This window comes from Cuculus canorus, chromosome 3 (assembly GCF_017976375.1).
Source record: "Cuculus canorus isolate bCucCan1 chromosome 3, bCucCan1.pri, whole genome shotgun sequence".
NCBI classification, from domain to species: Eukaryota; Metazoa; Chordata; class Aves; order Cuculiformes; family Cuculidae; genus Cuculus; species Cuculus canorus.
Genome location: NC_071403.1, coordinates 92,339,596 through 92,627,953, shown reverse-complemented (window position 1 = coordinate 92,627,953; position 288,358 = coordinate 92,339,596). Strand labels below are relative to the sequence as shown.

The 288,358-nt window shown below is 36.6% G+C and overlaps 2 protein-coding genes and 1 long non-coding RNA gene across 7 annotated transcripts; 1 reads left to right on the top strand and 2 right to left on the bottom strand.

The window, feature by feature from the left end:
- Positions 1–29,929: 29,929 nt before the first annotated feature.
- Positions 29,930–36,283, bottom strand: LOC128851792 (uncharacterized). The gene is made up of 4 exons (XR_008449238.1): positions 36,173–36,283; positions 35,904–35,980; positions 33,461–33,622; positions 29,930–30,921 (listed from the first exon to the last, which is right to left on the bottom strand). It is a non-coding gene; the product is annotated as an uncharacterized LOC128851792 (long non-coding RNA).
- A 22,858-nt stretch (positions 36,284–59,141) lies between these two features.
- Positions 59,142–188,437, bottom strand: GPATCH2 (G-patch domain containing 2). 4 transcript variants are annotated; one of them, XM_054062218.1, is made up of 10 exons: positions 187,906–188,431; positions 177,656–178,369; positions 172,466–172,527; positions 163,296–163,478; positions 162,113–162,192; positions 97,051–97,115; positions 94,370–94,409; positions 92,187–92,257; positions 75,321–75,403; positions 59,142–62,928 (listed from the first exon to the last, which is right to left on the bottom strand). In XM_054062218.1, exons 1-10 carry the CDS (start codon positions 188,337–188,339, stop codon positions 62,759–62,761), a joined length of 1,902 nt encoding a protein of 633 aa, XP_053918193.1. In that variant the 5' UTR covers positions 188,340–188,431; the 3' UTR covers positions 59,142–62,758. The 4 variants fall into 4 exon arrangements, 3 of the variants coding, with proteins under 3 accessions (XP_053918193.1, XP_053918194.1, XP_053918195.1); XM_054062219.1 differs by lacking the exon at positions 187,906–188,431 and adding an exon at positions 180,874–181,028 and having other exon boundaries at positions 59,148–62,928; XR_008449089.1 differs by lacking the exon at positions 59,142–62,928 and having other exon boundaries at positions 75,339–75,403; positions 94,260–94,409; positions 187,906–188,435.
- SPATA17 (spermatogenesis associated 17) lies at positions 188,319–283,795 on the top strand. Of its 2 annotated transcripts, XM_054062221.1 has the most exons (9): positions 188,319–188,444; positions 195,214–195,303; positions 204,284–204,334; positions 209,755–209,858; positions 227,476–227,599; positions 246,765–246,968; positions 253,109–253,260; positions 262,075–262,210; positions 280,760–283,795. In XM_054062221.1, the coding sequence occupies exons 2-9, from the start codon at positions 195,280–195,282 to the stop codon at positions 280,838–280,840; spliced, it is 876 nt and encodes a 291-aa protein (XP_053918196.1). In that variant the 5' UTR covers positions 188,319–188,444; positions 195,214–195,279; the 3' UTR covers positions 280,841–283,795. The 2 variants fall into 2 exon arrangements, with proteins under 2 accessions (XP_053918196.1, XP_053918197.1); XM_054062222.1 differs by lacking the exon at positions 204,284–204,334.
- Positions 283,796–288,358: the final 4,563 nt, after the last annotated feature.

The window sequence follows — 288,358 nt, the reverse complement described above, 5'->3', positions numbered from 1 at the left end:
ACTTCTTTCTGTGCCTTTGGAAGACAGAATTCAGAACCCTAGACAAAAGGTCAAATTATTTTTTTCCTCACATGCTTGTCAAAATCATAATTTGGTACCAACAAAGTAAGATTCAACTTTTCTGTGAGGTCTTATTGCACATACGTGGATGTTACTTTCAACAAAAATATTTCTGCACAATCCAAAGAACATTGTAACTATTTCTGACCTGATTCTGAGGTCACACAGAGGCAATTAATCACTTATTCTACTGGACTTGTTAGAATTACAGCGAGACAAATGGGCTTATCAGAATTACGGCCCCTTAGCTGTAATAAATAAAAGATATATTCAAATCTGTGAGCACTTCCCTATTGCTTAATCTTTCATTTTCATTTCCCCCAAAACTTTACCCAAATAGAAATTAAAGCACTGTGGCTGAAAGTGAGAGGTTCATGAGTCCATAAAAGCCACAAGACTAATGTTCTCTACGTGATGGCAAATTACACTTCTTTGTGCGCATTACAATACTTTTACAAGTGTTGCTATGTAAAAAGAAAATACTGATGATCATTTAACACAGTAAGAATTCACTTAAATGAACTGCCAGAAGAACAGAACTCTTAAAATAATTGATTTTTTCCCCACATCAGATGAAAAATGTATAACACTGTACAATGAAGTCCGTTTGAGCAAAAGTCATTTTCTGTCCATTAAAAGAAACATAAAATACATTGGGGTACTTAATTAAAAGTCTTAGAAGGACTGACTTTCATACCATAAATTTACAAATCACACACAAATTTAAGTAAAATACCTTAATTAATGATTTTGCCAAATCTATGGGGCCTCCCAAATAGAAGTGTAGAAAATTTACATCCACTACACTTCGAAGAATACCATCATCTCTGAAAAATAAATTCATAACAGTTGCTGCCTCAGTGTTTCTGCCAGCATGCTGATACCTTACATTTGCTGAATGTATGGAGTGATTTGAAAATGACAGCTATCTCATGACAGGCAATACCAGCAGACAGCCTTTGAAAAAATCTATACTGACCTCACCTCCATCCAACACCTATTGACAGTTGTCACTCAAACTGTGATATCACATAAACACTTTCCGATCTGCAGCTTAAGTTTCCATAGTAGGGCAAAATCCTGTTAACTTCTGACCCACCTCTCAGACATCCTTTCTGTTGTATTCATGTTTGCACACTGCTGACAGGTTTTGCGAGGCAGAGCATGTATGGCTTATGCAACACCCATACTTCCTGCCCTCAAAGGTTCTCTTCTTAAGCCATAGTCAAAAATTTCTTGTTAATTGAGGATAAAAAAAAATTTTCATCGGAAAGACAGAGCAATCTAGAATCTTGTTTGAATGTATTCTGTGAAAGATCTACTGTATTTTTTCTACATTGCCTCTTCCACCTTCTGTTTTAGGTGCATAGGTTTTCCCCATTACCCAAGTCCTTTTATTCCAGTGCCGTGGGTAACTCCTAAACGCTGAGATGAAATAATGATGAACCACAAAGCCAGATTGTATATATCACCCAGATTATAAAGAGAGATGAGGAAGCATAGAATCATCTATGATTAAGAAATTTAGGACCTCCATATAACAACAGAAGAGAATGAAGTGCTCTCAATGTCATGAAAAGAATGAAAAACTTTTGCTGCAGCAGAAAAAAACCCCCTCCCAGATATCATAGCTGTTGATATTACATAGTAATAAGAGGTCTTAGAAATCTGTATCTTGGATGTGTGTTTATAACCACATCTATCTGTCCCTATGCAAAACTTTTGGCCATTTATAATGAAATAAAGAAAGGCATACATCCATCTCTGTCAAATATTTTAAGGAAATAGTGTAAGTTCCTCTCTCTCCAGCACTTCAGAAACAACTGCTTAAGGCTCAATATGTCAACATATCTACTGATAACATGGACGAGGTTATACTCTGAGATTATAATTCCTTAATCTAGCCTTTCCTATATACCTTCTCCGACTTAAGAGTTCTTACTTGAACCAAAAAAGATGGATCTCAGTCTACATACAATGTATACCTCTGTATGAGGTCAATTTATTTGACTTTTACTCACCAGCCTAAACTGTGGCTATCTTTCCTTAGTTATATTTTTCATTCTGAAACTGAATACAAAATACAGAGGAACAACAAGGAACTTCAGCCAGGTTTCTGAAGTAAACAGAAACTTAGTTTTGTAACTGAACTTTTGTAATGCTTGTAATTCATAGAAATTGAGAAATAAGATCTGGTCTTTGTGAAACGGCAGTAGATATGGATCTAGAATGAAAGGCTGTCCTATAAAATTAGACAGAGTCTTGAGATATGGATTTATTCTTAAGGATATATTCCTTCCTGGATGTCAGGTGCCATTTGTCACACCCTGGATTTTGCTGTCCATCAGGATATAGGTGAAAAAAAAAAAATTAAACCTCTTCATAGCTCAAGGAATTTAGTCAAGAGACATTTTTATACAATAGAGAAAGAAGTCACTACCCATTAACGAAGAATAAAAGAGCCAGGCAAATCTGTATTCATGTGCATATGTACAGTGGCAGGATGCACAACACCATGTTTTTTGAAGAAGCACTGTTGCAGGGTATGCTGCATCACCACAAAAATATCATGCACTTTTAGACTGCCTGGTTTAATGCAAGGATGCAGAAATGCTTTTTGATTGCAATGGGCCAATAGAAAGACATAAGACCAACTTCTGAATCTATGTATGTTTAGTTTGTTAATTCATTTACTTTGTTGTACTTTCAGGTTAGAAATTGCATCAAAAATGTAAAACATTATTTCCAGGCTCTGGTCTGGCAATCAATACCACATGGCCAGACTGCTGTGACCACACCAAGCCCCATAAACTTCACTATGGCTCCAGGCAGAGTGTCATCAGTTTGCTGACATGCTGCTGACCACAAGATCAGAGCTCAAGTTCACCAACACAGAGAGATGCCATTAAATATAATGCGCACAAGGGTTTTTTTGCCCCTTTTCTCCTAGAATAGCTTAGAAAGATTGAGAACAGCTGCAGGATGAACCTGTCATAACATCCATTGACTCATTACTGAGGATCACACCTGACCTTGGGCCACCACCCGCTGCTGGCCCCAGACAGACACATTTCTTTCTTCTCCATTGACCCAGTGGGCTTCCCGCAGCTAGAAGTGAGAAATTATTGCCAGTGCACTGCTGTTTTATTGCATGTATTTGTGTGTGCTAGGGGATGAAGATCATCCAAACTCATTTCATTTGTGTGCTTTTGCATCCATTGTGTCACTCCCTTAAATTCAGCCAGTCTGAGTTGCAAGTACTCATTTTTCTGGAAACACTTTGAAAATTGGATGAAGATTCTTACTATCAAGGAATTTATCTGCTAGAAGTAAATTAAGAGCTGAAGTAATTTCTTCCTCAGTGTTGCAGAAGCCAAATATGAAAGTAGGAGGATGTGATGGTGTTAGGCTAGGTACCTCACGGATCCATAAGCCTCTTACTCAGTTTTATACAGCAGGAACGTGCTTTCTGGGAATTAAAGGTCTCGTAGAAGAGAGAGCGAGCAAGGGTGTAAATGAGTGATGTTTCTTAACACATCATAGTCAGCACACATCAAGGAGACAGAAGAGTTACTTAAGCTGGAGGACAGCTTTTATATACCTAGAAATTGGTGTTGGAGCTTAAAATAAATTTAGGCTGGACACTGGAATTAAGTTTCTGAAACTCAGAGATATAGGAGTCCCATGCTGTTTTCCAGTAACAGGGCAAGGTAGCCAATTTTATTTCCACCTCAGAGTGGGGTTTTATTATATTTTTAAACAGAACATCTTGAAACAATTTCTTGCGATAGTACAGAACTGTTTCAGAGAACTAAGAGCTTTCTTCTAGCCTTGTATAGCTATAAAGGCAGAAGGAAGAAGAGTGTAAAATAGTGCGTGGGTGTGACTTTCTACAAGAAAACATGATTCTTATTAAATGGCTTGACAAGAATATTGTGGTTTGAGAGACAGAGGGGCAACAAGGGGAAGGGTCATTGAGGGTCACATTGTTTTGCTGTCCAGGGCACATGGTGGCCTCAAGGTTTATGAACACTTACTGCCACTGGGTCTATTATCTGCCAGCCACTACTGAAGCCTGAATTATTGTATTTCAACAAAAATTGCAGCGTTAGTACTTAACTCAATAACTAGATTTTTGCATTCCCTTCCCACATCGAATTGACATCAGCAAAAAAATAGAAAGCATGATAGCTAGCCCCATCCTCCCTCCAGTTAGAGCCACATATATGGCAGCTCTGTGCTATAACAGGCCAGGGACAGACTAAGTTCAACCAGCAATGAATACCTCCCAAGAATGCACAGCCACAAACCACAGAAGCCTATGTGCTAGATGCAAAGTATAAAATGCAGCCTGATTGCAACTACAGCGGAGACATAATATCAGGGGAGAGAAAGGAGTTAATGAACCCCCAGAGTTTTAAAAATATAAAGATAAAAACCTTTTTTTCCTATAAGCTAACTATATGTGGTAAAAAACTAGAAAAAAAGGAAAAAAACACAAGCAAACACAAGCCATGCTGCTTACAAACGCCTCTATGAATGTAAACTCATTACTCATTTATATATGAAGTGAAAAATATTAAGACAAATGATGCTATTTACTGGCATGATCCACCTAACATCAAAACAGATGTGTATTTTTAATGTTGGGTGCATTAAACACATTATCCAACTTTCAAAATACAATAAGTGATTTATGTTAGAGGTTGAACATACATTTTTAGTTGCTGCTTGGGTAAGAGAAAAAAAACCCAGCAAACCAGAGATCAGTGCAGCTAAGCGACAGAGTCAGTAACAAGACTCAGAATTAAGCAGCAAACTAGAAGCCAAAGCTCAAATAAAAACTTGCTTTTTGATATCTTAGCAAAATCAACTTTTGTTTTTAATTGTTAGCAATATTTTCCAGGATTTAATCTGTACTCTGGCTACTCAGAGACACATACATCATTGCCAACTGAGAAAAACATGTTTACAGCATTTGTACTTTGTCAGAGGGCCTAGAACAAGAGTGTATTTTCTGAATGACACATCAGCCAAGATTTCTGGAACTAAGCGAGAGGGTTTTCCAGCCTTAGATTTTCCATATAAAAACCAAAGCTAAACAACCATCCCCTTACCACATGTCCCCAGAGACACATTTCTCCCACGACCAGGGGGAGTAAAGAACATAACCAGACTTCTTAAAAAGTCTTCCTCAAATTCAACACAAAGATAAAGAGAAAAAAAAAAATAAATCTCCAGCCATTCTGCTTACCTTAATAAGCTTGTCAAAATAAAGGCTTCTCATAACTCAATTAAGATGGTCTATGCAGAAGGAGTTATCTTCAGTGCAGTAGCTCACTGTGAAGAGTTCTTTGATTAGAAACTTACCTGCTTGCAGTGGTGCAGCTCTACCCTGGTTGTCTCAATTTGACCATAAGAGCTTTCCTTGCTTGTTAAATGGCACAAACTTATATGTAATGGAAAGCACCTGATCAGGATAACCAAAAGCAGATTGACATTGTTATACATTTATCTTCCAGTCAGCATTGAAGAATCTCAAGTGATTTCATTGACACTGCCCTAATTTACAGCCACCCGACAGCCAGACCTGCTGGCTGGTACACCTACTGTATGTAGATGTCCAGGGACTTCATTTAATATATGGGTAGAGAGTAACCTTAAGAGTGAGCTTGCTCCTGCTGTGAGAAGTGGGCTGGGAGCAGAGCCATGGGTTTGTTGAGCTCTGCTGCAGGGTTATGCTGGTTGTTATGGGGATAATGGCTGCAGGGTGGGAGATCTCTATGCCTGCCTTCTGAGAACTCAGTAGTGAAAGGAATTAGCTTGAAAAGGGCTTAGCCACTGTTTGTATACTCTGTTAAGGGCATTGAGATAAAAAGAAGGGTTTTTAAAACAAACTAGACTCTGATATACTGTGGGCGTTTAGGGAAAGCTCATCATGACATGTAGTAATAGCACCATCATCCTTGACACGCAAGAGTTGTCTTAAGTTTACAAAGTGTGCGCGGTAATGCTAAAAAAATCTGAATTTGGTTTTAAGATGTGAAGCAATAAGGCTGCCAATATTCAGAAAATAGTTCCAAGAACAATTTGCTACATTAGTCATGTATCTGAGGCCCTCTCTGAGACCATATCACCTCAGGGGTAAGGATAGGCAGACTGGGTGAAAGCATAGGAATCCTCACCAGCTGGACCACCAAAACATGCAGCAGGTGGTTGGGAAATAGCTTGCTGAAGGTGCAGCTGCTTGGCTCTGTCGAATGTGAGAAGCTGGTCCCAGCAAGGCATGTTGGAAAAATGTTCCTGCAGGAGGGCAGTGCTGTGTGAGGGAAAGCTTTTAAGCGCTAGGCACTTGGAATAAACTCTTAGGCTCTTCCTGGAGCAGCTGAGGGGCTGTGTAGTGCCAGAAGGGCACTGCTTACCAGACACATGCTCTCTGAGAAATGCCTTCTTTTCTTGCTTCAGGTGGGAACAAATAAATTACTTCAGCCCCATACATTACAATATGCCTCCTACTAAGTATTCCATTAGTTGCACCTGGTAGGAAATACAGTATGTGCTAGCTCCCCTCATACTCTAGTTGCCTTATTTGCAGGAGAGTACCTGCAAGACGAGCTGCAGTTTGTGCAGCACTGCCCGTTGCAGTGAAGCTGCTGAAGCAGCTTTGAAATAGTGGCAGTCTCTTTGTGGTGAATTACATTACGTGTTCTCTGGTCCCAGATGGTGTAGGATGCACGAGAACTTGGAAAACCTCAAGATGAAAGCGATCTCTCTCTGGCCTGGCTTGTGTAGATACTTACGGGTATTTGTTTCCCAGCACTTCTTCACAGCAGAAATTTCTCTTCTCCTCACGGTAAGCCTAACAGTAAAGGCATGACAGGGAGCACAAATGAGTACACAAACCTTTAGTCTCCCAGAAGAACATTAGGTTTTATTTGTTCTTCTAGGAATCATAGAAGTGTAGGACCTGGAAATAGAACTGGGCTGGCGAAGGACTGGCCAATGAATCTTTTGTACAATTCAGAAAAAAAGAAGACTGATAGTTTCCTCATTAGTGTGTTTATGCATGCTCCCAACTGTCCCTTTCAGGTCAATTCTCACACAAATGTATGAGGGGAAAAAACCAAACCAAACCAAACCAAAATTATGCTAACTACTCTGCCTTCAGAGTTTGAAAGGCAATTTTGTGAGTGGCCTTCCTAATTGCAAACACCTGAAGGGCAATCAGGTGTGGGAGTTTTGGAGACCACATGAAATTTTTGATGGCTGCACAAGATCAAGGAAGTATGAGATAAAGTTACAGGTGGTTACAGGTGGCAAGACTAGCTAGTGTTATTTATGAATGTGGCTGCTCAGTATCAGTTGAATAGAATCATCAAATCCTTTAGGTCGGAGAAGACTTTTAACAGCATTGTGTAGAAGCACTGACCTAACACCGCCAAGGCCACTGATAAACCATGTCCCTAAGCACCACATCCACACGTCTATTAAATACCTCCAGGGATGGTGAGTCAACCACTTCCCTGGGCAGGCTGTTCCGATGCTTGGCAACCCTTTTGGTGAAGAATGTGTAGAAGAACATATTCCATCTCTATGGCCATCTTTTAACAGCTGCCCTTCATTCTGCTGGGGGCTGCAGACATAATGCATTGTTGAAATGTGTTAACATCCAGCTTAGTCTTTTCTATACAAATATGTTTAAAAAATATTTTTCTTGTAGCATTTTAAAATTATTCTTTTGTCTTAAAGATCAGGTTGGGAGTTATATATCTATAAGGCAGACATTGGTGTAGGCAGAGGCATTTTTAGCAGGATATTCTGAAATACTGTCAATGGTGGAAAGAAAACCCAAACAAACCATTAAAATTAGCCTTTAAGCAGGCCTTTGAAAACCTGGGTATTATTCCTTGATATTTGGGCCAAGCCTTGCAGAGCAGGTGAAGCCCTGAATTCACTTTCCATGCAGGATGATTTGCCAGGCTTCTAAGTCAAATCATTTACATTGCCAAGCATAGTGAGCCGGGTCGTGCAGAAATCCGTAACAGATGAACTAGATGTTACAAATGTTTTACAGAATTTTGTGTACGACTGGCATTTGACTTATTCCATGCTAAGGAGTCTCGTTCTCCTGCAATTTCACAACTGACATGAATAAAATTTTTAAACTGATTCATTCTCCCATCCTTTCCCATAACACTCACAAAAAATTTTTTTCTGTTTCAGATTTCACCTCCTATTTCATCCTTAGTCCTACAAATGAATCTGGGGACATCAGACTTTCAAGGTGCATGATATATGCTGGTGAAGAGAATGAGACTATACATGTATCCGCATAAATCTTGTAAGGATCACAAAATATTTGGTAAAAACATAAAATGAAAAGGACAAATCAGTGATAACCTTGAGTTCTTTGAATGTTTTACTGCAACTGAAATGTTGACTATTGTAAAATTTTGTTACTGTTATTCAGAATATTTATTTCTTTTAAAGTCTTTCTGTGTGTGCTATAGAATAAAACCCACCCCTACCCTTAGCAACACTTAAACAGCCTTAGCTGAGTGTGCAAGTTCGGGAACAGAGGAACAGAGTGAGATTTGAGTTCCCTTCATGTGGCTCCTTCTCTTATTCATCTTATGTGATTAGGGATAAATTTTGGGAATAGTGGTGCACTGCTACAACTGTCCACTAACATCTTATTCCAAAACGACAGTTTAGCACAACTTGGTAATTATTGTTAGCCAGAGAAGGGAGTGAAATGCCTTTAAAATGGCTCCTAAGAATTTGATGAAGAGAGCTTTTGCACAGGAGAAAATGTAACCCCGGAGCTTTGAAAAGGAAAAAGATGAAGCCTTTGGTCTTGATCATTTGCGCAGAAATATTGGCCTCTGATATCTTCAGATGGCTGTATGCCAAGCAAGACCTCTGCAGTTCAAACAAAAGTATGGTTCTAAATAACACTGGCTACCAACAGCCCAGAGGGCAGGAGTGCAAGAGCGAAGAAAGAAGTGGGGCAAGCAGTACCATTGCCATGCATCATTGGCAGCAAAGAGAGTCAATGATTTTGAGAATGCCATCTCTAAGCTGTCTCTTGAAGTAATATAATCCTCTTGTTTCCTGCTGCACCAGTTTTAAGGTCGCTTTGGTCTTCTGGGGCAATATAAAGCTGCTGTAGCTCCACAGGGGGAATCTTGGCTATTCCTCTCAGAGCAAAGCTTGACTGTTTGAGATGTTGTAGAAAGGAACATGAATCTCAGTAACCCTCTGAAAGTGCAGTACACACAAATAATCTTCTTGCCTGCAATTCTCTCTTGGCCTGGATGCTAAGGCAATTTTTAATAAGGATTTGGCTCTGAGTGTGTGTTTCCATGAAACACTTACAATCTTCTTTTCCAGCCCCCACAATAATACCTAAATACACACAAATAATAAAGTCCCATGTACAAACATGCGAAGCCACGTGCCAGTTCTTCAGCTTTCTAGCCCTTCGAAGGGCTTCAGCAGAGTGACATTGGACAGGAGGGCAAGAGAGAAGCTAAGATGCTGACATGCCAAGCAAGGAACACAGTAGAACATATTACACTCTTTTGTCAGGTTGGATCTTTATTCTGGCACTGAAGAGAAAGCTATAGGCTGACAGAAAGTATTTATTACCTGGACAGTAAGAAGACAACAGTGAAAGGATCAAGGCTTGTTTAAGCAGGATACAGCTGTCCCCAAAGAACTGGATCCTGGCCAGCAGGCTTTAGCAAGGAACAGTTCACATGTGATAGCTGTGTTTAGCTGTGGACAACTGCCTAAATCCCATTTTAAAGTATTTAAGTCTCCACTGTCCGTCACATGACGGTATCTCCATCTGGTAAGTCTAGGAGAGAGTGATGTAAAAATAACTAAAAATTAGTTTTTTATCTATTTCCTTGAAATGTTTTTCCTTGTAAGAAGAAATATGTGAGCGAATTGGTGGACATCATCTTTTGCTTCCTTAAGGTCTGAACAAGGTGTACTACGATATGGTGGTAGGAGAAAAAGGCATGCTGAAATGAGGAATGGAAGGGAGGAAAACTGCAAAATGTAGGTATTTCATGCTAAAATTAAGATGTCTAATGATAATAAAAGGAGTACCAAGAGATCACTCAACATTTCAATAACTAAATGACATTCACTGACTTCTCTAAAATTAACCTTATCCTTAAGTAGAAATAAGTAATAACAAATAATAAAGGTAATGCTGCAAGGTTTTTCTCCACTTACAAGAAAAATAAAATGATAGAATGTTTCTATGCAGGAAAATATAACCTTGAAAAATGAGTACATGTCTCCTGGGGAGATGCAAAATGTGAATAAAGAGGATCAGGAAACAGAAGTGTCCACATCAACAGAGCGGGCCGTCACAGGGATAAAGCTACCTGGAAGGGTCCAAAAGGCAACCGACTCTGTGCAGCTCAGTCACTTATTGGTGCAAAGTTCTAGTGACCAGAAAGCCCTTTGACATTAACAGTTCTACTGGGCAGTGACAGTGACATCAAGTGGATACATTAGTGAATTAAACAACTGAGTTACTCTATACAGGAGATAATGCATTTGAATAATGATTTATCTGAAAGGTGCTTATACCACAAGACAGAATTAAAAGTGACCTGTCCTTTGAGAGACTTTTTGAGATCATGTTTCCCCTCCATGCCTCTTGGTGTGTAAAGTATATGTACTCCCATTTTAAGTATTTGAACAGAGGAATGGGGAAATTTTCCGAAGAAGCTAAGAAAAGAATAAAAAAATATAGAAGCTTCATCTTTCCAGATACAAATAACAACAGTTCATGAATGCAGAATTAGTTTGGGAAAACTCAGATGCATAAAATAAGGGTGCCCCAGGCTGTTTTAACTTCTTCACAACAATGCTGTAGTAGCTATTTAGTTATCCAGTAATGCCAAGCAACTGCTGATGACTTTATTATCCACGAAGTATGCATGCATGCACCCCAAATGAGTCCACTGCAAATGTACTCACATCATTAAATTCAGAGTAAGGCACCAAAGCATTTTTTAAAACACACTGGAACTCTTCAGTGAGGAGATCTTTCTCTTTCTTATGTGGGTAAATATATTCAAATGTTAAACCTTCAGCATAACTTTATTCTAATAAAAAAAAAATGCTGCTTTCACCATAACAGTGGTGGCAGGATCTCTTTTATCTTTATCTGCCAACATGCTTGTTCCAATCATACACTCCCATGTGAGCAGTACTGCCATTTCAGTGTAAGGCCCTGCCACTCACTGGGGCTTTTCTTTCTTAGACATTTTATTAGTGGATTTGTACTGCTTAATCAACACTGCTGGAGTGGTGCCTTGCAAGTGAAATCAATAATGATGGTCAAGTATGTAGTGGGCTCTGGAATACCCTCACTCTCTTTTGGGAGTTAAAAAAAGTTGCATTTTGTCTTGATTTTTCATCACTGTAAGCCTTCTCTCTATGAGGGAGAAGTTGGTGTTCTAAACCTCAGTTAGCTGGTGACACAAGTTTTGATGACATGGCCCAATAAAAGCTAGTCTAGGTGTCAGTAAAACCTCTTTTTGAACAATCTACAGGTTGCCCTGTGTAACTAGGATGTTTCCCAACTTTGCTTACTTTTTGGATGAGAGCACACAGAAAAGGAGATGAGAGGATCAAAGAAGGCAGACCCTTATCTCTTGTTTTGTTCAGGGCTATGAGAGTTCACCCCCTCAGCTATCAGCACTCCCTCAGACTGCCCATTTGCTGTAAAAGAGCAAATGTCTTTCTTTGCCCATCTCTATACGGGAAACTCAGTGTATATCGTCTGTCTCCCTTGAGGCCTGGCGTGCTTGCTTAAGAGGTGCCCAGCCCTTGCTGAAGCAAATCAGTAGTAGAGCTACACATAGTAATGTCCCTTCGGCTTTCTTGAAAGTCCCTTCGGCTTTCAAGACCAATCATCTTCTGATCTCCAATTAACACTGAGGGGAAATAAAAAATATATTTTTAAAACCCCCACCTTTATAACTTATTGCAAATGGAACTTTTCTATAGGTGTGTAGGTGAAAGTGGGAGTTAATTTCCTTCATCAATTCAGAATAGACTTTAGAGGAGCTTACAGTAGCTCTTTTTTACTGTTTGCCTTGTAAGGGAATTATTTTTGAAAGATGCAAACACTGCCATAAGGAAATATGATATTCCTTGCTGTCTGAACGCTTTAGGTATCTGAAAAAGAAAAAGGAAAAAAATAAGAGAAAGTCTCTATTTTCAATTGTAGAACTGTAAACCACTTCCTTGAATGCTTTAAAGACTGCGCTAACTTTTCCCAATTCCGGATCCGGATGAACAAGCTTTCTTCCCTACAAAACCATTGTAATGTACTGAGGCAAGTGAAATGTTAAAAAGCCAAGACATTCCTACAGCTTCAGTATAACTGAAGAATAATTAGTATGTAGGTAAATACTAATTCCAAAGAGTGTGCTAATGCAATGCAAACACACATGATATCTGCATTATGTAGTACAGATTTCATGTCAATGTCAAAGAAAGAATAATGCCTAACAATTAGAGTTTGTGATGCTGTCACCAGGAGGAAAGGATTTCATTGTATGTCTACAGGGATTGTCTTATGAGGCCATTTGGATGCAAGATTGTGATGGCAAAACTATTTCACTGTATGTCTAGACCCTATGACTATCGCATTTCAATGCTGTTAGGGTGCTGGGGCATAAAGATTTTACTACAATCGTTCTGAAGCTAATATGTCCAAATAGAATGATCTCAGCGTAGCTAGTTTTCCAAATATATTTAAAGAAAAAAAAAAAGATGAAAATAATTGAAAATCCAAAAACAATATTGAAGATTGTTAAGGTTTGAGAAGGGCACTTCACTTTAGTAAGGTACATAAGCTCAGACACTTCTGTACTATTATAGAACCAACTGGTTCATGAGACTATAGGATGTAAGACATACAGTTGGAGTATCATAATTTGTGAGATATTGTAAATCATTAATTTTGGAGATGTTCTGACATTCGAACTTAGGTAGATCTAATATTTCTAGAGATCTTGGAGGGAATACCATATATATTTTTTAAATCCTTCTCAGATGTCAAATGTTTAATTGTTTCTGTTCATATAGGGTTGATGGATGGATTTACATAGGCTTTCAGAATATCCAATACATACGTATTTACATTTTTAAAGATAAAAAATATGAAGTTAAAGTATGTATCATTCCTGCCTTAAAGCATTGACTCTGCCCCTAGACTTAAGAGCAGTACAGCTAATGGGAATGTGTATGTATGCTGCAGCCATGGCACGTGTCTGACATACCATCCCCTTGGCAACCCCTTGTCTCATTTATCTTCTTGAATGCTCAGCTAACCTTCTCTATGTTATAGGCAGCTGTGCTGATTGGCACAGATGTTAATTAAACTAGGTAGTAACAGTACACGCACTGAAAAGGCGGCCCTCGGAGCTAAGAGATCCTAGTCCCCCCCCCCACCCTGCTGCTGTGCTCAGTTATGTGCATTGTGCAAGGAGTGAAGCAAAATAATCTTATCCATGATCCTAACATTTGTAATGGTCTATTGCATATCTGATGATGGCAGAAGTAGGGATAGGGTAAGCATCCGCTGGTGGTAACAGGTAGCAAATGGAGAGTACTGGAGAGAGGGAGACAGAGAAGAAATATTGTTAATGTAGTGGTCACTAGTCCTGACCTAAATTCAACTTGTTTTCTCTTCTCATGGTTAGAGGTTTTCTTTTCCCTCATTCATGCACTACATTCTGCTATGTTGAATCTAGTTGGACATAGCACTTTTTAAAGCCATATACATATTTCAGTGCCAGTACATCCCTGTGAAATGCTTTGATTTGCACCCGTCTGTGTGCACCTATCCAAATAGCCCTCTCTGCTGAGCCACATTGCATCCAGCCATGGATACCAGCTGAAGCTTGAATTTTGAAATTTCTGGCTGCTCCAGAAAGTCAATGAAGATTAGGTGTTGGATAAGAGTAAGCAAAACCAGGTTTAGGATCAGATCCATCACTGAATTTAACATCCATGGCAGAGAGAAAAGAAAAAATAATTCTTGGGTGTCAACTATTTCTTCAAGGATTCCATGAGAATCTCTTCCTCAAATGGTTCAGAGCACCATTTTTACTTCAGATCTGAATAAACAAAAACATTTTTCAGAACTGAGAAAATATGTGGATTGTACATTTCAATAAAATTGGTTTGATATGAGAGAGGGAATATGCTTGATATCATTTTGACTGTCTTTTAGATTCACTGGGCTGCAGATAAGGTTGAAAGTATGATCAGAAATTGGCCTCTTGTTGATGTTTAAACTCTAAGTCTGAGAGTGTCTGGACCAGGCACATCTGCAATCAAAGCTGTATACTGCTTGGAAGAATGAATTAAGATTCTCTGTAGTCATAGGTAAGAAATTGCCTTCTGGTGACTCCGCAGCTGCCGTTCAGCCTCCCTTCTCATCAGTCCTCTCACACAGTTCTGTGTGGCACCACAGCTCCAAAAGTGCTCTCTTTCCCACGATGTGCAACCTGAATATTTAAGCCTGTTACAGGTCTCAGAGGATGTTACGAGGCTCAAGTCATTACTCCTCTCCCCAGCCAACATGCTGCTTAAGAACTTTATGCTCTGTTTGCCTTAATCCTCCTTGCTGGTGCAGTTAGTTGTGGCATGTTTCCCCTTTCCTTCTACCAGTCATAGTTTCAAATGTATCAAATATATCAGAAAATGATCCAGTTTTAATGTAATGGTGTACTGTTTGCCGTACACAGAGGAGGTAGGAACCTCCTCTAAGCTTCCTATCTTTTGGAATCATAGGAATCATACTGTTAGTCTTACACATCATAGAGAAACATCAGTGCCATGACAGTTGTAAGGTAAAATCTTTGGCTTTGCCTGCCATAGAAGTACATGCTTTTGAAGTGCCAACATTATATGGGTAGAACAGAATATTATATTCAAAAATTAAATAACAAAAATCCTTCTATCTACATGAAACACTGCTTAGCCAAGACACGTCTGATCAATAACCATGCTCCTATACCATTACTCTATTTAGTGCTGTCACCATACATTTTCTGCAGCAGGTAAAACTGCTCATTTGAATATTTTCACATTCTGCAAACAGAACACAGATGGGAAAAGGAAGACACCACCAAGGAGGTGAAGTAAACAACAAAATCCAGTCAGTACATATCAGTACTTAATAATTAATTAGGTTTCAGCTCCATTTGTAAAGAGCTTAAATCACGTATCCCTATTCAGTTGCCAGAACCTCTCAATGTTATTTATTGAATATAATATATATATTCTTTTATTTGCTTGGGTGGGTTCCAAAACCGAACCATCAACTCTGACTATGAAGCACTTGTTAATACCCCATCATATGACAGCTTTTGGTTGAAATATTTGCATGCTATATAGTTCAGAGTACCTTCTTTTTTCCAGGCAACAGCTAAAAATTTTACTGCATTATTAAGAAAATTTAATCATTGTTAAAAGGTTCCCTAATGACCATATTAAAGGACAATATTTTATTGATGTCAGCAACTAGCAGGTGACTTACACAATACGACTTTTTAATCTTCTGGTTTGCTGTGTTCTCCTTATATAGCTTTCCTTGAACTCTTAGAGCAAAATCTTCTGGAGCATCTCAGCTGTGCCATAATAGGTTCACTACTAGTTTTAAAGAAGTTAGTGCTGAAGTTAATTGATGAAGCAAGTGCTGCCTTTCAATTGCGCATTCAATATTTTGTGCGCTTTTAATGCTCATATTCATGTATGGTCAGAAGGCTGTCTATGAAGCTGACCAAAATCTTCCCTAGGCTAGAAAGCCAGAGATTCGTTGTTCATGCCAGAGTTTTTTTTCCAAGTCATCAGCAGAATGTCCAAAATGTGATTCATGGGTAAAGATGACATTCTAGACTTAAATGCCCAGTCTGTTTGACCATCATTTACTTTGGTAACAAAAAATCAAGCATCAATATTTTACCATCTTATGCTTTTTTTTCCTTAATATCTATAGAAGCAGCTATGGTGGTATTACCAGGACATCCCAAAGACTATATAGAGAAAGACAGAAAGTCTTTGAAAAACTGCAAAAAGGTAGAATCAATAACGCATTTGGTCCCGAATACACCCACACCATGCAGAAATGAGATGTGGCTAACATCTGATATATTTACATTTCTGATTTTACTATATGACCTTGGGCAAGTCACTCATCCTTTTTCTGCCTTTGTTTCTGTATCTGTATTAGAGAAATAAAAATTATATTTCTGTTTCACACTGTTCTTCTGAGGCTTACTTTGTGTAATCAATACACTATGCTTCACAAAATTGTAGAACTATAACAGCAAATATAGCAATCTGGAATGACCATTGAGAATAACAAATTCAGGACCAGTTCTTATAACAGTTCTTCTTTCTGCCCCCACAATCCCAGGCATCTATCTGACAGAAAAAGCTTTTAAAGAGTTGTATTATCAGTGAAAGGCACCAGTATCAAAGCCCCAGGGCTGCTCTGGCCTCTAAATGCTCTTGCAAGAACATAAAGGTGAAACAGATGCATGGCTGGAGCAACACTCATTAACTGTGCAAGAGGGAATTAACAGTTAGGGGGAAAGTCTAATGCATTCACTGACTCCTGTGGCTGGGCTGGTTGTTGCACAACAGAGCACAGACCATTTAAAATTACACTGCCCTCTCATGTTACTCCTTGCACAAAGCTGAAATCCTGTTAGTTTTCAGTAGTTCATTTCCTCCCCTGGTCAAAACCATGTTTGGAGCCTTTCTTGCACATTGCAAGAAAAAGATGGAAAGGACGTAGGTATGGAGGTATCTTACACAGAAGCCCAGTAGTTTCTTGCAAATTATTAGTGGACCTCCGAGTTTTTTGAAGAGACTAGGAGACCACAAATTAACAGAAGTGATTAATTAATCACACGTAAGCTGCTGGATTCAGTCTGGGGGACCAGAGAGGACGACAATTCACGAGGTCAGAATCAAGCCTTAATGAGTCTTTCTGGCCTCAAACCCTGTGACTATTCAATTAGGCATGAGACCTTGTCATGTGCCAAAAGGCCTTTCCACGCAGCCTCCGGTGCCGTAACTCGGCATTCCTCTGTGCAGCACTTTGTGCCAAGCCACAGACCTTGCCCTGGAAGTCTGGGTCTTCGTTAAATGCCGGGCAGTTGGACTGCTCTGGATCTCAGCCTTGAAACGAGGGCAAGCAAGTGACAGCCCGGCATAACTGCAGCCTCCCTTTACTTCATTCTTGCCTGTAAGGGCATTTTGTTTTGTCATCTTAAATTACAATAAAATTTCAGTCGCAGGGTAAACCCAAAGACCTGTGTTCTTTGCTGGATCTGGCCATTCACAGATTTTTCTCTAACTGCATCTCATACACACCTGTGGTAATTAAAAAAATGTTTAAACACTATAATATTTCACTGAAGAGGAGCAGTTGTGTATTTTTTAAAAATGAGCTAATTTTTAAATAACCATTTGCTCTTTAAGCTTCCCCTCAATTCTCCTTCAAAATGTTCCATTTTTTAAGTGATTAATTTTCCATGAGAAGTTGCTAACACCAGGACAGTGTAAAAATAAATATCAGAAAAGAGCAAGCAAAAGGGAATGTGTCACATACTGACTACAGGGAAACAGTGCAAAACATCTAATCACGGCAGTGCCAGGAAACTTGAACCTGTCCAAAAGGATCCAGTGCTCTCAATGTTTAATTGCTGTTGATGGCTGCTGGTCAGTCATGCATGACAATGTGTGTGTCACGCTGCTTCCTGCCTATGTTCATTCCTGTCAGCCTTCACTCCAGGTGATGAGTACTGCTTCTCTGACCAGGGGAGAGAGAGAGAGAGAAAGAGAGAGAGAGAGAGAGGGTAAAAAAAGAGCCCTCACAGACACAAAGCAACATGTACCCAAATAACCCAAGCCATAGGAACAGAGCACCAAAAATGGACAGCAAAGGCCAGCTTTTATCAACCTCGCTACCCGTCTTCATTTATGCTAAAAAAAAAAGCAAACTGTAGCATCTGCAGCTGACAGTATTCCAACTGGCAAGACTCAAGTCTCCTGTTCGCTTGATTATATGTTTGAATACACGCTTGGGGCTGCACAGAGCAATTTATGTTACAAGCGGGTAACAATGAATATTATTGTTTTTGGTGAACTGGAGCTTTAAAAACCTCCTCCTTGAGCTAATAAGAAAGAGATAGTTGGAAATGTGGGAGATATGACTTAAAAGGTCTAGAAATTGTATAACAGCTTTCCACCGTTTTCTTAAAGTGACTGTTTAATGGTTTATGTATCTGGGCCCAGATTCAGCAAAGCACTTAAGCATGCATTTAACTTTAAGTATGTGAATGATCTCATCCTTATTCAGCAAAACCCTTCAATAAGTGCTTAATTTTAAGCCTGTGCTTAGCTGCTTTGCTGTAGCAGGGCCTCATCACACATTTCTGCATCCTGTTACGTCTGTAATATAATTAGATGGAGTGCTCCTATTTTACATCCCACATCCCTGTCTTCTTTTCAAAACAAAGATTACTGTTCCACCACTGTTTAACTTCTTTCTGCTTTGGGCAAAACTGATTCCCGAGAGTCAGTGAATTTCTTAAACATCCAGGATATATCTACCCATTCATGTTCCACTTCAGATCCTTCTGCAGCTGACGTCACGGGGAGTCCTGCCACTGTCTTCAGTGGGAGCCGGGTCAGACTCTTGGTTGATATTGCACTCTGAATCTGTTCCAGTAATACATGAACTGAGTTGTGTAAAAATAGGAAAGCCAGTGCAGCAGGACAAGTAACAAGGCTTTATGTGTTTCAAAATTGATCTGAATTTATCTGCAGACAGTGTACTTTGAGTAAGGAATTAAAGCATCATTTCTTGGCCACCACATTTAATAATTAAGATACAGACTATGATGTTAGTTTCAATGATGTAATTGTTTTATGGACATTTTGTTATTCTATCTGTGTACTGCTCTCATTCATCTCTCCAGTAAGTTGGAAATGAAGGTAGAATACAAAAAAGGGAACAGAGGCTGTTTCACACAGTATTTCTGGCTCATTTGAAGATGTTCCTATTGCAGTTGCCACCCTTTCCACTTTCTATATACAGACAAATCTCAGTGAGAGTCAGGAAGGCAGTTCAATTTCATTGATGTTAAGAATGACAATGAGAATCATGTTTAAGTGATAATACATAGATAACCACTGAGAAATATTGTTTGGGGGCTCTGTCCGTTTTACCTTTCCTGAATCAGCTTTAGCTAACTTTAGTATTTGGAACAACTTGACTTCCTCTTACATCACTGAAGAGAGTGTATGGGCTTTCGAATTATTATTTTCATTATTACTACTACTGCTACTAAAGACATGATATGGACTAAGAGAGTAATAGGAGCACAAGGAAGAATAACTCTGCTTGATTTATGTTATTTAACATATGCGCTCATTCATTTTCACCATAGACTGAAAGCAGCAGCAAAATAAAGAAGTAAAGAAGTCCTGAGGTACCTTCAAGTGTCACATTATCTACATTCAGAAGTGCCTTGGAAGGAAAATGGAAACATAAATAAGTAGTTTTGCAACAACAGAACTAATGAAGCCCTGTTTCCTTCTGCTTTGTGTCTCATAATTAACGGTGAACTACTGTTGAAGCTCTTCCCATGGGTGTGGCACATATGGTCCATCTCTCACACTCTCTCTGAGAAATATATATATATATGTATACTCTCTGAATTCTTTATGGTTAATAATGCATGAACTCACTCTGCAGCCTTGTTGATAGGCAGAGTCCTTATTGGTTCTTCTTCACCATCTTCCTTCATTCATCTATCCATCCATCCTTCCACAAAAAATAGAGGATTTTATTATTATTATTAAAGATTTCTGTGCTGTCAAATTTGCCTGAAATCATAAAATAGATAAAAACTCGATTAGGTTTGAATACATACATACATATATAAAAACATGCAAAATGCATGATTGAATAAGCCTTATATTTTATGAAAGGTGACTCCAAAGTGTATACAATACTAGTAGATATTTCTTTCCATTTCATTTAAAAGCAAAAAGGAAAATACTATCATTTAATACTTTGCCCCTTTTAGGCATCTACTCTTGTAAAACAGAAGTCACAAGAACTCATGAGCACTGCAATTTAGATAAGCCAAATGTGCCCACAAAGGGCTGACAAGCTCACCGCCAGCGTGGGAACATGTCATGGAAGTTTAGTCTATGAAGTTCAGGTCTTAAATCCATTATGGATTCTTCAGAAAAGTTCAGACCACAGAGGTGCACATGCTGGCACTGAAGACCTTTGTTGCACGTATGCTTTTTTCTTTCTCTTCCACAGGGATATTAATGTTTTAAAGTATTAGAAGGCACTGTTCCTGGTTATGGTGATTTTTAGAAAATAGAGTCTGTGAAAATAGGAGCATTGGAAACTTAGAACCAGTTCTGAAGTTTGGGCTATGTAAAGACTGTGGGTAGAGAAGGACACGACAAACCGCTTGGAACTTGGCCCAAAATAAGGTAGCAAAAAAGCTCATGCAAAATTAATAAGCAACTTTTCTTTTAATTTTGAATGAAACCAAAGCCCAAATGCTGCAGTAAATACATTCTGTGTACAGACAGAATTTTCAGCCATGCCTATCCATATCCTTTGTACTTTGTAACCATTAGCCATGCACTCTATTGAACATAATGTTTCCTAAGATCTCTGGTGGCTTCGGTATTAATCTGAATTTTGTGATTCTACTGTCAAGTTTAAATTACAGATCTGACCACAAACTCATTAGAAAATGTAATTCTCTATTCTGTGCTTTGCCTGTCCTGATTTCATAATTTTATGGAAAAAAAATGCTGTTTCCTGTACCAAAAGACTGATGTCTAAGATGTGGCAACATGCCAAATTTGTTTTATAAAGTGTTAAAAAAAAAAAAGGAAATATCTTCTTCTAATCTATAACTCTAACATGAATTGGATGCTCGATGTTACAAATTTATAACAATTACATCCCACATTTATTTATTTATATATTTTTATGTAAAAGATGAAAGCTTAATGCTCTTAAATACCATGAGGCAAGTTCAGAGGAAAGCGTAGTATGGCCAGACAAAATGATAGCTTTCTCACACTGCTCTGTCATTCCAACTAAGCCCTGACATGAAAGCCTTAAGGGTGTGGTTAAAAAGGACTGCCCTCCAGTGTGCTGAAAGGAAACTTCAGCATCCTTGCTCATTCGTTTTTTGTATAAAATCTGACAGATGTGTCAAAGGTGTGATAGTTTCGTGAATAAGTAATAAGTCCTGACAAGTTGGACCTTATCATTCCCTTCAGCCTAAGGTGAGGAAGGAGCCTGGGGTATTAGCAGGGGCAACTGAAAAGCCCTGGATGGGACTTGCGGGATGGCTTGCCTCGTTTGTCTGTGCTCCTGCTGGTACGAAATGGATTTGACGACAAATCTGATAAAATTCATCCTGGTGTAATTTCAGAGAGGTCAGTGGTGTTACATCAGAGAAAGCATCGGTCCCTGGTGTTTATTTAGGGAAGACTAGAGAGGCTTTGGCATAAGAACAGTGCACTGAGCCCTAAGCTTTTTTACCCTCAGCAAAGTGGTATGGATACTCTACAAGAAGGGCAGCGGTTATCAGAATAATGGGTAAGTACTTTGTCAAAACCTGTGTTTCAGCATGGCTCACAGAAGGCAGGAAGGTGCAATTAGTGCACTCAGCCATTGTGACCCTTAGATGCCTTGCCCAACACTGCCAGATCCACCTGAAATCTCTTTCCAAACAAAACCAAGCCAAGATTCTTCTCTTTGCAAAGGGATATCAGGGTCATATTACAGGAGATTTACATTCAAGTGGAAGGAAAAAAAATGTAATATATTTATGTGTGAAGCAAAAGGTTTTCCTTTCTGCAGGGATAGCAAAGCTTAGATTTAAACTGTATACACTTGCAAAGATCACCAGTGCAATGAGAAACATACACGAGATATTTTGGAAAGCAGGAATTCCACATGGAAGGGAGCATATCCAAATGGGAAAGCAGAAATATTTTTACATTTATACCAATAAATACTTATGCCCTCAGTATGATTTTCATAAAAAGATTTACTTAGAAGGAAATAAAACAATATGGAAATGACAACAGCTGAGATACTTAAGAATTTTATTCTCTCTCAAACTTCAAAAAACCCCATGTTTGGGCGATTATAATGCTACTTAGTAGATTCACTTATCTATATATTTTTCCACTCAGATATGCATAAAAATTAGGAAAATCTAATGTAACATTCTGGATACTGGTAAAAAGAAAAAATTAAGATCAGGTTAACATATTGTTATTGTACATGCATCTGTAAAGGCCATATAGACAAAGGGTGAGAGCAAAGAATATGGTGCAAGCAATGTGCTGTGCAATGGCAGGCAAATGACATTGACTTTGCACGTGATGGATAGAAGGAACACACACCAACTCAGGGCCAGAATAAAACTGGAATATATGGAAAGAAAAATTACACAAGTGTGTGTGTCTGTGGGGGACACTTTAGGAATGGCATGGCAGTGATGGACATCTGTGACAGAAGTCAGGAGAAGGTCAGAGGCTAGAGCCGGACATCATAGGGGAAAATGTAGAGCCCATTTTCCTGAATGCAGAGCTGCTGGGAAAGGGACCCGGCAAGGGGATAGGGGTGCAGAATAGGTGCAATGGGGCACAGAGATCTGAAATATCCCTTTATGAGGCCAGACGAGTGCTGGCACACAGGTTTGGGCTGGGGATAACATTCTGTTCCACATTTCCCAGACTGGGTCTGACTGCTGGATCCCCCCTTTCTTTATTTTAAAAAATTGCTTCAGTGCTGTCTTCCCTTTTTTTTTTTTTTTCCCTCTCCTAAGGCCTGAAATGTGATGCTTGCTATGAACACTGTCTTCTTTTGACATTTCACTCCCTGAAAATGCTGCAAGCTAGCCTTGAATTTTAAAGAGTGGCATGCATGCACACATTCAAGCACTCCCACTCTGAGGCTGTCATTCCCATCAAACATCTGGAAGTCTGTTTGCTAGAGTACTGCTGCCAAATGCTACTGCCTCGTCCAGGCAGAATTTTGCTTCCCCTACAGGGTAAGCAAGAAGAGCTCAAGAGCTGATTTACAGCTGTTGATGTGGCAGCACTGAAGTGTCACACTGCAGCTCAGGGATCCTTATTTATGGTTTTAGCCCTCAGAGGAGTTTGGTTAGAGGATGGATTGGATGTGGACATCCCAAGCCTTTTTGCAGCATGAAGATTCCTTCCTTTTCCTTTTATTTCTAACTTCTTTAGTATTCAGCTCTTCATAACTCTGGCCAAACACAGATGGCTGTAATTCCCACAGACTCCGAAGACAGCATCATTCTTGGTACTGAGACCTTGATATGTGAAGTGCCACAACATTTCATCTTTTCAGGCCAGGAGATGAAGATATGGAGGATCAGACTTCAAGGCATCTAAGTACCTAAATCCCATCCTCTCTATAAAGAACTCCCTGCCCTGGCAGAAATCCTGTGTACTTCAGGCAGGACACACTCATAACAAATATTGTCTTGTCTTAGTTCAGATCATAAAAATAAGTGATTTCTCTGTCCTGTAACCTTATCTTTCTGCCTATATCAAATAAATCACTATGGAAATGGTTGGGGAGCAGGTTGTTGTCATGGTGAGTAGGAGGCATTAGGGCTCTGAGGTATAAGAGTGAGGAAAGATATGTATGGAGAAGAGAGAGAAATGGACTTTATTCAATCCAAAAAGACGTTTCTATTCAGATCCAGATAGTGAGTGGAAAAGCAGAGGAAGAGCAACAGGAAATGAACAGAACCAAGGCAAAATAATGATAAGCCACCTGCAGAGGCAGAGAAGAACTTCCCACAACATCAGGGTCACCATCCAGGAATCCCAATGCAAAACTCAATCACAGCTGTTACCCTTCTAACCAAATACCTTAATAGAGAATTTGCGTCCTGGCTAAGACGTTCACCATACTGGTGTACAAGTAAGAAATATCTGATTTCTAAACGATTTTGCCCAAAAGGAGCAGCAAAGCTTGCACACTAGGACACAGGGAGGCATTTGATCACACAGCAAGGAGGAGGGAACTGACTATTCTGTCCCTATTAGGACAGCTGGAAGTTACAGTAAATGGGCTATTGAGAACAATAGGTTGGAGCCAATGCAAAGATAACTTCCAAACACTTCAATTTAAAGGTCTGTCAGCTAAATTATTGCCATGGGACTTTGTTTTAGGCCAGGGCACTAGAGAAAGACTGTTTAGAAAGCATGGAAGTCCTTTTAGCCAGCACCCCTCAGCCATAGGCACAGATTCCTCCAACAAATTCTCAGTTGTGTGTGCATGTAATCTCCATCCAAACTGTAAGAAAAACACTGCAAAAAGGTTAGGACCTTTTCAGTGATGTTTGGATGGAAAAGCTCTGCACAGGCATCTTCTATAGGAAAAAAGGTTCAGAATAAGGAGGAGATATTGGTAACTGCTGCACTATTTTATGGCCAGTAGCTCAGCTTTTCTGAACACACTATTGAGAACTGCAGTTCCTTCAGTCCTGACAGAAAAAATGAAATAAGGAACATTAACAGTATTATCTTAATTGCTGAATAGGTAGAATAAGATGAAGGCATTTAGACCTTTTTCTCCCAAACCTTTGCTAATTACTTTAGTACTCCAGCTACGCTTTTCTCTTTAAGAAAAAGCATAAACAAAACCAGCCACCCAAATGACCATAAAGAAGTCAAAAAAGCACAGAATACATAAATATCTTTTTTGAATTTGGACAGATCTGCTTTAGGAATCAACATCTGAACAGGAGGGTAAGGCTATAATTTTTTGTAAAGCCCAAGAATAAACACAGCCTTGATTACTGTTCACTTGAATAGAGATTTCATTTTAAGCAAGTCTAAATAACTTATTGCAGGTGTAAAGAACCACTGGCACAGAGAAAGGGCCCTCCTGTACTTGTGACATAGTTAGCATATCTCAAAGGGTCAAAAGTAAAACTCCAAGAAAAGCAGTAAAGGGAAATATTGTTATCTTTCCTTTTTCAGCCCTATGTATCACTGCTTATTTATGCACTGGCAAAGAGGAGGAGTGAGGTTGAGGAATAGTGAACTAATTGGCTTATTTATCACTTGTTATGTTTTCATTTGCTGTCCTGCATTTTATGTCTTGCTTTCTAATATTACACACATCCCATCACACATGTCCAGCCTCAAATTTCACATTTGTGTCTTTGTGTCTGGAGATTCAGGATAGCGGCCCAGGTGTCAAAATACCATCTCCTTTTAAGCTCTAGAATGAATCACTTTGGATGCTTGATTACCCAAGAGTAGAGAGACTTAAGTGGGAATTAGTTGCCCTCACCAGATGATCGGCTTATTCTACAAGTCTTATAATTTTATCTTGCTTGGGAAGAATAGGATTTAGGGGAAGTCTGAGTCATTCTAATAGAACACATAATCATGCTTGTTTTATTATTGTGAGAGTAGGCTTGTTATATTCGTTAGCTAGCTCAGTTGGCAGGACACTGCTAATAAAGAAGTTTGAAGACTACCTGAAGCAGCTTAGGCTTTTGAAAATAGAAGAATAGCAGTTTTGAGGTAACAAAGAATAAATGGTTTATTTCTGTCTTCTTCCCACTTATCAAGTCTATCCTCTTGTAGTGTGTGAATATAGCATGTATGAAGAATAGCTCTCCTGGGAAGAGAAGCAACGAAGACTTACCAGTGGATTAATTCAGAGGTACAGCAGCCAGGGATGTAGAAGAAAGTTTGGTCAAGCATAATAAATTAAATCTGAAAGTATATGAAGTAGTCAGCAGAGGTTTTAAGAAAAAAAAAAAATAAAAATCATTTATGTCTCCAAATTAGTCTTTGCAGAGTAACTAAAATAGGGTGGTGAATGGTTTAATTTCCAAAATGAAATGGATATGCATTACATACGTTCCTTATAGGCAGAGATCCAGTAGGTACAAAGGCATGAGTAGAGATTAGAAAGATCTTTATTTGCATCTTTCAGTGGCACTATTACAAATTGTTCACTTGTTTTGCTGTTACCTGGAGAACATAAGTCTAATTCATTCCTGATGAAGAAGATTTCAGTCTACAAGCAATGATGATTTGGGTCTATTGCATCTTGCATGGTTGGCTATCTGCCACCTTTTGTTTAGGGATCTTCTCATGGAATCATAAAATGATTCATATGCCAAAACTTAATCTACATTAGGAGCAGGGTGCAGATTCACCACCTGCAGGTTAGCATCCTGTCTCTCTTATCGTTTATTTTTTCCTAGAATGACATTGCCAAAAGACTCCACCATTTGTTATCTTTACTTTTTTCCAGTCTAACCAGAGTCATTATTTTTATGTGCTTATGTGCTTATGTGCTAAGGTGGCAACAACTGATCTGGTTTTTATTATATTTACTTTTCCTCTGTGCACACCCTTCATCTCCTTTTGCAGAAGGAAGACATCAATTAAAAAAAAAAGTCAAAATAGTAACAAAAAGGAGAAAAAGATTGAGTGCAATAAAATTTTATTTTTAATCAGCTTTGCTATTTCAGCTTGCCTGACAGTTTTCGATGTGCATAAGGAGTGTCTTTCAGATTGATTTAATGAAAATGGTCATTTTGCTGAGGGTGTGTATATGTATCATCTAGTCAAGATTTGAATATGCCCAACTGAGATTTTTGAGTTCAGTATGCCCTCTGGTTAGTTTCCCACTGTTTTTACAAGTATAGCAACTAAATCTGTTACTTCTGCTAATTCCAACATTATTATTTTTTTTTCTTACAGCCAAGTCATTTCTTTCAACTTTAAGTTATTCCTCTTAAGGCATTTCTCTGAAGGTACTTCTTCTTCTCTCTCTTCAGCCTGTACCCACGCCTATTAATCCAATATATCATACAAACTGGTCTGCTTTGAACCTCCCCTTTTGTCAGCCACAATACTGTTGAAGGCAGTGATTTGTAGACTTGAAGCAGCAGAGACAATACATGCCTGGGTCACTAGTTATTAAGGACTGTCAGTGGTCAAGAAGGAGAAAACTCAGCTCAAGCCAATCTGAAGCATTTAGATATTTTACTGCTGCATCCTTTTAGGCCTCTCTCAGCTTATAAATATTAATTTAAAGACTACCAACAAGGACAGTAAACGGATTTAGGCATAAAACTTCCTGTCAGCAGTGATTTGTGCCCAATAAAAAGAGAGCTGGATAGAGAAAGCCTGCTTCACTAAGTTTATGATAGACAGTGAAAGACTGCCATCAAAATAAAAAGGCTTTCACTATATAGTCGACTGTATTGCGACCTGTCCTAACGAGCACCATACTGGTACTGTATTGTTTTCTTTCATAAGCACATTTGACTCAATGAGGGAAGGTCTGGGGTAGGATCAACACTATCAGCAGACTCTGCACAGTCAGCATGATGTGAAGGGAACTTGTACATGGGTGGTGTCTTGTAGTGAACTCTGTGATGGAAAAAAGTTGACAAAAGGTCATCCCTTTCCTAATGCCCAGCCTGAAAGCAGAAAAGAAGTCAGTAGGCCCTGTATAATCTATGAAAGCATGCCTTTTAAATGTGACTACATTAATTACCTTCTCCTGGTCTCTTTTCTGTAACAGCGCTGGATACATTCACTCTAAACTATGATCTGTTTCATTCTTTGGTAGAAAATAGCATAAATTTTGTTTCTTTTTTTTTCATTTTTCTGAAAAGCTTAGTTTCTTTTTATTTGTCTGGCAAGTGATGCTATTGCTGAGTGGCATAATCATGAAAAGCTGAATACCAACTACATATCAACTAAATGTAAATTTTTAAATTAATTAACTGAACAAGTTAATTAATGCTTGAGCAATTGAGCCTAGATACAGCAATTCATGCTTTATGTAAGTTTAGTCTTGTCTATGGAATACACACTTGGCTTGTGCTCTGTCTCTGTAGCTAGATATGTGTTTGGACACTTACCTCACATCTGTATAAAATATTTAGCCAATTTATTTATTCCCAAGCTCCAGTTACTGCTAGAACTGCATTGGACATTGTTACACGGTGGGCAGTAGCTGTATCTTTTTAGTTTGCCTTGTTCATCTCAGGTTTACAGCTCTAATGTTGTAGGAAGGCCAGTTAAAGGATATCACCTTCCCCATGGATTTGTAAATCCCTCATTCATTTTCTTGATGGAAGATTGTGGGCAGAAGTCATGCACAAAATGTCTGGCCCCATTTTGGAAAAAAGGGCTTTCTGATAAGCGCCTTCCTACTACAGCAGCTGATATCTACAGCTCTTCAGTTCACTGTCGAGGTTTGACCCATGGACGCTCACTGGAGAGAAAGCACTGCTTGTGAAAACCTTCAGAGTGGAGGGCATTGGGAGGAAGAAAAGCGAATACATATGTGGGGAAACACCGTTATGAAAAAAATGCTGAAAGACAGAGCTGTGGTTTGTCGATGGAATTAACATGAAGCAGGGGTCCTTAGAGAGGATCATTCCAAGAAGAAATGAAAAATACATAAAACTTTGTTTAATTTATGGAATTTATAGGCTGCTGACCAGTAAGTATAAAGTTCTGTTCCCCTGGTCCTCACTATCACTCATGTATTACTTGTCAGTAAATGTGGTGCACTCAGAACATAACAGCTACGGTAATATTTCTGTTCCCACTGCAGCTTTACTACACCCATGAAACTCTGTAATCTTTAAATTCCCTCACTGTTAACATCTGCTGAAACATTATTGGTCCCAGCATAGCCAAGCTGCTCTGAAATTACATTTAGCAGAGTAGTTAATGCTAACAGTATAATTCTAGAAGCAACCATGTTTTAAAAATGCTTTATAACTGGTGCAGTGGCTGTGCTCCCCTTTGCTTTCACTCTTTCCCCACTTTTTGCTTCTTCGTCATTCTCTCACCTGCAGGCCAGAGTTCCTTTTTAGACAGCATTTTGTTTTCTGCTTCAAATAAAGCATTGTATTTTTTTTTTTAGCTTAGGCTGCCAAAACCAACTTCTGAAAACACTTTTAATTGTCCTTTTTAATAGGAAAAAAAAATCTAGTTACATGAAGTTACATCTAGTTACATTAAATTTTAAGAGTCCAAGGAGCTGGAAATTGATAAAGATTTAATAAAATTAATATCTTCTGTCACCAGTGCAGGATGCTTTTCATGAGCTAATATATAAGCACAATAAACTGGCTGCTATTATTATATCTCAATATATTCATTTGCAGCTCATAAGCAGCATATTTGCTTTTATAATAAAATGTTGAGAAAAGGGCATTTAACTTAATCACTTAATGTTGTAATCATGTAAATATTACTCCAAAAACTAAAATGCAGACACAGTAGTGTTTGTGCGAATATGCTATAGATTTTAAATGCTATATAATGTCATATATTTTAAAATGTGTAGCTACATAATGTCACATATAAGCTTTATTCACAAATACTCAGCAAAATAGCCACACTTCTTAGAAAAAAATTTACATGTGTTTTTCTAAAAAATTAAGCTGAAAACTTCCACTTTTATTCCAGTGAGAGGGAAAGGAAAACATAATCCTTCAAGTAACAATTCTGCCAGGTGTCTTTCAAAAAGCAGCTTTGAAGCACTCTTGCTCTAGAGCTGAAAGATCACTTTTGTCAGCTGTTTATGTTGTTAAAAGATTTTGTAAGAGTTGTATATTTAGAATATTACCCTAAAACTAAAAACTATGCTAATTAAAAGAAAAAATCAAGAATGTCTGTTAACAAAACAATGAACTACGTAATTTGCATCTTTGAAGAATAATTATTGTATTATCTAGCATTGCACAAGGATTGACAGACTGCTAAATATGTTAAATTTAACTGGTTCCTGATTCATGAACAGCAGTAAATGACATCTGCGCCAGATGGTAGTCAGCATTTGTGCATCAATACTCTGATTTTCTCTTCCCACATACCGTTCAGCCTCCCCTAGTATTTGCTGCTCAAGTGTTGGAGTCCATCATGAGGTCATTCAATGTAGGTTAAAGCAACGTCAGTGAAGGTATTTCCCAGGAACACCTTGCAAGTTTTTAATGCAATAACGACAGAGCTATGTTCAAGACAATTTATGGAATATATTATAGTGACCTTCCAATACCTGAAGGGGCTACAGGAAACCTGGGGAGGGACCTTTTACAAAGGCTTGTAGGACTAGGGGCAATGGCTATAAACTGGAGAGGGGAAGATTTAGGCTAGACGTAAAGAGGAATTTCTTCACAATGAGGGTGGTGAGGCACTGGCACAGGTTATCCAGGGAAGCTGTGGATGCCCCATCCCTGGAGATGTTCAAGGCCAGGTTGGATGGGGCCTTGGGTAGCCTAATCTAGTGGGACGGGTCCCTGCCCATGGCAGGGGATCGGAACCAGATGACCTTTAAGGTCCCTTCCAACCCAAACTATTTTATGATTCTGTGATTCTATTTCCCAGTCCGGTTCTATACTTCTTCCTATGCATCTTTTCTAGAGATACAGTTTTAACAGAGATTATTTTTGTTATTGTCTTATTTAAAACATGTCTTTTCAGAAAATGAGTAAACTAATGATTTCCTGAAGACTATTAAAGCAAGTATATTGCAGTATGATGCTATTTGAAGCCACATGAAATGATTTCTTTTGAAACCTTGTGATGAAGTGATGTCCAAGGCAATCTTGTTTGAGGTGTGGATAACTTCCTTTCCATCTGCCATGCCCCATGTCTGAAGTAGCTGTTACTATTCGCCAGGATAGACTCCAAATTCTATCAATTTCCCTATAAGAGGGAATTGCAGAAAAAGTTAGGAGTTATGCATCATTATCATTATAAATCAATCTCTGAACACATCACAGGGCAGTATTTTAGAAACTTTTTCATGTGGATTTTGGAATAAGAATTTGAATGTATTTCTGCCCCCACCCCCATCTTTCCCTATCGTTATAAATGCTGCAAAACTAGGTAGAAAAAGCCACTTTCATAGGTCCATTTGGAAATTTCCACCTCCTTCATCTGGAAACCTGTAGAAACCACAGAATTTTTTAAAGGACCGGTGTTGGCTAATTAACTTCTAACATTCTTGTTTTAATTAAAATAGAAACTGGTACCAAGCCATTTTGGCTGGAAAATTGCTTTTGGAAAACTAAATTCAGATTACAAATATTTGTGTTTGGTCGATGCCAGCTTTGGTTAGGAATCCGAATCCTGTTATTTCCAAATTGCAGCTGTATAACAAAGTATGATTTTGAATAATACCATATTTAAAATCTTACTACTTTTGCTAAAAATACACTATTGGAATACTTACCTCAGTTTCAAAACTGAGGTGCAGCTAGCCCAGAAACTTTTATAGGAGTCCCTATAGCTGTGTCCCTATACCAGGACAGGAGTCCCTATACCAGCTGTATTGGCAGCATGGTACTGATAGATAGATAGATAGATTAGATAGATAGATAGATAGATAGATAGATAGATAGATAGATTTTGTACAATATAATAGGTCTCTCTTTTCTGATGTGCTTAAAAACCCCTACTAAGGTAATTCTGAAACAGCTCTAGAGATAATTGGCACTTGCTGAGGGGTGTCATATCTGCATCATTTATTATAATCCTGAAACCGGTACTTAAATGTACAGAGCACTTTCATGCTTGCTTTTTTTTTCCGAAGTGCTGGACAAATATTTGTCAATTAAATTACTTACTGATTATAATAATTATAACACGAATTTAATGATCAATACACGCACAATATTCTGCTCATTATTCTATGTACAACTACAAATATCTTAAGAGCCAGGACTCCCACAAGCTGCCTTCCAGAAAGGGAACAGCAGTCTCCTTAAGTCCTAGTAGTCACTCAGCCTTTGCCATCTTCCTCACCAGACAGAACACTTCAGATGTATTTTTCTCCCTTGTTGCATTGCTCCATCACAGCATGCCTTGGGCCGGGGACAGACAGCTCCCCAGCTCATGATTACAATCATCTAGACTGCACAATGTCCAAGAAAATCTGTCTAGCTTATCTATGGGAAGCAGCATAACAGTGCTAGTTATAACAAAACCACATTGTAGCTACATTTCAGGCTACAAGAACTGAATTAAGGTTGCATAATCTATAAATCACAGGTGGATTTTGGACTCCCAACAATAAATATTAATGGCCCTCTTAAGTAATGCATGAAAGTAAAATAATAATAGGATATGAAAATATACAATAAATATACAATCCAATGTATAATAAATACATAATACATAAACCACATAAAATATATTTAAAAAGGTAAAAATCCAGGCTTTTATGGGCAGAAGAGGAAAGCATGCAGCAGTGGATCTGTGCTTCTACATGTTTGCCCGAAGCTTGAGTATCTCAACCTTATCCACTACACACTGTCCTCTTCCCTATCCTTATCTTTTCTGCTTTTGATTCCTTCTCTCAGCTCCACTCTCCTCACACGATGAGGTTCAGCGTTACCTTCTTTCACACCCTTTAAGAGCCCTGAAGTAAATGCATCATAGATAAGGAAAGAGATAGCTCTTTGCTTACAGATTGGATCTACTGGATTATCCACTCCATGCTCTCATTTTTCTGGATTACACTTTTGGAGCATATGACCTTTTACCTAAACCATAGAGGAAGACGAAGTGTTAATGCTGAATTAGATTAGATCAAATTCTGGCATCCGCGGGCTTTAAAGTCAAACACTGCAGTGCCTAACTAGCACTGTCTCTAGTTCCTGATTCAAACCATACATTTTGCTCTAACTGGATTAAATTATTTTAAGTCATTTGGAGATTATATGTATATATAATTTCAACCTCAAAGAAAATACATGACGTGTTTCATTTCAGCCCATGTGTAATTTTGAGGGATTTCTTTACAACTGGAAAATCTAATTACAAGCAAGGCTACAAGCCCATCCTGGAAGGCAACAGTCAACACCACTGCCATATCTACTGAACAAGACTACAGGACAGCACAGATACTATCAGCCTTGATAAGACCTAAATCGTCGTCACTGGGTTTTGAATTTACAGGCTGTGTTCACTGGTAGAGAAATTAATAATACCTTCCTAATTCCTAGGAATTTAGCACTGCTTCCAGTCAAATCTCTCTCCTCTATCCCTCATCCCTTCTTCCTCCTTTCAAAAAATCTTCTTAAAAATCTCCCCACAGTTGAAAACAATGTGAGGAAGCAAAAACAGAAAAAAAAGCTCTCAAATTCAACCAGCTGTTATAATGCTCTAGACCATCATACTATTCCCATCCGTCAGACTTTCCCATTCTGAGGCTGACAAGAACCATGGATATCATACGAACACATAGGAAAAAGAAGAGTCTCAGATCCACATCATGGCCATCCCTCTGGACCTTCTGCCCTTGCGCTGTTTGGCAGCAGGGATTAATGTTTGAGGACCCGATGCTCTGAGGTGGTGACACGGCAGTTAAACCTGGCATTATTCTGATGCTCTTCCTGCAGCACTGCAAAAGAAAAGTGCACCTTATGCAGTGCCGAAATTTACAAATTACAACTCAATGTATTTATACACTTCAGAGGAGGAGTAATATGTAATAACATTGTAATGCTATTATTATGTTAATGATGATTAATACACAGCCCTAAGCAATGCTAGTCTAAATATTAAGCTCCACTGCAACTTTTTTTTGTCAGAAAACTAATTCAGAAAGAGGTAAATTATTTCCTTAAATAGTTTTTAGAAAGAAATGTGGAAAACCAGTGCTTTGATACCTAACCACAATCTTTTTTGAATAATGTGTTGCAATGCTTCATTTCTAAATGACTGCTGGTTTCAGTTATGTGTGATGGCATGCAGTAATAAATAGATAAATAAATAAAGGCAAAATCCAAATACAATTTTTAAATTGACCCAAGACAATATTTTATTTTGAGGCAGAAGGTAAATATTTTGAAGGGTGGCCTATGGCATTCTCTCAAAGCACTAAAGAAATCTCTACCCAGAGTCAAGTATTTCCAAGCTCTTTATGCTGCTCCTGACTTTTAAACAAGAAACTAACATAGGAGTATAAGCTTTGTTCTACAGCTTGCAATAAGTGCTTGCACAGGATTTAGTATGAAATCACGGATAATTGTTTGCTGTACTATCATAATAAAAATAACAATTTCTGTATTACTAGAATACAACAGTATTAAAATAACAGTACTGAATGCAAATATTATTTTACATAGTTAATTAAATCGAGATTTAACTGTGAACCCGATGTGGTCAGTGACAATGTTTTACTGAGGGTGTGAACAGCTGGACCACCTGTGGTGCATCCAGTATTTCCTTCCATAGTTCTAGCTTTCTACTTCAAAACTTACTTGGTAGAATACTTGGATTTCTAGTTTTGCTTCTTCCATAACAGAAGTCCAAAGCTGCTTAAAAGTCTTACTCACCTAGAAACCTAGAAATGTCTATTGAAATTAGCAAGCGAGCTAAGTAGTCTGGGAGGATGATTTACATTTATGGTTCTTTAAGACTCCTTTACAATTTCAGAACAGTGGAAAGGTAGGTCAGCAATAACGAAAATCAGGCCTTAGGACTATGCTATTTATATAACAATATAGAATCAAAAGTGGATGTATTAAAATGGTAGAAAAATTGGTTTTTATATCCGTATCCTGCTGTCTTCTATTCTTGTCAGAAAAGCCCTTTCTTTTCTGGGTAGGAGAGGTTTTATAATATAGTAAAAATTGTATTTTTGAAATTAATTCTTTTATACAGAAGTTGAATTGAAATTTGCAAAGCCATACTGTAATAACATTAAAACACTCCTGGATATGTTTTAATGGTCCATTAACACATGCCTCAGGTGGCTGAATGCATGGAGCTGCACATCTACAGCACGTATTTTCGGACTACTGAAACATGCCCTGTTACATGTGGATATTATACTACAACAGTGCACTACCTGGAAACTCTCAATTATAACTTCCAAAACCCAAGAAGAATGTTTTTGATCTTTGGAAAATGTTATGATTAATTGTCTATCTCTCTGTGTCTATTGTATTGTTCAGATAGTCAACAAACGCCAAAATGGTATTAAAACAAATAAAGTCTGTAACTCCCATAGAAAATGATTTGTTTTAAAATATTAAAATGCACCCCGAACAACATTACACCTCTTGCATACACGCAGAATGATGAATCCTTGCCTTAAAAAGCTTACAGATAAATATGGAGTCGCTTAAGGAAGGTTATAAATGAATGAGCTCAATAAGAGATGCCTACATTCCTCTGCTCTGCTATTTTACTTCTCCATTTTTATTTTTCACTCTAATCTGTGCTTATTTTGTCTAATGTAACTTTTTAAAATTCTTTCATAAGAATTTTGAAAAGTGAGATGTTGTGAGCCTTGATTGCCTTGAGCAGAATGCTATAGATCCTCATTAGAAAGGTATTTTTAACTCAGAAGGGTCCTTCAAGAAGTCTTATGCATGGTAAGCCTCTTGACAAAAGTACCTGAGCATATATTAAAATGTTCTCCTACTCAGCAAAGCAGTAAGGTTTCTCTGTGAGTTTCCACTGAGCTCCAGTAGACGCTACACATACCTAAAGATAAGCACACATGTGAACTCCTTACTGGAGGGAGATGCACTGATGATGCAGAGTCAGGGATGTCTTTAAAGTTGCCTTCTATTAATTTATGATGCCACATAATGCTACACATTAATGTGTTGAGTAAAACAATTTGGTCACTAGTAAGGTAGGAAGAAGTTTTTAAAACGTAGTTTACTTACATTAATAGGAGCAAAAGATATGAGTATTTCATTTGCTTTCAAGTTGTTTCTTCATTTGGCACCTCTTGTTTTGACAACTAAAAATATAATTGAGGAGAAAATGAATAATTACTGTACAGATTTATATTCCTCCTTTCCTGCTTTTTGTGACTGGTATTTTATTTCACTGAGAGGCTCTTAAATAAGACATATTAAACAACTGAATCAAATTAATTGCTTATTAATAATAAATAAAATACCCCTTGTAAGAGATATGAGTAACTACTTACTAGGCAGACTTCTTTTTTAGTCCTTTACTGGCAGATTGTACAATTCCAGTGTCACAGTGAATTTTCAGTAAGTGGAGGTCTTCACATTTCTTCTGGAGTTGTCCTGGTTCAGTTCTGTCTGTTTGGCCAAAAATTACCTGAAAGGTTTAAATATTAAAGAAAATGAGACAATTCAAGATTGGATAACTTTAGGAAGTTATACTTTAGTCAAACCGAGCACATCACGGAAGTGCAGGGGAAATCTAAAGTTGTGTGATACACAGAAGGTCTTATACAGTCTCCTGGCAATTAATGACTTTCTGATTAGTACTTTTTTTCATTCCAATTGAACAAAAAATGAACTGTGGTGCTATTCTACTACCTATGCTCATGCTCTTTGATAGATGCATGTCTGCCACATTTTCTAGTGTTGGAATCTCCCAATAGGTGAGGAAGAGCCTAGTTTGTCTTCAGATATCCAGCAGGCTGGACCTTGAAACATTTTGTGTCAAATCTATACAGTAAATATGCCTCTTCTCAGTGCTACCTGGAAAATCACTAAGTCTATTGGGTTTTCAGATGCTTTGGGAGAGATGATTCTCCAAGCATGATTAATAACCTGCGAAATATGCATTTCACCTAGACTCCAAATGTTAATGAAAATAAGAGAGACAAATTTCCAGGATCCATGTTCTGGCACTTATCACACAGTTAATTAGACATACTGAAAACCAGACAGTGTTTTAATTTTTCAGGCATTCTGATATGTCCCAATCTGGACTGCTTTTGCCAGAGAAGCAGGTCTATATTCATAAGGACCATGGCAGAAAGCCTCTACCTTTCCTGCCAGTGGTTTCATGGAAACACTCCAACTCTCAAGCAAATTCCTCAGCCCCATCAAACAGCCCTCAGCTCTTTGCTGTGATCCCAGTTTGTAAATGGGTGTACACCTGAACATCCATTACCAGAAGTGCAGTAGTGTTGGTAGCCTCTATGATTCCCTCCGTGGGTGGGTGCATGCTGAGTGCCGTACAGCTCTATCAGAACTAGTCTGTGTATTTGTGCTGATGATGGCAAATTTCCATTTTTCCTTGACTATAAAATGCTCTTAATCTTCAGGTAAATTGCTGATTTCTGTATCAGAGGCCTTCATTGGTTTGCTTTCCTCTGGAAAACACCTCCCCTTTATTTTCAGACCTCTCTCACTTGTTGTACGGTTTTGCTCTCCATTACTTTTTCTCTGTCTGCTTGTAATTTTTATCTTTGGAAAAGCTTTCCTTTTTCTGAAACCAGTGCTGGCCCTTTACCAAAAAAAGCAGATGTCAGGGTCTTGTGATTTTGTTACCCACTAAAATAAAAGAACAGTAATATTGATTGTAGTGATACGATGAGCTCTTTTTCTGTAAAGAGGATGCAAACATTAAGGAAACTATAGTTATAACTTAAAATGTAAGACAAGAATAACAAAGATACGTGTAACTAGAATTTTTGCTGATATGTTGATATAGAATCATGATACAATACCTCCAAAACAGCACTGATAAGAAAATTCAAAGGAACAGAAGTAATTACAGGGATATCCCACAACCAATAGAAAGAAATACAGATAGAGAAAATTAAAGTTGCCAAGAAAAACTTACTGACATTGAATGCACTAAGCTTTCAGCCCATCTCTCAGGGGAACACAAAGGCCCATCACTTGAAATGTTTAACACCAGACTGGAGGAATCACTAGAAAAACATACTACGGGGAACAACTTGTTATTGTCAGAAAGATGGACTGAATGCTGTAAAAGGGATTTTCTATCTCTAATGTTTACTTTTTATGATAGTCATTTATGTTTTTCCCTCATTACAGGTAGAGAAAAATCTATAAAAGTTATTGGCTCTGGCACAGCATATTTAATTTCTATAGAGCAATGTTTTTTGGTGCGCTCTAGCAAGCTTTAACTCTGTTCCTTGTTTTTCCTCAATCGTTTTGCCACATACGTAGTGAAATTCTTTTTAGTAAAAAAAGGTAAAATCTTCACAGCCCTAAATTAATATTCTCTTCTCTTCTCTGAAGCCTTCTTAGCAGTCATGGAAAACACCAATGAAAAATCCATCTAAACATCCCAAATGCAGCTTTAGCTTAGGGGAGGGAGAAAATTATGTCAGAGCTTTAAAAAGAGACCTAAAGCTGCAGAAGCATAAGCGAAACATCCAGAACATGAGAAAGTGAAGGAGGAAGACACTTAAATCTAGGAAAGCATGAATTACACACATCCATGATGGGGGGTGGCTTGCAGGTCTTTGGAAATTAACTAGAACAAAGCAGGTTGGGAGGCATTGCTCAGGAGCATTGAGTAATGTGAATCTCTGCCTCGGCAATTCCAGCTTTTAAAGAATATAATTTCCCATCTCCCTAAGTGATGAGCTGCATTTGGGATGTGACCGTTATTGTTATGAGTACAGGAAAAATCGAAGAGGGACAAAGTAAGGGTAATACTCTATCTAGTGACAGCTGCTTATTGCCCTGGCGTAGGGTAGCTGGGTGTCATCAAAAGAAAGCAAACGAATAAAAATCCTTGTATTTTTGTATGTAAAACTGAGGCCCATTCATTACACTCAAACTCTTTTCCTCAGAGCAGCAAAGTCAAAATACCTATCTAAAATTTTAAATAGTATACGGACACCGAATATGCTAAAGGTTATTTCTTCCCATCACTTCCTCTGCCCCCTCACTCTCCTCATGGCAGACCACCAGGAGCTCGGGCTGGCTCTATTGCAGCAGCGCTACCAGAGGGAAGCACAGAGGACAGAGGCAGCGCTCTGTTACCCCTCTGGGGACACTGCAACAATCCAGCCAAAAGGCATCTATTTTCCGGTGGAGAGAAGTGGGACAGTGAATGGTTTCCAAAAACACAGGCCTCTCGTTTTTGCCAAGCAGCTTGAGTCTCCCTGCCTGGCTGCTGAGTAAAGGGTATGATTAATGAAAAGATGTCAAAATGATAATCCTTACTATCAGGAAATAGTGGACAGGATTTTTTTTTTTTCTCCTTGGCAAATTGAGGGGTGGTGGGAAGAGTAAGAAGAGCATAAAAAAGCAAAAAGGAATCAAGGAAGAGGTTTTGAAGAGAGAAAACAGTAATTATATATATATATACACATATATATAAAATACAACCTCCCCTCTGCCCACCCTTTTTAATGTTTCTCTGGTGGAGTAATAAGATACCTTCGGCGTTATAAATAGCAGCACAGATGTTGACAGAAAAATGCTCCCTTAATTACCATACAAACGGCTTTACTTGAGTGAACCGTTTAAAGCGGCCTCCAAAGGAAGTTCACTCAAGCAATTCCACATATTACAGCTAATGAACAATATTTCCTCGCTCCTATTTAGTGCTCATTAAAATGTAAAAGCCTTTCATTTTCAACAGGCACACAATAAATAATTCCTCTCTCCCTCTCCCCACTGCCTGGGAGCAGCCAGGATGGGAGCAGGGAGGGGAAGAAACCGGCGGAGAGGCGGGGGGCCTGCAGGAGGCAAATAAGTGGGTTGCAGAACAGCGGCCAATTCATTAAAATCCCTGGAAGCGGCGGCGGTGGCTGCTGCCGCTCGTTGTTAAAGGCGATGTCTGTGTTTGGAGCTCGGCAGGGAGGTTTGGACTCAAGCAGACAGCTCGTACCCACCTCGACCCAGCTGCATACCAACATGCTCCTCCAAGACAGCTCCAGCAGATCCATCGCTGGGGCAAGAGGAGACAGGAATTACATGCATGCTCCCATAAAAGCAACACGGATAACTAGAAGGGGACAAAAGATGAAAATGCTGTCACTGGCAGTCTACTTCTGGCTGAGGTTTGTTCGGACCCTGTTTAAAATTTCCCACAGGCTTCAGCCTTGCAACTACCCACTGCGCACCATCCCTTTTGTGCTCATTTGTAGTTCTGCCAAGCTGAATACTTGTAGTGTCAGAGGTTTCCTTCATTCCTTAGCTATTGAGACGGAGCATTGTACAGGGCCAGCCACGCAAACAGTACCTTGCTGGACAGACAAGGTATTGCAGTGCTGAAGGCCAGACAGGTCTTGTCTATATTCATGAAAAAGCCCAGGACTACCTATTCCCCAATCCCCAGACTACTTTGATTCTAGCTTAATTTATAAAATAAAAATTTTACAAGTCTGTCAAATTATGAACCTGAATCTTAGGAAGAGGAAGAAAATAATTGAAGTCCACAAATCTGAAATTATTATTTTAAGTGAATTCCACTTAAGTGGAGGAATGAGAAATGCAGAAGTACCAGGTGGATTCAAGTTAGTCACTGCACTTGTCTCCTCACATATATATGGAACACAGAAACAACCTCCATCAGTTTACATAGGAATTGATGAAGAAGAAAAAGATCAGAAACAAAAAGCAAGCCACTGAGAGGGTATCCAGATACTTGTTTGAAAACTGCAGGAAAGAAAGCCTATTTCACCCTCTCCTTAGATGAATGAATAAACCAATGCATTAATGAAATACAATGTTGATGTTAAGCTGGAGTACCTGGCAGCACATAGCTGAAAGGATATAGACCCAGACTTTAACAGGCTGTGATTATAGACGGAAACACTATTCTTGCTTTCCTCATCTGCCAAAAATCGCACAGTATCCTTCCCACTGCTTTGATTCACTGTTGCAGTATTTCTTAATTTACTTTTAATCTTTTTTGTTTTGTTTTACTCTGTTCCTCCACTCTTCTAAGTGGCAGAGGGGCTCCACAACCCCTTCCTGCAGCCTGTCTTGTTCCTACTCCCACCACTGAAACCATGGTCCCCTCTTCCCTCCTCCCCCTCACCCCTGCAGCTCTGCACAGGAAAGTGAATTAGCAGCAGAGGTAGTTGTTCTATCAAAGGCGATGTATTCCTGGGGGGGTTGTGTATCTCAACCTTGGCAGGGACTGCCTGAACAAAATCCCTGATATTAGCCTCCCTGAACAGAGGGAACAATCTGAGTAGGATAAAAACCATGAGAGCTTTCTCCTGTCTTTAATTTCAAGGCTTAAAAAATTGACAAGTGTATTTCCTGTGGTGATGCTGGTATACCCTATACCTGAGCCATAAATAAGACTGTAGTGGTATTCAATCATTAGAAAAGAAAAAAGAAAGTGGAGAACTAAGATCTTATATTGACCTAAGCCTCAGACTTAGATAAACTTGTCAAGAATATCACTTTGTGGTGGCTTTATCTTTGTTAAACTTGTGCGTGAGGAAGAGGTATTCTCATAGCTCACAGGGGTTGATGTGACCGGAGGAAACCTACTTGCTGCATTGCCAGTCTTCCAGTAAGAGAATGAAAGAGTGGCTTGTGGATGTAATGAAATTTCTACATCAGGATAATTACTACAATCAAGTGTTTTCTTTAAGAGCAATAATTGTAACTAATAATTACAAAAGAGGCACAGAGAAACTATAAACCAGATCCCAGTCCTGCCCAAGTCCCTTTCAGAAGAGGAGATGCCCCACTCTTACTAACCAGAATGTGTTAGGGTTTGTGCAGCTGTGAATGGTGTCACTCAATATCTCACCCTAACGTGCTTCCTGTGAGCAGGCAGCTCTGGTAAAGAAGAAAGTTTACTAGCAGTGTAATATTATTGATGCTTTTGACACACTGTACTTGGCTTTTAACTAAGGTCATTTGAAAACAGTCTTCAACACCCATCTCATTTGCTTTTTTATGCTTGCCAATTTAGTGTTGTATTCACAGTGATTAATTAGTTTGTGGTGAAGGTTTATTAGGTAATCTTTCTGTCAATCAAAAATCACTGAGGTTTCAGAGCAAAGAAAACCCAGCGATTTCATAAAGATAAGGAACTGATGTCTGTACCTTTGTGTACAAAAAGTCGGAGCTTAGCTTCAACATGTGACCATGTAGAAAAGCTTTTAAATCATGTTTTTTATTCACATTAATCAACAAAAGCAGTTTGATTCCTTCAGGTTTTATTTAGATTTTTAACAAGGATCTAGAAGACCCTTTACCTTCTACGTCTACAGCTGTGTACCACCTGATGAACTTGTAGGGATATTTTAAGACACCAGGCACTAGATTTCAACAATTAAAAAAATTGCTGTAGCTCATCACTTGGGAAATTTGCTATGTAATTCACTTGTGTCAATATACCCCACAGTGAGAGAATAATATTTCATGAATTTTAAAGCATCTTCAGTAGGAAATGCTTTCACGTGTTCATATTTGGAAACACAATTTTTATAAAAAAATAACCCCATAAACAATTATAAAAAGATATTTCTGTTTTTATCCCTTCCTTATGTGTAGAAAGACAACTAAGATTTCTTTTAGGGAGGGATGAAAGATTGAATCAAATTTACTGTTTCTAAAAATGAAGAATCAACAGCATATTGCATATAGAGAGACCATCATCTGCCTGCCTTCTTTATATGTTTTTACTGACCTTCTATATTGTTCCCAGTATTGCATGGAAATTTACTGCAATCTGTACTGCCCTATTTTCTACTTACAAGCTTTCTTATTGGTGGGTGTACTAAGAAAAAACCCAAACCAAAAAAGCCAGAAAATTACAAGATTCTTCTTTTCCTTTCTGAAAACTGACTTAACTAATCTACATGAACTCAGTGTTTTCCAGAAGATCTTGAACCTTACTGTGAAAAATATAGTGAAGGTAAGTGGCTTTCCTGACCAGAAAAGGCATGGGAAGAGGGCTTGAAGATACTAGCTGATTAAATTGCACACTATGTAAATATATGTCACATTATGATTTTTACAGTATCAAGGTAACACCTAAAAAGATACAGATTAATATTAAGAATTTGACTAGCTTACCACTTTTCACAGCCATTACTGTTTTAAATTACACCAGTGTAGGTCTAAAAATGTAAAATAGAATATACCGCTGTGAGAATAAGTAGTAAGTCAACTGGACTTCTTCCTCTGTCACTTCTTTGAGAAAGCTGTGGGTTATTTCTATCACTCAGAGGTGATGAACAGGCAGCAGCAAAATCAGATGACGAATTCAGATGAAATTATACAGATGTACCATTTCCTCCCCCCTAGCTAGATTCAGGAGTTCTTTTTGTGGGCTTTGGGATTATAGATCTGGAGCTGGAACAGGAGAAGATAAAGGGCACATGGGGCCGCAAATTGGATAACTTTGACATAAGGACAGATAATATAAAACTATAATCTGTTGAATATATAATCAGAGTATTTAAAAGCAGCTTTTCCAAATTAAAAAAGAAATAGGCAAGTATACATCGGTGATAAAATAATTACAGCACATGTTCTACAGCTTTGACAAACACCCCCTTCCCATACATACTCTTATATACAAAGCCAATATAGATGGACTCCAACTGATTAATGTGAATATAGACAGACAGGTTTTAGCTGAGAGTTGACCCACAGCCTGAGCTTGAGTATGTGAATGAAATTGTTCTAGAGAGTATTATTTTAGTGTTACAAATCTAGCAGCTATATGAAAATATGTTCAAAATTATTCTGGAAGCCAGAACAATGCAATTTCAATTTATCTTTATTAACCAATGTTTCTTATTTTATTATTTCTATTTTTGTTAGACTGCATTTTATTGCATAGGCTTTTGAAAAAGCTTTCATGTCTTTATCAGAAGTGGTAAGGCTCCATTCAGAGATTTCCTTTCATGCCTGAGACATGAGATTGGAGAAACCAACAATTTGCACGCATAATTCCAGCATACCAAATGAGGAGACAAAGAGACAGACAAAAATCGTATCTGCCGCCTCCCTGGATGTATTGCAGGAGATCACAGCAAATTAGCTGTTTTCTTGAGTTTCCCCTAGAAAGCTGTATCACCAGCATTTTGTCTATGGGTATGCAGGAGACGCCGGTACGCCTCGCATGCCTGTGGTAGATGGATGATACTGATGGCAATCTAACTGGAACATCCTGCCTGAATATGAACAACAGATTTGTCAGTGTGTGACAGGCTGACAGCCCAGCTCCCAGCTGCTTGTCCACTGTTGTTAAATCAGTACCTTGTCTAAGTATTCAGCAAAGAGGCAATCTGCTTCCTCCATTCGTACAGGCAGGTTGCCAGTTAAAAAACAAGTATTGGCTTTAGGCTGCAGTGCCATAATGCATTGAAAAGATGCAATCTAAACCTTTGTATACTCCTTAGGCAACAAAGAGCAGGACTTGGAAGTACAGGCTCAGACTTGAGACTATCTTTTTCAAAACAACAAGGATAAGTCCACAGGGGAATAATGAAAGAAATGTATGAGGATGAGAATTTGAAAGCTGTAGATAACTTAATAGAACTTATTTAAGGAGGAAAATATGGTTTATCAGGGAAGCAAGTTCAAGCTGCTGTACCCAAGAATGACAGTATTTCCTTTATAAGCCTATCTTTAAGCAGTTTATAATTCATCAGCAGTAACAATTAGCTCTAGGCTGAAATTTCATATGCAAAGACACAATTCAGATACACTCTGGGGGAAAAAAAATAGAGGGAAACAGGAAAGGAAAAAAAACAACCCACGAATGTATACAGCAACACTAAGTTGCAGTACACAAAGAAACAGCTTACATGTTCCAGGAACAATTTTTTCTTTCCTCTGATAAAAAGTGTCCATCTGATTTCAGTTCTTTAATTTGGTTGCAATTGCTTGACCACATAAAAGAGAGGTTTAAAAACTGTGACAATAATGAAATGAGAGAAGTAAATCACAAATCCTAGCACTAATAGTAACGTTGTCAGCTTCTGAGTGTGGTGAGCATGTGAGGCACCCTCCGAAGTGATGCTCACTTATCTGAGAACTGAGAAGGATTTATACCAACTGCAATGTCTCTTTTGAAGCAGTTTTGGTCTGCCAAGTCATTCACGAGGTATATTTAAGAGTCCCTAAATACAGATCTATAACCAGACATCTACAGGCTGAGAAAGAGCCATTATAGTCTATTGGATTGATAATCATCATAGTCTCATTAATGTCATTTGCATAAGTGAAGATTCCCAGCAGTGTCACTGGAAACTGTTGTCCTAGGTCAATGCGCACTCAAGGAGGTCTTACCAAGACTCGTATTTTGCTCTGGTCCTTGGCTGGAAGCCTTGACCAGTCCTTCTAACCACTGATCCTCCCTTGAGCAGAAATTTCCTAAATCAATTTCCTAAACCACGGGGAGCCAGCTGCACCTTCCTACCACCAGTATCTTTTAAATAGCGCTTACCTTACGCCAACACATTGTACTCAAGTACAATTATGCAGCTGCATACACATGAAATTCTTTAAGTGCTTGTATCTTCTTAGGCGTCCTTTTCACAAGGTCCTGGGTCAGGTAAGTATCCCTGTTCAGAACAACGTTTATAAACATACATTTCATCTGAAGTCACTGAGATTTGAATATGCACTTGTTACTGTCTTTCCCAATGACAGTCCATCTCTGTTTAAAAAGTTGTCTAAAAACAAGAATAAGAATTATATGCATGTACACATCTACATATATTCTTGAAAATTACCCATTCCAAAATAATCATATAGACTTCTAAAATACATTAGTTATCAATTTATCTATTTTGAAGCCCACTCTATGGCCTTTAGAAAATAAGGCAAGCTGCAGGATGAAGAGACATAAAAAAACCCCACTGCAACAGAATAATTTGCTTTCAGAATAATATTTTGTAACCTGTGTGGCCTACGTGGAATATATAATGGTTCAGAAAAAAAGACATAGTTGACAGGTTTAAGTCTGAATTTTCTTCTTAGTAAGAAAACCATGTCTAATGAATGCTGAATAAAAGTTTAGGTCACTTCACACCATCAAGCATGCTGATACCTAATAAAACAACTACATCTTCTGAATAAGAGGAGAAAAAATTGAGCTAATATTCTATTACAGTGCCTTTCTCCAGCTCCCTTATAATTATCAAGTGTCCAATCAGTTTGTCTTATAATGTTTCCTCATTCTCTAGCAGATGTGTAAGATCTAGCAGAAAGGTAGGGTACTCAAACTAGAAGGTTTGAAGTGAGAACACAATATGATTGTGGGTTTCAGGTGTACTGTAGCTGAAGTAATTTTTACTGTTTGTCATAATCTAGATGGGAAAGCGGGAAAAATATTTCTTTAGGAATTGCCTGCTCTGCATCTCATGTCACTCTTGTTAGGATGTATCATAAAATTAAAATGTAATTATTTGACAATCCATAATAATATATTCATAAATACTATGCTGTATTCTATGTCAGAAACTACTTTCTGCTTCAGTGTTGTACTATGGCTGTACTTTCTAAGGGAGCCAAATATTTTAAACCAAAACTGCTTAGTTCTTTTTATTCCCACGGAAAAGACAGACATCAATGTACTTACTCGCTATCCAACAGTATTTTCCTATTGGTGGAAAGAGAGCTGTATTACAAAAACGGATCACCAAAGCACACTAGAAACTTAAATGTCTTCACAGACTTCATGCTAAGACATTGTAAAATAACATACTTGCTTGTTTTACCAGCCTTCTTGATGATTGTCTTTAATTAAATCTGTAATTCTATTCTCTTTTTTCTCCCTTTGTTCCATCTCTCTAACATGGCTAGTGGCAGTGAGCATTTAAATCACACCTTTATTTACAGCTACCTTCATGTTTGTTTCTCAAGGATAATAGAGTGCCTTCAGCAGCTCCATTTGCACAAGAATTTTTTAAGCAATTGTGTAAAAATTATAATAAAAATTCAATTAATGGGGGCATTATCTTACTTCTTTATCATGGCACTGATGCTAATAAAAAAGTTACCAAGATGTTACTTGCTTGGCCAAAAAAACAATAATGCCAAAAAAATTTTGAGTGAATATGAATCTAATACAATGTTTACACAAATTAGCAGAGAATTTCTCTTGAATCCAATCAGTCTGGGCTGTATTTTTAGGTAGCATATAGTTAAGAATACAAAAAAATTTTTTTAATTGCTAATCATATACTAAAATATTAACTTCAACAGCCTGAGACCTAGAGAATGGAAAGGAAATGCAATTGGTCAGATCCAAATTTCCAGTAAGCCGGTGGCTCTGACCCTGAAATTTCCTCTCTCTTCACTACATACATAATCAGGAATAGCAATGTTCTCCCAAAGACAACATTCTCATCTTCCCTCTTTTTATAAATTCAGAGGGAAGAGGATTTTGTATACGGATAACTATTTTTGCCTTCATATTCCCATTTCAAGATTATTTTCAGTCAGCATAATATTATGAATCCTATTTAACTATGCTTAAGATCTCTCATTTAGAGTTAAGTGGAAGAAGAAAAGGCAAAATTGTCTTTGCAGATGTTAAGAAGAAATTCATTGCAAGCAATCATCATTTAATATCCAGTGCTGACTTTTTGAACAAGTGCTTTCTCTAAATAATAAATCAAATGAGTTGGCACTAACAATAATACCTTCGAATATGAATGAGGAAAATAAGAATATTGAAACAATAGAAACATTTACATACAAACCCCTGCTGTTTATGGGAGGGAAAGGCAGAGAACGCTGTGAAAAATAGATGTGCTTTTATTCAGTTTTGTTGTGATCTGTCACCAGCAGTGATGACTACTCTCATGGAAAGATAACAGCGTCCTTCCAGCTGCCAGGTACTCAGCCCCTTAAATCTGAGCCTGCAGCACTTACTCTTTAAAGAGTCAGTGATGATGCTGAACAATGCATCAGACTGGGCTGTTTTGTCTGCCCTGTCCCCACCAGTGAGTACTCGCTCACATGCCTGGCTTTATGGGATGCCCCCCACCAGAAGCACCCTCTCTCCCTTTGCCCTGGGTGTCTCACCCTGAGCTGGCACTTCCCAGGAGGATGTCCCTCCAGCTGCACGGAGATAAAAGGAGATAAAAATCTGCAACCTGCAACAGATCCATGAGTGCATATGGACCCCAGGAGTGTTGTATGTTATTTTGTCACTAACACATGCTGATGAAATCACCTGGCAAGTACAGGGACCTCTGAAGGTCTATTTTATCTTTGCCTTCTGTCACTGAAGGGTACTAGATCTCATAGTAAAGAGTAGATTACCCTATGAACCAAAAAATGCCACAAGAGAAACAAGAGCAGGATGTAGATTAAGAAAACTAATTCAGGTTATGTATGTGAAGTCTATACTTGCCCATAAAAAAATAGCTGGCTGTCTCTATTCAAAGCTGACAATGGCACTTTTCTGGTGTTTGCTTGTTTGTACAAGGTACATAAAACTTGGGAATTAGGCAGTACTTCGATCTAGGTGTGTTTTAATAGAACTGCCATTTCTTTAGTCTGTTTTGAATTTAAAATGCATATTTTATATGCCATATTCTGGATTAACCATGTAATTTATGAAAATTGCCTTGCCTTAATAACTCTGCCATATTCACTAGCCACACAAATAACATGTCTTGGGAAATGATGACTGAATTTGCAGGTTGAAGACACGAGGTCCAAACAAGATAAGCAGAAACTTCAAGATTAGCCTTCAAATATTTAACTGGTCGAACTATGTGTTATGATTAGTGTAGCCAATTATTTTGGACCACTATGCTCCTGTATGCCTTGACTTTCACAAAGATAACTGTTACATCTTCTCTTAAGCATCTGGTTGCCAACAAGAGGAGAGAAAAAAACTATGGGGGGAATGGTAATCAGGATGGACCTAAACCCACTGACTGCTCTTGTGTTTGGGCTAGCTTAAAGGTACACCTGGGAACACCTACAGAAAATGAGACACAAAGGGATGCCAAGACAACAAGTGCACAGGAATAATCTGGGTTTTCTCTGGGAGAGGGGAGTCACGGAGGAACTGAAAATCTTCACCGAGGTCCCAGTGAAAGCCTGGTGTCACCTCTAACTAAATCTCCAAAACAATCCCTTAAACACGATGCTACTCATGCAAAAAATATGGTGGCTTTAACAATAGAAATTCCAGCCCTTATGTGCCGTGATCTTGGCAACTCTTTGGGTGCTGAGAACTGATTCTGCAGATAAGTGCCACTTACTTGTACGTACTGACACATCCCTGATCTGCTCCAAGCATGCTGCAGTAGGAGAAGGGCTGGAGGGCACACTGGCAGCCCTGTCCTGCTGAAGAGACTAGGGAAGAGCAGCACCAGTGCTTCCCAGCTCTGGGGACTGTGCCAGACTTGTATTTCTTTTTTGACTGCTCCAGACCTGTCTCTGCTGGTGCTGACACAGGTAGGGAAGCTGACTACCTGCTCTATTACTGGCATGAAGATGGTATAGCTTTAATTCCTGGTGTTGACTTCTGTTTTAGTGACCCTATACTATTTCCCAGAACAAGAGCACTTTTTTTTAATCAACAAGTGATTTTAAGGACTCTTGATGTAACAGCACTTCATCCTAATTATATATGAAGTACATCCACATCCTTGCTATGCTTTCAGCTTTATTGGAATTTGCTATGGCTTTCTCCTTGCCTTCTTGGGTTACTGCCTACACAATCCAACCTATTATGGATAAGTCTAAAATATAAGAAATCAGGGCTTTTGGGTAAATTGCAACATCCAATGTTTATTCAGCATCAGACAGTAAGGGAAGATGCTTTAGCAGCACATTCCTACAAGTTGGATGTTCCAGACTCTACAATCAAATGTGAGGGCGTATTTGGAAGCAATTGTACCAGATGGCTGCACATTATGGAAGGTTCAGTGCCACTAAGAAATTCAGGATGATAATAATAATAAAGAAGGACCTCTTCATAATTTCGCTCACAGCAAAACTACAATCTTTTTAAATGTGATGACCAAGTATTAACTCAGATTTCAACAGCCTCTTTGGATGCTTGTTTAAAGTTAGGCTACAGCAGCATGTAGCTACATCTAACACTGCTTAGTGTGTGTAAAGCAGCAGGAAAGCTTCAGTTGTAATGGGAAAGGGGGAAAACAAGGCAGTGATTCACCAAAGCTGAAATCTTCCCTTTGCTGTATAGCATTCTTCTGAGTGCGCATTTATCACCACGCTGAGTAACTGCTGCAGGCTGAAATGAAAAACTCTTCTAAATGGCATTCAAGTTCATATGCTGCTTTTCCAGTATGCACACATGCATGCACACAGAGAGAAAAATATAGCAAGTCCATTTTTAGAATATCCCCCACATTATCTCAAGACAACCGGGACAACAATGGTTTTGTCGGTGAGTCACACCAGAAAAGCTGCTAAGGAGGGACACAGTAGCCCTGCCACAATGAATGGTGAGAGCAAGGGTCACTTCACATAGGGCAGAAGTTGCTGTAGTCATAGATGTGTTTGTGCAGAAGAGATGGTGGTGGTGGATGGGTATGTCATCACACAGGCTGTGGACACACTCTTCACTCTTGGGAACAGCAGGCACCAACACTGTGATTTCCAAATCCTACTGTGTACCTGTGAGGGTGAATACATTTTGTTGGAGACTTTGAATACTTTTACAGGGGATGGATTTCAGGCTGTGGGTAGTTCTTCTGCGGCAGAAGAATGAGTATTAGTAGCTTCTGCTGTCCACAAGTGCTGTGTCACAATCTTCAAAAGGGATTTAGAAGGTAAATTAACAAAAAATAGCATATACTTAATGTTCAGAGATAGATTTGAGCATTCAAAACTGTAACAAATGCACTTACTGTATCTGAATGTCTTCAGCCAACTGCAGCAATTTGTCTTACAGAAATGTCTCCCAAGATATGCTTCTTGTAGCCATTTTGCATATTTGTCATTACTTTACTCTGAAGCACATGAAAAAGCCTTTTAGGACAAAAGTTAGTCAATGTTAATGTGATAACAAAACTCAGTTAGGGGCGGAGAACTATGAAAGTGACTTCATGACTTAAAGGTTGAACCTGACGATCCTTGAGGTCCCTTCCAACCTGGTATTCTGTGGTACTCTATGACAATAACACTCGAAAGGTATTTTAGCCTCTTTTCCAATACATCTGCTGTAAAGCCACTGAATATAATTCAGGTCATGCACTCTGAAATTTTGAATAGCCACCCCTCCACCCACCACCCTACTTGAAATCATCACACAGCCCACTGGCCACCTCCACTTACAGATCCACAACAAAATGAAAGTCCATCTTCAAATGTCTATAAAGTAGCAGAGCACCTATTGCTACCTCCCAGAGACTAGCCTATTAATGCATTCTCTCTCCCACTGCCAGGAAGTTTGAGACACAAGTAAAGTTGCCTTTTGAAATCTTTCATTGGTACCAGTGTTATCAATAGCTATCTATAGATTTAGGACTTCCAGAGAAGGAGGAGAAAGGTTAAATTATTACAAATACAGTATAAGATTGAGCATGAGAACAATACCAGTCATTTATGCGGTATCATATATTGTATATTGCAATAACATCAGACTTATCAAAGCCACAAACTGAACTGTAATAACTGATGCCAAATTGTAAATGTTTAAATGATTACATGGTGGATAAGTGCAGGCAGATACAGTTTAATAAGCTGAGACCAGATCCAGCTCAGGGCTGATTGCTCAGATTGCTGATACCTACTCACATTTCTGATATATTTGAATAAAAACAGCTGAAAAAAACCAACTGGCTAAACTTTGATGCAGGTAAAAGATTAGTAGGAGCCTAATCTTATTTCTTTGTGAGTGAATCTAGATTAACCATCTCCATTAACCCCCTGCTCCAGAACACCACATCTAAAATTCAATCTAGTTTAGTACCATGCAGCATCATACTCAGGCATATCCAAAGCTTTCAAACCTTTCTTCCCTTGGAAGTACATGAAACCTGTAGGTGGCCATTTTCTCCCGTCAAACTCATTTTAACGTGTTCCAGCCAGCCTGTGTTATGTCTGTGAGGTCTCTGTGACTTTGGCCCTCTTCCGGAACATATGTCTGCTCATGGGGACGTGGGCGAGAGGGGGACTTGATGAAAACATCCCGGGTGTTCCCTACTCTGCCATGCCTGCTCTTCTTGAAGCAATGGCAAACCCTTCCTAAAGTTGAGAAGACAACATCTTGTGAAGATAATTTGGGCACTAAGGGTTTATGGAGCAGACAGCTTTACAAAGCTGTTTCTTTTCACTTCTGTAACGATCAGGAATCAATTGCACAGCTTTCTGCTAATATATGCATGTATTTTTACAGCATTACTTCCCTCATGCTTTCCCATCGAGGAAATGGAGCTTCCCATATTTAAGACAGTGATTCAGCCATGCAACCTACTGCCAAACTTGCAGCTACCTGGGGTTTTGTCAGAATTTGCTTCTTAAATTCATTATTTGCCCTAAAACTTTCTTTGAAACTGTTAAGGAGATGTAACAATTGAAATTCACAGTATATATGCAATACTGACCATCTTTTCCTTCGTTGCACTAGAGACTGAATACGCAAAGCTGCTTCTATTTGTCATAAATGTATACCTTGCAATAGGGTACAGCAGTCAGATCTCTTTCTCAGCAATACTGATGGGCTGATGTATTTTTACAAACAAGTACTTCAGAAAAAACTTAGCTGAATAGTCCTAAATGATTATATTTAAAATATAGAAATTATTGAACTCTATTTATTTTATATATTTTATGGAAAACCTGCTTATTTAAATACTCTGCACACACTCAATTTCCAGGTTATGAAAAAAGTGAAGAAAAATACTATTTGCTTTTAGGTAATCGGATTCTGTGGGATCTAATCCTATATCCTATTTATGGCTGTGCTAGCTATTCAAAATTAAAATGAACCTTTCATCCGTGTGTATCATAAATGGGCATTTATCAGGATTATATGATTTTGCAATCCATCTGAATATGTAACCAGAATTTGTTTTCTTTCCGTTTCACTATGTAATTACCATGCAACAATAACAAAAGTGACATGTTTGAAGAACAGATAAAATGCTGTAAATTGGCCAGTAATGGTGATATTTCCTCATCTTCTGAAAAACCCATTTATTCTCTCTCTCAACAAATCAAGGCATTGTCAGCCCATACTCATCTTGTGGCCAGAGGGGCCCTACCAATTTCTAGATGTAAGTGAATACTGGAATGCAGATGAGGGCTACTAACTAAGGCTTTCAACCCAGGCAGCTGGTCTTAGCTTGCCTCAATTTCTAAATCATCCATAATGGGGCCAAGACCTCCGAAGCACTAAAAAGAGCGAGCTGACATGCTGGACAAACTGTTAATTTTTTCCTGAAGAAGCTGCTATATTGCACATCTGTCACTGCTGTGCAGACAATTACTCACGGAGTGGAAAAAAATCTGCTGCTTGTTTCTAGTGTAGTTGTTAACGGGCGTAATGGAGAAACACGACAGCGTGAGAGCCATGACTAGAAGGCTTCTCAGCCTTTTCGCTCCTTTTGTAAAGTTGTATTTAGAAATTAAAACATTTGAAAGCAGCCATGCTCTGCAGCGTGCAGAGTCTGAACAGCTACAATTAAACCCATACCTTACGGCATCTGATATTCTATAGCTATTTAGAGGTGCAAGCTGCAAAAATTATTCTACTTCAACTACTGACTACCCTGAAAATCTGCCTCTCTAAATGGTTGCATTCTCTAGCACACAAAGGTAAGATTTTCAGACACCATTATTGCAAGATGATAAACACAACATGCAAGACAGAGGAGAAGAAACCTGCTGAAAGTATTATTTTTCACATTGCATTTCCTAAATACCTATAAAAATTAACATGAAAAAAATGCCTAATTTATAATATCCATAAATTGTAGCCTAAGAGGTGCTTAAAATATTAATAATTGTTCTGAGCTGAATGAGAAAAATGATTGTCAGGGGTCCAAAGCTGAAAGAGACAGTCAGGCTTGTGCTCAGTCCTGGAGAGCACAGGGAGCAGAGCATGGATATGAAACCTATTCTGGTGGGGGCTTATAATAATATTCATCAAAGTCAGTAAAGGAATCCATAAAAATCACATCCTTTAGCCATGACAGCCACACTGGTCATTACACATTTTTGTAAAATACTGATCAAAGACAGGCTGAATGGGTTTAATATTTTAATTATTGAATCAATGTACAGAATGATGAAAACACCGGCAAGTCCTACACTGAACCTTGATGGTAGGAAAAACTTGCGACTGCAACCTCCTGCAAGTCTACAAGCTTCTTGCCCTTGGTTTAAGAGAGGTGATGTGACTCACACGCTGACTGAAACACATACCTGCTTCCAGGCCCGGTTTTGCCAGCCCCAAATATTCGTAAGTTTTGACTCGGAACACCTCTTTCATCAATTCATAATTTAAATTTAAAATGATTAAAGGAATTAAGAAAATAAAATACTACCTTCACAGCTCTTTTTCCTTTGCTCTGGCACAGGAACATCAGACACAAATGGGTGATGTTTTCCAAGTAAAGCTTTGCAAGGTAACACACAAACAGAAGTGGTGGCTTTCAGCAAAACATATGGTATTACCACTTCCAGAAGATTATATAGGACATGATCGTAAGGCCTCATTTGCAACCAAAACCAACAAAAACCCTAAAATTCACTTTTAAGGAAGATGGGTTGATACCACTTTGCAGACCATCTATTCAAGAGTGAAAAGGCAGCAGTGGACAGTCCTGGAGAACAGATTTGTAGTTGGGGGAAACAGTCAGCTGAGAGCAAGATGAAAACAAATACCCCATGTTCTGCAGGGAAACTAAAGAACCATCAAGGAATGCTCTTCTGCAGCAGAGTGAGCAGTGTCCGTGAACCAGAGGATGATTTTTGCTATCTCATAACTCAAAGGCAGAAGACAACTCTAATGTACAGGTAAAACCAAAAGTGGCAAGAGAAGGTCATACCCCTGGCAGCTAGTAGCAGTGTCTTGCTGGAGAGTAACCAGGGTCTATGTGAAACATCAGGTGTATAACATGTCTGTGCTTAGTAGGACACCAGCAGAAGCCTCTGGGATTCACTTACTAGTTCTTTATATATTATCATAAACCTACTACATAGAATTGTATTTATTACCAGTTGACACAAAAGAAAATAGAAACCAACCCTTCTTGAAAAATCTTTGATAAGCCCGAAATCTGTGACATTAAACTGGTGTCTTATACAGTAAAGATACAAAAATACAGTAAAAAGATAAAAAATACAGTAAAGATTACAAAGTTAGGATAGATTGAGACCATATTTCACTTACCAAAGTTAATAATGACAAGAAAGTGACAGCTTGCATCACGGCAGAACCGATTTTAATATTTACTTGGACTGGTGGTGAAAATTTCATGAAAAATTCTGCAGAAGCAGAACACAGCTTCCACCTGCACCTGCAGCGACTCCTGCCTGATGAGCAGGGGAAGTCCATGGCATCAGGCTGGCCTCTTAACAGGACACCATTAATTTAATGCTTCCCCTGAAAACTGTTTCAAGTAACATCCAAAACGACGAAATCTGGAAAGAAAAAACAATGTCTTGATTTCCAGTGGACTGCGACCTCATATGCCTCTCACTGCCACTGAAAGTCAGACTTCCAGTTTTCCCTTTTCTTTCTTGGTAGTTTAATTGTATTGACTTACAACATATATTAAGTAAAAATACATTTTGTAAATTTTGTGTTTGCTTGCTTTGGATCCTTCTTTTGCGAAGGATCCAAACAATCTCAGCCCACTGCGGCTGCATTTATAATAGCTGCAGTAGCCAAACACAAGAATGGATGGATGACTTGGAACAGCCAGGAAATTTTAGCCAAGATCTCTCATAATTTCCCTTCCCACTCACCTTTGCAAACATTACTTTTTCCTTCTCTCCATCAGTATTTAGAGAGAAATAGCTGCTGAATGTGGCCACAGATGAACAAAAGGAGAACTTTCATTCACTGTATGCTTCAGAAACTGCCTTTTATCTAGGGAAATTTCTTCAGATTATTTCTCTCTAAAGGTATTTTTCTGAAACAATTAGGATCACAAAGGTAATACATAAAGTGTCACAGAATTTTTCTATGGCTCAAAAAATAATTAGCTTATTTGCATTATTAAACGTTAATTAGCTGTGAATGGTAATTTTTTTTTTTTTTAACAGTGCAATACTTCCATTTCTCATTACAAAATAATTTCAGGTCTATTAATTAGTTCTAACAGTAACTCATAGTAATGGATGACACCTTAAGTGAGCTATTAAATACACTTTACCGCTGATTAAGAAGAAGACAACTCAAAAAATTTGACTCGGTTTACATAAAGACAGAATATGAAACAAACCATCACAGATTTATTGACTTTTGTAGAAGCAACCCATCCCTTTTAAGTAACATGGACTTAGCAGAACCAAAGGCTTTGTCACACTTATATGAGGCATGTGGAGTGACAATTTAACAAATGGCCTAACATTTAAGTATTGTTTTCAAAATTTTATTTATAATACCATTCTCTGAAGAGATCTACATCTATATGCATGTACATATATTTGCTTGACATTCTCTGACACAAAACTTCTGCTTTTTGTATGCATGGGGGATCTGGATCAAGTATTAGAGTAGCCTGATTCTTAAGGACTAGACTTTTTCCCTCTGAAGACGTAAATTTATTTCAGTAATTGGCCATACTATGGTATACAAAACCAAATTTGTAACAGGTTATAGAAGTGTTCTCTCAGATAGTGAAACAACTTGAGTTCAACCCAAATTAACATACTGAGTATCACTGGTATTCATGTTCAAGAAATTTTTACATCTTGTATTAGCTTTACTTATATATGACTGGTTTATGTTGTAGATCACATCCATTACTATCAGAAAGCAGAGGGCCAGCATTACATATACTGAAAGTTTGGCATTTAGAAAATTTTAGGCAAATATTTCACTTTCTTCACAAACGCCAGAATAACTAGATGCTTGAGGTAACCTGGAATATTTTGAAAAAAATTAGGCAACAGATGTGGAATTCAAACTTAACTCTTAAGACTTGAAACCAAAAGCGCAAAATTGAAAATTGCATACTTGCAAATGCAATCACAAAATTGTTTAAGACAGCCAGGTTTGTGCAAGAGAGAAACTGATTGGAATATGGTGAACAGCAGTAAAGGTCTTCAAAGAAAGCAAGGATCTAAATGCATAAGCATTTTACGGGAGGAAACCCCCAAACCCATTAGTTCCAATTCATCAAAGAATCCCCTAGCTTGACTTAAATTTACTCAGTAAGACAATATGTTGAAACCACGTTACACAGAATTTCTAAGGAAGTTGAATGAAAAAAGTCACAGCTGATTAAAGCAGAAAACAAAACTCATGGAAAGAGTTCCCTGAGCAATCTGTTCCAACATACAGATGGAATATTTCATATTAATTCAAACAACTTCCACAGCTGTCAATAACCACAGTTCTCATAGATGCAAGAGACTGAGATTACAGTATCTCAGTGAATTTCAGTCTTTTACTTAAAGACTGAATATTCAAATACAAGCAATATATCATCATGGTCAAAATACCTCCAACATCTATTTTGTTGTAGGACAGAAGAAGGGAATCATAGGAAGCCCAAATTTTTCCACTAGAGTTACTTCATACCAGTCAATCATTAAAATTCTGTTGCTTTTGTAAAGGTTTCCACAATAACTTAAAGTACACTTACATTAAAAATTTGTTGATACTTTTATCAGAGAAACTCCCTCATAGGTTAGTAGATAGTAGTTACAGCTTATATCAATCTGTGCTGGTTAAAGATTGTATATAGTTTTTTTAGAAAAAAAAAAACCCACTTGAGACAGGCAGAACACTCATGCTGAAACTGCTTCAAATCCTCCTAAACATTTTCTGGTATAAGAGGGTGTTAAAAAATAAACCCTCAAACCCTAATATTAAATACTGTACCTGTAAAAAAACACCCCACTTGACTACAGTAAAACATTTTCCAGGAAGAATTAAAAGCAAAAACATACAACAATCTTTGTAAACATAATTTTCTCCTTTAACATTTTACATTAGCTTTACAGATAGACTACAGGTTAATAAATAAACGGTTCTGTGTTTTTTCAGACTAAACACACCCTACCCTTAGGTATGGGACTGTTGTGGGTAACTCGGTCACACAATTGCTGTGTGCTAACTATGAGGTCTGACACAAAACCCTGAGGCTAACACTATAGCTTGAGAAACAAGAGCAGGAGGGGAGAGACAAAGAAATGGTTATAGAACATGTTCTAACCTGTCACCATAAGACAAGGCTCAACTTGATTGCTTTCCTCAGTACAAGCGGACATGGGCTCAAATATCAATGTTTGCTTACCTTTGGTTGGAAAATGTTGGTGTGCAAGAGTGAACACTGAGTTAACATAAAGTTTCTTATGAAACTGAAGAAATCTGCGACAGAAGCAATTCAATTATTGACTGAGGCTTATGGTGAAGAGATCCCAAAGATCAAGTGGGTTCTCAAAGGAACTCATTTTCTGTTGGTAGGAGATGTGAAAGCAAAAGTGACAGAGATCCTCGACATCCTTTCAGAAAATTATCTATGGAATTGCTTTGAACATTGGCAGCACTGCATGCAGCTGTTTGCCAATTCAGAAGGGAACTATTTTGAAGGTAACTGATTTTCTTAATTCGTTAACTAAAAGCGTTACAGGCACAGTCTTGTTTTTTTTTTTTGTGTCAAACATTGTATACCACTGCTCCTGAAAACTCTGGTAGGGAAGAAAATCTAATTAGAAAGTCTCTTGGCTTTAGAGTAAGAGGGAAGGGATCTCCACTTCTGATATGTCTTTACTGACATAGCCCTGGGAGCATGGCGAGAGGGAAAGTAAAACACAGGTTGTGTCTGTTGTCCTTGGGAAACAGTTTTGGAAAGATATTTGAGGAGAAAGCACAAAGTCATGTTATAGTTATCAAAGTATACATGCACTTAAAGAGTGAAAAGAACTTGTATTTAAATATCTTAGAAGAATACAATAAGAAAAGTACTGCAAACATCTTAAACAAGACATTTCTGGATGTGATCTAACCTTTTCAGCTGATAATAATAACCTAGGAAAGAAGTACTAGTGAAAAGGAACATATAATTCTATATGTAGTACAATAGCTTTAATCAAATATGCATCTGCTTGCTATAAGATATTGGCTATAAGATATTGGCAATCTTAATCATAGTTTCAGAAAAAGCGTGTTTATGTACTCACCTGTGCAATAACAATGCTATGTAAAAGGACGGTTTAAAGAAAAGAACATACAAAACCCATGAAGAACAGAGTCTGTTTATTATATTTCATCTTGCATTTATGTTATCAAAGCAAAGCATTCTATACACATTTTTTGATATTTATGGCCATTCTACACTCATTATTGACCTAATTGCAGAGAGACAAAATGTAGGGACAAACTTGTTAAGATAAGGATCTTGATAATGCTTCTCTGACTTTGACAAATATTTATTTAAAAATAAGATACTGCTCATGGGTGGTTTTTTTTTCAATTAACAGTTAATAGCTCAATTCACAGAACTATGCGACACCATGGGACATGTAGCAGAATGCAATGATAATACATAATATTTCTTCTCTTCACTAAGCATTCTGCATAGGCAGAATATTATGGTAACAACTGAGTTACAGATTAATCAAACACCTAAATGGAAAGAATTTGGTGAGTGATGGAAGGTAACTTTTAGATACAAGATGATTCCATATTTATTTATGTAGGCAAAAAACCTACAGTGTCACAGCCAGTAGGAATTATTAGCTGAAAATACTAGTGAGCCAGCTTTATAGCCGGTATCACAGTATGTTTGCAAGTTAGGTATGGGAAAGACCTGTAGAAAAAAATCCAATTACTCTGATGTGTTTCAAAGCCCGCTAACACTACAATGGCTTTAAAAAAAAGAAAAAAAGTTCAATTTACTTTTGTTTTGTTTCTTAACACTAGTATTAACTGCAAAATTCCACTACTGGAATATCTTTAAAACAACTCCTGTGAGATGTGGAAAAACAGAAATGAAATCACACTGTAAGTTCGAATGCGAATTTTACTGCAACATAAAAATATCTAAAAACACTACATTAAAATATTTTAATAAATCACTTTGTTCTACAGTTTCTAACAGAGAAAGCTGACTGTCAGCTGTGCTATCTATAAGAATACCTGCTGGAAAACAGATGAGGTGTATCTATATCAAAATCAATTTGACTAGTCTTAATGTCTAAAAGTTTCTCACTGAGAGACTGATTTAAACCAAAAAGTTGTAGGATTTCCAATCAGATTAAATAGTTCTTCCATTATGGTTGTTTACTAGGTTGGCTGCTTCACTCTATCTGTATGAATGGATGAATAAAGTGTTGAATGGGCTAAAGAGGTTTTCTTTCATCCATTATTTCTGTCGTATCTTTTTAAAACAGAAAAATTTTCAAGTACTTTTGGAGCTGCAGACTGGTTCTTGAGGAAGTACTGTTATGGTAAATTGCACAGAAATACTTCAAACAAGTGTTACATGTGCCATACTTATAATTTCCAGCCCAGGATATGTAGGTTTTGTAACCAAAGCAGAACAAAGGAATTTATACAGAGAATAAATATTCCTTTACAGTTTTGCAAACAGAGTTTGATCAACCAAAAGTTAAAGATTGAGTTTCACAATGCACACATTGAAAATTATTTTAAGGAATGTTTGATTGTGGTGTGTAATACATAGAGGTCTTTAGAATTCATTAGCTCCCAGTAGCACATTGCACTGAAAGCATGCCACACAAATTCATTATTGTAAATACCACTTATGCAAGTGGGCACCTCTCCTAGATGCAGAATTCCAGGCTCTCAGCACTTTGCAACTACGTGGCCCTGAAATTCTTTGGATATGGAATATATTTAACTCAGTCTAGTTGTGCAGGAGATAGTTGAAGTGGCAAACTCACATTATGCTATGTTCCAAAACCTTCCAATAAAAAGTATATGGGTTAATTATAAATTCCGAGTCTGTCTAAAATTTCTCATCATTTCAAAAAGCAAAACCACACAATCATATCAAGTAATTAAACGGCAATAAATAGTTCTCCTGAAACTCAAGAGAATATGTGCATTCATCTCTCATTAAAAACAATATTATGTACCAACCTTTTCATCTAAACTATGTGTAAGGTGAAACAATGTTCCCAAACAGACAGTACTCACAGTGGAAAGCATCAACATTTCTCTTAAGCAAATTCAAAGCTATAATGCTGCTGCTACTTCTTTTCCTAGTATTATTGTTCTGAAAAAATGGGTGAAGTTGAGAGAAAAAGGAAAGTAATAAAACACTTCTTAAAATTCACCACTATTTCACAGTCACATGAAGGAAGCTGTGCTCTTTTTATTCTAAAGAAAAATCTTTGCAAGCATCTGGAAGTATTTTTCTCTGCAGTTTGTCCACAGAGAGAGATTCTCCTCTTGAAGGAAAAAAAGACTGGAGAATCAAATCCTGTTCCCTTTGCAGTTAGGGTAAATATTGCCAGCTACTACAGGGGTGCGTGGGTGGGAGCAGGATTTTCTCCTTAGTCCATCTGAACAACAGATTCCTTCAGCCCTATCATTTAATGTTAAAGTGGAATTTGTTTTATACTGCAGACCAATAAGCACCCTGGGAGCTTGATTGGTTGGTGCTTAATGAAATTGCTTCTGCTGACATTAGATACATTAGGATACTGATTAAAACACTTAATGATCCCTCTTGATTTTAAATTGCTAGCTTAGATTTGCGAGATGCCATCAAAGCGTATTTTTCCTTCCTTTCCTCCACCCTAATCCTGCTTCTCCTTGCCCTTTTTCTGTTTATGATCCTTAAAGGTTGTGGCTCATTGGCACCAGCATGATCACAAACCAAATGATAACATGATGTTGAACACTGCATTGTTTAAAATATGGCAAAACACAGAATATAAACACTGAATGACAGTCATCTTTAAAATACAATTTCTTGGTTCAAAGCTCAAAACATTTTTAAATGTGGAAACACTGAGGACTATAAATATAAAGGAAAATCCAAAGTCAGAATACACTTTAAGTTTTTAAAATGTTTGCTGAAAAAGGATAATACTGTAAACGTAAAAACAAGTATAAAAGCTTTACTTTTGAGCCTGAATGTGGAAGACAGTGAAACGTTACCAGATAATGGTGTTGGAGTAGTATTCCTAGGACAATAAAGCCATTTTTCATGGTCTTATACAAAATTGCATATCATATCACCTTCCAGTGGGAAATGTGTATATCTTATAGGCAAAATGACAGCTTATCCTCAAATACCATTAAACACTAGAAATACCAGGTGTGGGAACTTTGCCTGAAAAGGGGGAAAGCACAATAGCTGGAAAAAGTTCAATTTTCCTCAACAAATCTTATCAAGAGTCTTGAGATGAAATTATACTTACAAAAAAAAAATTTGCTTATGTACTAAAATCTGCTATGTCAGAAGCTTTTATGAAAAAGAAGTGAATATACTGAATTTTACACTTAATACAAACTTTAACCACAGAAAGTAAAGAAGTAGAAGTTTATGTACATTTTAGCACCATTATAAAGTCAGATTCGAATGCCAGTTCTGTCATTGTGGTTGTACCTTCAGTGATCCTGGAAAGAAGAATAACCGGATTTGCCGATCACAACAAAATATGAGTTTGCCATTTTTTTCTTTCTCTCTTTTTTTTTTTTAAATTAATTCTGAGCTTTATTTTTATCAGGCAGCCAGAGTGCATTTCTGTCAGCTAAATCCAAGTCCAAGTCCTTTTGGTCTCTGGATGGCTCGTATTGGCTCTGCTATCCCTTTGCCGTCTGGTCCAAGGCCCGTGCCAGGGGTCCAGCCCATACTCTGAAGCATTCTGTTTCCAATGTTGTTTTCTGGGATTGGTTGGGTGTTTTCACCTACAAACCCTGAGATTAAAGAAACACACAGCATTAATCAGCACTGCCTGCCATGTGGAGAAGAGCAGGATAATCTCCCTTAAAGCTTTAAACCTTCTTATTCTCCTAATTCATCTAATAGGTTGCTAGAACAGGCTGTCTTTGCACATGTTGACCTCCTGAATGCATATGATTCTAAATAATAGAGTCTTACCCTTTGCTTTATTTTTACTGTTTTTAAAGACTCACTCAGTTTCTAAGTATAAGAAATATTGTCACAGATCTTTTACATTCCAATACAGTGGATTTTATATCAGTCTCAAAGAACACGCTTCACTTGCACAAGTCTACCACATTGGCAAGATTACCTGAATTTCTTGTCCTATACAGTTAGTAAGCTGAGGCACATCATTTTAACGTGACCATCTTACCATTCTTAGCAGTATTTATCAATGCTCAAGATCTTTTTCAACAAAACACAATAAGTCATTTCTGATGAAGCAATTACAGTGGCTACAGAAACAAGTCATCTACAATTCTAAAATTCAGCTGTATCTTTACACAATTTCTCGTTAGTGTTTTCAATGCCTTTAAGTGTTTATGCTTTTCTCTTCATACCATCAAGATCTCTGAGAAAAGCTGCACACAGAAAAGATTGTTATGATTCGAAGTGTTAATATAACAGGGTTTGTTTGTTTTTTTTTTTTTTTTTACTAACAGATCATTTTTTCCCATGAAGGCATCATAAAGAGAAAGGTGAAGTCAAGTAACAAAGCTGATTTTTCCCTCATCAGCCAAACTCCTCAAGCTAGAGTTTGGAGATGTTGCATGGATAAGACTTCCCATATGTAACTGTATTGCATGAGGGATACAAACAATATTTATTTCAAAAATCTGCAGTAAAACTTATCAAGTTACACTAGGCAAACATTTTTAAAGACAGCTGAAAGTTTTGAACTAACACAACCAGCCAGATGTGGGCAGCTGGATTCCATTTTCAGCTTTGCTCAACGTCTCCCCCCCCTCCCCCATGACAACAGACTGCCCTCGTCCATAATGTGTGCAGCTTCAAATATTATCTGTTTAACTTTCTACCTATTTATTCTGGCCTGCTACTTTTGGAAAAATACTGTAGAAGGAGACTATGGTTTTTGAGACTATAACATCTTCAATCAAGAATTTACCATTGACAAGGAGCTAGCTCATCATTATATTAACTTACTAAACAAGAACATAAGAAAAGTTAAACATGCACTTCTGAAAAGCCTCATTTATCAAACACATACAAAAAAGCAAAGCCCCACAGTAGAAAACATATGCACAGATTTCAAAATCGGAGGTTCACATTAAAAACCTCATGATGAATGTGATGATGAATTTACAGTACTCCACCATTCTCCACTACAGAACTGTTCATAGTCAGTAAAACACTGGCTACATAAAAGATAGGTGGCTTCCTAGTACCTCGGTCCCCAAGTAAAAGAAAAAGGGAAATGGGTTGTGAGAAGTCATCCTTTAATACTGGTTTGAAGTTATACTTAATGCTATTCTTAAAATAAAGGCTTTAAGTCAGCAGCCTCCAGTCCCCTACAGAGTTCCTCTTGAAGTGACCAGCACAAAATTCAATGTTCAAGACTTCCTTTATTTTCAGACCCCCACAGGCAGAGGCAATTTTCATACAGATGAGTCCCTGACACTGCCTGGCATACACAACACAGGCTTCTTAGTTACACCTTCTAGTTAAAAAAAAAAAGAAAAAAAAAAAAGAGGGGGGGGAAAAAAGGAAAGAAAAAAGGAAAAAAGGCCACTGTTCCAACAAAACTTCCAGTAAACCTTGCAGGTAAAATCCTGGAAATGTGTTTTGGTCCATCTTTCACAACAAGTGATGGTAAGAAATGAAGCATTACTCCAATGAACATCCACGGAACAATTAAGAGGGAAACTTAACAGGGAATAAAGATCTAACAGATCTGCCAAGCAGGAAAGAGCAAGTGTAAGATTATATTTCATGACATCAAAGAACTGGAAATACTAAACCATTCATAATGTTGCTGTGGCGAAGACAGTAATGCTGCTGGAATGGTATGAAAGGCATAAGCTGAGAAACATACACAGCTTTTTTGTTAGTCTGTTTGTGGGAAACCCCCGCAGACTTTTTTCCTGTGACAGATGTACCTTTCTATATGAATTTCCATTCCCAAGACAGACAGAGCAACATCACAAAAAAGATACATGAAAGATCAATCTGTACCCTGACATGTTATTTAATAAACTGATGTTTCTATTTTTGATATTTTTTGAAGTAGCTCAATGTTTTTTTTCTGTAACTGACAGGATAACAGGAATACTCGTTCTTTTTAGTACTTCTAATACACTCTCCACTGTACATACTCTTCTAACTCTCATTAGAAGACTGAAACCTCCCCTGAAGAGTTCTGTTTTATTCTTGTACACTATCAGATTACAAAAAAAACCTAACCCAAAGCAACCAACCAACAAAAAAAGCAAAAACCACCATAAACTTGGCTTCACAACTCACTTTTCGGCAAACAATCAAACACACACTGTCCAAAGAATAAGGTATTTAGAGTCTTTGTATTGCAGCAAGAATAAAGCAAAACCAAAAAGCCACCTAAATTAACTAATTACTCCTTCTTGCAAATGAGGTGAATATGGATAGTTTTTACTCTAATTGTGAAGAAGATTTAATGTATGCAGGCCATTCTTTCACAGTGTAGACAGTTTTTACATAAATACATACCTACATCTGTCTTAAATTTTTCAAATGATGGGTGAAATATTCAGGAATGTTAATCAGTAATGCAACATATTTCACTTGAATCAGAAGTATTTGGGTAGTGGTATTGACCTCTTCCTCCATTCTACAACCAATCAGAAAAAAACATTTGCATTGCTGATTGACTGCATGATGGGAGAGAGCTCTTAAAAATCATGCTACACTGTGTGCTATTCCCCTGACCCCCATTCCTGTGCTTTGGGCTTTTATTTTCTAATTAAAAGCAGTAATTGTCCTTGCAATATTCATCTTCAATTTCAGTTTGTAATTCATGCCTATGGCACTTCTTGGACTACCCAGTAGGGCCTGTTAGAGAGAATGGTCCAAACGCATTGGCCTTGAAAATGCTATGCTACCTCTGGGATGTGTTCAGTCTTGACCCACCCAGGAGCAAGAGCAAAACCAACCCATTGCATTGTCCCACAAAAAAATAACTATACAAAATCAGCTTAAGAAAAAAAAGCAGCGATATATGTTTCTAAGTTTATTTCTGTATAAGGCTTTTGTGGAGTTCCAGGGGTTCCAAGGAAATCTCTGTACTAATAATTTGTGGGAATCTCCTTCACAGAGTCCGTTCTTTCTACAGAATGAAAATGATTTTAGCCACCATAACAGCTCGCTTCCTGATCTACCAGATAAGTAGTCTGCATGTAGAAGCGTCTTCCATTACAAAAGTGAGGAGCAAACACCGAGGAACAGTAACTTGCTTGATAAGACAGCACTGTAAAATACCCTTGCTTGTGTTCCTTCTCCCTGCAATACTGCCAACTGAAATAATAAAAAAGACCAAACCTCAATGTTTGTGTATATGAATAAACACACTGCAAGGTTTATGCACATGATGCATATGACCTTACATAGATAGAATATAGAAACTATGTGTAGAAAGGCAAAAGTGGGAAGGGGAAACCAAAAAACTCACCACATTTTAAATTTTGGTATATTTATGATTGCATTGAAGGCAGGTTTCAATGAAAAATAAAGGTATCTATTTTTTCCTAACAGCTGTTGAGACAGGTATGTTCTGGTTAAACAGTACACTAGCATTCAGTGCCATACCCTTGATTTTACAGTGATTGCCATGAATTAATTTAATTCCATCTGTAAGCTAAAATCAGATCAGAGGTCTAATGCTGCTGCAGGCTCCACATCTGTTTAATCATTTTTGGATACAACAGCTTGCAAAAGTTCAGGTTTTAAATTTGCGTCATATTTAAGAAACAATGTTACACCAGTATACAACATCTTGAGCAGGAAACAAATAAGTCCATGCCCAGTTTTTATTGACAGATTCATTTTATTTGCAAAATGCTTCTAAAAAATTAAAAGGTCAGCAATTAAGTTATCATTCATTATAGAATAATAAAGGAACTGTGACCCTATAAACCACTACTGTGACAATATTCATTTGTCTAGACCAGTTGCTGGATAAGACTAACATCAAGTAGGTTTAGTTTATATTGAAGTGACTAAAAAAAGAATACAGCCAGATTCAATCTCTTAAATAACCCTTATTTAAGATTCCCCCCCCTTCCCAGCTGTAAGAAACAAATGAAGGCATATTGAAGTAATTTCATCTCTGGCCACAGAACTATTTTTGATGTTAAGAAAAAGGGTTTTTAAACAGTTCTGAGAAAATGACACTGTACATTAAATATAGTCTTGGCCTTTCATCTTTCCTTTATATGATTAAGACTTGTGAGCAGAACAGCAATGCCTCTGCAGAGCATACCACAACTATTATTTCCTCTTCTATCACTCCCAGCAGCCTTAAATCCTTTAAATCCTTTCCTAGAAGGATCTCTCTTTGCTTGGGTAATTTTTGCAATACACGGCCTGCTAACCCTTACCCCCTACCCTGGATCTCACTTATGTCTATCACAGCAGAGTCAGTCTTTCTACCTCAAATCTTCCAAGGAGCATTGTGGATGGTAATTCACTTGCGTAATTGGCTCAAGAGATGAAAATCTTGTATCTGCCTCTCTTAGCCACTAATCTATCCAGCTGACTGCAAGCCTAATTGGCAGCTTGTTTAGTAATTTGGCTCCTAAAGTGTTGTATTGATGTTGGATAAACAGCCAATGGAAGGAGAAACGATACATGCTGCTTCACTTTAAAAGCTAGTGCACTTTCTCCCTCATTTTCTGAAAGCATTTAATATTACATCTATTCTTTTTCTCTTCTGACTCCTCACTAGACAGATGAGCTCAGAACAGTAGGGACTGATCCTGATACACAAGACAATTTTACAAGGAATGTAATCAGAATAATACATTGCTGTAGTGTATCTTTTCATGCCAGCTTTCTCTAACAAGCAAAATGGGAATCGGACTGCCTAGATGTTTATATTCCTAGATCTGTTTTGGATAAAGGCACAGTCAGCACTATGAGCAGAGCTAACAGCCATACTGTGATTTTTAAAATCTCTACCTGCAGTGGTTTTCACAATTCAATATACTATGGCTGTATATATATATATAAATATTAAAAATACCATATTATTTAGCTAAATATTTGAGACTGCATTTTTATGCCAGACTTTCATATATCCCTCACACCAAACTATCCAAGACTGTGTCTAAAGAATAACCTTAGAATGATTCTAGTTCAGGTGAGTCTGCTTGCATTGCATTTTATTCCAGCTAACAGAGAGATAAAAATAGCAGAGAGGACAGAACCACAACTACAGTAGGTGCTGGAAACCTCCGTATTTACCCAGCATCCACAGCAGAGTTTTGTTAATGTCTGCACTACTGTAGTTTCATTCCTACTGCCCCACTGCAAGGGGTACTCAAAGAATTGTCACATAATTGTGGCATGGGTAAATGTACTGTCTTGCAGCATACGATGCACTTTCGACCCTTCTGAATACATAAACGTAAATCCACATACTGATGAAAATTCAGGCAGCAAACATTTGGTTCAACTGGTCATCCTGTATCACAGACCACCTGGAACTCGATTTGCAGGTGCTCTTCTCCTCTCATGGAGAAGAGAGTTTATTGGACTACACTGTATGCAAAGTTTAACTTCTTGCCCATTCAGTCTTTATGACTCTTAAATGGGTTGGGAAAGAATTGGAATTATGAAGTTTCACATTAATTTATCTGTAAGGGGAATCTCTTGAATACCCAGGACTCTCTTTACACTTAGGTCCAAAGGGGGTCAGTTTTATGCCTTTTCTGTGTTGGCAGAAAGGCTGTTACTGGACAGCATTTTGGGAGAAGTGTTCTCACTGGGAACCATTACAAAATTCTGCTCAAATCCCTCAAAACTCAGCAAAATTGTTCATTTCTGATATGCATTCTGTGACTTTTACAAAAGGACTTGTAACCTCACACTGAAACCCACAGGGAAAGCATATAAATCACAGTAATACTCTAAAAATGGACAGTGTGGTTGTTCATATTAGGACTACGCACATTATGGTAGCTCTGTCTGACCCTAACCCAAGTTGGGATGGGTTTTCAGTATACTGGAGGTGAAGTTCCACTTCTATTGCCTAGTCTGTGCCTATGTGATTGGAGTATTACCTTCTGTCAAATTATTTTAATTTAAAAATGAACATTACTTCATTAAAACTAGGCAAATACATCTGCATATTTTTTACTACAGGCTGAATAAGAATTTGCTCATTTATTTACGCAAACAATGCTCATTGCAAATGCTCTACCAGTAGTGAAGGCATCAAAACATAAATCTTAAGTTACTATATTAGCATTGGCAATGTCAATATATAGGTTGAAAGGTAAACTTCACTTACAACAAAAAAAAAATAATCTAAACTTCCTCTCACTGCAGCGGAAATCAAAAGCAAAATTTTTTTCTTTATGAAATACAAATTATAAAAAGCATCTACGAGAGCTTTTCTCAGAAACTTTTTCACCAAATGCAAAGATTTTATGGAAAGAAAAAAGAAAATAGAAATTCAAACTTGCCTGCGTTGGAAACATCATCAATGAATTCTATATTCTCACATTATGAAAATATTTTCTAATATCTCAAACAGTATTTTTTTTCCTCTGAAGTGGCAAAAACCTCCTACATAAAGCTATCAGGTGTATGCACAGGCCTCCTTCCTTACTCAAGTAAATTACATGCTAACAAACCTTTAAGAAACATGATTTTTGCATAATCTAAAGCAGTGCCTATTTGCAGCAGTGCTGCCTATTCCCTTGTGAGAAAGAAGAACTAATTATCACCAACTGAGATGTTATTGGGGAGAGCTGGGATAAGAAGTTATAATAACTGGGGAAAAAATACACATATTTCCTCCTTGCACATTTTCACTTCCAAATCTTCTCTGGTTAACTGAAGTCTTTCGGTACCAACCTAAAGCAGACTCAAAGAAATACCAGGTACTGCTTTTATTGGTCTAGTTCTAGGAAAACTGCATGACATACATCACCTCATCTGAAAAAGGTGATGGTTCTAACAAAACTGCATCTAAAATTGAGGTGGCTCCTCTCTGTATGGAACCACTTTATTAAGGAACGTGGTGGAGAACAAGCAGAACTTGCAGAGCATGTAACTGACCTGGAAGATGAGTCTCCCTATCAATACCTTTCAGTTTCATGGAAAGCTACTCCTCAAGCTTTCAACTGTCTAATGAGATCTTCCTTCAGAACGTAGGGGAAAAAAGCCTGGTTTAGCCTTTTTTTGAGCAGAAATTTCTTATATATTAAGGATGGTCTCATTGATCATATTCTGTTAAACTGGTTTATGATTTTTGAATGTGAAGTCCAAAAAAATCCATAGACTCATAGAATATCTCAAGTTGGAAAGGACCCATAAGGATCATTGAGTTCACCTGCCAACGGGGGCAATTTGAATGATTTCCACAACCAGAAACAAACAGCTACCTTAGGAAAGGCTCCCAAAGCAAATTGGGGATTTATTTTCAAACATTCCACATTCCAAAAGACAACAGCATTTAGAAAAGACAGTCTTCCATCAACTTGAAGGTTTCTTCTTGACTTTATATTGGCCGTGTGTGCAACCTTAAGAATATTGTCTTCTCTGTCAATCACAAGAAATCCACCAGCAAATTTTCAGTATAAGCTTGCTTCTTGTTGTATTGTAGATCTTTTCTTCTGAAGTTTGTTACTGAGCTCTCATCATTACTCTGGTGTTCATATGTAAGGGGGCTCTGCCTCAACCAATGACCTCAAGCTCAACATGGAAAGTCTTTTGCTCTGGAAGGACAAGCAGTTTCCAATACTGGATGGCATTCAGTGATCTTTTAACTTTTGAACTGACTTAGTGAGATAATATGGTAGGAGAAAAAAAGAAAAATGTAAATTGCTGCAGAAACCAACCAAACAAAAAAGAGTATTCATAGGCCAGACAATCAAGCAGATATGCTGTTTACAGCGGAAAGGACTTTAGTGACTAAGGACAAGAAATGGCACAATGTAACAAGGGAAACTGTTCACAACACATGCCGACATTGTATGGTCCTGCAAAAAGGGATTTCTGGAGTTGTACATTTAGTGGATGGAAAAGCAGTGAACCAAGATAAAAAGAAAGTAGGCTTATGGTAGCTCATCTAGAGTTTTGGAAATTTACTGCCAGTTCATCCAAGTACACAAAAAGTCTCCCCTTTCACTGCAACCATCTCTCTAAGTTGACCTTCACCACAAACTTAGCCTTAGCCACCTCTGTTATTCAAGCATAATCACAATCTTTTTCAAATCATCATTTTGGTACTGCAGATATTCAGGTCTGATTTTTAATCACTGACATACTAAGCATCAGCAAAATAGTTTGCTTAGCTGTTCTGTTGGCAATTTTTAAAAAGGAATGAAAACATGTACCCTTTTGATTACCTTGTTAAAGTGAGTCATGAAAGCATTATAGCAGTGCTCAGTATTTCTGCTGTAATTAAGAATCTGTCATATTTTTCATTAAAACACATTCTTTAAACCAAGACTTTTAATTTGGTCATTTCAATCACTACCAGCCTGAAGTGTAGCATGCAACGTGACAACTAGATAAAGAAAATGACATCTGAAATTTGCTTTTGCAAAATGTAAGTATTAAAGTACCCATAACACGTGCAATAATTTAGATACTTTATATGCACCTTCTCTGTATTTTAATTACAGAATAACTTTCTCTTTTTAAAACTAGTTTTTGTAGGTTTCTACCATTGCTCCAAGCTGTAAATCATGGTATGTAAACATCAGAGCAAAAACATTATTTTCAAACAGAATTAAATGCCTACTTACAAGGCAAAGAAATAAAACTTAACTCTTGTCATTCTCAATCATATTTTCTTCATTCTGTAAATTGTTATTAACATTCTGCAGATGTGAAGCAGAATTCGATTATTTCTAACATTTCAAAGCTGTACAGGTTTCTTATTAAAAAAAAAGCATGTACGGAAGACCAAATCAATAGGAAAGGAATTAGGATAAATTCATATTCAGTGTATGAATACAGCAACTAAATTCTGTACCATCTACTGGTTTGATATGAGACTTCAAATAGGTGAAAATTACTGTAAACATTCCCAATGCAAGTCTTACTTTGCAGAGAATGTCCTTTCCCTTGTATAGAAATTCTTTCTGTTTGTTTGGGTTTGTTGTTTTTGTTGTTGTTGTTGTGTTATTTTCATTAATACCGGACCCAGTTTCGGTAAGGCTTTTTCCATGCTAATGTATTAGTTTGTCTAAGAGGTTTTTATACAATCTTCAGGGCACTGTATTGCTGCAAAAAAACCATGTCAGGTTGTCATATGAAACAGCTCTACCACTCAGGTAGAAAGGGAGGGCATAAAGTCATTGAGAGCAACCTGGTCTCAATTGTGACTAGAATCACTGAAATAATATTGGATTCATGGAAGAAGCTGTGAAAAAAAGTAGATATTTATCATGTACAACACCTAATTCTTAAAAGAAATCATAGGAAGTAAACATTTTTTACTAGTATTTTTTTTAGTTAATAAACTGATTAACTATCTAGGTTCAGTAACACATAGATGGGGGTATAACAAGCATCCACAAACCAGAAAATTTATCTTAGTAAAAAAGCAGAATAGGACACTCCTGTCTCAGTATTGTCAGCTCCTAACAATCCCTACCTATATTATCTCCCATTTTCTTCACTGCATTCAACGCATCTTTTCTTCACCTTTACAAATGACATTTTTGAAACTACAAAATGCTCCATACTGCTCAAACTTTCTTGCTTCAATAGTTTCTCTTTGCTGTACAAGTAAATACATATCCTTTGTTACTAATACACACAAACCTATTGGTATGTGACTTTGACTCCAGGCTGAGAACAGGCTATAAATTTAGAAATCAATATCTAACTCTATCAATATTCATTTTACTTTTTCAATACAAAATACAAAGGTGAAAGAGCAGTAAATAAGCTGGAGTACTGAAATAAATTGGGTGTTCTTGTCACAATTAATAAATGTTTAACCAATAACAGTGCTTGCTACAAAAGTTATGGCTTTGTAAGGTGTCTGAAAGTAGCAGGTGCTACCCTTGTGTGACTCGAAACCAGAGAACATATTTCGACACTTCATTAGGATCATCAGTCATTCTCTTCAGTACTACTGAACTTAAACACATAAATGATCATTTTCAACACTATGCAGAGTTTTACAAGAATTAATTTATAAATGTAATTTATTCAAAAACTGCAGATGAGAATTCTGAAAACACTTTTCAATGGATTGGCTCACATTAGGAGAAACTTTGCTGATTCACAGCACATACTGGTCAGGAAGATATTTGCAGTTAATGACTCAATGATGAGCAACCTTTCAGGTTTCACTATGAGGCTAAATATGGGCAATTATTAATAGACTGCTTCTTTTCATTTCCAATTTTTGTTCACATAAGAATATAACTTTTGTGCTTTCTTTCTTTCAAGAAAAAAAGTTTACAATTTCTAACTAAAACTACTGTAAGGAGAATAATCAAATAATGAAATTCCATTTTAATCAAAATTTCCAAAGGTATTGCCATTCTAATAGAAACTTCTGTCATAAAATGGTATGAAATACTGGCAGAGACAAAAAAACAAGGCCTGTGATGGATAAACAGTAATTTAGCAGTGGGAAAGTTAGCCTTTGAGAAAACTTTAATAACTTATAGTGTTATACACTACCTACACATACGTACAATTTTACACTAAGTTTCTATTTGCTTAAAAATTCACAATGATAAAATGCAGAAAGAAAAAACTATAAGACCAGAGAAAAAATTCTCAATCGTCCTCCTGCCCAGAACAAAATTCAAAATATTACCATGCACCTGAACAGATAAAACCCCACACACTGGTTAAAAGGTACCTCATATGATAGCTGGTGATATCCACCATTATTCTCTGTCATTCTCTGTGTAAAGGTAATTTTTTGGAGCAAAACTATCTCTAAAATTATGAATATATAGATATAGAATATTGAATAATCATATAATATATTTGCCTTAGTATCAAAATATTGGCTTTGCAAAGTTACACAGAGGAGTCTGCTTTTAAAATAAAATACAGAACGGTGAAAGCCCAAGGTAAAATGAATAATAAAATACTTCATACACTCTCAGTACAAAATGACATCCTCTAGTACTTGAAAGTTGTGAAGTGAAAATCACCTTGTAGAAATAATTATATTATTCTCTCTTCAGCCATTAAGTATTTTTCTTTCTCATTTCACATATGTTCAGAGTCTTAGAAGCTGACCCATACATTCTCTTTTTCCATACTGCTGTCACTAAGGTGCTTTAATAACATTGTTAATATTATTCTTGCTCTGTTTCTGCCACTGAGGTTTGAAATGAAGTTTCAGGAGGGAGAATTCAGTTGGAATACGAATATTAGGCTTCTCTAAGGACTTCTATTTAGAATATACTTGAAGAACTGTATGTGTTGCATATGTTGCTATAGTAATTGATATATGGCTAGGACATACAATCCAGATTTCCATATTAGCAATATATAAAAATCCTCACACAGGCATACACACACAATCTAATCCTTCCAGTATGCTCATATATAATTAATACAACAAACTGATGAGAGTCCTATAAATCACTGCTAAGTATTGAAAAAGTCATTTCACACCTGTGACATCAGCAAAATGCACCCAATGCATGTTGTGACCTCGAATCTGTAAAAATCTTTCAGAAATGTGCTTGCAAGCACTTCCTATTTAACAGAGAGCACTAATTTTAAAGCTGTTTCACAGCCCCATTGCCACACTTTCGTTTGCTCAAGAATTCACATTCTATCTTTATTTTGCAGAATATCTATAGTATTCATATGCATTTGTCACAGAAAAAAGATACCTTGTATCTTCTACCTTGCAGTGCTTGAACACACTTAAGCAGTAATCGTTACTGCCTATGACTCTCAGTATATGAAAAAAGATTTATACGCCTTAAAGAAGTGCTGTGCTACTATGGTTTAGAAATTGGAAATGTTTGAGAGAGAATTAAGCGTCTTTTTATTTCTCAATCTCTATAAACAAAAAAGAATAGTATTTATCTGAAGTTACATGGAAAGTTACTGAATTTATCAAGCATTTCTTCAGGTCACTGACCTACTACTTTGTATTTAGAGATTTAACACCTTGTGTTTTGTGTTACGTCCCAGAGAAATTGGTTACCTGTGGGTCCTGGCAGGGGAGCAGCTTTCCTTCTCCGTTTGATGTCTCCCATGCACAATGATCCTAAATGCACACTGGTTTGTCTGCAAGTAATTATAGGAGAAAACCATTAACAAAGGAAGAAAACTGCCACATAAATACACAGCTTGTAGAATCAGAACCTATATCAAAACATTCTCAACCAAGATGAAGCTGCACAGTCAAGCCACCAATCTTGTTTATATCGGAGCATAATTATGTTTGTTGACAAGCGCTCAGTATCTAAATGCAGCATCATAAATTGTTACTGGAATGAATAATATAAAGGGCATGCTTTTTAATTTTCAAAACTGGCAATCTTTCTAGCTCAACATAAAACAAAACCACTGTTGCTCCTGACAGCAAAATAGCTAAGATTAATTATCTAAAGAGATCACAATACTGTTGGTAGGTTATCAATTGGCTAGTAATGCCTGACTGTCAGAACAACATTTATTACATGAAATGTATTATAAATTTTTTTTTAAGGTAAGATGAAGAATGAATGAGAAAACAGGACAGAGTAAACTCTTCAAAGATACGTGGAATAAATTGTAGCACACCAATCTGTCCTCTCTAATTCACCAGCCAGTTGTGAGGATGGTAACACTGCAGCACAGTATCTGGTGTGCTTACCCTTGGAGACTGGACAACTAGTGGAGCTGCAGAGGATGGGAAACAAGGAATCTTTTCGCATTAAAGCCAGCTTTTAGAAGTCAGGTACCACAACAAAGGCTAAATTTGGAATTTCAAAAGACTGAATTTTGGAATATAATCTTAAAGGACAGCTGTAACTGTTACTTTTCTGAAAGTAATGTGCAATGCCTGTAGAATAGAATACATGTAGCTGGTATTTTTTTTAAGAACTAGAAAAGAAATGGGGAAAACGAAGGAATTTCTAAACTTTACAATTTTAATATGTTTCCATAACTGTTACTGAGAACTGTGATTCTTACCACAGAAAAGTAGTGAATTTTGATAAAATTCCAAGCTAAGAATTGCATCTAATAGTCTCCTGTGACATAGTAACACCCTGTCACTCACAGGATCTGGTTTTAGTGTGGCTATGTGGCATTCTTTACTGCAATTATAAACTTCTTCAAGCTGTGCTGCTTCTAAATAATAACAAATGGTCAAATAATATTGACAGACATTAGACCTGCTCAATAACATAAAAGAATCACAACACCACCTTGATGAAAAAGAAGACAAAGTAGAATCCTGTGCATACTTCTTTTAAAAAGACACATTAAATTAACAGCTACTACACTGTTTTACTTAAACAGCAAAATAGTCCAAGAAATTTGCTTCATACAGAAGTGCACTCTAATTTCACCTAGTGAACCTTTATTTCAGCACTTATGTCTCTTTGTTTTAAAAGAGATGTTTTCCTTGCAATTCTTCTAAGTTGAAGTTGCACCTAAATTTAACATCCAGAAACCAAACACAACTGAACTAGTATATTAACACAGTGATGAATTTCAAATCTAAATTTAGAAACAAATCAAGAGAGGTAGCCCCTTCATAATTCACTGTACAATAAAGAACATTGATATTTAAATAAAATAAGGGGAAAATATTACAGAAAAAGTATTTTGGAGATGTATATAACACTGATATTAAACATGCAGAATAAGTTGTGTGATACACTATATGTTAAATAGTGTGCAAGTCTTCATTTTCTCTTCCAAACGAAAAAGAAAGAAAGTCTTCAGGAATGCAAGTAGGATGCAAGATAAAAATTAATAAAGTCAAGCAATTGAACCTGAAGACCTGAGATACAGCAGTAACAGCTAGCAGCATTTGAGTTATTTTACCCAGAATTGATTATCTGTTACACTACATTGAGATATCTAGATTATTGATCTGTAAGATTATGGTACTGGGGGTCTCCCCACTTTTCCTCCAGGCACACCAATGGAGTTGCAACAAATAACACTAAGTAAGGACTACTTTGTTATTGTTGTCACCCTTCATGTAGAACATAGCAGTTACTTTTTAATTTAAAATCAATGAATGTCTGAAAGGCAGCCTTGTTCCTTCAGCATAAATGAATCATTCGCCTTTGCCGAGCACAACAACCTGATCACCAGCCAAGGTGAGAGTGGGTATTTCTTTGTTGCTGTTGAAAATTCCGTATGCTGCAAATAAATAACAATATGCTAGAGCACCGATTAAGCTTTGTCAAAGCCAGTTTTATGGCCACTAACATCAAACATTAAGCTAACTTATGGTTCTAAAGCAGCATTTACTTTTGCCAGATCTCTTAACATTTGGTAGGCACTGTCAATGTAGATCACAGCAAAACAAATTTTTTTCTTTCTTAAGAGGAATTAAGAGGAACAGACAAGAACTATCACCATTCTGAAACTGGCAGGTTAGACAAAATAAGTACTATTCTGAAGCTGCACAGTACGTTTTGAAATGCTTGTAATGGGAGTATTATAAAGTAGGGAGAACTCTGACCCTCAATCAGGCTAAGTTCAGCATTATGTTTCTTAGCATTAAATCAGGAGAGCATGGATTACAGAAGGAAAGAAAGCTATTTGCCTGACTTCTCTCTACTTATCCCTAGCTTGCTTCCAGCTATCATTTATAAATAGTGCTCTGAAGGGAAGCTAGGCATTTTATTAGTGAAAAAATAAAACTTGTTAAGACCACCTTGCCTGAAAACTTGGCTTTTGATGTGCTGGTGACAGGGACTGGAGCAAGCAGTGTCAAATGGAATAATTTTTAAGGAAAGACAACAGGAACTTGTCGCCTCATTGTATGCATTTACAAATAGAGGCTTTTCAGAGTATTAGGCCTAGTTAAAGCTGCCCTCTGGATAAAAAGTGTTCCCAAGCAGCCTCAGACAAGCTTGGGAGACAAACAGATGTGACTATGGTCCCTGGCGTTTGGCAAGAACACTCACTGTCAATAAGAAAAATATGAGCATGGACAGGGCATCAGCTGCACCAGGGCCGAGCAGGCCTGCAAGTGTCACAGCAGCGGCAAAGTTGTGGCAGAGGGAAATAAGAGGGCTGCAAAAGCCAGGCTGGTGTGAACTTACACTAGCATGCCAGGATTTTTTTGTTGTTGTTGTGTCGTGCCTCAATGTATTAAACAAAAGCACTGGAAAAGCCACTGTCAATTTTTATTCATTGTTCATCTTGCTCAGTGTTTAGAGTCTCCTTTCTACGTGGTAAATAAGAGCCTCAAAACCAAAGACGGACTGGGAAAGGCAATAACAACAAAAAGCTATTGAAATAATAAAAAATAAACATAATAAAAAGTACTTTTGATACAGCAAATACTTTTATAGAGGCAATGGCATGTAAAGCAGTTCACAAGCACCTATACAGTCTTGTGACAAACACTCACTCAAACAAATTTTATCTCCTTAAATAGCTGCAGTCTCCCTACCATTTCTTTCTTCAAGATAATTGCCCTGAACTACAACAACAAGCCTAGAATTGTCTCCTCAAACTCCTCAAACATTTCTATCCATGCCTGCACAACACAACCTCTTTTTCTGTAATTTTCATAGCTCAATAAGCAAATATTTTGATGAGTACTTTTTCTGCAGTTACACATACTCACTTCTCCAAGACATTTGTAATAGCCTATATCAGATTTTTATGCACCCTAACCTTTGCAGTCAATGGACCATTTGGTTATACTGCCTCAAAAACCATCTCTTCTGTAGAGTAAACGACAGCTGCATGTCTTGCAATCCACCTTCTGAGGAACTCAGCACACAAACAACTCTTTCACTAGCAGTTATCACTTCTGCAACTACCGAAGTTCTAAGTTCACCAGTCCAGTCACTGAGGTTAATACAATAACATGGGAGTAGGACAGTGGGTACTCCTGAACATGAATTCTAGCTCACTGATTTGCTACATACTTCTGTAATCACCATCATTCCATGTGTAACAAAATAAAAAGCCAAAATCCCACCAAAATGCAAACTCCCTCTTCTCCCTCAAATTAAAATAAAACTATTCATATGCATTAATTGTTCCACAGCTTCTTCAGAAAGACACAATGGAGACAGTGTTATAGAGCAAGCAGCCTTATATGTACTAGTACAATGGTCTAAACTAGTGAGACTGTCATATCACGTAGGGGAATTCTGGTTACTACTGTATTAAATGCAAAATGTTTGCATTTTTATTTTATGTGTCTCATTGTAACAACATGTCTGTTGATCACTTTACTCTGTCTGTCTGCTGCGAGCAGCTGTCACTTTCTCTGTGAGCTGCAATCTTTATTTGATATCAGTGCAGCTGCTTTCATTGGTGCACTGTAATTGTGCCAATGGTTACAACATCGTTGAAGGCAAACCTAATTTTGTTCTTTAGTATATTTACTGTCAAACTATTTACCAGACAACACCATGACATTGCTAAGAATACTTGTAAGTAACAGAAGTGATGGTTTATGCTCTGCTTATGTCAAAAACGCACAAAAGAACTGATTACTAACAAAGGCAGATACGGAAGAGTGTAATTTTTCTTTAACAGTATTTATTACATATCTGTACTCTAACTTGGAAAAATCCTAGGCTGCATACTATTACGATGCAATAACATTCTCAAGACACCTGATTTCTGTATCACAATTAGATGAATTGGCAATGATCAATACATTATATTCCAATTAGCATCTCCCTCACGCAAGGAACAAATCCACAGTAAATAGTGACACACAGTTCTGCCACAGTATCAATGCATTCCTGCAGATGGCTGTAGAACTCTGCAAGTTTATCACCACTGAATGCTTCAGCCGATGGAGAGGCTTGATAAAAACTTATAAGTGAACTTCTTTCACCAGACATTATAATAAGGCAAGAGTTGACTAGTTTGCATTTTAGAAGGGACTTGAGAGGATTATTTTGAAGGGGAAATCTAATTGAAACTGTCAGTCTTAAAATATAGATACAAAATAGATATGAATATGACTGAAGAGAGAATGCAGTGAGGACCATGACTCACTTTAAGCTTGAAATAACTGGACAATTTCTTATAAACTAAAGTTGAGTAGGAACCAATGTTCACAGCAGGAGTTAAAATTGAAAAAAAAAAAAGATCCAAACCTCACAATCGTATAGCAGAAAAGTAAGCCAGTAAAATGATTAAAAAAAATGGAATGTGTGGAACAGCTCAACTTTATAAAATCAAATAATAAAGCAAACCTCATGTTATTTAGGTACTTTTTACACAATAATATCACAGAAATGGTTCTCTTATCCTTACATGAATGGACCTGTATTACAGATTGTCTCGTCTCTTACAGAGCTTAAAATAAAAATACTATTGTATTTGGTGGTCAGTGTAAGTGCATTCATTAGCACTGTTTAAATAAGACAGTCTGGGTGAACTTTAACTCTTACTGTACCTTTCTAAAACTCCACAAGTTGCAGACAGTAGCCTTAAGAGCATCCATGGTCATCCAAGAGAGTCCATGGAACAGTTTGTGATCAGTTTAGGAGTAAATACCATTAAAAAACTGTTACAGGTGTATTTACAAATGTTGACTCACACTACTAGCTAGTTACATAAGACAAACACAAACATCTACACTTCCATTTGACTGAGTCTCCAGAAGCATGGACTTAATAAAAAGGTATCATGTCAAATACAAGTAGTAGGCAATTGGTGCTGTACATCTGTGAAGACTCTTCTGTATTATCTAAGCATAAAAAAATGCTTCTAATATTTACCTCTGGCATGTATCTCAATATAGGCACAGAAAAGATGCACGACGAGTTTATATTATTACAGCGAAATATGCAAGGCATGTTTGTTTTTCAGGAAAACTGTATGGAAAACAATGACCATGGAGTTTAATAATGAAAGATTTCCTCTCTCCCCTGTAGCACACAGCTTGCCCAAAACATGGACACAGCCTCTAGTCTCCATTTCAAACACCCAGTGAAAAGTAATGTGCAGTAGTGCATGTGCCCTGTCGACAATTAGAAAGTGATGGCTCCTTTTCCATTCTGAAGAAGGTACTCAGGTTCTTTCACTCTCTAAAATATGTATAGTCATGTGCACTTCCAGTAGATGCACAGGACACTACTTTGAGGTCAACGTTTCTGAGGAACAGATCACAACAGATAAAAGTGAACAAAACAGTTGCTTTAACAAGGAAGATTTGGACTTCACACCTTAGTATAATGGTAGAGTGCAATCTTGAAGAACAATCCAGTAATGTTTTGCTAAGAACATCTGAGATAAACCTCAGTGAGTACAAATATACCTGACTTTATGTCAAATCAATGCCTGAAATCTATTTGCTATTTGTCTTAAAAACATATCACATGAATATATCCCTGAAGGCAATCCAGGCAGTGTAATAAACACCAAGACCCACCACGCTCTACGCCAAGCCTGTGACAGCTGCATTCCTCATGGCAGTTCCTCACTTCAATCTGTTTTCCAGAAAAAAATACTTTTGATAATGGGATACCAAGACCTTAGGTTGCATGTGAGTTCTGCTCTACTTCCATCAATCTCGCTAAGTGAATTAGAAGGATTTCATGGCTTTTATGGAATCCATGAAAGCAGCACTGATGACTTGCAGTATCAGGCCATATCCAGATTCCAGGAAACTTAAAAGTCTTGTTTTCTTGATTTTGTTTTTAACATGTGAAATAATTCACAAATTCATACACAGTCACTTGTGCTAACTTTCTGGGGGTTGTAGCAAGAATCACCCCCACCTCTTCCAACACCAGAGTGTTGACAGTGTTGAAAGGCTTTCTGTCTTGGTTAGGAGTGGTAGATCAAGACTGTTGCAAACTAATCTTGTCCACAAAATACATTAGAAGTCTTCACAGAATCTTTCCATTTAGTGCTAAGGAACTGGCTACAGAATAGTGAAATACAATGCTTAAGCAGCATATATATAATTTTTTTAATACTTATGAAGACAATTATATATTTCTTCTTGGTATCACTTTTCTTAAGCATTATTCAGGTGAAATCAGTTCCACACTTGATTCCCCCAGGCCTTTTACAAACAGTAAAGCTTTTCTTAGGATCTGTCTAAAGAAGGACATCATCTATATAACAGACTGCTTTCTCTGCCTTCATAAGTGCAAAAACTATTTTATTAACCACAAGTGCCACACACTTAATTTTCCTTTTATTAAATCTTAAACAGATATGAAAAAAACATGCAACTTTATCAAACTCTTTTCATACTATGTCAGTCTGCTCACAACATAACTTTGAACATAAGGGTGACACAACTGTATTATGGAAAATCCCAGTGCAATTCTACTATGAGAAGAATACAACATTCCTCTGGCGTCATCAGATTATCTCACCACCTAATACTATATCCTAATATGTTCCTTTTTGTTATCTTTTTCAGCACTTCTAAACGTCATTCAGACACAGAAGTCCTAAATTTTCCCGAACTCCACACATCTACACACTCAACTCCACATTGGCATAATTTTAGCAAATACAATAGAAAAAAAAATTACATCACTACATATCTTTGACACCTAAACAAGTCACTTAAGTACTTTATTTGTGGATTGAGCCTCTAGAAAAAAATTCTGTAGTAGAGGCCTAGTGCCCTCAGAAAGGATAATGCACTGTTTTTTCTTGTTTCTAATTAGTAATTTAAGCATATGTTCAGCATTTAACTCTAAATGTTTGCCTTTTCCCCAAGCTCTAAGACAGCTGTCCAAGATGTGAATGCCAGAAAACATTTAAATATCAACATCTGTTGAATTATGTTAATTTAGTGTAATATAATTGGGCATGAGTTGGAATTGATCAAAAGTATATGAATTACACAAAGGCAAATCCAAACCAATATCTTGGTGTACAAACAAGTCACCAAGGAACACTGAGGGAAAAAAACCCCAAAAATCTACTTCTGTTAAAAATTTAATAGCTAAACCCTACAGTTATCTTCAACAAATGACATGATTTCACATTTTCAAGAAAGGAAATGAATATTTATATTAATTCAGAATATAAATTTTATATTAATTCAGAATATTTCTAAATATGTTTGATAGCAAGTTCTAATATTGTTTTATGTCAAGCAACATCTGATAAAAACAAATAATGCTCATATGTGTGAAATGGTGAAAGGTAGTTAGAGAATAGGTTGCATAACAGAATACAACCCTGTTACAGGACAGTATTTTTTCCAAAATTCTAATGCAAATATTTTTTTTTTCTTTGTCTTATGACAACATTGTGGATATCTAAAAGATGCAGGTCCTGTTCCACCTCTGAAGTGATATAGAAAATATCTTTATGACCTTAGCAACAATAATGGGCTTGAACAGCTACTTCCACAGGACCGATAACTGACTTGGCTAAACTTCTCCCAGCTTTTTTTGGACACATATTTGTTTCTTAATAGGATATTCGCTAAACAAAGTCAGTGCAGGACAAATGTATTTTGTTTTTTTGAAAAGACTTTCAAAAACATATCCTGCCTACATAGTTCTGGATTACACTCATACAGAGTTAGGTTAAATTACTTCTAACACTAGCATCATAGTCAAAATCCTTTACTTTTAGAAATTACCCAAATTAAAAAATGAGGATGCTGAATAGTGACTTCTTCTTCCTTTTGGCCAAGACAGTTACTGAACATTAGTTTCCAGAACTATTACAATAAATCATCAAAATTCCAAACTATCAGCAAAGAAAATAAACACGAAAATTCTACCTAATTGATCTACTCAAATTTTCTTCTAAGCTTTTTCTCAACTTTACAGAAAACCAGAGTCTGGATAGAAATCAGTATGCCTATGCCTCAGAATTTTAGTGAATGTGTGTCAGTGGATGCTGCTTTGTATATATAAGATTCAGGGATCCCTCCAAGCTTAGTAGGAACTCAATGTAAAAGTCCCACAGACTAATTTACAGTAACAACAGAAAATGGCAAAATGGCCTCTTTAGAATACAAAGTTGCTTAATAATAGCTTAAGGCGGAGTCACCATCCCTGGAGATGTTCAAAAACCGTGTTCAGGATGCGGTTTCAAAGGCATGATGGTGTGGGGCTGATGGTTGGACTTGATGATTTTAGTGGTCTTTTCCAACCTTAATGGTTCTATGAAATAGTTAGTGGAATTACAGTTACTGTGCACACCTCCTGCTCAGATCTTAAACAGCAGGAATAGTCTTCACACCTCTGAAACTAAAACTAACTTTATTCTTAAGCCATTAGCATTTTAACAAGTATGCTGATACAAGCAAAACCTGAGCTTTGGAGCACAAACTTGAACAAAAAAAAAAAAAAAGAGAGAGAGTCTAATGCAGTTGAGCATGAGAAACAAGAATACTATGTGCTAACATTCAGGTACTTGAAAGTACGAAATTTTTTATCTGTTCATTCAGGGGAAAATTCAATCCAGATGGTGCACTAGGAGGATCCAGAAGTACATAATTCCTAGAGGTTGTCTGATTTTTCATTATATATATATTTAAATCAGGATTAATTGACTTACTATTGGCTAACATATTCACATGTACCTGGAATTCAATTTTAAATGACAAATTTTCAGTATCAATCAGTAGTTTCTTAATGTATAATATTAGAAAGTATACTAGATTTTAGTGCAATAACAACAAAATTAATCCTGTGGTTTTGTACTTAATTAGTTTTGCATTAATGATGCAATGAAACTGCTTAGATCTTATGGGAAAACGTATTTTCAAACCAGAACATGGTCTCTTCAAAATTTTTGCTACTTTTGCAAATGTTCTCATGTAAGCTGAGTTAAAACATGATACTTTTAGAAAACTTAGTGACTCATGTTCATTCAATCAATGGATACATTAAATCAATCCATGAACCATTACTGAGGTTTGAAGATTTTGATAAAATTAAAGCATCACATACTGGCAATATTTTGAAATAACAATCTAACTGTTGTTGCCCTGCCCCCCTCCCTCAAATGAAAAATCTTTTGGGGACCTTAAAAATAAGGCCATGGTACAGAAAACTCAACCAGGAAATGCCCTCTTTCAAAATAGCACCATCTTTTATTCTTCCCAGAGAAGAAAAATACCAAACTGATGGAATAATGTTGTCCCTCAGGGTGACAGCAAGGGAGGAAAGCAATGTGTCCTCAAACATTCACATAATTTAATCTTCAACTGCAAATATTATTAATACCAATCATAACGGTACAGTTACTGCTTCATGGCACTCCAAAGTGGAGATAAAACTGCTTAGTTGTTAATTTCTAATGATGTAAACACATTTGGCTTTCATGTTATATCTGAATCTCCTGCATTATTAGCTCAGGGGTTACAAGATATTAACTTACTACCTTTAATAATTTTACGCTTGAATTGAAAGGCATGTTTAAATTTTACTTTCTTTTAAACTATTTTTGTTGGGAATACACGTATGTGGGATTGCAAAAGTGAATTATCTAGGAAAACAGCTATGCATTCCTTAGCTTTACTGCTGTGTAAATATGTGCATGTTTTCATGTATAATTTTAAAAAACTGGTTGAATTTACCTCCTCTGGTATTATAATTTCAATCCGCAAAAGTCACATTAAACAATTACAGTTCTTGTAATTAACCAGTAGTCTAATGTACAGTTTTCTTATCCCAATCCATTAACAGCTGCTCAAAAAATGTAGTAATTAATGGTTTCATTTATTTTTGGCAAACCTGCAACTCGACAAATAGTTTTGTATCTGCTGCAAATTAGGACTCTTTCCCAAACAACAGATGACACGGTGGGAAAGAGGGAGCAGACAGAATCCTTGCACATCTTTGTCTCTTTAGAAGATCAAATAAAGAGCAGCTGTAGTGCTATTAGTCACATTTGTGTAAAAAAGTACTATGATCCATATCAACAGACAAAAATGAACAAGTGCTATACAAATGTACAAACAGGGGCTCACCTTCCAAACTGTGAAAGACAGGAAGTCATATTTCTAACCAAAGCAATAATACACTTTTGAAAAGCACTCCTTTTTCTCTTAGGAGCTTTCTTCAAATACAAATTAATACAGAACACTGTTCATTAGAAAAAGTGAAAATACTTGAGAGTCATCTTCTTGCACCAACACAAAACATATATTTAAAACAAACTGAGAACAACTAGAGAAAGGAGGGAAAGAGACAGTAGCAGAAAGCATGGGGAAGTTACGATTAATGTTCTGGGTTTTTATTCACACATCATCATGTAGATTATTTTCCTTTACATAACCCTTCTCATACTACTTCCATAGTCGGCTTTCCTGAATATCTCTTTGTCACAAATGGGGAATTTAGATCACCTGGGAGGCTGCAGCACCAGACTCCTCCACACACATGAAGACTTGTGTTGCAGCCTGTGCTGTTCACCACAGCAGGAGAAGACTTTGAAGACTCCTTGCCAGCTTAAAATAGAGCAGCAACAGGTGATCACTGGACAACTGGCACACAGTCTTCATTTCACACTATAGTACTGGCTGAGTAGGTGGCTCCTGCTGTTTTTTAAAGAAATATCAAGGTACTGCTTCTGCCTCAAGCTGTGGTCTACTTTGCAGTCACAAGAAGTGGCTAACAACTTCGTCCAAAGCTGCCACTACATTGACTAGATTGTTAACACAGCATCAGTTAGCTAGTTAAGCCTGACATGCATAATTCCCCTCCACCTTGTAATCATTTTTATGAGTATGACTTAGCCTTCTTTCAAGCCAGGACTGAACTGTGTAAGATTTACAAACAGCTTTTTTTCTTTTAAAGATCTCTGAGGGAGCATTTGAGTGTGGAAAGTTAGCATAGAATTATCAAGGTATGACCAAAAAAATTGGTAAGCAGCAGAAGTTCTGGTATTATTTTCTTTTAAATTTCTCAATTCATGCATGTGTTAAATTCTACTTAGAGTAAAATAAGAAAAAAATAAGTATTTTGATAATATAATTGACACTATTTAACAGAAACACACTGCAAAAGAAATACATGACCATTATGTATAGTACAGGAAATAATTATACAAATTTAACATACTCACTAGTCCGCTGTTTTCACAATCTGCAATTCTGTTATTTCTAGATTACAATATAAATTAACTAGTTATGGCATTGACTGTCTGACCAAAGGCAAAATATTAAGTTGCTTAAGCATTCTGGTTATTCTGTCAAATGAGGATAAAAGTACTCCCAGCTTCATTACATATTGCAAGGATAAACACATTAAATATTAAGAGACAGGCAGACAGTTGTGTGGTGGAGCTCCCGTATATATTTAACAATATGATCACACGTTCAAAATCATGCCATAGCAGCTCAGCAAAATACTGCTCAAAGCCATCTCCATAGCTGACCAAATGAATCTCTTAGCCTTGGGGAATCTTCTTACGGTAGAACTTATTTTTATAAAATTTTACCGAGCTGACTTAAGGAAATGTGTTTTACCTCATGATGGGAGCAGGCAAACAATAAGTGCACGATCAGCTATGGCAGTGCAGCTGCCAAGGAGCAACTTGTTAACTCACCATAACTCAATCATGTTCAATTGTTTGCCCACAGCCTCGGGCTACAGACATACATTTGGTCTGCTAACAACTCAGCCAGATGAAGGCATTACTATCCCAAGCTATTCGTTATCACACATCTGCTGGAGATTACCATCTCCACAGTTCTGCCGGAGGAAGAAATCATGTGAATACTCTCTAATATGGTTTGTACAAAATTTAATTTAAATAGGTGAGTTGAGCTAACCAGGCTGGTTTTTGCCTGAAGAATATTAAAAAAAATCAGACAAACTCCCTTCTTTACTGGCAAAAGTGTAGAGGATGAAAATAAGTAGCTGGAATAATTAACACCTTCAGGCAGCATAGCTGTATTGGGGGGTGGACTGTTCCTGTCCTAATGCAAACAGATAAAGTAAACAGAGAACTTTTTCAAGGCTATACAGGAGAAATAAAGGGAATTTCTAGACCAGTTTTAGAATCGTAGAATCGTTAGGGTTGGAAAGGACCTTAAAGATCATCTTGCTCCAACCCTCCTGCCATAGGCAGGGACATCCTACTAAATCAGGCTGCCCAAGGCCCCATCCAACCTGGCCTTGAACACCTCCGGGGATGGGGCATCCACAGCCTCCCTGGGCAGCCTGTTCCAGTGCCTCTCCACTCTCACAATGAAGAAATTCTTCCTAATGTCTAGTCTAAATCTGTCCCTCTCCAGTTTATACCTGTTCCCCCGGTCCTATCCCCACAAGCCGTTATGAACAGTCCATCTCCAGCTTTCCTGTAGGCTCCCATCAGGTACTGGAAGGTCGCTGATCTCCTCTGAGCCTTCTCTTCTCCAGGCTGAACAACCCCAATTCTCTCAGCCTGTTTTATTTAGTACTGTTTATGTAATTTAAATAACTGATGGGAAAGCTACATGTTTGTCGATTAAATCTTATGTGTAAAGGTAGCATAATTGAATACACCTATTTAAATGTGTCAAACACAGAAGATTAGGTGTGTTGAACTGTATCAGCATAATATCATCTATTTGGGTTCCAAGTTTTGTGGAGCAGGACTGCTCCCCTCCTTAACATTTGGTTCATCAGTAGCCATATCAACAGTTCTCAACAATCTAATTATCTTGCCACTAGTAAAAGTTTGTGTTAGTTTATATAGGATTGGCTCATTATTATTAATTTTGACAGAAGAAAGCTAATACAAGCAATCCAGTACAGTAAAGCTCAGCCAGAAAGTACTGCTGCAAAGAGACAGCTGCAGATCACTGCCATGCTTTAGAGCTCCACACCTTTCCAATGTATTTACAGAGTAAATTATTCCACAAATCACTGATCTAGTGTAATATGGGTATTTACACATTGTCTACATGCTGAGACAGGAACTATGTTCAGTCATCCAAATGGGGTATGAAAAGTCAAAGCAAGCATAGAAAAATGTCTGTGCATACAAGTATCTCATATATATATATAAAAGCAGGAAAAAAGGTCTTTCAGAACAGCAAACAAAAAGGACAGTCTCATAACAAGAAATACAGTCGTGTAAAAAAGATCCAAAGAAAGACTCAAAAGAAATTCAGTCTTGCAATAAAAGCAGATTAAACTGTATTCTGCATGAGTACAATAATTTTATAGCATTTCCAATACTTATTCACTGCTGCTGTTCTATCACTGCATTCAGCAACAAACAGCAACATAGTATAGGGTTACACCTCTTTTTCAAGGGGGTCACCCATCTGAACTACCCTGATGTGTTGACTCTAGAAGTTTAACACATGCAAGAAGTAATTTAGAGTAAATTTTAGAAAGCCTCAGACTTTCAGGTGGGAGTAAACACTTCAACAAACATTCAACAGAAGATTTAACTGCATATGCACGTCGTATATTGAAATAATGAAAAATTTACTAGAATGTTACTTAATTGTGTGACTTAAGCTTGTGACATTTGATTGGTATCATTGTAGTTTACTGGATCTTAAAGTATTTTGGCACATGCAAAAATGTAAATGACAGATTCTATTTTAAGATTTCATATGCAGTAATGAAGATGCACATTTGCAACTAAGGTGATGTTCACCACCTTACTGATTCTGTGAACAACATTTGCCACTGAACCACTAACTTCTATAGGTCTCTTGTAAGCAGAAACATTTTGCTTCTCTCTATTGTCTGATGAAACTGAGATTAACCCTTTTGGTAGAAGTAATAATTTAAAATTAAGTCATAACAAAATCAGCCCTCAAAATTACAGAAAAATCTGACAGATGTTCTTACCATGAATTTCATTTGTATGGAAGAGAATACTGGAGCAACTGTCTTGAATTGAATGAGGACAAGTACTATGAACATAGGAGATGAACTACGTATTTGTCATGTGTTGCTCCTATCTATCTGAAATTCAATCTCTGTTTTGGTTGTTACAGCTTTTGATAAAAAGCAAAATATTAGGTTATAGAATACTTAAACTATAGGAAAAAAGTAGTCACCAGAAATGCTATTGGCCTGAAAAAAATGCACAAATGTTTGTGCAAATTTAATTCTTATTTTCAGCAGCTAAAATGCAGCAACAACGCTGTTCAATATATGTCTTGTAAGTAAGATGTATACGGCTTGATATTCTGAGACAACAGATGGCCTGTTAAAAATATATTTTTCACAGAAGCTTGAGAATTTCTCTTCAAGGCATGTTATAGAACTAACAGTGAAATTTCTGTGGTAGGTGGAGAAAAGAGTGTTTTTTTGAAAAAGCACAAATAACAATTTTGAAATATCCTGACTCCATCTGGAGGAAAAGGCCTTTGAAAACAGAGATGATGGTACCAGGTGATGTCAGCAGGTGACTTGGCTGTTTTAAAGGATATTACAGTATGGTAATATACTGTGGCTTTAGGTAGGTCATAATAATGGTTTATGTAAGTCTTACTGTAACATTACAGATATTTTACGGAAAATGTCAATCTTCAGTCTTTGATTTGCCACCTATCACTTCAACACAACCCTGCCAGATGTTTATTGGGATAACAGTCTACTAATGTACTGCTGATTGGACATGAAGAGAGGTCCAAAATCACTTCAGGCATTTAATGCCGTGCTATAAATCTCTATTCTAACTGCCTGTGTAGGTAGCAATGACTTAACAAGAGCTTTACTGGTCAGAATAACAAACACAAGTTACAATTCTGAATTCCTCAGACACCATTTTAGATAGCTACAGCATAAAAAAATTAAAAAATTACTTTAAAAATAATCTGTTTTTTACTGCTCACTCTATATTTCCTCTACACTCTTCATTTCATGTAAGCAGCTTGATAGTAAGAGTGCATTTATGGTGAAAGTTCATATCGAAAGTGAATTAATTCTAAAATTCTGAACAAAAATACGATTCAAGCGTGCTTGCCAGAAAACACATGCAGAAACTTTCAAAAATTTTCTGGCTTACTATAAAAAGTTTAATAGACAAAGATAACTACTATTTCTGAAGATGAATGACCAATACTTGCATAATCAATGTTTTAGAGCATGTAACGAGGACTTGTACTCAATTATTCATATTTAATATGCATATTTTTGAAAGAAGTATTGGTGTTCCTTTCCAGGGATTCATCAAAGCAACTTTTTAACAATATTAAAAAGTTATTTCAGAGTGACCACATATATACCGAAAGACAAATGCCGGGAAGGCAACTGTCTCACTCAAACCCATAGCATTACATGATGACATCAAACTATTAAAACTTTTTGAAAAATTAATTAGATAGCACACGGCCATCTTTATAGAATAACATAAAAATTGTGTAAGGTGGCATACTTAGTAAGGGAAACATTTCTGTAGTTTCTCATTTTAAAAAATAGTAGCATTAAAATAATTATTTGGCAGAATAGATTCAGCAGGTATTATACATAAACTGTCTAGGAACAGACTCCTATACTACAGCCCATCAGTTCAGTGTCAAATTTTTTGTATTGGAGGACTGATCTAGATTTGTTTTTAATAAAATCTTCACAATTAAATTTTTATTGTTGAAATATAATAAAAGAACAATTTAAGTGTTACAGCATTTGAGTTATCTTCTTGATTTCAAAAGCATGAAATCATAATAGTAAATTTTACACACATGCCAGAAGCACAAACTCTACTTTGGCTTCCATTTAATTCTGATGTTTACTAAAGAGATTAAGTTTAGTAAATGTAGTTGGATATAGCCACCAATAAAATCTTATATCCATATTTTAGGCAAAGATTATGCCACGTAAAAGAAATTTTTAAAGAAAATAACAAAAAACCAGAAGACCTCTGAAAATAACTCAAAAGAATGGTGTCATTTCTTAAATAAAAATTTGGGAGTTAAGAAAACAACAAATTCATAAACAATATTAATTAATGACAACTGCAGCATTAAACATACCGGCTAGCTGTTTTTACAGAGCTGTTCTTCTTGTGTCCTCTCTCTGATCGGTTGTCTCGCAAGAGTTGAAGCTGTTAAAAAAAATGTTCAGACAAATAATGTCTTTATTTGCATTTTAGAAATATTACCCTGAAAATAAAATATGTTGCAATCTGGTTTTAAAAGGCAATCTGATATTCTGATACATTTCCTTATCATCAAAAAAATTGGAGCACTTACAATTCATATTTAAATGTAGCCCAAATTTTTATCAGCATGACATTAGTAACAACGTGTATCTACTTAGTGATCAAGCTAAGGAGAACAGTCTTACTGTTATCAATATTATCTGGCTGATAAGTCTATTGTAGTTATAGCATGTAAAAATACAGATCACTTATAAGACTTAAAATCTGGCTAGTTAATCACTTGTGTTCTAACACAACAACTTCAACTCCAGAAATTAATTAAAAGAGAAAGTAGTAAACCAATAGTGAAACACTATGGATCTCCACAAATTTAGTGAGTTTTATAGGCTGTCAAAATTGTCATAATTGCATTGCACCATCATTCTCATTTTTTTTACTTGCCTAAAGAAACCCAACCCATTATGTGCCAGTAGCACCCATATTATTTGATGACATTAGCTTCACATATAGCCAGCTAAGCAGACATTTTTCACATTCCATGCTGAATGGATATTGCCAGTATGAATGATTTAGGTTAATGGATTTCTCAGCATGGAAATTTCTGTACTGTTGCTTTAAGCTTAGATATTTTTTAAGAAGTAAGCAGTACGTCTTCAGTTAACCCCTTTGTTAAGTGAGAAAACCAATAAATTAAAAAATCCAATTAAAATAAATCACTAATCTCATTCTAATCTAGCAAATTTGACTACTTATAGCATAAAAAATTCAGGGATAAAGATTAACTCAAGAGAACTTTTTATCGTGATTAATTAAGAAAACGCATGCTCATATTTAAAACACTCATTTTAATGTGTTTCTTCTACCAGGATATGTGTTACAAAATAATAAGAGTGAAATGGGAATCTTATAAAGCTGCCTGTTTAGATGTTAAGTGTCAGTCAGCTTACCATGACATGTTGGAAGTTTGTTATGGCAATTTTGGGCAAGTAATGTAACTTTTAGAGATTCAGCTTGCTTTGGAATTCAAAAGAAGGAAAAGGGGCAGGAAACAGTATATACTGGAGTATACACTTACTGGAGCTACAAGTGTTCTTTATGGATCACCCTAAGATGGACTCTCCAAAGATTCTAGAGAACTTGTTTCCCTTTGAAGTTTCAAATCTATTTAAATTTATAAATGTACTAGTCAATTGGCACAGAACTAATAAAATCAACGGTGTTGTATCAATTTTTAACAACTTTAAAAATATACTATCCAAATTCAGTCTAAAATTTCAATGCATTGCTGACATAGTCTGCTTCCTTTACTGAGTAGTTGGAAATTCACTACATATTTATGAAATGAAACCAGACATATTTTCACATTATAACATTCTTGGAAAGCATATTCTGTTTAGACCTTACTACCATCCACAAAAAAAGGTATAACTCCATGTCTGAAGACAAGCTAAAGAAATAAGTAATATGTTGGTAATCAAATATTAAACATGTCTTCACATTCCCTCAACTACATCTCTAGGCTTGGACCTCCTAGGGCCTAGATTGTAGGGGCTCAGCAGCCAAATTAGTGTGATATTTTCATCAATACCTGCACCATAATGGAGATTTGACAGTTCCTTTTTTGCTGATGTGGTCTTTTTAAATAATAAAATGCAGAAAAGCGGAATTGAAGATCTTTCTATAGAAGCCTGCCCACTCCTGTCACTGTTCTGTATTTCTTCATTTTGTGACTCAAATGTTTTGCTTTCCAGCATTTTGAGAAACACAATACTTGGAGATATCCTGATTAACAAAATCATTAAAAAAAATAATCACACTTTTAACCTGTTGAAACTCAAAGATACTTAACTAGAATTAAGTCCCTAATTAAAGGCTTCTAATTAAGGAACTTTTGGAAACGCACTGCTGTTAATACGTTTCCTTAAAAGAAAATATGAAATCTTACCTGCTTTCTTTATAACTTCTTCAAACATTAGCCCACTACTTCTGGAGTACAGGTAGTTAAATTCTTTTATACATCTCAAGTAAACTGTTGTTGATCAAAGGAGTTCTTACCTGGCTATGTTCCTTCCTAGCCCCAGGGCTAAACCAGTGGCTGTGGGAGAAAAAGAAAAGAGAGGTTTAACAATATAACTAACAAAGCACATGCTGTCATATGACCAGTCTGTGCGTGCTTTTGGGGATTTTATTGTCTGCCAGGAAAATACAGCCTTTGGCTATGCTTTATTTTAATGGGATATTTTTATTGAACTCTTTAAGTCTGTAAACAGTTTTGAAAGAATGCAGCATAGACTTCACTTCTGAGTAGCTATTGACTCTATAGGTTATTATATTTTGGCTAAAATAATACATGAATAATAGTATTTTAATATACTGTAAAGTATATGCTATAAATAAAACTAGTTCCATATTTAGCAATAAAGTGTTACTTATTAGTGATTATCACTCTAAAGATTTTTAAGTACTATAGACTAATTGGTAGTTGTTTATGTATCGTTTCACAAACTGAGGTCTGAGTTGAATCTAAAATGCAATTCAAACTCCATAAACTCAGTGACTTCATTTCTCTACACAACTACACAGTTTTGACTGTTATCAGCCTTATTTCAAAAGGGAGTAAACTTTGACTATGACACAGACATGCAGGAACAAGAACTCACAATGTGGCTTTTCCTTCAATAGCATTAATAAGCATATTATTTCTGGTTTGCATACACTCTATGATCAAATATAACTGAATTAACATCTGAATATAGCTGTAGTAAGCATCATTGAAACCTGGGGCAAACCTTGATACTTACATAATTAAAAAGGAGAAGGAAAACAGAATTAAAACAAAGGGGATCTGAAATTACATATAGTACCTACATAATAATTATATCAAAGAAAGCAACAGTTTTTTGACAAAGGATAGAATAATTCTATCCATTACAATGTTGCAGAAAATCCCCATCACATTATCTACTATTATGCTTGTGAGTTCCTTGAGAACTGTAACCAAAGATTATAAGCTTAACCCAGTCACGCTTTTTCTGCAGTAGTTACATTCAATACTGTTTACTCTACTTTTTTTTCTTTCCCCACAGTAACCACAAGATGACACTAAAATTTTTACTTTCTTTAATATAGAGAGAAGAAGCAAATTCCATGGAATTGTTCTGTCTAGATTACTTTTTTTTAGTCACAAATCCAGGAGTTTTGTGGCTTCTGGTCACTCACTTTTTGTGAGTTTGCTGATGAGCAGTCAGCCTCTCATAATGAATATAAGACCAGCTGTCTCTGAAACCTGCATACTGCTAACTCCTTTTTCTACTTTAAGGGTGATTAAGGAAAAGGAGTTGGAAATGACAGAAGAATGACAGCAATAATGTTAAAAGTATACTTTAAGATAAAAATTAGTAGACATTTATATATTTTGGGCATGAAACTTTTATCACCTGCACCAAACAGCTAAAAATCTGAGGAAAACGGGGATTTCATGCACGCACAACTTTGATGCTGGCAGTGGATGAAAAGAAAAAACATCACATTTGCAAATGACCCAACAAATAAGTTCACAAACATACAGAAGCTGTTTAGAATAAGAAGTATAATGGGTTAGGTCTGAATTCCACATAGACCAGTGTCAACAGCAAATGTTCAAGGAGGAGCAGCAAACTGCGGTATCCTTCCACATAAACTCTGCTGGTTTGTGGCAAACTAGTGGATTGCAAACTAAACTACTAGTAAAATGTATTTCTACTGAGAAAACATATCAAAGTAATTTGAAAGTATATCATATTTAGACATTAAAAAACCCTTCACAAAGAATAAGACCTCTTGTAATAAGAACATCATATTCACATCATACTGGTTTTTATAATTTTGTCCATTCACTTACAGTATTATTTGTTTCCTTTAATAAAATAAACAAACGTAAAAACTGTAAAGTATCAGTTGAATTACTTTAGGTCAGAAATAATTTATGAAACCACAACATTAGCAAGTTATGGGGTGGATACTGCTACACAGAAGTGGATCAGTAGCTGGTACTGAGAATATGTTTGTAGTACAGGTGCTTTGGCAAGTGTTTCTTTAACCTTTGGATGCCATAGCTAGTAGCAGTTGGAACATATAAATGTACTCCCAAATATATTATTTCCTAATCATCTATGTCTGCATTTTAGATTTCTGATCTGGACAATATAGGAAAATGTTATCTTTTACTCAAGAGATAACCAAAAAATAATGTTGCTAATGTCATCTGAACAGAATTAGTTTACAGTAATGGCACAATGGAGTAACTAAATGAACTGAATGATATTTTCTATTTACATGTGTCCAAACAATTAATCCAATGTCTTTTTGTGGAACTTACAACTTTCTTCTTCATATGGTACATCATATATTCAAATTTGGCATTTCTGAATTTCCCTTTGGAGAAAAACAAAGCAGGTCTTTTTAAACAACCTGTATGTGGTATCCAGCCTTAAAAAAGTGTTTTGTTTTAGGAAAGCATATACTTAGCAAGTTAATAAAAACACATTTACAAACCACTGAGCTTCATGTTTCATTAAGAAATGTAAAATTAATTACTAAGGATTATAAATATTATTATTAAATAAAGATCATTATGTAACTGAGCAAAGGTTCTTTTATCACATGTTTGTACAGTTGCAAAATGCGGCTTTGGGACAGAGGTATTACTATAAAGCAAACAATAATAATAAGTTATAACTCCCATCACTGATACTTACTCATGGTGAAGAGAATCTTGGGACAAGTGAACTGTTTTCCTGCTACCGCCTGGTCCTGGAGTAATCTAATGGAAAAATAGTAGGAAAAAAAGTCTTTGAATAACAAGGCAGCAAACACACACAGTGATTGCTTATTAAGAAAACACATCACTAATAGTAAAACTAAAATAGGGACAGTACACTAAATATAGTAAATGTAATCAGCAATATTTGCAATTTTTAAGTAAAGTCAGAGTGCAGAAAGTACCATACAAGAGTTATTAAAATGCTTTATGTGTAATTCTGATTGGATGTCAGGTGTCAGACATTTATAGATGTCAGGAGCCTAAGTTACTTTTGAAGAGTCCACTAAGCACTTTATCTCTGAAATATTAAAGTTAGATGTTTTGAAAATCATATTCAACATAATACCTTGATTTATGGATGATACAGTAATAAACTTATTAAAAAACACCTTGAACCTTTGTATCCCACCGCAAAACTTTTGAAATTCAAGCTGATGTGTGACAGAAAGCAAAGATGAAATAATTTTTACCACACTTTGCCATGTCCTCATATACATAATATGCTCAATTTAAGAACAATATTAAGAATGCATGATAGTACATGCAGACTTCTGCAGATGATGATATTCTGGTATTGCTCAGGAATGCGTTCAAACAACTTTATTTTTATTTTTAGAATCTGCTTAATTTGACTGCCTGTGCATATTGGTAAACACAGAAGAGTAAGAGGCCACCATGGTCGAACGTGGTCAAGCAACTCATGCTTGAAGAACCAGAGCAAAAGGCAAACTACTCCTGTTGGAAAGAATACAGGAAGAAATTTTCAGTTCCTTGGAGACGGTTTTATGGTCAGTAGGTGACCAGAAGCAGCGATGAAGTCAGATGTTCTCTCAGTTTTGAAAGGAGACCTCAAAAATTAAATGACAATTCATTTATATGGCTCAGGCTTGCCAAAAGTGCATAAGCAGAAGATTCACAGATCAAAGTAGCCTATTCTTTATTAAAAGAACAATGCATTCAGCTTCTAAAGAAAAATATTACTATTCATCTGGTCTCATGCTGGAGAGAAGCCAGGGCAGTTGGAGCTCCCGCAACTGGAAAACCTCCAAAGAACACTCACTGAATAAGTTGCAAGCCACATGTGGTTAAAGTATTTGACCAAAATCTGTTTCTTTGACCTGAAGAATGATGTCACTCAAGGCAGAATTGAGAACCCCCAAAGCCTGGTCATTTTTCTGGCTGGTGGTGACTGAAAACAATTGGTGATACTTTACCACAGAAATACCTATGCAAACATATAAAACTCTAGTAGAGAAAATCATGGCAGCTATGTGGGAGAACAGCACCTAGTGCTTTATCTGCATTTAGAATTTACTGTTTTACTAGACTTATTGAGGCCTTACATAGCTACACGATAATAAAACAGTGACCAAATATTATTTTTGTAATGTCATAGTTCACCTAATAAGAGCAAGAAATGTTAGTTCACAAAGACAGACCTAGAAATACAAACAAGTATTTTAATATGTAATTTCCAAATTTTACGATTAATAACTAAACTGTTACTTTAACACTATAGGTAAACATGTAGCTCAGCTCTTGAGAACTACATCCTACATTAATCTCAAAATGAGGTTTTCATGCTATTCCAGTGAGTATCCCTGGAATATAGTAATCCATTTTCTACACTGTGGCTATAAGAAAAGCCGACTGTGCCTATGTCATGCTTTGTTAGGGGTTCATGATCACATTATCTCATGGTGGACCTGACACTTTTATTCAGTTTACAGTATGTTCTGTGTACAGGCAACTTATTTCCTTTGCCAGGGCTGCTGACAACCTTTTCCACACTATATTAATCTTGTTTACAGACTTTATCTTGGTACAAATATCAGAAAACTGAACTTTTTATCTCAGGGAGAAAATAAACAACATGTTGACAGAAGCAAAAGCTATTTTCTGGACTAAAATTGGTTGTTTACCTGCAGCCATACTTATGGAAACAAGTTTAAGTTTCCATCTTACTCAAAATACATAATCTGAAATTTAATAAGCATGGCAATTTCAAGAAAAAACACTTGATAAGTTGCCAGTTTTAAAATAATATATAAACCACAGAACTATGTTTTTCCACTAATTTATATGAGAATATGAACTTGCTTAGAATACAGTTACAACTGATCACTCTACAGTGCTGAGGTTTCTTTTGTACACCCTAGATAGTTTCAGTTACCGAGTAGTCAGAGAATATTTATAAAAATAAACTCATGTATATCTCTACATAAAACTGAATGCTGATTATTGTGCTGATTATTCTAAGATTCATGGTACATTAATGCAAATTAATTCATTTTTGAAAAATCTGCCATCTAGGGTGTAAAAAAACAACCAAAATCTATTGTCTATCTTTACCTTTATTATTAAAAGAAAATATACTGCAAAGTTCTGCTGAGTCTCTACAGATGAGAGCGTCAATTACTCCAGAAAGTGGCAGCAGATTGCAGGACACTAAAATGAAAACAAACACCCTCTCAACTGCTCAGATTCTTTACTAATGGAAATAAAGCATAGTTACCTAGAATTGGTTTAGATGATGAAATGCCAGTGCACAAGAAGACACCTGAGGGTTAAAGCAAGTACCAGCTTTCTCTTGGGATACAAAGAACAAGCAATGCTGACAGTTTGCATAACAAAGGTTTGGTTTTTCAATTTTTTTACTGAATGTGAGAGTGAATCTGATACACACATATCAGGGAATCAGAATAACTGAGACAGGACTGACAGATCAGGCCTGTTTTAAACTTTAAACTAAGTTCATTCACTAACACATTTCTTGGTAATGGTAAATTCTTATACACTATTAAAGTAAACATCCTCCTTGTATACAGAAGAGTGTTAGCTTTTAGCGCTCGTACACTAAATTAGCTGTGCATAGACAACATCATAGAGGTGATGCTGTATGGCTACCACTGATGGCTATGGTCCTTGATGGTTCTTAGCCACACTGGTCAATGTGACCAGGTGTCCTCCTTCTCACCAAACTCTCCTTGTTTATGTCTGATGTCTTTATGTTACTGTTCCTTCTGAAAAAGTGAGGGAGGGGATGCCTTCTCTTTTTTTGTAGCAAACATCTGAGCCATAAACAAGATCAGTGCAATTTGAAAAAGCATAATTTGATAAAGTCCAACAAGTTCTGTAGACTACTTTTGACACATGCTTTACAGGAAAAAAATGCAACAGACTTTTTTCTAATAATATAAATATAGTAATATTTTTTCAAATATTTTAAAAGTTAAACTTTTGGAAAAAGAACGCCATGACACACTTTAAAGTTAATACAGAACATGAACAGAATTTTGGCTTCAAAAGTTCCTTCCTATGAAACATGAAAATGCCTAGGAAATGCTCAATAACCTCTTCAAGATTTTTAGTAGTATATTGGATAGTCTGTTTTTCTAGAAGTTGCACTACCCCATAACTGAACAAAATGATATACTGGAACATACGCAACTGTAACCAAGATAAAGAGTGGAAGTATTTCTAACTATTTCCTCTAATTAAGAGTAGCAGCTTTTAAAAAACTTACTAGATGTTGCAATGATTAGGAATGATGTCCTAGAGGATGAGGAACAATACTGCCATTGAAAAAGTACAAAGAAATATCATGGGTTTTCACACAGACCAACTGTGTTGCAATATGTACTGTGGCCTAGTTGCATAAAGCAGCAAAATAAGCAGGAGTGTAAGGGGAAACCAAGAATACCCTTGACCCTTCTTGCTTTTCATCCTCTGCCCATGCAAAGTCTCTCCAGCAACACATTGCTCAGGAGATACTGTAATTTACAGTTGATATAAGTGTTTTTATATAAATAAGTTTAAGACTTCAAAATATGACTCTAGTATCTTCTGGATACAAGTCCTTTTACAATTGTTTGAACAGGGAAACAAGGTGGTGGCTGTACACTGCTTCCAGAGTTCCTGAAACATGAGTACTCCAACTCACAAAGTACTCCAACTGTTTTGCAGTAATTGCTTTGCCTGAGATATTATGATCTACTCTGAAGAACACAGTATAATGGACAAGTATTCAAGACTGAGTTTTGCCAGTCACAAGTGGTGTTCCCAGAGCTCAGTGCTGGGTCCAATTCTGTTCAATATCTTTATCAATGTCCTCAATGAGGACATTCAATGTACCCTTAGTAAGTTTGTGGATGACACTAAGCTGGGAGGAAGGGTTGATCTGCTGGAGGGTAGGGAGGCTCTGCAAAGGGATCTGAATGGTCTGTATCGATGCGCTGAGGTCAACAAGAGGTGGTTCAACAAGGCCAAATGCTGAGTCCTGCACTTGGGACACAACAACCCCGTGCAGGACTATAGGCTTGGAAAGAGTGGCTTGAGAGCTGCCTGGTAGAGAAAGGCCTGGCGGTGTTGGTTGACAGTTAACTAAACATGAGCCAGCAGTGTGCCCAGGTGGCCAATAAGGCCAATAGCATTTTGGCTTGTATCAGAAACAGCAGGACCAGGGCAGTGATTGTGCCCCTGTACTTGGCATTGGTGAGGCCGCACCTCAAATATTGTGTTCAGTTTTGGGCCCCTCACTACAACAAAGACATTGAGGTCCTGAAGTGTGTCCAGAGAAGGGCAATGAAGCTGGTAAAGGGGCTGGAGAACAAGTCTCATGAGGAACAGCGGAGGCAACTGGGATTGTTTAGCCTAGAGAAGAGAAGGCTGAGGGGAGACCTTATCACTGCCTACCAACTACCTGAAAGAAGGTTGTAGAGAGGTGAGTGTTGGTCTTTCCCCTCGAGTGGTAGGTGATAGGACAAGAGGGAATAACCTCAAGCTGCATCAGGGGAGGTTCAGATTGGACATCCGGAAAAAATTCTTCATGGAAAGGTCTATCAGGCACTGGAACAGGCTGCCAAGGAGGTGGTTGATTCACCATCCCTGGAGGTATTTAAAAGACAGGTAGATGAAGTGCTTAGGGATATGATTTAGTAGTGGACAGGTACAGTTGGACTCAATGATCTCAAAGATCTTTTCCAACCAAGCGATTCTATGATTCTATTCTATGTTAAAACACACATTGTATACCGCTACCAGAGACATTACATGTGACAAAGTGATACTTGGAAAGATGGTGGTATTAAACTGGAAGAAGACAAGAAAGAGGATTTCACTCTGAAGAAATAATTGTTGAGGAGAGCAACTATTATTTTTAAATGTTGATAACATAGAATAGACTAATTTCAGTCAGAAGGAACATACCACAATCACCTATCTCAACTGCCTGACCAATTCAGGGCTGAACAAAAGTTAAAGCATGTTGTTAAAGTCATTGTCACCAAATAACAAAATGGTTTAGGTTGGAAAAGACCCGCAGGATCACTGAGTCCAACCTCCTTTTATACATGGACATGTTTGGGGCATCAACAACCTCTCTAGGAAGCCTGTTCCTGTGTTTGACCACTCTCTCAGTAAAGAAATGCTTCCTGATGTCCAACCCAAACCTCCATGGCACAGCTTTGAACCATTCCCATGCATCCTATGATGAGGTATCAGAGAGAAGAGATCAATTTCTCCTTCTCCACATCCTTTCCTCAGGAAGCTGTAGAGAGCAATGAGGTTGCCCCTCAGACCCCTTTTCTCCAAACTACACAAACCCAGTCCTTACCTGTTCCTCACAGGACATGCCTTCCAGCTCTTTAACCATCTTTGTTGCCCTTTCTTGCTCAAGCACCTTCAAATCCTTCTTGAATTATGGTGCCCAGAACTACACACAGTACTCAAGATGAGGCCACACCAACACTAAATACAGCAGGATAAACACCTCTTTTGACCAGCTGCTGACACCACTGGGTGAGAGGGAGCAAAATGTCTACTGTCACAGGTTGCTTGAACAATACCGTTTACTTTATATGAATAAGGTAAGAGGTGGGCAAGAATGAAGACCATAGAGAATATTAGTTAAAGAAAAGTCTATTTAGTGGATCAATTTATGCACCTTTTAATAAAATAAATATTGTAGCACTATTTTAATTTACATGTGCTGTAGCTTAAAGAAAAGGTACTACCATGTGCCAACAAAAAATACCATAAGTTAACACAAACCAAAAATACGTTACATAGTTAATTAATAATTCTGTTTACTTCTCATTTGAAGCATATTTTAATGTTCAGTTACTGAACAGTCCATGGGAAATTATTTTTAAAGAAACCTACAATCTAAGGTCCAAAGAATGGATGTGTTTCATACACAGTATTTCCTTAATACTTAAAATGATGTAAATTAAAAATGCATACTCAACCATATCTCCTCTTCCTTATTTTTTCCTGTGCCATCGAACAATCAAGTGAACAAATACACTTCTCCTTTATAATTTACGTTTAGCTTAGGAAATACATTTTTGAAAAAATACAGACTATGTCCTATTCATACTTGTACCTCAGATATGTTTTCCTTTACTAAAAAAAAAAATTCTTAGAATTTCAGTAATTTTTCAATACTGGAAGTGATATTTTTGTATTTTAACTTAGATCATGCTAAACACTCCATAGCACATGCAGTGAAAACACATTACTGAGGTCATTTTTAGGTTTATGGTTGGACTCTATGATCTTACCATTCTTTTCCAATTTAAATGATTCTATAATGTATTTAACTAATACACAGAAATAATTATGGAAGTATGTGAATTTAGCCATCACTGTGTGTCACACTCATAATATGCAAAACCAGTAAAATTTCAGGAAAATTTTGCTGAACACTAGTTACACAAATGATCTTTTCTAAATGAAAGAACAGGTCCCTTCTACCAGTCTAGAAATTAACTGCTATGATCAACTACAGATTAATGCACGTAAAAATTAATTATATTAACCAAATCTTTCTTACTCCAGAAGAAGAAAAGATGCTTTTTTCTAGGTTCACATATTTATAGTATCTTTCCCTAAAACCACCATCTTGATGAATACAACTGGAAATTTTGAGTTTTGAATTTAATTTTGTCAAGCAGGAGTTTCTGCAAAACAAGCTGTTGTCCAAAATAAAATGCAACTAAAAGTAAAACACTAGACAGTAGGATTTTGTAGTGGAAATTACAGCATCACAATGATACTTCCATAATTCACAGATCTGTGATTGCCAATTTATAGGAAATTAAATCAAACCATATCAAGGGAAGAAAGAGAGAAAATCTATTCTCTATATCTTATTGCACTGATTAAAAGCAATTTCTTATTATTTTCAGCATCAATTCATTATCACTATCATTATCATTATCAATTCATTCATTATTTTATACTCCTCCTTCACTAGAAGCATTGTAAAGCACCTACAATAAACAAAGCTCTGATTTAAAATACAACTTTAAAAAGATATAGCTACAAATTCTTTGACTTGAAGCAATACAGAAAAATAAGAAAATAAAAACAGCTTTCACAGTATACATTACTGAATCATTGTAATAACCCTAGTTTGACATTACCATTACATTTTTATTCCCTCTACAAGCACACTCTTGCTGAAGGGCCCAAACTGACCATTCCAGAGAAGCATCTCTTTAGTGTACAGATTGGTTTTAAGTGATGCTCAGACAAATTCCACAAAGTCTTCATCAAGACATGGGTCACTGGAAAAAAGGTCATATGCCAGTTACTTGTTATTATAGTTATAATTCTGTAAAACCGACCTCTTACTAACATAGTGTTGCAAAAATCGGTGGATCATTGCCATCCTGCTTGCAAAATACATGCAAGCGATAAGGAAGGAGAAAACCTCTAGAAAAATAGGTCAAAAGGCATGAACTTTAATCCTAAAGCGAACACACATCTCCCTGTACATGTTTTATTGTTTTCTCACTCCTCCCCCCCCGAAGCAAACCACCAAACAAAAGAGCTACACACCCTAGATAAAATGAGAATCGGCAAGTTTCTTGGACTTAAAGAATATATCCCAGCTCTCCAATCTCTCTAGTGATTTCAGACACTGCTAGAGTTTTCTGTACTTTTCACACAATTTATCAAAGTATATATATATACAGTTTTCAATTGAATAACTAACAGATGGAAAAGAAAAACAATGGTATCGGAGATTGAAAGAAAATTCCACTATTGAGCATAACTCCTTCAGAGAAATATGGAAAATTTAAATCTCATGTATAAAAGCAAAACAGGGAATTTCTTTGTAAATTTTTCTATTACACAGTTTTGCTCTGCTGCTTTTAAGATATACCTAAACTTGAAGTTAAACAACTATAAATTTAAAAAAAAAAGTCTTTTGAAAAGAGAGCAGCCTTGGTTTAATTTTTTTTGTTTCTTTTAAATGGTAACACTAGCAGAAAATGTCACAGACCATGTTGTTTCCTAAAACTTTGTCAAAGGGACAAGGTTTTATACACTATAGAACAGGCAATGGAGTAAATTTAATGATACATTGCAATGATATACAATAGTGCATAGGTGGTACCTTTAGGTATGTGATATGGTAACACTTGAGGAACTATTAAACCAGAGAAAGTAACTAGTGCATAATGCAAAAAAATTATTTCATCTACAGAAAAAGCACCAAGTAAAGTGAACGAAAACTGCAAATGATCTATCTGCAATGAAGTCAGTAGGAGAGTTCCTTCTGAGTTTCCTAATATGAAATAGTACTATGTGGCACCACTGCTCCAACAGCAGCTCACAGCACTACAAAAAATGATCTATTAGTCTCAAGAAGAAAGTATAAACCAGATTCTTTTTTTTTTAATTAAATCAACTCCTTGTTAAAAGGCAAATGTAAAATCTGCAGGACTGCACAAATACACCACACAGCACCACTATTTCAATATTAGGAAACGGAAAACTTTAGGGTAGCTGTCTGAATTGTATTAGATATGGCAACAATATCATGGCCAAAGTTTTCGTACTTCATTACTCTGCAAATAGCAAATAATTAACAAATTTTATTTAAATTAAACCAAATTGCCCTTAGTACAAAGAGCTACTAATTAAATGCTGCAGCAATATGCAGTATATATATATATAAAATCTTTATTATATAAAACTTCCTGTAAAGTGAAATCTTAGCTTCACTAAGTCAACAAAATTTTGACTTCAGTAGTGCTGGGACTATATTCGTATTAGTTAAGAATGATCTAAAATGTTGAAATAATTTTGAATTGTAACATTATCCTCACTCAATAAGTGAAGTTGCCCCCACATGGTGACATAGACAGGAGGAAGGAGCAGAGCGGTGATTAGGATACTAGCCGTGACCTGAATGGTACAGGTTCAATTCCTTGCCCTGCTGCAGGCTTGCTGTTTTGACCCTTGGCAAGTTGTTTTTTGCAGCGCAGTTCCTCATTTACAAAACCCAAGAAAAACATACAAACTAGACCCTACTGCCCTTCCGCTGACAAAGTAATCTGTAATAATTTTTCCTTTACTTCATTAAAGCACTGTAATACAATTATAATAAAGACTGCACCAACAAAGGATGTCATCAAAGCATTAGCTTTAAGATTCCTTGAAGCATACCACTGAAGGTGATTTCTATTCCTACTGCCATGGGACTTATTACAGGAAACAGAAAAACATCAATATTAAATGCATTTACATATATAAGCAGAATTACTCATAATAGAACTCTTTGCAGGTACAAGTCATATTATGACAGTTCATGGCAGCGTAAGTTTACTCAGAGTGGATTAAAACCCCCACGCACACAACAAAACCTGTCTTTTCAAATCACTGCCCAGCTTCAGCAGCAAGCTATGAGTGGCCTCTACTGGCTGACCAAAGGCTGCAGAAGTCACTAAGCTTTTGCTATGAGTTAAAACAGGTTATCAAGCATGTGAAGAAATGCTAATACAAAGAATATGCTCGTCATTGGTAGATAATTCACTTATGCTATGGCTAAAAATAAAAGGCAAACACAAGAAGAGTGATACTATAGACAGTGGGGAAAAAAATACCTTTAGCACTGGTGCTCCTAAGATTTGTCAAAATACATACTGCAAATACATGCAAAAGTCCATTCTCCAAAAGCTGCTGATAGACTTCATCAGGAAACACAGTGATAGCTTGAAAGGTGGAAACAAGCCCAAACTCAAGCAATTTATAATTTGTTCACATAAATTACATATTTTGTATGAAGACTGAACTACTTCAATTATGATATCAATGATTTGATTTAGGTGCACAATTAGAAAGCCTGTTGTGTCATCTGAGAAGGCATTAAACCTGAGACTACGTAAGTATTCTTTTTGAACATGTGCAACAAATTTTTTTCCTTATTTCGAAAATTAAAATAAATAAAATATAGAAAAATATAGAAAAATAAAAAATGAAAAAACTCAAGTATGAAACTGCACCTATTACCACAAAGATGATCTGCAGAGACCTCAAAGTACATAAAAATAATATTTTTATTATACAAGACAGGGAAACATTAAAAATAAATAATTATATTATTTAACATTTTAAAAATACTTACTAGATTATAATGCAATATCAGTATTAAAAATATTAGACGAAAATAAAATGATAACATCACTAGCAAGGAAGTATTTTTCTTTTACTTCACCTTTCTTTTCAATAGGAATGTGTACCTGATTTGCCATTCTCCCACATTTTAATTGCACCCTATCAAGAAGGATTATTGTCAAATGTAACTGACTACTGATGCCAAAAGGTAATTGTCTTCATAAGCAGCTGTATGGTGCTCACACACAACACTGTACTCCGTGATATTTCCAGCTCCCATTCTGAATTCTGCCCCACTTCAGAGTTCTACCTCATTTCAGAATTCAGTCCCATTATCTCCACTGCTCAAAATTGTTCACGGGGTTATCTAGCTGACATATAAGATAACCCTCCATCTCACTAGACACCACTGGGATATGACATGCTGACCCACAGTAAGCCCTGATTATTAGCTTGAAACATACACTACATAAATGGAGCTTCGAGCCAAATAATTTGTTTTAAAGTCTTTTCATTTTACTCATACATTAAAAGTCACTTTAAACATGCTGACATCAGTTCCATTAATCTATATAGCCATGAATATATTTGGACACGTTAATGTTAGATTTTGACTATTACCAGAAAACAGATGAAAATACTATGACTAGAATGCAGACTGCAAGTAATGCCTTATTATTGTCAAAAGAGAAAGGGATTTTAGTTTAATAAATCATAACTAAATAAAAAACAAATGGTCAGCAACTGCTCTGTTGCCTGCATTGCACTAATGCCCACAAGTCTTATCTTACTGAAAAAAAGGCTTGTAGTAAACAGCCTACAGAGAGGTTCCATTCTTTCCATTCCATCTCTGCCATGCTACTATAGTTCCAATGCCTGGGAAAGCAGTTAGGATTAGGAACTCCAAATAGAGGAGGGCAGAATTGATCTGCTAGGGTAACTCTCCCTCTCAGCCACATAATGGCTTCCTATTGTAGCACCTACAGCTCTGCACAGTCTTCAACCAGAAAAGTTTCATTTGCATGAAAACCTCGTTACCTTTTGTTTGTAAAAGAGGCACTCAATGAGCTAAACATTACAGCCTGGACAACAGAACACAGACAATTCCTAAGCTATTTCCAGGAGAATAAGATGATAAGAAGATCTGGCACAAAAGAATGCTGATAGCACCCTACCTAAGAATTTCTCATATGAAGAAAATAATTCAGGTATTGGATAATTTTGGTTTAAAAGGTTACATTTTGATAAGATATATATTTATGTTAAAAATTTTGATCCACAGCAGACCTTATGAAATTTAAACATCTGAACTACGAAAAGAAAACCAAGATCCTTCGGGTTACATAACATTTAAATAATTACTGCCCATGACACAATTCTTCTTCATTTCAAGTGAAATTCCCATGAGAAGGTCTCACACCAGTGATGAAACATCAGGGTAAAAGCTTTAGGGGAGTTTCAGGTAAAACTTGGCCAGTTTCACTGTTGACAGTATTGTGCACTTTTTCTTCTTTTGAACTTGCCTGCACATAAATGTTTTACCCTGCAAGCTTACACAACTGGTAGATTTTTGGAATCCTTCTCCATTTGCCACTTTCTCAGTCACTTGAACTCCTAATGCATAACTATAAGCATTGTTTCAAATTTTAAATGCCAGTAGAGATGAACAGGAGAAGCAAGCATGAAGCTCAGAAATCACCTTTTCATTGGGCACTTTTAAGGCCAAGCTAAATTCAGGCTTAAGATCTCTTTTTTTCTTTCTCTCCCTAAGCAAAATGATGTAGAAATAAAATAAGTTTTAAAATGCATTACAATAAATATGATTTTACCTAGCAAGACATTCTTAAGCTTTTTCATCATATTGTCTTCAAATATCAAATGTAAATAATTCATGACTTCTATTATAGAAGAAATGGAAACAAGTAGGTTCTAATAGGAAAAAAAAAATCAAAGTGGGAATACCACTCATACATTTTAAAAGAGACTGTCAAGCTTGTTAAGCTTAACAGCAGTCCCACACTATCAACATTTGGATAAGGTAGCATTGCATTTCAAAATTTCTAACATAATGCAGATACTGAAGTTCTACACCACCAAAAGCTCATGAATGGGTTGTGCAAAGATACCATTAACTTTGATTTACAGTAAACTGTATTATCTTACTCTCAAATTCCTCCTTATCAGTAAGTGTGCTTCAAGGTTCCCTTTGCATGATATCAAGCCTTATATAATGTAAAACATCACAGTACACTCTTAAGGGAGAGCCTATAGTTCCTTACGGTAATTTGAACTAGTAATACATTAAAATGATAGCTATCCCAGAAAGCTAATTCATAAAGTAAGGTAAAGTCTGTGTTCTAGGAGCTTCTATCTGTGATCCACTCCTCCAGCAAGATGAAATATCATTGCCATGTTTTGTCCTACGCATTTCCTTGGTAGGCCTATGCTACTTTGGCTGCTTCTGGAATTGTGCTGTCAAGTTAAACTTACTTTTACAAATACAGTTTCTGTCAGAAAGGGGTGTTTAGCATGTAGAAAAGCTTTGCCCTTTTAAAATTTAACATTATGTGCAGGAAACAGAGTTTAGCCATTGGCTAGACAAGTGTCTGTGTGACTGAGGGCTGGGAAAGGTGTCTGACTCAGTGGCTGCCTCTGTTGCAAGACAGAAATCAGGGCATGGCACTGTTCACTATAGGCTCTTCTGCTCCTGGGATTAACACGCAGAAAAGACAATCTTACCCTATTGTCTGTGGTGGCACCAATTTTACTTTTCTGGCCAGATCCATGGATTAGTGGATCTTATCCACTAGAATAGGTTTTGGTCCCTATGCAACATATTAGCTGCCTTGGGCTTCTGAAATTCCTGATAAAACCATATGCAAGGCAACTTTTGGCTACGAAAAGCATATCCTCTACTTATTAAGTATCACTGTAATAATACAGACAAGAGGTGTAGCTGGTTTGTTGGGCCCTGAGTATGCAGGGGGTCAAGAAAAGAACATTTTTCTCTCTATTGCAAATATTTAATGTGTTGCAGGGCACAGAGAGCAACATTATTTTTCAGAGACGAAGCCATAAAGCACATTTCATCAGGTCCTGGAGGACTGACTTTCCACCCACCTTAGGGTGGAGATCATACATCATAGAATGCTGTGGCTATCAGCAACTCTTTGCAAAATACCAAGGGACTTCTAAGTTGCACTGGGGAGGGAGAGTTATTTTTGCTGTTATTAAGGGAGGAAAAAAACCCAGGAGAAGCTAAAGAGAGGGTCTTTGTCGCAGAGAATGTCTTGACTGCACTACCAATATCTTGCATTTATATGGGTATGTTATTATGGAAACACTTAGAGCTAACTCAGTCCCTAATAAAGATAAATTGCCCTGAAAGCTTACAACTCATATAAGAGCATGACATGACTCACCATGACAATGTGCAAGATAAGGAGATGAAAGGAGAGAGTACTGATATGGAAATACATTGCATCTGGCTATTTATGAGTGACAGCCTTGGTGCTAAAAATTTCTACATGTGCAGAGGTTTTCAGAAACTATTTGTGGTATGATCTGATGGTCTCCAAGATGCAAACTTCACTTTGAGTATTCTCACTACCTGTTCTAAAAGTAAGCATTCTCCTACGGGATGCTGGAATACATGTTTGATTTTAGTTTGGGAAGGAAGGAAGAGGAAAATGAGGCAGAATGAAAGCAGAAGGTACTGTGTGCAAAGATTAACGTAAAAAATTTAGAGTATTTGGAAAAGCATGCCTTCACAGAAATCCACAATAATATAAAAACTAACAGGCTGTTGAAAGGTAGTAGTGATTATCTGTTTAAAAAATCGTTCTTGGGGAGTTCTTTGAACCTTTCTGTTTTGTTCAAGACTCAAAGACATCAGGTTAATATAACTTGACCCATCCTCTCTCCCATCTCCAAGGTGGTTGAATAAATACCATCAACACAAAGCCATTCTGAAGCCGCTACTTGCCATTCTAGTTGGCTGTGGTACCATCCTGGGCATAGTTCAATAAGAAAGCTTGCATTTCATTTGCTGCCAATGTATATCTGTGATGTTTGCTTACAAAATGCAAGTTTTGGGATCAGTACCTCTTAATTAGCTACTTTAGCAATACTATGCTGATGGACTATACAACATTTCCTATCAAATACCTAAATACTTTACCTAATACCTAAATAGTACCAAAATGGAAGTGGAGTTGAGGACACTCAGCACATTATTAGGACTAGTTTGGTTTGCGGGCAGGTGTAACACTAGAAAGCACAGTAGGTTTCAAATTGTTGATAAGACGTCCAGATTGATCCTAGAAAAATGAAAATTGCTTGTCAAGAGAAAGCTCATCTATTGACTTATTAACTGGACACCAACTGGGTAAATATTGCCTTCCATAAAGTTAACTGGAAATTGTGAGTTTAAGAAGAGTCTTAGAAAATAAACAGCTCAAATTATAGGAAAGAAAAATAAACAGGCACACCTGGAACTTATGCTGAATCTCTTTAAGAAATCATATTTGATGGCAGCATTCAAGAAATTGTATATATTGGCAAAAAGTGCTGTTATACATATCATGCCCCTAATAGTGTTAAATTCTGCAGGTGGCCATGAAGAAAAATATATAGAAGCAGCAGTTTGAATTGCAATCCACAGATATTTAGGTAGTAAAAAATACATTTTGAGATGTTTTAAAATTATTTTTTGAAATGATAAGTATACAGTGATATTGTAACTGTGAGGAACGTTGGCACCAAGAAACAGATGTTCACTCAAGAGGCACCACAAGTCCCATGAAATATTAGTGAATATTTTCAAGTTCTTCCTGTGTGTAGCCACGTGCTGATGAAAATAATCAATTGAACAAAAAAATCGTACAGAAAATTCTGGAAAATTAGCAAACCGGTTCATATTCAAAAGGATTGATTCAGCTTACTATTAAATCAGAGGTCACCTGTCCAATACTGGATCAAAAGATGGTACCTACTGAGGGAATGCCTGTTCCTTGGAGCGAGGGGAAAAATTGGTACTAGTTATGTGGTTTGAGATACCTTCTCGGAAAAACAACAAACATAACAGTCTTTAGAGGAAAAAAGTCTTTGCAACTATGCAATTGAGTGATGAAGGCATACTTGCCCTACTCCAGTTTTGCCTAGCTCATCTCTGACCTCAACTAAGCCAGGTTCAAAGAATAGGAAGTGTCCTGAACCTCGAAAATTTCATATTCACCTAACAATACACAATAAAATGCTGTGTTTTTTTTTTTTAAAAAAGACATCATTTAAACATATTTACCTCAACTCCTTCCACAGCTAAATACTTTATCTGAGTCTCTGGTGCTAGGTTAGAAGCAGTGGGTAAACTCCTATTCCCATGAAATCTTTCCACAAATATCTTTCAGTCCACTACAAGTATTTCCTGCTTTTACTGGCAGACCTGTGATATGAGGTTTGGAAGCTTCTGCTCTAATCAAGGTCCTACTTACTTCTATTGTAAGATATGACGAAAAGACTATGGTTTTCATTCATTCAAAGTGAAAGTCTATCAGCTCCAGTAGTTTTCATTTCAAACTATTTAAGGCAGGTTTTGTGGCTAAAATTAACAAGAGTATATTTTCCATTTGTACCCTGGCTTAAAGTTTCCGAAGTTATTTCCTATAATTTTGTAGGATCCACCATTATAGCACAATTTCACCCTGGTGAATGATTTCTCTTTCCTATCGTGGGACTTCTCCGTGCCTCCCGAATCTGAATGCACTTCATTCCTCTTTAGTTTAAAGATCTCAGTTTAACACGTGCAAAAACATTTCTAGTGAAAAGCAACATAAGCAAACATGATGATACTTTATTGATTCAAAAATAAAGAATAAAGTCTATTTTGTTAAATGTAATCTTTGTGCAATTTCTGCCATTTAAAATATTTTAAGGAGAATACTATCTTCAAGATTTAGTTTTAGAATTCAAATGGTATACATATGAACAGAGAATAACAGGGGGAAAATCCTTGATACCTGAAAACAGGGATATGACATGCTTCCAGATCATCCTTAGGCAACTGGAGTATGTTTTATTCATTACAACCACCAGGCTTAACATTTTAAAATTCACAAGAGCTAGGTATGGGTCAAAGGGGTGGGAGGACCAATGGATTCTGTTTTGACTCTGCAGGTATATCTATATTAACACGTTTTTTCAAAATATAATACGCTCGGGAATTACTGCAGTTTAAATAAAGGAGCTGCTTCTGAAATCTGGACATTTCAGTGTCTGTTCTCCTTCCACCTGACACCAGAGTCAACCAATGAATCCTTTCATGGTGAAAGCATACACATTACTTCTTCTCTGCATGAGTAATACTTTCTTCCCCATGTGCTTTAGGTGTTTGATCTACATGGAAGTAATGCCTTTTTTTTTTTTTTTATCCTCATAAAAGGCTATTTATGCTTTTGGTTTCTATTAAACAGAGTACAATACTGTGAGAGGTCTATGGCACCTTCATTAATAGCAATTTTGAAGGGCTAAGTAAAATATTACAAATACAGGATGTCAGTAAAGAAACTGAAGACTTAGGAGCAGTGTTAGTTCCTCATTAACTCCCTAGTTTAACACAATTCTAGAAAAGCAGTTCCTAAAACTCTAAGTTTTCACAGTTCTCAGGAGTCCTCATTAAGGAAATGACTAACAACTTTTGAGCTGAAAAATCTGATTAAATAATTCAGTATAAATACCTATTTTCTTTATCAGGAAACTAAAAATCAAATAAAGCATTATCAAATGTAGTGGGGGTAGATCATCACTGTAGCTTTTCTGGGTATACTAACCTAAGAATAAGAATCATGCATGTGAACCCCAAATATCTTATTTTACATACAGCTTTATGTATCAGGGTGCACTATTTGTAGACCTGCTATCACTGCCTGATGAACTGATAAGGACTTTCATGGTGTCTGAATTTAATTACTCTTAAGCTTACATTACATAACATGTTTATTCCAAACCAGAGTCGAAATATCTTTAAGTCTCATACATTAGTACCTTAGCCCAAGTCCGGGAAACTGCTAATTCCAACAGTTTAAAGTGTAAGTTGCACTCATTCGACGAAACCCTTGCCTTCAGCATTTCACAAGAAAGTGAATGCTACTACAAAGACTCTGTAGGGATACATAACTTCCAACTCTAATAGTTCAAATTTCTTTTACCCTCATTTTTACCCACTTTTCTGAATGGACTAGCTTTCAGCTGGTATAAATATACACATTAAATGCGCTACAATTAATTAATTGATAAAGCTGCCATCTTTGTACTAGATGAGAAGACAGTTCTAAAATGTACATGCATAAATATTTATGTTTCCAAGGCAGTAAACTTCAAACATACTTGAAAAAGGAAATGTTAAGATCCAGAATACCGCATGCCTTGTTCCATATTGCCAGATTAACATTTGTATTTAACAGTTAATTATTTCACAGTAAGAAAAGGCTCATTGGTTTCCAAAGTATTTATAGTTTACATTTATATAACTATCTTTTGGCTGTTAAGCAAGAACAGACTGTTAGACATTCATAAAGGGAAGCTGCCACATTGTTCCCTGGGTGCAACACAATGGCAGGTCAAACTTTTGTTCCTCTTGTCCTACAAACAATTTTCAAGCCCACGCTCAATAAATAAATTTGGTCTCAGCACTCCCAATCAGGGCTGCACAATCCCCTCAGTAGCAGACCTATGATAAATGGACTTATTTTCCCAAATCAAACACTTGAATTTAAATTCAGATGAGTTAATGCAAAGGTCAACATTGTAATCAGTTCTTTTGATCTTTATAGAATTTCTAGAGTAATACATAATAAATCTGAAACAAGGCAATTTGCAGCTCTGTATGTGTGGCTGGTAATAAAAATCTTAACGATTAGAGCCTTTATGTACTTAGGGAACGTTTTATAGTAATAGCTATAGTGAGAGCCTCAATGCATGGGGAATGATGGCAATAGATAACACTGAAAGACATGATTGTTTGATTCTTTATATAGTTTATACAGTATGTATAGATTATACATTATAAATTAAAGCACAATGTTTCTATAGAGTCTCCCAATGTTTTCTTAATATTCTATTTTGGATTCATATCCTCCACAAAATATGGCCTTGATAAAAATTTGAGAATTTAACAAAGATGTCCTATATTGAGAATGTTATCGTTTTACATGCTAGTATGTTACTTGGGGTAACTGTAAAGAAAAGAAGAAATGAAAATGCCTGAGCACTAAGTACATATGTCTTGGTTTCTTTTTTAAAAAGTAAGATACCTTCTTCTGAAAGCATGTATTTGGAAGTACAGTACGACACATCTCACAGAAACAAAAAAATTATTATTTGACAAAAAGTATTCCAACTGAAAACTGGAACATACAATCCTACAAGTAGACTAAAATGTCAGAAGTCATATGAGGAAATTCTTAAAATCTAAAGGGTAAAAGCTAAATTCTTTAACAATCCCTTAAAGCTTTCTTGAAAACGATCAGGTAACTACCCAACCACTTAAAGCTGTAAAAACATCTTCCAGTTGAAATATTCATAAAATAAATGAGACCTTTAAGAACTGGTGTCAGAGAATACCTTCCACACACATACAATTATGTAGTAGAGTGAATATAGGCCATAGAAAGAATACTTTTTCTGGAAAACTAAAATTAAGCAACTGTCAGCAATGACTGCACAGGAAGGAACAAGTGTTCACCCATGGAAAAAGCAGTCGAGGATCCCACTATCAAGGCAGATCAGTACTCTGCATATGTTCAGGGGACAGATAAATAAAACTGATCATTCATTTACTTCCCTACTCAAAACTCTTCTATTCACATGGAAGACACGTATCTCTTCAGCAAAAAATAAAACTCTTCTTCATCTCACTTCAAATTCACCTAGGTGTTAACTACACAAACAAAGTAAACAGCATCACACAGAAGCATTGCTGATATTGAATGGTGTTTGTGAAAAATAAGTAAGGCTTATTGCCTGCTTTTGGTGCAAGACACCATCTTTTTTGTCATAAGCAGAGAATGGACAGTGATCTCCTTGGCATGCTTGGAAGAACTTCTTAAGTCTCATCAACTGAGATAATACAACTATGTTCTATGGTGAATACACTTGCTGTGTCATATAGGGGTTAAAAAGTACATCTAAGCCTAAAAAATTCCCTAAAGAATCTGACTTGATACTACACTGACAGGTCTATTAAAAGTTATCATTAGTTATAAATCAATACATCACCTGGTATGCGTGTGTGTGTGGGGGGTGTATATAAAAAAAGATTAAAACCACAGCTGATCATCCTCAGAAATAATCACATATGAGGAATCTTCTTTCAACAGACGCATTCCTACTGGGACTCCACCAGAGTGTGATAAAGATACAAAACAGTAAAAAGCAAAGAATGCAAAACTGGAAAAAACCCCAAACAGTAAGTCACAGTTGCTAGCATGCAGGCAATATTAAAGTTGCTACTGTGGCAAGTAGTTTGCACAGTTCTCAAGTTGTTTTTTTGAATGAGTCTTCTTGGTTTTGGTGATTGTGAGTCATTTCATTAAACTCCCATCTCCCCTCCTCAGAAAACACTAGTTCATCAAAATTCTGTTCAAGGGGATGGATGACATCTGTAAAACTGTCGCAGTGAGGGCCTTCTCTTCCTCAAAAAAAGCAGAGAAAGCCGTGTGCTATGAAACGACTGACAATCTCATGAAGAGGACACTTTTGGGGAACACAATGACTGAACAGTGGTGATAGGACTTCAGTTCCTCACATCTTAACTCATACACCACACTGCTGGCTTAGTGTGAAAATGATAGAGGGTAAGCATGACATACAGGGGAAGGCAGGGTAAGGATGATACTGCAAAGAAAACAGTCTTTGTAACTAGTATAAACAGGCAAGAATGACTTTGTCAAGGCTAGACAAGAAACTGTAACTGAAATACAGAAAGATGGGAGCCTGAGCAAAAGATTAAAACTGTGTAAAAAGACAAAAAAAGAAAAGCTGGCTCTTAGCAAGACAGACAAATAAAACGATTTAGAAAGAAAGCTAAGTCAAAGCTGACACAAACTATTGACTAACATGACAAAGGCTGGGAGCACTCTCCACAGCTATTAAATGAGTGCCACATATATTAAGAAGAAATAAAAAACAATGTAATGATAACTCAGATAGGATACTGGAATATTAGAAGTGAGAGTGAAGGACTGTGTGAGGTGGAGATAAAAACTAGTCACGGATAATTTCTTGTTGTAAAAACTGTTTCTCTTTGTGCTCTGCTATAACAATTAAAAATCAATACCGTATAGTAAATTCTTTCTGGTATTCCATCTGCTGGTACATCCTTATCCTGTCTTCAAATACATCATTATGAATATTTCTCTTAGGCAACCATTTTCTTAGTTCTATTCAAGCTGAGACCACCATAATTGTATACCATCATTTTCATGTTAAATATATTTAATTTAAACAAATCTACATTTGTAGAATGCTAGGTACAAACTTACTTTCAGCTGCCAGATTAAAGCCTCATCCCACAATATGCAACTACAATTTACTAATTAAACACTTTGGTAGTGTATTTAGTGCAAATGCATGTAACTTGCTAAGTACGTAATATTATAATTAAGATGTTCAATTATACAATTATAATGTGTAACTACAAAGGCTTTCTAAAAACTTTGCTTGATGTGACAGAAGACCATTTAAATAGATTCCAGAATCTTTCACAACTTATCTTGTGGATTACATCCAAATAACTAGGTCATATAGCAGATGTAAATGATGAAATGTTTTTTCTTCTAAGTACAAGCTTCTGCAAACACAAACAGTAAAAATGACAGAGCAGCTAGGTCATTAAAAATATCAGTAATGATATATATTAGGAGTCTGAGAATTAGCATGTGATTAGTTTAGATTTTCAATTCACTTTCTGATGCAGAGATGTTTACATTGTAAAAGGTACTTTTGCTCTACAATATTAAAGAAAAAATACATTGAGCTGCATCTGTATATTGAACTACATCTGTACATTGAACTACATCTGTACAAAATGGGCCAAATGAGGTACTACCATAACTGTTTCTCTCTATTCTTTTGTTAGAATTATTTGGGTTTTTTTTTTAAATCTAAGCACCACTGGAACAAAACAAACAGAGCAGGATTACAACTGTTTGAAGATTCTTGGATTGGTGAGATGGTTGCCATGTATTTAAACCCTGAATAACTTTTTAAACAGAAATAATTGTTGTAAGCAAAACTTTGAGAGTGTTTAAGGTTCCAGGTTAAAACATACCTGTACTGCTTAGAACAGACTAAAAGACTCCTGCCTAAAACTGCTTCCACTGTAATTTTTTAAACAATAGATGTCTTTGAACAAAATTATGACTCTATGCTGGGTTTTTTTGTACTAATTCTTTACACATTAGAAGAACTGCTGTGTAAAAAGACAGGAAACTATAGCTGTAGAAGAGAGAAAAACATCTTTACAGCATAACAGGTGATAAACACATTAGTGTAACAACCTGTATTAGGCTAGCTGAAAGAACACTGACACTATGCACAAGTTTTGAGAGTCCATCACTGCATTATCTCAAGTCCATCATATTAAAAAGAAAAAATTTCATCACAAACTAAATGCATTCACTGATTCAACTAATAATCAGTATTATCGTTTAGATTTCTCATGCCAAATTAATTATAGAGTATTACTGGAGCTTTTTGGGGAGTGAAACTGAAGAAGGTGCAGGATTATCAGAGCAGCAGCTACAGCAAAGCTTAAAACTCCTTTCTGAAAATCTTAATCCAGCCCACATTTCAGTAAAGCATATATAAACAGATCTATGTGTACATTCACACACTAGACAGACCGTTACTGGGTAAACCCCAGAAATATGGGAAATCTAGGAGTTCAACCAGCCTATGTTGTCCTTGGTTTGCTTCTTGCTCAGAGTCCTACTTTCCATTCTGCTGAGTGACACAACAGCAGCCAAGACACAATGGTGCCCACACACAGCACGATACGCTGGTTGTTACAGAGCTGTCTGCTGAAATGCAAGATATGGGTTAAAGAGCTTTGCCAGCAGAGATGGACAATGAACCCAGAGCTTGCACTTACCCACTAAATCCTCCAAACGGTAAGAAGTTGTGCAAAAGCAAATGATGCTTCAGTCACCACCACCACCAGCATTGTTTATCAGTACACCTACACAGCTTTAGGTATCCTTCTCATGAGAAGGCTCAGAAATCTAATTTTTTCAGGAAAGGAACTTGCCTAGAACCCTGCCCCAAATGCCTAAGTTCTGCAAGAAAAACTGAATTTCAGTCATATCTATAAACTTGCTAATTTTGGGCTTCTCTGTTTGCAACTTCCTTTTAGCCCGATGTTGAAATGCCCATGCACTGAATATTACACTAGAGAAATGAACACATATTTTTTAGAATTATTATTTTAAATAATTAAATAATATTTTCAAATATTTTTAAGAACACTTAATAGCAGAAACAAACTTATTAAAATACTCAAAAATACTTATTAAAACATAGTTTGCAGTCCTTCTGTCCTCTTAATGAGTCAGTCACTAGTGAACAGAAAAATAAGCCCACATTTTGGAGAGATACTGCTGATTAAAAAAACCGAACATACTTCATCCTCTCAAAAGTGCAAATAAGATTTAGTAGGTATAGAAATCTAGGAAACCAATAAGAAAAAAAAATCAGGGATTGAAGAAAACTATCCTTCTTCAATTGTAACTTATTTTTAATAACTCTCAGTGCTTCAAATTTGATGGACACAGACTTCAAAAGCAAAAGTATATAAAGATTTTTATAATAATTTTTTAAGGTGACTATTAGACAACTAATTATTTAACTACTACTATTCATATCAATTCACAGTTCCCAGCTACTATTACAAGAGTGTTAGTATCACCTGCATGCCTTTCGCCACATCTGTTCTCACAGGGAAGAAAAAATAAAAGCACTTTTAAAAACATTGCTCATATTTCTTTCAATTCAATTGTAGTCAATGACTTGTTTCCAAATTCTTCCCATTCTGTTTTACAAACACACTAGTCCTTTGTTGTTTTCCCGCCTCCTTCAATTCATGCTCTCACATCCAAAATCCAACCCAATCCTACCAAAAAGTGGTAGAACTAAACCAGACCCTTTAGAAATACAATACTATATTACAGCCGTTGTCGTTAGTTCTATCACGACAAGCCTTTGTAAACAGTCCCTCCCCAGCTTTCTTGTAGGCTCCCTTCAGGTACTGGAAGGTCACTATAAGATCTCTGAGCCTTCTCTTCTCCAGGCTGGATCCGTTCCAACAGTCCCATATCCTTCTTATGCTGAAGATTCCAGAACTAGACACAATACTCTTGATGAGGTCTCACAAAGCCAAGTAGAGGGGCAGAATCACTTCCCTCAACCTGCTGGCCACATTTCTTTTGATGCAGCCCAGGATACAGTTGTCCTTCTGGGCTGGGAGCGCACATTGCTGGCTCATGTCTAGCTTCTCATGAATCAGTACCCCCAGGTCCTTATCTGCAGGGCTGCTATCAATCACTCCATCCCTCATCCTGTATTGAAACTGTGGATTGTCCCAACCCAGGGTGTAGGGCCTTGCATTTGACCTTGTTGAACCGCATAAAGGTTGCACAGGTCCACTTCTCTAGCTTGTCCAGGTCCCTCTGGATGACATCCCGTCCTGACAGTGTGTTAACTACACCACTCAGCTTGGTGTCATCCGCAAACTTGCTGAGGGTGCACTCAATCTCACTGTCTATATCATTAATGAAGATATTAAACAGCACTGGTCCCAGTACGGACCCCTGAGGGACACCACTCGTTATGGATCTCCATCTGGACATCAAGCCATTGACCACTACTTTCTGAATAAAACCATCCAATCAATTTCTTATTCACTGAACTGTCCACCCATCAAATCTATACCTCTCCAATTTAGAGACAAGGATGTTGAAGGGGACCACATCAAAGGCTTTACAGAAGTACAGATAGATCACATCTGTTGGTTGTTCCCTGTCCATTGCTGTGGTTACCCCCTCATAGAAAGCCACTAGGTTGGTCATACAGGACTTGCCCCTCGTGAAGCCATGTCGGCTACCGCTAATCACCTTCCCATCCTCCATGTGCTTTAGTGTAGCTTCTAGGAGGATCTGTTACATGATCTTCCCAGGCACAAAGGTGAGACTGACAGGTTGGTAGTTCTCTGGGTCATCTTCTCTACCCTTTTTAAAAATGGGCACAACGTTACCCTTCTTCCAGTCACCAGGGACTTCTCTTGATTGACTACTGGATGAGGGAAAGGCTGTGGACGTAGTCTTCTTGGACTTCAGTAAAGCCTTTGACACAGTTTCTCACAGCATTCTGCTTCAGAAACTGTCAGCCTCTGGCCTGGACAGGCGCACACTCTCCTGGCTTGAAAACCGGTTGGATGGCCGGGCCCAGAGAGTGGTGGTCAATGGAGTTAACTCCAGCTGGAGGCCAGTCACAAGTAGGGTTCCTCAGGGCTCAGTACCGGGTCCAGCCCTGTTCAATGTCTTTATCAATGACCTGGATGAAGGCATTGAGTGCACCCTCAGCAAGTTTGCAGATGACTGAGTGGAAGCGTGGATCTGCTGGAGGGTAGGGAGACTCTGCAAAGGGATCTGAACAGGCTGGACTGCTGGGCTAAGACCAATGGCATGAGGTTCAACAAGGCCAAATGCCGGGTCCTGCACTTGGGGCATAACAACCCTATGCAGTGCTACAGACTGGGGAAAAGTCTGGCTAGAAAGCTGCCTGGAGGAGAAGGACCTGGGGGTGTTGGTTGACAGCAAACTGAACGTGAGCCAGCAGTGTGCCCAGGTGGCCAAGAAGGCCAATGGCATCTTGGCTTGTATCAGAAACGGTGTGACCAGCAGGTCCAGGGAGGTGATTCTCCCTCTGTACTCGGCACTGGTGAGACCGTACCTTGAGTACTGTGTTCAGTTCTGGGCCCCTCACCACAAGAAGAATGTTGAGGCTCTGGAGCGTGTCCAGAAAAGAGATGTACGAAGCTGGGGTGGGGGTGGGGGGCGGCTGGAGAACAAGTCTTATGAGGAGCGGCTGAGAGAGCTGGGGTTGTTTAGCCTGGAGAAGAGGAGGCTGAGGGGAGACCTTATTGCTCTCTACAATGACCTGAAAGGAGGTTGTGGAGAGGAGGGAGCTAGCCTTTTCTCTCAAGTGACAGGGGACAGGACAAGGGGGAATGGCCTCAAGCTCCACCAGGGGAGGTTCAGGCTGGACATCAGGAAAAAAAATTTCATGGAAAGGGTCATTGGGCACTGGAACAGGCTGCCCAGGGAGGTGGTTGAGTCACCTTCCCTGGAGGTGTTTAAGGGACAGGTGGATGAGGTGCTGAGGTGCGTGGTTTAGGGAGTGTTAGGAATGGTTGGACTCGATGACCCAGTGGCTCCCTTCCAACCTAGTGATTCTATGATTGCCATGACTTTTCAAATATCATGGAGAGTGGCTTGGCAACCACATCAGCTAATTCCCTCAGGATTCTGGGATGCATTGCATCAGGTCCCATAGACTTATATATGTCCAGGTTCCTCAGGTGGTCACAAACCTGATCCTCCTCTACAATGGGAGGCTTTGGGCTTTACCCAAAGAGAAGCTGAAGCTTTGGGGGTCTCATGATGCTCACTGTGGTGGATTGACCTGGCTGGATGCCAGGTGCTCATTAAAGCCATTCTATCACTCCCCTCCTCAGCTGGACATGAGAGGGAAAATATAACGAAAAAGCTCGTGGGTTGAGATAAAGATAAGGATATCACTTACCAATTATCACCACAGGCAAAACAGACTCTACTTGGGGAAATTTACTTTAATTTTATTACCAATTCAATCAGAGTAGGACAATGAGAAATGAAAAGCACTAAATCCCAAAACACCTTCCGCCATCTCTCCTTTATTCCAGGGCTTAACTTTACTACCGGTTTTTTCTACCGCTCCCCAAACCTCTGAACATGGGGACTGGGAACGGGGATTACATTTAGTTTATCACACATTATTTCTACCACTCCTTCCTCCTCAGGTAGAGGACTCCTCACACTCTTCCTTTCTGTAGCATGGGGTCCCCTCCCACGGAAGACAGCTCTCCATGAACTTCTCCAACACAAGTCCTTCCAACCAGCTGCAGTTCTTCACAAACTGCTCCAGTGTGGGTCCATTCTGCAGGGTTCAATCCTTCAGAAACAGATTGCTCTAGTGTGGGTACCCTGCGGGGTCACAAGTCCTCCTAGCAAACCTGGCTCCAGCACAGGCTCCTTTCTCCATGGGTCCACAGGTCCTACCAAGAGCCTCTTTCAGGCATGCGTCTGCTCCAGCACAGAGTCCTCCATGGGTTGCAGGCAGAAATTTCCACTGTTAACCACCATGGGCTGCAGAGGCAGGGCTGACCTCATCATGGTCTCCATGGGAATCTCTGCTCCAGCACCTGGAGCACCCTGTCACCCTCCCTCTTCACCAATCTTGGTATCTGCAGACTTGTTCCTCACACACATTCTCACCTCTCTTTCTGGCTGAAATTGCTGTTGTGCAGTTTTTTCCCCCCTTCTTAAATATGTTATCAGAGAGGCACTGCCACTGTCATTGATGGGCTCAGCCTTTGCCTGTGGTGGGCCTGTCTTGGAGCTGGCTGGCACCAGCTCTATCACACACAAGGGAACCTTCTAGCAGCTTCTCACAGAAGCCATCCCTGCAGCCCTCCTGCTATCAAAACCTCGCCATGCAAACCTGATACATTCATGCTTGTCAGTAATTAATTTTCTAAAAAATACCAAATTTAATTGACAATTTGCTGATAGAATACACAAAAGAAACATCCCTCTATTGTTAAAAAGAAAAAGCACAGAACAATCCTGACACCTTGCTAGACACGCTGATGAATTCAGCTTACAGAAAACTAAATAGTACTCTAAAATACCTGCCTTGGGAGTTTGTGTATGGGGGTAGCATCCATGTCCAACAGAGGATTTCAGCCGGACAATGATGAAAAGTCCATATGTTACAGTGCCACCATAAATTATGTCAGAACGTATGGTCAGGCCACAGAGGGGCTCCAAAAATAGGTTAGAAACAGCTCTCTGACTGAAAACAAATTGCCTAAATTCCAATATGAGAAAACAGTGTTCTTGATATGTATTTTCATGCAGCTACCGCTGTTTTGAGCTAAGTCTGCAGAGATGGAATACAATATGCCACTACTTTAAATTTGGAAGTTGTTATTCCATCAAGACACTAATGCAGAGAAATCTGCATGACTCTGACGCCTCCAGGCTTTGAGATTTATTATGAAACAAAGAAAAAATGAATGATGGTATGTCAGTTGGTCTGGATATCAGCTACTGAACCTGCAATATGGAACGAAGTAGACCTCAAAAGATGTTTAATCATCACAGACATTAAAATGTTTGTAAAACAACTATTACCCCACAAGTTGAGCCATGTATAAAATGTAACACTTTTGTGATACAAAGAAGAGAACATACAAGCTAGAATAATATTCTCGTATTGCACTTAATACTCTTAAAATTAAAAGTACACCTGACTCTACATATCTATAATGCATCACTTCAGAATTTTGAATCTTTTAAAGCCAGGATTAAGCTTTGTAAGAACCCACTCTGAATACAAAATACGACAGCTTTAGAGAAGAAACTGCTGTTAAGAAGCTTCCAACTTAGATATTATAAAATTCTAACATCTAATAATATCACCTTCATTTTAAAATGACAGCATCAGATTTTTTTCTCTTGTATTTTAAGATACTTAGTTGAAAGTACAAAACAAATTTACAAAGTGCAATTATATTGCCTTCATAAATTAATATTCAATAAGCACAACTGTCTTCTGTTGAGAAAGTGCTACACTTCTAAGGGGGAGGGGAATCAATCTGGGATTTGCTGATTAACATGTTATCTTGATTAATCCTATGATCCCATTGAAAAGTCTAAAGATCAAATTAATATTAGACAAGCTGCCACGTTAAACTAATCAGTATTTGGTTTTTCACATTTATTTCTGTTGTGCAGCATTTTTTTAAATAATCCTTCATGCTTGTCTGATAAATACATTTGAAAGCTACACAAGTGACGTAAACCCAGCAGAGTTATATTTAGCAGACAAAAGTATGAAGTTAAGATGCATTAAGACAATTAGGATTTATAGTAATTACAAGAAACTTGCCAGGGGCAAAGCAACCCTGCTACTTCAGTGGCAGCATTTATGATGTTTTTGCACTTTTGCCAGTTTCTCTGTTCTATTTAGCTATTTTCAGGCAGTACAAAGCTACTACTATCGGGAAAACACAGACAAAACCGTCCATTGTGCATGTATTTCTAAATCTTTTTACATTACCAGCTTAAAACAAACTTTCAGTAACTTGGCATTGACTAGCCTAACTTGACTCCTTGACTCAAAGAAATAAAAAGCTCTGCTAATGTAAAGATTGTTTCTTAGGATCACCTTTCTCTAAGGTAAAACAGAAGTTTGAAATAAATGAAAAATCTAGTTATTTTAATTGCCATAGCTGTACCAAACAGCACAAAGCCATATTGTCCCTCAGCATGAAGTGATCAGATATGTGCCCAAAATGATGGACAGCTCTGGCCCAGTGAACAAGCAAAAAAAATCCCATTTACTCTCTGCCAGATGGGACCTACTGGACGCTTCAGCACAAACAACTCATCCTTCTTCAGACCTTCTTGTCCGACTCTTGAGCTAGCTCCAGCTGATAATGATGGATATCAAGGCTACAGTAAAGTGGGTGACAACAGCAGCCTTGTTATAACTGCCAGTCTTTCACTCTTGTCATTATTACACATTGAAGATTTATTTGAGTTTATTGTTGTGCACCAGATCTAGCCATTTACAATTCATCACCTACTACAGAAGGTTCAAGATAGTGGCCATAGCTATAATTGCCACCTCCACCTGCTTCTGGAAATTATGAGGTCACCAGCTAGGGCAGCACAATATCCACAGAGCTCCACAAGTTCCCACGAGCACTTGCAGCAAATACCACTGATGTTACTACTGATAGGTTTGGAGCCATTATCTTGGATGTTTTGTAATGTCAGATTTTGTTTGCAGTTACAGTAGACACATGCTTTAGAACACCCCTGAAGTTCAATTCTTTAAAAACAGGATACAACTCAACATCTATTTCAAAATTCAGTGAGTCAGTGTAACTTTTGTACTTGCAAACTAATATTTAGTTTTCATCTCCATAAAAAATTAATTTTAAGTACCATGGGAGGGTACTTTTCAGGCAGGCTTTAAGACTTCAAAACAATACAATGTACAATGTACTAATTTTAAAGAAATTAAAAATCAGTATATCTTAAGAAAACAATTTGATGCAAAAATCATGTATTTTTACCATAGGTTTCTTACTGCATAAGTATTTTAAAAGTGAAAATTTGTTGCTCACTGCTGAAGTTTTCCTCAGTATTGGTAAATATTTAAGCAGATATATGCTGCCTTGAGACAACAACACTGGTTCCTCATCAGCTCCTCTATCCCTACTATTTACCAAAAATATTTTCTGGTTTTATTATAATACTCTCAATAGCCACTTTTTTCATTACTGGAACAACTACCATTATCTAAGTGAAAATTCCATGAAGCATGGATTTACCTTCTACCAGCAATAAAGGATATGTTATTAAGAAAACCTGCTAATTTCTCTGAAGTCCACAACATTTCAACCCCCCTAAAACTCAATATATGTAAACTATAAGTATCGCTTCTGCCATTTATTACAGGCAGTCATTTAAGGCAGGAGGGAACAAGTCAAGGTTTTAGTCAGGTGGCTTGATGAAGGAAAATATTAAAATTAGAATTCTGTTCAGGCTTAAGCTAGGCTGAAGGTTATTAGGGCTGAACTATGACCTTACGGTAAGTACTAAGAAAATACAGCAGAGATGCTTCTACCTAGAAGTCATTTAAAAAGTGCATCTTACAAAAAAAATAATAAAATGTAAGTCTGAGCTGTTTAATGGTTACACATGCTGCTTAATCCCAAGAAAAAAAGTTAAATTTTCTGGTATTGTTAGCTTGGCAGTGTCCTTTCAGTTCCTATGTTAGCTATATTACATGAGGAAGAGTTGTGTTGTATTTATGAAGAATTTAATAACTATAAACTTACTATCAGATTTATAGAACTACTACATGAACGTTGAGATTATTAAAAAAAAATCAGGATTCAAGTAAGTCATTAAAAAGGTATTTTCCAACAAAGTCTCATACAGAAGTGCAAACATACACCAAATGATTAAATTATTCAGAACTCAACATGACCCAGCATTATTAAAATATCACTGACGGATTTTCACATCTCACTTTCAAGTAACTCCTTTCATCCAGGAGAAGCTCTCTGATTTTTTTCCCTTTCTCTGATGTCAGACAAGCAAAAGACGAAGAATTTTCTCAGAGTCAGGTGCTTTTTGTTTTTTTTTTTTTTTTTTTTTTAAGCAGCATCATTTAATTACCAAATGCAGAACTATCAAATAAAGTAAAATGATTTAAGGATTCAGTTATGAGGTTCCCAATAAAGAGCGGTACCTCTCCTTAACTACAAGATACAAATAGGCTGGAATAGTGCGTCAGTATAAAAAAAAATATTGAAGCATCTTTGAAGTGCTTCATCTCAAAGCAAAGCTTTATTTTGTTATTGCCTAATATAAAGGAAAACAGGAGACTGTTTATTTAGCCCTGCATCATTATTTCACTTATTTAAAAGTCCAACTCGGGGCTGAACTCTTATCATGTCTGATGAAGAAGTATATCTACTTAGAAATATAAAAATACATATTTAATTTTAATAAAAGACCTAAGAATGAAATCATGTATTTGCTTTGAATCCTGAATAAGTATAGGGGTTTGGCAAACAGGAGGGTTCCACATTTCAGTGGAACTTCAATCAGGTATAAGTCAATATGTTTTTCCTTTTTGAAATGTATTTAATGCAACACAAACTGACTGAATCTATTTTTTCATTTTACAATTAAAAAATATTTTCCTATTTTAATTTTGTTATAAAATACCTTTTAGACTACAATCAAACCCCTGGTAAGTGTCTGAGTACTCTGAAGTACAAGACAGTTGTTACATCACACTTTCCAGGTTCTATTTAAGTACACGCTGCATCTGCAAGGGAAAAGTGTAGTCTATACACTAAGATGATTTCAGAGTAGATTTTGTGCCAAATACATTGCATATGCTTTATGAATGGTGTTCCAAAATAACACAGACATTTCTGAAGAGTTGCAAAAATTTCTTTTATAGGATTAGTGTCAGATTTGTAAAGTTCTTTCTTCAAGCATGTTCTTACGTCTTGTTAGATGCTGCTGGAGCTCAACACATATGGGCACAAACATGGAAATCCAGGTTGCTCCTTTAAATTAGTGGAATGCAAAATTAAGTGATTTTACTTTAGATTTTGTGAATGTAGCTAGATTAAAAAAAACTTGGGAGATCTTGGTAAGAGACTGCATTGCATTGACAGGTAAAGCAGAGACCAAGAAGACCCAGAAAAAAATGTCAGGCCAAATGGCGTTAGCCTTTAGTTCTGCATTAACAAACTGGTCCCTCGGTAGTCATGAAGCCAACAAGTAGAGCCGGAATGCTTTTACGTGACACAGCATCTTTGGGCCTGAAAAAAACCTCTAAAATCTAGGTATTTGTTAAATCAGACCTTTATTTACAAAAATCATTAAAAGGCAATTCTAATAGACAAGAAAATGAACAGAAAAGTTAAAGAAAACTTACTATATTTTGGCTTGTAAAGAGTCCTTTCTTTCATAAAGACCAAGAGGCATGAAGGAAACTGACTAGTACATGTGTCTGTGCTTTAAATAAAGGGATTGCAAGTAAATGGATGTCAAGAATCAGAGGAAGAATTAATGATGAAAAATATAAATAAAATGGTGACAGAAATGCAATGCTACAAATTACTAAAACAGCTTTAAAAAGTTTTTTTAATGCCTTAATTTGACATGTGATAAAAATCATCACTTAAAAAAGATAACATTATTTGCAAATTGAGCAAGAGGACCTGATGATAGCCATATATAATCAGTTGTCACCTTGCAGCTCAATTAGCCCTCATGTAAAAATGAGGCATGTAAGGAGAAATGAGGTTTTGACATTATCTCTGCCAGCAAGATAATTACACAGCCTTCATTTAACAGTAGGGCAACACTACTGTAGCAACAAATTAACTCAGCTCCATTTGCAATTCATGGTGTGTTTTCTCATTTAATACCATTTGTCTTACCCCAAGTGAATGTTTCCATTAGTTTTATCCAGCACAGGAAAATACTCTTTGACTTCATACATTACATCACCAACTACTTTAGTTCCAGTAACTTTCAGCAAGCTGCATAAATTTGATTAAATGTTTTCCCTACTCGTCCCGGTTTTAACCAAACCATTCTCTTTTTGATTTACAGCCAAATAATAATATAGCAGGTGCTTTTGAATTTAATGAGCAAGGAACAGATTCCATTCCACACTCATTTCATTCCTGTAGTTGATATCAAAAGCCCCAATTTCCTTCATTTTATGAAAAACATAGGAATACACATGTATTTGTTATAAACCCAAATGAAACTTCCCCAGTGTTGGTAACTAGTTATATGCATTGGTTAATGGAAGCATTAGTCAATAAAGAAAGGTTGTGCATAAAACTGAGACCCAAACACCTAGACTCAGATTATGTCTGCCTTTTGCTAATACTCAGAAAGTGTGCACACTGACGATTATTTTTATATGCATGCAACTTCTTAAATGGTATTAAGCAAGGGACCACGATCCTGAACTAACTTCCCACAAACTTGGATGTATGCTAACTCATAACTTCCAGTCTCACCTTAATGCTTGCCAGTTCATTGGAATAGTTAATGTTTGAATAAAGCTCTAAAGAGCTCCTTAGTGCACATAGTGAACAGTCACATACAAATCCTAAGCACACCCTTTCTGGCAGCAGTCACCTAGCTCTACATGTAGTTTTCCTAAGTTTGAAGAATGACCAACAGTCACCTGCTGGTGGCTTCACTGCCAAATAAGCAGAAGGTAGCATAAAAATCTGAAAATTACCATGCTTTGTGGCCTAGGAAAGTGTTTACATACTATTACATACTGTTTAGTAAATATTTTAATTGCTAGTCATCTTTATAATGCTTTCTGAAAGCAACATCAATAGTTTAAAGTCTTTTCCAAATCTTTAAAAATCCTTACCTAAAAAAGAAAGTCCAATCTGCACCAGAATTGCAATTACACTGGAACTAGAAAATGCATAAGGACTATCTGTCCTATGTTATTCAGCAGCAAATTAAGAAATTAATTACTGATTTCCCAAGCTGATTTCTCAGCATCTTCATTTTCTTCCTCATAATCATTCCCTCACTGTAATAAAAGAAGCTTTTTCATTAACCATGTAAAACTCCAAGATGATTTACAACTTCTTTACCTTCCCAAGAAGTCATACTATAAAAGTCTAAAACCTGCTACAACTACTATTGTATTGGCAAACACATAGAGGAGGTTGTAAGGAATCGTTCATCACAGTGACAATCTATCACAAAAATAACCCACCCAGAACACAGAGGCCTAAAAACTTTAAGTGGTCACTGCAGCTAGTACAAGCTGTGGCAGGTTATAATGGCCAGCCTTCTCAAAAGTAGTTTCTCTCTTTGTCTGCTTAGGAAATATAGGAGTATTCCTCCCTGCATCAATAAACAAAATTTGAAAAGAAGATATGCACTAGTTTTAATCACATACTGTAAGAGATTAGCTGCTTTTTTACACCAGTCGTAGGTCTGTTATCATTCCCATCATATTGAAAGCTTATCCAACAGATGCCCTCCTCTTACCCTCCAGTGGTTCTTTGTGCACTCAAGATTAACACGCTAACACAATGTTTTTCTGTATTAACCAGCGTGAGATATTTGCAGGAGTCTTTGTTGCCATAAAATAAGGAAAGTTGCATTAAAGGCATTCAAATTGTGTTCACCTGCAAGGAACAAGAGCAAGATACGATGCCAGCACTTTGTGTAAGGTATACCATGCAAAAGCTAATTAAAGGGTTTGAAAACCGGTATTATAGATACTCTTTTGAAATTTTACTTCATTTAAAACTGGCTAGCAATGATGTGCTGAATGTCACCTTTTGCTAGTAAGAACGAACAACCTCTCTGATAATAATCTAAACCACTTTGAAAAGCATAACCAGATTTTTTAAGTATTTAACAAACATGAACTCTTCTCAAAGGAAAGTAGCAACTATTTTCTGAATTAGACAGAATAACAGATAGAACTGATGTACAGATGATTTATCTAACTTAAGCTCACAAGATATATTTAGCCTATAGTAAAAGAAAGGGTGTCACTTTTTGTTACACGATTCCAAGGTGACTGCTTGTATTTTGAACTGCTAGGCTAATTCTAGCCTGAGCACAAATCCGTCTTTTATTTCATAATTAATTCTCAGTGTCAAAACCAGTAGACGTCTGTTTTTGTATCAATGTACTCTGTCTGTTAATTATACCACCATAAAAATCAGGCTTGAAAACAGAATAACGTTGTGACAGTATGAAAGCACAGAAAGAAATTTCTGAAGAAAATAAGAGAATTCAGGCTCAAGCAAGCAACTAAGTGAGCTCCTAAACTCACTTGAGAAAAAAACTCAACTTCATAGAAACTTAGGTTTCTTTTCATATGTTAACTGAGAAAAGTACACGGAAAATGAAACAAATACTGTTGTTTCACATACACAAAGGTTATATTTTATATCATGACTCAAAATATTTGTACGCATCACACGGAACCTTTACCAAAAGAAATAAGTCTGTTACGGGTAGAATGGTGACAGGAGAAGGGAAATTGCTGAAACATACAGATAACACTACCATTCTAGATCACTCCCACTGGCTACACAAGTACTTAAGAGCTGAGGCTCCAAAATGAAATTCTTAAGAGTCAGACCCTATGAAACAACTTCCCCAGAACCAGCTCCTTCACTGCTGTTAGTCACCATCGCCAATGCACTGCTGTGCACATCATACAAGAATCTGGACTTCACTATGACAGAGAGGTCTAAACACCCATTTCTCATTCAACTTTCTCCTACTACTCAAAGCATCTGCTGGGTTTACACCAAGCTAGGTTCACACTCTACAGGATGTTTAGCTTTCCAGCCTGCAAATCTGAAAGGCGATCGAGGTTCTGCAGCACAGAACATCCATACTGATGGTTCTCAAATGTGCCTCTTTCATTTGTTAGCTTTCATTTAATGCAGATCCAGGCATCTCAGGGTCAGTTTAATACTAACATAGTTTTAAAAGAACAAAACCAAACCCAAGCCACCTGTTTCATCTTTCCATTTACAAAACCTTTCAATAGCCTTTCAGAATTGTGACCAGAAGTGATATTGATGCTTCAGTCTTCCTCCTTGCCTGTTATTCTCATCTCAGGCAGTAGTTTGGGTTTCTCACTCAAAGATTATAGGATTACTTGAATTTCATCACCAATATCACAAAAATCTAATTCAAGCCTTCCATAATTTTTCAAGTTCCACACACATTCTCCTCTGTTTTCTCTCATGCCATAGCCTTCTCCCTTGTCACGGAGACTAGATTTTCCTTTTTTATTTTTTTAAAATCTATTTATTTATTCATTTATTTAGCAGTTCTTTACTTCTTTCTGTCTCTTGTGCACACAGCATTTATCATCAATTCATCTGCACAGCTTTCACCCTTCCTCCAGTTAATTCCCTTTGGAAGACCCTCATCTGCCATGCTGCCCATGGGAAATCCAGCTGATTTATACTGACAAGTTAATTAAAAAAAAATCAGCTTATTCTTATTTACCAGCCAACAGACAAATACCCTGCTATACTATTTCCCTCAATCCCCTTTGCATGTATGTTTTTATCTCGTTGTCCCAAGGACAGTGTTTTTTTATATTTGGAAAGTACCTATTATTTTGTGAGAATAAAACAAGTACAAATATGTGACACTTCCGTCCACAAGGAACAAATATCAAGCTGTAATCAAGTTAGAGATGACAGATTAACTCCTCCAATTAAAATAGTAAAAGTTGAATTTGAGAATGTTTTTGCTTTTTTCTTTCTGTATTTATCTTTTCTAGACTACGCTATATCTAGTCTTGCTTGGAATTTTTATTTTTTTTTATTTTTATTAGCAGAACTGCTTAGGTTAACTTAATTACATACTGCAACTGAAGAAGGGAAATGGTGTTATTAATCCATCTTTTCCTATGTTCCTCTTCTATTTCTTAGCACCTTCCACCAGCTATGAAATTTATTGGATTTAGTGAGCTGATTCAACCCACTGAAATGCTGAGCAGCGTGAGGGTGCAAGCAAGTGGCCATATTGAAGGTGAGTAATTTCAGTGAAATACTGAACCATTCTACTAGGTGAAAGGACAAGGATCAACTGAGATCCCGCATCCTCTTACCCTCTGTCCTGTAGGGACTTAAACTGTTAAGCCAGTTCATTTGTTCCATTTAACTTCCCCTTAAGATACTGAATAAATTGTTAACCTTCAAGGTGCTGGTAGGGGCAGATTACAACAGAAGATTGTTTCAAGTTCTTTACTGAAACAAAGGCCATGCTGCTGACTTTACCTATTCTACGCTAACAAGAAAGATAGAAATAGAACTCAAAAGCCAACAAGTTCAACTGCAATAAAATCTAATGTATATTAGGAAAAAAAAGAAGAAAACATTTCCCTAGAGAATAGCATTAGTAAATAATTCCAGATGAACCACCACAGTGAAAGTTTTCAATTTTTTTACACCACTGACATTAAGTCAAAAGGCCTTTTAACTAATTTTATAATTTGAAACAATATTTCATAACAACTTTTTAAAGAACCTCATGCCTATTAAAAATATTTTGTAGAATATACTGTCAGAAAGTTATTCGTACTATAATAAAACAAAGGCTAACCTATAAAAATACTTATTAATTTATTAACTTGCTTGTAATGAGGACATACATATATGTATTAATACAACTTTTGTTCACTTTCTTGGATTCCCAGTTACAGCCTCTTGTCCATATGACAACTGGCTGAATAAAGTTGATTTAACAATGGAGCTGGAAAAGCAAACATAATGGGAGAGCTATGATGTAGCAGTTCCCAGCATAAGAGGATCATAGGATGGGATCACTGGTAGGAACCAATTAGTAATTCAGGTGAGAAGAGACATCAGTGGGTATCTATCCAATGCCCTGCCCCTCAGATCTAAGGCTAAACCAGGTTACTCAAGGTTTTATTAGCTGAGTCTTGAAAGCTGCCAAAGATGGAGACTCCATATCACTCCTGGCAACCTCTTCCATTGCTCAGTTGTCCTCATGGTGAAATGAAATAAGAGATTACTTCAAATCCGAATTCTCAACTAGTCAGATAACAATCATGCATTTCAGTCCTCCAGACAAACAATAATAAGCAGAAAAGTATGCGACTGAAATGAGTCCAGCATGCTGACGGTGAAAAAAGCTAGTAAAACTTTTTAATTAAAATTGTACCATAGTCACACACAGGTTTTTGTTCTTTAGAAAAGATTGTTTTGAGTTTCAGATTAACAACAAAACTATTTTCAAGGTACTTCTGTTTATCATTAGCTGCCATATTCATATCCTAGTCTGATTAATAGCTAGATTAGGATATATTATAAACAAAGAAAACAGCAACATACGAAGTTCTATGCAAGTTTAAGAAAAATAAAATATTTCAAATTCTTCCTTAAACAGAGGAACTGAGTTCAGCCACTCCTTCACTGTACACATAAACTGATGCATATAATAATGCTCTATTATTATGCAGTGTTTGTGCACATCTATACTAGAAGGGCAGCACACTTCCTTGAGTTAGCAATGTTCTATTAAAGCTAAACTTACAATGGTTACAAGAACCACCTTTTTATTCAGTAAGTATTAACTGTTATTACACAGAAAACATTATCAAATGAAAATATTTCAATATAAGAATTTAGAATAACACAATATTACTGTTCCTGCGAGTTTAGCTCTTTAGGCAGTCCACATCTCTTAAAACTACACATTAACATCCTAAACTACTGTTTCTTGTTCCAGTTACAGAAAAGAGGAAAACTTTAAACGTGTGTAGAGAAGTGTAGATTATTATTTTTATGTCTTCTGGCCTTCCTCTTCCAGAAGCAGCAAATCAATATAATAAAGACTTCAATAAACAGTAAAGTACTTTTACTTAGAGAAAACAGTTTGCAGGTTTTTTAGACTAAAAGAATGTTCCTCTAAGCACATTTCAGATACTGGGCCAGATTCTCAGAAAACATAAGTTTTGGGTTCTACTTGTATTTTAAAGTGGAAGTCAAAAGACTTATGTGACTTGGCATCAAAAAACTTAACGTTGAAGATATAGCTTGCCTGCTAAACAGCAAATGCTCTGCTTTGAGGGTTTTCTTCCCATATTTGTCTCTTTCTGATTTCTACTTATCACTCATGCAAAAATATCTAGAGAACAAGCGAATGTATTAGAGAGAGAACTGTTAATGGCTGACTTCACTAAAAATGGTCAACAACTTCACAGAGTGAAGGTTTTGGACAGAGGATGAAAAGAGGGAGCCTTTGATAGGGCAGTTAGCCAGGCTGTAGACTCTGGCTGGTTAAGATTCCTTGCTGATTTAACAGTGTTAATTCCCAAGATAGGCATTGTTTCTGATAGAAGACTACCAAAGCACTTGAAAGTAAATGTTTCCCTGTAAAATTTAAGTGCTTGGTCAAGTGCATAGATCTCTATCAAGAAACTGCATGCATCCTTTCAATATTGAGTATTATTTAGTTAGCCAAAAGACTAAGCGAGATGAAGTCTCTGCCAAAACTGGTTCTTAACCACTCAATTAAATCTGACATGAAGAGACAAAAGGTGTTTAATCAGTTGCTACGGTTTTTCTGACAGCTTGAGCATATGCAGAGTACTCTCTTCTTACTCTAGTCAATACCAAAACCTTCTGTAATATTGCTTCAAATCCATGAAAGGCAACAAGGCATACTTCCTATTTCCAGACTGGACATGTACTGATGCCAAAAATAAACATGCAGCTTCAGGTAACAGGAAAGAAAGTTGTATAGGGATGGGAAAGACTGTCATTAGTGGATCAAACCCAGACAAGTTTCCAAACAGCTTCATGAAGACTTATTTCTCAATTTTAACTCATATAACAAAAAAAAAAAAAAAAAAACAGGTAAAATCCCATCAAGAAAAAGCCTGTCCTAAATGACTCACTACTGCTAAAAGGGGTTGTCCCGCAATGCCCTTTTCCTCCAGCTGTCAGCATCATGTTCCTGTCACAGCTGATGGTTCTGATCCTCTCCAGATCACTTCCAGGTCACTAAAAAGATCAGAAAGCTAGCCTCAAAAGAACAATCCGGGTGGTTTTCCCCTGTTTTGGTGAATTGAGGCAGCTCAGAAATGGGTTTCAGAATTCAGAGCTCTGGTAGAACGTAAAACAGAAACCATGTGGCCCGGAGTAGGAGATATGGTTAAGTCCTAGGATGGAGTTAAAGAAAGCAAGAAACAAGGAGGCAAGCCTTTTCCTTCCAGTGCCAGAAAACCAGTGGATCAACTCACCCACCCCAAAGACCTTTCAAATTTTCAGACACATTTTCCTTAAATATTAGAAACCCAAAACATCTTTTCAATTCTCATTAACCGAAAGACTGAAATAACTTTGAAAATCTCAGTAAACAAGCAATATTTTGTTTCCTTCAGCTTCTGACATAATTCAGATAATGCATCACACCTGGAAAGAGGCTTAATGAATTTGTGGGCGCAACTACAATTCAGTAAACAGTTCACATGCAGAACTGCCTCCCTTTGCATCAAAAGAATTGTGCTATAATAGAATGAGTGTGATACTTGAAAGAATTGCTTACAATTGCACATACAAGAGAAAAAGATAGCTAAGTCTAAATTAAGATGTTAGCTATGAAGTTTCCAATAGGACCTTGACATGACTGTTGACCTACTCATGACATGATCACACCAGTAAGGATTTGGAATTCTATTAGTATTACCAGAGGAAAAAAGTCAAGGAGTCATCAGGAAAACAAATCTATATCTGCTACTCCATCAGCCAATTACTGTTGTTAAAGTGGAATTAGATGAGTATTGACAATGCGAAGGGGATAAGGATTAAGCAGATGACAGAGTATACAGCTAGCATTGCTGTTCAGGATTCTGGCCTACAGAAAGCCTGAATAAAACTCAGATGGGAAAGGAATATACTATACAAAATACAGTTTTATAACTAATTGTGTCCTGAAGTAGCAGTTATATACGTTAGCCTTCCAGCCAATCACAAAACCAGGCCAAAAGCTAAATATGGTACTGAAGTGGTATCCACTAGGACAAGAGTATGATGTGACATTAACTGGACAATTCACTTCAGCCTCAATTATCTGAATGCTATGAAATAATGCAATTATATTATGTTAGAGGTATTTTTCTTAGTTCTTGAGAACTATTTTAATGTCATAAATAAAATTTTTTAAAAAATCTGTTAAATGGAGCAGTTGTCACAAAGTTAGTGGAATTCTGACATTTAAAATGCTAACTCTACAGGCTATTTATAAATCTTTTTAAATTCTACAGGTAATGTGAAAAATGGCAGACCTGCAATTCTTACTTATTGTGACTGAAACAGCTATCAGGCTGCAACCTGGCTTTGTTAACAGCTACAGTCATCATTAATTCCTTTCTAAACATGGACTCAATGTGTAAAGAGTTTATTTCCACGTGGAACAACTATATACAAAACCAGGAAACAATTTCCTCCTACTATCTAGATTCATAGCTTATACTAAGGAAGTTGTATGTCTAAGGATCGTAAGTCAACTTACAAATACATACAGAAATAAACATCATATTCAAGCAACTTAGTATCACTGTATTATTTAGTTTGCTATTTGGCCCAAACAAACATCAAGGATGGCAGGTGACATAATAAAAACTTAAGAGAAAATTATAAGGAATGAAATTGCTGAATTTTCAGAAAATAAAATTCCAAGTAAGGGGTAAGAAAAGATAGAATAAAAATGCATGCAAAACAAATATTTTATTTAATATTTTATAGTGCTGATAGATGTAATGAACTTCATATTCAGTCCAAATTCAAAGAATTAGTATACTAAATTTTCTGTTCCATGCTACACTTGAATAAACTTTAACAGAGACCCAATTCTTATTCTGAGTTACTGGAATGCACGTCCACTTCCTCCTTGACCCATTATTTTTGGAACTCAAGGGACCTGCCCTTCTTGCAAATTTGCCAAGAATTTTCTTGGCATTATCTTTTATCAGTACCTCAGGGAAATTTAACCTTATACACTATTAAAGAAGAAAAACACAACATTTTTAGAATAATCAGACGAAAGTTAAAGTAAGATTTAGAGGTCACTACAGCCATAGATCTAGCCACACAGAAACAAAAAAAATCAGTATCACTTCTATTGGTAAAAAAGTTTCAATTATGATAAACTGAAATATAAATAACCCTGTCTAAAAAAAAAAATTTAAAAAAAAATCAAGGCTAACAGAGATTACTATTTACTAAATATAACTGAACTGGCCAGTAAATCAATAAAATCAGTGTTACTTAAGTTTCTATTCTAACTATCTCTACCTGTCATCATGCATTTCAGATAGAAATGTAGGAAACTGGGAACAAAACATGAAACTCCACCTTGATTCTTACACCTTTACACCTGACAATTAACCAACTTTGAGGTCTTGTATACACAAACTCTGATCAAATGTTGAAGCATTTAGAAGGTTACTCCCGCGTGAATTTCTCTCACACTAATAACTGAGTTTACACCACAAGCCTTTCCTCAAGGGAGTTAATACATGCAGGTTTGTTTGTCACCTCAGCCTGGTTACTTCTTTCCAAGTAACTTAAGGTATTTAGTAGTCATTTATGTCTGAATGACTGACAAATTTAAGTAGATTGTTAAATTAAGAAGTAATTTTTGAAGGTATCGGTATGAGGCAGGAAGGAAGAAAAGAAAACTGATGATAGCCCAACTCACCTCCACAGAAAACCCAGTTAAAAAAAAGCAAGAAAAAAAATGGCTTTCAGCTGGAGAATGGCAATGGAAAACACACCTCTCTCTCTCCCTGACAAAAAAGATTTATTATATTGGAAAAACACAGAGGTATCAGCACCATATAATGTGACTCCACAAAAGAGGTTACACAATTCTAGTTATACGTTTCAATTCATTATCATAAAGTCTACGACAAGATACCTAGGAGTCCAAATTAATCTGAATTGGATAGACAAAGCAAGCTGTTGATTTTTTTTTTAAGTCACATTGTCTTCACAGATATAAAGCACCTCTGGTATAAATAACTCTTCTTGCCTTTGTACAGAGTAAAATACCACAGACCTCACAGGATGAGATGTTCCCCTACTATATATAAGGCTTTGGAAACCACTAACAACTAATCCTTGAACACACAAACTACATACCAAAATTTCCAGAAGTTCCTCCATAACTCTGCTGACAAACTTCACTCAAAGATTTTCAATGACCCATGAAAATGTTTCTACAATTTACTTCCCTTCCCTCTCGTAATACACTATTCCCATTAAAACAAAAGAGTTGCTATCACAAACTGTTCTTTCAACGCGATGCAAGTATCCAGATTAAAAATTAGTATAGTATTAAAATAGACACTTGCTTTTAAATCTTAAATAACATGCATAGTTAATAAAATAGATATGCACTAGCCAGACTACATTAAGAGAAAATTTCAAACTTTTAAGAGTGAAAAGAAAATGAGTACCTGTTTTTCAATGAAAAAACTCCTACCTATATCCGTAGCTACCAAGAAGAATCTCTTAGTGACTTTCCAAAGTTTAAGCAGCTAGAATGACAGCGTTTAAAAACAAAAAAACACCTCAGCTTTTAGGAAACTGGCCAGTCCCCATGCGGAGCTACCTAGCATTTGGAAAGATTTATATGAACTTACTAAGCGTGATTTAAGTCTACATTTACAGACCAAAAAAATTGGCTCGAATCCACAATATTTTCTTGATCTGCATGACTGATGTTCCACTAGCAACTGTTCTGCCCAGTTTTAAATCTCAGCTGATATTTAGACACCAATCAGTGGAATAGGCTGAGCAGACATAAGCAAAGATATGGACGAAGTTTTAACAGATTAAGTTAGAGGATGCCCCTGCAGTGCATCACCTACTACACATTACTCCGTTATTTAGGACGGATAAAGTAGTTTAGCCTCTAGGTGCAAGAGAACAGAACAGACAGAGAAACAGTAAGAGTACTTGCATTGATAACTCATGTACATGTATTGTAAAAACAAGTGACTGTTGCACAAGCAGCTGGCTGATGACAAGAAGTGGACAAAAGAGAATCATACTGCTATCTCTAAAAAGGGACAGAACTATAAAATTTTACTTGAGCACTTAAAGCAAAAGCAGTCATTTTGAGAATTCATTACTACTACATTACCATTAATCTTAAGAGCTCTGAAGCCCATTAAGACTTCTTAGGTATTAAAAAACCAAACCTTCAGTAGAACTTCCATATTTAAGCATTTACCAGGAGTTCAAACCTCAAAGAAATCTTAAAAAGGGTCATATTTGAATGACTGCAATGTAGTATAGATTCACAGTGCAAATGGCTGCATCTTTTCTCAGGAGATATTAAAAATACTTATAACAGTGACTGAGAACAAAGGGCAAAAGAGCAAGAACACACAAACAAATAACACGCAGAAATACAAACTTAAACCAATCCACTAAATGTAACCTGCCTTGCGAGATCTTTTTTAACTTATTGGAAAAGTTGTTCTACTTAATATTGACAGAGAGATGCGTAAATCAATACATTTGGAACAAGCGATATATTTTAATTTAAAAATGTTCAAACTGCAGCAGTAAATCTATGCACTTAGCACATACGAATCACAGGGGTTTGCTTGCTGGGTATTTTTGACAAGATAAGACAAGATAGTATGCTAAGGTGAGATGCAAGGAATGCAACAAAAAAAGAAACTTTCTGAAAAATATACTAGCTAAAAATAGAAACATGTTGAAATGAAATCTATTCCCATTGGCTTGAATTTACCTAATGGAATAAAGGAAAGTATGGGAAAGTTATAAAAACTCTCAGAGTTTGTCTGTTTTGCAATCTGCTCCACATATGTGCTACTATTATAAAGCCCATATCCAGGTAGTTTTCAGTAAAATGAATGTCAGAAGGAGATAAGAAAGAGGAAAAAGGAGCTCTGAAGTTCTCAAATGTAAGTTAAGGCTCCTCATTCCTTTCTTATGGCATAATACTGCCCCTCCCCATTCTCTCCATGCTACTTCAAAACTACCTTGCTACGTTTCCTAGTTTCAGTCTCTTAGATGTAGTAAGTTTAATAAACTTTCTGTAGAAACATACAAATCTAAAATCTCAATTGCATTTTAACATGGACTAAAGTACGCTGTACAGAGAAAAAAAAGGTTTTTTTTTTACTAAAAAAACACACTATGATAAAATTTGAGTCTCTTTTCAAGTCAGCAAAATATACTCTAAGCAAATCGAGGAAATCATTAACAAAAGGGGACGAGGGAGGAATCTGATAACTATGTATTGGAGGAGTAATTCTTCGAGGTGAAGGAGCAGGCAAGCTGGGACAGTCTTAAAAAGGATCTCAAGTGTAAAGGAGTGTTACTTAATATATTCCATAATAGTTATTTTGTTTTGTTTATTACTGAAGGGTAACTGTGATAAGGGAGATAACCCATTCTTAAAAAAAAAAGAAAAAAAACTGTAGAGGTTATTTCAGCAATGAAAATATTTATCTTAAATTTATGAAGTTATAATTACTTATTTTAGGAACAATGATGTCACCTTCATTACGACTTGCACAGACTAAAATCTTTCTTGGCAGTGCTACTGCTCTTCTTTGTGTTTGCCCTATTTGATATCCCCTAGCATATAATCAAAGTTTCTGCTGTTTCTGCAAATGAATTCACCAAGTTTGTAGTAATTTGAAATTGGACTATAACTTTGATCATAACAAATTAGTGCTAATAAGTCCAACTGTTCATTCACTATGATGCTATGCTAAATTCCTAATAAGCGCTAAAAGACTGATTATTATTTTACTACTAAGTACAATAAGAGAACATAGAAACAAGAGCCAGTACTATAACATTCAAAATGGATTTCAGCAACTGGGATCTTATCAAGAGGGAGAAAACATTACTCTCTTCATCTCTGTTTCCTGTAAACACTGCCAACTAAAATGTTCATTTCTAATAGGTAACCCCTGTCTAGAGCTAATATCTAAATATGTAAACTCAGAAACACCTCCTGGAAAATGGTTGTCAATAATAAAATAAAAAGGCATTTTTAAGAACTGCTTCTAAACTCTACTGGAACATGTAAATCCCAAAATATACTATTCAAATTATCAAGTCATAGTATTTCAGACAGCAATCTGATCTGGTATGCTTTTAGATGATGGTGAGAGGTGCATTTAATATATCACAATTGCTCTTTAAAAAGGTTTCTTATGCGACATTTTATGTTGAAGAGAACATTAAGTAATTAAGAGAATTTATCACATTCTTGTCACTTGAAAAATGTAAAATATCAAAAGTAAGTTGAAGCAAATGCGCCATCTTCCCGATTATCTGGCTTCTATCTTCCAAACCAGCTTTCTCTCTCAGTCTATACACCCATCTTTAATAAAGTTTTTGCTGTACTTTGTGTAGTGGAAGAAAATATGACTTTTCCTGGTAAGATGCCAAGAATTTTTACCAAAGTCTTACAAATTTTCCATTTTTAATGGAATAAGGTCGCTGGTTACAATACTCCATCTCCTGCTATCCATGTAGATTCCTTCTGCTGGGATGATTGTATTTAATCCATCTCTGGAAATCCAGAGCTCACAATGATCCTAAGCAGCTAAGGTATTGTGTTTGATGAGTGCAGACTGATGCATTGCGAAGCAGGGTCTGTTCTTGCTTCTCAGCCTCTGCTGTTACTACTCTTTAATGGCAATATGTACTCAGCTTTGCACTAGGCTTGCTGTGATAAACAGATATATTAAAATTACTACTAAATCCAGTACAAACAATGCAAAGAACAAAATGATGATTGTAAGAAATACTAACAAAAATTTCCAAAGAGAAAATGTCATGGAAAGTTTGTGGGACATGAAAGTCCAGGAAACAATATATATGACAATATGGCAGATGGCCTTCCGTCTGTTTTCTCTTCCAGATCTGCCTCTGTGGTGCTAATAAGTGATAGTCCTACACAGGACTGATGCAAGACAGAAGGGCTTTCTGGTTTATTTTCTGTCTTAAACAAGACAATTGAGCAACACATTTTTAGCTCATATATGGACAATACAGAACTGTTAACATTCTTATCAAGTATATGAAGCTTAATGGTCTAAGGTCACGTAACGTGTGCCTCTCTGCAATGGGTTACATGATAGGCAACAGAGGATGCTGGAGGCTGCCATCAGCAAGCTGGGACTTTACGCACTGTGTTTCTGAACACTTGCCTCTTAACATGTATATTTACACTGAGCCCTAAGGAACACTACACAGATTAGGAATGGTTGGACTCGATGATCCAGTGGGTCCTTTCCAACCTGGTGATTCTGTGATTCTGTGTGATTCTGTGATTTTCTGTTGTTTCAGGAATTCATACATCTGAACCAGGGTAGAAAGAGGCCTAACTGGCCAAGTCTGACAATTCAGACAGAATGCCAAGGACGGGAGGAAAGCACAGCATCTCGCTAGAAACACAGGTGATACTGACAGAGGAGCACAAAGAATCAGACTCTTAGAAATGAAAGCCTTGAGCACTAAGATTTGTCAAAGCTGTTCTTTACTGATTTAGAAGATAAAATATTTTATTATTTAAATTGTTTTCAGCAAATCTAAATAATATTTAATAAAACACTTAAGCACAGAGCAACACTTTGCATTTGGTTTTGGCAAGACTATCATCTGAATAACATATCAGCAAGAGCAACCTTTTCTTTTACCATACCCACATTTTAAAATTCCTTTATTTAATAAATATGCATCTTTCTGCTACATGCTCTACAAAGATCTTTCCTTGCTCTTCTTAAAGCCTATGCACTATAAACCCTATTCTGCGTCACTGATTTTAAATTTAATCTATAAAAGTCATTTTACATATACTACAAATAACAATATATGCCCCGGTTTGAATATTAAAGCTGTAATTCAATTTGAAGGTTCTTCTGACAGTATTCCAATATCACTCTTTTCCAAGATGCTACTTGAATCCTTTTCAGTAAATTCACAAACTACCACAAAACAACAACTTAAAAGCAGACATATTGCATCAAGAACCTCACTAGTGCTTATTGCTGTCCATTCAGTCAGTATGGAGAAGTTGGTCCCATATTATAATAAATTAACAAAACCAGTTAAAATAAATTTTACAAGGCTACAAGATTCCATGTTCATAATCCATACCCTACACATATTCTTACAACTTGCTATGTATTTTTTCCTTGTATTCCTATCAAATGGAAGGGAGGGTATTATTAGCTATTAGACAGAGAAATATGAAAACCAACAGACGTGTAAATCCTGATTGTGACAGAGTGCAAACCCCACCAAAGTTTATGTTCCTAAGATGTTATTAGTTTTTATTGCTCACAGGTACCTAATTAATAGACAATACTAGGCTCAGACTGTATTAAATGGATGAAATTTGGCCTGTATGAATCTGGATTACAGTCTTAAAAGAGACTTACTTTCTCCTCTGTAAAACTTGAGATTACATGAATATAGTTAAAATATTGAAAATTATATAGCATACAATCATATAAGGTATACTTATATTTACTAAAGCTATAGCGTTTTCTGAAGAGAAATCACAGCTTTTTGAAAAGCTAACTGCTGTACTTGGAAATTCATTTACTTTCTCCTTGTTAGGAAGCAAACCGGTACCATAGACGTAACATGCATTCCTTTTTAAAGTGCGATTAGTATAGGCGAGCGATATACATTACATATACATGTTAGCCAGGCACAAGAGAGGTTTTTTACCAGTTATGTATTCAGTTTTCAGTTCTAATCTTACCTTCCCCAAGGCATTTTATTGAAGCAAATAATTTCCGCAACTAACCTTAGTAATAAAAAAATTTTAAAATAGTAACATTTTTTAATGTAACTCTTCCCCTCCTTCATTTTCTCCAGTTTCTCCTTGTACTGCTGTAAATATCTACATATGCAAAACCAAACCAAGACTATCTACTCTTTATTGGGCAGAGATAGCAGGGTTTTGGCAGCCAGAGACAGGGGTGCAGGGTGACCTGGTTAGGAGGTGATCAAGGACTTGATAGCAGTCTTCCAGTACTTAAAGAGGGCCTACAGGAAAAATGAAGAGGGGCTCTTATCAGGGGACTGTAGAGACAGCACGAGGGGTAATGGTTTTAAGCTGAAAAAGGGTCGAATTAGATTAGATATTAGATATTTTTTTACTGTGAGGGCTGTGTAGCACTGGAACAGGTTGCCCAGAGAAGTCATGGATGCCCCATTCCTGGAAATGTTCAAGACCAGGTTGGATAAGCAACCTGATCCAGTGGAAGGTGTTCCTGCCCATGGCAGGGAGGTTGGAATTGGATAATCATTAAGGTCCCCTCCAACTCAAACCATTCTATGATTCTCTGATTAATATCTGGCCAGGACATCACTTCACAAGAGAAATCATGAAGATGACAAGTTAATTCATAGTTCTTAGGTCAACGTGCTTCACTTGGAAGAGGTTAGACAAATTAAAACAAAGCACACAGTAAAACAACAGGACAGCCTCAACAGGGTTCTCCACAACCTACTATCCTGCTGTATATGACAACAACTCACACTAATACCTGCCAAAAGAAACCTGCCTATCTAACCTCTTTTATTTGACCACTGTCAAATCAGCCATGACTGCACAGGATGCAAGATCCTGCCGAACTCTCAGGAAATGCTTGATGCAGAATTAATGAGAGTCTAGTTCTCAATTATCACTTTTGCAAGAGAAGACTTGAAGTGTCTGGGATTTGCCAACCTTCCAAATTGTTCTTCTGAGACAAGTTCTTAAGCGCATAGGTGCTGCTGCTCAAGCAATAACAAGCAATACTTTTTTGTCAGGCCAAACATCTAGATGATACTAAACAACACTGGACATGCAAATCAAAAAGACTGATCTACAGAATGCACGTAGCCTCATAAACATCAAGAACGATGTACTAACCTAGACAGGGACCTCCAGCTTCCTCAGAATGCTGAGAGTCAGATGTGAGTTAAGGAAAGCACACGAAGCTTTAAAAAGTCTGCTCAGAGAGAACTGGTGCTAGGCATTTTGCCAAAGGACAGATCATTAATGGTTTCAATGATCTCCCCTTGGAGAGGGGGCTGCCAAGACAAATCCTCTTAGTTATATTAGAAAGGTTAAGTGAGGTGAAAAAGTCCCACCTCTCCCCAGCTGTGGGCACTTCACCAGTTTGATATTTTGATAAAGAAAGAAATGAATGCTTTAGGTGTTTACATTTAATTAGTTTGATGCCAACAGAGTTTCTAATAACCAGTATTATACATGGGTTTGTATCTGCTTTGATTAGTTCTCTCAACAGCCAACCAGCTCTGTTACCTGACCAGAATAATCTATTTTGTACAAGTCAAAGCGATTTGATACCTCTGGGCTACGTGTACACTCACAGCACTGCTGGTCACTTTCAGCCTCCCCAGCAAAACTGTACAATAAAGGAGATACCAGGTGTACCTGAGTCTCCAGGCAGTTTTCTGTTTATTTTCTTCTAAAGGCATGAGAAAACAGTTGCATGTGGTAACACACTTTGAAAGGCACAAACAGCACAGTGGACAATACCTCAAGGATATTATTTACCTTTCAAAGCAAAGTGTCTAAACATTCATCTGTTTCCTAAACACTTCTATGCACAGGAGGCAAGAATTAATCTCCTTTCAAGAATAATAATTCTACAGTTGATCTTCATAGCAATAACTGAAAATTGAATGGCATAATTACATCATTTAGTATTCCATCAAAATAGATAGCCACTATGAGCACTGAGAGCTATTGATTCAAACACACCCTTCAAAGTACAGTGTTCTCATTTCAATTATTTTGAGATTAAGTTTCTTTGCCTTACTAATTTATTAGGAGGACTGCAGAAGAAACACCCAAAGAAATGCAGAATTTTTCAACATAAACTACAACATTGACTGGAAGGTCACCATCTTCTCTCAAAATACCAGTAGCAGAGTACATCAACAGCCTGCAACAATTTTGGATAATTTTGCTAGCGTTCTAGTGAAAGCTGTCTTTGAAATTCAAATATTTTCCATACTCATCATCACTACATGGTAAACTGGGAGACTACAGATATAATAAAAGCAATGTAACACAATATAATACCTTTATATCTATTAACTTAGCATAAAAAAAGCCACTAAATTATTTAGGATCTACATCTCCAAGGCCCTACAACCTCTCAATACATCACCACAACTAAAATCAGGTAGTCACATTGAAGCCTTCTGTGTTAATGTGGGACTTCAGGTCTGCTGCACTTTAAGAATGCTCAACAACTCTGATTGTCCCATCTGCAGTTAATAACTCCCCTGAAGTAAGCAAAGTGTGTACAAATCTTCCTCTACAGAAAAAAACCCCAAAACTATCACCCCTCACGAAAACCTTGAAAATACACCCAAGCAGACTGCTTTTTAGAAAGTACCTTTCCCCACCCCATTACATCTGAAAGAAAAAAAATATATAATGGAACATTATATGTCCTTTCCAACCCCCTTTCCATCATCTTCCAGCAGTCCTGGCTGACTGGGGAAGTTCCACTAGACTGGAGGCTGGCTAATGTGCCCATATACAAGAAGGGTTGCAGGGAGGATCCGGGGAACTAGAGGCCTGTCAGTCTGACCTCAGTGCCGGGGGAAGTCATAGAACAGGTAATCTTGAGTGCTATCATGAAGCACATGCAAGAGAACCGGGTGATCAGGCCCAGTCAACATGGGTTTACAAAACGCAGATCTTGCCAAACTAACCTGATCGCCTTCTATGACAAAATGACTCCACTACTGGATGGGGGAAAGGCTGTGGATGTAGTCTTCTTGGACTTCAGTAAAGCCTTTGACACAGTTTCTCACAGCATTCTGCTTCAGAAACTGTCAGCCTCTGGCCTGGATGGGCGCACACTCTCCTGGCTTGAAAACTGGTTGGATGGCCGGGCCCAGAGAGTGGTGGTCAATGGAGTTAACTCCAGCTGGAGGCCAGTCACAAGTAGGGTTCCTCAGGGCTCAGTACCGGGTCCAGCCCTGTTCAATGTCTTTATCAATGACCTGGATGAAGGCATTGAGTGCACCCTCAGCAAGTTTGCAGATGACACTAAGCTGGGTGGAAGTGTGGATCTGCTGGAGGGTAGGGAGACTCTGCAAAGGGATCTGAACAGGCTGGACTGCTGGGCTGAGGCCAATGGCATGAGGTTCAACAAGGCCAAATGCTGGGTCCTGCACTTGGGGCACAACAACCCTATGCAGTGCTAGAGACTGGGGGAAGAGTGGCTGGAGAGCTGTACAGAGGAGAAAGACCTGGGGGTAATGGTTGACAGCAAACTGAACATGAGCCAGCAGTGAACCCAGGTGGCCAAGAAGGCCAATGGCATCTTGGCTTGTATCAGAAACGGGGTCACCAGCAGGTCCAGGGAGGTTATTCTCCCTCTGTACTCGGCACTGGTGAGACCGCACCTTGAGTACTGTGTTCAGTTCTGGACCCCTCACCACAAGAAGGATGTTGAGACTCTGGAGCGTGTCCAGAGAAGAGCAATGAAGCTGGTGAGGGGCTGGAGAACAAGTCTTATGAGGAGCGGCTGAGAGAGCTGGGGTTGTTTAGCCTGGAGAAGAGGAGGATGAGCGGAGACCTTATTACTCTCTACAACTACCTGAAAGGAGGTTGTGGAGTGGAGGGAGCCGGCCTCTTCTCCCAAGTGACTGAGGACAGGACAAGGGGGAACGGCCTCAAGCTCCGCCAGGGGAGGTTCAGGTTGGATATTAGAAAAAAATTCTTCACAGAAAGAGTCATCGGGCACTGGAACAGGCTGCCCAGGGAGGTGGTCGAGTCACCTTCCCTGGAGGTGTTTAAGGAACGGGTGGATGAAGTGCTTAGGGACATGGTTTAGGGGGTGTTAGGAATGGTTGGACTCGATGATCCAGTGGGTCCTTTCCAACCTGGTGATTCTATGATTCTATGATCCAAATAATCACTGGAGTTTACTACTAAGGGGTCATACTGGCTCTGCTGATGTTTTGTCATCTTGCCTTGCTTTACTGAACAAACATCTCAACTTTTATTTTTGGAGAAATTATGTTCACTATAGGATACTTGTGATCCTGAGGAAAACACATTTGCACTGAAAAGATACGAGAATTCTCTTCCGCGCAAAACAGGCACTTTCTGAAATAAAGAATTATAGCAAACAGTAAAGTCTGAGCAAGAACAGTATAAAAAAATGAGCTGAGAAAGTTATGTTTTGAAGTTATAAAGATTTTACACAAAGTTGAAATGATAAAATTTTTCTAATATAATTGTTACTTCCCCCAATTAATTTAAATTTTTTGCATCAGTTTACTCCATTAAAGAGTCATCATACCAGCTAAGCTTACTGGTGCCTTGCTAGCTTCTTTTCCTCTTATGCACTTCTTCCAAGCACAGAAGAATGTGACAAAAACAAAGTTACTCTTTCTACAGATCACACATTCTCAGGCTATTGGTTGCAAATGCTCCTTTCAAAGGTAATTTCTTTCTGGATCTTGCCAATTATTAGTACTAGTCAGGTGACCTCCCCTGCTCCATTGCAGTGACAAATGCATACTTAAAGCAATTAAAACAGCAAACATGCTTATAAAAATTTGCTAAAGGACACAATGAACATACATAATACCTCTGCTAGAGTAAGCTACCATAGAATTAGGGGAAGAACCTTTTTCATCTAGGCTGCAGTCCTACAGAGTACATACCTCAGAAAAAAAATCCTACAGGGACCCTAGACAGATTTATATAATCGTTGGAAACTCAGCTTTGTTGCAAGTGCTTTTGACTATTTTTGTAACACACACTACTGTAACTGGAAGAAGAGTAGAACTGAGTAGTGCCGATCTTGACATTTTAAAGAGGCAATCATTATCCAACCTACCCTTGAAGAACTTCCTAAATACATGCATTATGACATACGCACCCCCTCAATACCCTAAGTATCAGATTTGTATTTGTACACAATTAGAGTAAGGCTTAACAAATGTGTAACAGAACTGTACTTCCACATAAAAATAAGAAATTAACTTTGAAAGAGATACATGAACATATTGACACTATTTTTAGATAAGCAGGTAAGACCTGTAATTAAAGCCTGATCTTTGTCTAGGAAAACATCTGTTTTCTTCACTATGTAATTAGTAAAATTAATGAATTCCAATCTATCCACATAAATGATTTTTTTAACTCTGAAATCAATCACTTTAAAACCAAGATGCTTTCAGCTACACAAATTTACCAGTAAGTGATACTGTATAGATAGTTCAAATTATGAATGTAATTTTCTTCATAGTTATGTTTGAAACATTTTCTAACCCTCTCCCTCTATGCCAACATTGACATTTATAGTATCAACAAAACAGATTTGTGCATTAAGAAATTTGATATAACAACGTACTAGATTAAGCTTTTCATACATAATTCTTGTCAGAAAACTGACTAAAAGATTACCTTGTATAACTGGATCAGAACAGGAAATATGCTTATTGATACATTTTAAAAAAACTAAGACTATCCTTCTCTGACAAATTCTATCATATACAGAGCATGAAACTACTGAACAGTGAACACAATTTCACAACACAGATTAACAGATCAATCATTAAGGAGATGAAAAATTTCTTTAAAAATATTTCCTTCTTAAAAATGTGTTACTTTAAGAATGTGAAATGGCAGATGAACACACATGAAGACATTAACATTGGATAATGACAGACACAACAAATAACGGGAAACATATAATGTACTTCAGTTCTCTCCAGTACTATCATTGTCTTGCTGTCATAAAGGGACAACAAAAGGAGGCTTCTATCATACCCTGTACGGTCACAGCTGGATTCTAATTCAAAAGCACAATTCTGATTTTCCTTACTAAAACTCTGCCCAAAACCTATGTACCTGTTCATTCGCTATAATTGTTCCAGTCTTCCTCTTTGAATCAGAGAGATGTGCTGGAGAAAACCAGCTAACAATCTCATAAGCACTTGTTTTATGAATCTGGCTCTCAGTCAAGAAGCTGCACAGCAAAGTCTTTTAATCACCTTCTGATCAGAATTTACTGGATTGTATCTAAGTTCAAGGGTATTAAAATGTGCAAAGGAGATTATGAAAAAATGGCTAGGTTATAGATTTTAACTTCTTAACTAGAAAATTGACTCAAAATAGATTTTCTAATTTACAATGAATCAAAAGAAAAAACATTAGACCATAGCAAAAGTGGCACAAATGTATAAAAAAGCAAATGAATAAACATTTGAAAAGATTTATTATTAGAAATTGTAATAAATTTTGGAAAGATGAATCGATTTTAGTTAAAAGATATAACTGACAATTTATTGGGCGGGAAGATGCATTATTTTCCAATTGTTATCCACCTACAGTAAAACTGATTTGTGTCCTATTGTATTTTATGGAAAAGGAGAGAGCAACTTTCAGTGATTTAGATTAAATGTATTAATCATAACCAGGCACTGTGAACTATATATCTACTATTAAAGAAGATTTTTGACATTTAATTCTGTAGCAATATTTTGGCTCTGTACCACTCTTCCTAAATCCAATTCCTGCTACAGTTGGCAGATTTCTCCCTTTTAATTTTATGGGGCTTAAAGTAGCATTTAACCACCCATGCGGTAAATAATGCAGGATTAGAAATATTTAGTGTTTTGTTTCTCTTTGAAGAGTACTAATCCATCAACTCTCAAATATTTTTAAAACATTTTCCACATTCTAATAACATTTAATGTAAGATTAAGTAAAACATCCTATGTAAATGAAGTTGTTTACCTGAAACAAAACAAAACAGAAAATCACATTAAACCTTAAAAGAAAATATGCACACACATTACTGACATAGGGGAATTCATTTGGTAAAGATATGTTTGTGTACAAAGAAAATTTTAATAAATCCTTCAGAGTTTTAAAATATTACATATGGTATGACTATTACATAGTTTATTCTCAATAATCTGGCAAAATATAGTTAAGTTTTCTATTCTACTGAGCAAGGGATAACAATATATTTAAAAATATTTATGCCTAACTTAAGAGTGAAGCGCTAGCTTTTGTTTATGCATTCTCCCTCTTGTTTTTATACAGTCATTTCCAATCTTTTGCTCAAATGCTGTATTTTACTGCACGGAAAGCTGCCTTAAGGTAACTTCTAACTGGCAATGTTCTTAAAAGTTATGCTAGGTATTGCAAATTGTCTTAAATTGGTTTAGACCTACATCAACAACTAGATTCCAGATTTTTAAAAACCACAAAAGAACAAAAAAAAAAAGAGAGAAAGCATTAGGTCAACAACATCTCAATCACCATATGCATGCTTTCTTTGTCAAAGTACAGCAGCATAATATAAAGCAGGAAAAGGATTTCTTTCTGCAGTTTGACTATATTCTGCAGAGAATAAAAATGCAATCTACTGTAAATTTGCTGTATCTATCTGCATAGGTATTTGTAAAAAAAGTCTTCTAGAACTAAGCAATCCAACAGAAAGGGGCCTAAGGAGAAGCGGAAATAGGGCACATTTTATCCAATGCTCTTTTAAAGTAAATTTCACAAGTGTTTTTAAAAAAATAAACATCTATAGCAGGACAATTGCAGAGTTTGCCCATCAGCTAGCAGTAAGAAACCCTTTTCCGGGACCGTTAAGACCATAATCTGCAGGAGTGCCAATTCAAGGCTGAGAAACAACAGAATAAGAAAGTCATTCTCATACTTGTGAATGCAGAGTTTGAAAAGCACCTGTCAAATGAAGGACTATCTAAAGTTAATAGTGAGATAAGGAAAAACAAATTAAAAAAATTAGATCATCAGAAGGAAGTAAGAGTTTGCTCAATCAAATTGCAAGGGTCAGAGTGGAACGGATTTCTGAACAGTTATCAAAACTGTTGGACTGAAAGGGTTCACATGATCAGGTGTAATAGTTTATGCTTCACTTGGAAAAGAAACTAAAAAAGCAGCTACTGAAAGGACAGTAACTAAAAGGCAAGGACCAACAGTCTCAAACCGCTGCATCTGGAAGTGCAGATGTCAACAAACTTTTTCTTGTTGTCTTCTTTATCCTGGTATACAATATATAATTCAGTAATTGGACAAATGGTTGAAGTACACACAAAACAAAGATCACTATGCTTTTGAAACAGTTTTACCAACATTATTTGTAGGGCTTTCCACATCATCAAGAGACCACTAAACACAAAAGTTTCGAATTTTCCTGTGACACACCTCACAACCCACAGCATTATTGATTTACTGATTACCTTCTGGAAGTCACTTTCCCATTTCAGGATTGTTTATTACCATTTATTTAAAGTCAGCATTGCGGTCTCTGATATTGGATAAACATGTTTAACAAAATATTCACTTCTGCAACTCATTCAATTTTAAAATCTTTCAGAAATACATTATACAAAGCCTACAGTTCCATAAAGAAAAGGATCTCTTCTGCATTCAGTTACATTTTTACTTGCTGTAAATACCATGTGGTAACTATCAGAAGAAGTAGTCCCTGAGTTTTGAGTACTTTCTTCCTTCCTCAAAACTATGCTCTCAATGTGCACGTTTAACTTCATTATTTCAAGAAACTAAATGGCAGCAAACATAATTTTCCAGCTAAGTCACAGATGAGTTAGGCTACAACAACTGCGGTTCACCTCACTTTGCCTCCTCATAGTTATTTTTAACGAGCTATAGAACATTGTCTTTATATCTGACAAACTAAAGACACAGCAATCAAACAGAATAGCAAATGAGTACCTCTTCATTCATGTCTTACATCTCATATTACAAAAGCAGCAGAATTTTTTTTTTGGCAAGTCAATTTCAACACAATGCATCATGTGTGTTTGCTACTTTATTTTCTGTACTGTATTTTGAGGTTATTTGATAGATGCATGTCCATGAAAAATTGCTGGAAAGGACACTGAAGATACAGTTTAATTCACTATTTTTACAGCTGCCTCTTATTCTGGGTACAAGCTGTATGAACTCAGACTGTATATAGAAAAAAACCCAACATTTTAAGTTGCAGTTTGTATTTCCACTTTTGTTATGAATCAAGAAAGATTAAATAATTTTAATTGTCTGTCTTTGACTTACAGAGTGATTTGAAAGATGACCTGGAAATGGTATTGATCACTTTTCAGACATGAAATAGTTTTTATAAGATATTACATAAAGTAAAGCTAGAACAGAGCTAGCAAACAAACCAAATTAGTGCATCTGTATACGAATTGTGTATCTCAAAACAAATCTAGAAGATCACAATTTAAAGACTTCTACAGACAGACAGAGTACTTTTATTAGATATCTAAAGTGCCAGTTTTCCGTATAGATGGCCACAATGTGAAATGCAACCGACAAACAGATGGACTGTTTTCCAGTTGCTCCATCTATCACTAGCCCTCATTCTCCTACATCACCTTGTCAAGGCAAGAAGACAGTTTCCTATGGAGTGGAAAACCTACTTGTGCGAATGAGTGATTACAGCTTTAATTAGCAAGAAACTTTCAACAGTTTAGGAGTTATATCTGATATTTTACTTGCTTTCAGTTAAAAAATGCTAAACAATGTGTTAGTCAAAATCACTGTCATGATTTACTTGACATTTATGATGTTACTGCAGCGAAAATGAGATGTCAATCATCAACTAAGACACAGTATATCTGCATGTGTTTCATAGCTATTACACATAAGATTTTCTGTTTATACCTGGCATTAAAATGATCAACTCCCTTATCAAGCTCAATACAATGAAATAGGGCTCCTAACTTGACACTGGATGCAAGACATTGTTTTACCATTAATTCTTCAAAACACTGTTATTGAGGCATTAAAAAGTTCCTAGAAGAGATACAACAGAGCGAAATTTTTGCAGAAAAGATACTATAGTCAATTACATATAAAGACAAATTCTTTCCATTTCCATTAGAATCTCACTGAAACATAAAACAAGAAACAATATGGACTTGGGAAGTCATACAAGCAAGTTCGAAATGTCTGCAGAAGTAGCGTTTCATGTAGTCAGACCCCAGAAAGGGGGATTTCTCTGTGATAAGCAGGAGAAACAAGAGGAATAATTATGCTGCCTCATATTTTGAAGTCAGTGGTTTTTAAAAATCATTATTATCTTTAAGGACTGCTGCAAAACTATTAAATGTGTTTTCAGGATAGATACTAACTGAAGAATAAAAGGGATATGATTATGCTATTTGCCCTGGTTTAAAAGTAAACTGAAGTGTAATTGTAGATGACTATCATTTGAGCGGTTGGGTTAAGGTGAATTACAAGGCATACTGCTCAGACTAACAGTTCATAGCACTTGTCACCACGAATAAACCACAAGATGCATTTAAAAAATAAGCATTACATTTGGCATTTCTGAAGCTAATGCTGGAGGGCAACCATTTCGCTGAAGTGGGATGCTGGTTTTGACACTATACTTGAAGTGAGAGTCCAAGAAAAGGGACTAAGTCACTACATTCACTTTAGCTAGACAGAAACTAATCTTTGATATTTTAAAGGTATGCTTTGTTCATCACAGTAGGCGAAATACACCAAGAAAAACCATCATGAGCTCTGTTGCGCAGTGCAAAGAGAATATGTTTCAGTAGTCAAATGTACAGGATACCTTCATTTTGTTGACAAAGTACAATTGTTACCTCTACAAGCTATCAATTGCCTGATAAATTTATACTATTCTTTTTTCCTGACAAGCATGCATTTTGTAAGAATGAAACTAGGTCACCATTCAAGACATTACAGTCTAATTTACAATATAAGTCACATAGAAGAAAAAAATAAAGCAAACCCTCAGCAGCTAATGCCTTTACAACTATTACAAACCAGCTCAGGATTTCTTGAACTATTTTCATCATAGCAGAGGGGTTTTACACTTAGGTAACAGAATTAGTAACAAAAATGACCAATCTTAGATTTGCTGAAATCCAAACATTTGGTATTTGAGTTACCCATAACTCCTTTTTGACTAATGAACTGCGGCTTCAGATGAGATAGCAATCTTGTGCTATTTTTTGTTCTTTTTACTGGTTTGATGACACCAAGATGTTCACAGATTTTCATTAAGCAATTACAAATGACACAAAAATCACTGTCAATTAAAACAAACATAGGCTGTAAGGCAGAGTTTATTAAATCATTCAGATCCCATAAAGGACAGGTAGAACTCAAATTACTTTGTATCAATGACAACTATACGGACAAAACTGATCCACTAATTCCTGTGCTCTGCCTTAAACAGTCACGGTATTTAACTGTGGCTTAAGTACTGGTAACACAATTAGTATTAACAGTGATGGGAACCACTTCAAGAAATAACGACCTACTAGGAAACATGGTACAGGTATAATTATTATTCTTTTGATGAGTAAGTATGCCAACCTGTTATTTACGTCACTAAGAAGCTTTTACTCTTCCATCAGGTGCTTATAATGGCTGGTGGAAAACTTGTATTAAGCTTGCATCAGTATAAGTGAAAACAAAAATGCACTTGAAATTAATTTGTGGAAAAAAGAACTTCTTATTATGCAAAAAACATAGCAAGTGTCAGAACGTTAAGCAGTTTTCCAAAAAAGATTTGATACATGAAGTTAAGAACATCACAGGTAAGTCAACATCATCCCCAGTATTTATATCCCATTTTTGAAACCTACTCTTTATATCAGGATTTTCAAATATGACAGAAGCTTTCCTTTGACTTCTTTTTTCATATAAAATATAGCAATTTCAACATGACTAAGTTCTGAAGTCCAAAAGAGTGCCATTTGACTAATTCCTTGGGAAAATTGTAGTAATTCTGCCAATAGTGACTAAACACTGGAAGAACTAAAACCAGGGTCTAAACTGCCACCACAGCAGCACTTCTTGGATTTTTCTGTCTGAGAAACCATAGCTTCAGGAAGCACCTGACTGCAGGAAACCACTCACTCCTCAAGGAAGTTTCCCCTTCTACTTGATGTTGTACACCTAAAGTGCCGAGTTAATTAAACTGAGGATTAAAGAGCATGACTTATTCAGTACATCTATATGAAATTAACACAACTACAAATCGGGGAAAGCATAGCGAGAAGCGTTTTAAAAATAGTTGAAAATATTTTCTGATGACAGAAAATCTTAATAAAACCCTCATTACAAAAATCAAATGCCTCTTCTCTCATACTCGCTTAAGAGAAAAACCATTTGCAGCTTTAGCAGCATAAGGTTTCAAAACATCGTTCACACAGAAGCCTAATATTCCTGATCTTGAAGGAGTGAAAGTCTGGAATCCAACAAAAGTTAAGTTTTATTATCAGACACTGTCTAATACCACACACATTTCCACACAGGTTGACATAAAGACTATCACTCCAAATGACAAAAGTCATTAGCTACAAAAAAATAATTAAAACTCCACAGATAAGTTATTTCATGCATCTGAGTTTCTGTCTGACTGCATGCTACTCATCCAGTGTAAAAGAATTCCCCACAACACCAAATCAACTCTAATTTGAGAATTTCTGCTTTTCCAGAAATTGCAGAGCATCCGTAAAAAGACTTCTGACCAATACTGTAAAAACAACGCCCAATTTACTCTTTAAAGCAGCATTCCTCAGATCTGTAAAAATACAATTTCCAAAGTATTTTGACAAGAAAAATATTCCTGAAATCACCTAGCTGTTTCTTCAGTTAAAAAGAACTTAGAAGAAGAAAAGTTTGATTTGATATTACATTTTGAAAGCAGTTAACAAAAAGCATGAGTGTGCAATTCATCTTTTCTCCACACATCAACAGAGCAGTAGTTATCTGACAACAATTTTTTTTTGAGAAAAAAAACTTTTTTATCCTGGAAATTCTGAAAAAGTCACAGCATTTGACAGAAATACACAGACACCTTCAGATAAGAGACCTCAAACATAGTTTTTTTTAATGTACTTTTTGAATTACTACAACTATGTATAGTAAAGCTCAACAGTACAGCTGTGCAAAAAGAAAAATCAGTCCTAGGAGTGCAAGATATACACAAGGCTGCTTTTAATATCATGAAACCAACTCCCTTGACAAAGCTGATGGATGGAAAAGATGGCAGATTCTAGAGAAAGCATTTTAATTGGTCATGGGTTTTTTGCATTCTACCCCACTGAAATCACTTCCCATTACAATGTACTTCCCAAATGCATTGGGCAAGTCAAAGGATATAAGCCAGTTGTGATGACAATGTTTTTTTTTAATTTTCTTTCTCAGCATTTTCAGTTGTCACCTGCTGTATAACAACTCATTCTACCTGCATATTGGATAAGTTGAGGATTTTCTTAGTATTTGCATGCTAGGTTTTTACTTCTCTCCTGCTTGTCCAGTGTTGCACAATTGTTAAAAAGTGTTTTAACTCAAACGCAGCACACATGACATAGACACGTAAGTTTGTTCATATTAAGCAACTAGACAGTAAAATGCAGGAAGAGTATCTGGACAGAATTTCAGTGCCAGCTGAGGCTACTTCAAATTAAATTTTGCTGACTGGTCCATACAGAGCAGCATTCTTCCTCCAACTCTCAGCTCTCACTGCTTCTAGAAAGCTGGCAGTTTCCTTGGAATACTGCAAGTAATAATAATACTCCTAGCCTGATGTTGCTCTTACAAGAAAACACCCAAACAGTTGGGCATTAAACACATTTTGACAGAAGATAATGATATATCAAAGTTATTATCGTAGCTATTCATTTTGCATTCCCTAAACCCGTAGTCCCTTCAAGGCTTGACCAGCTGCTATAATTGTGAACCTTCAACTACACCTTCCCCAAAAAAGTTCAAAATACACATTAACTGTACGCAAAGGGCTAACTATATAATGTCTATCTTTTTGGAGATGTATCTCAGTAGGAAACTCCATTTTTTTTTTACTTTGTCTTCCTTTAAAGACTGTGTAAAAGCAGTGATACAGACATCAGACTCCTAGCTGTTAAAAAAAAAAAAGAATTAAGTCACACCACAACTCTTTTCAATAAGTTGAGTCTGCAGTGTTCTTTCCTCACGATATTAGTCTTTCTAAAAGCACTCTTGCTCTCCTTCACTGTTACCATCTAATAGCAATAATTACTTCTTGTTCTGTGTTATCAGATGTCACAGGTATTAAATGACTTTTTTCCATCATTGGATTAAAGTATCTAAAAAAGATTTTCTCTAAGAAGCAATCACTGACAAAACGAAGCACATGAGCTCTGGCTTATATATCTACGTTTGCAAAGACAGATGCAGCAGATGTGCCCACAAACATAAATAGTCATTAAGAAGGTCAGAAAACTGCGTTTGAGGAGTGAACTGCACATCCACTGTATGTACCATATGAATGCACTATATGCACTCCTGCCTAAACAAAGTGGCTTATAAGGTACATTCACATGTCAACCTTACTTCAGCACACTATGTAAATAACGTATTTAATAACTGGAGGTAACCAAATTATCAGTCTTTAGTAGACTGGCTTGCATTTTTGTTTCAAAGGGAACTACCACACTGTCTTTAGAGGAGATATCATGACTGGAAGACAAAATTGGCACCTACGGACAATCAAGAAAGTGCAGCAGAAAATAAACATTAGGATTTTTTATTACACATTCACAATACATCTTCATCAATTGAAATTTAATCACCTTTTTACAATTTAGAGGAAAAGGCAGTTTTTAGGGTAGTTAAGCCATGTATCATCAGTACCATGAAGCTAACCTATCACTTATAATAGCTCCTATAAAATACCAGAGTGAAATTGCAATAAGCCTAGAAAATGGGCTACAAATCCCAGATATGCTCAAGCAAGCACTGAACCAAAAATAAAAATAGGTAGATAGGAAACCAAGAACTAGATAGCATTCATCTAATTCATGACCACTAGCAGCAGAGATCACAGGCCAAGGTTTTAAAGCATTGCATTCAGCTGCAAAAGGCAAATACTGGACAGGAACTTCACTTATAAAAACCTTCTCTCTTCAAAATGAGTTAATTTTTTAACAGTTCCTTTCTATTCTCTCTACATATAATAGTTCTTACAGTTATCAGAAGCAGCTTATTTTATTTAGGCAAATTAAAATTTGAAAACATTTCATGCTCTCAAATAATAAACAACATCTATGTGGCAGTATTTATCATGCTGGGATATGTTTATTACATACTGATAAAGAGCCTCCCACATTCTCCTCTTCCAAGCACTATTCTGATAAGAAAGGAATAGAAATTGCAATAGAAATTGCAAGACAAGGAATATATTTTAATTTGATAAGTCAAGTCTCTCTTCTCCTAATGCCCTCCCCCAAACTTATTCTTAAAAGTTCATTAGAATCTCATTTTAGAAAAAAAAAAAAAGCTGTGGGACAATCCAATGATTAGATTGATTAGATTGTACAGAAATGCAAGGACAGTGGAATTTTCTTCTCTCACTTAAAAATATTACTCCTAGAGCTGAAGGCTTTAAAAACCTCAAACATCTCTCATCTGTAGCCACAGCCTTAAAACAGACACAGTCCAAAGGAATGCACGACGTCTATGACAGGTGCATTGCTAACTTGCTTTACATTTTTTGTATATAAACTTTCCCTTGACCACACAGGAGTCAACCAAACAAAAGAGAATAAGGACAGATTTTTCAAAGGAGATTTCTGGGAGAAAATAAATTAAAAAACAGAATTGTAAAACAATCCATCCTAGAATGCTTTCAGTATCAGTAAAAATTCAAATAACTTCAGTTTGATTTTCATTGTAAGAGGAAACATGTTTTTATATGAAAAAGATACATACTGAAAATGTTAAAATAATGCCTGCCCCTTCCTTCCTTCACTCAGTTCACAATAAGTACTGAGAAACAATCCCAGACTGTTTCTGCCATTCAAGTACAAACAAATATTCCATTACAATACAACAGCAGTAGGAAGAGCATAACTATTAAAAAAAGCAAAGAATATCAGGGAGCAGTGGCACTGTAGTCTTACTTATCTATTACATGATCACCTACCTACAACATAAGGAAACAAGCATTACAGGAATATGCCTTTTTATAAAAAGCTCTAAGAACACATCACACGAGGTTACAATAACAAAAGCACCTACCAACGCATTCTGGTTTCCTGAAGTCTTTTTCATGTTTCTTGCTGGCATTCCATGAAGATGACTAAATCTGCTCTGGAAACCTACAAAAAAGAGGGTATAAATTCATTTAAGAATATTTACTATACCATATAACCAACAAAATTCACCGCTACATACCAATCTACTAATCTTCAGCAAAAGCATCTTAATATTGTGACTGTACTAGTGGAAGTTGAGTACAGAGTGGGAAATGTGAGAGAAAGGCTAAGTTCCCACGAAAATGATTATTTCTGTACATATTCTTACTGCCACCCTGGTTCTATGCACAGTTAGTTGCATAAGCGGAGTATACTAAACTAAAACAGAAAGCGATTTTTGTATCATTTACAACTTCATTAGTACTAGAAAATGTTCAATATGGTGAATATGCAGAGACCAAGTCCTCTGAAACAATTCCAAGCCTCTGGAAATTAATCCTCATAAAGAAATTTAACGCATTCAATGTGCTGAGTAGTTTAAAAACCGTTTACAGCCACCATTTACGTACAAGATCTGTATTTGAATATGAAAGGAGATCCTTGTGGCAGAAAGAAGGTACAATAAAATTCCTTGGCAGCAAGTTGAGGTCCAACAACTTCAATCTTTACAATAACAGTGGGGTCCTAGCTGCAAGTGTAATCAAACATTGGTACAACTTAAAATTGGATACACTCCATCCATAGTTGTCTTTTTAAAAAAAAGAAAAAAATATGTATTTAAGCGACAATCTCAATCCTTGCTCTAAAGGAACGCTTCCCCTCCTCTCTACGAACAATATGGCCCAATCATAAAGCAAAGCAGATGGTCACACTAGTCTTTCCAGGCTTTGAATTACTGAACTTCTATAGAATTCCAAGCACCATCACAAAAGACAGGAACAAAATAGATTCACTTTAAATAACACTTCAAAATTCTCAATGCAAATGTTGAGACAACAACTAAAAGCAGGCTATCAAAATGAGCCAATTTCTATACACTTTCTCACCTCTTTAATAATTGCTTTTTTATTTCTCTCTAATGATACCTTAAAAGTGAAATAGTTCAAGGAAACAAACTGGTACTTTCAAGATCTTGTAAACATTTTCTGTATTTTATGTAATCCACAGACATATTTCTGCTGTACTGAAACAATACAATAGTTTGTATGTGCTTGATTGCTACTTACCTCTCCTGCCTGATCGGGACATAAGAGGGAAAGTACCAGTTAAGATACTTTCAAAGACTGGATCAGGCAATTCTTTCTCCAGTTCTGTAGAGTCTTCTTGTTCCCACCATGGAACGACCCCCGTAATCCCACATGCTCCACCAGAGTCATTTTCATGAAACCAATCACTCTGTTCATCATCACCTGTGTGAGGGCAGTATCTCCCCCAAAAAGAGGGAGGAGCGGAGAAGATAAAAATCAGATTTTACCATCAATAAACACTCTGACAGGACAATTACTTCCTCTGCTTTATAGCTATATAACAATTACAGCAGCTCTATTTGGAAAATGTTTCTCAATAGCATGATAAGTATCACAATCAATGAAATCACATAAAATGCAATGTTTTAAAACCAATTTACAATAGCGAAAAACAATAATAAACTAGTTAATCCTTTGACAATAACTGCAGGGAAATCCATTTAAGTTACTGCACTTCACATATTGAAAAAAAAAAACAACCAACAAGCCTTAATCTCCTGCAGGGAATTAGAAGGTATATAACTGTGAAACTAGTTCTTTGCAGCTGATAACGGTATATAATTAGCTTAATTTCATGATTTGTATGGCTAGTAAAAGGGGGAAACAATCATGAACAGATGTGACTAAATGAAGTTAATCTGATTAAGTTCATTTAGAAATAAGTTTTGAAAAAGTTGATTTTAAATGAAAAGTGACAGTATCATGTGATTGAGAATTATAGTGCATTATACCACAAAGCTGGTCATTTTTACTGACAGTATTCAGAGATGTATGAAGCTGGTGAGGGGGCTGGAGAACAAGTCTTATGAGGAACGGCTGAGAGAGCTGGGGTTGTTTAGCCTGGAGAAGAGGAGGATGAGGGGAGACCTTGTTACTCTCTACAACTACCTGAAAGGAGGTTGTGGAGAGGAGGGAGCTGGCCTCTTCTCCCAAGTGACTGAGGACAGGACAAGGGGGAATGGCCTGAAGCTCCATCAGAGGAGGTTCAGGCTGGACATCAGGAAAAAAATTTTCATGGAAAGGGTCATTGGGCACTGGAACAGGCTGCCCAGGGAGGTGGTTGAGTAACCTTCCCTGGAGGTGTTTAAAAGACGAGTGGATGAGGTGCTGAGGGGTATGGTTTAAGGGATTGTTAGGAATGGTTGGACTCGATGATCCAGTAGGTCCTTTCCAACCTAGTGATTCTACGATTTAAACATTGGATTTCAAGTCAAAAGTAAGCCAAGACTGAAAATCTGATCTTAAACTTAGCTTATAAACACACTGGCAACTGAAAATAAATTGCTGCTTGTTTTCAAACACGTTCTTTTATACAAACTGAGTAGTTTACAGAAAGGCAGAAAATATCTCTCTATTTCTGCATTAAATTATTTGTTTGACATTTCAATTTTTAATTAGGCAGGACGTAGCAAGGTACAAATGCAAGATTTATTAGACACAATTTTCAAGAACAAAAACCATTTTTGTAAAATTTCATTGACATTCGACCTCACAATGGGAAAATACAAATAATGAAAACCCAAGCAAAAATTTAAGAAAAAAAAAACCAAGAAATTTGCTCCAAATATATTGTTGTAATGAAAAGAACACCTCAACACCTCAAATGTTCATCAGCACAAGTATTTAGAATAATTAAGGCCTCTCACTGGTCACTTGCAGGTGAAATGTGATTCTTACATCTTTAGTAATCACTAGTACAAGCAAAATTAGCAGATGTGAGATATTAGGAGCTTCTAGACGGAGAAAGGGAAAAACAGAGGTGCAAAGAGATGCACTGGTCCACATAAGATTTAAGTTTCTTTGCATTCCCAGCATATTTCAGATTACTCTCCATATTTATTCTAATCCTCATTTATAACTATGCCATTTCACAAGGATGTTCACTATTAATTCCACCCTCGTTCTTTGTTACAGCTAGGTATGGTTTCCTTTGAGGATGTCTAAGAATGCTGAACAGACACAGTGGTGCTGTGGAGGGAGAATCACACCTTTTCACGGCAGCCTGGATTAAATTCGAACTCACTTGTTCAGATTTTCCAAACTTTTATGTAGATAAACATATTGTCTGAACAGTCAAAACATATTGATTGAAATATATAAACATCTCTGAATATTTTTTTGTGAGATGAGAGAGCTCTAGATGCCTTGACTAATAAGAAATACTATCAGGAACTCAAAATAAGTCTTGTTACACATAATTCAACTATGGAAGTAAGTAGAGCTCTAAATACTGAAACCAGGTTTCACAACCAGCTCAAGGACAGAAGCCTGCAAAAGGTACGCCATGCAGTCTTGAAAGAAGGAGCTAGAATTTAAGGTTGGATTGGTGGACCGTAAAATAAGGCAAATAGTGGCTATGGAAGGAAACTGGTATCTTTGCTATATGCTAAACAACATTTTTTTCAGAAAAAATATTAAATCACTTTTCCTTTTTTGTATAACAGGAATAGTAGCATATTAAGCAACTATCCATTGAGACATCTTACCTGTAACGCTATTATACACTTTCCTAAGCCCTTGCATTGCTTCCTGCCAAAGGCGGTGTAAAGTGCTTAATAACTGATTCTCACAGGTGTTCCAATGTGACAACAAATTCCAGGTATACCTGTTTTTTAGCTTTGTTGTCTGCATACTTTGAGTCCTGTGACTATTTTCAATCATATAATCACCTTGAGGTAAGCATAAACCTATTACTACTATTGTGAATCCCACACGTGGGACACAACAACCCCATGCAGCGCTACAGGCTTGGGGTAGAGTGGCTCAAGGGCTGCTTGGCAGAAAGGGATCTTGGGGTGTTGGTTAACAGCTGGCTGAATATGAGTCAGCAGTGTGCCCAGGTGGCCAAGAAGGCCAACGGCATCTTGGCTTGTATCAGAAACAGTGTGGCCAGCAGGACCAGGACAGTGATTGTGCCCCTCTACTCAGCACTGGTGAGGCTGCATCTCAAATACTGTGTTCAGTTTTGGACCCCTCACTACAAGAAAGACATTGAGGTCCTGGAGCGTGTCCAGAGAAGGGGTTGGAGAACAAGTCTCATGAGGAGCAGCTGAGGGAACTGGGGTTGTTTAGCCTTGAGAAGAGGAGGCCGAGGGGGGAGACCTTATCACTGTCTACAACTACCTGAAAGGAGGTTGTAGAGAGTTGGTCTCTTCGCCCAAGTGATAGGTGATAGGACAAGAAGAAACGGCCTCAAGCTGCATCAAAGGAGGTTCAGATTGGATATTAGGAAAACTTCTTCATGGAAAGGGCTATCAGGCACTGGAACGGGCTGCCAAGACGCTGGTTGATTCACCATCTCTGGAGGTATTTAAAAGACAGGTAGATGAAGTGCTTCAGAATATGATTTAGTAGTGGACAGGTATGGTTGAACTTGACTTCAACGACCTTTTCCAACCTAGCAATTCTATGATTCTATGATTCTTATGCATGTGAGAACACCCACAGGTATTTTGTTTACCAGCTGCTCCATACTGAAGGGATGCCATTTTCAAAAAAAACCAGAGAAGACCACGGCATTTTATCAATTCCTGATCTCATCCGTACAGGCAATATAAGACTGAGGTCTCCCCACTCAAGAGTCTGGTAACCAAATACTTTGATTTTATGCTACTTAATTTGCAGGTCTCAAAATACAACACAGTATCCATTGCACACATGAACCTAGAAGAATTAGAAATTCAAACATTTTTTACTTCAAAATACTTCAAAAGATTCAATACACTGTCTTTTTCTCTTAGGGCTGCTGAACCCCTATTCAGCAATTAGACTACAGCAAATTATTTTACTCTTCCAAGCTACAACAAAGGTAAAAACCAACTCCAGAAACTGATCTCCAAGCCCATGCATGATCTCCAAGCCCAAGCCACGTATTTAAATTCCAAACCTGTTTGTGCATAATGCTTCAAGGAATTACTTCAAAGGAATTTACATTTAATTATAACTGTATTGATCAGTACCAAAAGAAAAAAAAAAAATGAAGGCTCAGCAATGCCAACCTCCATTGAAATATCTCAAGGCGCTTCAGTTCCTGGTTTAGTTTATTTATTTATAAGCTTTCCCCTCCTTTCAATTACTGTTTCCCTAATTTACACTTCTGTGTTATTGAGTCTACACATTTACCTCATTACCCCTCCTTCACATTAAATTACTTGCCTTCCTCTTCAAGAACTTCAGAAACCTATTTATGTGGGCTTCTTATGGTTTCTTTATGGACACCAACCCCATCTGCATCACCGTCAGTTTCATGTTCAGAATAGCTTCACCTGAATCTTACTTGCAGTGCAGAATTACAAGAAACAGATCTTCCACTACACATGAACAGAGTTTTCTGCCTTCTTCCTTCTTTTATTTCAAACTGGCCAGACTACCCTCCACAGCAGTCACATATGGTGTATATGTGCTTTCCTGTAATAACCACAACCTACTTTGTTAGGCTACTGAGAAAAGAGTTGGGCATCACTGTCCTATAAACATTACTTTATGCCGTGTTGCTCCATTATCCATCAACTCGCACACAGAGAGTGATAGCCCATGGACTGTAAAATACCCTGGGATGCCAGTCTCATTTCCATGACCAGTTTCTTTCTTTCTAGGTTAAAAATCCCCACTGCTAACAGTTTTAACAATCATAGAGATGTAAGAAGATTTACTATAGCACACACAAGGTGTTTCAGGAAAGCAGAAGCTTAAGTTACCCATCTACAGAGGCATGCTGCATCTTGCTCTTTGCGCTCTACAGAGCCACCTTGGCAAAAGGGATAGAAGAACACCATTCAATTTAAGCACCTAGTTCTTCTGAATCAAGCTTGAAAACTTCACATGGAGGCCTCCTCCCACACTCCCATCCAATGTAACATCATACCCTGCTCTTGAGTAGGTCGACTGTATAGGTCGCAGTTAACAAATTGGACCAAAGATATTACGTGGTCTCAGCTTTGTTTTCCTCTACCAATGTGATCCACATGCAATGTTTAGGATTTCAACTACTCAGGTTATGTACAACAACTTCATGTTATTTTTTTCACCTGCAAAGGCTATAATCTAATTAGTCAAAAGAGTTCAAAACTGATGGTGATTACACCTAGCACTGCACATTCCATCTCTTTATATATGGAGAACAACACCCTGACACCTGCAGCTACAGAGAACCTAGACAAGGTCCAAATTAGTTTCTCACTAGAGAAGACAAAAGGATGGAATTCACACATACTGAATCAGTAGTGGGTCATCTTCACAAAGGACACAGTAATGAATATATATTTAATCATAAAATAATGAACAGCTATCTTTAAAAGCTTAGCCACATCCACAGTGGTACTCTGACATTCCCTGACCTTCTCCAATTTTAACTGTTTAACACTTTATTAATATAATTTTCCTTACTACTTGCTTAGAACTTAAAGGACGTTTCAAGTGCTGCATGTCATGATTTAAGAGGTCTTAAGTCAGACTTTGAATTTCCTTCCCCAAGTGTACTAGTAGGTGTAGATGGACACTACAGAATTCACTGAAGAATATACTTGCAATTTCACTTTTTTCTCCAAAACATCAATAATATCAACTTCTGTTTGAATAATGCTAGTTTTGCTAACATTGTGTTGAAAGCTTAACTTCTAAAGTTCCTTGAAACTGCAGGCGAGCCAACTATCTAGGCCTTTAAGAGGGTTGTAGTATATGTTGCAGTATAAGAATGGAAACAAAATCTTCTTGCAAAAGTTTTCTACACAAGGCATAACACTGCTTACCAATGAGGTTTTTAACAACTGCAAAACAGCCATTTATGAAAATGCTACGAGGAACAAAGGAAAAGTAGGAAGAAACAGGGAACTCTGATACAAAAGCTTCACCTACTCTCCAATCACACGGTCGGCAGGCTCTCCCACCTCCATACTCGGAGTCCAATATTTGCATAGGATTTTTTTTGCTAACTATACTAAATCTTACCCCACAGTTGGCCAATTTACAAATCTTACAACTTGTAAGAATTCACCTGAGGTTTGTTAATAGTTCAGCAGCTACCTTCTTTGCTGACTGTGCCTGCACTGAGAATCTTCCATGATCTTTACGTTTTTGCTGGCTAACTATACAGGGTATACAATGTTTCACAGGAGAAAAACATTTGCCACACTGGCATTCCAAAACATTGAGTACCAATTACTCCCAGAAGAATATGATAGCAGGATAGAGTACAGCAAGAAAGCTGCTTTTGCCCCCTCACATGGCTTAATGTAAACACCTACATAACCTGGAAATGGAGGGCAAGCACAATTAGACTGAGATGAAAACTTCACGAGAACCAGGCACATCAAACAAACAAAAGCTATGAGACCAGAACAGAGGCAGGCTGGAAAGAAAAAGGATATAAGGATTTTTTAAAGAAACATTAGTTTGCACACTACATATTACAAGCTGAACACAGAATTTTCAAGCCTAATCTTCTTTTACCATAGCAATTGATGGCAATTAATTTATATATATATAGCAGTTAATTCATTACTACTCCCAATTAAAGCCACAATTGGTTTTCTTGAATCAAATTACAAAAGTTGAAACTATTCTGAGAGTCTGTGCACAGAAATGTACAGCTATAATTTACTTCTGCTTGCTTTCTGGAATAATTTCGGAAAATATTAGACGTTCCAAGGTCAGGCGCCCTAAAGTTCAGAACTGAATATTCAACTATTTAACTGACAGGCCAACTGCGGGAAGAAATTGCTGCTTTAGATCACTTCCTTTTCAGGAATGTCAGTTCCATTGGATGACTATGCTTTGGGAATTAATTAGGGTTTTATAAAGAGTATTTGTCTGCAATAAATGAGATATGGTTCCTCATCTCAGAGACACAAAATGAACAAATGTTGCCCTGGAGAACAAGACAGTCTTACCCTCTGCCACCCAAACTTCTGAATGATGGTAGGCTCATCATTTAAAACAAGTATTTCACCAGGTGGCATTGATCAATCTCTGGTTCTCCACTTGACTTAGCAGAAACCTTAAGTCAGAAGTGCAGAAAATTTGAACTGCAAATGAGGTCAACGTGCTGATGCTGGAAGAGGGACACTGGGAAGACAGGAATCAGTCTAGCTTTTAGAAACACAAAACAAAATAAGCCAGTCCTTGCCTTAACACATTTTCATTCTGTCCTCTTCCAGCTTTGTCTCTCTGACCTAGGCTTTTCCTTTCCTTTTATCAGACTTATTTTCTCTTTCATTCTTTTCAATTTTCAATGTCTTAGCTATAAATTAATTTACAGAGATAAAATAAACTTTATCTTACTTCATAAAGGGAGAACAAAGATACAAGTTACTGGTATTTCCTTTGGGCAACAATAAGTATTATTAGAAAATAACCACTTCTGGGTTTGCAGTATGGTCTCTGACGGTACTTTCATGTAAATGTCTTCACAAAACCAAAGCTGCAATGCAGATCTAAGGACGTCTGAGATCCAGTATGAAGCTAATGGTCTTTCTCATCATACACACAAAATACCTAGCTGAAAGCAGAGATTAAAAATGTTTTGTCTAGACAATATTGTTCAAGTTTAATTATTATTGTTCTTATTTATATTTCAGCATACTATTTCAGGTCTAATGCTTTCTGCTTGAGAATTACAATCCAATAGAATCAAAGCTCAAAAATCAAGCAGGCAAAAATAAGCATTACAACTCTATAGTAAAGAGCCAACACTAGAAATTTAACACCACACCAGTGAAAGAACACTTGTTCTCCAATCCCTCCCCTTTTCTCCTCCTACAAAACCAGAAAGTAACTGAGGTTTTCAACCATACTATTCTAAGATTTGAATAATTTAGTTCAGGATGTAAGGACAAAAATATTGATACAAATGTATCAGAAGGGTACATAAAAAAGTTTGTGTAATTATGAAATGCAGTAGGTCACATTACATGCAAATATAGAAGACAACGGTTTAAAAAATAGCAAGTGAAGAGAGAAATACGCATTGGGAAGTAAAAGAAATTTTTGACATGTCTCGTTGAAATATTTTTCATTCATAGATAAAAGACTGATCTAAACTTCCAAAGAGAGCCCTTCTTCTTTAAAAAAAGCTAGGTGTTAGCACAACTTAAAACAAATTGTACTGGGAGGTATAGTTTATGTAGCACAAGTTACTGTTGATGAAGGAATCGTGTCCCTATTGTAATGTTAAAATACAAGAAGACCAGAAAAAAGACCAGAGGAGACTGAATTACACATGAGAGAAAGGAAGAAAAAAAAAACAAAAACAAAACCCAAACATTTCTTTAACCTTGATCACTGCTGTGAAATGGGCCAGGATTTGTTATCTTGCACAAAGTCAAGTAGTCTGTAGTAAACTGCATAGAAAATAATCTCTATTACCACTGACTTAGAAATGCCACCAGAAAAGCAAGTCTTTATCACCCGAGAGATGAATTTTGCCTAATTTTGGTATACTGTCAAAGGCAGTGAGCTCCCAGTCCATGAGTTGGGCACTAAGATGCTAGCATAATATAGGTAAATGTTGCACTTAAAGATGGCAATAAACACTAAAGCTGAAAAACAAAATCTAATACTTTGATTCTCAACAGTTTTATCACATAAAACCACGATAACATTACACATACTAAAGGAAAACTTGAGACCAAGGAAAATTTTTTTCCGACACAGGAGACTTTAAACAGCATTCATCTTCTAATCTCATTCTTACACTGATGATAAAAGTACTTTGCTTGAAAATACCTTTCAAACAAACTACCAGATGAAAAAGAACTATAAAATCCTGCCATATCAATTCGGAAGAAAAGAAAGATAAAAGCCACCTCAAAAAAAGTTTGTGAAGCATTACTACAATCACAAAGTCCTGTCCAAAAAACTGGAATAACTGAGAATTAAAACTTAGTACAGATAATCTTTTGGAGATGGTCAAGTCATAAGTAAGTTTATTATATTACAGAGACTGCTTCTCAAGACAGCTTTTGACCAAGTCATGGATTCAGGACACTGTCTGGTAATATTTAAAAAAATCCAGAGAGCAAGCTATATTTAACTCATTAAAATAGTAATAGTAACTGAAATATAGTAATTAACCTTTGAAATAACTTATAACGCTTACGGAATTTCAACTGATGTGGTTTGAGGGGTGGAGAAGGGAAAGATTGTTTCAATACCTTGTCTTCCCTCATCATTGGTAAACAAACCAGCATCACTGCTGCTCAGACTGCTGGATTCACTGTAATAAGAGAAAGAAAGAAACAGATCAAAAGAACAATTGATCTTTCACTCGTAAAATTTTAAGGAGACAAGGCTGTGCTCAAATTGAACTTAAGCCCAACAAAGATCGGATAGAAAATAGGATGATTTTTTTTAATCAAACTGCAAATATCCTAGTTCCATTAACTACAAAGCATATTATTTTTGGCACATAAAACCACAGGAATCTAATGGTACCCTGACAGTAAGCCAGATGTGACTGCAACGAGGTGCTGACACAATTGATGCATTTTATTATCTGCTTCCATCAAATGCTCACTGCTTCTTTCTTATGCTGTGCAATTCAGCTTGATCCTGGAACACTACTGCTCAATAAAACAGGAAAAGTCTCAATCAAAGGCAGCCTAAGCCTTCTTTCAGCACATGAAATATAAGAGTCTGAAAATCAAATTACCTTTCTAAACATCATTTGCAAGTACTCTGGAAAAGACATTGCTTAAGGTTTCACGAAAAACTTGGGAAGAAAGAAAAAAGTTTATATCAAAGGTAGTCAATTAAATCAAAATAAAGGTCACCCTGAGGAAAATAAGTATGGTCAATGATCATAACAACAACAACAAAAAAAGCAAGATATTGTTTACTTTTCTGTGACTTCCATCATGGCCTTAAAATTAGAATGCATGTATACAGTATGCACACACCTCTTTGTAAATTCAAAGACAGGTATTTTGCTCTTCACTGTATACACATTGTTACAAACAACATTCCACACATCTCTAAATAGTAAGACAGATCCCTCTTTCAATAATACAGAACACAATTTGGTGAGTTTAACACAAAAGGATTTTTCATTCTTTGTTAACAGAGTAGGTCTACTAAGGAATTAAAAGTCTCACAAAATTTTATCACATCTTCTTTACAGCAAGATGTAGAACAATTTGAAAAAAATCACTTCAGTTCACTACAAATTCTATGGCTACTTTCAATGTTCTATATAACCTACGTACGAGAACTCGAAGTCTGTTTACCTTTCCATACTTATTCGTATTGAAATATATCTACAGTTCTATTCTTGAATTCAACTGCTTTCAATTATTTTTATATATTTTCTAATAATAAATACATTTTATTTTTGTTTTCAATTAAGTAGTACACTTAGGAAAATAATTTATCTTTTAAATGTTAGTCTCTCACAAAAATAAATCTTGATTTTCTTAAAGTTTGTAATATGAATTAGACAAAATTAGTCTGATTTGTGTTTAATTGCAAGTATACATTTGCTTTTTGTATCTTCCATTGAGATGCAGCCCAAAAGATTTTTAAACACAATATGGTATCAGGAGCTAGAAAGGAGTGATTTTTTTTTTTTAAAGAATATATATACATAGCTGTTTGAAGAGTAAGGATTTTTTAATCTTTGCTGTATCATCTGCTTACCCATATTCTTAAGCAATACCTATACCATCCTTTACACATAATATAATTGGAACAGACTTCAGCACTTGCACAGTTGCCCTAAGCAGAAGAAAGATGACAGGTATGCCATGGGAATGAAATCATTTTTCATGGGGAAGATCAGAATTTGAACTTCCTAATGTTGCAAATCCTAGTTACTTCTTTCTAGCAAGCACCCCATCCTCACTTAAATTACACCACAAGTGGCTTTACTGTCCTTACGTTTTATTGTGCACAATTTTTACAACATATGTCTCAAAGAAAAACATCCCCTTTTCAATCTTCCATTTATTAATTGTAATTTCTAAAATTAAAGTTAGAAAACCCTTTCTACTCTAATAGCTCAGCAACTTTCCCCGCCAAAATTTCCAATTTTGAGAACAGTCTCCTTCCTTTTTCTTTTTTCTTTTTTTTAAATAAACTATTGTGCAAAAATTCTTACTGAAGGACTAGCCAGCTCACAAAAACAAAACCAGCCGAAAATGTAAAAATTATACACAATAAAAGTTTTCTTTAAAATAATAATAAAATCAAATGATAACACTGGCATATCCATAGCAACCAGAGTGTTCATTCTCCTCAGGCCACAGTCAAATACAACAGGGATTACAGCCATCAGAATTGCTACATGCCAATCATTTCACTGAATAAACTCATAACCTCTGGAATAAATACATTAATATCTAAGTACATGAAAGCTGTTATGATGGAATTGATATTGTATATCAGTGTATATTGCTAATTCCTTTACTTTCTACTGAGAATTTCTCTGCTAGCAAGACTTCCAGGAAAAAGAAAAAAGCCAGACTCCTACCAGTTCTATGAAATAAGCTATGCAAGCAAAACCTTGGTAGGCACAGCTCTGCTACTAAAAACGCTTTCACAGATTTATTTATATATCTGTGGAAGCAAAGAAGAAATATTTTTTTATTATTAGGTACTATTAGTAGCAAATCATACCTTGGATTCATTGCACTTGTGACCTTTATTTACTCACCAAGCCTGTCCTCAAGAACTGACCAGCCACTGTATTTGCACTGAGGGCAGGTCAGAGGGTGGATAGGCATCTGAGTTTCACTGTTGGCCTCTTTCAAAAGGGCAAATTGAGATTTCTCCTCTATTTAGTCACCTAAAATGCCAGCAATTGCCAAAGCTTGCAGGAATTAAATACCACCCAGAACTCCACGCAGAGCCAAAATTGGCTCAAACTCGCCAAGGAGCTATGAATTGAGGATATGAGAGAATAAACAAAGGACAGGCTCTGATTACATAACTCTCATTTCCAGTGCTCAAAACCAACCTCACAGGAATTCATCTTCGGGATTGTTTAGATGCTAACATTTTAAGAGCTTGAAAATTCCTACTACTACTGCTCCTGAACCCTGCATTTAAAGAGAGTTTATTGTTATACCTGGTGTTTGAACACACACAGATAGGAAACTGCAAAAGAAGTTGTATTCAGCATTTTTATTGTGCACTCAATTTTAATATATGTTATTTTAAAGTAATTTCATGTATACAATGAAAACTTCTCACCAGTCTTAGACCCAGCCAATTTAACTCCCATCAAAAATTATTGGCTTTGTTTTGTTTTCAAAAACTAAACTTCTAAAAGATTAATCCTTGGGTTTGGAATAATTATTAAACCATATCTGCCCAAATGCACAAAATTAAGAGCAGCTTTGTACACTTTAAATTTTTCCTCTTCCAATGTGTTGCTGAAGCATGAGTCTTACCCAAAGCACTTTACCTGTCCATATCTTATGCAATCTTACATAATTCATGTTCCCTTTTAAAATCGCAACTTTTACTTCTAGAATGTTCCCAGAACAGAGTTTACTAGTGGTTTCCAGTTCTTCTGGCTAAATAATACCAAATAATAATGGCACTATGGCATTTCAGTAAAGCTAGTTTAAACAAGTTAAAATTATTCACATACAAAATATTCAGATGCAGTATGCACCCAAGAGTGGATTTATAATCATGTTTTGGAATGCAAATTGTCTAATTCAGTGGTTTCCAAACCTTTTGGTAGAGATGCAAGAAATTCCGTAGAATAACAGCCCATCACTCAACCATGTGCATGAAAAGAAAACACTATGAAGATGAGAATGGCTTTAAAGGCTATCTATTGTGGCCAGAGACAAACCTGTGAAGTACGATTTGAAAAATGACAGCATTCGGAGTAACAAAACATTGAGCATTTTGAAGAGGAAGATGGATTTTTAGATCTATAATATCTCTTTTGTGAAGAAAGAAAAATACAAATATTCAAACTGACTTGGAAGTACCACAATTTGGGGAGTCTATAAGAGGATTTTTGTATTGTTTATGCTTCTCTCCACCCAAATATTAGCTATAGAATTTTTGAGTTGAAAAACTATTGTAGTGTAACAGAAATTTTTTTATAAATAAAAAAGTGACATGAGTATGGATGTATGAAACAATGCAGTGGTTCCTAGATCCAAGGAAATTTTTAAATGTTTGTATTTAGGTACCAAACTTGGGGTAACAGATTCCCAGTATCATCAAAGAAGAGGGAAGTTTCTTAAAGGCCTCCTCACTCCTGTCTTGCATGACAAAATGAGATGTCTGATTTTACACTGGCTGACCTTAAGGACTGCTTCTGCTCCAGTAATTATGACAGCAGGAACAATCTTGAAGACTCAGGATTTGTTCAGCTCTTTCAGTTGCTTATTGTCTGCAGGTGACGAACAAAACTGGTACATAATAAAAAGACTTAGAACTAACTTTTCTGACAATAACTGGTTAGTCACTTACCAATACTACCTGCCTGCTGTGGTCAGACCCCCTGGGGACCTTCTGCATCTCAATTCTACCTCTGAGGACAGACAGAAAAGGCTTAACTATTTAACAGGGACACTAGCGCTGTGTTTTAATATGAGTCTTTCCTGTTGACAGTTCTACATTCAGATGACCCAGGTATGTGGGATAAACATAATCAAGCTTACCAGGCCCTGCGGGTAACATCCCTCGTATATGGTGGCATAGTGACTTACACCTTACTGTGTTGTCAAAACAGAACTTTGGAAACAATTACCATTGTAGTATGACTGCTGTCTGGGATGGATGGATGAGATGTACTGCCAAAGGGTCATCATTCTCCCATTTTTCTAATGGTAAGCTCAGGTGTTTCTGAACTGTAAATTGGTTTTTGCATTTCGTAAATGATGTATACCCTTGGCAACCTGCAGCCTTTTTATGTCCATGACGCATAAGAACATACTGTCTAACGGGTGCCTCTGAACACTGACAACCTTTCTGATTAATAGAGATAACAATCAAAGAACCAATGTCTAGAAATTGGAAAAAAAAACTTGATTTTTTCATGAGAACTGTGACCAGTTGGAATAGTCAGAAAAAAACATATTAATCATTTGTATATTCTCTTCTTAATCTTGAAACAATTAGAATGTATTATTTTAAGAAACTGCTATATTGGTTATTCCTCTGCTATACGACTATTTTATGCTGAGTTCCTTTACCTGAGCAACTCATATCTATTAAAAACTGACTTGTAAAAAATGACTAATTTGTTAAAATTGATACTACTGATGCAAGCATTTTAACTCTGGAATTGAAGAAAAATCCAGATACCCAATGCAAGCAACAGTAATGAAAGCAAACAAATACTATCCAAAGTTTCTGTAAAAAGGAAGAGAAAGAATAACCTGTCACTCATGTTCTCATCTGAGCCTTTTTGCTCCTCGTACTCCATTTTGTCCTTATTTGCTTGGTTCACTTCTTCATTTTCTATAACTACTCCTTCATCCAAGATTTCTGGTCCTTGTCGAGCTGCAGCGACTTTTCTTTTTTTCACTTTGTTCTTGGAAAACTCTTGGTGTTGGTATGATTTATTGTCATTGTCCATTTCTTGATCTCTGCTGTTATCCTGCTGTTGAGATATTGTCAGTGCATTAGAGGCTTCTGACGGCAGATCTATAGCCATCCGTTTTACCTTTCTTCTCCTGCGCAAAGTTCGGCTTCCCAAACTGTCAACAGCCAAATCTGGTTCATGCCACAGAGGTCTTTTGCCTCTAATGTTATTTAAGTTTGAGGAAGGCCTACGTTTAGCCACCAACAACTGGTCATCAGAGTCACTGTGGTCTTTCTTACTAGCATGATTCTCCCTGTAGTCTTTGTTTGATTCTTCTAAACTGGAATCGGAACCTTCACTTAAGCAGTGACCGGTCTCCCAAGGGTGATGGGTGGTAAATGAACGTCTTTTTCGTCCCCTCCTTTTCCTTGCCTGTCGCTTTAGAAGGCAAGACACACTCCGTGAATGATCTCCAGTATCAGCAAAACCTCCTCTGGCTTGCTCTGAACTTTCTTCCAGTGCTGAGACTAGATCGTGAACCAGCTCCTCCATAGTCCTACAGAAATGCCTATATATTTCAAGAGAAAAATGCATAACAACATATGAATCTGAAGTGTTAAGCATAAACTCTATAACAATTTTACCTGCCAAAATCATTTAAGTCACTTTAGGCAAGTTAGTCTTAAAGTCCGTCCTATAAAGTTTATCGTATTTCTGCTGAGAGAGACTTGTCAACCAGTCCTACACAATTTGCAACACATGAGCACATATTCCTTTTAAAAGGCATCTTCCCAAATTTCTGTCTTGGAAAGACAAGTGGGGGGGGGGGGGGTCCATTCTTTCTTTTTGTGATCTCACTATTATTGTTTGGCTTTAATTCACCTTATCCCATTTTTATAATTTTCAGGGATGCCATATAGCGAGATCATCAACAAAGACCATTCTCTCTAACTGCAGGTAGGGAGCACATTTTAAATATATTAATATATAATATTCTTCTCTGATAGCATATTAGGAAGTTGTGTTTAAGAGTTGTCATTATGACAAGATATTTTTAAGAATAATTATCTCTTGATGCTATCTAAATGCTAAAATGAAGTTAAGATAGTAATTATTTGACAATATATGACTTTTTTTCAATAGCATCTAATTCTGTCTTTCCAATCGGCTGACATCTGATTTATTTTTTTTTAAATATTGATTCAGTGGAACAATATTAAGTTGAAAGAATAGCCTGCTACAGGCAATTCTAAAATATGAAGTGCAAAGTTTCCCACCACATCCACAGAATAACACACTCGTGTAAGGAAAACCATCCCTAAACACACACAGTGTCTGATTAAGGCCTTATCCTTTTTGATGTTTTGCTCCTTCCTCCTCAAATTTCAGCAGCATTTAGCATGTCTCTAACTCAGTACGCCGCAGTAGTTTCACCAATATTCACACAAATGTAATTACAAAGAGAAGAAAAAAACATTAAATGCTGTTGAACTCTAATCCTTCTCTGAAGGCTGTGAACCTTTTCTGTAAACACAGCAATTAGATTCTCACTTCAAAGCGTCAGAAGACCCCTTTCATTGAGGTAAAGCATAATATTATGTTCATTCTCTTTACTACGTTACACCAACTGATAAATATGGAAAACATTCAGTAAATTATGTAAAGAATATTTAAAAGCAAGACTCTTCACTTTCCTTTACAGTATAAATTGAATGGAGGAATTAACAAATAGTTTTCTACCCATCCCAGCAGAGCTGTACATGTGGAAAGTATCTGGACTTATAGCACAAAGGTTCCCTCTCTCACTTACCACAAACTTAGTACTGTTAAAGGTACTTGACTGTGTACTCCGCCATCATCATTATAACCTTAAAGTACAAAAATCTTAAATATTAATGGGTAAAATGAAGAGGCCGATTAAGAAAAAACCCAAGCTGATAATGAAATATCTAACCAAAAAAGAAAACGGTATCTTCTCCTTTTAAACCATTTTTAGAAATACTTATTTTAAACATTTCAATTGCAAGATCAACAAAAGCATAGAGGGTGGTAGAAACAGCAGCTCATTTTAAATTCCTGAAACTACTGTGTCACTTGCATTTACTTCTTGTACCTCTTCTTTAGTTGTGCTATAATCTCTAGTCTTCCCACTCTCTCTTAACCTAACATTTTCTTTGGCTCTTAGAACAGCAGAATCGTCATGCTATCTTGTAAGGGGCGTGACAGCTCTGGAAGAATGCTTCTCCTCTATCCATTTGGTTCACAAGAATCAAAACCTCCACAGTCACACAGAAGTACTTCTCAGAAACAACTAAAGCAACACAACAGGAAAAGCAGTCCAAACACAGCATTGATTTTCTGAAAATTCAGAGAAAGAGAAGTGGAAGCCAATGAACATGAAATCTACTTTGAGACAGGTGCCATCAAAATTATTTAAACTAATTCTTCCCCTCAGTTTTCAAAGTTTCTGCAGAGGTTTTTCAGGTGCATGTGGAGGTTTTATTTGGGTTTTTTTTTTTTGCTAGGAATTTCAGCCACCAACAGAGGTAAGTACAGGTGTATTTTTACAAGGTTTCTATGCATGATTCTTAAATACGTATATTGACCTATGTTTCTCTGTAGCTGTAACTGCACAGCGAGGAGGGCGCTGTCCCCATTAGCCTGATTGTTAAAAACCCATGAACACACATCCTCACAAGTACGCACATCAGAAGTGAGATGCCCTTGAGATTTTAGGGGCTTTCTAATTCTTCTGCACTAATATAACAGGAGCCATAAGACTCAGAACAGACAAACTCCAGTACGTTTATTTGGGTTTTGGGTTAATTTGAGGCATCAATTCTCCCACCTGCCTGCCCAGACCTTCGCAGGCTTTCATATTTATAGTAAACCAATAGTTTAAGATTAATTTGCTCAAATCAGTATCCCTAATCCATATGGAGAATTATATCACTAAAATCAATGTACCCCCTACAGTGGACATACTAATTTACTCCAGATAATGCCATAAGTATGGTGGTAAAGTTGCCTTAGTTCTAGGAAATACTTCAAGATCAAACACAACATTCCTACCTTGAATTTATATATCTCCCCTTAAATTTCCCCCAAAACCTGTTAATACAGTGCCAGATCAAGAGATGAAATTCAAGAAGAATCAACATCCTTGTTTTTGAAGTAAAGGGGTATTGGCTTCCACTGGCCTGGACAGGCATATCCTCTGCGGGGTAAAAAACTGGCTGGATGGCTGGACCCAAAGAGTCATGGTGAATGGAGTTAAATACAGCTGGAGGCTGGTCACAAGTGGTGTCCCCAGGACTCAGTGCTGGATCCAGTTCTGTTCAATATCTTTATCAACCACCTGGATGAGGGGATTGAATGTACCCTTAGTTAGTTTGTGGATGACAGTAAGCTGAGAGAAAGTGTCAATCTGTTTGAGGGTAGGGAGACTCTTCAAAGGGATCTGAACAGGCTGCACCAATGAGCTGAGACCAACAGGATGAGGTTTAACAAGGTCAAATGTCGAATCCCGCACTCGGCACACAACAACCCCGTGCAGTGCAACAGGCTTGGGGAGGAGTGGCTCAAGAGCTACTGGGCAGAGAAGGACCTGGAGGTGTTGGTTGACAGCCAAAAGAACATGAGTCAGCAGTGTGTCCAGGTGGCCAAGGAGGCCAATGGCATCTTGGCTTGTATCAGAAACAGCGTGGCCAGCAGGACCAGGGCAGTGATTGTGCCCCTCTACTCAGCACTAACAAGGCCGCACCTCAAATACTGAGTTCAGTTTTGGGCCCCTCACTACAAGAAAGATATTGAGGTCCCGAAGCGTGTCCAGAGAAGGGCAAAAAAGCTGGTGAAGGTGCTGAAGAACAAGTCTCATGAGGAACAGCTGAGGGAACTGGGATTGTTTAGCGTAGAGAAGAGAAGGCTGAGGGGGGAGACCTTATCACTGTCTACAACTACCTGAAAGGAGGTTGTAGAGAGGCTGGTGTTGGTCTCTTCACCCAAGTGATAGGTGATAGAACGAGAAGGAATGGCCTCAAGCTGCATGAGGGGAGGTTCAGATTGGACATCCAGAAAACTTCTTCATGGAAAGGGCTATCAGGCACTGGAACAGGCTGCCAAGGAGGTGGTTGACTCACCATCCCTGGAGGTATTTAAAATACAAATAGATGAGGTGCTTCAGAATATGATTTAGTAGTGGACAGGTATGGTTGGACTTGATCTCAACAACCTTTTCCAATCTAGCGATTATATGATTCTATGAATGTGATTTTTAAAAAGCCCTGAGCAGTAAGACACTTACTTTCCATCAGACTAGAACTTTGAATCTTATGCAATCCTGCAATTAATCTTTCCTATCATGTCTCTTCAATGCAACTCCTGGACTAAGATCTGTACAGGGCAGCAACCCTGTTTACTCTAAAAATACAGCCATGGTCTCATGTACAATATAACTGTATCCTAACTGCATTACCTCTTGGACAGATCAGACAGATTAATAATTACTTCAACACATTTCCTTAGGATGCTTATGAGAATTACTTGATCAGTCTGGGACACTGGAAGCTCCTTTGTAATACATTGAGAATACAATACACTTATTACTTCAACTATTCATTCACACAGCACTTTCAACATGCTACATTAAAACCCTTTCTCCTGAAATCTCAAGAAGTCTCTTTTGATTGATTTTATTTGGGCTCTCATTTCTCTTACTGTAATTTAAGAAAAAAAAAATAGCACCAGCAACTAGATAGAACAGTTAATCTCAAACCTGACTCCAAAAAGCAAGACCTTCTTTTTATTACAGCATTATTTATCAAACTCAGTTTTGCAACTTTCTCCATTGTTCACAGCAAGCTGTCAAGTTTTAATTCCAAACCTATAAAGGAATTTTAATCATTGCTGCAGATGTTACTGTATCAAAAATATTTGCATTTGAAGTAGGCTGAAAAATAACTAGAAAAAATACTAAAGACATTACAGTGAGTATCAACTGCATTGAGTAAGATGAGCAAGTTTCAAAGGTTGTAATAAGGAACGTAGAACAACATATTGAGCAACATAAAATATTAAGTTGAGCCATAGTTTAGCATGACTAACAGAAGGCTATAAAAATGCTGTTACAGCAACAGCCCACAGCTAGCAATAAACTGTAATGTCTTCACTAGGAGAAGATTCTTCTTTACTACAAGAAAATTTAGTTTGCCTACACTGACCTTTACATTTATCTGAAGTAATTTTAAAGTAGTTCACCAAAGGCTGACCCGTTTCCTCCCTAAGCCATACCAGAACAGACCATAAAAGTACTGTGGCAGAAAACAGTGTAACTGCTTTCACCTACTCCAAAACAGCTCAGGAGCTGGTGTTCAGCATTATTATTGGTATTGAAACTTCTACTGGAAATATTAGGCACTTGTTTTTCCAGTGAAAATCAAGTATCATCTCTGTTCACTTACCACCTAAAGCACATAACAAAGCAAAGCTCTGACTTCTCACAAAGTATTTAACAAACACACACTGAGAGAAAAGCTGATTGATTTAGTTTCACAACTCACATGAGCAGCAGTATCTTTTACTAAACTGACAGCTGCATTTATATTTACTTTCTACTTCTACACCTTTTCCTGTTAAAAGACATAAGGTTTCTTGCAGCTAAAGATATGCTACATCTGTGTCTCACTGATTTTTAAAAGAATCACGATTTTCCTTGCTTTCATAACACATCTTGATCACAAGCCAAAAGCACAAGAAAAATCAAGTAGTTCCTTGAACACTGGGATTATAAAACCTGACTTTATATAGTCTTCCCCCACATGGATTCTGTGATGTCTCGTAATATGGTTGTGATGTACCTTTATCTTCAGACAGATACTAATTTGAACCCCATTTCTCCACCTCAGAAGTTATTTACACAAAGCTTTGAAACCTCTGCTTTATTGATGAATGTGAACTGAAATTTGGACCGAACAGGTTCAGGTATTTGGGAGGGAGCAGCAGGTATTAAACCTAACCACTTGCCTGAAGAATTTATGGATTCAAAAAAGTGAACTCTCATGGTTCTTGGGATACACAGAGGAAAGCAGAACAGAGTAACACAACTCGGTTAAAGGTACTAAATAGCTAGCAAGAGACTATGGCAGATGAGGAAATAGCTGATAAACCTATGTTACATAGAAGCTTAGGGTATACATCAGAAACAAAAAGTTTCTGATTATTTAAACTCATCTGTCATATCCAATGGTCATCACCAAGAGGACACAAAGCATCCAACTCCACATCCACACTTATGTCCTTAAGCCTAGCCACTGGACAACCAGGTACACAAAGATACAAAATTACCAAAATGCATGTACAAACCTTGTACCAATCATTGCTGGGGGACACAGCAGCTAGCTATCAAGCTATGGAGAATCCCTGTACTTTTCCATCTCTGAGGATCCTGCCCAGTGCTTCATGTAAAGACTAGAAGCCAAGGCACTGGCAACACATTCAGAGAAACAAGCAGACCAAAGAAACTTAATATAAATGTAATTTGCATATTATAAAATCCAAGAATATGACAGTGTTAGAACAGAAAAAACTTACGGAAATTAAAGGTCAGAAAACATAATTATTTTGATTTCATAAAAGACAGTGTGAACAGTTACAAGAACTAAGAGCTCTCGAGACAAGTCAGGATACCGTGTTGGACTTAATCTATATCTGAAAATCGAAGAACAAACCCAAAATCCCAGGCTACTTTTCAACTTCGAGGTATGCAAATCTCCTTTTTTGCAGTCAGTCATACATGTGTATAAATCAGTTTGACAAAATAATAGAAGTATAGGAGAAGTTAAAAAAAAAAAGGGAAGAAAATTTATGAGAGTCATTGTTCTACAATTAAAGACATAACTGCTACACTTGCTAGAAATGTCTATCAACTTTTTTTCTATATCAAATACACAGGTCCTAAAATGTAATTGTATACAATTACTAGCAACATTTTATACCTCCAATCGCATACTACACGTCAATTCTTGGTACGAACTCCACAGCTGAGAAACTTCTGTGGACAAGGTTTGGCGTTTCCTTACACTTGTCCTATGCAATAAAAAGTTGTTAGTATTTGAGGGATGATGGAATTTTATTAACTGATTATACTCCTAAAAATTAGAGCCAGACAAACTTGCAACAAGTGCATCTGACTTTTCTACAACTTATCGAACAAGACAAAACAATAAATACTGTCTAGTCTACTCATTTAACAGTGAAAAAGTGTTCAGTACAGAGCAATGGTATACAGACAGAAAGATGCTGACTGAACTGCATTTAAAACGGCTCTAACACAAACGATTGGTCAGCCAGAAAGGAGATTTGGAGCAATTTATCATGAAAGGTAGCAATTCTTGAAATCCCATTGCTACCACTTACTGATATGTTTGCCCTTTTCAGAAGCATGACTTCTTTAATTATTTGTCAAGGTGAAGAATCACATCAACTGTCATGACTGTAATACACTATAACACCAAAGTCATTATCGAAAGAATCAGAGTGCCCAGTAAATACCTAAAATACAAACTATTCTTAAATTGTCACATGTATTCACAATATAAATGAAAAACATTCAACTTCAGAGGAGCTTTACCACCCAAAGTGTACACTCTTACTTTGTGGCTATTCAGAATCTACTCACTTCTCTAGGGTCTTATCGCTTTGAGAAAGCACAAGTTCTTGATTTTTTTACTTATAGACAATGAAAAAGATATTTTCCTGCATTTCACTCAAATGGTCTTCCTTTAACACACAGCTTCTGAAATAACTTACATATAAGGATAAAAAAAAAAGAGTGTGGCTCTGAGAAGATCTTCCTTCAGAACTGCTGAAGTAACAGTCCTATAGATGAGATTTCAATAATTCTCTCTGCGCTGAATTCCTCTGGGTAGTGCACTTGCACAAGTAAAACTGTTACCGTCTGATGACAATTATATTAGAATATTCCAAATTCCCACACCTGTTGCTGCTGAGCACTATTTTTTAAAGTCTCTAAAACTAGATTACTTTACGTGGATACAAAATAACAAAATCCAAAGAGTAATGCTAGGTTAAGCCTTTAAAGAAAGCTTTCTCAGAGTACAGATGGAAGTCTGGAATGTCTCAGGCAACATTTCTACTGTATGCAGTACTGAAATGAAAATAGTGCTGCCACTAGAGCGTACCTCATTCTCTGAAGTGGTCTGAATTACACCAACAGAAGTAAAGTTACACTAGACAAATTCACATGCCAAGCAATACCGGCAAACTTCTTCCAGCAAATATGCATCATCTAGGCAAATAAAATCCCTCTTCAAAAACTTTCTCATTAAAAAAAAAAAAAAGAAGTCAAGAAAATACCCACAGAAAAAAAAATGTGGTGGTATCGGCAGAGGTGGAGGAAGAACGGATCTTCCTATGTAAGAAAACTAAGTGCTGAGCCCTTCTCTTCCTCTTCTTCCCGACCCCCAGAAAAGAAACAAAAGAAAAACATAAATGAAAGTCTATTTCAGACCTGTATACATAACATAGCCTATAAAAACACCTCAAGGCCCCATATTATCAAAATTCAAGAAAACAAACAAACAAACAAAACCCTACCAGACTCTCTCCATTGTCATTCATAAAGATGAAATGCACTAAAAGTTGATACCTTACATGTCACAAGATACCCAACGTTTCATGAAAGAAATGAAAGGCTTCCAAGGTGGTTGTTTGGGATGCCTCACTTATAGCAAGTCTCTCCACTACGAGTCTTTATACCTCCATGGCCTAGTAACAAAACTTACTTTTCCTTTTTTCTATTCCGTGACTCAGTTTCCCCCCTTCACAGGTCTACAATAAAAACCATATGACATTTGTGGTCACTACGCTAGCATATGGAATTACATAAAACAGTGAATCTGTGACATTCTTGCAGACAGTCAAAAATCGTGCAGAAACCTTCTTGCTGAAGAACTATTCACACTTTCCTTGCTCATTGGCTGCAGTTGCACTTGTTGATCCTCAGTTTGCAACAAAATAGCTTCAGAGCAGCAGCTGCAGCGACTGGATGTTTCTGCAGTGCACACTGTGAAGGGTTTAGCAGTTTAAGCCTTTAGAGGGTGTACATCAACTAGAAAATCCCAAACACACACAGAAAAATGAATAAGCTTATGACAAAAAACTTCATTTATCATTTGACTACTGTCTTTTGGGGTTTTTTAGCAATGAGGAAAGTTTCTTCCTCCAGGCTCCAGCTCCCTTATAAACGTGGTGAGCCACTGGGACACTGGACAGAGGTCTCAGGTGGAGGGAGAAGCACCGGCATCTCTTCCCCTGAGCTGGCAGCAGCAGGAAGAGGGAGTCTGGGAAAGGCCTGGCAACGGGAAGCAGGGCAGCGCTTGCCCCTGAGTTTTCAAGCCCCACGGAGCCACCACCTCTGATCCCTTCCCCCAGGAGCTCATGAGAGGCAGGGGGCGAAGGTGACGACCCCCCCCCCCCCCCCCCCCCCCCAGTGTGGCCAGCAGATCGAGGGAGATGATTCTACCCCTCTATTCCTCTCTTATGAGGTCTCATCTGGAATACTGTGTCCAGTTCTGGAATCCTCAACATAAGAAGGATATGGAACTGTCGGAACGGGTCCAGAGAAGGGCTACGAGGATGACTGAAGGGCTGGAGCACCTTCCCTACGAGGACAGGCTGAGAGAGTTGGGCTTGTTCAGCCTGGAGTAGAGAAGGCTCTGAGAAGATCTTATAGCGACCTTCCAGTATCTGAAGGGGGCCTACAGGAAAGCTGGAGAGGGGCTAATCATAAAGGTGACAGGACGAGCGGGAATGGGTATAAACTGGAGAGGGGCAGATTTAGGCTTGATATAAAGGAGAATTTCTTCACATGGGAGTAGAGGGATACCAGCACAGGTTGCTCAGGGAAGTTGTGGATGCCCCATGCCTGGAGGTGTTCGAGGCCAGGCTGGATGGGGCCTTGGGCAGCCCAGTGTAGTGGGAGGTGTCCCTGCCCACGGCAGTGAGGTGGAACTGGATGATCGTTAAGGTCCCTTCCAACCCAAACTATTCTATGATGTTATGTCCGCCCCCCGGGCCCGGGCTCACCAGCTCTTCCTCGCCGCCTGAGCTCGGGTCGGGGCAGGCTCAGCCACCCGGAACATGAACTCGGCGCCTCCCCCGGCCGCTCCCCGGGGAGGCTGGCACCGCTTCGCAGAGACCGTGCCGAGAAGAGGCGAAGTGACTCGGGCGGACAAGGAAGAACGCGGGCGCCCGGCGATACTCCTTCTCAGTCCCCCATGGCGGGAGCCCGGAAGCCGCCGCGGCGCCGGGAGGAAGCCGGGCGCTACCATCGCGCCGCTCCCCCTCCCCAGCGCCGCCGCCCGCGCCGCTGCGCCCGCCCCGGCGCCGCCCGCCTCGGCCCCGGTCCCGCCCGGGTCCCTGCGCCGGGGCCGAGGCTGCTGCCGGTACCCCCGCTGCCGCCCACCTGGACCCCTTTCCCCCGCTCTGCGCCCCTGCGGTGTGGTACGGCCCGTTGCCATGGTAGCGGCGTCGCGGAGAGCCGGGGGGAGAGGAAGGATGGCGGCGCTCGCCCGGCTGCGGGCGAGGCTGGCGGGGCTGCGGGAGGAATGTTTCCGTAGGAGCAGGTAACCGGGCACAGACAGCGCTGGGGTGGGATGCATCTTCTCATGCCGGGCTCAGGCTGGCAGGGACGGCAGCCCCCAGTCCCCCCTCCCCCGGCAAAGAGGTGGCGGTGCTCCCGCTTAAAACCCTTCCCGAGGGCTCCTACGCCTTTCCCCAAGCGTGGTCCGAGGGGACCTGACCGCAGCAGCGCCGCAGTCTAAGGGGTCATTTTAGGCTGATACCGAAAATGCCGGCAAATAAAACTCTCTAAGACTCGGTTTGGACTTTTGGAAAACCAGCCCCCTTTCTCAGGGCTGGGCAGCGCGAGGCAGCGATCTCCGTAAATCGCGTGCAGCGACACACGAGCTGGGACAGGATGTATTTCCCACTCACATGCACGTGGATAAACTTTCCCAGAAGTCTTATGCATATTTTGTTACTTTCCAAGGTCTAGTTTTAACGTTATCATGAACCTCACAACACTCAAAACTCTTGCTACTTTGGAGCTTTGGCTCTGTCTCTGCCTGCCCTTGCCTTTGAGGTGGGGAAAGGCTGCAAACAGAGGTGATCGCAGAAGCAGAGACACCTGCTCAGAACAGATCACATTGCACACAAGGCGTTAGCTCCAAAGAACGAACAGAGTCTGGAAAAACGTCTTTTTAAAGACAACACGCTCTCAGAGGAGCGTTCTGTCTTCCTGTCAAACCCCACCACTGCTTAGACGAACCTTAACTCCAGTTTAGCTTAAATCAAAGTATTCCACTTTTTGTAATAGTAACCACTTCTTGTATCAGCGTCTTCCCGGCAGATATTGCCAGAGTGGTCTGAGGGGACTTGACCGCAGCAGCGACAGTTTCTTTAAGGGAAGTTTCTTTCCGTTTATGCACTGCAAGTAGTGTGTGTCTCTTCGCCCTCACCTCGCTAATTTTAAGGGAGAAGGAGCCTCGGGAAACTCCCGGGAGGCGCTGAGCCCCAGAGCTCAGCCCCTTCTTGACCCGGGAGCTGCCCCGTTCCCTCATGCTTCCCAAGGCGGATTCCCACCGATCCCCATGGAGTGGCTCCTGCCATCCTGCGTCAATTCCTGAACTTTTACTGGATATTCAGCTTAACCTGTTGAAAACACCACTTTTTTTTCATCCTGCCCCCCCCTTTTATTTCAGTTACTTGACAGAGACCACCCCCCCTCCTCCGGCTTCTGAGTGAGTTGATGTTTATTATCTCTACTGTTTAAAATTGATCTGAGTTTCTAAATTAGATGATGTGGGTTGAGTTTCTAGTACCTGGGACATTTTTTGTCTTTTTCTGCTTAGTTAAAAGCAGAAACCAGAAACCAAACCGTTATCTACCAAGGATCCAACGTGTCCTACGTAGAGAGCAACAGGTGGCTCGATCAGATCACATGTTACCCTCCTCTTTACTGAGTGGCACTCTGTGTTCCTGAGTTTTCTGACTGCTTAAGATAATGTTGTCCAGCTTTTCCCACAGTAGATTTTAGGAAATCAACTGTTTTAAGACCTATTTTGGGCAGCCTGATCTAGTGGGACGCGTCCCTGCCCATTGCGGAGGGGTTGGAGCTAGATGATCTTTAAGGCCTCATCCAACCCAAACGATTCTATGATTTTATTTTAGTATTGTGTTTGTCCTGTAAATAACATTTGTCCTGTAAACCCATTCATCTGTATTGTTGCTGCTGCTGTATATGTAATGCTTAAACAGAAAAATGTGTATTCAGCATAGTTGTAGTTTTCTTTTTCACTTCACTAATTAAAGAATCATTTGTTTTAGAATTTAATTACAACATCCTTAGCATCAATAACAATGTTCCCAACCACTGCTAAAAGTTACACGGAGTTCAAGTCCTGCCTGCATATAAAGTGGTGTGTTTTCCTGTTCTTTCCTTGAACTTTAGCTCGTACTCTTGTGGATGCACACACAGCAGTTCACTAAACAAGCATCAGTTACTGGAGACTCTGCTTGACTTTCACGTATTTCTGGTTAGAAAAAGCAGGCTGAGCCAGACATGGAAATCCATTGGAGGGCAGCATGCTTGATGTTTGGGGATTTGGTTTATTTTGGCAAAGCTTTCAAAAAATGAACTGTTTCCTTTTTAAGAATAGCCTGTAATTGAACAGCTTCTTGAAATTCAGGTTTTCAGCTGAGAATTTAAATGAGAGGCTTCAAACAGTTCAGCACAGCAACTGAAGGCCTGATTAGTAATTCGATCTTTGTTCTTTAGGGTGCAAATCTTGGACTACTTCAACACAACTGTCAGTAAAATCCTGAAACAAACCAGAATGTCTTGTTTAGAAATTTAGGTCAATCCTTATTTAACTTTTAAACATAACAAATAAGTTTGGGGCATTAAAGCGTGTCAAATTTTCAGAGGTCTTTGAAGTGTTTTTGAAGCATTTGTGTTTTGAAGTTAGAAACCAGCTTTAATATCCCTTTCAGTACTACACTTTATCTACATAATGTAATAGATCTGTTAAAATTGCCAAATCTGGGATTCTGTGAGAACATGAATCAGTAATATCTGTGCAGTCAATCATCATTCACAAATAATTTGAATGGTTTCGTGTATTCACAAAATACACGATGCTATAAAAAAAAAGTGGTTAATTACTATATGAAGTCAGTGTTCTGCAGCAGAATACCAGATTCCCCAAAAGATCTGAGCTGAGCTGATGCATCAGGTCCAGAAGAATATAGATTATCAAGACATCATTATCATAGAATAGTTTGGGTTGGAAGGGACCTTAAAGATCATCTAGTTCCAACCCCCTTGCAATGGGCAGGGACACATCCCACTAGATCAGGCTGTCCAAAATAGGTCTTAAAACATTTTGTTTCCTAAAATCTTTGATGTTTATTATCTACCAAGGATCCAGCATGTCCTATGTAGAGAACAACAGGTGGATCAATCAGATAGATCACTTGTTACCCTCCTCTTTACCGAGTAGGACTCCATGTTGCTGAGTATTCTGACTGCTAAGATGGTGTTGGCCAGCTTTTCCCAGAGCAGATTTTATTATTTTTTTTAATCATTATATTTTTTTTAAATGAGTTGTCCTGTTTGCAAAGACCTCCAATGGTACGACCCAAAGGATTTAGTTCCATCTGTCAAACATTTTAAGACAAAAGAAAAATCTTTTTTTCACCTGACTATCAAGACCTAAAAGCAGAATTCTGTAGAACATACAGAACACACAGACTGTCCAGAGCAGGTTGACTTAAAGCAACCCTGGTGAAAAATAAGTGCTCTTGCTAGCAATTACTGCTGCTGGAGGAACATAGTAGTTGAAGCACCTTAAAGTACATCCCCAAATTATAAAACTTTATCTTTCATAATTCATTTGCTATTTTAGGACTCTACACCTCTTCCCTTAGGGCAGGTTGATGACTGTAGTATCATGCCTGTTGGTTGTGGTTAGACAGCTTTACATGTTCTTAGTAACGCTTCTCTGATCTTGGTAACACTCCTGTCATGCTTTAGGCAGAACTCTGTTTATGTCAGAGGTATGAGGTATCCTAAACTGACTGGTTTTTTTAGGTAAAGCACCTTTCTAGAGGAGAACTTGCCCAATGATAGCACACTGCAAAAATACCATAAGCCTGCAACTTGAGAAATACCCTGTCAGGATAAGCATTAGAATGTACAGGATCTGTTAGTGCATTCATTGAATTTTAGTGTTAAAAAATTTATCACTTACTCATTCCAGAACCTCATTTTATTTACTACAACATCTATATGTCAGATCCTGACCTTGCATATGCCTTTTTATCATTCAATAGAGTCTTTGGGATGTATCTGTGACTCTAAAAGCTTAATTAAAACGGTATGACAACTATGCAGTCTGATCAGAAGGGCAGACACCAGCTTGACCAACTTACACCTCAAACCACTTTTGTTAGCAAAGCCAGTTTAAAGTGTTTGTGGAACTACACTATTAAGAAGAACAACTCTGTAATTGGTCTCCTTCAATAAACTTTATAAGAATTTCTAAACTGACTTGGCTGGGCAAGACAGGATGCCAGCTAAAAACCTAACAGGGACTAATAGAGGAAAAGGCTTCTGCTCTTCCAGAATCAGACTGTTCCCATTGCCAAGTGCGTAGGACTGGTTTTGGAGCTGTCACCTCTGACACAGGCAGTCCTGCATTGCCTTAATTTCCAGGCTACAAGTGTCTGCCTGTCCAGGGCCAAATCACTCATACTCTTTTAATTAAAATCATTTACCTCTAGGTAAAAGTATTCTGCAGGTGTCTACTTTTAATGAAGTCAAGAAAGGAACCTCTCTAGCATAAATGCCTGCTTTGATATCTACAAGCAAACAAGAAAGTAAATAAATCTAGGGGTGATCTCATAGCTGGGTTCTACCCCTCAGCATTGAAACTCATCATAGTAATGATTGCTCACTGAACCCTCTGAAAAATCTCTTCCAGATTCATATATTTCTTTAGTCTCTTTTAGATTCATGGTTTTCCTTACATGGTTTTTCTGCTTTGTCACAAGCACTGTTCTTCTATAGACAGTCAAAGGAAGAAGAGCCATCTCTTTGAATTATTTTCTGGTTTCTGGTTGGGTCCTTTTACTTGTGCTTCCTTCATACTCATGCACATACCTTTGCCTTGTACTATGTCATTTGACACAAAGCTTTGACAGCCAACAGTTCTTTAAAATCTCCTTGCAGTCATTAACCCCACCAAGCCTATCTTGCATCTTCAGTTGCCTCACCAGTATATCTTTCTAGATAGTCCTGTTAAGGCTCGCTAACATGTTGTATTGGCTACTATAATTCTGTCTAGAAGATTCCCATGGTCATCCCATTGGGATCTGTATGAATTACTAACACCTTTTGTTTCCAATTCCCAACTTCCTTTTAAGCCACACTAAGGTTTTGCATCCTGGCATTCCAGGCCTTCTGAAGTTTGAAAGTTTCCCATCTAGTTTCTTTCCTATGCTATCATTGTTCTCACTCATAATACTTTTAACTTACATTTTTATCTCACTGTCCTTCAGTCTTCTCTTCTTTTTCATCTTTCTCCTCTTTACATTGCTTCCTAAGAAACTAGCTAAAGGGTCTAAATACTCTACTTTCACACTGTAAGATCAGCTTATATTCATCAAAAAAATCCGCAAACAAGGACTATATCTGTCACCATTATCGATGCTATCACTGTTCAGGAAATAAAAAATAAAATATTTTTTTATCAGTTATAAAACAATGTATTTGACCTAGATCTCACCCTAAATATATACTTCTTATTAATTCAATTGATATTTATCATGGTAATATTGACCATCATTAATTTATTTAATATTTGTGTAGGTATACAATTTTATACATAACTACAGAATTTTTGTTATAACTCAGGCCTAATAGTGGTGAGCGTATTATCCATATATTTCACCTATAATGGAAGAAATCCATGACGTGCTGATATGGATATTGTTACAGAATCACAGAATGGTTTAGGTTGGAAAAGACCTTTAAGATCATCAAGTCCAACCATACACCTAACGCTGCCAAAGCCACCATTAAATCATGTTCCTAAACACCACATCTACATATCTTTAAGTCCCTTCAGGGACAGTTACTCAATCACTTCCCTAGGCAGCCTGTTCTAGTGCTTGACAACCCTTTCAAGTTAAGTAATATTTCCTAATATCTAGTTTAAAACTCCCCTGGTGCAACTTGAGGCCATTTCCTCTTGTCGTGTTGCTTGTAACTTGGGAGAAGAGACCAGCACTCGCCATGCTACAACCTCCTCTCAGGTAGGTGTAGAGAGCGATAAGGTCTCCCCTCAGCCTCTTCTTCTACCCTCTTCTACAGACTAAACAGCCCCAGTTCCCTTTCACCACCTTTGTTGCCCTTCTCTGGACACACTCCAGTAGCTCAATATCTTTCTTGTAGGGAGTGACCAAAAACTGAACACCAATCACTGCCCTACTCCTGCTGGTCACACCATTTCTGACACAAGCCAAGATGCTGCTGGCATTCTTGGCCACCTGGACACACTGCTGGCTCATATTCAGCTGTCTGTTCACAACATCCCCACGTTCTTTTCCACCGGGCAGCTTTCCAGTCACTCTCCCCTAATCCTGTAGCATTGCATGGGATTGTTGTGGCCCAAGTGCCGGACATGATACTTGGCCTTGTTGAACCCCATACAGTTGACCTTGGCCCATGGATCCAGCCTGTCCAGATCCCTCTGTAGAGTCTTTCTACCCTCTATCAGATCAACACTTCTGCACGACTTGGTGTAATCTGCAAACTGATGAGGGTGCACTCGATCTACTCACCCAGATCACTGATAAAAATATTAAACAGAACTGACCCCAATATTTAGCCCTGGAGAACACCATTTGTGACCGGCCACCAGTGAGAATTATCTCAATTGACCACAACTCTCTGGGTCTGGCCAGCCAGCCAGCTTTTTACCTAGTGAACAGTATGCCCATCCAAGCCATGAGCAGCCAGTTTTCCCAGGAGAATGCCCACTGCCCTCAACTGAAAGGAGAGAGGAGAAAATAATATTATTGTATGGGAATAAGAAGTACACTCTCCCAAACTTTACATCATCTACAAGTTGCAATACTCTTTATTATCTTCATAATCTATAATGTAGATTATATTGTTCTGCGCTATTTTTTAACTATGTAGAATTAAAAAGTGAAAAACCTGGTGAAAAAGATCACAAATTGCAACTATGAGAAATATTTAGAATATTTTTTCCTGCTTTGGTACTAAATTTCCATGCTGACAACTATTACTGCTTTTAATATTTTTAGATCTGAAGATGAAGACAGAAAGAGCAAGTACAAAGCTGCTGTCAGAATCCAGAGCTGGTTTCGAGGATGCAGAGTCCGAGCCTATCTAAGGTAGTATATTAAGCCTATTTTAATATGTAGTTTGATCGTGATTTTTTCCCCAATATTTGTCACAGTATTATTTCATTTTAATAAAATGGGAACATTTGGAAGAAAAAAACCAATATTATTCTGTTTTAAAATAGAATTAATTGTATGCTGTGCCACTGTAAGAAACAATAACTTTTGATTTTCACAACTGCATAAAATTAAAATGGCATGACGCTAATGAGTAATATGGAAATAATCCATCTTCAGAACAGATACACAGTATTGTTTAAGAAATCCTACCATGTCTGGGGGAAAAAAAAGATGTCCCTCAAATATGCTGTTTGCAGAGACTTTTCTTGTACAATCATAGAATCATTATCGCTGCTACTGTGGCCATTACAGAAAAATGAAAACAGAAAAATACCACGTCTAGTATGTGTGTGGTAACTTAATGTAGAAACTTAAGTTCTACTGCCCGCTTTGACTAGGTAATTTTTTAAAAAATCTGTCTTTGCATAATTTTCTCCATTTATAAAAAAGAGATCATGTACAATTACTTCATTCCGTAAAATGCCATGTTAACATTGATATAATTTTTTTGGAAACGATGTGGTTAGGTCCTCCTCCCAGGAAGCCCTCCTCCAATATTTATGATCATAAGCCAAACTAGTCAAACTGATATGCTTGAATTTCAATATCTTCATAAAACTTAAGGCTGTGAAGGAGAAAGATTGTTACATCTTCTGGTCTGACCTCTTGACTGTCGCAAGTCATTGTGTATCATCCAGACATACTGTATCAAGCCTGAAGAATTATTAGGTTAAATAACCTTAATCACTCAATGACCAATATTTCCCTCATAAAAAATGACAGGCTACAGCTATTGTGTACATTTGTTAAAACGAAAAAAAAACACTGGCAATCTGTTTTCTGTTGCTGGTTGAGGTGTGTTGTCAAAGGATGCAGCCATCACATGCAAGTGTTCAGCAGGCAAACAGGCATGGTATTTCAGCCCTTGAAGGAATATTGGCTATGGCATCAATGTCTAAACCCTCTACAGAGACAGAGCATTGATTAGTGACCCTCTGTTTCCAGCACACAAGTAACAACAGCATGTTGTTGAAGAAAGTGAAAACTCAAGCATGTTTGCCAATCTATTCTGTAGGAAAATGCTCTTCCAAATGCATATTTATATTTAGTAATGAGCGAGGTAAGAAGAACAATGTAACTGTAATGAACGTATGAGAAGAACTAAATCAGTTAAGTGTAGAACAGGATTTTCTCTCCAACTGTGTACAGAGGGATCCTGTTCAGTGTCCTCTTTCCAAGGATGGATGTGGTGTGTCTGACTTAGGAGCAGAGGCTCCATACAGAAAATTGTCAGTGTTATGAATTATGCTCTCATTTAGGTTGTTCAAATTTCCTCCTGGAACAGAGTGCCCTCACTGTGTGACTCTAGCTATATTGTGAGGCTTCTAAATTTGATGTCCATAGTTAGGTGGTATAAGTGCTCCTGAGGCAGTCCCAGAGTAATGATAGCAAAATTAATGTGAGACATCAATTATGGAATTTTTAGTATCATAATGAAGTGTATATATAAGGACAGAGTAAAGATTAAGGACAGAGTAAAGATTTACTTACAGTTAAGCTAGGTGTAATCTATTAAAAGTGAAAAAGTAGGCTAAAATTTCCAGATATCTGTGGGTTTCTTTTCAAATATTTTAAAACTGTAAAGCTGTGAAAACTTGTGTGTGACTGAAAACATTCTAAACCGATCAGATACATTGGTTAAAACCATTCATACAATCATCTATCGTGCAAATTACATTTGTAAGGATATTTCATTAAACTTTTGTAAGGATAACTGAAATAGTATATAGGTAAGTTTGCAGTAGCCCTTTTTTCCAAAAGTGAAGTATATATGATATGTTGGTTTATAAGTGTGTATGTGTGTGCATATGTATATATGTATACATGTACATGTATAAAGTATGTTTGCAGTGGCCATCTGTTTCGGATAAGTATAGATATAATACACTATAAGTTATTTTTAATATTAAGAAAAACTAAAGTTATATTGTAAAGTTTCAAGATAATTATTTTGTTAATATATTTCATTTTAGATATCTGAACAAAATGGCAATATGTATACAGAAGTGGTGGAGAGGTTATCAAAGCAGAAGATACTTCCGAAAATTGTTGGAGGTAGAAAACTAGTTTTAAAAGCTTTGGTTTTTTGCATAACAGAATACATACAAAGTAGTTCATTCACTTGTCTGGAAATTAAAAAGCTGATACTTGTTTCTTTATACACACAGACATATATTTAACTTTACTATCATGAAAAGCACTATTGATTTTAGTAAGACTACTCAAAATGGTTAAGTCAATGTTGAAGTCTGTAGCTCTGTAGTATCAGTCCTCAAACCAGCAATGAGATCTCTGCTCATGAAGAAGCCTGTTTGCATGATGCCAATTGCAGAATCTGAGCTTTTCAGGATGCTTTTTTTCCTGCAGAGCTTTTAATTCTGAAAATAAAATAACCTAATGTGTATATACATTGCTGTTCTATGTTTTAGTGGTTTAAATTTCTTATTTAATGAACCTTGAAGTATTAGAGGTTTTGCCTTAAGGCATACAGCAGATCACAGTCAATCTAATTCCCTTGACGCATTGGAGATAGAAAATGTGTATGATAGCGCACAAGCTAAAACCTCTGTTAACAGGTTTAGGAGATTAAGAAGAAACTAATTTGCCTGTAACATAAAACAGTTACGTTTTTAATATGTAGTTTATTTCACTAATTTATCAAATTATGTTAACATTTTACAATGGTTTTTAGATTTGTTAGGCATTTAGTCTTGATTAATTTTTTCAAAGTTAAATTGTTGTATTTCAGTCAAAACAGATAAGTCAAGAAAAAGCAGAAAATTGAGCCATAATAACTCACATATTACAGGCTCAAGTCCATACCTCCTGCTGTACTATGTTTTCAAGTAGCAGGACTTGTGTACATGAAATCTTGTCTGTTTTTCTCCCAAGTCTATCAGTAATCTAATTAAAGATTTTATCTCTTCCAAATTACCTGGCTTAACTAATAAATTATGAGTCATCCTTTCAGGCTATGGTTTCAGTCCACCATCTAAAACACTCGGTTTCTATTTTTTTGAATACAGGGCAGATAGCTGTATGGCTAGATTAGTTTCTGCATTAAAAAAACCCTCTGGCCTACAGTTGAATACTGTCCCTGAGTTTAGGGAAGGTTTGCTTAATGTAGAAAAGCTTCTGTGAAAGGAGACACATGATGTTAGCATAAGTTAAAATATGTTATGAAAAGAAAGGATCTGTGGAGCCACTGGGAGAAGGGAAGGAGGAAATCCTCTTCATGTGAAACATTGGCATATGCTGCCAAAAGATGTTATGGAACTACCTCTACTGCAGATTTTTAAGAGGAGATTAGATGAATGCTTATCAGAGATGGCTTAGATATGCTTCAGGCGATTTTTTAGGTGAATTTATCTCGTGATGTCCCTTCCAGTTCTAAATTTTTCTCTGTTAAAATATTGTACAGTGGTGAATTTAACTTCAGAAACGAAGCTTTTTATGTGTTTCTATGTTTTTTAAGATGAGCATAAGAACTGTGTTAGTTTTGGGCATCTGATAATTAGGTCTTTGAGAAGGTTTAAGCAGGACAAAGGTTTGGTGATGGCCATTTCACATATTTTTCAATGCTCCCAAATTGTAAGGAGCTATATTTTGGCCACCCCACATTAAAATGCTGATTTCTTTGTTGATAGTAATTAGTTTCCTATTTTAAGCAGAATAAGGTCACTTCAGAGACTATACATATAAAGCTTGTAAAAACAGAGGTGCATAGATAAAATACAAAATGAACACATAACAACCATGCCTACTATCCATTGTACTGCTCTGAGTGATGCCCTGTAGGTGAAATGGCAAGATAATTCTTGCTAGAGAGCCAGCCTGCAATAGCATTTGGAATTGATGCCAAGTGACGGGATGAGAGGCAGCGAGCACAAGCTGAAATGCAGGAAATTTCACTCAAAGATAAGAACTTTTTTACTATGAAGGTGATCAAATACTGGAATGGATTGCTCAGAGAGTGCAAACTGTGCTTGTGGAGTCTCCATCCATTTTGCAAGCCCACACTTAACACACATTCTAAGTCAGACCGTGTTTTCATCCAGTTTCTGGGATACTAGTGCTTATCCAATATTTGCTCTAGAGGAACAAGATCTCATCAGCAAGCTTATGAGTTATACCACATTCAGCATAGAAAACCAGTTCTTTCCTCTCAAATGTCTCTTTTAATGCCTACTGTCTCCTTGTCTGGAGAACATAAAACAGAACAGCCTGGTTGGAAACCAACCTGAAAGCCATGGAAGTAGCAGATAAAAAGGTACCCTTTTGTCCCTTTAGATTGCTATATTCGGTATTTTATATTTTGAGGTGGGCGTAAATATAAAGTTCAAGTTTATTCCCTATATTCATTGTTATACTATCTTTACTCGATCAGTAGCTGAATTTGGAATATTTTAAAGAGAAACAAAAATCTTCTCAGCAGCTTAATGCAACCTTAAAGTGTGAGTTAACATTTGCATTGAACTCTTGCTAATAACTGTTGCAATGACTTCTGATTATGAAACATGATACATTTGACATGAAAGTTACTTAAATACAAAAAAACCTGGTTACTTTAAAATTTGTCTGCTGATAATGATTGTATTGGTATCTGCTGCCAGCAAACAAGGCAAAGCATATGCACAAAATACCCATGATTACTTGATAATAAATCATTTTAATGATTATATTCAAAATTGTGAAATGTGAGTGGTACTGATGCGGAAAATAACAAAGGCTGAGGCTCATCAGATTGGCTGTCCATATGTGCATCACTTCTAGTATTTAATTTATTATTCCTCTAGTGTGTCTTCCTTTGATTGTTAAAACACATTAAGTTAAAAAAAACCCCTGTTGATAGTGTCTATATGACTAAAGTTATGTGCCTTTCCATATTCTCAATATAGATGCTTTGGTATAAAGCTTTTTTTTCCTTAATATTAATCTCAATCTAAAATTAAGAACTGTGCTTCTATGGTTTTCTTAAAAACTTAGTTATATTGGTTGTTTGGATTCTGAAAGTTTTTCATGAAAGTAGGAATTTTAAAACCAGGCAATCAACAGAACATAGATCAAACTGTACATCACTCTTTCTTTTTACAATATGAACGTGCTAGCCCAGAATGTGTCCAACACACACACACAAAAAAGAGACTAACTGTATAGTTCAGGAATCAGGAGTAGGAGGGGAGAGTCAAAGAGATGGTTATAGAACATGTTCTAACCTGTCACAATAAAACAAGGCTCAACTTGATCTCTTCACTCACTATGAGTGGGCGCATGTCCAAATACAGATGTTTTATTACCCTGTTTTGGAAAATGGTGGTATGCGCCATCCCACATTGCTTTGGCTGTGAAGCAGTTTTTAGCTAATAACAAGATAACCGTGCTTGGGCAGTCACCCTACTCACTAGACCTGGCTCCCTCTTCCTAGAGATCGAGTTGGTGCTTAGCGGAACCCATCTTTTGTCAGCAGAAGATGTGAAAGCAAAAATGGCAGAGATCCTCAACAGCCTTTCAGAAAATGATCTGCAAAATTTCTTTGAATGGTGGCAGCATTGTATGCAGCTGTGTGTAACTATTTTGAAGGTCATCATAGCTGATTTTCTTAATTTGTTAAACAAAAAGTGTTAAACACACAGTCTATTTTTTTTGTGTGTGTTGGACCTCGTATTCCACTGGTAGGGAATAAAGTCTAATTAAGAAGTCTCTCAGCTTTAGAGTAAGAGGGAAGGGATCCCCATTTCTGATATGCCTTTACTGAAACCGCCCTAGGAGCTTGGGGATACAGATTGTGTGAGTTTTCCTTTTTTGTTGGCCCTCTTCTCAAAGACAAGAAATCACTTGTCAAAGAAAAGGAATTGTAGCATGTCATCATTATATGAAGTCAACATGCATGATAGCCATATTTACAACTCACTTTTGGAAGGAGATGCAGTTGAAAAAAGTGAGTATTTTATATGATGTAATTCGACACTGCCCTGAATAGTTTACCTTCAACTCAGTAACCAGTTTTAAATAGTTCCAGACCAATAGGAATTAGGCCAATACCTATTTGCTCTTTAAAAAACAATCCACTGCCTGTTCCTAACTTACACCATGTGTTTGTTCCTTCTCTCAATCTACTCTCAATCAACTGTCTGGTTCTGCTTTGAATTTGTCACTTTGCATTAACTGTTTAAAGAAGAACACCAGTTGGGGTCAGATCATATTTGTGGGTGATCCTCAAACAGGTTTTAAATAGAAGAGTAGAAAATAGTGCAACAGTTTATATACAAAAGGGTTCAAATACATTTTGGAATCACAGACTTAAAGTAAACCAATAGGAAGACCTGTATGTTAACATCAGAAACAGAGACAAAGACTTCATAATTCAGGAGTAGAGGTGCTGTATGTGGGTGACATGGCAAAGTAATTCTTCCCAGAGAGTCAGCCTTGTAGTATCAACTTGGAATTTGCATCTAGTGAAAGAATGAGAGGCAATGCAGTGGGACAAGCTGAAATGCAGGAAATTCAAATTAAGCATAAGAAAAGAGTCTTCTGGAAAAAGAGAGCCCCAATTGGGGAAAGAATCTTTTGTTTACTGGGAAAGAAAATAAATATAGACTTGGATTGAAGCACTAAATTATGGCTATGTTTTTGTAAATAAGGATGTATACATTCTCCATCACTTTTAACACCAGAACTAGTACACATTATCCTAATTAGCATTAGAAAACAGAAGGCAAATCTATTTGCAATAGAACCTACAGGTGACACAGGCTTTGGCTTTTGGGACAAGGATAAGGCTGTAAGACAGCTATATGAGCAGTTTTGTGTTTGGCTGTCTTGTGATTTAGAACTACATTGATTAAAAGCAGGCATGTAATTTCCTTTTCATCACGAGTGACCTTGTTAAGTAGCGGTAGGGTAAAGCCTGCGTTTCTCACACCTCAGTGAGGTATGCAAGTTAGGACCCTAGTTGCCATTGACTATCTTTGTAGACATTAGAAAAATGGAATTACAGAACCCTTCAATACTTTGCCAAGCTTGAAGGGAAAGTGATCCTACAGTCTTTCAGTATGAGTGATATAAAGAGCATAATGACCTTAGGTTTCCAGTTTAGCTTCTTCAGAGGGATGGATTCAGACCTAAGTGCTCGCAGCCTTCCTATATGAGAAGAAGAAACAAAAGGTGTGAGAGAATGTTTAGTTTAAACATTGATGGACAGAAATCTGACTGTCATTTTTTAAGCTTAGGAATTTCCATTAAAAAAGTATTTGATGGTGCAGCAACTCTTAGATTCCCTTCCAAAGAAAGAAAAAAAAGCATAATTGTTTCAATTTATTCAAACAATTTAGGGATATATCTAGACCTGGCAATTGTTATGTCATTCCAATATTACAATTAGTATCACTCAGAAAACATTTATGGAGACAAAAGGGGAGATAGAGTCCAATATATTTTCTAGTCCATACCTTTGGGGTGAAGTTTACCTCAAATATACATGTGTATGTAGACACGTGTGTGTATACATTTACACAAGTAGATGAAACTTTTTTTTAAATTTAACAGTCTTGCAGTTTTCTTTTGCATAAGAAATATCTTTTCTACTGTTTCCATTATTAGTAGATTGGTAGGATATTAAAGTAAGCATTTAAAATGCACCTTAATTAAACTGCAGGAATTATGCCTTGCTTAATGTAATGAAGAAAGAGAATTTAAAATGAAGTAGCATCATTGTGTTCATTTGTAAATAACATATTGCAGCCAACTGTTTCTTAATTGCCCAGACTGTTGATAAATAATCCAGTCCTGCTGCTCTCCACAGACAATTTGCTTTGGATCAGACTAGGCAATTCAAATAACACTAATTACAGCGAAACCCTTTTATAGTGAATTCCTGTTTGCCATGGGGAAGAAAATCACTATATCAGGGGAAAGCACTTTTGCCTTTGATTTGTGTTTAAAACATGAGAAACACATAAAAGCTGCATGTTGTGCTAAATAAAGGACATACTCTTGCATTCAAAGTACTTATATTTTACTTTTTATGACACAATTGTGAATTATGTTCATTTTGCATTTGTAATTAGAGGGCGGAACAGATGTGAAAGCTTAGTTTAAAGTGATGTATCCATTAAAATAACCTATGCTGCCAAGTGATTGCTTAGTATAATAGGGGATTTGTTCACTATGAGAGGAATTCTACTTTATTGGAAGGAAACCAGGACTTCAGGAAATGTTTTCTATATCAGGGGATTCACTGTAACATGGTATCATTGTATTTATGATTTTATGATGTTAAAATGAATATTAAATGAAACAAAATTCCCAAGGATTACTCAGGAGGCAGCTAAGTACATAACATTTAGTACAGATGGTTGGAAGGCACAATTTTGCTCCATCACTGCATCCATATCCTTGAACGATTTCGACTGAAGACAGCATTTCTTTGAATTTTTCATTAAACCAGACGTCTTGAAATATGAATTCCTTTTATGTTTCTGTGAGTTTTGGCTAAAAGAACCCCAGTGAATAAATCATACAATACTACGTGTCACCAGCACTTGTGAATATTTCTGCTTTGTTATTCTACTCTCAGTAGAGCACCATTGATTATCAAACTCAGCGGAGAGCATTTTATGATCATATATCTCCATTAGCTCCTAGTTTGACTACCATAGATTTTTCTGGTTAAGCCTGCATTATGTATTAGGAAGCCTATCTCTTCAATACAAAGTTTGATTTTATTCTTTCTAAGCCTAGAACTCTTGTTATGTATTATGTATAAAGATTCTTATCTTTTATATGTAAAAATAGGAGCACTGTCTTTGTCTAACTGAAATATATGCCATCTTTTTTTTTCCTTGATTCACAGACAGCATATTTTATTATGAAGATGAATTTCTACAATGAAATGGCTGTCAGGGTAAATATTTCTTCACTTGTTAAACAAATGAAAAGTCAATTGTGCTCCGAATTTGCTTTTAATAAAATGAGCAAACCAGAATAATATACACTTGATTGATATGCTGATGGCAACAGTGGGAAATAGTACATAGTTAAAAATTAAAGTTACACTGAGTAGTCTGGGTTGTATTTGAAAACTGTAGCTAAATTTAAGGCATCTGTATATGTCTTGCCGTACTTAAATGTTCATTGTACCTTAACATATGCTATGATGATAAAAACCTCAAACATTTTATCTGCGAGTATTCTTGTGAATGTCGACATATATTTACAATTCTGACAAACTGTAGGGTTTTAATGTTTTTCTGATGTGGCTGTGCTTTTTCTTTTGTTAGTACGTGACATTTGATGTCTTGAGTCTCAAGAGTTACTCAGAGAGCACAAGACAATTTCATTGCCAAAACATAGAGGTGGGACTGCACTGATCTCATTGATGATTTTATGAGTGAATTTTGCTAGAGGAAGAAGAGTATAAGCAGTCCTTGAGCTTTAATTGATGTACAGTAAATAAAATTTGTTATGGGGAAAACTGTAAAATATATTTCAATTGGAATTAGCATTTCTTTTTTTCCTGAACTTTGGAACTGTGCTTAAACAAATATGTAAAACAAACATGGGAAGGACATGAGATAATTCTTGGGATAAAATGTTTTTATCTTACTTCATTCTTCGATTTTGTGGAATAAACCTGCATTACTTTAGAGGCCTATATCTTTTCAGGCAAGCCACCTTACCTTTTGAATTCTACCAAACGTAGGAATCTGATGCCATGGAAAGTAACCCAAGGAAACTTCTGTAAAGTAGGAAGATTCTCACAATGGATTTTAATTTTGTGGCCTTTCTGGTTCCAGAATAAGTCAGACTCAAGAGATGTGGTTCCGTCTGCTTTTTTACTTAGTGCTGTTTCTCACAAAGGCACAAAATATGTTACATTTGATGTGTATTAGAAAGCTGAAGGTGTTTTAATATCAATGTAATTCCTCAGAAATGCACATTTTTGTTTGTTTGTTTATTTGTTTTCGTTTGTTCCTTAGTGAGCTAGTTTGAAAGTATTCCACAGTGGAGAAATGCTGTATACTCATGCAGCTGAAATCAGTGAGAAAACACACGATGCAACCCAGCTTTTAGAAGTTGTCTGTGTACTTTTAGAAGGCATTTGAAGACCAAATTTCAGAATTAATTATGTATTCTAGTCAAATGGAGTTTTGCATTTGGTCTTTCATTTTTAGAAGAAATTGAATGTGTTCCCATTCATTTGTAATGGAAATATAATGTTGAATCATTAGGTGATATAAATCTTCAAAGTACCATTTTTTCAGTCATGTCCTTTTCTTTAATGGAAATTTAAATCAGTAGAAAACAATAGAACAGATCTTTATTTAGTTGCAAATGTCAGAATCCAGTTCGCCTCTGTCTAAGTCTTGTGCAGCCATATCTGCAGAGCAGTTTTAATGCTACCATTCCAAAACACTGATTGTGGGGTTTTTTCTGTCATCTGTTTTTGAAGAGCTTACCAAGGTCCAGAACAATAGACAATAAGGTTTGTTGAGTTTCTGCACAGAAGATATGTGGCCAGACTTTAGTTTTCCTAAGCCGGCAGTGCCTGATGTTCACACATTCTGTGCTTGATTCGTGATTAATGTACTTCAGTGTTCTGAAAATATAACAATAACTGTGATTTTTTTTATTTAATAACTTAGTTTTGCCTCATAATATTATTAAAATTTTTTTTTAGTTTATAATCATTGATTAGAAAGGCAATTTTGATTTTGGCAGTTGAAGTACCATTGAGGGTGTACCTGTGCTCATAGTGTCAGTCAGTCTGCATCTCTGTCTCCCTGGATTGCATTTAGTTGTAACCAGAACTAACAGTTTCACCTTTTTAAATTATATCAATTTTAATCAGTTTCAGTTTTGACTACTGGGTCAAAATATGATTCTCTCCCTTAAATGATTTAAGGTTGCTGTAAATTTTCAGCAACAAAAGTAATCCTATGGAAAAAAATATTTCCATGAGCAGATGGCTTTTGATATATCAAGGTTTTACCATTTGTTTTAGTGCTTAAAATAAACATTATTTATAAGACCACTTACATTTTGATGTTACTTAATGAGGAATATGCATCATTGATTTGACTAGCTTAAGAGGTCATTTAGAACTTGCCCGTTAACAAGCTGTAATCTGCTGAGCACACAATGACTTTGTTTAAAATTATCTGTTCAGTGCTGATCAATGACAATAATTGTTTTGTACCAATCACTGTTGAAACTTGCTAATTACTTTGAAGGGCATACACACTTGTCTTTTTTTTTTTTTTCCAAGAATTTTTTAAACATTCACCTTGGAATTAAAAAGGAGTATAGTAGTAACACATTATACTTCCTTATAAGAGCAAACATTTAGAACTTTCACACTGAAGACAGGAACATCAACAGAAGCCTTGTATAAAATGTCCTTCTCTGAAAAGATTAGTCTTCAGTTTTGTGATCTCTGACATGCAGACATCTAGCATAAGGTAATTTGAGACATAATGCAGTTTTTCTTACTTATGTTTCATTCAGTTGAAATCAGGGAGGTCATTCTGAACAGAAAGTGGTGTAAATAAAGGTAGAATGTGGCACTTAATTGCTACACTGAGCCCATCTGAGATAATTATAGCTTTATTCAATTTGAGTCTTTTGTCTTTCGTTTGAGTTTTTATCCTTTAACCCAGAAATATCCAATTCTGCATTTATAACTCTGAGGTGAAGACTGACAGAAAGAGTTTCAAAGGGACCATAATCCTGCATTAATGAGCACACAGCTATATGGGAGCCAGGTTGCTCTTGTTGAGAAATTTTGAAGCCAAACAGAAAACCAAAGCTAAGATCCTTATTCACATGCTTAGGATTTTGCTTAATCCCAGATCTCTGAAGGCATACTCATTCTTTTCTCTTTCTCTAACTCTTTTAAACCCAATAAGCTTGTGTATGAGAAAATGGAGTTGCAAAGAGTATGAAATTTACTATCACCTAGCGTAAAGAACCATGTCTAGTACTTAACCTTTCTTGTTCCTGGGTTGATCTGCTCACATAACTATTATTTATTTATATCATAACAATATCTGGAGATAGAAACCCTTTTTATTAAAAAAAAAATCCCAAAGAAACACCACCACATATGTAAAATACCAACGCATCTAAATTAGTTCTGAATCTTATTTGAGAAGAGAGGAAAATATATTTTGATGCACAAAGGGGAAATAGAAGAGTGCTAAAAGTGAATATCCTCTCATTCCTAATAACTTTAGTGCAGTATTTTATTTTCTTGGTGACACATCACTCAATGGCTTAGTGAAAGCTTTACTGTGTACTCATTCTCTTGTTAAATCTCAGATAAAGAGATAATCATAACGGTACCACAAGATGCCATCAGTTGAGATTGAATGCTAGTTTTTACTTTAAAGATTAGTGGTTTAGCTTTTGTGATTGCAAAATGGTACCAAAGACAAAGTATGAAAATATGCAACCTTGCCTTAGTTAGATGGCTCCAGCGTGTTACTATTTTCAGCTCAGGAAACAGCAGGAGATGGAAAATTGCAATAACTTTCATCAGTTATCACAGTGGTACAGAATTAGACTGCAATGGGACTAGAAGGAGTAGAGAGAATTTTGCCTGTTACTGAAGAGCTCTCCCAAGACTTGATGATACAGTCTCTGAAGTCACTGAGTGCACATGTTGACAGAATGGACAATGAGCAGATTTTTTTTCCCCTTGCCTCCTGCCTGAATCAAACAGAGCAAAACTAGACATTCTTTTTCATTTTTCTTTGTAATAAGAGATAGGATAAGGAAAAAACCCAAAACAACACAAACACAAGGATTGCATTCCACTTACCAAATCATAACTTGGTTTGTGAAAGAGAAGGGATTGACATAAAGGTAAAAAAAGAAAAACATTCCTTGTAGATACACTGAAGAGTTCTTGAAAAGCCTGATAGCCAGAGGCCCAGAGGAGAAGGAGAGCTCTTGGCAAATTACAGCATTCTTCTCTTCAATGCATTCAGTGAAAGTGAGTAGCTTCTTGCCTTGGAATTGCTTCTGGATAATATAACTTCAGCTGTCTTTTTTTTTTTTTTTTAACATATATTCTGCCTTTCAGCTGTTATATCTCTTAAGATTTCAAAGCTGTAAAGGTCAAACATGTGGAAGCTGGAGTAGGAGTGAAGGCAGTGCAGACTAGATGATAGAAATGGAGAGATCAATTTAAAAATACATTGAGAAAAAAAGGAGGCAAAATATAAGGAAAGTTATAAAGACTGTTATGCAGGAAGATGAATTTAAGTTCAAGAATGTAAAGAGAAAGGAACTAGACACTGAGAACAGAAGAAAAGATCATTAATCTATTTTTCAAATGTTGGTCTAGAATATACTGACCTCTTCTGGGAGAGAAAATGAGGCATGAGAGCAGCCTTCAGCATAACTGAATAAAGCAAGTTACATCTTCCGCCTTTAATGTCATGGCATAGGCATTAACCAAATGGCACTACTGATATTTTATTTACCTAATACTTACTTTTCCCACAAAACAATAGCAGTAAAACTGTCATCATTTCAGAAACATCATGCTTAGAATTTATAAATATCAGAGACATTTTAAATTGTTTTGTTTAAATAAATTATTGAGGAAAGTCTGGATGGTTTTTAAAATGTACCAAAATATGAATCCTTTCAGGTGGAGGATGATACCTAATTTCTTAATACAACTTTAGGACTTGCTACAGATAAAGAGTTTTCCTTTTCCAGTTTAAGCTTTATCTGTTATACAAGAGGAATAATATTTTGTGAGATTATAGTTCATGTGCAACAAATAGTCAGGCATCATCTTGCATTAAAGATGAAAGAACTGCAAATTGTAAATGATGTTTCCAGAAAGCCTGATTCATTGAGTTACTGGGAAGGCTTCTATCCAGTTTAGATTATACCCAGAGCACAAATGTGAGAGTGTAGCAGCAAATATTGGTGAGGTGGTGACTCTGTAGGGAATGCATGTTGTACCTTAGAAAAGGCAACACTTCTCTTTTCTGTGTTTTACCATTCTTACATAGAGCAATGCCACTGGCAGCAGCAGACACTTCTTTTCATTGCTACAAGACAGTATAAACAGTAGTTTAAAACTTTACATTACTTTTTTAGTGTTGGCATTTAATAGTAAATTCCATTTAACTACAGTTAACTACTACTACCTCCTACCCTCATTTTCTTCACTGAAATATGTTGGTGCTTTTACTTGATTCCGCTTTTAAGAAAACTATATTATTTGGGAAATAACAACAGATATTTGATGTGCACACATTTTTTTTATTTGAAATATACTAAGCAAATATTTATTTCTTCTAGATTCAGAAAAGATGGAGAGGCTATTATGTTCGGAAATATATCCATAATTATTACGCACTGAAGAAATACCTGGAAGCCATTTCTGTAAATAACGAGACCGTCAGGTAAAGATAAAACCTCCATATGATAAAACATTCATTTCCCCTTCTTTTATTTGTAAAAATATTTATGGCACTAATCAAACTGTTTGAGTGTAGGATCCTTTCTATTATCAAATATGTATATGTATATCAGCCACTATTCTCATTATCCTAAGCCTGTGCCTGTTCTGCCACATAGAATCATAGAATCGTTAGGTTGGAAAAGACCTTTGAGATTATTGAGTCCAACTGTACCTGTCCACTACTAAATCATATCCCTAAGCACTTACCCATCTTTGAAATACCTCCAGGAATGGTGACTCAGTGACCTCCCTGGACAGCTTGGTGCAGCGCTTGATAACCCTTTCTATGAAGAAGCTTTTCCTAATGTCCAATCTGAACTTCCTTTGGTGCAGCTTGAGGCTATTCCCTCTTGTTCTATCACCTATCATTTGGGCGAAGAAACCAACCCCACCTCACTACAACCTTCTTTCAGGTAGTTGTAAAGAGTGATAAGGTCTCCCCTCAGCCTCCTCTTCTCTAGGCTAAAAATCTCCAGTTCCTTCAGCTGCTCCTCATGAGACTTGTTCTCCAGCCCCTTCACTGTCTTCGTTGCCCTTCTCTGGACACACTTCAGGACCTCAATGTCCTTCTTGTAGTGAGGGGCCCAAAACTGAACACAGTATTTGAGGTGCTGCCCTGGTCTTGCTGGCCACGCTGTTTCTGATACAAGCAAAGATGCTATTGGCCTTCTTGGCCACCTGGGCACACTGCTGGCTCATGTTCTTTTGGCTGCCAACCAACACCCCCAGGTCCTTCTCTGCCCAGAAGCTCTGGAGCCACTCTTCCCCTAGTCTGTAGCACTGCACAGGGTTGTTGTTTCCGAAGTGCAGGACTCGGCACTTGACCTTGTTAAACTTCATCCTGTTGGTCTCAACCCATTGGTCCAGCCTTTTCAGATCCCTTTGAAGAGCCTCCCTACCCTCCATCAGATCGACACTTCCTCCCAGCTTAGTGTCATCTGTGAACTTACTAAGGGTACATTCGATCCCCTCATCCAGGTGGTTGATAAAACTATTGAATAGAACTGGACCCAGCACTGAGCCTTGGGGACACCACTTGTGCCCAGTCTCCAACTGGATTTAATGCCATTCACCATGACTCTTTGGGCCCAGCCATGCAGCCAGTTTTTAACAACTGCAGAGGCAATGCCTGTCGAGGCCAGTGGCGGCCAGTTTCTCAAGCAGAATACTGTGAGAAACAGTGTCAAAGGCTTTACTGAAGTCCAAGTACACCACATCCACAGCCTTTCCCTCATCCATTAAGCAGGTCACCTTGTCATAGAAGGAGATCAGGTTAGTTTGGCAGGATCTGCCTTTCATAAACTCATGCTGACTGGGCCTGATCACCTGGTTATCTTGCGTGTGCTCTGTGACAGCACTCAAGATGTCCTGTTCCATGACTTTCCCCAGAACTGAGGTCAGACTGACAGGCCTGTAATTTCCCACATTCTCCATCCGGTCATTTTTGTAAATGGATGTAACGTCTGCCAGCCTCCAGTCAAGCTGAACTTCCCCTGTCAGCCAGGAATGCTGGTAGATGATGGAAAGGGGTTTAGCAAGCACTTCTGCTGGTTCTCTTAATACCCTCGGATGGATCCCATTTGGCCCCATAGGCTTGTGAGTGTCTAATTGGCCAAGCAGGTCTTTAACCATTTCCTCATGGATCATGGGAGCTTTCTTCTGCTCTCCCTCCCCGTCCCCCTCCAACATTCTGTTGTTATTTACGCTATTATGAATCCAGAATAATTTCTTTGAATTAATGTGATGTAGTCTGAGTTTATCTCAGTTTAATAAAACCAAATATGTCTTTCACACATGCTCAGAACACATAGATTATTATGCTTTAACTATGACTTGCTGAACTAGATTTTTACTCCCTAGTATACACAAGCTTAAAACATTTTCTTTTCGTAAGAAAATTGATTATCGACAATGAATGAAATTGCAGATTTGGACCTAAGTTACATATATGAGCCATACTATGATTATTACTTGTCAAAGATACTGGTGTGGACATAGTGAAGCAGACTCTGTTGTTACAGAAGAGATTAATTAATTTATTAGATTTCCGGCTAGAACTGTTGTTGATATGTGTGCCTACTCTATTTCTCCTATCCATCCCTTGTCTTTCCCTTTACTAAAGTTGAAAGCTCTCTAAAATAGAGGCAATTATTTCCCCGTAACACATTCGATGTCCTGATCCATGACTTTCTTCCCATAGCAGTTGAAACAAACAAACAAAATACCGGGTGTCCATGATCATTATTTTCTTATTGTTAGTGAAAGGATGTTGGACAAAATCCATCCAGTTTTTGCTGTTCAAAAGCATGGGATAAATCTTTGCTTTCTGAAATACAGAAATATAAGGAAGTCTAGAGAAAAACTATTTCTGGAAGTCTCATGCAGATCACATGGCAGAGAAAGTTTAGCTAGAAGACTGTTAAACAGCATATGCCAGTTTTATATGACAAAAAATTATCTGACTTTTTGGATGTTGCTTATTAATTTCTATTATTTTTCCACAGCTATAGTTGATGCTACATCCTCTTCACCATAGCATTATAAGTCTTGCATTACCTTTTTTACATATAATGAACAATACTGATAAATGCGTACCTCTAAGCTTTCATTACTGTTCATTTAAACGTATTTTATGCAGGAACTTAGGTCATAACTCAGCAAAACCAGACTTAAAAAATCAGTCATCTCTTAAAATGTACCTTTGTGTTCTGAAATCCTTGAAATATATTATCTCAAAAAGGTAGTATACTAGGAAGACTAGACTAAATCTTGGAGAGTAAATGAAGTAAGAATTTTTTTTTTTTTAAAATTAATATAACTGGATGAACGGGACAAAACCTGCTTCTCTTTTCATAATAGTTCTATCACCCCTCTCCATTACCTGCCTAAACCTGGAACAAGGCTCATAACATGTCAGTTAGATTGACCTTTGATGTGTGTGTGAACAAAACAAGATAGCAAGTGGTTTTCCTGCTGTGCTGAACACAGATTGATGGGAGCTTTGGATTTTATTTCCCCATGCCCACAGTACATCTCTGCTTGGCGCATCCAACTTTGGAGGACTATAGATATATTTGTCTTTCAATACTTTGACATATTCATCAAATTCCCTAGTATTTGTTCCAGGCCATTAAAAACCATAAAGCTTATGCAGGTATTTTAATCAAGAAATACTTCTGTGCTATTTTTCTTCAACAAGTAAGGTAAACAGTATGACTTCAGATACATGAAAATGGGACAAAGTTGGTATATTTGAGCTCTTACCTGGGAACTGATAAATTCATATTCTGCTAATTTGAGTTCTGTCTTTGAGAGTTCACAGAAATATATGCCTTTCCGGTTAAAAAAATCCATTTCTAAGATTTAAAAAACAGTTAAAAATTAATTTTTGAGCTAATTTGGTGAAATGGACTGTATCATTTCAGTTTCAAAAAAGCATCAGTTCTCAAGTGCAATCAAGATTCACTGTAGTAATCTCTTTAGAGGTACATTTGAAAACTAATATGTATATTATCTTCAACATTCTTATGAAATCTAACAGATCTTTAATGAAGATCAGGTGAAGACCTTCATCCAAATTGATTTTTCCTGTCACTGGGCTGAGATGCTGCCAACTTGTTTCTTACAAGTAATACTGTACAAGGTGGAGGAGATATTCTCTGCATATTTTCATCAACCATCTCATCAAATGTGGAAGAGTATAACCTCATTGTTTGTGAACATTTTTGTATATATAAAATTGCAATTGTTAATTGTAAAACACCAGGAACTGTCTGAAATTTAAGGAGTCCATTTATGAAATGGCTATATTTTATTCCAGCATCATTATTATGGGAATTTACATGTTGGCAGACAGAGCGACTAATGCACTTGTGCACACAGATTAGGCTGGCTTTGAGTGTTTCGCATCTCTAGAACACCACAAAACAACACAACGTGATCCATGAAGTAACACATTTTTTTTGTCTTACAGATGTATTAATCAGAATATGCGCATTAGTCCACTGGTGTCACTGGTAGTAAAGAACCAAGTGTCTCCACAAATAGCAATAGAAACACTGTAAAACAGACTGATTTTAGGAAATCCAGTGGTATAACTCCCACTCCTACAAAAAAACCCAAACCAAAACCCCCCCAACAAAGCACATACTAGAAGTTTATCATTTCAAAAGTTTGTTTAAACAGTGTTTATTTTGGAATTGTGATGTAATTCTAAGATTAACAACAATATATGACTCTCAGTCTTATCTTCTAGAATAACGCTGACAATTTTTATTAAAAACTTACCGAAATCATATGGCAAGTCCTTCTGAGATAAATTTTTACCTCTTGTTCTCCATAATTGGGGGTTGTGCTTAATTTTCTCCTCTTTTATTAAGGAGCCTGTATTAAATTACCACTCACTTGTTTCTAAGAGAAACTTCAGAGGAAGTTGCCATGAAACTTCGGACATTCTCTTATAAGAGTTATTGAACAAAGTGTGCTTCCTTTTCTCTCCCCCTCTGCTCCTCCCCCCCCTTTTTTTTTACAAACAAGACATTTCCCCTACTAAAGGGTCTTCTCAACCAGTAGTCACGTCTTTACCATGTAGCTTTAATACAAGCCGTCCTTATTTAATAGCTACCTTCACTTAGTAGCCAGACCTTTATCATGTGTCTTTACTGTGAAAAGCCCAGGAGAAAGTAAACTTAATAAAAGCTGCTCCAGTTTAAAGCCATAGAGGGATGTAATTAAGTTTAACAGAAATTGATTTAACAGAAATTGACCTAAGATATAATTAAATAATAATAGTCATATTATGTGTGAGTTTGCACTCGCTTAACAGACTGCTTATCCTAACTTAAGGCACTGTTTTTGTATGAACTGTAGATAGCTGTTGTCTTTAGCTCCCAGACTGGCTGAAGAGTGGGTGGGTTTTCCTCCAGCATTCCCATTACTTCCCACTGATACAGAACCAATAGGTGCGATGGTTGCTGGTGTTCCCAGTAGATTCCTAGTAGTTAAGTTGAGAAGTGATTTGAAGAATTCCTTGAGAGATAGCAAAAGAATTAATTTGAACTCTGAACCCTGTCTCCATAAACACATACTCAGATTTTTCTTGACATTTGTATAGTTTAACTCCAGTGTAATGGTGAAATGCCTTCATTAGTCCTTAATTCTGTTTTTCCTACAAGACTTTGGAAGTTCGCAACCAGTCAAGTAGGAAACATGTTCTTAAATATTTTTTTTACAAAATTTCGCTGGTTTAGATTTTAGTAATAAATCTTCATCTATAGCATCCATTTGTATTTAAATAAATGCCAACATATTTTGTATTCTATCTGGATATGAATTAGGTAGGTGCATATATGAATGCATGCATTAAAATAAATTCCATTACTTCTCAGTGAAGTTACTGTATTTAATTTTAAGGAAAACACCTTGTTTTGAAACATTTTTAAAGCTGCATTTAGCATCTCTAAGAGCTGGCAAAATGGTTACAAGAGGACATATGCCAAAAGCAATTAGCATAGGCTTTAACTCCACATGATGCATTAGAATTTTGTTTTATGTGAAACAGTTTCCAATACATGATAAGCAAATGGACATCACATAAATTAGTGTGCTAGTGCCATTATATGAGAAGAATTTATGGATGATGTCAGCTGTCCAACTGTGTGATTAACTTGCAGTTGTTTGACTGAGGTTATCTACACACTGGTATTTAAACCACAGTAAAGCAACTTTGCTGTATGTTAGGTTTGCAACTGGAGATAAGATTTTGGGATGTAGTACTCCTTTTCTGATGAATGGCACTATTTAAATTTTTCCCTAGGTAGAGAACTCAGTAAGACAGAAGTATCAGAAAACTAGCACAGTGAAGGCAAAGTACTGGCATTTGGGTGCTTGTGTAATCAAGGCAGGTAGTTCAGCTTTCTTGGCTTTTGAATAAATAGTAACTTAAATGCAGCAAATTAAGATGTGTCTATCTTTAGCAAGCATCACTGTGTATGTAAACACTGTTATGATTATAAATAGTGAATTTCACACATTTGAAAATGTCCTTGCTCACTGATGGGGGTTAGACTAGATGACCTTTAAAGGTTCCTTACAACCCATTCCATTCCATTCCATTCCACTCCATTCCATGTTTCTATGATTCTATGAAATAATTAATGAAAAGGGATAAAAATCTCTTCCTTGGCAATAAGTATACTCACAAATCCTTTGTGTAGTCTAATTTTTTTGTAATCTTAACATAACAGTGAAATCCAGTACTGTTACATGTTACTGGTGGTAATCCAATGTTTAGCTTTTCTGCAAATACGCCTGAGCATGTAGTAATGAAAAAAGTTAAGAGTATCTAGCTTGTTCTTGATTACTAGAGCATTACTGACGTCTATTTACTTTTAACGTGACAAGCGCTTTGCTTCTTAAAACTTTTGAGGTATTGCTGTTTTCTATGAAGTGGGCTTGAAAAAATCAAGTGTTGTCATAGTAATGTGAGGAGAATCTGCTCAGCCTCCATCTGTCTGTTCCTTTCTGATAAAGGTAAGTCCTGGCCATTTTCACAAGTGTCAAAGAGTTTTGAAGAATGTATATATTGTCTTATAATTCAATTAAAATGTTCCTCCTCATTGACTGCAGAAGCAATTGATTCTGTAGTCTATTTTCAATTAGTGCCAAAGCCTTTCAGACAGCTCCTTGGAATTCTTGCAATAATAGAAAACTCATTTTGGTAACGTTGTCTTTCACTTCATGTTTAATTAACTAATTTATCTTCAATCCATCTTCTTTTTCTTGTCTTTAAAGATAACTAGAGGAAATACACTATGCTTTTTGACTTATTTACCTCAAATTAGAATTTTCTGAATGTAACTTATCCTGTTAGCTTCCTTTGGGAGCCATAGAAATAGATGCAATTGCCTATGCTTTTTTATTTTAATACCAATTTTGAGTGGTAGGGCACATAATTTGTGACATCTGTGCTTCTTCCAGAGTATTTCAGGTGTAACTGCTAGATCTCGTAGAAACTTATAACTGCAGTCCACTGAGGATGCCAGAGTATTTCTCTAGCTACAAACCCGATGTTGTTAGGATGAGTAAGACATAAAAACTGAGTTATTTGATTCTTCTCAGTGATTTGACCTAGTGTCCATTGAACAATATTAAGTACGAGCTAGACCAGAGAAAAGCTTTAAAATAATATATTTTAAAGGTACTTTCATCTGACTAAAGTATTCTCTACAGTCATGTATTTTATGATGGTTCTTCCTTCTTAAATGTGTTGTCCATAAATGAATGGTTTTTACAGATTCTGAGCATTAAAAACCCCTCTTTGATAAGTCAGTCCATTTTTAGGTCTACTCTGCCTACCTTCATACATTTTTAACACAGTTTCATTTACATATATGTTTTTATACAGCATATATGCTTATATAAATACATGCTTTTAATAATGCATTTTGCAAACTGAGACATTTTAGATGAACTTTTTGTCTTTTTAGTTTGATCATGAAATTTAAATGAACTGGCTATAGCTATAGAGCAGGCAATATCCTGTTTTCACTCCACAGGAAAGCACTTTCTGAATGCAGTGAAGTTAAAGTAGGAACCATGATGACTACACGTAAGCTGAATTTCCAATGCAGATTGAACTAGACATACCTCATGTACCTTATTCTATTCATGCCTCTCTTGAGCAAATGGTGAAAGCAGCCTTACCATGTTTTTAGCTGGTTCTGTGTAACATAGATCAAGTTTTTCAGGTAATCATGAGTAGCAGAAGCAACATAAGTAACAGGTTGGATTGTAGACTATATGAAGACTTTATTTTCTCATGTATTTTTGTACAGCACTAAGTACACCATTAAGAGTAACAGATTAAACATTAAGTATTATTTGAGTGGTATCCAAAGGAAAATTTTTAATATGAGTGTGCAGAAAGAAATTTGAGTTCCTTGCATTCACTCATTGGACCAAATCGTCTTTGGTGTAGCTGCTCACTTTTGGTGAATGTAGAATAAACCAGGTGTGACAACACAGTATTGTAGAATAACAGTAGTTTTATACCTGTGAGCTTTCAAGGCACTGTGGTGTCTGAATAGATTTTTTATTTCTAACTGGGTCTGTTGGAATTACTGACAGCTCACCAAACATTTTCTGTCGACAAAGACTGACTAATCTTAACATTTTGTATTGCCATATAGACCGACGTCGCAGTCATGTTTTTCTGCAGTAGAATCTTCACTGTAAAATAAGTAGAAAAGGGAAAGAGGTGCAGTTTCATTAAGCTCTAACATATCATTGACTGTCAGATAGGTCTTGTTATGCTGTCCATCCTCATTTAACTATCCCACAAGATCTCTTAATGAAGTTAAGCCCCAAGTTCACTCCAGTAATTCTGTGGCAAGAGTTTGTGCAATGTAACAATTCATCACTTGTCAGGAAGGCACTTTTAGTTTATACATTTAATAAGGGCATCCTCTAGCTTGGTTAATTAGAAGTGAACAGTTTGCATATTTACTAAATGCGGAGTGTCATTGCCACCACGGCCTATTGCCTACATGAATTATTTCTCTATCTGCAATAAACAGCTGGGTAATTATTACTGCCATAATCAGATAAATTCCCTCTGTAAGGCTTTTCTTACATGGCAATTCTTTGAACTCATCCAAAGCTGAACAAAATTTATGAACTCCAGCAGCTAGGCCACTTTTTCATAGTGTAGTGTCCCTGTTCGCTATTTCAAGGACATGTAGAGTGTCATAAATATTGTGTAAATTAGGAGAATAAATATGATTACCTAAAGATTACATATTAATAAACTTGATTTTCAAAATATAATTTTCAGGTTGTAACTGATTAAATTATAGCAGTTCTGGTTTTATCTAATTGTAGAGACATGACAGGCCATCTATATACAGCCTATACTAGGTTATCAGGGAAGCTCTACCACTTGAAGCTGAAGACTCATGAAAAAGTATATAAATATTTTTCATGTGCCTTTTGGACTACTAGTCATTTCAGCTGTTTAGGTCATTAGAATTATGACAAATTTTATATGCCATTTACTCAACGCAGTTCCTTTATCATTAAAACAAGGTGATGGATCTTTTTGGCGTGCAATTTTCAGTTTATAATGAACCATAACATTTAAATGCATGAATTTAGTGTGCTACATTACAAAATCAGATATTTCTTTTATTTGTAAAAGCAATTTGTGTACAAATGGCTATGTAACTAAGTTTGCTCTGTGCTATCTAAATATTCCAGCTTATACAGTGAGTATTTAATTTACACATACAGCTTTTCCAGAATGTGCTGAATGTAGCTTATTTTTGAGTTCTCCAAAGAAACAAAATAAAACCAAAATATGTAAGTGTAAATTTTATTTTTAATTAACACACAACAGGCCATTTGATTTAATACCACAACATTTATTTTTGTCATAACGTAGGATACTCTGTGTGAGTACCAATTAGAAAATTACCATTACCTGCTTCATAACTCCTTATTAAATAAGTAGTTAACAAAATGCTCAGAAACAGCAGGAATATTTAGGAAGACCAAACTAAGTAAGGTGTTTTTTGACAATGCCTTATCCAATGGAAGTGTTGTCTTTAAACAACAAAGTGTTTCAAGAAAGCAACATTTTCTACCTCTTTTCTCCAAGCAGTCCATTCTTTTCTTATCCAATTAACTAACTGATTGCAGAATGTTTACAGCCTCATCTGACAAACTAATTTGGTATTTCAGCTGCATGACACCCGAAAAGATGCGATACTAATTAGCCTGCTTGTACTTGGTGCTGGGAGGCCTCACTACCATCTAGTATTGTGCTTAGATACTCAAGAACGGGTCTAGTACTGAGATCAGAAGATCATATGCTTAGGTATAAACAATAGAATTAGGTGTCGGATGTTCTCTTTAGGCATAAATAATTGGACATCTAAATCTATGATTAAATGTAATCTTGCTGTAATGGTAGAACAAATTTCAAAGAACAGACTTTAATTCTCAGTGTTGTTTCTTGCACACCATTCTAAAAAATGCCTGATATATTGAGGTGTTCATTTCTTCAAAGTTTTCAAGAGGTACAGTTTCCTAGCACTTCTGAAAATTTGGATCAAGTTACTACTTCCATTTTGTTAACTGTCTGCTGCTGTGAAATCAAATACTTACAAGTAGCACTGCAGTATTTAAAATAATTACATTTGCTATATGAAAAATATACTGAGTTGCTGTGTCTTTCATAATGTCTTATGCTTCATTAAAAATGACGTCATAGATGATCAAGTGGTAAAACTGTTCTATGAGTGCAGAAAACTGTCAGGTACCATGAAAATCACTATGAAGGTGCAAATTTGGCATTAATGCTCTGGTATATTTAATGGGTCAGTACATAAAAGCTCTCCCTACTTTGCCACTTGTAAAACCTGTTTAATGTGAACAAAGTGTACTGTTGTATTTGTAAATGTGCAGACTTTTATATGAAAGTAAGTGAAAAATGTGAGTCAGTCAGTAGACCTCAGTCAAATTGTTTCACAATACTCTGAGAAGGAAAATCAACTTACATGATGATCTCTAGAAGTTAGAATGTCATGTTTGCTTTTTAAAATCACATAATGTTGAATATTATGTTGCCAAGTATCATATAAGTAAAAGGAATACAGATATGTCTACATTGTCCTGCACTGCAGCGGTGAGATATCCACTTCAATGAGTTCATTCTAGCACTGGGAATAGCTTAACTGTTGCAAAACACAGCAGTGTGCTTTCCTCTAGTTATTACTGTGCAGATGGTAGCATATATAGACTTCTGGGAACTGCAGTGTCAAAAGATACTAGATACTTTCACGTGATATTCACTACAAAACTTTCAGTGGTATTTGGCCATGGTGAGACAGCCTCTTTTACACGTTGCTGGAAAAATTAAGAACATGACTGCTCTATTAGCAGACTAGCACTGATCCTGTGCTAGAAATAACCACTGCTGCTAAACTGCTACCAGGATAATTTGTGTTAGGGCTCTGTTATCCACTCAGAGCCAGATCAGTTTTTTTACCCTGAGATAGTAATTTCACTGTTTAAGTTAATCAGTTGGGATGATTTTTCCTTGAAGGGTTCCATAGCAAACAGCTATGGAGTGAAAAAAAAAATTCCTGTTGTGGTTAGCTATATTAGTATAAAGCTGAATGTAAATAAAACTGAACCAGTAGACTTGGATCCAGTTCCTCAGTCAATGGAAGCTTCAGTGTTGTAGTTATTCTTATGCTATATCCATAATAGGTGGGTTTTACAGTTTAGTTAAATCAAAATACTTAAGCTAGGAAAATATTGTCATTTAAATTGGAACTTTTACAAAAGTTACTTTTAAGAACACTGCAGTTTGTACTGCAAATGAGTATGAATTAAATTCAGCTTAAGGATTTGTACACACAGGGGAAAAACATTTGGACCAATAAATTTGCATGTTTCCAGAAAATGGAATAATTTGACAAGATTGTATATTACCAAGAAAGTAGGTTTTAAATAAATATGAGGAAAAATTGTCATTGAAACCTTAATCAGAAGATTCTGTATAATGGATTAGGGAAAATATTCCCTTTTTAGTTAGAAACTGGCTGTGCAATCAGTATTTTGAAAAGCTGTTGCACTCCCTTTGAGTAACTGCAGTAGTGGAAATCAGAAGGATAAGAAGGATACATCAGTCTGTTCTTTCCTATCGTCTGGTACATGCGGTGTCCTGATCTCCTGATCTGCACAGGGTATTCATTCACTGTATGCCCTTCACCACTGTGTTTGTCACATTTCCTACATAGTGTATTGATCACATGGTGGACCTTGACAGTTGAGCTGGTATGTCACTGAATTTCACTGGCTGTGTACACTATGTGGTTAAGGAAAGATATGCAGAATATGTTCTACAATGCACAAATTACAATGGGATATTAAAGTGTTATGAATTTCTTTCTGTAAAATTATTAATAATAGAAACTAAAGGGTGTATTTGCATGCCTATTCATTATCTTTATTTATTTTAATTTTTTTCATCCTAAGGAGTCGTTATAATTTCCTATTCACTGCACTGCAATGACAGAGCAGTACCATTCCTCCAGATTTTGAAGACAGTGTCATGATTTAGTTGTGGAATAGATTGATGTAAACACTTACATTTAAATTTAGAAGAATTTTAGATACCCATTTGTGTTAGATCTCCTTGGCAGTAAGATACCTAATACCACTAATAACTGACTGTCTCTTTGGGCATCTGTTCCACTGCAACCTGAGATACCTACAAGCAGGAGCAGCATGGTAGAGGGGAGTAAGGGGATTGCAGAGCGGCTCTATTCTGCTCAGTAAATCTGAACAGGATCATTAAAAAAATCAGGAAAAGGCTGAAGATGATCAAGCTGTTGGGTGGTACATAGGTAACATAAATATGTAGTATCTGTCTTCTGTTAAAACTTTGCATTGAATGTACAGTGCTCTCTAAACTATTTTTACATCCAAGGCTCATCTGTAAATATATTTCATTTTTTCCCAAATATAATAGATTAAGTCAAACGATGTTATCATGGCAGGTCATATTCCATTCTCACCTGCACCAATGTAATGTGAGATCAAGTGGCACGCAGTGGTGTACCAAAAGTATTGTCCCACTAATTTCATTTTCACTTCCATACTCTGTATTTTATCAGGGAGGATGATATATAGTCAGGAAGGTAAAATCGATTTAGGCTACCTCGTTTTATATTAAGGTTTCCCACTACCTATATTGCAGGAATTTTATGATTTGGAGTTTGAACTGTTTAAAATCACAATAAATTTCTCCTCTTTTGGGATACTCCGGGCACCTATACTAATTATTGATTTTCTTAGATGCCCTTTACTTTAGTTAATATTATAATTTAATGGTTATCTGATAAAAGAACCATAGAATGCCACTGAAAATGCAAACAGAATGAAATAGTTTGATAAAGTTCAATAAATGTAGGTCACTGTGAATTTGTAAAATTATGCAGTTCTATGCAGAATTATTAAAATCTGTATATTGCTGAAATCATCACTTGAAGACCTTTCTAGAAGTGCTAGGAACAATATTATATGTGTATTTTTAACCTTTATACAGACAGCAGGAGCACTGTCAACTGGATTTGCATCTCATAGCTGGAACCAACACCACTGCCTACTGCATAATGAAGTATCAGAATAACAATAAGTTACCTTGTCATATGAAAGTGTGTTATTTTCAAACTATATAAAGGAGACTATTTTATCATTAACAAATCAGTTGCTACTTCATAGAGTTGTTGCCCAAGATAATTTTTAATTGTGGGCTTTGAGCCTATTTTCAATTAGATAAAGCATTCATTATGATAATGAAAACACACTTTGTGTTACCCAGTATAATCACTTTTTAAACAAAAGAATGCATTCTAAACTTGTGCTAATAAACACTGATATTCTTCTGATCTGTTTCTTATTTCTTACATATTTCTTCTATGAAGATATTAATAAAATTCTGTTTGGGAAAAACTCTGATTGGACCAAGCTTACATGGGAAGCCAGTTTTGTAGGAAGATGCAGCAGATGCTGTTAATATACTGAGATAAGCTTTAAGCTAATGAAAAGATAACATGCTAAAAATATTACCCACTTTTTCAGTTATAACAATTTAATAAGAACTACTATTCTAACTATGAGCCATGCAGCAGACAGATTATTTAAAAAAAGAAAAAGCAAGATTATTAATTAACCTAAAATATGGTTTGCATTTGCAGCACTCTTCATCCTCTGAAAAAACTAACAAAGCTTTAAAAACACAGGCCAACCAATCTAGCCATATCGAGTTCTGCCACTTCACACTGAACCATGACAAGTTAATCCTGAAGCAGATTTGATCCAGAGTCCATGGGGTATCATGCATCATAACTAGTATTTATAATACATAGCTCCAAGAAAAGATTGCTTACTATTGCTCAATGAACCTAGGATATGTATGAACTAAGAGAAGGCTGGCAGTAAGTGTAAGAGTTTAATCAAAAGATCATTTAATTCCAGTGAATTTTCAATTGACTTTAATGGAATTTGCATTTGTTTTTTTCTGGGAAAGTATACATATAGAAGGTCACAAGCATGAAACTTCTCAATAAACTCACTTATATGTGAGCTATCTGAAAGTCTAATTCTATTTGGAAGTCCAAATTTATGTCTTAAGTATCACTTATGCTTGTACACATTTTTCTGCATGGTAACAGTGACCTCCCCTGCACAGTGCCCTCCCCTGCACATTAATACATATTAGTATTAATCTGCTAATGTGTGAAGCAGTATATTAATTCCAACTGCTTGTCTCTGCTTTTGTTGCTCCTATTCAAATTCTTGAAAGTACGATAAAAGAGATGAAAGTTTCAGGTTCAAATAGCTTTAGAAAAAAATCTATATTTATACTAAAACATCTATGCTTTCCAGTCAAGCAACATTTAGACTACTACATAGCCCTTATTTTGTACTGCTTCTCAGGAGAGAATCATCTTGGGAGCTATTATCCCTGAGACAGAATTGTCTGCCTGTTCTCTACAACTGTACAGAGCAGTATAAGGCATGATAGAAATATTTTAGCACAACTGACAAAATGTGTAGGCTGCAAAAGTATGTTAAAAATTATTTGCAACTGCATAAAACCACTCAGACTTTAAAACAGATTATGGTACAGCATTAGTGAGAACATCTGATAATAAGGAAGGATCATAATGATTTGGATGACAGAATTGTCTGAAGAGATCATGAATGATGTTGAACTTCAGCAATTATTTTAGACTTCATTTAATTTCAGCAAATAATGATTATTAATCATTCATTCAAAGTGATCTGGTAAATTCAGATTAATTACAATGGGAAGCATTTTGCATCCCATTATCATTACATCTGTAGTACAAATTTATATTTTTATCATTATTTGGGGGTTTTCATCACCAGTTATGTTCTAAATAACAAAGGTTCCATATCCACTGTTGGGAAGAAGTATGTGAGTATGTAAGAACATGAAAAAACTGTAGTAATATGTTGATAGACATTTCATCCGTTAGAGACAGTGGTACCAAAGCTGAATAGAGGAGTCTGTAATCAAAAAGGATCAAGAAGTAGTGTTAAATATGTAAAACATGGATCATACACTCTGATACTGAAGGTAAAGTGGCATAAAATAAAAGGAAAATGTTGATACTGTATGCATTGTCCATTTATTCATTTGTTTATGATTGATTGATGTAGAACAAAGAGTTTGCAGGTAAAAATGCTTATGTACCTGCATGCAGTGACTCTGAAATCTGTTCCTTAAGGACAAAGAAAGGTCGCCAATCTCTCCAACTCCTAGTTCTTTGTCAAAAATGGACACAGTTAATGAGGTTTGTTTGGTACAGCACAAATTCTCAGACACAGATAGAGATCCTTTCAATGGAAACAAATTTGTTTGGCTTTACCAGGTTACTTAGCGATTAATAATAGCCTTGAGATGCAGGTCAGAAAGGTCATCATCCCTGCTTGCCAACACAATCTAAAATGTGCAGCTAGCCCAGCTCTACAGGCTTTAAGGCCCTGAAATGCTATGCATAAAGTAAAACAGGCTATTTTCCAACTTCTTTTTTCATATTAATAAGCAATTTTCAAGAGAAGGGTGGCAAAATGGGGGCCATGCCACTCTAAGTAATTCATTTATTTTGCAATTTAATCTTATGTTGGAAAAAAATTACACTGCTGCAAAAGCATAGCATGGTGATTTTTAAACGTCAGTGTGCTTCATAAGTAACCTTGTATGAAATATTGTATTAGTAGCCTTTAACAGTAAACTGCAACAAAAAAAAATATTTCCAGAGATTCAAGCACACCGATATGTCTTTTCCTATCTTCAATTTATTTCCTTTTTGTTCTATTTTTTCTTTTACATTTGAAATAATACGTTTAATTACTTATTTTTTTAATTATTTTAATTGATAAAAACTTGAAAGGTAGCATGAAAAAAAATTCTACATTGCAACTTGTTTTTAAGAATGTGACTTCATAGTGTTCATATTTATAAAGCAGTTATTGCTCTCACATATTTTGGTGAATTAATTTAACATTATGATGATTAACATATTAACAATTAGTCTGAGTCACAATCTTAAAAAAACCCACTTTCAGGAGCAACATAGCTTTCCCATGGGATTATTCATATTAAGAAACTTATTCATGTGCGTATTTTGATGGGATTTGATCCTTGTCCTAGAGTCATGTGTTGGGTACTCATTGAAACAATGGAGACTATTAATGTGGATCTCTCTAAATAATGTGTTTTGGGGGAACTTGAATAGTTCGGATATGTGAATAATATATTTTTCTTTGCTTTTGATTTTATCATATAAATACATGCTTAAAACAATAAAAGACTAGAACTTACTCACTTAATTAACTTTTAAACAATCTAAATGCTTGACTGAACATGCACGGTGTCTTTGGCACACAGGTTAATTTGAACTAGCCATTTCTTAATAACAAAAATAACAGTGGTTAATCAAACTGACCCTTTTTGACTGGGTCAAAAAAATTACATACATGTGTACTGTGCACAATGGCACAGAATTTCATTTCTTATAGAACATTAATTCACTCCACTGTTTGCATAATTTATGACAAGCCTGGCTCTATGGAAAAAAGCCATTGAGGAGGAAATCTGTGCCCATTTTCTGTTAAAGTTTTCCTCTAAACGCTCAATTACAATCATAAGTTTTCTTCATTCTTCAAGAGCTGGTATTAGGTGGAGTTCCTTATGTCTTTTACAATGAAAGAATTTTCTACTACCTGTTGAATACACAGACCTGCCCATTTAGATGACCTCATGTGTTTGCAAACTGCTGCCATGCAGTGACTGATGGGGCAGTTCCATTCTTGTTTCTTGTGGTGGCCTGTACTGTTGCTATCAGACCAGAGTAGAAAGTGACCTGTGCAAGAAGCCTGGCTTCTTGGAAACTCCTCTTAATAACACCTCTGAAAGATTTGCATCCCGTTCCTCTTGATGCCTACATTCTCAACCTTACAAAAAGCTCAAGGATTCAGGAGGGTCTACTATCCTCTCTCATTCCATTAGGCCTCCGCTGTTGGAAGATCGGAAGGAGGTGTTGCAAGGCACTAACTGAAACATGAAAACATTTATTTTGAAACCCTTTGAAGGAAAATCACTGAATCATAATAACTTCTTCTTAGAGAAATTCAAACTAAAATTACTCACAAAGACAAAAAGAGGACATCTATGAATGCTATCTTATCAAGTTATAAAAATACATAGGTTGACATATACTTCAAATTAATAAGCAATATGAACTAACATACTGTTCATTGTTTTTATAATTTTAATCCTATTTCTTCACAGTTATATCTATGTAGAATCCTACAGCTTTGGAACTGAACTAACTGTAATTTTGCATTCCAGTCATGTCAATATACTGCTAATGCATAATAGCAGAACACTGTGAAGCTATAAAAGGGTTAAAGTAAAATGAAACGTCTTTATAATTAACAGACTTATTTTATTACAGGAGCGAACTGCAAAAGTATGCAGAAATGAAGGAAAATGAAGAGAAAAGGAAAGACCTAGAAAAGAAAGAAAAGGAAAAGAAATACCAAGCCAGAAAGATGCATTACCTCCTTAGCACTGAGCAGGTTGGTATACCTGTTCCTGACAGCTCACGCAAACCACTTGGGCCCCTAGCCTGACAGAGATAAACTAGCAGGCTGAATGGGACATGACTTGTTGAAAAGATATCACAAAGACACTACTTCGAGTTCAATTTAGTGCTTTTCTATGGGCAAGAGCAGGTACCATGACTATTCCGTGACAGCAGCTTCATAGAGGCAGCATCAGCACTGCTGGCAGAAAGAGTCCAAGTCAGCAGTTTGATCTGCCACTGTGATAACACAACACGAAGGGCATAACCTCGCTTTAAAAACTCATTTTGACTGGCTTATTGTTATGTTGTTGCACTTGTCAAGAAATAACAAGTTATTAAGCTGAGAAGGGATTTCATTTTTTTTTTTTTATTTTTTTTAATTGAGCTAATGCTCAGATTGGTACTGTGTTCTGCTCATTTTTAGGATAGATTGTAAATATAGGTTTTCAACTAAAGCTTTTCCTGGAACTGCCTGAAACAGCTTATTTAGTGTGATTGTTTTCACATAGAAATACCTCATGAATTTTAAATATATACTGATTAATTTGTTTTGTATTTGTAAGTGGTATATTTTTTCAAGATTTTGTATGTAAAGCTCCTTTACAGACAGGTGACTATAACAATGGATATGTCTTATGCAGAATTTGTATGATTGGTACAGATTGTGGGTTTGCCTTTTTTTAGTCCCTTTTTCTGAACTTCTGTAAAAAAATATGTGTCCATAAATGTTTGGTAACTCATTGTTCTTCATATGAATAAGGAATTAATGTGCAATCAAGGTATGCTTGCTTCCCATAGGTTAATTATAATCTGTGCTTAAGAACTGTTAATCCTAAAGAATCAGGAAAAATACCATGACACTTAGTTACAGAATATTAAATCGTTCTCTACCTTTAGGAATAATTTCTGATCTATCCAATAAATAGAAATATAGTTTAATTAACTGGATATCAGTTATAAAAAATTATTTGTAAATCAAATTTAAGTAATTTTATTTGAAAAAATAGCATAGTAAAATATTAGTAAAAAATAGCATAAAAAGTTTTCTAAGTGGCTTTTAGACAGGGGAGCTAGTTAATGACTGAAGTTAGTTCGCAATAATTGATTTGTCCAGTGGTAGGTCTAGAATATTAAGAATAATCTGCATAGAGATTTTAGTTTAGTTTGAATTGTAGAAAATTGGGAATTCTTGTTTTGAACAGAACAATGTAGGTAAATAAATGCATAAACAATAATATATTAACTTGGAGTACAGAAATGGTCAGGTTAGAGACATCAAGTGACCTGTGGTCTAAAATTATTTTGATAAACTTACTTCACTTCTACTGATGCACACTTTTAAGGAATGGGAAATAGTGTCTTTTTTCATCCATTCACCTAGAAGACTGCTGGTAGAGGGCATCAATAGCTATTATGTTCTGATTAATTTGGGTTTCTAATTCTACAGAAGTAGAATTACCTGTGTTTTACAGAACAAAAATATGCTTGGCTCTTCTTGCTCAGATGGTTTGTGAATACTGGGACTCAGAGCTCATAGAATTTCTCCTTTGTCACCGAACTATGCTCCAATAACCATCATCTTTTGCAGGTAGTATTTTGAGGCATGAATGAGTGTAAATCAATGCAACACCTATAGACAATATCTGAAACCCAACAAAGATGTAGATGAAGTAGGCTACTTATTGCAATCAAAGTCTGTGCAACTGCACATAACTATAGAATTTGATATCTTGCTAAGATACAGGGAAAATTATTTCTGTGCAGAATTTACTCTTTTGGTGTTCTCTATCTGACGTTTTACTCTCTGGTCTTCTGTGCCTGGTCTTCTGGACTGACTACAGCTGCATCCTGCTGTCTTCAAAGGATAGTTAATTGTATTACTGAGCATGGTCTATTCATGTCTCAGGAAGCAAAAGTCAACACTTTTGAGTGAGTTAAGGAAAAACTATAAGTTTTTTACTATAAGCAAACGCAAAGAGGAGGTTGATGAGCTGGGTATATTGTAGGGTCATGTATTAACTAAAGCCCAATGAATTGTACAGATAATCTGCTAAAGTTTGCTATAATTTCCTCCCCTTCCTGCCCTGCATAATGAGGTACAATGATGGAGCTGAGCCACCTCCATACATCCAGGCTGAAGATGTTCAGGCGGGTTCTAAGGACAGCATTGCAAAATCTGTATTTGCAATAACTGTTCCAAATATATCCTTTAGTTTCAAATATTTTTGTTTTAATATAGGTAAAAATGGTGAGAAAAGGGTGTTTACTTATTAACAGATAGAAATTAAGGGATTGTTACTCCTCAGATTTAGTAAAGAAAGGCATGTCAAATTTGATTTTCAACTCCCTGCAAGCTGATGCCCAGATGCCCATCTCAAAAGCACGTTACAGGTTAACGAGGTAGATGATCAAACATTGTAGCATTGAACAATGTAGTAGATGATAAAGTTATCCTTTCTGGCCTTAAGGTCTGTGAATCCTTTGTCATTTGCAGAATTTGCTCTTCTTATTCCACACATTTTTTATATATAGAGACACATACCCTCCCCCCCCCCCACATATATAGCATTTGCCCATGCCTAATTGCTAGCATTATTCTACATTTCAAAAAGTAAAAAATAAGAATGCTAGTGTCATGAATGTACAGGGGTGTCTAGCATGACTTATTTTGAAGTCAATCTGATCTGTCTTTTTGTTTAATTATATTGTTATATAAGTATTTAGTTCTTCCTTAAGCTGTTAACTTCATAAAGAAAAAAAGAGGAAGAAATGGATGTAAAATCTGAATTACTATGTGTTACTTTTTGTTACTGGTAGCAGGTACATATACATAGTCTTATATAGACAGATGTGAGCTTGCTTTGATTGCTTTCCAAGCCAATCTGGAGCTATAACATGAGGCTGAACCCAAACTAATTAGCCCTGTTGAGAGCCACGGTATATTAGTTCAAGAATTAATGCAGTTACACAGCTTCTAGTCAGCTCAAAATATGGGCAGAATAAGTGTAGGCATGCTTTAAACTCAGGAACAAGGAGTTTCATCTGCCTACAAAATATAACATATGCATCCCTACACTTAAATTGTTTTGTCTGCAGTGTGTCTGTCTCTGAGGTGAGTGTATTGAGTGCCATAACTATAAAACTGATGTTCAGGGAAATCATTGGATACTAAAAATTGGTATTGTACTGTACTTTACAATTTTCCTATATTTTTTTTGCAAATAGTTGACTAGGCATAGAAACTTACCCAAATATGACTATTTCCCATTGCTACTTGTAGAACTACATTGCATTTGCAATAACATTTTAATCCACATAAGAACAAAACAGTTCATTTGAATAAAAAAGTTAGTATTTTAGCAAAGAAGCTTAAAGAAAAGCTGTTAAAGAATAGAGTTAGGATATTTGCATAATAAGTAATGCTAAATAATAATACTAGCAGTAATAATGTTAATTTGCTGTTAATAATATATATTAATAATATACTTATTGACTGTCTTTCTGTGTAAGTACAATGTTATGCATTTTACCAACTTCAAAGCAGTTTTTGCTTCACTAAAAACCAACTACATATTTTTTCTGTACTACCAGCAGTATCTATGCAACACATGTATAATATAACCGTATTTCTAGGCATAAAAGTAGGCTTAAGAAAGCAAATTTTTATTTTGTTTAAATTAGGTTAGTTGCCAAATAATGTCTGGAGGAATAAAGCATGAGCTATAGAACTTAATGATTACGAAATACAGAGCTTTTAATCAGTGATGTATATGCCAGTACTATCAATAGCTTGTCAAATAACGATACACACAAGAGCTTCTTTTGTTTGAAGGAAGTTTCTCCTACACGATTCCCGTAATTATGAAAAAAAATCAAGAGCCAAGCCCATGCTTTTCTTATCACGTGCGAACTTACGTTTTCTGCTCCACCTACTGGTTGCTCGGTGCAAGGGGTTACAGTGTTAAATACAGCAAGAAATAGATCTGTGAGGTGGCAACTCCGAGGCTTCCAAACTCAATTCCATTACAAAAATAAGGTCCTCTATATTTCATATTCCAGAATGTATATATAATACATAAAACTGTTTTCCCTGTCTGGTTTTACCTTCACAGTCTGATAAATTCTGACTTCATGGTGAACATGATAAAAATTGCAGTACATCTTTAAGATGCCTTTGCTTTTATTTTTATTAAGACTATTTCTTGTCATTAATTATTGGTAGCACAACAGGAATAACAGTTCAGATGTATTTTTGTCATTGTTTTTATCAGTTTTATCATGATCTGCATTGTGATTTCTTATTGAGACATGAAACATAAAAATTAAGTTTTTCTTATTAGCCCATAATCACTGTATGCTATTTCCACTACAGTGGTAATTATCCTTTTTTTTTAGTTGTCATTAATAAATGAACTACTTATTAGGTGTCTTTTTCTATTGTAAACATGTTGACCTGTGCAGATTATCCTTCTATATCCCTGTAGATCCCCTTTCTATATTAACAAAATTCACCATCATTGAATAAATTCTTATTTTTGCTCCTTGTCATATTTGCAAGGCTGACATTATTAGAATACTTTGCGAAGTGCTGATGAACCGCCTTTAGGGTTAATGAAAGTTAGAGTCACTGAATACATCAATGGCTCTTTGTAAAAGTGGATAGGAAGAGCCCACATTTATTGGAATATGTGGTTGTGTGATTCCTGTGCTTGGTATTTCCAAACTTCTAACAAATTTTGCAGGTGGCCTTTGTCCTACAATGACAGTTAGAATTAAATACGTAATAGAATAAATCCAAAGATCAAATATCAAGCTAGAATGCAAACCTGTATTATTAAACTATCTGTAATGCTGAGATGAGTCTTTGGGTGGGAGCAAGTGTGTCAGCTGCTTCTCGCTCTACTGTTGCTACCCAGGTGGAGGACCTTCAAGTCCACAGTATGTTATGGAGCAGAAGGCAGTGGTAACTGAAAGGAGCCAGAGCAGGGGAAATGGTGGAAGGAGTGGACTGGTGTGTGTCTTGTAAAGTCATTGAGATCAGAAAAAGATTCCTGTGAAAACAGTCTTCAGAGTGCCACAGCTGAAAAAGCCTTTTGCTGTTACAGTTTCTCCTGTCACTGAGAAAAGGACTGGAGAATCAACAGAGCAACAAATCTTTTCCCGTTACTCTATAGTTTTTTTCCCATACAGCCAAGAGTACTGAGTGAGGTAAAAGAGAATTTTAATTCTCTTTTCTCCATCTTTCCTTTATTTTTAAAGAGATAAACCACTTTTACCTTCTGCCAGGGGAAATCAATATACTACTAGTTCAGAAAGCCAAAGTTCTGTGTGATATAATGTCTAGAAAAGCGTTGTCACATGATTACAAAAGTATTTTGACATTATTGTGAATGTGATGTTATGCATCACTTAAGCTTATCATTGCTCTGGCTGGTGGTCTGAGTCCCAGCTTCATTTCCAAACCTGGACTTTCTGCTCTGTGATAAATCATGCTGAGATTAGATGAGCTAATACGCTCCTCTGATCTGCAGGATCTTCTGTTCTATTTATCTGAATGCTTTAACTATTGAGAGTTTGACACAAATTAGTCATGGAGTTGTGTGTGTATCCCTACTCTTGATTTATGTACAGGATCTTCTTTCCATTGGGCTCCGATCAATTAGAACATCTAACTGACTCAGACTGAAGGCACCTCTGGCCCAGCATTTTGTCTTTGACAGTGGCCAACAGCACGTACCTAGGAAAGAGCAGTAAAATGGGGCAATAGGGCAATATAATGACATGCCAAGAATACTCTTCTAGTTTCCAGCAATCGTTCATTGAAGAACTTATAGTGTTTTGTTGTAGAACTTTCGATTTTTGGATAATTAAGGTCTTCCTTTTTGCTTCTGTATTCCTTAAATTCCTGCCCCTTTTCATTCTCTGGCTTAGTTTTTTCACAAATTACAATGGAGCAAATAACCTAAACAGAGAGAGCACGGTAAGAGATTTAGGCCCATGACACTAACTAGCTCTCAAATTGTGCTTCCTTGGAAGACCAAGTTCACTCATACTCCTTACAATATTGTCTTGCATCACGATCATTTCGCAGCTTATACTGTCTCTGGTATTCCATCACAGCAGAATATTCAACTGCAAAGTGCCTTATTCTTTCTCCACAATTTTGTGAGGTTCTGTGGATTGCCTCTCCCACTTCATGCAACAGTACAGTCTGCCGCTTTCCAGCCCTCTTTAGAAGGATGGCAGTTTCTCCTGATATACTTTGGCAGTTTGTGAACAGATACTGCTTGTAAGCTTCTAGATAATGCAGAACTGCAAGAGAAGAACAAAGCCCATGTTTAATAATAGGCCTTTTTTTCGATTGTAGAAGTTACAAAATCTATGACTTTTCTTTTAGTAACTGCTAGTAACAAGGCATGAGTTACCTTTTTGGATTGCAGAAGTTCCTTCAGTTTTTGGTGCCTGCTTGAGCGTGTCACCACCTCTCTGGTTAGTCAATGCTAATGTGTTTAGACACAAGGTTGGTATTTGCCTGTATTTATTCCCATTGAATGCATTGGAAGGGGTTACTTGTAGGCATATAATAGCTGATGTTATAAAATAAGGAAGTATTTTTAATGGGGCTTGTATTGACTGGGATAACCCTTTCCAGGGAGACATAAGCATGTGAGACAGTAACTGTGTAATGTTTTAGCACTACAGAAAACAATCTTAAAAAAACTCCATAAAAATAATTCTGTGAGGAGGAAGGAAATGTTAGCAAGAAATGAGTAACAGTGAAAAGTTCTAATTTCAACAATGAGAACTGAGTTTTTCCATTCTTAGTCTCTTTGTGTAATACACATCCTGCATAAGCAATTCCACTTTAGGGTAGTGGGAGTCATTTAGCAAACTTCCATAGACTCTGGATTAGGGCCTTTATGTATAAAAGCAACAAAAAACATGCCCCAAGATTACCTTTCAGCTTTTGTTTTATCAGACCGATTACATTTTGATTTTCTGTAGTATTGTAGAATTCAAAATTTTATTACTTTTATCAATTGTATCAGTCATTATTTCATGTTTGTCAGCTCATAAAGTAAAATATTTTAAATTCAAATTTTATTCAGTGCTAAGGTACATTTTATTACATTTTTCTGTCAACGGAGGTGGCAATCCATAAACATTGCACTGACTCTATTTGTCTCCTTTCTATCCTACTAGAAATCAGGAGTTAATTCTATTATATCAGGTCTTAAATGTTCGAAATGAGGGAAAAAAAAAGCCACAAAATCCTTCCTGGAACAGGCTGATGAATACTCAGAGGACACAAGTGCTTCTAACCTTATGTGCTGTCCTGTAAGAACTTGAAAAACTATTGGTCTAAATTGACACTGTTTGACACCCATCCTCTCTCTGGACACCTGACAGTTTTATTCTTATAAAGGCAAGGGCTCAGTGGATAAAGCTCTGGCCTTTGATCTTCAGATCCACAGTTTAAGACAAAAGGCTGAAAATCTGGTCATTTGAGCTTGGTCCCAAGTGAACAGTCCACATCACAAAATGATTATACATAATTTGTTACTATTGGCAGTGTCTGTTCATGAAAGGCCAAGGACTGAGCTAGCATGAAGAATGAATTAGCTCGTACCTTTTAGATTTTATTTCTTTCCTCTTTACTGTTGTAATTTTATTATCCTGTCTCTAAAACATTCAGGGGATGAAATTATCATTCATTATAAGTACTAATACTTCCTGAAGATGAACTAAAATGGTTATTTTTTTTTTAATGTAGGTGCCTCAATCACTGAACATCCCCACCTATCCATGGGTGTTTAATATCCACTCATCACTTCTCTGCCAAGAAGTCAGATACTTCTGAGTACTTTCCAAAGCTTGTACCATAAAAAATCCCATTTAAATTAGAGGAGAGAGTGAGCTTTCCAAGCTCTCAGGCAGGCTTGCAGCTACATTTAAATAGCATTACTATATAAAGCTCTTCATGCTACAGCATTCTGTTTCTATAAAATATTATTTCGAAAGGATTCTCAATTTGCATTAAATCCTTCTTACAGTACTTGTGACAGGTATGTTTGATCAGCAAGTGTCTTCCTGTATTCACTTTCACATTGGAAGCCAGATGTATCATTCTATTCATAGGTATTTGCTATATGGAAATTATTCGACTCCTGTGCCTCGTGGGGCACTATACACACAATCTCAGTTCACTTGAAAGGAATCTCAGTTAATGTTACTTAATGTTTCTGTCAAAAAAAAAGGACAAAGTAAGGTAAACTGAAAGCAGCCAGTAACTGAGCTGTTTGTGATTCTTTAAGACACTGTACCTGAACGAAGAAAAATATTTATGTCTAGAAGTTTAGTTCCACTAGGTCTGAATTCCAAAAATGACCTTTAAGTGATTTGTGCACACAATTAAAAAATCTTTAGTTCTCTTATAATTTGAGTTCATCTCTTGCCCTTTGGGAAAGGAACACTCAGGACTGTAATTCTTCTACTCAACACAGTATCATGGTGATGTAAAAGGAAGGCATGTGTTTGAAGGCCATATATTCCTCCAGAACCTGATGCATATCCTGCCAAATCATTTAGTGCTGAAGTTTACAGATTCTGTAGATTGTCCAGTTTTACTCTTACCCTTTTCAATCAGCCAATAAGATGGCAAGCATAGTGATCTTCATGCCCAGAAAACACTGACTCTACAGGTTAGGGAACAATAGAAGAAAACAGCCTTGAGAAGAGGATGCTGAGGGGAGACCTTATTGCTCTCTACAACTACCTGAAAGGAGGTTGTAGAGAGGAGCCAGCTGGCCTCTTCTCCCAAGTGGCAGGAGGAATGGCCTCAAGCTGCACCAGGGGAGGTTCAGGCTGGACAGCAGAAAAAAATTTTCACAGAAAGAGTCATCAGGCACTGGCAGAGGCCCAGGGAGGTGGTTGAGTCCCCATCCCTGGAGGTATTTAAAAGATGGGTAGATGAGGTGCTCAGGGACATGGTTTAGTGGTTGATAGGGATGGTTGGACTCAATGAGGTCTTTTCCAACCTAGTGATTCTATGATTCTATGAAAACGGGGAAGTCCTATTTGCTGGCACCATAAGAAATAGATGACTATGCATTTCAGATGTATTTCTCCCCAATGTCAGTGGAAAGTACTTAGTTCCCATTCAATTTTCTACCAAGTCTTCCAAGAGAAATCAATAATTTTTCCTTTTGCCACACTTTCCAGAAAACAAGATATTTGCATCCTGTTTTTTGAAGATAAGTGAATGAACTTAAAATTAGAACGAATTTAATAATTTTAAGTATGTTCCACAACAGTATTACGAACTCTATTTTCCCCCAAAGCTGCTTATTATAAAAACATTTTGATTTGTTTGATAATTGGATGACTGTGCACAGAAATGAGAGTTTACACTGAAAAATCATCTGTCATTAGAAAGAGCTTAAACACAATAGGACATAAAGTTTGAGTGCTGTTTTCTGATTGATCCTATGCAAGCTGAGTTGTTTAAAGGCATATCCACGTAGACATGGCAATATTTCTCAGAGCTGCCTCTAAATAGCTTGTTACTAACCATGTCACTCATACTAAGCATATGTTATTACAGCATAGCAGCATGTCTGTATCTACCATTTATTACAGCGTTTAGCATCTCTGCATCTAGCATTAGTCATTTAAAAATCCAGTAGCTCGACCGTCCCTGTACTTAAACTGTCTTTTTCAGCATCTGAATTGCATAATCTCTATTCGTGTGGATTTTTTCTAGACAATAAACTTCTTGCTCAACTCCTGTGGGTAGGATTAATGGGAGAGTTTAAAGGACAAGCTGTGTGATCTATCAAAACTGTGCATGCTGAGATCTTAGGAAAACATGACCACATTTTGTGTATTACTGTCAACTGGGGTGGCAAAAGGGTTGGATTGCTGCAGGGTTAGAAAACTGGTAAGAGTGAGTTATACATTGAATGTTGGCTTTATGTATGATGTGGTCCACACGTTTAAGGAAGATCTATAACAAGGAAATTACAGTGTCGGGCAAATAGCAACTAAATAGCTCACATACAGGGCCATGTTTGTGCACTCACTTGCACAGAATGGAACTTCACTGACATTCCTGAATTTGTTACTGTGGTAAATTTTATTGATTTATGGTAGTCCATCTGGTATTTATACAGGTTTGTTGTGATGGATGGTCTTGCTCAGGTAATTTTTGAAACTATCATATCAGAAGAAGCACATGCTAAATAAGAGATAAGTGCATAACAAGAGGTAGGTTAGGAATGGCATGAGAAAAGCCATGAAGATAAAATGCCTTACATTTCTCAATAGCAAACCTTCTTGTTGATTAAGAAATGGCACCGATGGTATCCTTGCTTTAATGAGACTTCAAGATGAGTGATGTACACACCAATTCTTTTGTTTTTCAGCTCTTAGGCAAGTGAAGAGTATAATGGTAAAGTTCTTTCATTAACTTCCACAGTTTATTCAATATTTAATGCTTTTGTTTAGTATCTAATATGTACTGTTAATTTGGGAATTATCTGTCCTGCAATGGACATGATGAAAACTGTATGTCTTCCTCCATCTATTGTTTTCTTTATCTGCATATTTTCTTTGCTTCCAGTTCTTATATTTCATCAATCTTTTAATAAAATCTTCATCTTTTCATTTTTGGTATTACATCACTCTTCTCATTTCTGACCACCTTTTATAATCTGACTTAAATAGCTCTATCCTCTCTTCTTTATTCTTTCCTGTAAACAGTATTATGACCATTCATTAAGCCTTCAACTCATTGTTTATTGATCACAATGAAGACTGCTTTGTTAAACATAGTGCCACTTTTTGAGTTTTTAATCAATGTCTAATCCTATAGGTTTACTACAACAAATTGTTTAATAAATCTGTCAGAATATATGTCCATCAAGGAAGATTCTTATGTAAGCACAATACAACAGACATATGAAACAATGGATGGCAATGAAATGTTGTTTACCTGCTTATATATATTTCTGTAGAAATGAATGCATTCTCTACTGAGCAGTTATTTTGTTAACAAAGGAAATTTCCATAAGATTGCCACCTATATGCATTAAGAAGATCTCCTGTTTTCTGATATGTCATTGTAGGTAACTTCTGATGTTACAAGTCCAAAGATACTAAATGGTATAATTGCAAAGATTTTTCTCAATCCAGTGAGAAAAGAAGTGGATTTTGAGTAGATTTTTTCCTACAAGAGTTACCTTTTCCATTATGACAATAACAATAGATGGAGTTTTATTTTTAAAGATATAAATAGTATAACACATTTAAATAAGTCTGTTAAGGTTCTGAAAACTTCTCACAAGCATAAATAATTTTAGCCTCAAAATAACCTTGTGAAGTAAGGAAATACCGTGTGTGTGTTCACATGCGGTTACTCAGACATGAAAGAATAAAATCACCTTCAGAGATTGTTATTCAGACTAAGCTCTTTAATTCCCATTTAGACAGGGTGGTTGCAGAAACAGGTTGTTTTTCAGGGATTCCTAGAATTTATACATCATCCCATACTCACCCTAGCAGTTCTTAAAGAAAAGATAACAGTAACGGAAGTTCCTTTTCCTATTTTAAAAATACAGCGATTAAGCAAGTTAAAATGTATTTTTCTGCTTATTGAGAAATCAGTTCAATGTCATATGAGAGGTCAGTAAGAGAACTTTAAATGCTCTGTTTCTGTTGTGTCTTCATCATAAGAGTATTGTTTCCCAAACCATCACTCACTCATTCCAGTTATTATCCCTGATCTAGTCAAGTCATCAAGAGCCTGCATGAGAATTAGATTTGACAGAGTAAGCCTCATTCAGAGGGAGAATCAATGAAAGGTGGATACGTATTTGAGATGCCTCTGCATTTGCTGGGCTGTCACAATGATCCATGCATTAAACTAAGAGTTTGTTTCTCTTTTATCTTGTTGCCTAAACGGCCCAGCAGTTGGTACCTGTTTGGAGAGTCAACTACAGTTTTGTTTCCTGCAATTGAACTTAGTGCCTGTGCAAGTTTAGGGGTTGACTTTATGGTCTGTCTCCAGGATACTGGACTTGAATGTTTCCTTTGTAACTCATTGTATAGTCCATAAAATTGCAGCATGTTTTACTTAAAAATGTGCATTTAAAATGTGATTGTACTATTATTTTGATATCAAGCAGACCTTTCACAGGTGAAAAGGACTGCACCAAAATTTACAATATGAGGGCAGAATAACAATAATTAATGTTTCTATTACTCTGTTTAAACAGAATATATATTAGGGAGAAGACAGGTAATTAATCCCACTTGAAAGAACATACACTACTCATCACTCATTTGTGAATTCTTCAGTCTCTACTTAAAACCAATATCTCAAACAAAGCTAAAGAAGTACCTTTGGTACAGTAACAGGCTAGGCCCTCCAATTCTTATTTAGATTAAATTCTTAAGAGTATATTTTTTATGAGGTTTACAGGATCAGGCCTAAGAAGTAGTATTGGCTCAGTTAGAACTGAACCTACATTTATAAAGCTAGGTGACTTTTTTCCTATTGTCAGCCATGGTAAAGAAATATTGCCTCGAATTGGAGTGTTGAACCAGGCTATGGTATTTTTCCAATATCTGGGAAAGGTTTACACTGTGTTTCTTAATTTTTAACATAAAAATGTGTTCACATTAATTATAAAATCACAAAATAGTCCTAGTAGAATACATCCTGATGTGGCTTAAATATTGTGATGTTTCAAATTTGAGTTCATAGACATAATTTTATTATACTTGTTGCAAGAACTGTATTTACAAAATTTTTGTGGATGTCTCTTTCCTCAATAAATTTCATATTAAAGATGTTATCTTTTATTCTTTACTACACATGGAATATTCTGACAGCTTGTGATAAAAGTTATTTAGAAGTTTTAAATTCCTTTTCTATTTCAGACATAGTTGCAGCATCATTTAAACATGTATTTTCCCTGTGAATCATTAATGTTTTAAGGTATTTCTTTTACCTCCTAGAGAAACTGTATCTGGGGATTAACAAGATTGTTCACTGGAATTCATGTGGAAGCATAACTGCAGTAGCTGAGAAATGATCATGTTTCCTTTTAGTTCTCAGCAAGAGTAATTGAATGTTGAATATCTTACTAAACGCTGGACTGTGACAGTGTGTTAACACTCCGACTATCTCCTAACAGCAGGGCAATTATTTGCTGAGTGGGATTTTTATAAATCCCCTGGCAGTAGTATGTCCTGATAATTATGATGAAGTGCACTGGTCAGTGTTGATTCAGCAATCCCATCTCTAGCAAATATTTCATTCACAGCTCTCCTTCATGCTTTTACTTTTATGGCTTTTAAAGATCTCTTAGCTCTTCACTCAGCTGGCTTATTTTTTTTACAAATTACAATGGAGCAAAGAAAGATTTTCGAGTTAAGTCCCTATTTTGTTGAAGTCTTTTCCTTCTTGTTTTAACTTCTCGTTAAAAGACCGGAGTGAGAAAGTAGGACTTTATTTAGATTCCAATTATGACAATTACTTGCAAAGGCTTCCTCCCTCATATCTATTTTTGTCAAGATAAAATAACTGTTAAATTAAACATTTATATTCGTGATATGCGTTGATTATTTCAGACTTTCAGTCTTGACATGGAAAAGTAATTAAAATAGAGCATACCTTTATTATTGTTTCATTACATTACAGTAAAAATAATTTAAAGATATGAGGATACACTTTCTATTGACTTCATGCTTACAGTTTATCTTCAGCTCAACTTCATCGATTTTTAATTTTGCATGTGTGTAATTATTTTCAGTGCAGTAGATACACTGTATCTATTAGGCCATACTTTGTTTGGAATTTAGACAATAAAAGCTCAGTCCAGAAATGAGAAAGGATAAGAAATTATTCTTTGATATATAAAAATTGCAGTATCGAAAATTATTCACATTTTATTATGCCACTTGGGATCATCAATGTTTTCTGAGGAACTATCTAGCATAATCAACACAGCCTTGTCTTTCCCTTTCTACCTGCATCTTTTTCTTTCCTTTCTTCCTTCCTTGTTTCCATTTCCTTTGCTGCTCCCTTCCTTCATAGCTTATCTTTTAAGGCAAGCTCCTTAATAATTTCTTTGTTGTATTCTGGGGAAAAGCAGTTATGTGTTTCTCTCCATACAGAAATGATAAACAGGAAAAGACGAAAAGGGATATTCTACATTATAGAGTAAATATAGGGTTGGAGGTGGAAGCAATAAAAAATATAACCCCTGCCTCTCCCAAATCTTTTATTTGCTAATGTTCATTAAATTAATATTTGTTTTCCTGTGATTTTTTTTCTTTCTTTATATGCCACCATTAATTATAAAGATAAGAAAATTATTAGGAGGAAACTAAATGACAGAGTGTTCGAAATGCAAAATGATTCAAAATATTAATGTAATGCTAAGGATGACTGGGTAACAAATGGTACATTTGCCAGTATGCTTGACCTGACACAATTAATATTCCAGGTCATGCTTGGGTTTCCATGATGGAAAGTCCGAGGCAGAGAATTCTAGGGGAAAAATATATCTATTGTATAACTCATTTCTCTCTCTCTCCCTTTTTTTTTTTTTTTTTATTTTCCCTGACGAGTCAGAACCATAGTCTTAAAAAAAAATAAAATAAAAACCTGTGCTTTCACACCTCATTTGCCATATTCACCACTGGGCCACCGTTCACCAGAAGGGCCTGATGCAAGGAGGTCAGTAAGAAGCTATTAGCGGAGTCCCCTCCTGAGATTTCTTTGGTCTTATTGAGGTGGAAGTTAGCATGACAGTACTGCAAATAACTCAGTTGTAGGTTTTTTAACAGTTAGCACAGATTTCCCCATAGTGTTTGTCACTTTAGAAAATTGTTCCAGGAAATGAAGTCCCAGAAAGCTGGCCTTGACAGAGGCCCTTCTTAGTTGTGAAGAACACTGATACAGAAAAATGTGTCATTCTCCCTGCAGTCAAAAGGTACTTTTTAATCTACCATAATATTTTGGGGGGTAATGTATTTTCTTATGGATCAAAGGTGGGGAAAATATTGGAATCACACTATGAGCTAATGGCAGGTACTCTTCTACCACTGAAAAAGCAGCATTAAGTGCAGTGGTTTTGTAGTAGAGAGAATATTGTATTAAAGGAGGGGAAAGATGAAGTAACACTTTTAACATGTTGTACTGGTCTCAAGAAGATATGCAAATTTGTTAAGTACCATATGCTTTCATCCTCAGATTCTTAGATTTGTGCCCTCTACTAGCAGAGGATAGAGTGAATAGGGCATCCATGACCGCACAGAACATGTGCAAGAAATTATAAACATCAGACTCTAATTTGTAGAGAGATTTAGACATGAAGGGAAGCAATTTTGCCAGAGATTAGTCTGAACTGGAAAGTAGAATCAAACTTATTCCTTTGTTTCTACTACCAGACTTTTCCATTACTAAATCTAGTTCCAAAACCTTACCACAAACTTAGGGAAATTTGGAGTAAATTAGTATTCATTTTGTCTATCTAGGTACTAACTCTGCTGATTGCTCTGCTGTCTGTTTGAATTCCTGAACATATATAATTAAAATGTGAAGTAATTAACAAGGACTGGTTGAAAAAATTTTATTTAAAAATGCATTTAATGATCGATTTTGGTCTAGATCTTACAAAGGCTTCTAACTGTAGAAGTAGCAACAACTTCCAAAGTGTCCAGCTGGCCTCACTAAAATTCAAAATCCATTTTCATAGTTGGTCCATTATCTGTAGATTTTTAACCTGAAAGTGTGTAAAAGAACAACAAAAGATAACTCTCTGTTAAGAGACCTTCTCAGCAGTAATAGTTCAAAAGACACTGAATCACTGGATTCCTTCACCTATAATGACTAATTTTGGTGTCATTAAAACTGCTTAACTCCCGTTCTATTCGTGCACCTTGAGATATTCAGAAGCATTTCACAGAGCCTGACCTATAGTTTGTTTTTTTTTTTACTGCCAAACATTTAAACAAAGAAAAGTCAAGTCGAGTACACATAGTATCTCAGTATAGATTGCAAAATGCAGTTTCAGAAAGCCATTACATTCATGGAGCCAACTATGCTTGCTCTAAATATGACTTATAGAAGCAACACCATTTCACAGACTCCAAATCACTTTAAAGTGATTCTTTCCAGTAATTCTTAAGAGAAAAAAATATTTAAATTATTTAAGATTATGTATTTTTCCATTTTGAGGAAACAAACCCCAGAAAAACATATTAGGCAACAACAACAAAACCCCAAACCAAACCTGTACTATGGAGATTGAAATAATCTTCTATTTTATTTTTGCTAAAATTTCCTACCCAATTTGCCTTTCAACTTTTTTTTTTACATTTTCTTCTTTAAATAAGATGCTTAAAAAGTGGTATAGATTTGGGGCAAATACAAATACATCAGGATTTGCTACTGATCAACAAATCCATGCCCATAGACTTCAGTGAGTCATTATCGTATTACTCCAGATGATCCTAATTCTTAGCGGTGCACAAGAAAATGTTTTTCTTCCAGAAAACATTTACATTTACATTTTCAGTGATATAGTTTTCTACAAAACGTCTGTCACAGATATACCATGAAAGAGCAGTATCCCTTCAGTAGCTACAAACCTCTGCAGATGTATGACGTGGCTAGAACACGCCGTCTCTGTATTAGGTAGGATGCAACAGATGAACATAGATGGTGTAGGAATGGGTGAGAAGATAAAGTAACAATACAATGACCAATTCAGAGAAATGTGAAAAAAAGGTAGTCATAGGCAATCACTCTTTTATTTTACTGTTTTTCCACAGATTGAAGATAAGAATTACATTGATCAGAAAGTAGGCAGATCCATTGGTCATGATGGGACTAATAGGTAAAGGGCTATCTTGACCATGGCATAGAGTTGCTTTGTATGTCTCAGACACGGACTCTAATTTATACGGAAGACCTTGACTGTAGCTTTTTCTATTTAAGAGAACTTGTGCAACAAGTATAAATACATTTGGAAGTTGTGGAATATGCAGTGAAGCCTGAGACAACATATGGAACTTATGTTTACATTGCACTTACAGGTCACCTTATGAGATATTTATGTGAACAAGAGCCAGACTTGTAGAATCAAAGTTTTAAGATCTGGCTGGATTTTACAAATCATACAGATGAGCGTGCAATTATGCATACACTCCAGTGCTTCTGCTGGCCTACCACGTGAAGCATGGATCCCTGCCATTTTGGTTTGGTGACCTGAAGAGCTGAATGAACAACTAGTGGTTGTTTGACATACATATGTTTCTTCCATGTATCTTTGTTCATGTCCTCTTTCCCATTACACATTTAGACTGGCAGTGTAGTGGAATAGTTTGTAGGGTTTGAACTAAGAGAGGAATGTACATCAGAGGACCAAAATAAATTGTTATTAGAGCCAGAGCACTTATATGCTGAAGAACATAGCCCTTAGAATTTTGAATAGCTTAGCAATACTTTCAATAAGCTACCATCTCTGAGAATTTTTGTCCATTAAACAATAAGTTTGGTATTGGTCTTATTTAACTGTTTTGACACAAGAAATTGGAACTTCCCAGCAGGATATGTTAATGAAAAATGTATTAGAGCTAACTGGGGAGTTCAGTTCTCTCAGCCCCAAGAGACTCATATTTTATAAGGAGAATGATGCTCTACTTAGATTTTCTCATAGGTCCTCAGTAGTGTTCCAAAGGAGAAATGCAAGATTTTAAGCACTTACTCTTTTCCTTACCTCTCCCTGCATCATGAAACTGATTTCTTTTCCTACTGTTTTTATTTAGTACTTCTTAGCAATTAAAATGATGATAAAAGCAAATGACAATATATTTTAACTGAGCAAATCTACTTCAAAAATCTTAAAAATGCTCTGAGTAAACTGTTGTAGAAAATATAATTATCCTTAAAGCAACTTAGTATCTTTATTTTTTGCCAGGTGTACTTAAAGCATATATCATCTATTTTGTAGGAGATTTAGGGGCTTTGTGCAATATAGTGTAGGAATTCTCATGTTTAACAGTTCATAATTAATTAGGTGTACTCACATATGTCTATCTGAGAATTGTTTATTTACAGCTGATAAAATCCCTGCATTTACAGTAATGATTTGGGAACAGTCTGTCACATAATTTTGACCTACCGGATATACACAAATTGTTGATGATATAGATTATTACTTCAGAATTTGAAATGTATATTTTATATTAGTAACTGCTATATTAGATCACACTAGTGATGCAATTAAAGATGTATCTTAAAGAAATGAAATATCAAATTCAGTGAAGAATAAATCTTTCAGTTTAATTCACAATTCAGAATTTTTTTTTCTAAATTTTTGTTTTCACAAGTTTTATTCTTCCAAAGCTTAAGATTTTTGAGTATTTAAAGGAATTTAATGTGAACCTTGTGTTGGAAAAAAGCAATTACTGGGTTTTGGTATTCCACAAATTTTCTTGTATTTCCCTTTTACTAATCACTCAGTTCTATTTTTAAAAATGCTGCAGTTGTCTCTGTCTTAGCCCACATTCTGAGTCAGCTAGCACAGAGTTTAAAGGGACAAGACTTTTGTTCCCTTGCATAAGCATTTATTTTACTATTTAAGTATGTGTTTGGAAAAAAATAGGTAATATATTTTTGTTCCTATTGTGCCTAGGCATTTAAATTGACATTTAAATTAAACTTTGAATTTCAAGCCAGCTATAATAGTTTGCTTTTAAAACTAGGTGCAAATTTGTACACTTTTAATTATTTTTTAAGGGAAAATTGGCATGTTTGCTACTGTGGTGGATGGAAGATTAAATGTAACTGAAAGAAAACATGGGACTGAGATACAGGAAACTCTTCGATAAAATGAAAGTTATCCCCATTTGAAGCGCTGAAACCCAGATTATGCAACACATTATCCTATTTAAACCCTTTTGTAACTGTAATGCAATGTGTAGAGATGTATTTAAGGTGTAGATCCCATGTCAGTGATTGTGAGAAAAATTGTGTAGAACTGTTTATTATATAGGGGTTTTAATTGGTTTGGTTTATGGAATGAAAGCCAGAATGAGTTCTAAATTAGTTGAAGTCAGAGATAACCCGATGTTCTGCTCAGATTGCAGGCATCTACAACTCACCGTTCAGAAAATTCCCAGATCCAATGGAACTGCTGCTACGGGAGTCAAAGCCATTGAGCCACAGAAGACAGGAAATTAGGAGTCCCTTTGGCTCTGAGCTCTATGACTGGCCAACTTGTAAAAGGCCTCCAACGTTCTCCACAGTACAGCCTCTGCTGGCTATTGGCAGACAGAAACCTCAGGTAACATTTTCCATTATCTCTGAGGCAGGTTTTGTTCATAGTTTTTATCATGGATTATCGTAGAAAATCCATGTTGGATCACTGAGTCCAGAAATACTTTTTGTGGATTTGATTTTTGTAGAGAGCTAGTGCTTACAGGGTCTAAAGTATTTAAAATAGATTTGTCTTAAAAAGAAACCTAGCTAGTATATAAAAACAAGGAAATATAATTCTTTAGACTGATATTTCAAAGCTAAGACCTGCTACAACTGAATATCAGTATTATGACTCATTAGAGGTAGAATTCTTCATTTCCAATATTAATTCAATAGAAAAATTGGAGACAGTAAAGGTAACAGGACAAATTAACCAGTAATGATAACTTTTTCCTCTTTTGCAATTGTTTTCTATACAAAAGCCGACAAATACCCTCTCAGTATAGAATAGTTCCTGCTCTTCTGTGTCCACTAGCTGTTTGTCAGCTTTAATTACAAAAAATCCTACATTTTGTTCTGCATTACAGTCAAGTTTCCCATCTCTCATTCTTAACTGTCATGGTCTCAATTTTCATTTCAGTTGATGTCAACATATGTTGCACATAGGTTTTTGGGTTTTTGTGAGGTAATGGAGATCTCTGAGATAATGCATCAGAGTGAATGTCCCACAAGACGGCAAAACAACTTTTGCTACCTTATTAACAAAACCTGCTGGGAATATGTCCGTTACACACAGCAGATAGACTTTTGAGACCTTTACGTTCCTCACTTGTTGACAATACAATGACAAGTAGCTTTTGCCTGTAAATGCCTGGCACAGGTACTTTGCGGACAGAAGTATTTATCCTTCCCTCTATTCTGAAGAAGTTTTCAGTTTGTGCAATATACTGAACCTTCTGCTTACCTCACACATACATTTTCAATGCCCATTTGACTTGGAATGTCCACACTGTCTTCAGAAGCTTCACGTGTTTTTATTTGTACTCTGTCCTACGACACTGTCCCACATGACATCTCTTGTCTCTAAATCGGAGCGACATGGACTTGACAGATGGACCGCTCATTGGATAGGAATTGATTGGATAATTGCACTCAAAGAGTTGTGGTCAATCACTCAGTGTTCAAATGGAGAGCAATGACAAGTGGCGTTCCTCATGGGTTGGTATTGGGACTAGTGCTGTTTTAATGTCTTTGTCGACAACATGGTCAGTGGGATTGAGGGCACTCTCAGCAAATTTGTTGATGACACCAAGCTGTGTGGCATAGTCAACGTGCTGGAGGGAAGGGATGCCATCCAGAGGGACCTGGACAGGCTCGAGAGGTGGGCCTGTGTAAACCTGAATTTCAACAAGGGCCAAATGCAAGGTCCTGCACCTAGTTTGGGGCAATTCCAAGCACGAATACAGGCTGGATGAGGAAAGGATTGAGAGTAGACCTGAAGAGAAGGACTTGGGTGTGCTGGTGGATGAGAAGCTTGACCTGAGGTGACAATGCAGCCCAGAAAGCCAACCATATTCTGTGCTGTATCCAAAGAAGTGTGACCAGCGGTTGAGGGAGGTGATTCTGCCCTTGTGAGACTCCACTTGGAATTTAACTCTGGGGCCCTCAACATGAGAAGGATCTGGACCTGTTAGAGAGAGTCCAGAGGAGGGCCAAGAAGGTGGAACAGAGGGATGGAACACCTCTCCTTATAAGACAGGCTGAGGGTTTGGGTTGTTCAGCCTAGAGGAGAGAAGGCTCCAGGGAGACCTTATAGCAGCCTTCCAGTACTTAAAGGGGGCCTACAGGAAAGATGCTGAGGGGGTTTTTATCAGGGACTGTAGAGACAGGACAAGGGCTAACAGTTTTAATCTGAAAGAGGGTAGATTTAGATTAGATATTAGGAAGAGAGTTTTTACTGTGAGGGTGATGAGGCACTGGAACAGGTTGCCCAGAGAAGTCAATGATGTCCCATTCCTGGCAGTGGTCAAGGCCAGGCTGGATGAGGCTTTGAGCAACCTGATCCAGTGGAAGGTGTCCCAGCCCATGTCAGGGGGGTTGGAACTGGATGATCATTAAGGGCCCTTCCAATCCAAGCCATTCTATGATTCCATATTTAAGTTTTTACTTCTATATTTTGCTTAACAATGCTTCTAAATGAGTCGTTCTCACTAACTTTCACTGAAGCTATAGTTTAGCTACAGAAATAAAACAACGATAATGAGCAATAAGCAGTATATTATGTATCTGTATTGGTATTTTACTCCTTTGAATCAATATGATTATTTTCAGTATATTATTACAACCCTTGGTAGAGATGATCTGGGCACAGTCTTAAGTCTGAACTACTGCTGTGTTCAAACTATGTGTATGCATGTCATCTGCCACAATTTACCTGCGGTTTATTGACTGGATCCACATTGTTCTTTAGTGGGGAAAGTCATGAGTGTACTGGCTAGCCTTAACGGAAGAGGCTTTTCTCATCTTTATGTCGTGACTGACCTGTCTCTGGAGAAGTAGAGGTGACACACAGAGATCCACTCTGCTTATAAGAGTAAGGGTCAACTTCAAGGCAGTTCTCCATCTTTGTTGTTCCCTCCTCGTGTTCTCCCTACCTCGACTGTTCATTGAATGAATTCGTTGACTCAGATTAGAATCAAGACAAAGCTTGAGACAACAAACAGTTTGTATGATCGGGGAGTTTGGAGTTGGGCTAAATATGACATTAGAGCTTTACCTTTAGGACCAAAGGGTCTATGGTAGTCCTTCAGTGGGTTGTGACTGAATGCACTCTCTCGGGATAGAGGGGAAGATTTTTCCTGGTGGACACAATACAGGAGTTATGCTTTAAAATAAAGAAGGAACTCTGAGTTTTTCCATTGTTTAGTTGCTCTTGCAAAATTCCTTTACTCTATAGAAAGTATCTTACAAGCTTCTGTTTGATTCTGTAATATTTAATAGACCTTTCTAAGTTCAGATGCACGCACAGCAGTTGTGCACAGATAGCCTTTCAGAACAAACCAGAAGAGTTCTGTTTATTTTCTGCACCTCAAAGAGGGAATTTACTATATAATACTTTAATCCTTTCAGCACCCTGGGATGTACACTGTGGGGCAAATTTTCAAAGGACAGCGCGTGGATTTAGCTGCGCGACTCTTATTGATGTTAATGGGAGTCACACGGCTAAATCCCTGCACAACACTTTGACAATTTAGGGTTGTATGTCTAAGAAAAGGACACTGGTTTGAGCTGATGAAACAGCTGGAAATGAAAGCCCATCCTGAAAGTTGTCTGGTGTGACAATAAGGAATTTAATTACTAGATATACTTGTGTCCTAGTTCTCTGTGGTAACAGGTTTTGGTACCATGCTTCTTTTTCTAATGTCTCTGAGGCCCACTGTGAGTCACTTGTTACTTCACTGCTCTTTCAGGTATCTAAAATTTGTATTGCCCATAGTGTTGGATATTTTATAGGTGAATGTCCATTATATATGTTTAAAGGAACAAAAATTAGCTTTCTATCAGCTTTCTCTCAGGGAAAATGTATTTAGCACTTTATGGGTAAGCTCTGTGTGTGTAAGATAGTGTGTTTAAAAGAAAAGTTTTAATGATGCTTATACATCAGTTAGATCTATCATTTTTATTACTGAGTTAACTAGAATTACGGTTTGATGGAAACACAGATAATGCTAAAATTAGTCATCTGTTCATTAAAAGATATTAATAACAGAAAGCACATCAACATTTTTAGGGCATTTTTTTGCATGCCCTTAGCTCTCCTGGAATGGGGGCAATGAAGTACATATGATTTCATGTGGATAATAATTTTCTGATTTTATGGTAAAATGGTAAGAATGCTGATCTGATAGCCTTTATTTGGCCAGTCAGAAGCAAGCAGATTTATGCTATTCAGGACAAATTCTAAACATAGAGTTGTGCAAGTTGGTTTTGAAGTGAAAACCATTGATTGACTCCTTCACTTGCTCTTCTAGCCTGACCTCCTTAGGAAGATTTCCATTTAGAAGCAGGATGACTGAAATGCTTGCAGGCACTGCCAGTTTGCAAACATGTCTAAGCACCATTCTACCACAAATTCCACAAATCTTAAAATTAATCTTGTAAAATGGACATAAATAAATGGATTATTAAAAGTGTTGTCAGATATATTCCTTAGGTGCCTATCGCTTGGGTAAATTTCTTCAAATACCTGATATGGAGGAATGGGAAAATCTGTAGGGCATGTTTAGAATTATCCTCGTATTCTGACATATATATCCCACTTTCATTAATGTTGAAACAGTGTTGCTTGAGAGACCTTTGCTTAGTTACACGCTTTCCCGCCTCCTTCCATTAGTACCTGGACTCAACTAATTTAATTTGAACTATGGACTGACAAAGAGTTAGAAGGTCTTAAAAATTAAAGATGGAAAAAAAAAATTTCTATATCTGATTTGGCTGTTACTCTAATGGAATAGGAGTAATTATTTTACAATGAAGGATAATACAATAATCTGAAGGAGTATTTTCTAAAAGCAAACATATTCATCTTTGTATTATTTGATGATAGTGCATTTCTTGCTTCTTTGTTAAATAATATCCAATTCTGCAAACATCTTGCAATACAGAATATTAATTTTTTATTATAAGCGCTAAGCTTTTTTATAAATTGATAATCAGATTGTGTATTACTAGAATGTTGCCAACTAGTTTTAATGATCCTTTCTAGTATTAGTTGTTGTCTCACAGGTGATAACACTTTTCAAGCTCTTTTTAAAGACTTACTGATGACACATTAAATGAATGTATTTTTTACACAAACTTAGAAATTAGAAAGAAGAAAATACCTGCAAGAAGTGTTAATACTATGATCATTTGCTAGAAAATTTTGAAAAAGATCTCCAAGATCTTCAAAAAGATCTCCAAATCATGCCTGTGTGCCTTTAAAAAGTAAAGATCCAATAAAATTCCATTAGCTACTTTCAAATACAGCAATTCTCCTGTCCAGCTGTGAAAAGTACTAGATGATACTTATTTGCCATTTGTGTTATTTACGGTCCATGACTTTTATGGTAACTGGTTCCTATTATTGGTTTCTATTAATGTAAAACATAAGTGAACATAAATGAGGCGTGAATCATTTCTTTTTATTAGCCCCACAGTCTTCACTCAGTGCTTGCAGTAACTCCAGCTGTGACTTGTTAGTGATAACCTATTTAAAGAAGGATATCCTTAAGAATAAAGGCTGTGATTAGGATTCTTTGTCTGTTTGTAGTTTCAGAAGTTTCACTAGTTCATTGATGGGTCAACGATGATGAAAATAAAAATTAGTTAGTAACACTTCTAAATCTAGAGTTGCTGCTAAACTGTCCTGAGCATAATGCAACACTAATTATACTCCAGGTAAGTTTTTACTGATTAGTGCTGAAAGCAAGGCATAGGATATGTCATTTTGATAGCACAGAAAGGACTTCTTGATGCTATTTATCTATGTTGTTAAATGGCAGATAAATATATGGTCAGTTATTAAACAATATACTCTGGGGGGGGAGTGTTTATATAGAGAGACTTGTGAAAGAATTATGAGCTTTCTTTTCTTTTACAAGAAAAATTAAATTAATGTGGAATTAGTTTCCAATAATGTACTATACAGCTATATTGTTGAAGTACTTAGTTTGAATTGTATTGGAAGAATTATACTTTAAGTCACATATTGAGTTCACCTCTAGATAGGTTTATAGTTAAATTGAAAATAGCCTGTTCTTTAAAGCAAGACGTTTGTCCTGTGGAAAGGGAGAAACTTAAGCTGTCTGCTCAATGCAGTTAATACTTGCGTATCAAATTTTATTTCACTAATTTTTTTTTATAAGGAAAACCAAAGTTTTTATAGTCATTTCTAACAACATATTGTTTTAAAATAATAAATATTTATTAGTAGTTAAATGAATCTGGAGTGCATGTTTCTCATTCTTTGGAGCTTTAGAGCAAGTTATCAACCTTTGTGTTATCTGCAACTCTGTATCAAAATTAACTGCCTTAATTATTTTGGAAGAAAAATCTTGCTACACTTCCCAGACATTCTGTATTCTCTTTCATCGGTGGTGTGTCGTGAATAAAAAAAGGAAAGGAAAGAAAAGAAAAGAACTGTAACCCCACAATAAAACACTTGTATTACCCTATGCTTTTCAGGGGCCTTTCCGTGATACTGCTGAAGTATTGCAGCAGCGCTACAAGCCTTTGGAACCAACCTTGCGAGTGGCCGCATCGATCAATTCCCCACTAGAGAAGGCCAGAGAGGAAATAAAAAGAGAGGAATGGAGAAACCGTATACATGACAATGAGTAAGTTCTTTGTTTTTTCTTATATTATTATGATAATGTTTTCTTTATTCTGCTGCTTTCAGAAACCTTTCATGCCTGACAAAATGAAATGTCAAACCTGACAGGTTACTAGCAAACATTCTATGTACGTATTTCTAAATTCTGTGTACTTAGATTATAAGCTGTTCAGGGCAAAGACCTAACCTGTAATTGTGTGACACGTGTCATCCGTATCTATGAATCTACAAAAGAACTTGTAATAACATGTGATGTGACAGATGAGTTTAATAGGAAATAAAAAAACAAATGCAAATTCTGTTTTGCCACACGTACCTTGCCAAGGAAAAAATACTGTTTCAGTCTTCATATTCAGGGAGCTTACAGACTATGGGAAGAAAAAATGGTGTTGCATGCCAATGAGACTTGCTTTCTCTCCCAGTAGACTACCAAAGCTCACTTGGAAGGAATGGGAGCATATGTCGCACATGTTAGAACAAGATGCAAAAACTGTAATCATCTTCGAAGCAGTGTTTCCTAAGCCATAGCATCTGTAATGGTGTCAGACAAGCCAGTTCTTTCCCATACAATCTAAAATATGAACACAATCCGTTCCAAAAGATTTAAGGCTTCTGCCTCAAAACATTTAAGGCTCTTGACAAAATATTTCCAATTCTAAGTATTTCCAATTCTTTTCTTATCATAATGCAACTCTTTTGTCCAATAATAATAAAAACTTGTTAAAGTCACTTACTCTGGCTTTGTAGTTAACTAGAAAAAAAAATGATGTTTTGACAATTTTTCCCTTGATTTCACTGCTCTTGGCAATCCTTTGACACTTTAATACCAGAATTCAGGACAGAAAGGAATCATTTTTCATCATGAGCAGCCTGTGATTCACTGGGACACAAAGCTTTGCTATCTTTAATCTGTTTCAAGCTTTTCTATCAATCAGCTCCATGTTACCATGTGTCAGTTTCTGGACTGGGATGTAAGAATGCCAGGATCAATTGCATTTGCATGGTATGGCCTTTATACTTTTATCACTGGATTGTTATCCTCACATTTTCCCCAATTTAATATTAACGATGACTTTAAAATGGAATTCTACTCAAAAGCAGTTTTGAATGAAAAAAAATCTCTCAGTTTGGCTACTTTTTAACTTTTAGGCAATGTTGAACTTTATATGTGGTGCCAAAAATGAGACATAGTAGTTTTTATTTCTTTCATATCAAAACTGTGACTGAGTTAAGTTACTGGTAAAAATGTGTTTCAGTTTTCTGTTCCTCACTGTATTTTGATTTTTTTTTTGGGGTGAGGGGAAAGCAGCTTAACTTTCAAATCTCAGCCTAAATCTGGGCCTTTTTTAAAAACTATTATTTCTAGCTTCTACCAATGAAAATTAAAATATGAAAAAAACCCCAACCAAACAAAAAACCCCCAAACCAGTAGATAATAATTAATTTTCAACTTCTCATTTAAAGTGTTCTTTTCACTGAATACGTTTTGACTGATGCGTTCCGCGTGAGGATGGATGAGTCATTTATAGGCATGACTATATAGCACAGTTTTTATTTGACAAGGTTTACCCCAGACGTCTCTGCGTCAACAGTTTCAGAAGGTCAAGTCTTGTAATAAATATTTCACTGACTCTCCTCAGTGAGTAATTGTGAAGCTTTGGTTTTAAAGTTGAAATTTGGAATCACCAACTTTAACAGATATTAATTGATTAGCCGTCTTCTGTTACTTTATGAGTAAGGAAGCATTTAATGCCATACTTAATGCACAGAAGCAATGTCTTAACGTCAATGATTCTCAGCTTCATGCATGCGAAGTGCATAGTGTACGATACATTTTCGGGCTGTGATCATTCAGTTTGTGCTTCATGTTCAACCAACCATGCAGGGGTCACATCTGTAACCTTGAAAAGGTGATGACAGTGTTGCAGGTCATCCTTAGGACTAACGCTCACTACTGATGCTGCAGCTGCTTTGTGGGATGCCAGTCTCCAGGGAGCAGCCAGCAAAGGGTTACTCGGATTCTATATTAGTTTTTTTTCTCTGCAGTGTCTATTATGAATTGACGAATTTCTGTCTCTTTCTATGTAATTGTGTACTTTGGGACTGTATTTCTTTCTGGTAGTGCTTCCTATGCTGATTATTTTCCTGTTTTTAGAAAATAAGGAGAGAATGACCAGTGGAAGTGTGTGGCAGTTGTTGAGAAAGCTTGTGTTTGCATAAAGTGACAAAATGAGTCTTTGCTCTGTGTATTTCCATAGTAAGTATTGTGTGGTATCTCTTAAGATGAAAAAAAAATTGTTGGTGTGTATCTGTAATTTGTGACAACATTCAGAATTCCCACTCGCCTCTGATTATCAGTGTTCTTTAAAATGGCAATACGTTTTTGCTAAGTGTTTCAAGTTCTGAGAAAGTTTTTGCTTTTGATAAAATGCAGAAATAATTGAAAAAAATTGTAGGCAGAAGCATTACAAATGAAACCAAGAGAGAACGTTTGGAGTACTTAAGACAACTGCCTGGGATTTCCTATTTTTTAATGAAAGAGCAACTGGGTAATGTAGCCTAATATGAATGATTCATTATTCTCATGTAATAGAAGCTGTTACTGCCTTATTGTGCCTTTTTTCATACAAATGAAGTGATTTTCCCTCCACTTGAATAGGAATGACAATTGGACTCCTTCAGGAGGGCCACTTGAACTAGTCTCTAGTTTGAGACAGCAGCTGCTGGATCCAGCATATTTAGATCACTAAGCATGAAAAGTTTTTTACTCACTTGCGTGCAGCTGCGTGCTGGCCTAATTTTCCAGAGAACAAAAATGTAAATTATTTTGATTAACTTTGCTGAAATCTGTCTCGTGTTATATGCCTCAGGCTTCAACGTATACCATTAAACATCTTTATAAAGTCAACATACGTCAGAATGAGTTGCAGCGTGGTAAAAGATTGGTGTAAGGCTGTCGTTTCCTGACTTCTTGTAGCCTTCTAGTGTGGCACCAGGCAAGTCATCTCAGCTTCTGGCTGTGTCTGTGCTCAGTACTATACTGTAGACAGACAAGCTGCTCCTAAACACAGTGGTTCACTCGTGTGCAATGTCTGCACACGCTGCCTCTGACATGCTGTTCAAACATCGCAGCACCAAGCTCCTCATGGGCTTATGCTCAGCAGGATAATGCTTTCCTTTAGAACTAGCTTATGTGCTTCAATGCAAAAGAGCGCTGTGTGGGAAAGGTACACTTGCAGAGGAGTTAATGATCTGAGTAAGCTCTATATTTGGAAAGCATCAGTGTTATGAGCTGGTTGGTATTAATGGTACTAAAGTTTGAAAGCAAGTCAATTTTTATAAGATTTAAGATTTTAAAAAATAATTTGATTTTTACTTCTATAATGGCTTTTGCTCTATTTCTGCCTTAGCTGCAGTGAAAATGTTTACTACATTTTGTCATACGAATACAACACATCTGAAAACTTTTTCAAATTATATTTAGTTTTTCTTATGCTTTGCAACTTCAGCTATTTGCATATTTTCTGGACTGTTATTGTATTATGATAAACAGGGATTATCATATATTTTCAGATAATGTTTTCTTGACAATTCAACTTCTATTTGTAACTCTTCCATTTATTTTAATTACTAGCACAGTGTGCAACATTTATTAATCAGCAGAGTCTTTTTAAGTTAAAATACTAAATTAGCTAACCCCATTAACACAGAATACTCCAAACAAGCAGTAATAGGAGAGGTAGTTACTGTGCAAATCGTATTATACATGCGGGTGCTCTAGGGCACAGTTAAGCATGATTACCCTCTTTTGATCCAGTATTCCTCTGCTTATTCCAGCTAATTTCCACTGGAAATTTACAAAGTAGTGCCTTCATTTTTCCATCTTAATTTTTCTAATGAAGTTCTGGTACTTTATAACACTGGGGATGTAGATAATAAGTCTGTGTATAATTAAGAAGTTCTGGAATTTGCTGCAGAAGAGATCTCTTTTACTTCCTAAAAGAATAAGACTGCTTTTCTTTGCCACTTTTCATTATTGCAGACGGGGGTTAAACAAAAATGGTCAGAAGATTCTTAGATTTATTGATGTTAGGATAAAGATAATAGATAGTTAATTGAAAAAAGCATGTATTCAGTATTTTATTGTAGACAATGTTTGTAATAATGCATCCAAAATAAATTTCTTATGGCAAAAACGCTGTGCTAAAGGTAATCTGACTAGATATGTTAATTAAAATATTCTGTATTCATTTTTGTAAATAATATCTTGATTTTAATATATAGTGATTATGAACTAAATAATGGCTGCCCTACTCTATTTTTGTCATAGAAAATCATTGTGCTTCTCCCTTTGTTCCCTGAATGGAAAAAATAGGCACTATTAGATTTGATGAGAAAATTATTTCTGGTATGATCCAGATTTGAAAGCTTAAAATTATCTTTTATTTAAAGGAGAGAAAAAAAGCTAAAAGATTCACAACTTCCCAACAGAGAAGCATAGTTTGTTTGGAGCTAATTGTTCATGGTGTTTTTCAAAGTGAGATAAAATTGTTTTATTTCAATTAGATCAAGACAACAAAAATTAAATTGCTGTAGCATAGAATCACTTAGATAAAAAAATTGTCAACACTATCACATACCTAGATTCAAGATTTGGGTAGCATTTTTACTACTAAATTGCAAGTATACAGTACATACAAACATAAAAGTTTCAAAACATGCAAGCAGAACTTCTAGTTCTCTTTTTTGGTATTTCTCACTGTGCCCTCGTAGTGCAGCTTGTATGGTGGTCTGGCAGTAGGTATATACTGCCAGTTCTTTCTCGGAAGCCTGGGATATGTTTGAAGCATTTGTGTCATTGGGATTAGATGCCTGCTGTGCTAGACTGCTGGGATTCTGTCTCTTGGGCAAGTCCAGAGAATGTGATGAAGGACCACTGTTTATTTGCTGCAATTTAAATTAAGAAAGTGAATGCCTCTGACATGTGTCCTGTTGGTAGGTATCATATAGCATTGGGATGCTGCTGCCCCGCAGTAAAGCGTGGATCTGAGAAACCCTTCTTCCTGTTTGTGCTGCTGCTTTCTCCTCTTACATTGCCATAGACACTAGAGCCCTGTACCTATTGCTGCTCCTATCATCTCAGTTAATCCAACTAGAAAGACTTCAGCATCTAAAAGACCTCTTCCATTTCCTGTTGCAATAGTGAGAGATATTACAATAAAAGAAACGGAGTGCAAGGAAGAAATGGTAGATGAAGAGTGCAGGAAACATTATGGCGGGGTAAAAAATGTGGGGAAAAGAAGGATAAGAAAGATGAAATTAATGCTATCAGGCAGATGCAGGATAGGACAGGTGAAAGGAGAGAAAGCAATTTTTATTTTTGCTAACAACAAATACCTAGGTTATCTTTTGAAATTTAAATACACACTACTAGCAACTGTCATGTCCAGGACTGGCTATTAAGTTGAGGCTTCTAGGTCTTTTTACACTAATGAAGTTCAACGTAGTGTGGTCCTGGCAACAGTGCAGCTGGCCCTCATTACTAGTGACACTGCCAGCTTTGGTCCTGGTTCTTCCTCAGGTTGTGTATGTGTAATATTGCTATTTGTATAACCTGAGATTGTTTCCAACTCTTCCCCATACCTTGAATTTATTCTTGGGCATATGTCTCATTCAAGCTTTTGTGGTAGGTGACATGAAATAATTTTTCATATTTAAATTTATTTCTTTAGAGAAATTTCACCTCCCATTAGATCATCAGCTTTTGGAAAGGCTCAGCTTACACTGACAATGTTCTGTGGCATGATATAACATCAATACAGAATCTAATTCCTCTTTGATTCTGCTACTTCTGTCTCTGCCATACATCCTGAAAACATTTAAGAATTTCTGCATTTACACTGTAAAAATGTACAACGTAAAAAAAAATTTTACAATGTAAAAATCATGCGAGTGAGAATTTTGTGGAAAAAAATCCATTGCTGTCTAGTTTTGTGCAGTTGACAATGGCATCATATCATTGTCTAGATTTAATTTTCTTCTTCCATCACTCTTCTGTCACATTCAGAGCATGTGCTGTCATTAGTTTGGGCAAAAGCTGTATCAGGTGTATATATAGAGCTACAGAACACAGTACCGTTACTGAAGTGTTTTGCAGTACTATTGCTTACTACTATTATTGATTGTGGGGGTATAATGACTTTTGTATGACTCTGATTAGTTTGGTTACCCTACTTAACACACACAAAAAATGTTTTAATGTTCTTTTTAATTACTCATTCACATAGAGTGATGAAAAGTCTTCTTTGCTTTAAACAGACATTGTATTTGCAAGCATATGATCCTTTCTTATAGCTACATCATTATTGCCATAAAGATCTGCTCATCCAGCTCTGACAGGAGAATATAGGCAGAAGAAAAAAAAGTTTCTTCTTTAGAGTACTCTGTACCACTATACCCTATTATATTATTAATGTTTGTCAATTTTAATATATTTTAATTGTTAAATGTTCTTTCTCAAAAATTCATAGTTGGTTTAATTTTTTTTACTTGGCCATAGACATACATTCCAGGCTGTATGACATATACTCCAGCTAATGATCTTAGAGGAGATATGAAGCAGAATGTAGATGATCATATTTGTGCTAAACTACATGTAGAATATACTGTTATTTTTGTCTTAAAGAGTTACAATCTATGGGGTTTTTTTTTGTTTGGAATCATGGTAGAACATAGATTACTTTGGGGTTTTTTTGGCAAATGAGTACTCAAAGATTAACTGATCCACAGTAAGATCAAAACGTCTATATAGGAAATTTTATAGGGAAAACTGCAGTCATTTACTTTATCTTTGACTTTCCTCAAGAATCTTTTTCACCATCTTCTGTATAAATTTTACAGACATAGTATTCATATTGAATTATGAATGCTATGGCTCAACTAAATTCTATGCATATATGGGCAAATCCCTAAACTGCTAGCCTTGTCTTCTCAGCTCTCCAGTCCCCTGAGAAAGCCAATTTTCTTTCATGTCTGAACAAAAGAAAAATGTACTATTAAAATGCAATTCAGAAGTGATAAAAACTGCAAGTGGAGCAGCCGGCTCACAGCACCTTCAATGTATTCTTTGGGACACTGGGGCCACATTAATTTTTGTGTGTGCATGGTGTCCATCCCATGTGCAAATTAGCATTACAAGTACCATAATCTGTCTTATATGAGAGTGTCTTTTCCCATGAGTATACACATGCTACTATAGCTTTGTATAATTTAAAAGTCTGCTAACTCAGTGTTTTTCTTTTGCTAACTTTACATGGCATTTGTTAGTGGTACTTCGTGGAATGGATTGATATAGCTGGCAAGACTCTAAAATAATTTCTTTCTTTTTAGGAAGAGAAAATAAAGACATGTAACTTAACGTAATTAGCACCTTAACAGCTGTTGATGGATCAGTTAGTGCAAATAATTTTTTGAGTCTGTATTGGCTGAGAGACAAAGAAAAGCATTTTAATCCCCATCTTTATCAAAATCTTGATTGGCTATCTAACCGTTATAGGAACTCTGGATTCTGAGATTTGTTTTTCAACTAGGAAAGGTTTTAATTAATTACATATGTTGTCATGGCAGTTAAAGCGGTGGTTTAGACTTCTGAAGCATATATTTCTGATTTTACTGCATGATAATTTTTACTGCACTTGTGGAATAAAGACTACATGTTGCTTTTTCAGAATACCAGCAATTATAAGATTAATTCACAAGATTTTACTTCATATTAAAATCTACTTATTTACTCTGATAACTGTATTGCAAGCTGCAATAGATGGAACTATGTGCTTGTACTGTCTCTTGCAGATCCTTTACACCTTCTTGCGGATGCCTTTCACCTTCTTCCATAAAGCTTTCTGTGGAACCTACCGAGAAAATCTGTAGCTGTCAATGAGTGTTAGGGACATGCACCTGAAAACCCCTTTCATGCTCAAAGTCAGTAGCTGGAGCTTCACTGTTCAGTGGCACTATGTAAGCAGAGAGTCCATCATCGGTATGGCCAAAGGTGAAAGAATCAGGATCCAAAAGATTGCTAATTGAAGCTCAATTATAAATTGAGAGTGAAGTGTACACAACTTGTGAATTCAGAAGAAATCATCCCTTTGCTTTGTAGTCTGCCAATCTGTGCAAATGACCAGTGCTATATTTCTGTTCTGTTAAATGGAAGTATGATTTAGTTTCCTTTGGTTAACAGATATCAAAGGATGCACACCTAATTTAAGGCATAGGGAACAAATTTATCTTGGTTTATGCTTGTACTTCTGGCACACTTGAAATGTTTCCATCCTGATGGAATGATCAAGTTGAGGCTTTGTGTTAAGGGCCTAAATGTCTTGTAAAGTGGATCCATGTTCTCCACAAGTGAGCTCTGTTTGTGCTCGATGCATGCCCGCCACTGTGAGCTGACATAGACTACGCAGCCTGTTAAGACATGAGGTGTCAACAACATGCACATCCCAGCAAATTCAGCCCTGTTCATTCTTTCTTCATGCCACACAAGATCATAGTGCAGATACAGTTAAAATAATAGGAAAGTCTTCATTTTTATCCTGTGGAAACTATATGTCTCATTGCTCCAAATTTACTTTAAAAGCACCTCTAGGAGAAATTGCAGTAATCTCAAAATACTGAGAGACAACATTAGGAAGGTAGTGAAAAATAGCAGGAACGTGTGCCCGTGTCACCTCCTGTAGAGTTGGTATCTATGACTTTTATTAATCCTATGGCATCTAGAGAAAAGCAAAATTGATTTTTCAATATTTTTGATTTTCAGATTTCTGCCATTTTCTTCATTTCATAAAAATGAAAAGTATGAACCATCAATTCATACGTCAGGTAAATATGTCCAAGAAACTTATGGAGTCAAACACTTCCGTGAAGCACATCCAAAGAAGTGGGTAGCAGGCAAGGTGAGTCACTGTGAAAAATTAAGAATGGTTTACTTTTTTTAGATTATTTGGGATCTTTCTAGCACGTCATAAAATCACATAGAGTTGATGGGATGAGTTGTCAGGCTTCCTTGACTCTCTGGTAAGTTCAGTTTGAGGAAATTGAACAACTCTCCCCCGTACAAGAAAAGGATTTAAAAACCTGATTAAGTACAGCTTTGGTTATGTATGTTTTGCAGTTTCTTTTTTTCTATTTGTATTGCCTTTTCTGATGTAAGAGAGATTGAATATCTACTCTTGCATGTTAAGATGAACCTTCAGAAAATTTTGGCAAAACTTGTTTAAAAGCAACAAAATATGTTACTGCTTACGTTCTTTGGAAAATTCTAAAAATTAATGAACTGTGTTAATTTTAAGACAGTCTCATTAAACTGTCTGCTTTGTCAAGAGCATCTCATATATCTGATTTTGTAGTGCTACAAGAGGTAATTTTCCTCTGAACATGTCCTAACATGAGTTTGTGTAATGCTTGCATTACCTCTATTTGTATTAGATATCATAAGCACGTTAAAATTCTCCAGTACAACAAGGGTAAGGGACTTGGAAGAGAGTGCAGCACAGACATAGACAAAGCTCTTATCTTTTGTATGAGAAGAGGCTAAGTGCTGGATGGAACACTTCAGTCTGGAGAAGCAATGAGACTAAGGGGAAATCTTACCAATGAGTATAAACACCTGATAGGAGGAAATGAAGAGAGCCAGACTCCTCTCAGGCTCAGTAGTGTCCAGTGACAGGACAAGAGGCGATGGACACAAACTGAAATGCATGAAATCCTATCTGAAAACAAGAAAACATTATTTTTGTTTTTCTGTGAGGGTGACAGAACACTAGTGTAGGCTGCCCAAAAACATTGTGGCGTCTCCATCCTTGCAGGTATTCAAAACCCAACAGGTCACAGTCCTGGGCAACCTACTTTAGCTGAGTTAGGGGAGTTGGACTAGATCTCAAGAGGTCTAAAAACCAAAACAGTTCTGGGATCTTGTAACTTATGATTACTTATTTCCCTGAAAGTTTCTTAACCTTTGTAAATATATAACAACTTCCAAGGAATCTGAGTTTGAGAAGTAATGTTTTTTAAAAGAATGGTTTCTCAAAACTTTAAGCTTTAAAGATGAGTTCAGAGTAAAATTTTGGTGTTTTAATGTACATGAACTAGATCTCATTGCAAATAAAGGCACAAAGATCAACATTCAAATAAAAAGACTTGCATTTGTCTTTCAAAAGTAATGAGTGGAGGATATGACTGGCTGAAGTCCCACAGCATAAGTATGACACATAAAGGTCTAAAAATCTTATTGTTCATACTCATCTTGTCCTGTAAAGACTCTTTTTTCCAGTCCTTAGTAGTTCTTGATCAGAGTCAGGTTATGATACCAAACAATGAAAGAATATTTACATTCTTTTACATCACATATATATAATACTGTATAGATTATGGGCTTAACTGAAACCACTAAACTCACTTTACTTGTGATCTTGAATAGATTTCAACCTATATATCTGGAGGTGAATAGCTGTACGCATTAACCCAACATGACATACAGTCTTCCAAACCCAAGTCTAAATTAATGTGAAGCTTCAATTAAGAGCTGCTTGCCCAAACGGAGAGGTAATAGGAGAAAGGAGCCTTTTATGACCTACCGGCTGCTTTAATGGTTAATTAATTTAATACTTAATTACTATCAGAAAGTATAAAACCTAAACAAAACTCCCCCTCCTAGCTATATTTTAAAAGAAATTTTCTATAGGCACATGTGAGGTTATACTTTCATAGCTGTTGAATTTGAAAGAATACTCTGTCTCTAAGCTGCATTAGAACTTCATATATGCCAGTGCTATGAAAAAATTATCCTATTCTAATGAATCACCAGGCTAAAGGGCATGTAGCAAAATATTACCAGAAAAAAATCAGATTTTTGCTTAACACTTTATCTGCTAAACACAACCCGTGTTTGACGTTTCCCATGAGGTGATATTTTTGTGGATGCGACTTGTATTATAACCTGAGTAGCTCATATACCTGCTTTAATGTATGTATATTCTGCTTCTGTCAGTATAATATTAGAGAGGTTTCTCTTATCGTTTGATAAGCTCTTCCAAGGAGTCAGTTCAGTGGATCAGTGACCCCTGTGAGCTGCTGAGAGGTCACTTAATGTTAGCTGGGATTAGCTGGCTTTTTAAACTACATATAAAAAAGTTTGCCTGTTCATGAGCATGTCCTAGTTGTATTTTCCTGAGGTTATAATGTTTAAAAGCATGCATTTTAATTCAAGTCACAAAAAGATTAGTATGTAAATTATATAATTACTTTACAAGCAAAATGAGCAACAATGAAAAGTATTACCTGCAATATTTCTTCTGGAAAATGAAATGGTGTTAGCATAAAATACCTCTAAACACAATAATAATAATAATATTATGTGAGAAAAAGTTAATAGTTCTGCTTTCCATGTAGTTACAATCTGAACGTTTTTATCTCATTCCGTTTACATTTCAATGAGGTTTCTGAGTAAACGGAAAAATAGTTGTATTCTAATTATTCATTGAAAATAAAAAAGTGGAAACACTATACCTCTAGTGAAATGAATCTAGTGAGTTTACCCAGTTATAATCCAGTATAAAACCAGAAATGCTTGCATGTCCAAACACCTTGGAATACCTTTTGATAGAATTTGTGAGAAGTACCAATATAAAAAAAAAAAAATACTAGTCACTATGAACTTAAACTGCAACAATAGATTCCAATGTAGCTGGACAGTCAAGGGATCAAATACAGTAGCTATAAGCTATCATTTGTCAAAACACTTCCATATGCTCATATTTTCTGAGGCAGAAATGATAGCTTACAGCCTTGAATTGGTATTGGAATTAGTTTGCATATGCATTTAAAAAAACTGACTTTATTGACAGCATTTACTCTTTTCTTTGCAAAATTCAGGAAGTGACGTTTTAAGTCACTTCTTATAGTCTTTCCTTTGATGCCTTATTATAGGTGAAATACAGTATGGCTGCATCACTGTTTCATTATTTGCACAGGCATTTTGGCCCTAAACAGAATTTTATTATCTACAAAACATAAAAATACCCAGTACTGCAAGGAATTAATTTAGAGAACCTAAGCATATTGCACAGAACATAAAGTTGACCTTTACCGTCTACAGCTTTTGGAATGGAGTGGGATGTGGAACACATCATAGATTTAATGTGGCACAACGCTGTCTGCAGAAACTTGGGTGGGACTGTGACTGCCTGCCCATTGCACCTGATGATTGAATCTGCTGTCACCAGCATCCTGATAATAATGAACATTCAGCTTAATGACCGTGATTATGATTATCATAATTGATGTGCAAGTGCAGTGTGTGGGGATCATTACAGCTGAACTCTACAGCAGAGAAACATGCCTTAGTTACGGATAATTTTACTTTTATGCATTGATTGGGATAAAATATGCCTTCAAGTTCAACAGGCCAGCTTAATACAATTTTAGGAAGATTTCTACATGTGTGAATTGATGATTATGAGCTTCCTGCAAAACAGTCATTCTAGCTGTTTGTTTTGAATTGTTTCATTCCATTAATAATGAGGAATAATTAAATAATTAGACATTGTTGAGTGGAAATCGCTTATAGAGCCCTGCCAGCATTAATCAAATATCAGGTTCAAATATTTCTGATTGTCATGGCCTTGCCTAAGCTAGGAAAAATAGCCCTTGTAATTCACCACCAACACAACTCTGTTTTTGGTGGAACAATGGTAATTGGGCTGTAGTTGACATTACTGGCATGTTCATACTGTATTTTGCACCCATTAGAGCAGACAATAGTCATTCCTTATATAAATTATATTGCTTTTTTCTTTGTCAGCAGAGGCAGAGAATTACAGGCTCAAATTCAGCCAGTGCTGATAAAGGCACAATCAATACCCAGTACGTTTTGTTGGACAGTGATTGCATTCAGCTGAGATTATATAAAGTTGTAGAAGTATTTAATTAATGACATATATAATAGATAAGCACTAGTGCCTTTTTGTACACTATTCTGGAGTCATATAAAGAATGTTATGGCGTATGTATAATGCAAAATATGGGGTTTCATTGATTTACACTAGTTGTAAATTTGGCTCTTTGTCCAAGATCTGGCAGAATTTTGCATCTGGGATAACAGACATAACTGACCATGTTAAAAAAAATCTTGATCTTTGACTTGCTTTCTACTGTAAAGAAGATTGTAAGGATCAAATCTCTATGAATGCCTCAACTGCACAATTCCTCTCACATGACTTTAAGTTTGGACTATCTGTGATGAAAAGGAGAACTACCTGTGTGTTCAGGGATGTCATCTTTGTCTATATAGTCTACTGCTTCTGAAAGTTTAACAGCCTCTGTGGTTTTCATTGTTGCTCACATTATGGCCCAAGTGGAATCACGTTATCAGGTAGGGCCCTAAGTTCCAGATATGTGGGAAGAGGTCCACAAGGAGAATGTAATAGGGCCTGAAATTCTCAGTGTGTTATAAAGTTATTGTGGCATTCCTACATGACAATGACCAACCCACTTGTTTCCATAGTTTTCTGAGATCACTGTGTCCTGTGGTTCCACAGAAAGTTTATCTTCATATAGTGCTACCACAGGGAAAAATAGGGTTGTGGTTGAAAAGTGATTTGTTCTGTTTGAAAATCAGTTTTGTCCCTTGTAGGACCAATACTCAATAATATTGTCTAGTGAATGATGTCATTATGTGGCAGAATTTTCCATCCCTGACTAGACCAAAATTTATTTAAAGTTGACCCTGACTCCAATTTTATTAACCTTGCAGTAACTGGACTTGAGATATATATATATATATATATATATATATATATATATATATATATATAATGTACGCGTGAAGCTTGAAACATTTTCTCTTAAATTGTGACTCCATGACAATTTTAAAAAAGAATTTGCTTGTTTTCATTTTAATTAGGAAAAAAAATGCACAGTAGTATTTTCTAATGGAGTGTGATAGCGGCTAATGAATGTGCATCTGTACTGTAAGTCTTATGAGAAGTTTTAAAACTTTTAAGGCCCTATTGACTAGTATGCTTTATGACAAAATTTACTAATGTGCAATGAGAAGAGAGAGCACATATTTTGAATATCAGATTCTTATTTCCCCAGTCCAACTGCAATGCATTTTCCTAGGCAATGCAGAGCTGACATAATGTGGCAGCCAGAAGTGACTCTATTGTAGGGGAATTATTAGATGATCTGTTAGAGTTTACTTGTTACACTATGACTTTCCTCATGAACCATGTCAGGGATAATAAGGATTGTTGCCGAAGTGTGTTGCACTCCAGCAATTCCTGACCAATGACATGGCTCCAGTATGACTATTACTGCTGGCATGACTTAATGTGTCTATTCAGATGCTCCAAATGGACCCTTAGTTTGAGTTATCAACTATGTATTTCCAAGATAAGGCTGCTCTCTGTTGCTTTTCCTCCCATCTCAAGTCCTGCACCAAACCAGATCATTTAAACCCAAGAATCTGGTGCTTCAATAATACATCCTATATTTTTAATGAAAAGTCAGTCTGTCGTACTTTGTAGCATATATTTTCTTCTCTCGGAACAACCATTTTGAGTCAGAACACTGTTGTATTTTCATGTGAAATTCAGCTTGAGCAATTTATTCCCTGAATCACATAGAGTGATTCCAATAACAGCATTACTCTTCAGAGCTGCAAGCTCCTTGGAGCTCAGGCATTCAGCTACCTGGTTAGGTAATACAAAAAAAAAAGACCAATGTTTCCCAATTTAATATCACAGACCAGCTCATTAAACAAGTGGTTTCTGAGACTGGGTAATAAAAATTGGCTTAAAGCCATTTTTGCAACTTATAATTCTCAATTTCTTGCCCTTTTTTTTTTCAGTAAATGTCACTATGTACTGTTGAGAAGCAAGTGCATTTAAAAAGGCAGGAGTGTGTCATATCCAACACTGGGAACACGAGTCAGTATCTCTCATTCACAGGGCTAGAATTAAATGTCTCTCATTATAAGATGCACCAATTCAGTCTCCCAGGAAAGCAAATGAAAATTTCCACTTTTGACAGGTGACATAAGAATTTTTCCAGATTCTGTGCTGAAAAACTATGTCATAGCTACAACAGGATATCTTGTTATGAAGATCACTTTCAAAGCTCCCTTTGGAGGGGGAGCTATAGATTGTTTCCTTTAAGAAAATCCTTAAGGTATCCACTGCTGGGCTGCCTTTGAAAAATGCTACTTGATATATGTCATGTCAATGATTATTTACTATAAGAGATCTTTCAAATTATCTTCTAGGGTGTAGAAGGAAGGTAAATACTATGAAGCAAATTAAAATATATAAAATATCCCTAGCTACTCTTTAACTAGATTCAGAAAAGAACCTGAGGATAACTGGGAGACTGAAAAGAAAGGCTGGAAAAACCTTCTGGTGAAGGTTACTGATGAGTTACAGGGTCTGATTTTAAAGGAATGCTGCAAATTAGTGACTGAGAAGAGTCAAACAATTCAATCTTTGAATAAAAAAAAAAAACTGTTGCCAAATATTTTATAAAACCTGATTTTTGGTTCTGTAATTTTTTCAACAGGAACATGCAGTCCCTTGATGATGATCTAAGGCTTTGAAGAATAAATTGGTTTAAAAGAGAAAATTAGATGGCACTTATTATAATGTCTAACTAGCAATCCTGTGTCATTCGTCTGTTGGGTGATAAATGTCTTGCTTTTCCTACCTTCCTCATTTAATAATGCAACTTTTATGTTAGTGGCATAAGAGAAAATCTTGCTTTTTAGTAAGACAGAACTTTCACCAGTATTTTTTGAGGGAGATATATGTATGTTTTAACTTTCTAAATAATTCTTGTTTTACAAATTGCTTGTATATTTTAAAGCCTCTTGTTTAATCAGAAACACTTTAGAAATAGAGTATCTGGAACAATTCCTTCAGTATATGCCTGGAGTACATTACAGTAACTTGTGACAGAGCTTTTAATAAAAAAAAAATCAAGCTGGAAATGGAGTTTGAAGTTACACCTAGTTTGTTTTGTTGATATTGTATTGATATCCTCACACTATGCTCAGTCTAGCCTTTTGATGACAGTTTTGGATGGGCTGTTCAGCATTCTTCGAACTAAGTAGATTTGTTTATAAATCTGACGAACATAATGTATTTCAACTCAATTCAGTTTGCCACAATATTGAATTAAAAAGGCTATATTTTGAGGTCACTTAAAATACTTTATGGAGCATATCTGCAAAAGTAAGCTACTTGATAATATTCACCAAGACCTTGTTTGTGCTGGTTAAATAGAATTGAAATGAAAGTAGCAAAAGTCTTTTCACAGTCCTCTAAGAATATAACTGTTGAATAAAGCAGGTATAAGAACTGATCCTCGGTGCCTAGCATAACTGGGATACATCCATGGAGTTAGGCTAATATGTATTGGATAAGGATCTGGCCCATAAAGAGTCATAGAATCATGGAATGTTTTGACTTGGAAGGTACCTTAAAGATAATCTAATTCCAACCCACTGCCTTGGGCAGGGACACCTATTAGAGCAGGTTGCTCAAAGCCCTGTTGAGCCTGGCCTTGAACAGTTCCGGGAGGAGGGCATCCACAACTTCTTTTGGCAACCTACCCCAGTGCCTTGCCACCCTCATCACGAAGAATTTCTTCCTAATGTCTAGTCTAAATATTCCCTCTTCCCATTTAAAGCCATTCCCCCTGATCCTATCACTACACACTCTTGTAAAAAGTCCCTCCCCAGCTTTCTCATAGGCCCTTTCACATACTAGAAGGCTGCCCAAAAGTAGGGATCTTCTCTTCTCCAGGCTGAACAATCTCAACTCTGCCTCATTGCAGAGTTGCTCCAGCCCTCTGATCATCTTCGCAGCCCTTCTCTGGATCTGTTCCATGTCCTTCTTATGTTGGAGATTCCAGAATTGGACACAGTACTCTAGGTGAGCACAGTAGAGGGGGATAATTACCTCCCTTAACCTGCTGGCCACACTTCTTTTAATGCAGCCCAGGATGCTGTTGGCCTTCTGGGCTGTGACCGCACATTCCTCCCTCATGTTGAGCTCCTCATCAGTCAACACCCTCAAGTCCTTCTCCGCAGGGCTGCTCTCTATCATGTTGTCCCTGTATTGAAGCCACAGATTGCCTTACAAACTTACAAGGTTTGACATGTACAGAGGTAGTAGCACCTAAAGTAAAGGGGCTACGTTATAAGAGTTGTGATGAACATAGTATCTGTTTCACAGCTCAATTGTTTTTGTTTTCCATGAGACTATTTGCGTAGGAATTTACTTTTTGACTGTGATAACAGGGACTAATAATATTCCCAGCCAGTAGTTTAGAGACATGTTAGGATCTCTTACCTGCAGTTGTATGAAGGAATGACAGAATAAGTGGTCAGCACTTATCATTAGCAACTGAATATCCTACTCTTTTAAAGTGTAAGTTGTTAGGTGTGAGAGTCTCATACAGGGTGTGGGCAGAGGGGGAGGTTGGGGGTTATGGGGAGAAAAAAGAAGAAAAGCAACTATAAAAACATTGAATATTAACAAACTTTGTGCACTAATGTGAGACTGCTTGATTGAGCAGTGTCGTGTCAACCATGTCTTTCTTCTAATGCTAAAAGTAATGCACATAGACAGAGTGACAATCAGAGTACAGCCTCCCATCAGCTGTAATTAATCTTTTAGTTAACAGAGACTAGAAAAGCTTCTCATCAGCCTCTTCTGAAGTCTGAGGCACCCTGTTTTTTGATGTTTGCATTCTGAGTAAAATTGTCCCCACCAGTTCTAACAAATTGAAACACCAGGCTAATTATGGCAGCTAATGAAGTGTGTGGAATGGTCACAGCTTGTCGTGAAACTGTTCCTTCAGCTCAGATTAGAGTTTCATCAATCACTTTTTTAAACTGATCCAGAATTGCTTCTGCCCAGTGCTTGGCATTTTTAATGCTGTTTCTGTAATTGGTTTTTTCCCCAAAGCTTAGGCTATTTTTTGAAATATTACATTCTCAGGACAGGACTTACAAATGCCAGTTTATAAAAAAACATTTCATTATCGCCTCTATCAGCTGATCAAGTGCTAGAAAGCTAATAAAAGAAGCAGAAATATAAAATTTGATATATTGCTTTTAATCCAGCTAAAGGTAGCAATAAAGCATATACACATATATGTATATGAATCATTATTACTGTGGACTGGATGTATACTGCAATCTCATGAGACATGGTTTGTGGGCTGGATGGTTCAAATCCCACTGAAGGACCTAAATGAAATGAATGAGTTGGTCTTAGCTTATTTCCTAGTGGATTGTGGTTCTCCATATATCACTCAGAGTTTGGCATGATTTGTAGTATTTGCAGATGCCCAAGCGTTTAGCAGGAAGAAGACCAAAATGTGTTGCTATTTAAAGAATTTCAACACTTCTGGTCAAATCCAAAGTCCTCAGAGAAGTATGGGAAACTTTACAGTGTAAGTAATATTGCTACTACACTGTCAATGAATAAATTAGCATATAAAACATTGTAAAAATTCCTAGTTCCTGTTCTTTTATAAGATATAATAGTACTCAGCTATACATTGAAAGTTCTGCATAGACATTAAAGGCATAGGTATTAAAGGAAGTTTAAGGCCAAATTCTTTCCTCAACATGGACAATGGAGTGAGGAATTTATTTTGGAAGTAATCCAGCTGAAAACATGAAATAAACTTTTGCTTATGCACTACCATAAAATATTTTTGCAGGAGTTGTCGCATTTAGTGTTTATAACATAGTCTTATCAGAAACAAGACAGCATGTTTTTAGTTTTCAAAGTGTTCTGCAATCTATTCTTTAAATTTCTGCTATTATGAGTAATCCATTTAATTTTTCTGAACAGTGTTGAATCTGGAATAATATTTGACTATAAATATCAACTCTTCGTCTCCCTGAAGTTTCTTAAGCAGCAGCATTTTGACAGAACTAGCATCATGTCAATGCCAAAACATATCTGTGGCACCTCAGTGAATAAATGGTGTTGCTGATGCTATTCCTGAACTGTGTCAAAGAACTGATGGATTTACACAGGAGAAAATGTGCCATTGAAAAATGAAGAAAAATGTGATGCATACAGAGGTTCTATTATCATATATGAATAAATACAGTGAGCAATAGGTATTAGCCTAAGAACTATTGTTCCAGTTTTATTGATTAGTGAGAGCATTTGTGAACACTGGATGGCAGATGAGTAGTTTTCTAGTGTTAGATGAACTCCAAAGTAAACTGCCTGTAAAATGAGAAAGGTGCTTTCCTGTTTGATCATTTCAATCTCTTCTGAAGGTACCTTATATTTACCAAACGGGAAAGCTGTTTTTCTCTTTAGCTTTCCTCACTGCTAGGGCACATTGCTGACTTGTGTTTAGTTCGTTGCCCACCAGGACTACCAGGTCCTCTCTTGCAGAGCTGTTACGCAGCCTGCTTTGTTCCTGGGGTTAGTTTGTGCTGAGTGCATACAGTCTGTATGGTATTTTGTGAAGTTCTAGCACCATATTCCTATAGGCTGTCTACATCTTGCTGAATGACAGCCCTCAAGTGTATCTATGGCACCCATCAGTCTGATGTTTTCCATGAACTTGCTGAGAGTGCATTCCACCTTCAGATCGATGATGAAGACATTAAAAGGCATAGCACTTGAGGAAATGCATTTGTACCCAGGTTCCAGTTAGAGTAGAAAAAGTTCATTGCTACCCCTTGAATCTGAAACTCCAGCCAGTTAATACATCTATCTATCAGTCTGCACATCCAGACTATTCTCTTAGGAGATTGTGTTGAAAGCCTGTCTACAGCTTCCACTGTTCCTTTCATCTTCATATCTCCTCATTTCATCACACAAAGCAATCAGATTTGAAAGCATCATCCAGAAGAATGTCAAAACAGATGAAATCTAACTAGATTACTGTTTTTATTGCATGTGTCAAAAACAGTGCAATCAACATTTTTTTGTTTTTAATTGTTGCGAAGTTGTTGTTTGGGTGTTTTTTTTTTTTCCAAAGAGGTGCAACTTAACTTGATCAGATAAAACATTTTCACATAAGGATTCCAAGTCAGAATTTTTCTTCCTTAACTCCTAGTGGCATGATTTTGGCAGGTTAGAGATAGTTGCAACTTGATCTTGGCAGGTTAAACATTTTCTGGCTTTATTCCAGCAGGTTAAAAGTTGTTCTGAGTTTGTCTTGGCAATCAACACTTGGCGCTGGCTTATTTTCAACTGGAAAGAGAATGTTGTGGTTGAACAGATTACACAATGAAAAGGGCAGCTAATAAGTGGCATAAGTCAAGATAGTTATCCCTAAGTGCATTATTTTCTAATACAAGTGCTGTTGCTAGCAGACCGTGTGTGATGGACGAGGCAAAGAGTTGGTTTAAGAATATGAGCACTATGATAAAAACATGTCCTTTACTTTTTCATCAGATGCTTTCAAGACTATATTTTTCTGCACACAGGAATGAAGTCTTAAACATTGTTCCACTTCAGATTTAATAACTTCATAAAAGGGTTATGTATTAGCACTGCTGTATTTTCATACTTTACAATGTTATTTATACATCTTAAATAAATTAAGGTGAACATTTTCTCCCCTCTTCAAAAATATTTTGTTAAAACACCCTGTGAGAAGTTGAAAATTGCATGACAATAGCAAATAAACACCTCTTGGGATTCTGAATACCTACTGAACTGTTTCAACTGCACATTTGTTTTTTAGTCCACGTTCAGTAAAGTTCAAGTGTATCCAAGTATGAAATAGCTTGCAGAAAAATTCACATTGGTTTCTTAATTTAATTTACTTGTGAAAAAAAAAAAAGAGGCTATATTAATTGAAAAACATGGAATATTATCTTTGGCAATTTTGGTTCAAATACAGATATTCAGAACAGAATTTGGGTGATGTTGTTTCATCTTGACTAAAGTATGGTACAGCATTCATTGTAACTTTGTGTGACAAATTGTACTTTTAACACTGATATTGTCTCTGAATATGTCTGAAAGTACCTGAAAACTGTCTACACATAGGTGATTTATTCTTCAGTAGGTTAGCTTTATACACATAAATAAGTTCATTATCTGAACAGTTATTTATAAATGAGAATATATTTCTTTTTAAAGCATTGCAAAGCTAGTACATGTTTGGGAGAAAGGGCTAGGCAGTGTCTGGCTTGCAGATCATCCGTAAATGGAATACATAAACTTAGAGGGTACAGCTCGGAATTCCACCCTTCCTTCCCCTTGGGCAACCACAATGACTGCAGGGTACTAAGTAAATATAAGAAATGCAAATTTGGACCACAAATATTCATTGCTCCTTATAGTACACATGACAAAAAGGAGAAGCTAGTTTTAGATCCCAGGTTAATTTCCAAGAGGCAATGCTTAGGAGAAAAAGTAATCCACTGGACCAAATCCCTCCCCTTTTTTCCTTTGTCTTTCCTTGCACTTCCATTAAAGCCAGGAGATAGTTTGCCTTTGCTTGTGAGACAGCACTGTAAGGATTGACACATTTGTAATGAACATAGCTATTGCAAAATATCTTATTCATTTAGAAATATTTGTGCTTTCCTCATACAATGTCTCAAATTATTGCATTCTCAAAATCATTGTTATCTTCTGTCATGTCATAGCTTAATTTGTGCAGCCATGGAAAACTACAGTGGGACATGCTTTTGTTCCATTGTCCAAACTGCTTCTAACCATGCAGAAGCAGTAATAAACTCTTTTCAAGACTGGAATGCATCCTCTCCTACCTTGCACAGATGAGGACAAGAAATTTTAGAGCTTGACTTGTTTTAGCCAGTATCGCCTGTTATCTCCGAATCACAAATTAGCACAGCTTAACTGCTGAGCTAAGAAAACAAACTTCAGTGAGCACATATTAGTAGAAGAACACTTCCTTCTCAGGATATTAAAGAAAGGGAGTAATAGAGTTACAATTTCCATATTAAGCTGTCACAGAGGAGTACACACTGCTGTGCCCCTCATACTGGGCATATCATGTAGGAAGTATCTAAACTTATATGATTATCAGATCAGTAGTTTTTCAAATTCATGAACCATAATTAGAAATCTTTCATAATTTCTAGCAAGCAGTGTTTGAATTTGGTTTCCTCATTTGTAATTCCAAAAGATGAAATGTGTAAGAGTTATAAATCTCCATGAAAATTTAAGTGTAATAATAATGAATTGTTTGTTACATAAATTAAATAGCAATTAATGTTTTCTCTTTCCATTTGGAAGATAGGATATTAAACTAGCATTGTTAGATTTCCTACTGTGAACATAATTTCCTGATTTTTCTTTTCACATACATTATCATAGTGTCAATAAAAGACTAAAACTAACAAGTAGAAAAAACTTGCCTGATGTAAGCGTAACACAGAAGGTTATAAAGTTGCCTTTTATGATGGCTATACAATATCATTTTATTTTAAGATCTAATAGCAAGTTGATTCAAAGGGTAAGACTTGCACTTACAAAGTCATTACAGCGAGTAGAAAATTGCCTTCCACCACAGTCACACAGTCTTTTTAAATCAAAGAGTTTTATTGTTGTTGATGATGTTTGCATTTGCAGGAGGTAATTAGGGAATGACTTAGACATCACATTCAATGCCTTCAAGCTTGTCAAGAAGAACTATAAACTTCACTTGCAAAAAAAACCACCCCAAAACAAAACCGTAAAAGCAGGCAGTTTAGGAGGGAAATTGCAGAGAATAGAGGGCAACAGAATCAGAACATTTTAGGTCAGGTTGATAATGGCTATGTCAATCCATAATATGGAGAAGCTCCTAAAGCCTTCATGGAAGCACCTGTTTTTTTGTTGCACTTACCCAAAATAACAAAATTTAGAGAGCTCAGAATTGGTATTAATAATAGGCAGTCGAAGGAGGAGATAGACGATGGCTCCTTGTTCTCCTGCTCTGCATTGCACTGGCAATATGAATAGGGAAAGGTGTAATTCTACCCCTTCATCTCACCAGTGGTTACTTGTCCACTGTAGCACAGGGAACTCTGATTAGGCATGCCTTACCCTAGAAGTCAATACCTCTGCACTGACACAATGAGATCCAGTCCCTAAGGCATGATCCAGGCTTTTGTTATTATCTCTTATTTGAAGGGGCTGGTTGACCCAATTGGTTAACACATTAGCTATTCAATTTTATAGCCTCAAGTCACAGAAAACCTATTCCTCATTTTTGGATATTTCTCCACAGCAGAAAGCAAAATTGGCAGTCTGTGCCCACCAGCCACAAAAACAGAGTTGCGCCAAACAACTGTGTCCTGAACTTTATGGCTAATTAGCTGTTGAAGCTATGCCCAAGAAGTAGGTTCTGTTGCCCATGGGAAGAAGTGTGTAGCCATTATTAATGTCCTAGCTCGTATCTCTCCGTAGGTCTTATGAGGAGTGCTGCTTAAAAAGGCTAAATGTACAACAGGGAATTAAAAATTATAGTACCCCTTTCACTGACTGAAATACTGTAAACTTGTTTCACTGGGGCCAGGATTGGTGTCAATGTACTTTGTGTGAAAAGTGCAATAGAAGCATTAGTATTTGACAGCGCTGGTTGAAATAAGTGAAATTAATGGAGCTCTTTTCATATACGACAAGGCCATGGCACCCCTTTCATGCTGCTTACAGACAGAGAAAAGTCAATACTTCTTTATTACTTGATGTTGACCTACATTCTGCACTACAAGTGCCAGGCCCACTAATTGGTTTCAGTTGTGAGAAAAGTTTGCCCCAAAGAAACACTGGAGCAGATAAATCAATCTTTTTTAGGGTAGCTTAGTGGGTTTTGAGCACTTGAAATGACATTTGTGTTTTATTGACAGAATGGGTTGTTACACTCATTTTGTCATGTCAGAAGGCCCTGTGCTAGTTGGAAATATTGTTAACCAGTATTGATAAATTTGCTAAGAATAAAAGTTAGCTGGATCAACATTTTACTTGTATAACAGCTTGCCATTTCTGGTTTAGTTCCTTGTTAGAGAACTGCATGGCTATTAATAGGTCAGGAGGCTTACAGCTCACTTTAAAGCTCTAATTTTAGTATTTCAAGCGTTAGGATCTTAAGGAAATACTTAAAGAAGACCATGTAGTATTAAACTGAGGGGGCTGCAGACTACAGCTGTACAGTGGCACTTGGCAGTACACATGACAGTTGAATAGTCAAATGTATTGAAAGAGTCCATAGGTCTTGTTAAGCTCTGACAGTTGAACTGGAGTCTCTTACAATTTACTAGAGTGAAAGAAATACAAGTTGACAAGTTTAAAAGGGAAGTATTATATTTACTTTGTTTGGGAATTTAAAAATAGGTTTTGGTCTCTGAGAATTACAGATCTCTGATACTGATAATTATGTGGCATGATATAAAAATGCATTGTGGAAGAATTCCATAAAGCTCAGCTCTGTGCTCCTGTGATTGTGACATAGCAAAACTGTAGGGTCAATCTCACCAGTGTATGTGGGAATCCATAGTAGTAAGCTAATTCATTCCAGCTACCAAAAATAAGGGACTGATGGTGAATATAGTTTTGAGGAAGCCTGTTTTTCTGCACTCACAATGTTCTTGCAACTTCAAAAGGATTATCTCTATAACTTCGTAACTTCAATGCTACGTAGCAACCAGCTTAAATTCAATATAATCATGGCAGTCTACTAGAATGAACCAGCAGTGCGTCGCTGTGCTTCACTGCACAATTTGAATCTACGTTTCACCATCAAATTAAATAGGCCTGAAAACATGGCTTCCAATTCCTTTCCTTTATGCTGCTACACTGATACAGTGGGATAGACTCTTCAGTGCTCTAAGGTAGATCTTGCAAAGCCAAGTGGTATTTGCAGGCCTTGCTTTCTCAAATTGTTGAAACCTTGTATATAAAATTTGTATCTTCAAATACAGAAATGGCTAGGTTTTGTTTTTTCCTAAAAATATACTTATATTTTATGTGCATACTGTGCACCATTTATCTAGCATACATTCTAAACTTCTTTAATTAGCCTAACTGTAAAGCCAGCAACACTTTTATTTATCCATCAGAGTATGTGATGCTTCCTAAATGTGGTCAAACATAACTGCTGTCGTCATAATCGGAGCCAGTTGTTTAAATGCTCAGTTGTGAGTATCTAGTGAAATAGTTTAAATAACAAGATAAACAGTACAGCTGCTAACCCAAAGTAATCTTACACTGAGGGGGCGTGTGGCACAGAAAATTTCCTCTTTGTCATTTTGATTTGAGTTTGAAGCTGGACCTGGGCTTAGTTCCAGCTCAAAAAACTGTTCACTTCAAAGGCTTCTAAATTGTCCCAAGGAGCTAATTTTGGCAGCCAATTGTTTTTGTTTGGCCAGGCATCCTAATAACGAAAGCCGTCTGCTCCAGCAAATGAAGGCTTCTTCAATGCTCAGCCTTACCCTTCCTGATTTCATCCTGATGTAGGGGGTGTACACCTTCTACCGCTTTCCCCATCTCACCTTAAGCTTGTTGCTTTTTTTATTAAACTGTACCTAACGTACTGCATGTAAATTCAAAATATACTTCCTATTTTCAAAATAAAATATACTGTATTCTACCCTGGAGTACTGCTTAATCCTAAATTATAGCTGCATTATCTGTTTGCTTTCTTGGCAGCTAGATCTGTTTGTTTTTTTATTCCATTCTCATGAACAATATTAGTGTGTTGAATTTACTGAAATATTCTAAATATCAGCAGCTTCAGTTTGGAAGGAAAGTATTTGCAGTTATACTGAAGCTGTAGTAATCTTTATTATAACTATATGGACAACTTTTCCAGAAGTAAGAAGGTGCTTTTTGTGGCAAACACACAATGAAAATTAAAATACTCTGCCATTCTTATAGTCTAGTATAAAAATATGTGAGTAGGCTGCTTCTGTTGGGTATGAAATTGAGCAGAGCAAGGCATAGAGAAACGTTAAAAGCTAAATCTTGTGAACATTTAAGAATGGGGTGGGCAGGGCTTCCTTTCACATCACACAGGGAGTACTTCAGTTTGAATGTGTGCATCTGCCCTGCTATTTTAGGATTCATGCACCAGGATGTTGGCAGAATCATAGCAAATAACCTAAAGTATGAGATGTAAGAAATTGTATGGTCACAATCTGGCAATACACAGTGCAGACAAAACTCAGGTGGGACATGTCAGTGGTTGCATGAAGCTTAGCAGAAGTCATAGTTGCTCTGTCTGTTTATGGATATTCAGCTGAAGTATGGTCTCTGAAGTAGCAAAGTCTAAATTACCCAGGGAATGATAGTTCTACTTCATGCCATAAGTCAGAAAAAAACCTAGTTTTCATTCTGGTTTTGTGAGAAAAACAAACCTTTCAAATTTTGAAGTGTGTTGCAAAGGTAAAATATTTAGCTTTCATTCACTCATGGCCTGAGACATTGTCCAAAGACATTGCATTTCCAGGTGCTTTCCCAGAGCATCATGTTGACAACAGCAACTATTAGAAAGTGTTCAGACTGACTTCTTTCTTAAAAATTAATCATCATATCCTGGAAAGCTGATAATTCATTGTGTGGCATGCTTTCAGAAAGGGAAAACAATTTTAATGCAAGACAAATATTTTTGAATTGTTCATACTATTCCCAGTATTTCAGGGTCAAAGAACATAATTTTATTAAGAATGTTTTAAAACCTTGACCTTAAATACCATGAACTTACTGATCATTTACTACAAGCATTTATTAATACATAGTTAATCAAAATACTCTTCAGAATACTTAGCTTATTTCGCTTTTTTGTTTGTTGACTGTATTAACATTGTGCTTTTAAGGAACAAGTTCACTTACATTTGTCTTATTTAAATTAGTTTTGTGATCATTTGTGTTTTAAAAAATTGAGTCTAATAACCAAAAACCTTCCCTGGAAAAAACAGGTTCAGAGATCATTATGCTTGTATTTTTTCTACCAGAACTCCAGGTCAATTTATTGCCACTAATACTTATTTAATATATATTCATTTTTTTACCAGTTCTTGTGGAGTTTTTTAGTATTCATGGTTCAATGAAAAGCAAGATAGAAAAGTTAAAGTACTGCAAAGATATTTTGCTATCTTTAACTTGGCTGCCAAGGAGGAGAATGTAGTTTTGTATACTATGATTTGCAAAAGACTATAAGATCTAGGTTTTATGGAACAGGAAATTTTTGCAGTGCCCATAGATACTTAAAGTTTGAAATACATATTTGCTTGCAATGAAATAATTCAGTTTTTGTGGTTTTCTTCAAAGTAATGCACATTTAGTATAATAATATATGTTTCATATACGTTATTTTGCATAATTTACATTCTAAATCATATAATGAAATATAACTGGAAGACAATATTTAGAGCTCTAAAATAGTTTAAAAAGAGGTAAAACCATGAAAGCCAGACTTAACACTTTGTTTTCTCTCTCTTATTTCTTTAGGACTTTAAAACAGTGTTACCATCGATTGTTCTCTTTGAGAAGTTTGGAAAAACTTATTCTAGAACCGGACAAATAGTATAATCGTCCTATAAACTACATGATATAACACACCTGATAAGTAATCAATAAATGCATTTCATCAAATGCACCACAGTATGCTGACTGAATTTTCCATAAAGTACCCTTTCTGTAGAGTGATGTGTGCTATGTCTGAAGTGGTGTTATTTGATTTTCCTTGATATTTAAGCAATATAGCTTCCAATATTAATTACACCCCTTCCCCTGCAGTTTTGCAATTTTGGAAAAAAAAAGAAAAGCAAAAATTACTTCTAAAAATATTGTATTTTATTTAATGTGAATACTTCAGGGTACAAAACCAGCATACTCTAGTAAAAGACTTAAGACTTGGAATTACATTGTGTTTATTACAGATCTGTAAGTGAGAAAAAAAGATTTTGAAAGTTACATCTGTTGTTTCCTTTACTCAACTACAAATGTATCTGATTCATGACTGTTGTTCATAATTTTCTGTGTTAGTATACATCCTTTTGGGATGCTGATCCATATTTTAAATTCTTTTAACTCTTCTGTGCCTGATAAAGCATCAGTGTTGAAAAAATAAAGTTCTAAAAACATACGCACTTTATTATTAGATCAATTTTTCTATATCTATTTAATTTTCTTTACCAATTGCTGTGCATTTACTCCTAGTCCCATATTGAGCAGACTGATATGGAGGAACATAATCACGTGATGCTTGTCAAAGAAGAGCACATTTGATCACACAAACCTGACACTTGTTTGCTATATTCACCTGCACCCAATCCTGCAAAATATTGAGTATCTTCAGAGCTTGTTAACTTCAAAAGAGTCAAAGAATTCAGCATCATAGGAACACTTAAGCATTTCTTAAATGAACTAGTTCTTTAAAATTTTGTGTATTTTTACAAGAATTTTATGCTGAATTCTCTAGGATACCCTTGTTGCTTTTCATATAATTTGACTATACCTGAATCAAATATATCTGATTAGAATATTTAAATCATTTACTAAAAGTAGGCTTTTTTATTACTGAATTTTGTCCTCTGAATTTTGATTCTTTTGTCCTTTACAAATGTGCAGAAAACCTCCATCAGATGCCTGTTTCTATGAATGTTCTTGGAACTAGGAGTAACAAATTTCACTCCTGCGGGTTTTCAGGTGTCAGCCTACGTGAAGAAGTTTTAGTGCTGTCACACACAAGAATAAAAGCAATTTCAGTTCCATTACAGTAGGTTAGGAGTGCAGGCACTGAGCTGTGGTGTTGCTACTTTTTGGAGTTAGTAATTTTCAGGCTTTGAAAAGTTTATTCTGATGCATGCGAATGAGAAATTTATTCTGGGAAGTGAGAAGCAGCATCTCAGTCAGTGGCTAAGTCTCCCCAATAAGAGTTAATCTGATCGAATGTATCAGAGTACTTTAGTTGCTCATGGAAGGCATTGAACATGAGACAGTTGTGCAAAACTGTTGATGAATAAAGATGCCACAGTCATTTTTATATGTGAGAGCTATCTATTTAATAGCTTCAGCTTTAAGGTAGTTCATCACAGTAATTCACCCTGTGTTGCCTTTTTAACTTCGTACCACAGTTTCCCATCAGTCCGATTAGAAATGGCAGTGCCTTTATCAGATTAATCTTTCTTTCTCTTTCTTCCTTTCAGTATCTCTGACCTCGGGACAAAACAAAGCCTACTATGCAGATCAGCACTGCACTGGCGGCTGTGCTCATAGCTAAGGGTCTGGAGCACAGATAGAGGTTAAACTCAGCACTTCTATTTTTAATTGTCTGATATACACACCTCCTGAGACCCCCCCCCCCCCACTTTTTAGTTTCTAAGCAGCTAGCTGCTTCCTAGAGAGTTTCTTATACAAAATAAGGTCTGTTCAATTTGTTAGAGAAATAAACATCCACAAAATTAATAAAGTAGCAAACACATCTGACAGGCTTGGAGGGGGGGCGGGGAGGTTGCCAGTAGTATTTCATAGGTAATCTTAATACTTTTCTTTAACTGTCCTTTGTGGACATATAACATCCAAAATATTTTGTGTGGCCACACTATAATCCCAGAATCCTTTCATGGCTCATTCAGCACTTATTCAGTACATTTATACGAACTATCTAATGATTATTCTACTGAGATCTCTACCAATTCTTCCATTATGAAAAAAAACTTTTAATTATTATTACTCTGTTAAACTGCATATAAACACATGCAGAGACTTAACAGAGAATCAACTTGAAGATATTTTTAAATATAAAAGCACGCCAATCTATTAAATTTTATATGGGTCTTGCCTGTTTTTTTAGTTCCAGTTCCCATTCAGATGATGCACAGTCCAGGAACCTTTGCTAGCGTGGACTAAAGAATGTAGCCCTACCTTATTTCTACATATGGATGAGGCTGATAGCAAAAACTCCCAATATTTAAAAGAACAGCTAGTAATAATCTAAGAACTCAGTCTTGACATACCTTTAGCGTGTTGGACTTCCTTGATTACAAAAGAAGATTAGAATATGTAATAAAGTACAAGGGACATCAGTAGGTTTTTATTGTGTGGAGGAATTGGAAATCACAAATGATTCAAAAAATAATTTGGAATTGAGTACTAGGAACTCTGCAGTATATAGGAAAGGAGACAAAAGATAAATTTTAGTCCTAGGATAGACTACCATTTCCATTTGGTAACACTCTGTGGTAAGCAAGTGCTGTGTCTGTCGGGCAAAGAAAGTTTTGCTTTTCTTTCTTGTTTAAATCAAAATGTTTGCATGTAGGAAACTTACAGTTTTTATGTAAAGCCGGTTAAAGCTATGGTTTTGATCTTTTTATTCACTACAATAATATAAAGAACACGACAGTAATCATTTTGATGGTGTCATTATGTAACTAGTATATCAATATAAACACTAAGTGATTGTGTAAGTGATTTTACTTTACTCCTGTTTATCTTTCATATTGATATTTACCATATCACTTTTAATTATCAAATTACTTTTAAAAAATATATTTCAGTAATATATTTTTAATATTTTATTTATTGTCAGTTTTCCTTATTAATAAAATTTCTGCTTTATAATATTCCAGTACTGAGCGGTGTGTGCTTAAAGATTTTTCATTTGTACAGGGAACATTACAGTCTATTCTCAAGGTACAAAATCTCAACACACAGAATGGGTATAAATAGAAGCACCGGCAAAGGAACACTGAAAATTTGAAACAGATTCATGGACCTTGATGAGTCTGCAAGATATGTAGTTGGCTATGACATTTAGCAAATTACTCACAGCAGTATCTAAAAGTCAAAAGGAATCACTGAGATGCCAGAGTAATAGACAAATAAAAGTAGCTGTAGATCAGTCCTTGGAAAAAGAAGCGTTAAGTACTGTAATTGCCCCATTAAATGTATTTCAGTCAATCGTAGTTGAACAAATGTGAATAGTGAAACACATATAGCCAAACTATGCTAAAGCATCCTAGTTGCTGTTTACTGCGATAACAAAATACAGCCTTCAATGTGCAGCTAGACTTGCACAATCCTTTTCAGCCTCAGAAAGACATTTTTTTTTGTTATTTGGAGAGATTTAGTCCATGTGTACACAGGAAAAAATTACTGTTGGGCTCTTTCAATACTGTGTGGCTGAAGATGCTTATAAAATACCTTTAGGAAGCGGCACATACTGGGAAGAACCTGTCATAACCAGTTCACTAACACAATATCTCTGTCACTTAGATATCTGTCTAATGCATAAAGAGCCAGGAACTTAATATTTTGGTGTCCACCAATATCTGAGCAATTTGTATACATCATAGATCTTGAGAGAGTCAAATAACAATGTTATTTATTTCCAGATCAGATACCCTAGCCTACACATCAGGTGATAAGTAAGGATTCTCTGTACACATGACCGATGATCTTCAGGTTTAATGACCAGTGTGGACCACAGCACTCATAAAAAGGATGCAAGCAAAGTCATTAAAATGGAACAGTGATGTGCTAAAATTTGCTCACAATGTAGCACATGAGGACAAGTTTCAGGGTTATTAGAAAATGTCTGGTGACATCTTTTCTTACCAAAACTATCTGCTGTTACTCAGTGGATTAAGGATCTTTCAAGTGTTGTTGCCCAACACTTCTGTTTTACTCCTACATAGCTGATGATGGAAACACAGAAAATCTCTTAATTTAGGTAATTTAAGAACTATCTTCTGGGCTGATCTAAGATGTTCTCAATACTTGTCAGAGAAAACATTTAGCTTGTAATGCCCTCTAGAGGCAGAATTGCTATAATATTGTTGACCACAGATCTTTTCTGGTCCAAATGCAACACTGCAGCTTTCAAGCAACAACTTTTTCCCCCCATTTTTTCTTTTTCTTTTTATTTTTTTCTGTCTTGTTTTTAAAATAAGGCACATTTCACATTTCTGTAGGACCAAAGTACAGAACTATTAGGGCTTCTGCAACTGATCTAGCAGCCTCATTCTGGACTTGTACTGAAGTTGTCTCCAGATGAGATGTGGCCATAATTAAACTGCAAAGCAATATAGTGATGCTTGTAAACAGTAATGAAGATTGACACCCCAATGCTTGTCATTGAATAAGACTCTGAAAGCATCAAAATAAAAAAAAATATTTCTAACATTTTATTGTTATTCCAAAGGATGTGATGCCAACATGCCTTTCATAAACCTGTAGTCCTCAGTTTAATGAATTTAGAAGTTCTGCATAGTAGAGTTTGTTAGAAAGATGATAAGCTCTATCTTTTGCTGGCAGCCCTGGGCTGCTATACTTAGAAGAGCAGAGGCTGAAAAGCAGCGGATGTGTGTAATTCCCTAATTTTTTAAAATCTGGATCACCCCATATGAAAACAGAAGCATTACAACCACAAAGGAGTCATATCCATGTAATCAGAAATAGTATTTGAGCCTTGAAGCTTTTATTTGTCTTAAATGTGTTCTTAAAATGTTTCCTTTTACTAGCTAACAAAGATTTCTGGTACGCCTGGAAAGATGTCAGCAATGAAGCTCAGACAATGCCAAGCTGGCTTGACTTCATATTCTTCCATCTTTTAATAGTTCAGCTCATTAATGAGAAAATCATCTGGCTGCTGGCACAATCAAATATAGTCACTTATCAGTACATTGAGTTCAGTTTATAGTACTCCGATTCATATTCATGATCAGAGGATGCAGTGGAGCAATTCATTAGTGCACTGCTGCATTAAGCAATCACTGCCAAAATGTGACATATTGAGAGTTTGCATTAAACTGCTTCCTTTGAGAATCTCTTGCTTAAGAAATTCCTATGAGCAGAAATCTGTTGAGATAAATCATTCAGGCAGTTCAAGAAAAACATTGAGACTCCAAGTATATAACATTTAGTTAAAAAAATCCATTCACTGGTGCTATTTTATGTGTGACATGATCACATCCTCAAATGCAAGTTTAGACTGATCTAAAAACTAATAACTTGTATGAAGTAGATTAGAATTATCACCCTGTATCTTACTCTTAATTACCTTATGTAGTCTAATGAAAGTTAAGATTAGTTTTGTTTTGGATGAAGACATTCAACAATTTCAAAACTCCATCCTTCCACGTGCTGTGTTTCTGCTCATCATACAAATAACATGTACTTGCAATTGCAGTCTGTGCATGCTCACTTCACAATGACTCTGTTTTTAAAAAGGGACAATGTTTATAGATTAGAAAGATACGCTATTTGTGTATTATAGTGAGAAGAAGGTGATGCCAGGTTTAGTTACCTTCTCACTTTCTCTCTGTAAGTTTGTAGCATGGTATTGTGATGATTCACATACTTCATTGGATTACACCATATCGTATTTCTACTAACAACCAGTGTTCTTCCATTTTATTGACTCTTCTTTAGGTTTATAAAAACGTCTAACCTACTCAGTGATAGAGAGGTGTAGAAAGGAAGAAAGGAGTAGAACTGTAAATTTGTGATTACTCATACATAAGAAAAATGGATGTTAAACTTCCTTTTAATGTACTCTTAATGTAATGTCTCTCTTGAATAAAATTATAATTCTTGGTTTTTTTCACATTGGTATTTTGACCAAAGTCTTGGCCAGTGAATTACTGCTAAGAGGAGACAATACAGATAGTATCTAAAAATGGTGCAACAGACTGCTGTTTTATGTTTTTGCAGCAATAATCGTCTCACACATGGCCAGTATCTTTGAATAAGAACATGTAGTCAACTGTGTTTCAGACACTGACCAAAGAGCCTCTGACATGGATCTCTTATTACTTCAGCAGATATTTACTGCCTTCGTTCTTCCCGGTTTGCAAAACTGTGTGCCAGACAGATGAGAGTGTCATGTACCTACTAGAAGTCATTTACTATCTTGATTTTGTTTCTGTGTTTGATCTTTGCTTTTTATCTCTTGCTTACTCCATTTCCTCTGCAACACAGGACACTTCTAGTTTATGCTAATTATCACAGCAGCACAGAATGCTTTAAGACCATTGAGTCCAACTGTAAACCTAGCACTGGCAGCTCCACCACTAAACCATGTCCCTAAGTACCACATCTACACATCTTTTAAATCCCTCCAGGGACAGTGACTCAATCACTACCCTAGGCAGCATCTTCCAATGCTTGACAACCCTTTCAGTGAAGTATTATTTCCTAATATCTAGTTTTAAACCTCTCTTAGTGCAACTTGAGGCCATTTACTCTTGTTCGATCACTTATTACTTGGGAGAAGAGACCAATACCCTCCTCACTACAACCTCCTTTCAGGCAGCTGTAAAGAGTAATAAAAAACCTTGACAGAAAATAGTTAAAGATCAGTTGGGAGTAAAAAGCTCAAATCTTGAGGACATTTGTGTCTGTAAGGTTTCTTTCCGTTTTAAGCTCCTGTGTTTCCTCAGCAAGAGTTACCATCTGTAGAGGAGGCAAGAATCAGTTTGTCATCAATCTTTTGCTCTAGACAACAGAGCAAATGGAGTATTCTGAAGCAGTCAGTGTGGCTTTTAAACAACATGTTTTAAACAAAACCAAAGCATTTCGTGGATATAGGAAGGTCTTCCTGATTTCTTTCCAGTCCCCTGAACCCACATATGACAGTGCCGTAAACATGAACATTTTGCAACAGTTGATCCAGCAGAACAACTTATGTGTTAATCTCATTCATTATGAGATTTAATGATATTTAATGATAGCTATATTTTCTAAAAAATATAGTATTTAGTGATAGCTATATTTTCTAAAAAATTTCATCCTTAAGTCCTCCGTAGTCCAGATGTTACTTGAATTATCCATACTGCTAGACTCTGTTGCCAAAGTCATTTACAATCAATACAATCCGCAATACAATACAATCAATACAATACTGAAGTACATAGTTGAGTTTTTACAGTGTTAAAACTAGATACTGAAGTGCACTAGACTACATATATCTAAAATCTTGTCCAGCTCTCTGACCATCACATTTTTATGGGGGGCATCTGGTGTGAGGATAGACATTGTTATCATTTCGCAAGAGGTTTCATGTGCCCTATTCATAGATAGTGAGAACATTTTACCTGGGCTTCA

Coding starts and splice junctions, on each gene's coding strand:
- GPATCH2 (XM_054062218.1), bottom strand. CDS start 188,339: ATGGCAACGGGCCGTACCACACCGCAGGGGCGCAGAGCGGGGGAAAGG. Junction 97,116..162,112: donor CAGGAAACCAGAATGCGTTG/GTAGGTGCTTTT, acceptor TTTTTCCATTAG/ATTACTCCAGGACCAGGCGG. Junction 62,929..75,320: donor TCCCCTGCCAGGACCCACAG/GTAACCAATTTC, acceptor CTTTAATCTCAG/GGTTTGTAGGTGAAAACACC.
- SPATA17 (XM_054062221.1), top strand. CDS start 195,280: ATGCAGAGTCCGAGCCTATCTAAG. Junction 195,304..204,283: donor AGAGTCCGAGCCTATCTAAG/GTAGTATATTAA, acceptor CTTGATTCACAG/ACAGCATATTTTATTATGAA. Junction 204,335..209,754: donor ACAATGAAATGGCTGTCAGG/GTAAATATTTCT, acceptor TATTTCTTCTAG/ATTCAGAAAAGATGGAGAGG.